General features: G+C 41.5%; 9 protein-coding genes and 1 pseudogene across 20 annotated transcripts; 6 read left to right on the forward strand and 4 right to left on the reverse strand.

The window, feature by feature from the left end:
• Nucleotides 1–1282: 1282 nt before the first annotated feature.
• CD14 (CD14 molecule) lies at nucleotides 1283–3498 on the forward strand. The gene is made up of 2 exons (XM_044226249.1): nucleotides 1283–1610; nucleotides 1701–3498. Exons 1-2 carry the CDS (start codon nucleotides 1608–1610, stop codon nucleotides 2811–2813), a joined length of 1116 nt encoding a protein of 371 aa, XP_044082184.1. The 5' UTR covers nucleotides 1283–1607; the 3' UTR covers nucleotides 2814–3498.
• Nucleotides 3499–18900: 15402 nt separating this feature from the next.
• On the forward strand, nucleotides 18901–27840 carry LOC122891176. The gene is made up of 12 exons (XM_044226698.1): nucleotides 18901–19033; nucleotides 19293–19360; nucleotides 19628–19747; nucleotides 20358–20435; nucleotides 20702–20784; nucleotides 21273–21359; nucleotides 22514–22647; nucleotides 23950–24158; nucleotides 24231–24314; nucleotides 26486–26641; nucleotides 27443–27601; nucleotides 27679–27840. The coding sequence occupies exons 1-12, from the start codon at nucleotides 18901–18903 to the stop codon at nucleotides 27838–27840; spliced, it is 1473 nt and encodes a 490-aa protein (XP_044082633.1).
• Nucleotides 27841–28841: 1001 nt separating this feature from the next.
• LOC122890699 (probable UDP-sugar transporter protein SLC35A4) lies at nucleotides 28842–30824 on the reverse strand. The gene has a single exon (XM_044226261.1). The coding sequence runs from the start codon at nucleotides 30758–30760 to the stop codon at nucleotides 29786–29788; it is 975 nt and encodes a 324-aa protein (XP_044082196.1). The 5' UTR covers nucleotides 30761–30824; the 3' UTR covers nucleotides 28842–29785.
• A 356-nt stretch (nucleotides 30825–31180) lies between these two features.
• Nucleotides 31181–33611, reverse strand: LOC122890731 (SLC35A4 upstream open reading frame protein). The gene is made up of 3 exons (XM_044226263.1): nucleotides 33520–33611; nucleotides 32047–32145; nucleotides 31181–31380 (listed from the first exon to the last, which is right to left on the reverse strand). The coding sequence occupies exons 1-3, from the start codon at nucleotides 33532–33534 to the stop codon at nucleotides 31183–31185; spliced, it is 312 nt and encodes a 103-aa protein (XP_044082198.1). The 5' UTR covers nucleotides 33535–33611; the 3' UTR covers nucleotides 31181–31182.
• A 56-nt stretch (nucleotides 33612–33667) lies between these two features.
• APBB3 (amyloid beta precursor protein binding family B member 3) lies at nucleotides 33668–39785 on the forward strand. Its single transcript, XM_044226264.1, is given in 14 exon segments — nucleotides 33668–34122; nucleotides 34124–34184; nucleotides 34627–34790; nucleotides 34875–34951; nucleotides 35476–35536; nucleotides 35786–35938; nucleotides 36061–36188; nucleotides 36441–36446; nucleotides 36621–36735; nucleotides 36876–36960; nucleotides 37207–37290; nucleotides 37560–37675; nucleotides 37811–38002; nucleotides 39230–39785. Coding segments are annotated over 14 exon segments (1845 nt in total). The 5' UTR covers nucleotides 33668–33756; the 3' UTR covers nucleotides 39467–39785.
• Nucleotides 39786–39867: 82 nt separating this feature from the next.
• On the forward strand, nucleotides 39868–46448 carry SRA1 (steroid receptor RNA activator 1). Its single transcript, XM_044226262.1, has 5 exons — nucleotides 39868–40569; nucleotides 40696–40821; nucleotides 45241–45446; nucleotides 45756–45864; nucleotides 46019–46448. The coding sequence occupies exons 1-5, from the start codon at nucleotides 40545–40547 to the stop codon at nucleotides 46228–46230; spliced, it is 678 nt and encodes a 225-aa protein (XP_044082197.1). The 5' UTR covers nucleotides 39868–40544; the 3' UTR covers nucleotides 46231–46448.
• A 185-nt stretch (nucleotides 46449–46633) lies between these two features.
• Nucleotides 46634–178352, reverse strand: LOC122890583 (ankyrin repeat and KH domain-containing protein 1). 11 transcript variants are annotated; one of them, XM_044226256.1, is made up of 37 exons: nucleotides 177944–178352; nucleotides 149051–149204; nucleotides 142776–142932; nucleotides 141667–141814; nucleotides 140967–141114; nucleotides 138452–138685; nucleotides 136267–136361; nucleotides 127320–127557; nucleotides 126896–127087; nucleotides 121785–121894; nucleotides 111349–111405; nucleotides 100862–100949; nucleotides 97893–98020; nucleotides 97539–97682; nucleotides 96509–96611; nucleotides 87477–88235; nucleotides 81757–81902; nucleotides 81270–81381; nucleotides 80667–80812; nucleotides 80011–80153; nucleotides 79320–79533; nucleotides 76798–76973; nucleotides 76354–76516; nucleotides 74558–74653; nucleotides 73967–74083; nucleotides 69223–69397; nucleotides 66727–67183; nucleotides 66112–66258; nucleotides 63456–63605; nucleotides 61681–63290; nucleotides 58306–58482; nucleotides 56997–57248; nucleotides 56044–56219; nucleotides 55434–55598; nucleotides 52310–52419; nucleotides 47904–48077; nucleotides 46634–47744 (listed from the first exon to the last, which is right to left on the reverse strand). In XM_044226256.1, the coding sequence occupies exons 1-37, from the start codon at nucleotides 178232–178234 to the stop codon at nucleotides 47741–47743; spliced, it is 7956 nt and encodes a 2651-aa protein (XP_044082191.1). In that variant the 5' UTR covers nucleotides 178235–178352; the 3' UTR covers nucleotides 46634–47740. The 11 variants fall into 11 exon arrangements, with proteins under 11 accessions (XP_044082191.1, XP_044082186.1, XP_044082185.1 ...); XM_044226251.1 differs by having other exon boundaries at nucleotides 56997–57197; nucleotides 177944–178302; XM_044226250.1 differs by having other exon boundaries at nucleotides 56044–56216; nucleotides 177944–178302.
• LOC122890763 lies at nucleotides 134921–135930 on the forward strand (annotated as a pseudogene).
• A 24344-nt stretch (nucleotides 178353–202696) lies between the features above and the next one.
• SLC4A9 (solute carrier family 4 member 9) lies at nucleotides 202697–215602 on the reverse strand. Of its 2 annotated transcripts, XM_044226266.1 has the most exons (22): nucleotides 215337–215602; nucleotides 214827–214987; nucleotides 214441–214554; nucleotides 213983–214038; nucleotides 213673–213830; nucleotides 213325–213412; nucleotides 212777–212931; nucleotides 212482–212598; nucleotides 212137–212311; nucleotides 211842–211975; nucleotides 211400–211662; nucleotides 210428–210486; nucleotides 210013–210201; nucleotides 209793–209906; nucleotides 208427–208588; nucleotides 208101–208279; nucleotides 207332–207404; nucleotides 205790–205858; nucleotides 205363–205536; nucleotides 204364–204516; nucleotides 203909–204007; nucleotides 202697–202911 (listed from the first exon to the last, which is right to left on the reverse strand). In XM_044226266.1, the coding sequence occupies exons 1-21, from the start codon at nucleotides 215552–215554 to the stop codon at nucleotides 203954–203956; spliced, it is 2865 nt and encodes a 954-aa protein (XP_044082201.1). In that variant the 5' UTR covers nucleotides 215555–215602; the 3' UTR covers nucleotides 202697–202911; nucleotides 203909–203953. The 2 variants fall into 2 exon arrangements, with proteins under 2 accessions (XP_044082201.1, XP_044082200.1); XM_044226265.1 differs by lacking the exons at nucleotides 202697–202911; nucleotides 203909–204007 and having other exon boundaries at nucleotides 204208–204516.
• A 13460-nt stretch (nucleotides 215603–229062) lies between these two features.
• HBEGF (heparin binding EGF like growth factor) lies at nucleotides 229063–241431 on the forward strand. The gene is made up of 6 exons (XM_044226267.1): nucleotides 229063–229353; nucleotides 229564–229737; nucleotides 233066–233243; nucleotides 238390–238545; nucleotides 239564–239658; nucleotides 239991–241431. Exons 1-5 carry the CDS (start codon nucleotides 229308–229310, stop codon nucleotides 239634–239636), a joined length of 627 nt encoding a protein of 208 aa, XP_044082202.1. The 5' UTR covers nucleotides 229063–229307; the 3' UTR covers nucleotides 239637–239658; nucleotides 239991–241431.
• Nucleotides 241432–268275: the final 26844 nt, after the last annotated feature.

Below are 268275 nucleotides of genomic sequence, written 5' to 3' on the forward strand. Positions count from 1 at the left end.
GTTTGTTTTTGCGAAACAGGTGATTACTAATTAATCTTCATTCAATATAGGTCATGCCTTTCCTCCCAGGATGTAGGAACTGTGTTGCGGGGGAAGGGTAGTGGAGAGCTAGGTGCAAGGAGGAAATCTGGGTTTGAAATACCTGTTTCTCAGTTTCAGGGCAAGGAAATGGAAACTGCAAGAAGTGGAACTATTTGGCCAATGTGTCTCTATTAAAGACCTCTTTAAGAAAGCTATTATTTTCTGGGCACCTGGGTAGTTCAGTCAGTTAAGCACCTTGTCTTCATGATCTCAGAGTCATGGGACTGAGCCCTGTGTGGGGCTCCCCACTCAGCAGAGAGTCTGCTTCTCTCTCTCCCTCTGCCCCCCACCCCAGCCCCTGCTGGAGCACTGTCTCTCTCTCTCTCTCTCTCTGTGTCTCTCTTTCTGAAATGAATACATAAATCTTAAAAAAAGAAAGATAGAATGCAAGCTGGGGCATCTGAGTGCCTCAGCCGGCTGAGTGCCCCACTCTTCGTTTCAGCTAAGGTCATTATCTCAGGATCCTGGTATCGGGACCCTCAAAACGCTGGGTGCTGAGAGAGGAGTCTGCTTGTCTCTCTCCCTCTGCTCTTCACCCCACTCTCTCATTCTCAAATAAAGAAATAATCTTTAAAAAAAAAACAACGCTCTTACTTTTATTTTTTTAGATTTAAAAAAAATTATTTGACAAAGAGAGACAGAGATAGTGAGAGGAGAGAGCAGGAACGGGAGGAGAGGGAGAAGCAGTCTCCCCACTGAGCAGGGAGCCCCACGTGGGGCTCAATCCCTACCCTGAGATCATGACCTGAGCCAAAGGCAGCGGCTTAACCGACTGAGCCACCCAAATGGCCCCCCACCCCCAAAATCAAAGCTCTTACTTTCTTCATAATCAAAGTTTTAAAAAAGAAAAAGTCAACAACAAATCATAAAGGAAGGGGTTGTTCTTCAGACCAACTTCCTTCCCTTGAACCTCAATGCTATTCCTTGGAGTCAACAAAGGAAGTTTGCGATATCCTCCACAAAATATCTAGCTGCGCTCTCCACCCTCAGTCTCCGGAAGCTGTCGTGGGCAACAGCTAAACATGCGAGGGTATTCAGGGGATTGGATTTGGGTGTTGGTAAGTTAATAGTAACCCAGACGAGGAAAAAGTTAAAGAAACTATCCCAGTTGATTCCGTGGGATAAAGACGGGGAAGTGAGAGTCCTGGCCAGAAGCACTGGGGACTTTTCTTTCCCCAAAGCTAGTAAACAAGCCTGGGGTATCTGACTCATCAGGATACTGCCTGGGGCATTGCACTCTAAATGCCCTACAAGATCCTTCCTGTTACAGTCCTGGCAACATCCTTCATTGCAAAACTTCCCAGAAGGGTACCGCATGGAGTAGTTGGGTGGCAGAGAGGTGGGGAGTGACCAGGGTTCACAGAGAAAAGAACAGAGTGATATCCCACGGTTGCATAAACTCGCAGGCCGCCCAAGAGCACAGCTAAGTGTGTGAAGCCTAGAAGAAACAGGTGGGTGCGGCTGTACAGCAAAGTAGCTCCTCCCTGAGCCCGCCAGGACACAGAGACCCGGAGCACCAATAGACCATGGTGAGTGTACGGTCTTGGGGCCCAAAGGGAACTACTCAAGGAACCCCAGGCACTGATTGGGGTAGCCCTGACCTCTGCTTTCTTCCTTAGGTGCGCGCGCCCTGCTTGCTGCTGCTGTTGCTGCCAACGCTGTGCGTCTCTGAGGTCGTACTAGAGCCCTGCGAAGTGGACGACGAGGATTTCCGCTGCTTCTGCAACTTCACAGATCCGCAGCCCGAGTGGTCCAACGCCTACCAGTGTGTAAGTGCCATCGAGGTGGAGATCCATGGCGGCGGCCACAACTTGGAACAGTTTCTAAAAGGCGCAGACACAGACCCGAAGCAGTACGCTGACGTGCTGAAAGCTCTGCGCTTGCGGCGGCTCACAGTGGCCTCTGCGCAGGTTCCTGCTGTGCTCGTGGCCGCCTTCCTGCGTGCGCTGGCGTACTCCCGCATCAAGGAACTGACGCTCCAGGATCTGGAGGTAACCGGCGGGACGCCACCGCCGCTTCTGGAAGCGACTGGGCCTGCGCTCTCCACCCTCACTCTCCGGAACGTGTCGTGGACAGCGGGAGGTGCCTGGCTCACCGAACTGCAGCGGTGGCTGAAGCCGGGCCTCAAGGTACTGAACATTGCGCAAGCACACTCGCTTGCTTTTTCCTGCGCACACCTCCCCACCTTCCTGGCCCTCACCACCTTAGACCTGTCCGACAATCCCCGACTGGGCGAGCACGGACTGACTGCAGCTCTCTGTCCGCACAAGTTCCCGGCCCTCCAGGCTCTAGTTTTACGGAACACCGGGATACAGACGCCCAACGGCGTGTGCTTGGCGATGGTGCGGGCGGGTGTGCAACCTCAGCGCCTAGACCTCAGCCACAACTCGCTGCGCGCCACCGCCCCAGGCGCTCCTGTGTGTGTCTGGCCGAGGACACTGAACTCTCTCAACTTGTCCTTCGCCAGGTTGGAGCAGGTGCCTAAGGGACTACCGGCCAGGCTTAGCGAGCTTGATCTTAGGTGCAACAGGCTGAACAAAGAGCCTCGGCCAGAAGAGCTGCCCACGGTGAGTAACCTGACGCTGGATGGGAATCCCTTTCTGGACCCTGAAGACCTCTACCAAGAAGACCCGATGAAGTCTGGCGTGGTCTCAGCCTGTGCGCATTCGGCCCTGGCGGTGGGGATGTCAGGAACCTTAGCGGTGCTTCAGAGTGTGGGGGTCGTCGCCTAGGGCCTACGAGAGAGACCAATGAATTGGCTCAGATTGCCCTGGCTCCACAGAAGCCTCATCCGGACATCTTAACCAACCAACCCTCTGCCTCATCTTCATTAAAATCTGAAAGAAGGAGATAGGTGTCATTCACTCAATGGGTGTCTGTGATCTGCTGGCGCACAGTGCTGGCTGTGGAATCCATTATATTTAGCTTTCTTCATCCAAATCCCCTAGAAACCTAAGGATAGAATTTAAAGGGTGGAAGAGGCAGGGAGTGTTTCCTGTCTAGAGCTGTGTGTGAGAAATGGGGGTTTCTGTGCAATCCGGCTTTCTGAGATTACTTACACCCGTGTTAAGGTTGTTTGAATGGTAAACATGCCGAGGAAGATACAGAATGTTTGCTCTCTGGTGCATTTCCCAAGAGCCAGCTGCTCCCCCTTTCAAAAGTAATAAAACTCAGAGTTACATGCTTATTCTCTCTCTCTCTCTCTTTCTCTCTCCCAACTCTCCATGGAGAAGGGACAGCTCTACCATCTGTCTCACATAAATTCTGAATTTCATAATTTCAGGGTTTCTCTTCTGCTGTGTAAAGCCCCTCCGCACACACAGGTACGCTGGCTTTCACTGTGTCATCTAAAGGGGAATTTATGCATGGAGGACGGTTACAAGATGCTGTCATTAAACAGTCTGTCTCTGAACCAGATATCTTGTGTGTATAATTGTTTCTGGCTGGATCTTTAACTTGTAACTAGGATAATAGCTTAGATACTTCACAACATCTTAGACCTCTCACAGGGCAAGTAATGACATGTGCGTTCCAAACCACATTTTCTCAGAGACCCAGGACATCAGCCAAGAGGTACTGCTCCTTCTAGGAGTCCCTTCTTTTTCTTTTTTTTTTTTTAAGATTTTATTTATTTATTTGACTGAGAGAGATTGCAAGTAGGCAGAGAGGCAGGCAGAGAGAAAGGAGGAAGCAGGCTCTCACTGAGCAGAGAGCCTGATGCGAGGCTCAATCCCAGGACCCTGGGATCATGACCTGAGCTGAAGGCAGAGGCCCAACACCCTGAGCCACCCAGGTGCCCCCTAGGAGTCCCTTCTTTACATTGAGGAGGCAGCCATATGCATCAGAGAGCTAGACACCTGCCTCACAGAGGACCTGGAAGAGGGATGGAGGAGGGGGCACATATAAGCACAGCCCTCTGGCCTGCCTGCCTCCAGTGTCCAGCGCCACACAGGTAGGAATGGAGGATGCAAAATAACATTGTTGGGAGAGTTACACGGATTACCAGACCACAGACTCAAAGAATCACGGGGACTGATAAATTGCCATCCCCAGGCAGGAAACCCCTCGGAGTATCCCCAAGAGGACTTCATCCAGCGCAGGGGAACATTTCCAGTATCAGAGAACTAATGACCTCAAGCAGCAACTTACATTTGAATAGCTATGAGCGCTCTTCATCAAAGTTCTGGAGCCTCTGCTCAACCTCAGGCCCTGTATTAGGACACTGATATATAAAGATGAGTCCAAAACATCCATGTCCTCAGGGAATTCTCAATCTAATAAGGGAGATGTACACAGAAAAGATAGTTGTGATTCTATGAATGGGAGGGATCTACTCTATGAGCTCCTCTGGAAGACTGTACAGGAAAGGAGACATTTATTCTGGGTCTGAGAGGTGAATATCACTTCCTCAGGAAGGACGTTGCCAGGCAAAAATGGGTACTTTAAAAGGCTCAAATCTGGGCGCCTGGGTGGCTCAGTGGGTTAAGCCGCTGCCTTTGGCTCAGGTCATGATCTCAGGGTCCTGGGATCGAGTCCCGCATCAGGCTCTCTGCTCAGCGGGAAGCCTGCTTCCTCCTCTCTCTCTCTGTCTGCCTCTCTGCCTACTTGTGATCTCTCTCTGTCAAATAAATAAATAAAATCTTTTAAAAGGCTCAAATCTGAAAGTATATGGCCAGATCTGAGAATTATAACTGATTAGGTAGGGCTGGAGATCCCAGTGATGGAAGCTGGTGACATTCATTCATTCAAGTGCTGATTATATGCCAGGGACTATGCTAAACCCTGTGGATATACCAAGAATAATACAGAAGTTCTTGTTCATATGGAATTCAGATTCTAGTTGGATAGTGGGGGTCAGGGGCAGACAATAAACAAATATCAAACTATGATAAGGCTTGTGAAGAGAAAGAGGACAGAGTCTTGAGGATTCATATGTTATATGGGAGTGTTAGGAAGGTCTCTCTGATGGGGATATTTGAACAATCTCCTGAGCTAATTGGGAAAGTGAGCTTAAGGATATCTGCAGGAATAGCATTTCAGGCAGAGACAATGGCAAGCATAAAAATCCTGAGTGTTAAAGGATACAATAAGGAGGCCAGTGTGGCTGAAGCAGAGTGAGCAGGGGTGGTAGGGAAGAACAGTAAGAGAAAACATGAGAGAATAGCAGGGCCAGGTTATGTAGGGCCTTGTAAAGCAATGCTATTCAAAATATCATCGAAGGCAAGTGCCAGCCCACACACTGTTTATTACTGCACTGTGAGGAGGTAAATTTAAAAAGTCAATAATGAGTGGTTAGAAACTCTTTTTTTTTTTTAAGATTTTATTTATTTGGGGTGCCTGAGTGACTCAGTGGATTAAGCAGCTGACTTCGGCTCAGGTCATGATCTCAGTGTCCTGGGATGGAGCCCCGCATCAGGCTCTTTGCTCAGCAGGGAGCCTGCTTCTCTCTCTCTCTCTCTACCTGACTCTCTGCCTACTTGTGATCTCTCTCTCTGTCAAATAAATAAATAAAGTCTTTAAATATATATATATGTATATTATATATATATAATATATATATATATATATATATATATATTTTTTAGCAGCGGCTGGGTGGCTCAATGGCTCAGTTGGTTAAGTGGCTGCCTTCAGACCAGGTCATGATTCCAGGGTTCTGGGTTGGAGCCCTGAGTAGGGCTTCCTGCTCAGCGGGGAGCCTCTTCTCCCTCTTCTGCTCCCCCTGCTTGTGCACGAGCACTCTGTCAAATAAATAAAATATCCTATTTTATTATTTTTTAAGATTTTATTTATTTATTTGACAGAGAGAGAGAGCACAAACTTAAGAGCCATCTTTCTGCTCTGGGCAGAAGAGAGATTTAACTAAGAGCATGTCATGAAGGGCCTTAAGAGATGATCTCGCAGGGTGTGAGGAGTGATTAATGAGTTTGAAGTGGACAGTTACTGGAAGCAAATGTGTGTTTGAAAAAGCCCACAGGTGGCCACGTGGAGGATGGATTAGCAGATCCTAAAGGAGCACTGAAGAGGTTATTTTTTTTTTTTGAGTCTGTAGGTATTTTTTTTTCCAATTTATTTATTTTCAGAAAAACAGTATTCATTATTTTTTCACCATTATTTTTTCACCACACCCAGTGCTCCATGCAAGCTGTGCCCTCTATAATACCCACCACCTGGTACCCCAACCTCCCACCCCCCTGAAGAGATTATTGAATGAGTCTAGGTAAGAAAGGGTGAAGACCTGACCAGGACAGCAGTTGCCATGGAAATGTGGAGGAAGGATGTCTCCAAGAGCTCTGAAAGAGGTAGAACCGGATGGGTCCCAGGATGCCTGAATGTGGGGAAAGACAAGATGCTTCAGGTTTCTGGTTTAGAGGATGCCAGTCTCACTCAGAGGGATGGAAATGGAAAAGGAAAAAAAAAAGATTAGGAGAAGGGCACTTATGAGCTTGAAGTGCTTCAAATCCAGTAGCTAGCTGGTCTTTGGAGTTTAGATCTGACAAGACAAGTTTGGGCTGCATTCCAGAACTGAGGAGCCCTCAGTGTAGAAGTGGTTGTGAAGTCATGTAGATGGGGAAGCTCCAGGGATAGAGCAAGGAGATTGCTAAAAAGGGAACCTGGAAAGCATCAGTCAGCAGTTAAGGATGTGGGAAACAGGGTCCTTAAAGGACACAGAGAAAAGGAGAATTGAGAACTTTTCAGGTGGGGGACACAGGGACAGAGTGGTCAGCAGTTTCCTATGCTTCCTTCCCTATCTTTGTCTCTGTCTCCTCCTCAGCATATTCTAGCTGCTCCACTCTGGCATTACTTCCTTTCACACTGGCTCTTCACTCTCCTGGGAATGCTCTGGTCATTTGTTTGTTCAACAATTTTTAAACTTGCATGTATTTTTATTTAAATTCAATTAATTAACCTGTAGTATATTATTAGTTTCAGAGGTAGAGCTCAGGGATTCATAGTCTTGTGTAATACCCAGTGCTCATTATATCACATGTCCTCCTTAATGCCCATCACCCATTTACCGCAACCCCCCACCTCCCACCCCCCTCCATCAACCCTCATTCCTATGATTAAGAGTCTCTATGGTTTGTCTCCCTCTCTGATTTCCTCTTGTTTTATTTTTCCCTCCCTTCCCCTTTGCTGTTTGTGCAACATTTGGTGAGTTCCTACTACACAACAAGCACTTGGAAGTGCTGAGGATACATTAGTGAACAGAGCAGCAAAAGTCCCCGTTTTTTTGCTTATATTGCAGTGGGAAGAGTAAAGTCTATAGTGCGTTAGAAGATAAGTACTATGGAAAAAAAAAACAGCAAAGGCAAAACAATCAGGAGTACTGAGTTAGAAGTATGTGTTAAAATTGCAATTTTATTTTTAAAATTTTTAAATTTTTTAAATATTTTATTTATTTATTTGAGAGATAGGAACAGAGAGAGCACAAACAGGGGGAGCAGCAGAGGGAGAGGGAGAAGCAGGCTCTCTGCTGAGCAGGGAGCCAGATATGGGACTCAATCAATCCCAGGACCCTGGGATCAGGACCTGAGCTGAAGGCAGAGGCTTAACTCATAAGCCACCAGGGTACCAAAACTCACTGGATTTTATATGTTAATTTTGTATCTTGAAACTTTCCTGAATTCATTTTTTTCTTTTTTTTTTTTTTTAAGATTTTATTTGTTTGACAGAGAGAGGATACACAGCCAGAGAAGGATCACAAGCAGGGCGAGTGGGAGAGGGAGAAGGAGAAGCAGGCTCCCCACTGAGGAAGGAGCCTGATGTGAGACTCTATCCCAGGACCCTGAGATCATGACCCGAGCCGAAGGCAAATGCCTAACAATTGAGCCACCCGGGCATCCCTGAATTTATTTTTTCTAACAGTTGTGTGTGTGTGTGTGTGTGTGTGTAATTTTTATGATTTTCTTTAAAAAAAGATTCATTTATTTATTAGAGAGAGAGAGTGTGAACACACATGAACAAGTAGGGGGAGAGACAGAGGGAGAGAATCTTCAAGCAGATTCCCCTCTGAGCATGGAGCCCACTGAGGGGCTCAAATCTGGAATGCACGAAATAATGACCTGAGCTGAAACCAAGAGTTGAATGCCTCACTGACTGAGCCACCCAGATGCCCCTCTTTACAATTTTCTACATATAAATTATGTCATTTGTGAATAGAGATAATTTTGCTTCTTTTTCACTTTGGATGCCTTTTATTTATTTTTCTTGCCTTATTTCTTTAGCTAGAATTCCATTGTGTTAAAGGTTTTTTATTTATTTATTTGATAGAGATCACAAGCAGGCAGAGAGACAGGCAGAGAGAGAGGGAGGGAAACAGGCTCTCTGCTGAGTAGAAAGCCCGATGCAGGGCTCGATCCCAGGACCCTGGGATCATGACCTGAGCTGAAAGCAGAGGCTTTAACACACTGAGCCACCCAGGTGCCCCGAATTCCACTATGTTAAATAGAAGTGGCAAAAATGGGCATCCTTGTCTTGATCCTGATTTTAGAGGCTAAGTTTTTAGTCTTTCACTACTGAGTATCGTGGTGTTAATTGTTTTTTATACATTTTTAAAGATTATTTATTTATTCATTTGAGAGAGAGAGAGCAAGGGCATGAGCAGGGGGAGAGGCAGAGGGAGAGACAGAGGGAGAAGCAGACTCCCCACGGGGGAGTGAGCACCATATGGGGCCCAATCCCAGGACCCTGGAATCATGACCTGAATCGAAGGCAGATGCTTAACTGATGGAGCCACCCAGATGCCCGTTAATATTTTTTTTAAGATTATTTATTTTAGACAGAGAGAGAGATCACCCGCATACAATTGAGGGGAGGGGCAGAGGGAGAGGGAGAAAAAATCTCAAGCAGACTCCCCACTGAATGCAGAGCCTGACTCGGGGCTCCATCCCACAACCATGAGACCATGGTCTGAGCAGAGATGAAGAGTCGGTCATTAACTGACTGAGCCACCCAAGTGCCCTACGTTAATCATTTTTTTAAATTATTTTTTAATTTTTTAAAAAGATTTTATTTATTTACTTGACAGAGGGAGAGAAGGAATACAAGTGGGGGAGTGGGAGGGGAGAAGCAGTCTTTGGTTGAGCAGGGAGGCCCCATGTGAGGCTCAATCCCAGGACCCTGGGATCATGACTTGAGCCAAGGGCAGATGCTTAATGACTGAGCCACCCAGGTTAATTGGTTCTTAAGATAAGAGAAAAAATATGGTTGTATGCAGATGGGAATAATCCAGTAGAGAGGGGAAACTTGGTGATATAGGAGAAAGAAGGGAGTCTGGAGAAATGTCCTTGAATAGGTAAAAAAAAAAAAAAAGGACTGGTACCTAATTCACCAGTAAAGGGGTTGGTCTGGGGCACCTGGGTGGCTCAGGCGTTAAGCGTCTGCCTTTGGCTCAGGTCATGATCCCAGGGTCCAGGGATAGAGCCGGGCATCAGTCTCCGTGCTAGGCAGGAAGCCTGCCTCTTCCTCTCCCACCCAACCTGCTTGTACTCCCTTTCTTGCTCTGTCAAATAAAGAAATAAAATCTTAAAAAAGGGGGGGGTGGCCTTCAGATAAGCACACATACAGTCAACTTCTAGTCACCTGGCTGGAAGGCAGAGTATTTGGGTAAAGATGCTCCTGCGATAACAGGAGACCGTGGAACTTCTACCAAATTAAGCTCTAAATACTGATCTTCTTATGGCAGGCCCCTCATTGTTCAGGATTCAATTCAAATATTACCTCATCTGAAGGAGCCCCTCCTGCCTCATCATCCTGATTACAACATCATACATTATTTTCTTCACAGCATTAATCTCAATTGGAAATCATCTTCTGTAGTCATACTTTTTTTGTTTGTTGAGTATTGTGTTGGAAGTACCATGACAACTGCTGAGAGCAGCAGTGGTGTCAGTGTTGTTTACTTCTGAATCTCTAGTCCCAAAGACAGTGCCTGGCACAAGGTAGGTGCTCCATAAATCTTTACTGAAAAACTGATTGAATGAATGGAAAGAGTGGCTGAGGCTTTATTGCAGCTGTGAGTTAAGTGAGAAAAAAAACCGATTAGTGTTTTGCTTCGTTAAGGTCAAATAAAAATATTTTTCTGAGGTTGGATGCCATAAAACATGTGTCACATTTCCAGTCACAAGGCATGTAGCATTTTCTGATCTGACAGCATATAGCAGCACAGGAGTAGGATTCAAACATTCAAAATTGGGGGTGGGTAAAGTTTCTTTTCAAAAGGGTGATGCAGGACGATTCTGAACTCAACTTCTCCCACTGATACACTGAATCTATAGCTATGCATCATACAGTTTCTTCTGCAGAAAAAAAAAAAACAACAACAACAACCTAGAAAACTGGCAGAGAAAAATTGAGGGTGGGTATACAGGGGAACCCAACTGAGACCCAAGGATTGAGCAAGTTTTGTTGATAAGGCAGGGCAGAAAAATGTGCCCTAAACAGGGAAGGAAGTAACAAGGAGTGAGAAATGGATTCGGAGAAGCGACAGTTCTACTTCCACATGTACAATGAATTTGGATATCTGTTGTGGTGTGACGAATTGTATATTTGTAGGACTGAGGTCATAGAACTTCCATTTCTGAGCCCAAAATTCTCCCTGTAGCTTCCTCTTTTGTTCCTGTGCTGTCATCTGGAGCCAAATGGATGTCAATTCTTTTCCTCAGAAGTCCTTGTATCCTGAGTCAAGAGTTTCTGCTCTTTCCCACACAGTCTTCTTTTCCCCAACACCCCCCGCCCCCACCTCTTATCATAATCAGAACTCCCTTATTCTCTAGATCAGGAGAGGCTCTTTATGAGCCACCTCAAATTACCCACAATGGAAGAAGTTTGAATACTGACCTGTATCTTTGAGGATATAAAAAAATTACCAGTGTTTTTTTTTTAAACTATGGTATTATATATGATAGGTATGATATTGTGATAATGTTTTTTTTTCTTTTTTTAGATTTTATTTATCCATGTGAGAGAGAGAGAGAGAGAGAATGAGGGAAAGCATGAGGAGGGAGAAGGTCAGAGGGAGAAGCAGACTCCACGTGGAGCTGGGAGCCCGATGCAGAACTTGATCCAGGGACTCTGGGATCATGACCTGAACCAAAAGCAATTGCTTAATCAGCTGAGCCACCCAGGTGCCCAATATCATGGTAATGTTTAAGAAAGAGTGCTTGACAAATCATAAGAAAAGAAAACTACAGTCTAATATTCCTTATGAGTATGAATGAAAGAACCCCCAATAAAATACTAGAAATTGACTCCAGCAATTTATAAGAAGAATGTATAAAAAGAATTATATACCATGACCAATTTAGATTTATCCCAGGAATTGTTGGTTTAACAGCTGAAAATCAGTCAGTGTAATACACCATATCATATCAGGATAAAACATAAAAACATGATCATCTAAATAAACACAGAAGCATTTGATAAAATCCAACCCCTTTCATGAAAAAAAAAAAAAAACCAACAAATTAGGAAGAGCATCCTCAACATGATCAAGGGCATCTACAGAAAAAGTCAGTCGATATCATAGCTAATAATCAAAGACTAGGTGCTTTTGCCCTGAGATGAGCAACAAAATAAGGATATATGTCCTTACCACCTTCATTTGGCATTGTTCTAGAAATTCTGGCCATGGCGATTACTCAAGAAAAAGAAATAAATGACATCCAGGTGGGAAAGAAAGAAGCACAACTATCTAAATTCATAGATTTTATGATCATGTATATTTAAAAAATCTTGTGGAGGGGCGCCTGGGTGGCTCAGTTGGTTTAACAACTGCCTTCGGCTCAGGTCATGATCCTGGAGTCCCAAGATCAAGTCCCGCATTGGGCTCCCTGTTCAGCAGGGAGTCTACTTCTCCCTCTGACACTCCCCCTTCTCATGCTCTCTCTCTCTCATTCTCTCGCTCTCAAATAAATAAAAATGTTTTAAAATCCTGTGGATTCACTAAAATATATTAAAACTAATCAAGTTTAATAAAGTTGTAAGATACAAGCTCAACGTACAAAAATCAATTTTATATCTATACACTTGCAAAAAATGAAATTTCCAAAAAAAGTCATTTACAATAGCATTAAAAGAAATACAATGATTAGGAGTAAATATTACCAAAGAAGAGCAAACTTAAACTCCTAAAACTACAAAATGGTATTGAAACAAATTAAATAATATCTAAATAAATGGAATAACATCCCATATAGATGGATCTTAATATGTTAAGATGTCAATTCCCCCCAACTGATCCACAGATTCAACTAATGTCTTATAAGAATCTAAGCTTTTTGTATAAATTAACAAGGTGATTCTAGAGTTCACATGGAATTTCCAAAGATGCTATAGACAAACAATTTTTAAAAAACAAGAACAAAGTTGGAGGACTTACAATTCCTGATTTCAAAACTTTTTGTGAAGCAATAGTAATGAAGACACTGTGAAACCGGCACAGGGACAAACATGAGGTCAGTGAAAGAGAAGTGAGAGTCCAGAAATAAACCCATGTTTCTACGGACAGCTGATTTTGACAAGGATGTTGAGAACATTGAATGAATAAATCTTTCAAATAAATGGCACTGGGACACCTGGATATCCAGATACAGATGAATTAATTTGTATCCTTAACTTAGACTGTATACAAAAATTAACTCAAAATGGATCAATTACACAAATATAAGAATTAAAACTATAAAGCTCTTGGAAGAAAACACAGAAATTAATCCTCATGACCTCTGTTCTGGCAATGAATTCAGAGATATGACACCAAAAGCAAGAACAACAAAAGACAAAAACAATAAATGGAATTTCATCAAAATTTAAAACTTTCCTGCATCAAAAAGCATTATCAAAAAAGATGAAAAAACAACCTACAAAATGGGGGAAAATATTTGCAAATTATATATCTGATAATGGTTTAGTATCCAGGATATCTACACAGCTCCTATAACTCATCAACAAAAAAGACAATTCAAGTAAAAACTGGGGCAAAGACTTAAATAGCCATTTCTCCAAAGAAACTATATACATGCCTGAAAAGTACATGAAAGGATGCTTAACATCATTCATCATTAATAAACTGCACAGGACAAACAATAATTAAAACCTGGGCAAAGAACTTAAATCGATATTTCTTCAAAGAAGCTAAACAGATGGTCAAACAGGCATGGGAAAAGATTCTTAAAATCATTGGTCATTGAGGAAAGGTAAATCAAAGCCATAATGAGGCACCACTTCACAACCACTAGTCTGGCTCTAATAAAAAGAAAGAAGAGGGGACGCCTGGATGGCTCATTCAGTTAAGCGTCTGCCTTTGCCTTTGGTCATGATCCCAGGGTTCTGGGATTGAGTCCCACAAAAGGCTCCTTGCTCAGTGGGGAGCCCGCTTCTCCCTCTGCCTGCCATTCCCCCTGTTTGTGTGCTAACTCCCTCTCACTCTCTAATGACAAATAAATAAACTTGGGGGGAAAAAACCCAGAAAGAAAGAAGAAGGGCATCTGGGTGGCTCAGCTGGTTAAGCATCTGTCTTTGGGTGGGGTCATGGTCCCAGGGTCCCACAACAGTCTTTTTGCTCTGCAGGAAGCCTGTTTGTCCCTCTCCCTCTGCTGCTCCCCCTGCGTATGCTCACTCTTTATCTTTCCGTCAAATAAATAAGTGAAATTTTAAGAAGAAGAAGAGAAAGAACTATTGGTGAGAATGTGGACAGATAGGAACCCTCACATGTTGCTGGTGGGAATGTAATATGGGGCAGCCACTGTGAAAAACAGTTTGGCTGTTCCTCCAGAAGTTAAATGTATAATTACCGTATCATCCAGCAATACTACTTCTAGGTATATATGCAAAAGGATTGAAAATGGATATGTAAAACAAAATTTGTACCAAAACATTCATAGCAGTGCTGTTCAACTCAACTATATGACTAGATTAAAATGGAAGACTGCAAACCTGGGTAGCCTTGCCCTGGGGGACATTTTAATCACAAAATAGAGTGATAGACTGGACTAATAACTCTTATTTTTTTGTACCAGATCTACACAATGAGATATAATATGCCACTGGCATTGATAAGATTATACTATCGATAGGCATGGGAAATTTAGTTAAGGCCTCCTGTGCCTATGCCACACTGATTCCTTCAAATGTTAGGCACACATAAATTTGTTACCCCCTTATCTACAGTTTAACTCTGCAGTTTCAGTTCCTCAAGCCTGTGTCACAATGCCTACATCATTCACTACTCTTCATTTCCTCACGTAGGCATTTGATCATCTCACATCCTCACAAGAAGAGGAAGGATGAGCCCAGTAGGATTAGATAAGATTCTTTTCTTTTCCTTTTTTCCTTTCTATTCATTTAAAGATTTTATTTATTTATTTGACATATGGCAATTACAAGTAGGCAGAGAGGCAGGCAGAGAGAGAGGGGGAAGCAAACTCCCTGCTGAGCAGAGAGCCCGATGCGGGGCTCAAACCCAGGACCTTGAGATCATGACCTGAACAGAAGGCAGAGGCTTTAACCCACTTTAACCCACTGAGCCACCAGGCACACCTCCTTTCTCTTTTCTTTTGAGAGAGAGATCACACAAGCATAAGCAAGCAGGGGGAGGGGCAGAGGGAGAGGGTAAGAGAGGATGTTAAGCAGACACCGTGTCCATCATGGAGTCTGATGTGGGATTGGATCTCATGACCCCAAGCCGATATCATGACCTGAGCCAAAACTAAGAGTTGGATGCTCAACTGACTGAGCCACTGAGATGCCCCAGCAATAAGATATCTTGAAGAGAGAACATATCCACATAATTTTTATTATAGTATATTGTTTAACTGTTCTATTTCATTATTATTGTTGTTAATCTCTTACCTTGGCTGATTTATAAATTAAACTTTGCCATAGGTATGCATAAGAAAAAGCGTAGTATATATGGGATTTGGAACAATCTGTGGTTTCAGGCATCTTATTGGGTGTCTTGAAATATACCCTCCATAAATACAGTGGGGACTACCATATTCATGTTTTCATTATTGTTCTCTTATATAAATACTTTATGAAATGTAGATAATCAAATAGGTATGACCCTTTTGCTATTAAGGGATCCTTGGTGAAAAACCATCAAGTGGCTTGTGATATAATAAAGAATATATCTGGTCTTTGTCTCGAGTTGAAGGAGCAGAGCTTCAAAAACCTTTGGGATTTCTTGAATGATAGAAGTCTCTCTGCTATGTTAATGAGGTGACTTCTGGCGGGACCCCCAGATAGCTTCCCCTGAGAAGGCCGCTCATCAGAAGAAACAACCATGACATTGCCTGGAGTTGAATTCAGTCACATAGCCTATGATTTTATGAAACATGTGCCTACATAATGAAATCTCAATTAAAAATAACTTGCGGCACACCTTGACGCCATAGGGACAGAAATTCCTATGCTCAGGCCCCTTCCAGACCTTGCCCTATGTACCTCTTCATCTGATTGTTCATTTATAATAAAAAGGTTCTCATAAGTAGAGCACCTTCTTGAGTTCTGGAGTCATTCTACTGAATTACTGAAGCTCAAAGGTAGCAATCGGAACCCCCAAATCTATAGCCAAGTCAGACAGTAGTGCAAACAGCTTGGGGTTCCTAGTTGTGGTTGTTATCAGAAATACGGGCAGTTTTGTTGAGGACCTTGTGGGAACTGGTGCTAACTCCGGACGTTAGTGTCAGAACTGGATTGAAATATAGGACACACAGTCGGTGTCAGAGAATTGGTGTAAGATACAGTAAGTGTAATGTGCCTTCCTGAGTTATGTAAGTCATTCTAGCAAATTATGGAGCCTGCAGAATAGTGGGGTTGATGGATCCGTAATCAAAGGAACGAGACTAATACAAAGCGAAGGTCAAGCAAAGCTTTATTTCACGCCAAGCATCGAGAATCAAACCAGACGTTCGGGGCAGCCTCTTACAGAGAGGGTGACCCTCCCAGCCTCACAGACTAACTTTTATAGAGCAAAGGCCATGTGGTTGAGCCTGGCCACACACAGGTGGCCAATGAGATTGTAACACACAGAGAAAGCTGCACAGTCATGTTAGGTCACACACGGGTGGCCAATTGAATTACAATTCACCCCGTAGTAGCTATTTGAACCAGCCTATCACCTTGGTCAGGATTGGCGCCCAAAAGGCACCCAAAAGGCAGGGCCCACACTCCTTGGTAGCTAGGGAGACAGTATGCACACCCCACTGATTGGATGTCTCCACCTGGCCTGACTCACCCTTGTATTTGGGTTCTGTTACCTGGGACTTATTTCCTGGATTTGCTTTTAAGTCAGTCCCCTGGGTGTGGGGGGGCAGGGTCAGTTTAAGTTTTACTACATAAACAACAAAATGGCTGTTCAACTGAGATGAAATCGCTCTGGCTAAATAGGTCCTTACAGGTCACCTGATGTTGCTAGCTGGTCAGAATGAGGAAGGACTGGGGACCCCAAGCTTGGGACTGGGGACCCCAAGCTTGAGACTACTATCTGAAGTAAAGGCAATCTTGTGGAGACGTACTCTTTGCTGTGAAGTTTGGCCAAACTCTGCATAGTTGGAGACAGAAGTCTTTTCACCTCTATCTGGAAAATCATTCAGTCATAGAAAGGAAAGAAATACTGATGCATGCTACCATATGGATGAACCTTGAAAACATTATTCTGAGTGAAAGAAGCCCGTCACAAAAAGAACACATGTCATTTGTTTTATATGAATATCCAGAATAACCAAATCTATAGAGACAGAAAATAGATGAATGGTTGTTTAGTGATTGTAGTAGGGTGGAGTTAGAAAGGTGATAATAGAGGAAACCAAGTTTCTTTATAAAGTGATGGGAATGTTCTAAAATGGTGTTAATAAAACCCATTGAAATACTCACTTTGAGTGGGTAAAATGTATGATGTATGAATTATATCTCCATAAGGCATCTTTAAATCTGTTTAAATTATGGGGTGCCTGGGTGGCTCAGTGGGTTAAAGCCTCTGCCTTCAACTCAGGTCATGATCTCAGGGTCCTGGGATTGAGCCCGGCATAAGCTCTCTGCTCAGCAGGGAGCCTGCTTCCTCCTCTCTCTTGCCTGCCTCTCTGCCTACTTGTGATCTCACTTTCCGTCAAATAAATAAATAAAATCTTTAAAAAAAAAAAAAAGAAAAAATCTGTTTAAATTTCAATTCAATTTAATTAACAGATAGTGTATTATTAGTTTCGGGGTAGAATTTAGGATTCATCAGTTGCATATAACACCCAGTGCTCATTACACCAAGTGTCCTCCTTAATGCCCATCACCCAGTTACCCTAGGCCCCCACCCACCTCCCCTTGAGCAACCCTCAGTTTGTTTCCTATAGTTAAGTCTCTTATGGTTTGCCTGCCTCTCTGTTTTTATCTTATTTTTCCTTTCCTTCCCCTGTGTTCATCTGTTTTAAACAGTTTCTCAAATTCCATGAGAGAGAAATCATATTTGTCTTTCTCTGACTGACTTATTCCACTTAGAATAATATTCTCTAGTTCTATTCATGTCATTGCAAATGACAAAATTTCATTCTTTTTGAGAGCTGAGTAATGTTCCTGTGTGTGTGTGTGTGTGTGTGTGTGTGTGTGTGTGAAAAGAGAGAGAGAGAACAACGCCCAGATGTCTACTGACAGATGAATGGATAAAGAAGATGTCATATATAACCATCCATTCATCTGTCAGTAGGCATCTGGGCTCTTTCCATAGTTTGGCTATTGTGGACATTGCTGCCATAAACATTGAGGTGCACATGTCCCCTTGAATCCCTATGTTTCTAATGTTTGGATAAATACCTAGTAGTGTAAATGCTGGATTATAGGGTAGTTCTATTTTTAACTTTTTGGGGAAACTTCATACTGTTTTCCAGAGTGGCTGCACCAGTTTGCATTCTGTCCAACAGTGTAAGGGTGGGTGTTCCCCTTTCTCTGCATCCTCACCAAATTAAGCCATTGTCTTTTTTTTTTTTTAAGGGTGGTTATCTTCTGTAAATATGAGCTGAAATAGCTATAGATGACACATAAGATGTCTGGGATTTGCTTCAAAAAAAATCCATAGAGGATGGGGAGGGGACCAGAAGAGAGAATACTGACCATTGGTTGATAATTGCTGAAGCTGAGTGCTTGGAGGATCATCATATTATTCTCTCTACAGCTGCATATGTGAGGAAAAAAAAAGAAGAATCTGATGCAATGTTCTGACTCAGAAAAGAGGGGACTGTTAGGATACCTGGGTGTCTGACTTTGCCTCAGGTCATGATCCTCATGGTCCTGCTGGGCTCCCTGCTCAGCAGGGGGTCTGTTTGTCCCTCTCCCTCTGCCTCTCCCTGACTGGTGTTTGTGTTCCTACGCTCTCTTTCTCTCTCAAATAAATAAATAAGATCTTTTGGCTCTCTGCTCAGCAGGGAGCCTGCTTCCTCCTCTCTCTCTCTCTCTGCCTGCCTCTCTGCCTACTTGTAATCTCTGTCTGTCAAATAAATAAAATAAAACCTTTAAAAAAAATAAATAAATAAGATCTTTTAAGAAAAAGAAAGAGGGCAACCCTGTCAGGACCCCTCTCACTCCTGAGAGCTTTTTCTGCCTCCCTACTGAATAAGCTTCTATCGCTTATATTCACTAAGATGAATGAATGAATGAATAAATGAATGAATAAAGAAATAAAATTTTAGAAAGGAAAGAAAGGAAGGAAGGAATGAGAGAAGGAAGCAAGGAAGGAGGGGACTGTCACCTCCTTTGATAAGTTCTTTAGAGGCCCTCCCCAGAGCCCTCAGGTCAAGGAGATGAATTATTGAGGGGAATCGGAGAGGCACAGAAGTCATGGAGTGTGGAGAGGCAGCTAGCACAGGGGCTGCTTTGGGCCAGGACAGCTCAGTGTCCCCAGTCCTCATGGTCAACCCCCAGGCCAGGCTGATGGTTGTGGTGGAAGTAGAGGGAGGGCGAAGAGGATCAGGTAAGAAATTCTTACACATTCATTCTTAGAGGGAGTGCAGCCTAGGGGAGCCTCTGGGGAGAGGGGAAGGATGGCGTCATTTTACTGCTTCGGCTGCTGCTGCTGCGCTGAGATGCTGTTTGAGGGAGCTCTGCCTTGCAGGGCCTCTGATCCTGTGCATGGTACCCCAGTTAGGAAACTGAAGCCAAAATTGAGAGCAGGACCTAGGAGTGCTGGCAGTTTTCCCTCTGAGAGTTGATATCTAGTCCATCTTTCTCAGGCCCTACAGTCCTTCTGGAGGGGCCCAAGAGCATCCGCTTGCTTCAGCCGGGTACTCCAGATGCCCAGGTAAAGATGGGATGGGGTGCGGGTGAGGGCTGGGGAAGACAGGACTGACAATGCTGAGCCTAGCCCTCCCCACAGGAACAATGCCTCACCTTTGACAGAGTCCTGGGCTCTGATGCCGCTCAGGTAGGGGGGTTTTAGGGAGCTGGGAGGAGCATGGGAGCCCTCAGGCTCCTAGATCCTGGAGTGCTGAGTGTTTCCCAAGCCCTTTGCTCGGACAGACTGGGTCAGGGCACCTGAGATCAGGGGATGTGTCTGTGTCTCCTGTAGGAGGCTGAGCAGGAGCTGCTAGCACGAGTCCAGTCCACACTAGGCTTGGTGGCCCAAGGGTACAGTGTGGCCCTATTGCTTCGGGGTCGGGAAGCAGAGACACCCCGGCTTGTACCTCAGGTGAGTCCCAGAGAAGCCACCGGGCATAAGTCTCATGAGGCTCAGGTGTTCCTTCCTCCCCGATACCTTTGAGAAACTTCCCTTCCCCTTCTTAGCTGGATTAGATTCCCCTCCTTGTGGCTCCTATAGTACACTGTGGTCCGTACAGAATGTTTTGTCAGGGATTTTTGCCTAGATTTTGCCAATCTAGGCAGCGATTAAGAGGTAGGTCAGGGAAAGTGGGAAGCTGGGCCCCATGGAGTGAGGGTCAGGGAGGGGTGGTTTGCAAAGATCAAAGATCCAGGGAGGTCTAATCTTCACAGTTTTTCTTAATACTGATAATAAACTTGACAGTTTTGTTTTTAGGGCTTCATGAAAATGCCCCCGAAATCAAAATAGCTACTTCAGAAACTTGTCATAGGCCCCTGCCATAGGAAACAGCAGGTCTCACTGAAAATGTCTACTCATGTGACCAGCTCACTGTGAACCATGAGGGCTGGGGCTCTTTCTGTCCTGGAGACTGTGTCTGTAGCACCTGGTGGAGAACCAGGTGCAGACTTCACCCTCAGGAAGTGCTGAATTATGGATTCAACCTTTCTACATCCCTACTGAACCCCTTTCTCCACTTTAGCTGTTGCAGATGCTGTTTGAGGAAGCTCTGCCTCCGGGGGGCCCTGATCCTGTGCTTACTACCCTTAGCCTGGTGCAGGTGAGACACTGCAGGGAGCGGGGCCTGGGAAGCAAGGCCCCTGCTATGTGGCAGAAAGTGCCTGAGGCTTGGGAGCAGCCAGAAGAGCTTGAGCCCAGCCTCATTCTGCTGCTCACCGGCATGGGCTTGGCTCTCCTGAAGTCTCCTTTTTCCTGCCTGAAATGACTGAATTTGGGGGCCCTATAGGGCCCCAGCGGGAGGATCGTGTGAGCTGAAGCCTGGAAAAGGCTCTGTGTGTATCCAGTGTTGTGCTTGCGTGATTCCAGCTCAGCCCCTGCGGGAAGACTCGGGACCTGCTCTCTCCAGGGACAGAGAACTTGTCAGTGCTAGATGTGTCCCCCCTGGGCTTGTGAGTATTTAGGGCCCAAGGGATCTGAGGGTGCTTGTCTTAAAGCAGGGCTGACACCCCCAAATCCAGCCCTTGGAGGTTTCTCCCCACTGCCATAAACTTGGGGTCATGCTTATCACACCCCCTCCTCCTCTTCCCTGCATCCCATATCCCCAACCCTCTCATTCTTCTTATCCTATCCTTCTATGTCTCTTCAGCTCGGTCCTTATCATCTTTGGACAGTTGAGCATCTCACTGAGCAGAACTTCAGTTTCTCCATCTGCAAAGTGGGAGAAATTCCAACTAGCCTGTTTCCCTCACTGGGCAGATAACAGGAGGAAAAAGGAGATTGTACAGATGTGAGACTTTTAGGGGATATACTGAGCTTGGAACCTTAGGGATGATTCTCACAGGCTCTTGGGAATCCCATCTAGCTTCCCACACAGAGGTTCTGGGGGCTGGACAGGACCCTGGTGCTTGGGAATTGAGCTCAGCCTCCCTTCCTCCAGGGTAGTGGAAAATGCCAGTGAGGTGGAGGTGTCTGACTCAAGAGTGGCCTCAGGGCTGTACTTGCAGGCTGCAGGCGATGAAGGCAGGTGAGGACAGAGGGCACCTGTCACCTCCCACCCCCATCCCTTAGGTGTTTGGCTTGATCCTACCCTCTCCTCCATAGGGCCTGCTCTCTGCTCACTGTCACCATTTCCTGCCCGGGGCCTGATCCTCCTGAGGGGTCTGGGATCCAGGGCATGTGGCGAGGGGCCTTGAGGATCCTGCAGCTCCCCAGAGCCCTGTAAGTCTCATGGAGTCTTCTGAATACTTTGGGGAGTGGCGGTTTGTGGGGAGGCTGAAATATGGATGCAGAGACCCAGGGCAGCCCCAGAATGTGTGTGGCTTTCTAGGTTCCCTAATGTGTGTGGGAATTTTCCTTATTCCCCCCAAATCTCACTCCTCAACTTTTCTTTCCTCCCAGTCTTTCCATGCATCTGTTGTTTGCTCCAACTGTTACTTTTGCTCATTCTTTCATCTTTCAATGTTTTGAGGGACTGTCCTCTAGCATAGCTGTTCTGCCCTGAGAGAATTAGAAGGTAAGTGATACAAAGCCCTTTTGGGGAAAACCTAAATAGCCAAAAAAACACACACAATTTCTTGGGAACAAGATCTACTCAGCTCTCTCCAGAGCCAAGTACCCCCACCAGAAATGCAGACTGTTGTCTTCAAGACCACCTCTGTGCTGGGGAAGAGGATGGGAGTGGGGTAAGTGATAACACCACAGAGAGCTCAACATATTTAAGTTGGCTTTCTCCCAGTGAAGCAATCCCTTGGTTGCTCTAAGCCTTGGACTTGGATTGTCCCCCCGAATTCTAGGAAGGTTGACTCTGACCATTTTTGCCAGACCATTCTGACGAAGGACAGACTCCCAGAGTTCCCCACTCTGCCATTTTTGTGGATGTCACCTTGCTTTGCCATTTTTAATTGGGTGATTAGTCTTTTATTACTGAGTTGTAAGAGTTCTTTAAATATTCTGGATGCAATTCCCTTATTCAATAGACAAAATAAATTTTGAACTATGAGAATATATTGTGTAATTTTGAAAATAATAAAATAAAGATCTATGCAAGGTTGCCAGTCTGCCTGGTGGTACACAGAAGTTACTGGAAATAGCCAATCTTTCCATCAGAATGTGATTTGGGCCAGTTTCTTTTCCTATCCATCAGAGGACATCTCTTTTCTTCCACCTTCCCTTGGGCAGAGATTGCCCCCTGCTGCAGGTATTGGCTGGTAAGGTTATTGGTGAGGAGGTGGAAGGCTCGTTGCCCTGGATTGTCTCGCGGCTCCTGGAAGGAAACAACTACAGTGGCCTTCTTCTTCGCCTGGACCCTCAAGGTGGCCTGAGGGGAGGGTGTGGGGTTCTTGGGGAAGCTCTGGAATCTAACTTAAGCCTGATCCACCCTCTCACCCAATCAGCTGCAGTCCCAACCGCAGTGCAGAGAGAGCCTTACCCTCTGGGAGGACCAGGATTCAGAAAGGTTGCGGGATGGCTAGGTTGCCAAAGGCTGGAGAGGCAGAGCCAATAGAAAAGCAACCTCCCATCCTTCAGAGACTTTCAACAGTTTACCAAGCATTTTTACACTAATGCCTTTTAAATTTTTTTTTTTTTTTTTTTGTCAGAGAGAAGGAGAGAGAGAGAGAGAGCACACAAGCAGGCAGAGAGGCAGGCAGAGGCGGGGAGAGAGAAGCAGGCTCCCTGCTGAGCAAGGAGCCCATGCGGGACTCGATCCCAGGACTCTGGGATCATGACCTGAGCCGAAGGCAGCGGCTTAACCCACTGAGCCACACAGGCGTCCCACACTAATGCCTTTTATTCTTACCACAACTCCATGAGACACATATAACTTAGATGAGGAAAGAGAGGGAAGTGTAATTTATAAACAAGGAAATGGAAGATCAGAGGAGGGAAAGAACTTGCCTGTTTTCACAGACTCTGTGAAATGATATGATGTCAGAGACATGGGGGAGGCCAACTGGAGGGTACAGATCAAACAAGAATGATTAAGATTTGATAATTATTGAAGCTGGGTGGTAAATAGATGGGTTTCCTGTACTTTGTATATGTTTGAAATTTTCTATAACGAAAGTAAAAAAAGAATCATCATCATCATCATCATCATCATCATCATCATCCTGGCTCTCTGTCTCCCAAACTAACAAACACAAATTAATTTGATTAATATACTCCCAGACCATGCACTGTGCCAGGCCCTGTGGAGTGAGGAGGATTAATTAGGGCAGTTCATGCCTTCAAGGATAAAACAGTGAAGGAAAAAGTGTGTTTATCCACTGGCCAGTTTCGTATCATGATTAAGGGCCCAGGCCTTAAGGTCAGACAGAACTGGACTTAAGTTTCAGCTCTGCAACTCATCAGGAAATTCCTTGACTTCTCTGAGCTTCATTTGCTTCATCTGGAAAATGTGGGACTAAGACAAATGAGAGTTGTATTGAAGCATTATGTGGATAAAAAAAGGGAATCCATGAAAAGCCTTAGCACAGTGCCACCAAGTACACATAAATGCCTGATAGGTATTAGCTCTTTTTATAAATAATGCCATTAATAAAAATTAAAAATATTACAGGCAGTGTGCTTTGGAATCCAGAAGGAGTGATTCTCTTTGAATGTCCCCTCACTAGGTGGCTCCCTGAGCTTGCTCTGGGATGCTCTTTTGGGGGCCGAGGGAAGGAGGATGCGGGCGAAACAGGTGAGGCCCACCCTGTGGGATGCAGTAGAAGAGGGCCGGGCCCGCCGGGCTGGCCTGAAGAGCCTGCGTTCAGGCCTCCTTGGAGACAACCTGACGGACAGTGGGCTCAGCCAGTTGGGCAGGGCATTGCGAGAATTGCAGGTAAGCAAAGTGAGGCCTGGAAGTGCCCCAGAGAGCAATGGCTGGAGCCTACCCTAAACCCCCTCTCCACAGGTAGTAAAAGCCTGGAGCCGGTGCCCAGGGAGCCAGATGCTCAAAAGGATGAAAGCTGAGGCTGTGAGGCTCCCAGAACTACAGGTAGGTCTTCTCATTCCACCTCTTAGGAGCCCCATTGATGTCTGCCTTCACAGAGCACTATGAGGCGGCCCTTCCTTCGTTCACTATTTACTGATTCCCAGACATTTATTGACTTCTCACTACATGTCAGGCATAGTGCTATGTAGACCCTGGGAAATCCCTGTCCTCATGGAGTTTTTAATTTCTGGAAAGAAACTATTTTTAACACCATCATCAGTGCTTTGAAGGCCCTATCAACACAGGGTTCTATGGGGGCATCTAAGTTAGTTTTGACAAGAGAAAAAAGGAACATTTCATGAAGGAAGTTGATTCCCGAAGGAGGTGAAGAACATTCTAGGCACAAAATATAACAGGCAAAGTCTTGAAAAAATAAGGGAGAGCTTGATCTCTTTGGGAGACTGCAAGCGGCTCATTTTGCTGGAGAATAGTTTGAGGAAGAGTCAAGAGAGAAGGATTAAGTAGTGAAGTACAGAAAAAAGGGGTGAAGTGGGGGTCAGTTCATAAAAGGCTCTGTGAATTTATTGAGATATTTGGACTTCATCTTGAAGGTCAACAGGGAAACCATAGAATTTTTTTCAGCAGAGAAGACCAACACTGCTTACATTTTTCAGGTGAGCAAATGGAGGCTCAGAGAAGGGATCTGAGCATCTCAGGGTCACTGATACAATCAAAGGTAGCAGAAGGGCAAACATGCCCAAGTCTTTAGACTCAATATGGTACTTTTTTTTCCTTTTTTCTTCTATTTTATTTATTTGACAGAGATCACAAGTAGGCAGAGAGGCAGGCAGAGAGAGAGGGGGAAGCAGGCCCTGCTGAGCAGAGAGCCCGATGCGGGGCTCGATCGCAGGACTCTGGGATCATGACCTGAGCCGAAGGCAGAGGTCTAACCCACTAAGCCACCCAGGCACCCCTCAATATGGTACTTTTGCATCAGTTTAGAGCATGGCCTCTCCTGTGCAGCAGGGGGCACTGTCCTCCAGGATTTGACACTGTGTGCCTGGACGGCTGCTCCTGTCCATCTCCTGGTCCTTCCCTTTTCCTTACAACTTGTTTTTCTAGCCCTGAGCTCTGGGAATTAGGCAGGGAAGCTCCCATTTATTGAGCAGAGCCTGCCACTTGTGCTTTAGGTGCATTATCTTATTTCATGCTCTCTACAAATTTTGTCAGCTCTATTTTACATGGATTCAAAGGGGCGCCTGGGTGGCTCAGTGGGTTAGGCTGCTGCCTTCGGCTCAGGTCATGATTTCAGGATCCTGGGATCGAGTCCCGTATCGGGCTCTCTGCTCAGTGGGGAGCCTGCTTCCTCCTCTCTCTCTCTCTCTCTCTGCCTGCCTCTCTGCCTACTTGTGATCTCTCTCTGTCAAATAAATAAAGTCTTTAAAAAAAAAAAAAAACAACACTAGTCACCCACCTGAGGTCACACAGCTGACGAGAGGAGGGGCTGGCACCGCGATCTGTCTGATTTTAAAGCCCTGAGCTTAATTCACACTATCCTGGGACGAAGAGTATGGAATTCTCACTCCTACTTTATTCTCAGCAGGTCATAGATTCAACAGCAAGCCAAAGCCCAGGATTCCAGGGAAAGCCCAAAGGTGGGTTTGAATTTTGGGGTGAAGCTGGGTATCTCCTCCACCTTTACTGGGCTTAACTGCATTTTCTTCCAGTGGTAGGAATAACAGCATCTCTAGGACTTGGACTCCACCAAAATCATCTTAGGGACTCTGAGGAACAGGTAATATACCTCATGTGCCCCATAACAGCTGAAGTTGTTGGGAGAGTGGAGTTGCAGAGCCCAGTTAATGTAGCTACTGCTTCTCGGTCCCAGCATCAGGAAGGAATACAGAGCTTCTGGCAAAAGGAAGACCCAAATGCCTATGTGATTCCTAAGGGGGAGGGGGCATAGGAAGGCTATTTTCCTACTGGGTCACATTAAGGGTATAGAATCCTTCAGGCCTCCATGGTACCTATAGGCAGAGTCAGTAACTCTCCTTTCTCCCTCTGACCTCCAAGTCTCTGTCCAGGTTCTAGGCCCTTATAGGCCAGTAGGTCCTGGATGTAGTTCTGGGAGCAGCCCTGGTAGTGGGGTTCTGTTGAAAAGCTGGACCCTGAGTCCCAAGGCTGTGAACACACATGGCTTCTAAGCCTAGACTGATGCCACCTAGGCCTGGCAGGTCCCAGATGTGGCCTTGCAGTTCTTCTTGGCCCAGGCCCGGAGGAAGAGACTGCACGAACAGCACCAAATATGGATCCAAGAGGAACTGAAGCGTTTGGGACAGGAGGAGGTGGTGGCAGGTGACCAGGTCAAAGCCCGGGTAATTGGAAAGGAGGTAAGGAGGGTCAGGTAGGGAACTTGAGGCTTCTAATTGGTCCAGGCACTATGCTGGGAGTGGACTCCAGCCTCAATCACAATAGACTGGGCCATATCCTCTCTCATGGTCTTCACAGCTTTGTGGGGGACAGATGAAGTGATTTTCAGTGCTAAGTACTGTGATGCAGGGAGCTAAGGGCTTATGGGAACAAAGAGGTGTGCCTGACCCAGGCTGGAGTGGATCATAAAAGATGGCATTTACCTGAGACAAAAAAAACAGATCGGCCAGAGGAATTTACTAGACTGAGCTCCACTTGGGCAGTCTGTACCATCACAGAGGCACTGAGTAAATATAACTTGTTCGAGCAAAATCAGAAACAAAACTTGTGTCCATGGAGGTGGTGCAAATATGTTCTGAGGACAATACTGTATGAGCAAAAGTCCAGAGGGAAGCAGTGGCAAAGTACAGTCTGGGTAGAGCAAACTGTCCATCTGGCGGGTGCAGGGTCAGAGGTGAGGCTAAAGAGACCAGTGTGTGCCATGCCTCTGAATTTGGACTTTACACCAAGAGTGACAGCAAACCACTGAAAGGCATGTGTCATCTCAGTTCTGTCCCTTGCTAGCCATAAGAATTTGTGCAGGTTAGGTCACTTCTCTGATCCACGGTTTCCAAATCTATGTACCAGATTTGGAAAACTAAAATGGCAACTACCCCATATGGTTTTTTCACTGAAGAAAGTGAAATAATACACATGAAGTGTTTAGAAGAGAGCCTGGAACACAGGTAGCACTGAACAAAGAATATGTATTATCACTGAAGGCCTCCAAGGAGAGGCAGAGATGGCCTCGGGAGCAGACGATGCTGAGACTGCGGCTGGAGGCCCTTCAAGCAGAGCAGGACACTGCGGAACAGGACCTTACAGCCCTCTATGACCTGCACGTGCAGGCTGCCCGAGCTCAGACACGCCACATGCTGCAGGTCAGTGGGGTCAGAAGGCAGGCCTTGAAACGGTTCAAGGCTGACTGGCTGACAAGCATCTCTGAATCTGGGCACAGGTATTCCAAGCCTGGCGAAGGATGTGGGAGGAGCAGACCATGACCACAGAGCATCACCACCGCAGCCTACTGGCTGGTGTCCTACAAGACAACATCAATCTGGCCAAGCAGAACCAGGAGCTCCAAGCCCAGAACCAGCAGCTTCAGCAGGGAGTAGATTAGGCGGAGCCCAGTCATTGGCAGATTGCTGCCCTGGGGAGGGATCTGATGATCAGTAATCCCGCCAACAGCAGCTCCCTTTCTCTTTATTCTTAAGGGGCTTAGAAGGGAGAGGGAGGGGGGACACAACCACCAAGTTAACCTTCATTATGGATAATTAACAATACCACTAACCAGGTCTCACTGTGCCAGTCCCTGTTAGGCGTTAATACCCACGACTTCATTTTAGCCTTTCCTGCTACCCTATATAGTGGTAGGTACCATTTGACCCCCATTTCAGAGGTAAGGCAACTAAGGCTTGGAGAGGTTAAGTAATTGCCCAAGGACAGTCAGCTATTAAGTGACAGAGCCAGAATTCGAATTCAAGCCAGACTGACCATAGTTCTACACTGCAGACAGTGGTTCACAAGATGCAGTGTGTACTGGAATCATTTAGAGAGTTTATTAAAGAACAAGAAAAAATTAAAAAAAAAAAAAAATCCCAGACCCTACCCTACTTCCTAAGATTCTCCAATAGGTCTCACTTCTTTTTTCCTTTCTTTCTTTTTTTTAAAATTTAAGTTTAGTAGGTATTCTCCCACAGGAGCAGGGATAATGTTCCTCTGGCCACGAGGAGAGATGGCACAAAGGAGTATCAACGACAGAACCAGAGGAAATAAGAATCAAAACCATACTGAACCCATGAGTTCTCTATCCTAAAATCTAGTTTGTCTTGCCAGGACCAGTACCTTCTATTCCCAAGAATCCCTCCAAATTCCCCACCACCCTAGTTTTATGCTTCAGAGAAATTTGTAAAGTTCTATGACAGAGAATAGTCTCTACTCCATCGAGCCCTGAAGGAAATAATGCTCCTGGCAACAACCAGGCGAAAATAGTATTTTCTCCTAGTCTGTAAGCATTAAGCATTCTCCTAGTTTGTCCAGCATTAAGACATTCAAGGTCCAAGATGAACAAAATTATGTTTGAGTGAAGCTACACGGCACAGAAGGCACAAGACTATCATAGCCAACTGCAGGAACCACCTGCACCCCAGAACACTTTATTAAGACTTTATTGCTTACATAGTTAAGAGACACTGATTGAGCGACACCAAATTTCACTGTGCCTGGTTCCAGGTCACTCTGTGTAGAGCTTCCCTAAACTGTTGAGAGCTGGGACACTGCCAGGCAGGGGCAGGACCCAGAGTGAGAAGAATGGTACCTCCTAGGAGCTGTAGAAGGGGCAGTGGGCTTTGAAAGGGCCCTTGGGGTGAGCAGAGAGGTCAGGAGTGTAGCCTTAAGCCAGGGCCCAGGGGCAACATTCCCTGAGATGAGTCAAGCTCCAGCCCTCTCTGGGGTTTCCAGAACAAAGGCTGGGTGGGTGTGGAGAGCAGCACTTTGGAGGGAGCATGGGGCACTGTCTCCAGGTGTTGCTGGAGCTAGGGGAGCTTGGAAGGGTGGCCCGGGTATTGGAATAAAAGGGGTGGCAATCGGGTTTTCCTGCATTACAGTGAGGGATGAATGTCTCTAATGATAGAGTCATGTACCAAAGCTGGGCTGGAGTAGCCTGTACCAGGCCTGGGAGCAATGGGTCTGGTGGGGTGACCGCTGGTGGCAAGGAAAGCCAACTGTTGCCCATGCCCCACTTCAAACAACTGCATTCATGCAGGATGAGGCAGGGAGCCTCCTCCACTGGGGGTGGAGTCATTTCTAAGGCCTAGGTATTGATGTTCCCCCAATCCTTAGTGTGGATGAAATTCTGAGACGTTTCTTTACTCAAACCCAGTCTTTAAGTCTCCTAAAGTAACCCTTCGTTCACCCACCTCCAGGGACTAACCTGGCTCTCACCTCCCCAGCTTTTGTCACAAGGCACTTGTTACAGGGCTGGCTTCTGAAGAAGGGTCGGGAGGCGGCTCTGACGACGGTGCTCTATCTATGGAGTCAGGAGTCTGGGTGGAGGGGGTCAGGGGCTAGTGACTGCCATAATAGAGGCGCACAGCCAGACCAATGAGCAGCGTGGCCAGGAAGAAGGCAGCCGTGAGCTGCAGCCGCAATAGGGCTGCTGAGAGCACAGCATTGACCACCAGGGAGCAGGACACAACGAACAGGCGTGTGATGCTGCTGCCGTGCTTCATGACAGCTGACATGAGCAGTCCATTCAGTGCCTGGCTCAGCACCACCAGCGCTGCCCATCCGGAGAAGCCCTCCAGGAGGCCCGGGCCGGGGCCACCACCTGCATGCAGACCTAGGTTCAGGAGCACACCGAAAGTATAGAGGAAGAGGTTCTGAAGGGCGAGGGGCAGCCGCTGTCGCTTCATAAGCAGTTCTGTGTACACGGACGACAGGCCTGAGATGAGGCAGTACAAGATGAGAAGCAGCAGTCCCAGTGGAGTGACATGTAGGGGCATGGGGCCAGCAGCAGCTGCTGAAGGTGTTCCAGGAAGTGTGTTCCCAGGGTCCTGAAGGCCACCAGCTGCATAGCAGGCCCCCGCTGCCATCAGCAGCAGCAGTGCTAAGCCCTGCCGGGCAGAGAGGCGGTGCCGGAGACAGAGGCAGTAGAACAGGGCCGTGCTTCCAATCTTGAGATTGCTCAGCACCTGGTAGGTGCTGGGGTCCATGTAACGTTGAAGATAGATCACCAGGTTGTTGTTAGCGCCGTAGAGTAGGGCTGATAGTGCAAAGGGGGCAGCCTGGCGCCATGGTGGGGCCCCCTGGGGCCATGCTTGCCAGCCCACCAAGAGGGAGAAGGCGCACAATAGTAGCTTCGTCAGCTCGGTCAGCAGCACAGCCGAGGAGGGCCGAAAGGGTACTCTGCCGTTCACATGGCACAGCGCCAGTAATGGGGCATGAGCACCGTACATGGCAGTGGACAGGAGTAGCATCAGGGTCCAGCGGGCCTGCCTGGGACGGCCCAGGCCTGGTGTACCCCCGTCCTCTACACTCATGCCCAAACCAGACCCTGGCTGGCCTGGGTAGCTAGCAAGGGGGCAGCAGGAACTGGAACACGTTTGGGTAAAATCAGTATGGAGCCAGCGCCTAGGAGGGAGTTGTGGGACATCGCTAGACAGAATACTGAGAATCAGAGTCAGGTGCAAACTCCACAGTCAGGGCTGAAAGAGGAAGGGGCTGGTGGTCCTAAAAGCCACAGTCTTGGGGCCAGTCCCATGGGGTTAAGGAGGGGCGTCCAAACTGCTGGCTGATAAGCCACTCTACCCTCTGCAGGAAGGAAAGCAAGGATGAAGGCTGTGGGCAAGTTGGAGATGGCAAAAGGGTGACAAGTGGGGAAGCCAAATATGGTGTCTGTGGTTGAAAGACCTCTACCTGCAGGCCCGAGGTGCTCATCCTTCCTCCCCCATGGGATCCAGAGCTAGTCAGGCCCCTTTCGCAATGACCGAAGATAGTCCCTCAATGTCTTCTCCACATTGGGCACGGCATATGCCTGAGCTGCATAGATGCCAGTGCAGGTACCCACAGCAAAGCCCAATACTGCGGAAGCCCTCAGTTTGGCCACGACATAACCGGCTAAGAAGCCCTTGAGAAATGGGGAGGACATGAGCGAGCCATCCTGTGGAGTAAAATGAAGGAAGAAACTCAGCCAGGGTCTCCCTTCTCTATCCAGGATCTACTCAAGCTGACCCTAGAGCATCCCACTACTAGCTCCTCTTTACTCTAAAAAGCTGCAGTATTGTCTCCAAGGATTTTCTCGAGGTTCTGGAGGCAGAAAAAGAACCTAGAAGTCCTCATCACACAATCTCAGAACACCATGGTTAGAAGACACCAACGACAGAATCCTACCCCCACAAACCTACAGAGATGTCCCTGAGGAATTGGACCCATCTGCTTCTCCAGCCTCACTTCCTCACTTTATCATGCTCTGCATTACTGCAGCCAAAGTTAAACTATTTTTACTCCCCATGTTCATCATGCTACCTCCAACCATGAGAGCTTGGCATATATTGTTTCATCTGCCTGAAATGTTCTCTCCTCTCCTCTTTACCTAGTTAACTTCTACTTAGGATGCCAGTTCAAGTGTCATTTTCTGTTTTGTTTTTTTTTCATCATTTTCTTAGGGAAATTTTCCTTGGGGTCACAGAGAACCCACCTCAATAACCATTTGCTGAATAAAATCTTTAGTACCCATTCAAAAGCATATAGGGCAATGCATCCCAAGAGTGGTGGGATGGGGAGTCAGGTGGGGGGGTTGGGGAGTGGTAGGCAGGTGCAACTTTACCTGGCTCACACCACTGCTAACTTCGTCTTCTACACGCTGCTGCAGGCGTTCCAGCTGGTTCTTTAGAAATGCCAGGTCCTTAAGCTTGGGCAGAGAATCCTAGAACAAAAAAGAAGTGGGCTCCAGCAGGTTAACGCAGCTCCATTCTCTGCTCAGGTCTATCAGAGGCTGGGTGGATGGGGCTGTGAGCATGAGAAATCTCATCTTATAAAAGAGGGGCGCCCGGGTGGCTCAGTGGGTTCGGCCTCTGCATTCCGCTCAGTTCATGATCTCAGTGTCCTGGGATTGAGCCCTGCATCCGGCTTTCTACTCAGCGGGGAGCCTGCTTCCCACCCCCCTGCCTACTTGTGATCTCTCTCAAATAAATAAAATCTTTTTTTTTAAAAAATTATTTATTTGACAGATGGAGATCACAAGTAGGCAGAGAGGCAGGCAGAGAGAGAGAGAAGAGGAAGCAGGCTCCCTGTGGAGCAGACAGCCCGATGTGGGGCTTGATCCCAGGACCCTGGGATCATGGCCTGAGCTGAAGGCAGAGGCTTTAACCCACTGAGCCACCCAGGCGCCCCTCAAATAAATAAAATCTTAAAAAATAAAAAGTAAAAACTTCCTGAGATGATAGTGGTAACAAAGAAAAGACATTCAAAAGTGAATTCCCAAGGGGGCCACAGAGGGCGTGATAGCCAGGATCTGCGTCTGTGAAAACCATTACAGAATTTTATAGAACAAGAAGTGTGTAGGGAGGCAAGAGGAACAACTAGGGCACTTTCAATTAGACTTATCAGGCTGGCTGCCTCGATTATGGGCTGCCTGAAAGTGGCAACCAGCTCGTCTTGCCTACTGGATCCCCAAGCCTAACACAAAGACTGGTTAAGTACTTAGTAAATATGCGGACGGTGCTGAACTTCAGACTGAGAGTGAATAAAGGCGTGAGGCAGTTTCCTGGACGCCCTGGGGGTAAATCTGATTTCTGCCCGGACTTCTCAAACTGTGACTGGATGCGCTAGCTGGGTTGAGGGTGGGGTCGGTGGCTGCAGAAGTGCGGGTAAATGAACTGAGTGGCTCTGATCATCTCGAAGTATGAAATTCAGTGTAAGCGCAAGAGAGTTTGAATGACAATGTGCATGTCCTTGTGGCTTGGAAACATCGTGTTTCTAGACATGAAATTTCGTGGGACTGGGGAACGCAAAAGAGTGAGGATGCGTCAGGGTGAGTGTGTCTTAGTGTGTGCCAGTAATTAAGGACTGTGAGGGTCTCAGGAGAGGACACCTAGGAAATATCCGGCTCTGCTTGCCTCGTGTAGTGCTCCGCTACTCCACTCCCCGGTGTTGAGCCAGTCGCAAGAGTATAAACCCGACAAGAGTAAAAACCCCATAAAGGACACCTCTACGCGAGAGGCTCCAGTGTCGCCTCTACCAAGGACCAGAACGGTGTGAAAACCACCCCACATCGCAGATAACCCCCACATTCACTAACCTTGTCATCCGCCATCTTCCCCGCCGAACTTGTGGCGCAGGCGCAGCCCCGCCTCCCACTTGCCAAGTGCTACGGCCATCTTTACTGAGGGCGGAGGCACTTCCGGGGCATTTTTGGAAAGGGTGCCGGTTCTCTCCCCTCGGCGGAGCCCCTGTGGTCTCATTCTTTCACGTACTCTCACGTGACCCGTCCGGCGCGACACAATTTGTGTGTCCGCGCTCACACGACCCGGACGCGATGAGCTCACTGATACGCATGGGCGCCCTGCGCACGTTCGTCTTTCTGGTCATCCGCCCCTTGATGAGCTCACAGTTGCGCCGTGATGTCAGCGGGGGCGTTGGCGTCGGTGCGTCTTTCCCGGAGCCACGCTCGGAAACACGGACCCCGTTGGCGGATCCAGAGGCCTGTTTACACGCACCACCCCTAGGCGGGCGGTGCTCCTCAGGCTTGTCCTCTCCCTCCCCTGAGATCCGGCGCTTACCCAAGCTCGTATTTGTGCGGCGCCCGTTGGCCTGGCCAGCGCAGAGAGGCTGGGCTTGGGGGCGCAGCAGCTCCAGAGGTCGAGCTGGGCTGAGATTGCGGGCCGGCAGAAGCCGGCGGGGACACGGTCGGGGCTATGCTGGGCAAGGATTACATGCTGGCCATCATTCTGGTCAACTGCGATGGTGTGCATGGAGGGGCCCGATGGGAGGATGGGTGCTGAGGGGGAATGAGGGAGTTGACGGGGTGTATCTCAGGGTGAGGACCAGGGGATAAATGAACCCTGGATCTTTGCACTCTAAAGGACCTCCTGGCCCTCCATCCTAAGGATTGTCCCGTTTGGGATGGAGGGAGGGTTCTTTTATTTTTTAATTTTAATTTATTAATCTGAGAGAGAAAGCACAAGCAGAGAGGAAAGGGAAAAGCAGGCTCCCTGCTAAGCTGGAAGCCCCACGTGGGGCTGATTCCAGGACACTGAGATCATGACCTGAGCCGAAGGCTGCAGCTTAACGGATTGAGCCATCTGGGAGCCCCGGAGGGAGGCTTCTGTCAGGGTTATTCTGAACCCACCAATATGCCTTTCCTCTCCAATCCTGTGATTCCGTGCCCCATCCCATGTTCCTGTAGATGACTTGTGGGGGGACCAGAGTCTTGAGGGGGAGCCAGGACTGCCCCCTGGCTGGAGGAAGATACGCGATGCTGCGGGTACTTACTATTGGCATGTACCCAGTGGCAGCACCCAGTGGCAGCGCCCAACCTGGGAAACAGGAGATGGAGAGGAACCAGGCACGGTAGGTGGAGTGTGAGGAGGGAGGCTGAACCCCACGTGGATCTGGGCCTGCTGCCGCCACTCTGACTTAGTTCCCTCTTTACAGAGGACAGAGGGGATTTGGGGACTTCGGCCCCCCAAGGGGAGATCCTTCTCCAGCCTGGAGAGCTCACTGGACCGCAGGTAACAGGGATGGGCCAGGCCAAATGAAAGACTTGGGGTTCCATGGCATTCAGGGATGCAACTGGACTCTCATTCTGCCTTTAAGCCCAGGTTCTTGGCTCTGTCCCATTTCTTGAGTTAAGACTCTGTTGCTGTATGTTTCCTATGGGTTCTTTCCTATTCTGGGTACTGGTAAATCGTGTTCTAGATCTTGGCCACTGTACTCAGCTCATTCCATGGGAGTGCCTGCCCTGTGTTTTAGAGAGTCTTGTCTCAATTTGGGGTTCTGGTCCATGTTTTGGATCCTGTTCCCCGTTTGCAACTTTTATTCTATGTTCTAAGTTTTGAATTTTTGTTTGAATTTAAAGCACTCTCCATATTACATTTATTTAATATGTCGTGGGCCCTCTCCCACTCTGGTTTTGTATTTGGGGTACTGTGTTCTGGGTCTTATCCCACATTTCATGCCCATTGCTTAGCGAGGGCTTCCCCACTGTCCCTTGTGTAGGAAGTGTGGTCACTTTACAAGCTCTGCTCTCTTCCAGGAACTCTCTGTCCTGGTATGGTGAGGAATCCTACATCCAGAGCATGGAGCCAGGGGCTAAGGTAGTGTCTTGGGCCTGAGGGCCCAAGAAATGGTTTTGGAGGTGGTGGATTGTTCTGGATTGTTCCAAGGGAAAGGTTAGGGGTGGGACTGGGCTGAGAAGAGGTGATGAAGGGTGAAAGGAGTGGGTACCAGAAGGTTTATGTGTGTGGAACCCAACGACATCTGCCATCCTACTCTACCTCCTGTTCCACTTCCACATCTGCCTCCACTCTCTCATGGCCCTCCTGTCCTTTCCCCTAACCCGTCAGTGCTTTGCAGTCCACTCCCTGGGTTGGGTAGAGGTACCCGAAGAGGATCTGGTACCAGGAAAGAGCAGTATTGCAGTCAATAACTGCATCCAGCAACTGGCCCAGACTCGCAGCCGTAGCCGCAGCCAGCCCCCAGATGGTGCCTGGGGCGAGGTGAGCTGGCTGGCCCTTCAAGGGATTCAGCCCAGGGCCTAGCGGAGAGAGTTGTTGCTGAATTGCCTGTTCTTGGTGGCAGCCGCCTTCATCTGAGTTCTGGACTGACCTTTCCTTTGCAGGGCCAGAACATGCTGATGATCCTAAAGAAGGATGCCATGAGCCTGGTGAATCCTCTGGACCATAGTCTGATCCACTGCCAACCTCTGGTGCACATCCGTGTGTGGGGTGTGGGCAGCTCCAAGGGCCGGTGAGGACCCCTACATCCCCCCAAGTGAGAGTTGCTCCTCCCTCCCTCCTGCAGGCTGTGATCCCCACTGATGCTGATCCTCTGTACTTGAACCCCTGGACACAGATCCTCTGACATGGACCCAAGCTCTGCCTCCCCTGCCTGGTCCAGCTCTGGTTGGGGAGGGTGGGCCCAGCTCAGCAGGGACGGATGGGGGAGAGCCTGAGAGGCTGGGCTGATTCTCTCCTGTGCTCCCACATGCTTCCGGAACAGTGACAGGTGAGCAACAGCCTAGTGTCTTGAACCCCAGCCCTGACCTCCCGATTCTATCCCCACCATGTTCTTTGCCTGACTTTCCAGTCTCCTGCAGACAGTACAGGTCCCTTTTCCTACCCAGCCTCTACCCTACTCCAGTCTCTGCCCCTGCCCCAGCCCCATCTCTGACCCTGCCAGGGACTTCGCTTTTGTGGCGGGTGACAAAGACAGCTGTATGCTCAAGTGCCATGTGTTTCGCTGTGATGTCCCTGCCAAGGCCATTGCCAGTGCCCTGCATGGGCTCTGTGCCCAGGTAAGAGCCAAGAGTGGGGCAGGGAATGTGGGTATGGAGCTGGCGTGAAGCTTCCAAGGTGGTTGGGTCAGGGAAGTATTGGCTGCCTTAACCTCAGTTCCCCTCTCCCTTAATCTCCTGCTGGTTGCTTTGTGTTTCAGATCTTGTCAGAGCGAGTGGGTGTCAATGGTGATTCCCCTTGCTCCTCCCTAGACCCCATCTCCCCTGAAGACTTACCACGGCAAGGTATGGGGAGGAAGGTCCTGCATTATAGTAAGGGGCTACTTCCGTGAAAGTCTGGGTTGCTTAATTGTTGTTGTTTAGTCCTTCCCTGGAGATGCGGGACTTCTGATGTGTACTGGTTCCAGGGATCCCAAACTCTGAATTGAAGGAGCATCCATGGCCTTCTTTCTTCTGTCTCCAGTTCTCAGAAGGGTGGGTGAGGGCATCATTGAGAGAGTGCCCAGGCCAACTTGTGTGTGTGTGTTTCAGTGGAGCTGCTGGATGCAGTGAGTCAGGCTGCTCAGAAGTATGAGGCACTGTACATGGGGACCTTGCCAGTCAACAAAGCCATGGGTGAGGACTGAGCTGGCTGAGGAGGTGGGCTACATGAGGTTGGGGAAGGTGGGTATGGTAGGATCTACCATCATTTCTCAGAGTGCTCCCATGGCCCTGTCTGGTCTAGAATGTGCCATCCTTCCCAACTCAGGATTCTAAACCCAGCCCCAGTCCTTCCCTTGCCATCTCTCTGAATCCCAAGTCAGTGAGAGGGGCCTAGACACTCCCTGCAGATCCCTTTTTTCTTTATGCCTGGGAGACATTATGGTGGGCATGTCCCCTGCCAGGCATGGACGTGCTGAATGAGGCCATTGGTACCCTCACCACCCGGGGGGACCAGGATTCCTGGGTCCCTGCCATGCTCAGTGTATCTGACTCTCTAATGACTGCACATCGCATTCAGGTACCAGAAGAAGGTGAAGTTGGGGGCTGTGGATGGGGTGGGAGGGATGCTGAGGGGCTCATTGCATGCTATTGGAAGAGCTCACTGGGTCCAGCCAGTGCCCGGTCCTCTAGTGACCAGGCCTGGTGTGGGCAGGCAGAAGCTGGTGCAGAGGAGGAACCACTATGGCAGTGCCCCGTGCGCCTCGTGACCTTCATTGGCGTTGGCCGTGACCCTCACACCTTTGGCCTCATTGCTGACCTGGGCCGTCAGAGCTTCCAGTGTGCAGCCTTCTGGTGCCAGCCCCACGCAGGGGGACTCTCTGAAGCTGTGCAGGCGGCTTGCATGGTGAGTTTTGGGTGGGAATGGGTAGGTGGGGTTGCCCTGCAGCTGTACTGGTGACTGGGGCTCAGAATTGGCAACCTCCAGAAATCAAAAACGAGTAATCCCAGGGCTGATTGTAGTAAACTGTTCTTTTATTTGGCCCTCATGCTGTTTTTAATAAGTTCGAGTTAGTTTAGAGCTAGGACATTTCATGTATTAATTGCTATTCCTATTCCTCTTAAAATAGCAGAACCTCTGATACTGGGTCAGCACATACAAATTTTAACATTCAGCTAAATTGTGTAGGGGCTGTTTGCAGTAGGGTGGGCACTATTTCTCCTGTTTGTCTCAGGTTATTTCCTGACATCTGTGGGCATTGGAATGTGGGATGCTTGCAGTCTGAATTCATCTTACTCTTTCCTTAACAAACGTGAGTGCCTGCAGGGTACCAGGCACCATACTTGATCCCTCACAGAACACTCAGTTTAGATCAGAGACAGAACAGAAGGCAGTTGTACTCCACAGGAAGATGGAGGAGACCGCCCATTCCTGAAGGCCACCTGGAAGAGTTGATAGCTGAGAGTTGAAGGTCTGAGGAAGAAGTTAGGTAAAGGGGATTGGGACAGAAGGTGTGCCAAATACAAGGACGCCCAGTTGTGAAGATGAGAGGAATATGAGTGGATTACGGTATCTAAAAGAATCTAGTGTATCTGGAGGAAGAGATGAAGTGAGAGATGGGGGCAGAGAAAAACATCGAGTCATGGAAGAACTTAGAGATTGTGGTCATGAGTTTACTTGTCCCAAGTCACTTTGAGCCATTGAAAGGTTTTGAGCAGTGAATTTAAGTTTGTGGATCAGGAAGACAACTTAAGGTATATTATAGGTAAGTTTGAATTCCAGTTCTATCATTTTTTTGACTAGGTGACCTTGGGCAAGTCATGTATAATCTCTGAACCAAAATTTCCCCATTTGCAAAATGGTGATAACACCTCATAAATAACTTTGGATTAAGTTAGGTTATGTGAAGCATGTAGCACAGTGTCCAGCTCTCCTTAAATGCTCAGTAAATGTCAAATTTTCTGTTTCTGTTATTGAGCTCCCTGGGAATGCTGTAGGGGCTCCAGTTGGGGCCGACTACCAGCTTTATTCGACTACCAGACTGAAGCCATGGCCAGTTGCCTGTTCTGCAGAAGCTTTCAGGGAGTCCAGGGGCAGAAAGGAGCTGGACCCTCACATTCCCGTTTTCCCTAGGTTCAGTACCAGAAGTGTCTTGTGGCCTCTGCAGCTCGAGGCAAGGCCTGGGGTGCCCAGGCCCGTGCCCGCCTGCGGCTCAAGCGGACCAGCTCCGTGGATTCCCCAGGAGGTCCCCTGCCACTCCCCCTGCTCAAAGGAGGGGTTGGGGGTGCAGGGGCAGCCCCTCGAAAGCGGGGTGTCTTCTCTTTTCTTGATGCCTTTCGCCTGAAGCCCTCTCTGCTCCATATGCCCTAAATTAATCCAGGACTGGGTAAGGAGGTTCTGGGTCCATACCCAACTCTGTACCCCTTCATTCTCCAGGGGCCTGTAGCCTCTCACTCCTTGAAGCCTTCTCTGCCTGCTCCTCTGGCTCTTGCCTACCCTCTATTTATTGCCCAGTTTATTAAATGTTTATAGGGATGACTGAGAGGCCCTACACCACAACCCAGGCCCCTGGCTGTCCTTTCCCTGGGTCCCTGTGTTCCTTGCCCCTGTTTGGCCCTGGACAGTTGGCTCTACCTCAGCAACACTTTATAGCAAAATCAGTACAAATAAAAATCCCTCAGTGACCTCACAGGGTGTGAGTATATTGGGCCTGGGACAGGGTTGGGGGTTAACACCTGTGTGAGGTGAGTGTCTGTGTCTCTGCTTGGTGTTGGTGGCTGCCTGTAGTCACATGAGGACTTGGTGTGGTGTAAATCTGATTTCATTCTTTCAACAAATGTATTTTCTGAGGTCTGTGTGCTAGACAGTGTGGATATAAAGTACGGGTTCCACCTTCAGAAGGGGAGATGAACAAGCGTTAAATGAGGTAGAAGATAATAGGTAGTACAACTAGGCAATCTCAGGGTTGTGGAGGCTCCAGTGAGATTCTTAACCTAACCTAAGTACTGAAAGGAAATCAACACTAGTTACTGAGCTTAGAGAGTATAAATGTGTAGGGCCGTAGACAGAGGTGAGTTTCTAGAGTTCCACCTTGCTAGATCACACAGGGACATTTGTGGGGCAGGAGTTTCTGGTGGTTAAAATGTACTCCTGAGAACAACTGTGACAGTTTGAACCTGCAGGGGATTAGGACTCCTAGACCGCCGCCTTTTGGAAAACAGCCCCCTTCGGTGCCTTGTGATCAGGGCCCCGATGCCTCATTAGCTGGAGATTTCGAGTACTTTAGGGAGCTGAGGCAGCATTCCCACAGCGGCTCCTCCCGGGATTTCTGAACAGCCATACGACGTAACGGGTTCCTAGCTACCAGTCGGCCCGGGGGTGGCACCCGCTCGGGTGAACGGCCGCCCCGGAAGTGACGCGCTGTGCTGCTGGCCTTGCGGAAGTGGAGATGGCGGAGCTGTATGTGAAGCCGGGTGAGCGCGGCCGGTGGCCTGGGGTCGCTGGGTCGTCCCCCTACCCATGCTGAGGGCAATTATTGCACGGGGGGTGGAGCCTTCGTCTCTCCAGGGCTCGCTTCACATGTCCCCTCACTCCTGCAGGCAACAAGGAGCGTGGCTGGAATGATCCCCCGCAGTTCTCCTACGGGCTGCAGACCCTGGCTGGTGGACCCAAGCGCACGCCGCTCACCAAGAGGGTCGCTGCTCCCCAGGATGGCTCCCCCAGAGGTGCGTGGGGCCCCTTTGTGCAGAGACCCGCCCAGAGGGCGGTGCCAGGGATAAACTTGGCCCGAGGGCCCTTTTTGCTCCTCTGAGGTCTCTCTGAGAGGAGCTCCATAAAGGGGCACAGGGCAGGCCCTTTTCCCGGCTCCTTCTCTGCTGCCTATGTCAATAAATGGTTAAGTTTCAGTAGAATCTCTCTGCTTTCTATGTAGGTGAGCTCATCCAGACCTATGGTTTTTTAATAGTTTTTATTCCCAAATTGTTTCCATATTTTATTTCTAACCTGGATACCATAGCTATGTATTCATTTGTCTTGTGCTACCTCTTCATTTGGTTGTCTGTTAAGATCCAGACTTAATGTGTTCATTCATTCATCCAATCAGTGTTATCCACTGAGCATCTCTGAGCCAGGCACTGCTTGAGGGCAAACTAGACAGCAGTGAACAAGACAAAAAGGTTTCTGTTTTCATACTCTAGCTTTGGAAATAGATTAAGTAGTGGTAAGGGCTCTGCAGAGAAAACAAGGTAATGCAAGAGTGACTCTAAGGTGGCTGAGGAGCTGACATTTAAGCTAAATGGTTAAAACCTAGCCCAGCAAAGATCAGGTGCAAGAGCATCCCATATGCAGTAAACAGTTAGTGCAAAGGCGCTGAGAACAAGTTTGGCAAATTCAGAGACTGAAGGAATACCTAACGGCCAGAGGACAGTGGGTTAGGTAGAGAAGTTACAATCTGAGGATACGCAGGGGCCAGATCATAGCAGATTTTATAAAGCATGATAAGGAAGTTTGTATTTTAATCTGGGTAAAGTTGGAAGCCATTGAAAAGTTTAAAGTTTAAAGGATATCTTTATTTCTGAGCATGTCCTGCGTGAACAACTGAAGCTATGGCCCCCCCAAAAGGGGCTCGGATTTAGCTTTTTCAGCACCCCCTATGTTATCAGTACTCACACTGCAGAGGAAGTGAGATTCCCAAGCAGGCTGCATGCCTAGAACAGAGCCTGATGTGGGGGCTCAATTTTATGACCCTGAGAGATCATGACCTGAACCGAAATCAAGATTTGGATGCTTAACTGAGCCACACAGATGCCCCACAAACCAGGGTCTCATAATCTTGGTATGACTGACATTTTGGGCCAGATAGTTCTTTGTGGTGAGGAACTGTCCTGTACCTTGTAGGATATTTGTAGCACTCCTGGTTTCTACCCACTAGATGCCAGTAGCATTCACCCAGTTGTGGCAGCCAAAAGCACCTCTGGACATTTGCCCCTGGGGGCAAAAATCTCCCCAGCCTGAGAAACAGTGACTGATGTACATCTTAAAAAAGATCACTGTGGGGGCGCCTTGGTGGCTCAGTGGGTTAAAGCCTCTGCCTTCAGCTCAGGTCATGATCCCAGGGTCCTGGGATTGAGCCCCACATCGGGCTCTCTGCTCAGCAGGGAGCCTGCTTCCTCTCCCCTCTCTCTCTGTGCCTGCCTCTCTGCCTACTTAGGACCTCTGTCTGTCAAATAAATGAATAAAATCTTAAAAAAAAAAAAAAAGGCTATTTCAGTAACATGAGCAAGATTTAACAATGATTTGGACAAGAGGGGGAGTATAGAGGTAGTAGAAATTGGGTGGATGTGGCATATGTTACTGAGGCAGTCAGTAGGAACAGATATAGGTGAGAGAAAGAATCAATATAACAGACTTTTCACTTGAGGAACTGGCTGGTATTGTTCATAGGTATGGGAAACGAGGGAATTGGGGGGCAATATAAGTTTGAGGGGAGGGTAAAAGCAAGTTTTGTCTTGGACATGTTAAAATTTGGGCTGCTACTGTGGGGAGGAGAGGTCTAGGCCAGAATTACAGAAATGAGTATTGATTGTATGGATTATGTTTGATGTTGTGGGCTTGAATAAGGTTACTTAAGAATGTGTGGATAGAGGCCTAAAGGGGGTTCAAGATGGAGCCCTCAGGCTCCCTAGCATTTCAATGTTGAGTAGAAAAGGAATTACTAAAGGGGCTTGAGAAATAGCTAAAGTAGCAAGAAGAAAAGTGAAATTTACTCAGTAAAATTTTGACTCAACCAACCATGATGGATGATGCTGAGAGGTCAGGATAGATAGAGAAAAGGGACCTTGGCTTCACCGAACTAAATTGTGATAATGTGGTAACCAGCGTGGTTACCACAGAAGCAGTCTACGGAGTAATGAGAGTAGAAACGCAGCTGGATGGGCGGAGAAGAGAATGTAAAAAGAAGTAGAGAGACTATACACTATGTAGCTCATTGAAGAAATCCTGCTGTGAGACAGAAATGAGGCTATGCCTAAGGATGAAATGGGAGGTAAGGGAGGATTTTTGTTTTTAAGATGGTAAACACTATAGCATGTCTGTATGCTGAGGGGAGGATTTTCTAGTGGGAGAACTGGTGGGACAGGAAAACAGGGCAGCTGCAGGAGAGAAGCCTAGAGAAGAGGCAAGCATTAGTATAGCTGGAAAGATGGTCTCTGATAGGAGCAAGAATCTTTCATCCATTAGAGGAAGGAACGTGGCCCCAGGTACAAGCAGATTAGTAGAACCGGTGGTGAGGAGATGAGAGTTCCTGTTTAATTACCTCCCTTTTCTCAGTGAAATATGAGGCAGCATTGGATGTAGAATCCAGGGAAAGGAAAAGTAGGGGAAGAAGTCAAAAATTCAGAGAGAAAATGTGAGAAGAGTTCTGAAGAATGGAAAAATGAGGCAAAGGATCAGAATTCCAGGCAGTGGTGGATACCTTTTAGTATCTGTACCCAAGAATTTAAAGTGTAACTCAATAGCATGGTTCTGTCTTTCCTTCTAACAAGTGTGGGCAAGTTGGGTTTACTAGGAAAGTGGGATGAGGGGAGGGGATAAAGTGAGGTAAGAGTGTCTATAAGGGAGTGATTTTAATGCATGAAAAACTGATTGATTGGGCTGGAAAGACAGAGGTTTTGGAGATGGCACAGTGTTAAAAACAAGGCAGAGAAGAGTGAGAGGTTAAGGAAAGGTGGGAAAAATCATCATTGAAGGTAAGGAGCTTAAACTTGAGAGGCCAAACGAGAAGATGAAATAATCATCCGTGTGAATGTTGATGCCTAGAATCAAATGACTTTTCTTTTTTCATAGTGCTTCCCACCATCCCATTACTATAGGCAAAAATCAAGAGTCATCCTTGACTCCTCTCTCCCTCACTCCCAATCCATAAAGTCCTGTTGCTTCCTCCTCCTAAATAAATCTCAGACCACTCCATTTCACTTCATCTGCTTTCTCTATAGTCCATTCCAGGGTTCTCTTTCCCGGACTACTCCCATTAACTTCCCAACTACTGTCCATGCCTACCATTCTTGACCTGTTCTCATCTATTTTTCACAGACTCTACAGAGTAAATATCTTAAAAAAACAAGTCTAGTCACATCATCCCCTGCTTTTATAAACCTACAGTGGCTTTCCATTACCATTAGGCTCAAGACCAAACGCCTCCAAAGCCCTATACAGCCTGGACTCCTGCTTGCTTCTTCAGAGATAACTAATACTGCTTTCTGCAGTGTTAATAATTTCCAGCCAGACAGGGCTGGTCTGTGTAACTTGAACAAGTCAGGACTTACCCTGGTTCTTAGGCACTGCTCTTACCTCTGCCCAGTACATGATTCTTTGTGGCTGCATCTGCCTCATCAACTAGCTATTAACTTTGTGAACTGAACATTTTGCTATACAGTAATCTGGCAGTTGCACCTATATTCTTAGTCATCACTGCAATATTGTGACGTAAGTGCTTCTACCATGAGATCCCCATTTTATAGAAAAGGAGCCCAAGCCCAGAGGTTAACCTGCCAAATGCCACATAGTGGGTGAGCAAGGATAAATGCATTAGTCAACCTCAGAAGGCCTTCCTTGAACACACAGTCTAGGTGGTTCCCTTCTCAAAGATTTTATTTATTTTGAAAGAGAGTGTGTGCTAGAGTTGCATGAGTCGTGGAGGGACAGAGGGAGAGGAAGAGAGAATCCCAAGCAAGCTGACTCCATGCTGAGTGTGGAGCCTGTCTTGGGGCTCCCTCTCACAACCGTGAGATCATGACCTAAGCCAAAATCAAGATTCCATGGCTTGACTGAGCCACCCAGGTGCCTTACTATTTCTCTTTATTACATCATATTTTCTTTGTAGCCTGCAACTTAACTTGGTAATTTTCGTGTGTGTGTGTTTTCTTTCCCTAGAATTTCTGTTCCAAGGTCAGGAACCTAATCCATCTGGTTTACTACTCTGTCTCTGCTGCCTTGCACATTGTCTGGCACATGGTGGAGACTTCATAAATATGTATTTTTGAGTGAATGAGTTGTCCCAGGGAATAGTCCTCCAGAAGGAATGAAGTTAGAGTTGAGCTTTTTACCTGTTTCAGCCGTATTTGCTTGATTCTGCTTTACCTTTTCAGTCTCCCCCTCACAGACTTCTCCCGGGCCTCCCCCAATGGGACCTCCACCTCCTTCCATTAAGGCTCTCGGGCCTCCACCCACCGGGAACTGTCCTGCCTCCAGTGCGGAGCCAACAAATTTCCCAGTCATTGAAGCTGAAACTTTGCTGGAAGATGTGCTCAAACCTTTGGAAGAGGCACTGGAGGACTGCCGTGGCCACACAAAAGTAATCCATTTTGGCATGCCAGTGGGGGATAAAAGGACTACGGTTCTTTGTTTTCTTATAAAGTAGCACTACAGAATGAATTTCTGAGGATCTGAGAAATGTGGAGATTTTAAAATTCTAGCCATATATACGCTTTTCTTGAGAGGAGAGCTGTAAGCTTTCTCAGTGGGGCCTTTTTACTAATTAACACATTAATTCTTAATGTGTTTCTCTGGGCCAGAGAAGGTGGGTCCACTTCCTGTTTGGGGCTGCCTTTCCCCTCCCCTGTTGGGCTAGCAGGGCTGACTTGGAGGGGCTTCTGTATCTTAGAAGCAAGTATGTGATGACATCAGCCGACGCCTGGCTCTGCTGCGGGACCAATGGGTTGGAGGGAAGCTGTCAGTGCCTGTGAAGAAGAGGATGGCTCTGCTGGTGCAAGGTATGGGTAGGTCTTTTCCATATAGCCTAGCTCCTCACCTTGTCGTGGATGGCTGAGCTGGAAGAGATGCTCAGATTCTGACTGGTTGGGATGAGAGGACTGAGAGCTAGGTCTTTTGCCCCAAGCTGCTTGTTTACCTCCTCTCTTTCCTCAGAGCTTTCAAGTCACCAGTGGGATGCAGCAGATGACATTCACCGCTCACTCATGGTTGACCATGTAACTGAGGTTAGCCAGTGGATGGTGGGAGTTAAAAGATTAATTGCAGAAAAGAGGAATCTGTCTTCAGAGGAAGAGACCAATGAAGAGAAATCTACAGCCATAGCTGAGGAGAACCAGACAATACCAGGTGTCCAAGAGGCTCCATAATCCTGGATCCTGACTCACCTCACACCATTTCTTATGCCTTGGCACAGAGGCCTTCTCTCACCTGGCTCCCTCTTACCATTTGGGAGACTGTCTGCCTCCTTGTGATCCTTGGCCTCATCCACCCATCTCTGGGGGAAGAGGTGTCAGCCACCTGGGCCACAGGGAAGTCACCTGTTACCCATAACATATGCATTTCAATAAAAACATCTTAATAGTGGGCCCTGGGTAGGAGAGAGAAGCCCTTCTTGTGCCAAACAAGTTGCTTGTTATGTCTTTGACTGCCTTGCTCCCTGTTTACCCTAAAAACCTCTCTCCTTCCATTCAGCATTAATGGCTTTGCTAAGAAGCATGACCAGTTACTGTCTGCCACCTCCCCCCTCAAATAGACAGAAACACACATTACTCGCTGGGCTGAGTATCTCTATTTTTGGATAATTTCATTTCAGCGTAAGAACAGAGGCTCAAATGGCAGGGGAGATTTTTTCCCTCAAGGAAAGGAGACTGTCCTGTTTGCACTGTCACCTTTGAGATGTACAGTGCTACAGAGATTAGAATATAGTGGTATAAATTGAAGGAGAAAAAGACTAGATTGCTGACATACGGGATTGTGAATTTTTTTGGGCTGGGGGAAGGTCAGGGGTAGGGGCATGACTCTGTCTGACTCACCAAATGAGCTACCTCATTTTGGGCCCTAACGTCTCTTCTAACCCTCTGAGGACAAGAGAGCCAGATAGAAGGGACCAGAGGTTCAAATCAGGCTGAGAAGGGAGAATACAGGCTTTCAGTGTTGGAATAGGGGACAATACTTACAGGTGGGATGCAGAAAAGGCATGGGGAGAGACTGGAGAAGGTTAAACTCTAGGGCAGTGCCTCTTTTTTCCTGCTTTGGAATAGACAGGGAGGGACTGCTGGAGAGGCCCAATTCCAGGAAGGCTGCTTCCTGGAAAGGCTGGAACAGCCCTTGGCAGGGGTCAAGGTATTGCTGTTTATGGTTTGGCGGCTGCTCTAGCCTGCCCCCATAGCCTGCCTTAGGCTCTAATTGCCGTTGGAGGTGGGCCCAGTGACAGCTTGGAAGGGACCTGGGACCTGTGATCCTAACTAGGTCTCCTGGGGCCCTTGGCTGTGTGGCTGAGATAGGAAGGGCAGTGTTGAGGAGAACACCGGAGTCAAAGCATTTCTTTGAACTTTTACTAAGCAATCAGTGACATACTCCTTCCCTCAGTCCCAGCCTCAGCCCTTGATGGAGGGCTGGGGGTTGGGAGGAGTACCTACAGACCGGAGGGAAAATAGAGCTAAGGGCTTGGCAAGTTGCCCACTCCTATCCCTGGTCTAGCTGCCTCAGAACTAAGGGAGGCCCGAAACCAAAAAGTCCCTCCCTTCCAGATTATATGAGGCCACCTGGTGTTTGGAATACACCAGGAAGAAGTGATGGCAGCAGCGGTATGAGGGATTCCTCTAATTCCACACAGGATCATCTGCACTGGATTAGATGTCCATTTCAAATTGTGCGTCATCTGGAGAAAGAGAAGGGAGGAGGACTGGTTGCTGGGCTGGGCTACAAACTCAGCCAGCTTAGCATCAGTGCAGAAACCCCTCTCAGCATTAAACTCCCACTGTACTTAACAGGGGCATTTGGACCCAAAGCATTTAATTTTAGGCCCTGCTTTCCTTACCGGGTATCTCTTCCTCTGTCTCCTTCTGCTCCTTCAGCAACTCCAGCTTGGAGGGTGGGGCTGTTGGAGGTGTTGTGACCCCGGGAATCTGGGGGAGGCAGCAGGGGGGTGTCCGAGCAATGGGTGAGTTCTTGCACTCCAGCAGGAACTTTCGGTCGTAGATGATCCTCGTGCCTGTCAAGGGGTAGGGACTAGTTAAGAGGCTGGAGCTTGGGTACAGAGCTGTATGGAGTTGTCACAAACAGGCCTTGGGACTCATTTCTCCATGTATTAAAGGGCTGCAAGCTGGGATCTCAGGTGACTAGCATTCCGGGCTCTTAAAATTAAAAAACTACCATGTCTAACCAAGATGTGGCTATGTGCCATGAAGCAAGTGGGGCATCCCAGCTGGTCCAGGCAGGGGCTTTTGGTTTAGGGAAGCTTGCAGTCTCAGTTCTAGGAGGAGCACAAAACTTGGAGAACTCAGGTACTTCCACTGTTCCTGTCTGGCTCTGCTGGCTCTGGGCCTTCCCTACTTTGGTTGGGGGTTGGGGACGTTAGTCCTTCAGGCAGTTACCTCAGGAAGCCAAACAGCAGATTTTCACCCCTTCTGCCACCTGGATTCTGAGACCCTGGAGGGAGAAGCTGTGTTCCTCCTGACAGCTGCTTTTCTCGTGAAACACAGGGACAGTCTGTTCTTATCCTGACCCCTCCCAAGTCCTATCAGGCTCAGCCCCAGCCTACAGAAACTTGGCCCCAGTTCTGTCCTCAAAGGGCCCTACCCTGTTCTTGCCTCTCCCCTCTGCCTCCACGTGGCAGGAAACCCTGGGTCGGGAGCCCAGCAGCTCAAGATCCCAGGCAATCAAGCCCAACCAAACAGGCACCCGCCCGCCAGCCGGCCAGCCAGCCGGCCAGCCGCAGATACCCAAAGCTCCTGGCCCCAACTGCCTGAGTCCTGCTCAAGCCACTTTGTAAAACCTGGTGCTTTCTGCCGAGGCCACGCTCGGCTGGGGTTTCGGCTCCTAATTCCAGGCGGCAAAGTGGAGAGGGGCGGGTAAGCAAGGCCCCCAGAACCCAGGCCATAGTGAGGATTTCAGTCCACAGTCACCCGGAAGCTAGGCTTTAATCCACAGTGCATTACTATGAGGTTTCAGGGAACTGGGCTTCGGTTCCAAACATTCCCCACCCACCCCCGGCAAAAGCTACAACCTGCAAAAGGGCCTGCGGACCGAACCCAAGGCCGGCACCTCCCCACTCCCGCCCCGCGGCAGGACGCACGCGCCCGCCTGCCCAATGCCCGCGGACCCCCAGCCCGGCCCGCTGACCTCCCGGGGTAGTGGCGTATAGCGTGCCCCCCGGCGTGGTGCTGTAGCAGTCGGGCAGCCGGTCCCTGCCCCCGGGAATTGGGCAGCTCGTGGAGGTGGACATAGCGAGCGGGACGTGCAGGAAGGCAATCGGCTGGCGCCGAGGACGCGGAGCGCAGCTAACACTGAAGCTGACTCGGTAGACCACGTGCGACCGCAGCAACAACACCACGACGACGTCACGCCCGGGGCGGGCCACGAGCCGTCACTCAATCCGACGGTCCCGCCTTACTCACGAGGGGGCAAGCCCGACTAGGGGAGAGTTGAAAGCAGTCCCGCACCGGCCTTCCGTTCCTCCAAGCTCAGCAGAGGCCAGTCCGACTCTCAGAGCTGCAGCCACTCAGCTATTTACTATTTACTGTTTGAACAGGGCGCCAGGATCCAGGGAGGTATTAACACGTTACTGTCATGTGTTAATTCACCCATTTCTCTTAACAGTTTAGGACAGTAAAGTACTATTATTAGCCACATTATACAGGTGAGGAAAGGAAAGAGAGGTTAAAAACTGGTTCAGAGTCGTATCTTGCAGGAGGTTGCAGGAGGGGGAACTGGGATTCAGACCTGAATATATCTGATTCTAAAGCCTGTGCTCTTTAGCACAGCTGGGGACTGCCTCCCATTAATTAATTACAGGACAGGGTAAAAAGTGGCGGATGGTCTGGTGCACAGCAGGAAGGGGAAGGTCAGGGAGAGGGGGTGGCCTCTTTGGAAGAAGTGATACCTGGACAGAATAATGAATAGATGTTGTGGGACAGAGGCTTGCTCTTTGATCTTGCTGCCACAGTTAACCTAGGGAAACTAAGGAACGGCAGAGGGCTGGTGAGGAGGACTTGGTCTTTAGGCCCCTGGGAAGGAAGATCAGAGAGTCTGGCCTTTGGGGATTTTTTGATGTAGACACTGATATGAAAGGAGGCAGGAGAGGGGTGGTGGAAGAAAAAGTATTAAGCCTAGTACATACATATACTAAAAATCTTGATTTGATCAAGTAGTCTTCCGATTTCCTCAAAATCAGTATTACCACCCCTCCCCCCATTAAGTGCAGACCACCAGATATCAGGCATTTAACCGTATTAATGTTACTTCAGTTCTGACTTCATCAGATTTTCCCGTAGCTCTGATTTCTCCACTCATTTAAAAAAAAAAAAAAAAAAAAACCATTTTATAACTCAGTGCTTCTCAAACTTTAATGTGCACATAAATTACCTGGAGAGCTTGTAAATGAGAATTTTGATATGTTAAGTTGAGGGTGGGACCTGAGAGTGTAAGTTTTTAGCAAGATTCCAGATGATGCAGTCCCTTAGATCTGCAGGTCCCTAGAGTAGCACTTCAGGGAGCAAGAATATTTATATTTTATTGTTCCAAAATGTTTCTGAGCCTCTTACAAAGTGGCGTATACCTAGAAGAAGGGTCTTGATAGTGCTGGAAGGTAAGGCTGGGGAGCAGATTGTGGGGGGCCATCTAATACAGCTCAGTTTTTGAGGTTAAGTCTGGTTGGAGCAGTGAGGAATAGGATGGAGGGACGGTGAGAATGAAGGTGAAGATTCTAGACTAGTCAAACAGGGTGGACCGAAGGGCAGTGCCTATGAGGATGAAGAGAAGTGATCAGGATTGCCATACACAGAAGGGGAAAGAGAAGGTGATTGATTAAGGGTGGAGTGAGAGAGAGGGAGCTAAGCTAGGATAATTTCCAGTCTTCTGACTTGAAAGTTTTGGTAGGAAAAAAAAAAAAAAAGAAAGTCTTGGTAGTAGTAGTACCCCCTAATATAACAGAGAAAACAAGAAAAGCATTATCTTACATTGGGGAATGTACAGTATGTGTGGAATGCTGAGATGGGACAGCACAGCAGCTAGATATATGGGTCTGAAGCTGAGGGGGAGAAATCTGGGCTAGTGATTTGGATCTAGGTGGAATGCAATCCAAGAGTATGGGATGAGATCACCTGGACAGAAGATATAGCTTAAGAAGAGCCCTGAGCACATCAACATTTATTTAAGAGGTAGTGGAAGAGGATTCACCACAAGAGACAGAGAAGTGTCAAAAATTTTCAAGAAGGATCACTGTTGAAGTTAGGTCACCCTTCCATTAATTTCACCCTTCTGTTAAAACTGACAGCAGCAGTTACTACAACTATAATACTGTTGCTAGATGCTGACTTTTGAGGTGCTGTGCGCTGTAAGGGCTGGGGAACTAGAGATAGGTCATTAGCCTTAGGGAGAAAGCCACATACATCATGCATGCAATCTGTATGAAATACTGAGAGTTTAAATCAGAGGCTCAACACTGATTACCCATTAGGGAGCTTAAAACAGACAAGTGCACAAGAAAGAAAAAAAAAAAAAAAAAAGGAAGAAAAGAAAAAGACCTATGCCCAGGCTCCAACTGTAGAGATCTGATTAAGCCTATAAGGGAGTATCAGGTTTTTGCTACCAGAAAAACTACTTTGGACTTATACCAATACCATGAAGATAAAACAGGAGGTAAAAGATAAAACAGGCTGGCAGTCTGGAGGCGAGATTCACGATCCTGTTGTTCATATTAGGTCTTAGATTGGAAGTGGTCTTAATAAACATTAAGTTCTGGATACTTAAAACCATCTTTCTCTCCCTCATTTGCTACAGAATAAAGAAGAGGTAAAGAATCTGCCTGATGGCAAATGGTGACAAATCTTTAAGGACAAATAGAAAATAGAGTGTTATCAGAGCCCCTCACCCAGGACAGGGTCCACTGGGAAGACGTCATAACCAGCAATACTTCTTGGTAGAAGAGATCTAGGGCTGGAGAACAAGATGTTCAGAAGCTGTTTTGCTACAGGCTTATTTGCCACTTCTGGGTTTACAATGGAGTCCAAAGTTCTGAAACAGTGGGCCAGAACCAAGTATACTAACCACTCCTTTTTGTTTGGCTTGAAACTATAATATGACTAATATGCCTTTCCCCTTCTACAAGACACCTCAAACTGAGGATGGTTCCCTCCTGGGCTAACTTTGAGGATGGGAGGAGGATTTGGCGGGAACCTACAAGAAGAGATGAAAATTGTAGTTCCAAGTCCTGAGATTTCTTACCTCTGGTTAGGAGAGGCCACCATTGGCTGTCCAACTCTCTTCTTCGGTCTGGTTAGCTGAGGTGATGGGATTTCCCCTTTGAGAGCAGGGACTGAAGGAAGCAGACTGGCCTATAAAAGGGCAAGTCAGCACACTGTAGCCACAATAGGTTTAAAGGGTCTTAAAACATCAATAATTTTATTGGTGGTGGAATTTTATTACACTACTACTAGAAATAAGTGGGTCCAGAAACCTTGATGATATATTTTTATTCCTTGAAAGAGCTGTTATTCTCATGTGGTTTGATCTATGCCTCAACAGATGTTTCTTAATGATCTCAGGTCTTACTATGAATGTGCAAGGTTTTCTTCTGCCTCTATTAAAATTTCAAAATCAGTACTGTCCCACACAAGAGCAGGCTTCTGATTCCAGGTGAGAACCAATGGTAGGGACTCTCAAATCTCAGAAATATAAACATTCTACTGGCTTCCAGTATTCCCATCCCATATATTCTCATTCACAAGAAAAAGGAGAAAATCTGTGTTAGCACTAGGTGACTCTTTTGAGTTCATTTACATTCAATTTTATTTTCAGATGAGGAAAGTGAAGCCCAGAAATGAAAAATGACTTGCCTAAGGTCATAGAGCTTCAAGTGACAGAAATGAAAACAATTTGGGCTTATTTCACTATACCCATGCTGCCTCCCCCCAGATCCCTCATATATTTTTAAAGTAATTAAGTTCTTACCTGAGCTAGGTTTAATCCAAGGTTCAGGTTGGTAAAAGAGCAGTAAAGTAATGCCAGGAAGAGGCAAGACAGAGGAAGAAGAGATTATAGCAAACAAAATGGGTTGGGGAGGAGGGATCCAAACAGAAAGAAAAGAAGGCAGTGCCAGTAAGAGGGCAAGGAGGAGGGTATCCTGAGTAACTACTACTGACTACACAGCTCCTCTTTCTTCCTAATCCTCCTAGGGGTTCTTCTAATTGTCCCCTCTTCTCATGGATTCTAGTTCTTGACCTGAGATAAAATTTCTCATTCTGTTATCCTCAAGGTGCAAAAGATAGGGTTAAGAGCTCTCCCAGATAATTCCAATGTATTGTAGACTCTTAACACAGGAAAATCATTTTTGTCCTACTGAATAATTTTCTTAATATTATGTCTCACTAGTGCATGTTTCACCAAGAGTAGTTTCATTCATTTCACTAATATTAGGTGATTTTTGTTGTTGTTGTTAGTGGTAAACAGAAACAGCAAGATATATAGGGGATCCCAGGGGTCTCTTGAGAATACTTGATGTGGTTATCAAGTACTAAAAAAATCAGTAACTTCAACACCTGTGAATCCATTCAAATCCATTCAAAATAGGAAACAAGAAATGACATTAAAGAAGCTCTCATAGTTAAGGTGATATGGAATACAAAAGACCCAGGCATGTCTAACACAGGACTTGGGGTGTCTCACTTAGGAGTGGCTTTAGGAGCCAGGCAGAGAAGCTTAAGAACTTTTGGTGGCATGAGAATTGAAAAGTGCTGCTGGTATGGCTCTGCCGCCAGTTACTGTTTTTTGTATGTTCTTCTTTGCCTTGATATGTGTTTTGACTTCTCTATCAGCCTGAAGCATTTTCTTGTTTTCTCTTCTAAAGTGCCTATACATAAAACCAGGAAGTTCCACTGTATTAAACATGAAAAGTTTAATGACTGTTCTTTTCAGAGGGTTGTTTTTCCTTCTCTATTGCATCAGGTTCTTGGCATAGCCTATAGTTTGGCCAAGGCAATCCGCTCTAGTGTTCCTCTGTTTAGCTTGTTAAACACATTGGCTCTTCATACTTAGGGCTGTGGAACTAAGCCCAGAATTAGTCACACATTTATAATGATTACTCTGCTGATTCAACAATACCACAGTATTACGGGAGGCACTCCCATCCACTCCTGTGTCCCAACCCAAATAAAAACATAAAACACTGTAACCAAATAAGTCTTCAGATAAAAGCCAGGAAGCACAAAAGAATGTGAAGTTGAGAATTTGGGTGTCACTAGGTTTGTTCAGTGTCATCTGATTGCAATCCTATGGTCTTTATTGATACTTATGATCTTTAAGGAGCTAACCCCAGCAAAGGCCTATCTACTAAAGTCACATAAGACACATTGCAGGGGCTTGAAACTTAGTCCTACTTATAAAATGATATGGAAGAGAACAAAGAAATAAGGACTGTTTAACACAAAATAGGTAGATAACTAGTCTTCAAAACGCTTTTTCAAGGTAGTCTAAAAAAGATCTCTAAGGTGTAACATGTGAAACGCCTGTTAGAAATACAGTATTAACAACTTGGTTCAATAGGACTGTGGATTGGGTAATAGCTGCATGACCACTGAAAGGATCACACCCCACTTCTAAACACTGTTCATCTTTTTATTGAATATTCTGGTAAATATTTCACATTAATACAGGCTACATTAAGTAGAGCCACTATATGACAAGAAATTTACTCAACTTTTTCCTTTTAAGTATGTAAACAATTGTACATGTATTTACCACCCTAAAAGGTTGAAACATGTAATCATCTAATTCTCTTCTGCATACAAGTAGCATTCAGTATGTTTAGCCAAAAGCACTAAGTTCAAAATGGCTAAACTAACCAGAGAACATAATCAGGTGGATAGGAAATCACTTCGTTCTTATACAATGGGCAATCAAATCTCCATTGCTAACGCCTCAGAGAAATTTTCTTAGTTAGGCACATTAAAAAAAAAAAAAAAAAAATCCCCAGGGTTCTTCCAAGGTTTCTCAAACAAGGCTAAAGAATAAGACCTTCTAACTTAGTTGACATATTTGAGATGCATGTTTCCAATATGAGGAGCCCACGTGCCAGGCCAAATCTGAAAAGGGGGAGGAAAAATTGGAATTTCTAATTAGGAATCTTTAGACAGTTACAAAATGAATATATAAATGCAATGGCAATTCACTGTTTCTGCCTAGGAAGAATGCACATACATGAGATAAAATGTTCAGAAGCATCACACTGTTACTGAAAAACTTAGTTCAGATGAAGGTGGTCAGATGTCATGACTTGATATTCAGAATTTGCATTACCCGAAGAATTAAAAGAGTGACATGACAAAATAAGAGAGCACTAAGTCTATTTTACCTGCTGGGCATCAGTGCATTCAGTAGAATTTTGAATAACTTTTATCATAGGGTTCCAAGCAGGATCTGGGTTGTGAAGTCCATTAAACAGAGGTCCACCTGGAACATCAGCAAGCTGAGGATGGGAGGGTATTATGGTGCCTCCATACATGGAAATTGGCAGACCCTATGAAAGAAAGCAAAAAGCTTAATCCTGAAGGTAAAATGTTTCTATAATACCAGCTTAGCTCTCTCCAATTTCCTTTCCATCCACAAAACTCCTGCGGATCCTTTAAAAATACAGAATCATGCAGTGTTGAAAAACTAAAAGTGGTTTACCTGCGTTAGTAACACTTTTTAACAAGAAGAAAATCCCCCCAACTAAATCCAGTATCAAATCATTAGGAAATTTCTCAACTTTGATGAACACACAGAATACCCTCAACTTTTCCATATTTTAGTTTCATCACTAAGTTTGCGCTAAGAAGAAAAGGGAAACTCTACGAAAAGACCTGGCCAAGTCATGGAAACAAGCTTGTTACACCAAAAGGGAGAATTATTTCAATACAAACTATTCCTTAACATTGGCTGGCAAAGTGTTAAACAAGTTACAGTGATGTTTATTGACTCACTTTAGAAAAATCCAGAAAACTGCTTGCCATAGGTTGATGAAAAATGTTAGAGGGGGCTACCATTCCAGAATCATCTCTCTCCATTGGTTGATGCTGGGAGAATGTGCTTGGGTCTGATAATTGTTGATGCATTGGATGGTTCCCTATCACAGACTGTGACCAACCTGATAAGCCTTCTGGAAAGAAGAATTGAGGACAGGGTTTGATATTTATTGGAGTAAAATAACAAAATATTACTACTTGAACTTTTTTCATACTCAATTTTATCACACTCATTCCTCTGAAAAGTTCAGTGCATGTTGACGACAATCTTTGCAAACTGAAACAAATCAGTTCCTGGAAAACTGAGGGAAGTCCTTTGAATACCCCAAATATTTGAATACCCCAAATATTCTACCTAATCCTTTGAAAGAGAGCACTTATGCTCTCTGAAAGAATATAAATGATTATCCCATTACTGGAAAGCTTAAAAGGGAAGGGAAGTACACTTTGAATCTTTTACTTCTCATCTATACTTATTTTTATTACATATATTACAGATATTATTATGTATAAACCAAACCAACATTCCAAACTCTGAAACTGGACTGAATTCTTCGAAGGTATAAACACCCATACTGACTGTTAAGTGTAGGAACTAAGCCATTTTGTTTTAAGGAACTAAGCTTTATTTATTTATTTATTTATTTATTTATTTATTAAACATTTGTTTATTTGACAAGAGATCACAAGTAGGCAGAGAGGCAGACAGAAAGGGGAAGGGAAGTAGGCTCCCTGCCAAGCAGAGAGCCCGATGCAGGGCTCCATCCCAGGACCCTAGGATCATGACCTGAGCCGAAGGAAGAGGCTTTAACCCACTGAGCCACCCAGGCGCCCAAGGAACTAAGTCTTAATGGCAAAATCCCACAACTTACTGGAGATATCCTTCCAAAAAGAAGACAAGGCAACTATACCTGACATAGCGTTGACACCAAATGACCAGATCCCACTGTGTCCAACAGGAGCAACAAAACTGGTCCCCACAGGGGCTTGTGCGACAGACCCTCCTTGCCGAATCCGGGCTAGCCTCTCTGTTCCAATGGGGGGAGGTATCTTTCGATCCTGACTGGCACTGCCTCCTTTTGGTTGGCCCAAAGTTGGTGGGGCAGAGGTGGCTGAAAGAGGTGAAGATGATCCCGAAGAAACAGATGGAATAGGAGAGTCACCTGGTGGCAAAATATTTTTCTATTGTTTTATTACATTAAAAACTAATTATAATATGAGAAACCTTGTTGGAAAGACCTATTTCACAACACAGGTTCTGTAAGAAAAATTTCATTTTATAAGATCTTTCAAGTGAAAGCACATAAATTCTATGAATATTATCCTACACTACTTCCGTACATACGAAGTATAAGCAAATACTCTAAAAATTGTTTTCCAGATTGCTGAACAAAGCTAAAAAGGATGAAAGCCATATTAATTTTTATTCTAGTTCTAAATAGTCTTCTCAAAACATAACCTGTCAGATTTTAAATTAAATGTGGCAATGTCTGTACAATAATTAGCATATTGTTTGGAAAAGAGCTGGTGGCCTTCTCTATTTAGCTGTTCTCTTTTTTTCTCTTCCTATGGCCCTTTTTTCCATAACGAAGAAAGGTTATATGTTAGCAAATATCTTGGATTCAATTCATGGCTTTGTTTCCTAATGGGATTCTCAGGTAATGTTGGTAGTTTTCCCTGTCAAAAGGGCCAATATTCATTGACTGCCTCACAAAGCTCATTTTAAAAAATCAAATCCTGTTCAAGTACTGTGAGAACTTCATCTGTTCTAAATATTGAGAAAAATAAGAAGAACAAAGGCATATGTTCACTTATAAGTGGTAATAATTTGGTTTCCTAAAATGTAAAAATAAGCTAAGAATCATAAAATTGACTAGATACATAAATCTACTTTTCGGACTTAAGAAATTATTTTGCAATGCTATCCTCAAAGGGTCCTTTTTATAAAACTAAGTGTAGTACCTCTTTTCTTGATCCAACTCCCTGTATAAACATTTCTGGCTTGGAAGGACAGCTTGACCCCTCTCAAGTTTTCTATCCTACAAATGACTGACAATTTTTGACAGGCCTTCAATTCAAACCTTAGGTATCCGAATACCATCATACCATTAACTTTAGTTTACTAAACTTTTACTAGAGTTACTATGCAGTGCTTCCTGAAACAAATGGTTTAATAGCTTATTCAAGACTCTTTGGGAAGAGTTCCTCCAGGATTCCTACATGAGTTTGAGGCGCTTGTCCAAGGATGGGGGGAAAAATGTTGCCTGTTGAAACTTGGAGTCCCAACAGGAGCTGGCCCTTGCAGGAAAACCCGTGTTCCTGGGATGCTGGAAAAACTTGTCAGAGGAGCAGAAGAGGAAGATGGGGAGCTGCCTGATGGATCAATGGATGGTAAGCCTGAAAGAAAACAGGTCCAAGACATCCAATTAGCCAAGGTTTTAAAACTGAAAGCCCAAAGTTTACTTAATTCCTTTTTAAAAGAGAAGAAAGCATGCAGTTTATTTTTGTAGATCACAGCAAAAATAACCCACGTATGTGGCCCTATATTATGGCCCAAACGAATTTTACTCTTGAAGTCCTGACGAATCATCACCAAATAGCACTAGCTATAGAGGAAATGAGCCCAACATTTAAGAACGGCAGTCACCTGGAATGATGTTCTGGATAAATCTCAAAGCTTTCATTGGAGGGGCTGAAATGTGAGCATGTTGTGACTAAATGGTACCAATTAATCACTTCTGCTTCGTCTTGTGGGGAAAATCTCAAAGTACAGCTATTCATCAATATAAAATAGTTATTTCCTATGGGAGTTGAATAACATGATCTACCAATGTTTCCTTCCTAATGAGTAAAAGTACCCTATTAAAGATAATTTCAGTATTCCATCTGATAAAAAAAAAAAATCAACAGTTGCATATGAAAGTTTTTATCTAGTTTGTGTAAATCTGAATTTAGCAGTCTTTTCAAATGCCACTGCTTTCTTTGGAGAATATATTAGAGAAAGGGAACAAGTGCCTGGAAAAGGATTATAGATACGTATCTCAGGAAAAGATAATTGGTATCAACATAAAAAAACTGTCAAACTTCTCTCAAGCAGGTCTTCATCCATTTAAAGTATGTAATTCAAAGGCTTTTAGCATATTCACAGAGCTGTGCAACCATCACCATAATCAATCTTAGAACATTTTTATCTTTTCTTTTTTTTTTTATTTATTTGTTTTTTATTTTTTTTCCAATTTATTTATTTTCAGAAAAACAGTATTCATTATTTTTTCACTATTTTTATCTTTTCTAAAAGAAACTCTGTACCCATTACCTATAACTTTCCATCCTCCAAACAACCAATTATAAACTTTCTGTCTCTATAGATTGGTCTATTCTGGAAATTTCATATAAATGCAATTATATAGTATGTGATCTTTTTGCGACTGGTTCTTTCACTGGGCATGGTATTTTCAAGGTTCCGCCATCCTGTCGTGTGCATCAGTACTTCTCTCCTTTTTACTGTTGAGTAGTAATCCCATTATAGCAATACACCACATTTTATTTATGCATTTATCAGTTGAGGGACAGTGGGTTGTTTCCACTTTTGGGTTATTATGCTGCCATGAACATCTGTGTACTCATTTTTTGTGTAGACATTTTTCTCTTCCACCTACGAGTGGAATTACTGGATAATATGGTAACTACGTATAACTCTCTGAAGAACTGTTAAAAACAGTTCTTCTCAAGTTGCTTTGAATTTCCACTTTGAATTTCCACTGACAGCATTTGAGGTTTCCAATTTCTCCACATCCTTCTCTTATTGTCTTCAGTATTACTATTTCTTACCTGTGAATCAGTAGAATTAGACTATATCCATGAAAGAAGAGGATCAACAAAAGAAACCAGACAGGCAGTTAAGGTAAAAAGCCAAGCCTACCAATCCTGGACCTCAGAGGGAAGGTCCAGGATTAATGCTTGCTTTCCAAAAAATGGTTACTTTTGACTAGCAGTAGATAATTTTGATGCTATAGATCTGAGTACTTAAGGTCCCCCAATCTCATTTTCTACCAAACCAGATGGATGATTTCCTTTCCTTTTTTTCTTTTTTCTAGAAATTCATAATCCATACACCTTCTGGGATGCAGTATGTGGAGTGCAAAGAGTTTAATACTGGAATATGAGAGATCTGAGGTCAAACTGGCTAAGGTACTGGGAAGTCACATGTTGGTGCCAGTCATGTCAAAGATTAATGCCTTCCACACAGATTGCCTGAACATTGGCAATACATTCTTCTTTCACCCTGTGGCCTCTGAAAACCTCTATTACAGTTTCCCCAAAATGAAAAGTTAAAATACATACTGATTTATGGAAAAAAAAATAGAAAATGGAAGAAAAAAATCCCAGAGAATATTTTGGACCATAGATGCTTTTATGCAAGCTTATATATTTCCTTGAATATGATGAAACAGCTATGTTTTCCTGAAAAGACGAGTGAATAAAAACATCTGAAATGAAAGCCAAGGCTACACCACATAAACTCCCAAATTTTCAACACACAGATCAGTTTATAATTAGCAAAATGGAAGGATGGGCTACAAAAGACAGTTTTCCAAGGGAAAGAAAAGAGCTTCTTACCCCCACTCCACGTCAGCTGCGATTTCTCATTTGTTTTTCACAATAGTGTAGAATAGACTGAAATTTGGCTCCTAGATTCTAGAAAACAGACTCTGGTCTTCTAAATATCTTCAAACCAATATTAGACTCCTATCTATCTATATCTTCTTTATAACGCCTCAGCAGCTAATTTGTAATTTCAAGAAACCGAAGTGCTGAATCTAAATTGGCCTTTTTAGAGGAAGAGCCCATGAATGATTGGATCTCTTTAGTCAACCCCATCTAATGTCAATAATAAAGAACACTATCAAACAACCCTTAACATTCAGTCTGAGGACCCAAGACTGAGAATATAGAATAATGTAGATTAGGGACTAGTCCCTAACACCTATGTAACATAAACTTTTTAAATATGAGAAATGCAAATACTCACTATGATTTTAAAAATGTCTACATGGGGCACCTGGGTGGCTCAGTGGGTTAAGCCTCTGCCCTTGGCTCAGGTCATGATCTCAGGGTCCTGGGACCAGCCCTGCACTGGGCTCTCTGCTCAGTGGGGAGCCTGCTTCCCCCTCCCTCTCTGCCTACTTGTGATCTCTCTCTGTCAAATAAATAAATAAAAAAGAAAAAGAAAACTCACTTAAAAAAAAAAGTCTACAAATGTGGAATCCTTGAAACATCCCGAGTCCCTTTTTAGTAATACCAACACACCAGTTCTTAGAAAATGCACTGATGCAAGGTAAAACCTCCTTGCCATGAGGGACAGAAACATCATCAAGCCAACAGAAAGCAGCTCAATTTATGTAAGTGATTTACCTGCACGTAGATTTCTGCCCACTCCATCAGCAATCATTAATGGGTATTTATGACATACTCTCATTTCTTTAATATTACAGACTATTATCTATAAAAGAACGGCTTTCTTATTATCATGGAGGATTCGGTTATGCCGATAGAGCCCCACACTGAGCTGCAGTAATAGTCATCATAACTTACCAACGGGACTAGTAGAAACTCGCTGGGAAGGTGGTCTGAAGCCAGGTGCCTTGGAGTTGTCGGGGTGCACATTTTCCAAGTGTCCAAGTACAGAGTTACCCAGGAACGCTGACTGAACAGTGAAAGAGGCATCTGCAGCAACTCGTGAGGACAGTGGACCATCTCCCCAACCCTGGTTAGCTGGCACCTGACCGCTATCAAAAAGACTACTGAAGTGATTGAAAAGTGTGGCCGGGCCGAATGTAGGTGGCAAAGATTTATTTGCCGGGTTAATGTGCATCTGAGAACCATTCATAATGTTCATGGCTGAAGAAAGCTGCACTGCAGCTGGTGGGCCTTGAGGTGGTGTTAGAGGAACTGGATTTGTAACAAAAATAGACTGGGGATCCTGGTGTATAGTTGCATTTGGTACCACTGAGTAAAAAGAACCTCTGGGCTGCATTCGATGAGAAACTCGAGGTGCTGGTACAGCTAACTGAGGTAAATTACTGGTGTCCTGATTATCGGCAGCAACCAATCTGGGTGACGCCAGAGTCAATGGAGCGGGTTCTGCGTTAGATGCAAAAGGCATTGCCATGGGACTTAAATCAGACACACTGGACGGCTGCGTCTTGTCCTGCGTACTGCCAGAGGGAGGAGCAGGACTACTGGCTGGGTGCGCTTCTGGAGCTCCCGGGGTGTTGCTGGCAGAGCTACTGCAGCTATTGGCCGTTGAAGAAGGGGTGCACAGGTTCGCCAGGGCCTGCTCCTGTGTGGACACTTTCTCTTTGGGGGGTGGCATGGCAGAGAAAGATTCCATCTTTTGTGAAGAAAGCTGTGCTTGAGGAGTACTCGCGGGCAGAAACGTAGTGGGAACTTGCCCGCTAGGGAGAGGTGCAGAGGAAACAGAAGGCAGGGAACTACAAGTGCTTGTCACAGAAGAAATCACTGTCACTGGAGGACTCGTCTTAGGCACACAGGCAAACAACTGCTTTCTGACTGATGGAGTCCGGGTGTTAGTCACACACAGCTGCTGACTGGCAGCAACTACGGAAGAGACAGTGATAGGACAATTGGCAGTAGCTAGTCCAGCAGACTCGGAGGGTAAGCCAGTCCCGTTCTGGTTAGGTAGACGGCCTGCGTTATTATGCTTTGGAGAGCTACTTGTGTTGCCAGGATTCACAGGTCTCACTGGGAATGGTCCCCAAGTGTTAGGAGAGGGTGAAAAGGTTCCTCCAAACTGGGCCATGGGCAAGCGAGGATGCCGAATCTGTTGCATAGTCTGAGCAGCCAGCAGGGCAAAATGAGGGTGGGGGTAAGCCAAGGGTAGAGAAACTGGGAAGGAAGAACGTACATTTGCTGGAACGTTCTTGTTAAGTTTATTAGTTGGCTGGAACGTTGATAATGTTGTCGCCTGTGATGTTACGAGAGCTGGAGCACCCAAAGGAAATGCATTTTTACTGGAAGCTGCTGTGGTGCCTACTCCAGATGAGAAGTTTGCATGGATGGATTTGGTGCTGGCAGGTGTTCTGATATGATTTTTAGGAATCAAGTCTTCCAGTTCCTTAGCAGGATCTTGAATAAGTGCATTGATAAGTTGAACTGCATATCTTGTTGATTCGGTACCACCCCTGGGGAGAAAACAAACAAAACATGAAAATATAATCAAAGACTTAAAAACAGGTCATCTTAACATTAAATAAAATTCTTGACTGTACCACAACCTAACAAAAGTTAGCTTCTAAAAAACATTTAATTTCTACACAGATCGAGTAATACACATTTTTCACAATTACCTTATTGTGATCATTCTCTCGCCGTTCTTGTCTTTTTGTTTATCCACATCAATATGTGCACCCGTAACGTCTTGTATAGCAGTGATGTTGCACCCTCCCCTTCCCATTATCCTGGAAACCACGGAAGCTGGAACGGACAACTTCTTTGACCTAGAAAATGAAGACCACACATGAGCTTATGAAAGCAAATATCTTTTTTATTTTTTAAAGATTTTTATTTATTTATTTGACAGACAGAAATCACAAGTAGGCAGAGCAGCAGGCAGAGAAAGAGGGGGAAGCAGGCTCCCTGCTGGGCAGAGAGACCGATGCAGGGCTGGATCCCAGGACCCTGAGATGTCATGACCTGAGCCAAAGGCAGAGGCTTAACCCACTGAACCAACCAGGCGCCCCAAGCAAATGTCTTTATTTAAAAAGATCATTTGGTGAGAATGTTCACAGACACCTGTAGAATAGTATTTCTTAAACCTTAAAGGGGCAAGTATTACAAGGTTTTGTTTTAGGAACTGACCTCTTCTCATACTGAATTTAATTTAGTGAAAGTAAAAATTCCTTTGTCATTTCAAACAAGATTATATTTTAAATAACCTGTGATCTAAGCATTTAAATCTACCTCTAACATCGCACGTCAACTAAACTGCAATGATCCTAGGTACATACCCTTCCTAAATTTAAATAATGCAGGGTGCCTGGGTGGCTTAGTGGGTTAAGCCTCTGCTTTCGGCTCAGGTCATGATCTCAGAGTCCTGGGATCAAGTCCTTCTCTGGGCTCTCTGCACAGTGGGGAGCCTGCTTCCCCACCTCTCTCTGCCTGCCTCTCTGCCTACTTGTGATTTCTCTGTGTGTGTCCAATAAATAAATAAAATCTTTAAAAAAAAGTAAATAATGCGTAACATACTGTTAAACTTCATACCAAATAATAGAGGCTAGCTTATCAATATCAATAATTTACACTTAGCAATATAAAAACCCAAAGCCTCAGATATGAACTACATAAAAAGGAAGTCACACGTGGAACCTGGGACTTGCACTTATATGTGAGCTGAGCAGAGCTGGAGAGAAGACCAGAGGCTGATCTTGGGATCTGATAAGATGGCCTGGCTGTCCCTAAGGACTATTAAAGAAACCCAGTGTTTGCAGGCAGCAGCAGTTCTTAAGCATTAAAGCAGAACCAGATGAGAGCAACACCTACTATTTTCAAGTTCTCAGTGTTGGGCCCTAGGATTCCCCATGTCGGAGAGGGACCTTCACAAACCTGAATTATTCTGTCTAAAAGAATATCAATGGCAGCATTTGAGGTACTTTTCATGATCAAAATTTTTCACACCTTAATTCTGGGAAGGATATATTCAGATATTTTGAGAGCTAAAGCACAGACTTAAGCTCACAGACTAAAGCATAGGCCATGAGCAATACTTAAATCGATCTTATCATCAAGTGTACATCACTTCTCCTATTCTGCCAAGACTTCTTTTTGTTTCCATTTAATGGACACGATCTTCAGGAACAGTACTGAATAAAAGCCCAGACATTTCAGTCCTTTGGCAATTTAATGCACATTAGCAAAAATGTCTGGTCCTGCTTCCCTGTTGCAAAGCATGAACAGAGGCTAAAAGTATCATCTGGACTGTACAAAACATTTGAAAGCAGTAGCCCTTCTGCTTTCATTCATTTCCCTGCTCATGGTTTAAGTATAAAGCACCGTGATGGGGTGTCTGGGTGGCTCAGTAGTTGGGCGTCTGCCATCGGCTCAGGTCATGATCCCAGGGTCACAAGATCGAGCCCTGTGTCAGGCTCCCTGCTCTGCGGGAAGCCTGCTTCTCCCTCTCCCACTCTCCCTGCTTGTGTTCCTTCTCTGGCTGTCTCTCTTAAAAAATAAATAAATAAATAAATAAATAAAACACTGTGATTAAAGGTCCTCTTCTTTCCTCTTTTTTGAGGGTGAAGGTAGTTTTATTTTAATTTTATGGGTGCCTTTCCCCCTTGTAGCAATTGCTCTGGTTAATAGCGGCTAACCAGTTCTTTAGAACATACTCTCCAGCAAAGCCTAACTTAATTTAAACACTGTAAATGGACCAAGTTGATTGTTTTTGCCATTTGGGACCATTAAACAAACATCACAGCCCTCACTAATAACACTGTGACTTTGCTGCAGAACAGTCAGTATAAAATCTTCACTTTTTTTTTTTTAAAGATTTTATTTATTTATTTGACAGACAGAGATCACAAGTAGGCAGAGAGGCAGGCAGAGAGAGAGGGGGGAGCAGGCTCCCCGCTGAGCAGAGAGCCCAACATGAGGCTTGATCCCAGGACCCTGAGATCATGACCTGAGCCGAAGGCAGAGGCTTAACCCACTGAGTCACCCAGGTGCCCCAAATCTTCACTTTTAAAAGAAGTTTATGACCATGTTGTATGGTTTGTCTGGAAATGTCTGCAATTATTTTGTTATTGTAAAGCCAACATATGTCGTGTCATATAAAACATACTGCAAAATTTACATATTGCTTCTCATTTTACTTAAGCCAACTCTGGATTGAGTATGGCACAAATAATAACCACATTCAAATTATTCATTAATTACTTGGTCACCACCTCATTAGACAAGAATCTATGCGTAGTCTATGACAGTTAAAAAGATAAGACTAATTCTACTTACCTTCGTACAACTTCTTTCCACCCTTCTTCTCTTTTCTGTCCCCTTTTGGGGCTAGTTAGATTCAGCTTTATGTTTGGAGAACTTAATGGCAATGGCACTGACTTAAAGCTTGTTGATAAGGAATTAGAATTCGTTTCACCTTCAAGTCTGAGAAGAAAGAATTAATCAAGTCCAATAAAACAAATTTTAATATAGAAACTCAAGAGACCATTTATTGTCAAAGTTATGCTGAATGTTTGAATTAAAATTTGGCACATCCGTTCAGAAAAGCAGAAAAACAGGGCAAAAAGTTCATCATCTACGTCAGTATGAAAACAGATTCAGAAGCCAGAAGCTGGACTATAATCAATAAAAATGACACAGTGAAAATAAAAATCAAAATATGCTAGTATTTTCAACTTCAAAATTTAATCATAAAAATTTCTAATAATCTCACTTAAAAAATGGCACACGATTAGGACATTAGTGAATTTCGGTTCTGAATACCGAAATACAGATAATGTGGTAGACCTAAATTGTTTAACACAATTTGTGCTAAAAAAATGTACTCAAATTTTTGTGCCAGTCATGAAAAAGGACAGGTGGATGCACAGTTAACAAATCAGAAAAATTTACCGTGTTTGAGTTTTGGAAGTAGCAGTACTTGTCTTTTCTTCTTGGGAATGGAGTAGCAGTGACGGGTATCTCCTATCATTAGAGGAATTCACATCCATAGTGAAATTTAACTCTTGGCTTTTACCACCACTGCTACTCTCACTGTTGCAGTCTGTGCTGTCCAAGTTATCCGAGTCACTGTTCCCACCTGTACCACCACCTCTGGGTTCTCCATTTATTTTATTTTTATCAGCTTTTTGCTGTGCTAAGGATATATGTTGTTCTGGTAATATTATATGTGCAGTGGGAGGGGTCTCCTTTGTTTTGTTCTTCTTATTTTTCCGATTGGTGCTAGGAGTTGTCACCACATTGGCCCTTTTTTTCCCAAACACATTTGTGAATGTTGCAGATGTTGCAGAAATTCCGATTGTGGTAGTGGTTGTTGCACTAGGAGGTTCTATGGGAACTTCTTGCTCCACTGAAATTATCAAAAGGATAAAAATCACACTGACAGCCACAGAGCTCAAAACAAACTATGACAAGATATACATAATAATTCCAGCCTTTAAGTCATCTTTTCCTTTCACCAGCATTCACTAGCAAATAAAGAAATCTTCATTGTTAGAACAAATGTACTATATCCAATTTTGATGTCTAACTCATTATAAAAACATTCACAGCATAACACTCTTAATATCTGAGGTGCTAGTATCATGAACTAACCAAAAATCACAATACAGTTTAAATTCAGGGAAATTTTCGGGGCGCCTGGGTGGCTCAGTGGGTTAAGCCGCTGCCTTCGGCTCAGGTCATGATCTCAGGGTCCCGGGATCGAGTCCCGCATTGGGCTCTCTGCTCAGCAGGGAGCCTGCTTCCTCCTCTCTCTATCTGCCTACTTGTGATCTCTCTCTGTCAAATAAATAAATAAAATCTTAAAAAAAATAAATAAATTCAGGGAAATTTTAATAATTTGGCTATTTTTTATTTATTTATTTATTTATTTATTTATTTGAGAGAGAGAGAGACAGTGAGAGAGCATGAGCGAGGAGAAGGTCAGAGAGCGAAGCAGACTCCCCATGGAGCTGGGAGCCTGATGTGGGACTCGATCCCGGGACTCCAGGATCACGCCCTGAGCCGGAGGCAGTCGTCCAACCAACTGCACCACCCAGGCGTCCCTAATTTGGCTATTTTTGATAAGATATAAATTTTGGGGTGCATGTTTCCCTTTGATTTAGTAGCTAGAAAGTTATTAGGCACTAAGCAAAACAGGTCAGTCAGAGAAATACAAATACCATATGATTTCATTTGTATGTGGAATTTAAGAAACGAAACAAATGAGCAAAGGGGAAAAAAGGAGAGAGAATGACAAACCAAGGAACACCCTTAACTGTAGAGAATAAACTGATGGTTACCAGAATGGAGGTGGGTGGGGGGATGGGTGAAATGGGTGATAAGGATTAAGGAGTGCACTTGTGATGAGCGCTGGGTGTTGTATGCAAGTGCTGAGTCACTAAATTACACACCTAAAACTAATATTACACTATGTTAATAAATTGGAATTTAAATCATTTTTTAAAAAAATTCCAGGAAATTCTCAGATAGTATTTTATTTTTTTTAGATTTTATTTATTTATTTTTTAAAGATTTATTTATTTATTTGACAGACAGAGATCACAAGTAGGCAGAGAAGCAGACAGAGAGAGAGAGAGAGAGAGAGAGAGAGAGAGGAGGAAGCAGGCTTCCCGCTGAGCAGAGAGCCGATGCGGGGCTCGATCCCAGGACCCCGAGACCATGACCTGAGCCAAAGGCAGAGGCCTAACCCACTGAGCCACCCAGGTGCCCCAAGATTTTATTTATTTATTTGACAGAGATCACAAGTATGCAAAGAGGCAGGCAGAGAGAGAGGAGGAAACAGGCTCCCTATGGAGCAGAGAGCCCGATGCAGGACTCGATCCCAGGATCCTGGGATCATGACCTGAACTGAAGGCAGAGGCTTTAAACCACTGAGCCACCCGAGCACCCCTCAGATAGTATTTTAGAATTAGAATTCAAATAGAGAACAATTACTTGACTACTACAAGCATTACTTACAATGTACAAAAAACAATCTGCGAATAATAAACCCCAGCCCTCTGTAGCTTTGAGCCTGAACCTTAGCTCAAAACTTACTGAGGCACTGGACCTCTCCCCAGTTTCCAAATGGAGGAGGAAAGGGTAGGACAGAACCTGAAGAGAAGCTGGCAAATCTCTTTACTGTATCACATTTAGGACATACATGATATTTTACAGGGTGATTTAAATTAAAACTGAACTTCAAATTACATGCTTGCCTTCCTTCCACTTTCTGTTTCTCTGTATCACTTTACAATGTAAAGTATTAAAAAATATCTACTATAAAAGCCAACTGTCAATTTCAGATTAAAGTATCGAATATCTATCCAGAATTAGAGTAAGAAGTACTCAAAATGAAGTTGACAAACACAATTTTAACACTAATTTGGAAGGGTCATTTCTTACCATCTTCATCATTCTCCTCTTCATCTTCATCCTCCGGTAGTTCTGAATTCTCCTTAGGTTTGTTTTCCTCATCTTCTTCCTGCTTCCTTTTCTGCTCCTCCTTTTTCTTTTTTCTCTTTTCTTTTCTTTTCTCTCGTTTAGCTGCAAGAGCCTGCTTTCTGCTCTCCTCTCTTGACTGCAAATTAAGAAGGCATATCATTTAGTCAATAATGCAATCATTTAAAATAAATAATGAATATTTTTGTTTATGATAGGTGGGGCTTCCCAGGGATGCCAGTCTCAAAACACGTTTATAAAAGCACCAAAAAAAAAAAAAAAAACCAAACAAAAAAAGATAAACTGGACATCATCAAAATTAAGTTTTTGTATTTCAATGGAACCATCAACAAAGTAAAAAGGCAACACATAAAATGGGAAAAAAATTTTGCAAATCCTACATCTGGTAAGGGATTTGTATCAAGAATATATAAAGAAGTCCCATGACTCAATAAGAGAGACAAATAACTCAATTTAAAAATACACAAAGGACCTGAACAGGCATTTCCTCAAGGACGATATATGAATAGCCAAAACATATGAAGACAGATGCTCAATAACTACTAGACATCAAGGAAAAGCAAATCAAAGTTACTAGATAACCACTCCCTATCTGCTAGATAGCTATAAGAAAGACAGACAATAGCAAATACTGGTGAGGATGAGGAAAAACTAAAACCTTCAAACACTGCTGGTAGGAATGTAAAATGGTAGAGCTGCTTTGGAAAACAATCTGACGTTTCTAAAATGGTTAAACAAAGAATTACCATATGATCTAACAACTCCCTTCTTAGATGCATTATATATATATACACACACACACACATATATATATGTATAGGCATATCTACATCTATATACAGATGGTATATATATGGTATATATACATACCCAGAGAAATTAAAACACATTCAGACAAAAACTTGTACCCAATGGTCACTTTGGCAGCACATATACTAAAAAATCTCTAACAATACAGAAGATTAGCATGGTACCTCCACAAGGATAAGAGGCAAATTCATAAAGCATTCCATATTAAAAAATATATATATTGTGTATGTATGAAGTAGAAATAACCTGAATGTCCATCAACTAATGAATAGATAAGGATAAATAAATATGTGTGTATATAATGGGATATTATTTAGCAATACAAAGAAATTAAGTATTGATACATGTGACAACATGCTGAACCCTGAACACAGTATGAAGTGAAAGAAGCTAGTCACGGAACAAATATTGTATGATTCCATTTATAGGAAATGTCCAGAATAGGCAAATCCATAAAAACAAAATACAGTTTAGTGGTTACCTAGGATGGAGGGACTGAAGGGGGTGACGCTTAAAGGGTGTAGGGTTTCTTTTTAGGATTGTGAAAATATTCTAAAATTGACTGTGGTGATAAATGCAGAACTCTATGAATGTACTGAAAGCCACTGAATTATATGCTTTATTTGTTTGAAAATATATGTATATTTTAAGAGTGTATTTACTTGAGAAAGAAACAGAGAGCACAAGCAGGGGGAGGGGAAGAAGGAGAGACACAGGCAGACTCTCTGCTGAGCTGGGGGCCTCACGCAGGGCTCCACCCCAGGACCCTGAGATCACAACCTGAACTGAAGTCAGATGCTTAACTGACTGAGCCAGTCAGTCACCTCTGAACTGTAGACTTTAAATGGGTGAACTGTATGATATGTGAATTAAATCTTAGTATTGCTGTTAAAAAATACATTTATGTAGCATCTGTTTATTACTATATAGTCAGCTATATGGTAGCTGACTACAATGCAACTATCATGATCTTATAAACTACTAAAAAATTTCACTGTAAAAAATACTGAACAGAGACTATTATAAAAATTGTTTTCCTACTTTATAGAATTTTTTAAAGCCACACATGTAATTCTGATCACTTTTAGGTTTTGCTGTGGCTAGTATCAGAAAATGTCTTTTTTTTTTTCGGAAAGGGGAATGTAATAAGTTGCTAGCATCATGATGAAAGTTTGAAACAAGTAGAAAACACATCAAGTGATTTATCCTTCTAGGGTAATTAAGTAAAGCATTTTCCTCAGAACTAAAATTTATCATTTTGAGACATAAACTGATTATTCTTTGAAATTTTTATTTATCCAAATCAGAAGTTGGCAAACTGTGACCTGAATGCCAAGTCCAGACTACCATCTGTGTTTCTATGGCTTGAAAGCTAAGACTAGCTTTGACATTTTTAAATGGTTGAAAGAAATAAAATGAGTATTTTGTGACACTTGAAAATTATACGAAATTCAAATTCCAGTGTTCAAAAATAAAGTTCTATTGGAACACTGTAATGCTCATTCACTTAGGTATTGCCTATAGTTGCTTTTGTGCTATACCAACAGAGCTGAGGACTCATGACAGACACCACATGGCCTACAAAGCCAAAAATATTTACTATTTAGAATTTTATAGAAAAAGTTGGCAATTCACTATGTAAATGAGAAAGGACTGAGAGAAGAGATTGCGTATTTAGCTAAAAACTGAATTTCATCACTCTGTTGGCCTAAGAACAAATCGGCTAGCCATTTAGGGAACTGCTGACCATATCCCAGGGTAGTTACACAAAAATCGGGCGCCTGGGTGGCTCAGTGGGTTAAGCCGCTGCCTTCGGCTCAGGTCATGATCTCAGAGTCCTGGGGTCGAGTCCCGCATCGGGCTCTCTGCTCAGCAGGGAGCCTGCTTCCCCCTCTCTCTCTGCCTGCCTCTCTGCCTACTTGTGATTTCTCTCTGTCAAATAAGTAAATAAAATCTTTAAAAAAAAAAAAATCAAAATTATAGACATGAAAGGTACCTTAACAGTCATCTAACTATGAACTCTGCTTTATTTTAAAATGAATATAACTTTTTTTCCCTTCTGACTTTTAACTGTAATCTTAAGGTTTGTACTTTTACCCCTAATATAAGCAATGAATGTCCTTTTATGTTCAGATCTTTTGAGCATTTGTCTAATTATTCACCTTAGGCTAAGTTTCTATAAGTGGAATGATTGGTGGGAGTATGGGTATCCACCTTTTTATTTTGGAAAGCACTTCCATTAATAGCTATAGTGATTTACACCATATATCAAAATTCATTCACTAGAGTGCTAATCCTTCCTCACCCTTGCCATCAATGGCTATTATCTAATCTTTAAATTTTAACTTTGCCAATGTGGTAAAAAAAAAAAAATTATTGAACATTTGTATTTCTTTTTCTGTGAACTGCCCATTCATGTTGGATCATTTTTTATTCTGGCAAGTTATGTTTTTCTCATTGATTTGTAAGCAGCCTTTCCTTCTGTTCTTAGCTTATATGTTTTTTGGATTTTTTGTTTGTTTTTAGAGAGAGAGGTGCAGGGAAAGGCAGAGGGAGAGGGAGAAAGAGAATCTTAAATAGACTCCATGCCCAGTACAGAGTCCAATGCAGGGCTTGATCTCACAACCCTAACTGAGATCATGACCTGAGCCAAAATCAAGAGTTAGACATTTAACTGACTGGGCCACCAGGTACTCCTTTTTTTTAAAGATTTTATTTATTTATTTGACAGAGAGAGGGACCGCAAGAGAGGGAACACAAGCAGGAGGAGTGGGAGAGGGAGAAGCAAGGGGAATGAGAGAGGGAGAAGCAGGTTTCATGCAGAGTGGGAGCCTGATGTGGGGCTCGATCCCAGGATCCTGGGATGATGTCTTGAGCCAAAGGCAGAGACATAACTGAGCCACCCAGGTGCCCCAAGGCACCCCATGTTTTATTCTTTTTCTTTTTTAACTAAGGGATTCAAGAGTTTAGTATCTCTCAAAATAATCGTTTTTTTTTCTTCTTTTAATCATCAACAAAATAATCTTCATGTTAAGCTAGCTCTTGCATTCCTAAAATAACTCTACTTGATCATAGTCTTTGTTCTTTTAATACAACTTGTGGATTGAACAGTAACACCCTCATTTTCCAGGTAACCAGATTGACCCTCAGAAAAGCAATTTTTTTTTAAAGTTTTTCCATTATATCACACAACCTAGGATATTAGACACTTACTCTTTAAGTGAGGATCTAATAAACCACTAACAGCACACATCTTGTAATTAACAAAAGATTTCCAATGTTTAAAAATTTTTTTCTCAAAGTAATGTTAAAACCACTAAGGTAGAGGCACCTGGGTGGCTCAGTTGGCTAAGCGTCTGCCTTCGGCTTAGGTCATGATTTTGGGGTCCTGGGATGGAGCCCCATGTAGGGTTCCCTGCTCAGCAGGGAGTATGCTTCTCCCTCTCCCCCTCCCCCCCGTTCATTCTCTCTCCCTCTCTCAAATAAATAAATAAATAATCTAAAAAAAAAAAAACCCCACTTAGGTAGTAATATCATTTGGTAAACTATGATCTGCTTGAAAACTAGTCTCTTACTTATATGATTCAAAATATTTTTAAGAACAAGAGGTCACAATAAAAAAGTTGATGGTGATTTGACAATCCATTAATCATTTCCTTGGAAAGAGATTTTGTTCAAGTTGTTGGTCATAAGAATGGTAAACTTATTCCTATAAATTTTCAACAATTCTTTTTAAAAACTTCTGGAATTTATTTAATAAGTAAGTAATTTCTACTACAACCCACGTGGGACTCAAACTAACCACATGCTTTCCAACTGAGACAGCCAGGTGCCCCAATTTTCAACAATTTCTAAAAAGAAAAATTATTTTTTTTACCTTTTCCAGATCAAGTTCCTTCAAAAGAATACTTGCATTCTTATTTGCTTCTGCAGCCTGCTGGTCTTTAGCCTTCACAATTGTCTCAACACATTGGTGACATTTTTTCAAGAGTTCCTACAGTGGAGAATGGAATTATATAAATATAGGAACACATAAAATCAACAGGCCAAATAAAACTTGAGCTGATAAGCAGAGTGAAGTCCAGGACTTAAAGCCCAAACAAATGAAAATTCACTAAGCCAAATATAAGCTATCCTTTGAGCCTAGTCATAAATTAATTCTCACCAAAAAAGGGCATTATTTCCTAAAAAGTTTGTGTTCTTAGGCAACTTTCTAATCAGGCTAATAGTCTAGCAATAACTTTTAGCCACACTCACTGTGATTATAGCTCATAACAGGAAGGAAATCTCAAAATAATCTGTTAATATTACAATATCCATTCTCCATGGAGAAACTAAAACCCAGATGGATTAGGTGATCAGTTTCACAGAAGACAAAAGGAAGCTTGCTAATTGCACACTTTGGCATATAATTCCAAATTTTTGTTTTGAAGAACAAAAATGTGCTTCAACAGTTTATTAAACCTACCTTATCTGTAATTGTTGCTATGTATCTCATGCATTCTATATCAGAAGGGAACTGATTGACTTCCTTCACCAAATATTGAACAACTTTTACATGACCCTGTAAGAACAACAACAACAAAAAATGCACAAAAGAATTCCTTGAAAATTTGCCCATATGCTTAATAACTTAAGAGTAAAAGGTATGGTGATACTTCCAGATAGTTCACTAAACTGAAAATTGAAATCGTGAAAATAAAACAACACACTCACTTATCTTTCCTAAATTTAATCTAGCATTTCCCCACTGAAAACAGAAAAACTTTCATAGAAAACAAGTGTTTCCCAGAGTAAATCTATTAATAAAAACTGGTGGTATGAAATGAACCTTTATATAAAAGGGAAATTGGTACTAAAACAGAAAGATGTTTGAGATTTCAAAGCATTATTTTGGGTCCATCTTACAAAACAAGGTAGACTCTCACATTTATTTGGGGCTCATGACATATCTAGGTAAAATGCTTTCTAAATGCTATGATCAGAGGCGGATGATATAATTAGTTCTAAGTACCATGTATTTTAACATGACCAAATTTACACAGCTTTCCTCCTACCAAGTTCTTAAACATCTTCAAGAATTAGTCTGATGGTGACAAATTTAGAGACGTCAAAAAGTCATTGCCTCCAGGGCAGGGAACTGAGAATAGGCATGACGAAATTTTCTAGGATTACAGAAGCATTACATAAGGGATGTGGGTTGCATAGGTATATGTATTTATCAAAACTCATTAAACTATGCACCTTAGGTTTGTGTATTTCCTATATGTAAATGATCCTTCAATTAAAAGGAAAGGAAGAACTGAAAAAAGAATTAAGTCCAGAAAAAATTTTAAGTTCTTTTTTTAAGATACAAAACTTACACTATTCTCTTTCAGTAACTATTTACTGACTACCTAGTACGTATTGGGCACCATGCTAAATAAACAATGTGAATAAGTAAGGATATTCGTGCTTGATCTTCCTGGATCCTCCAGTCTACTTGGGGAGATAAGCATTAAATAAGTAAATACATGTTTGAAAGTATAATTACAATTTGGGATAAAGAAAATAATAGGGTACTATAAAAAAGAACAAGAGGACCTTTTTCAGATGGGTATTAGGGAAGGACTCCCTAATTTAAAATGGGAGCTAAACGATGAACAGCAGGGAGCCCATGAAGAGCAAGGGGAAAGAAAACCAGTGTGCAAAAGTCCCTCTGGAAGTTAAAAATTTAGTGCATTCTAGACCAGCAGCAGAAGTGTAGTGAGCAAGGGTGAAGGGTAGCAAAAATTGCTTGCTGTGGGGAGGCTGGCATGAGCCATATCATGTAGGGCTTTGTAAGCCATGTTCAGTAGTTTATAGTTGATTGTAATCGTAACGGGAAGCCTTTTAAAAATACAGCAGACAAGCAAGCAATATATATATATATATATATATATATATATATATATATATAGGAGGTATAATGCATTTTTATGAAAGAGTCCACTCCTTTTTGTTCCTTCTTAGGTAGAGAAGACATCATCCACATACAAATCTCATGTTTTATGTTCAACATAACAAAACTAGTTGGGACACAACCGATTTAACAATGCAGTTGCTTATAGTGAACTACAGTGTAACTCTTAGATTTGGCCACAAAAGAGGGTGGAAGGACAGCAGTGATTTATGTATGGAAATTCAGTCTATTCCCCAGGAGCAAATCATTTTTCCCACATAGTTTCAACTTAGAATTAGTTAAAAATGGTTACATTTTACTTTCTTCCCTCCACATCAAATTACCTTGCGAAATGCTGACATAAGAGGTGTGATTTTCCGGTTATCCACTGCATCCACATCAGCACCCGCTTGTACTAGCAACTGTACCACGTCAAAATGACCACCACTGGATGCCAACCAGAGTGGCGTGTTTCCCTTCTTGTTCCGAACATCAATATGGGCTCCCCTATAAAAATCAAAGAACGTAAAAAATAAATAAATAAATAAATAAATAATCAAAGAACGTTACTATAGTTACTATAGTCTCCTACAAGGGGCTGACTTTCTATTTCCTCTCTTTGTCTTTTATCTTCTATTAAATAGCATGCAAATAATATGTTCCTCATTTTTTTCAATAATCTGCTCTTTAAAATGTCAATAAAGAAAAACAATCTGAGTAGCTGTAAAGGTGCCGAAAAGTGAAAAGGAGGACAAGAACTTCTATATATAAATTAAAAATTTACCCACCTATTAATCAGGAGCTCACAGAATTTGTAGTGACCTTTGTCAGCTGCTATTGTTAAAGCAGTATCTCTTGAGGAAGGCACAGGGGGAGCATTGACATCTGCTCCTTTATCAAGGAGAACTCTTCCAACCTCTGCATATCCTCCAGAAGCAGCTTCCATCAACGGGGTAAGACCAGTCTGTTTAAACAAAAAATTTATGTAAGTACATAAATAAAATTTTGTTAACAGTCTAAAACATTTGATTTACCAATGGATTCTATTTCTGATTTTCTCTCCTAAAAGAGCTAAGCAATATTTAATCTTCAATTTTACAAAACAACAAATGAAAATTGTTAGTGAATCAGACATGCTAGAATGAATTAATTTATCATAACATACTGTCTCATATCAAAAAAATCAATTTCACAACTTCTACACTGTTATAAACTTACACACGAGACAATGACTTGTCTACCCAATGAGCAGCTATGAAAGATAAAAAGAAAATTAAAGTACATTGTTCAATGGAAAAACTGTTTAAAAATTAAAAAAAAATTTTTTTATTAACATACAATGTATTATTTGCTTCAAGGGTACAGGTCTGTGAATCATCAGTCTTACACAATTCACAGTGCTCACCATACCACATACCTTCCCCGATATGTCTATAACCCTCCCACCGCCACCCTGTTTAAAATTTTTATCTGAGAATGTAGTTTGCTAAATAACTCAGGATAAATTCTTTCCATCCTGTTCAAACTTGGGAAAAATAGGTTAAAATATCACTCCATAAATTTTATACATATGTGTCTTTTGCTCATTAATCTCTAAAACTTTTGCCAAGAGACATTTCATACTGGTATCATTTCTAAAGAAATATAGATTTTTATAGGACTTCTAACACTGAATATGTGTAATCCATTTCTTGGATAGCCGGAAAGATTCATTTTTCTTTGTGCTATGAAAAAAAAATTTTTTGCCTTGTGCTATAAAAAATTTGAGGAAAACTATACTTCCTAATTTTGTAGATTACAAAAATGTAAATATTGCATTAAATTTTAAGAAATAGGGGCGCCTGGGTGGCTCAATGGGTTTAAGTCTCTGCCTTCGGCTCGGGTCATGATCCCAGGGGTCTGGGATGGAGCCCCGCATCGAGCTCTCTGCTTGGCGGGGAGCCTGCTTCCTCCTCTCTCTCTGCCTGCCTTTCTGCCTACTTGTGATCTCTGTCTGTCAAATAAATAAATAAAATCTTAAAAAAAAATTTTTTTTAAAGAATATAACTAAGGCGGTTCAAGGAGAAAATATGATTCAAACCTATCAAATCTAGGGTGCCTGGGTGGCTCAGTGGGGTAAAGCCTCTGTCTCCAGCTCAGGTCATGATCCCAGGGTCCTGGGATTGAGCCCTGCATTGGGCTCTCTGCTCAGTGGAGAGACTGCTTCCCTCTCTCTCTGCCTACCTCACTGCCTACTTGTGATCTCTGTCTGTCAAATTAATAAATAAGTAAAATCTTAAAAAAAAGAAAAAGAAAAAGAAAAAAGAACTAGAAAGATCACCCTCTCATTAAAAAAAAAAAACACCAAAAAAACCTTTCAAATCTGAAATGACTACCAGATTGGCTGCTGTCTGACTATAAAGAATTCCACATAAGCTACATTTCTAGGGTTGTTAGTACCTAATAGTTCTAAACACAGAAATTCAAAACACTGATATACTAACTTCCTTCTAAATGCCAAACTGTCATGAATTTGTCAGAATCTGTTACAATCAGACTAAATTTTAGCTATCTAAATTTTATAATCTATGCAGTAGTTTTTCTCATTGGATTTTTTTTACCAATAATAAGCATATGCTTCTTTGAAGGAGTTCTTTAAAAATCTACATTAAAGGACCCTACAGGACACTTGGCTTAGTTGGTAGAACATCTGATTCTTGATCTCAGGGTTTTGAGTTCAAGCCCCATGTTGGGCATAGAGCTTACATAAAAAACAACAACAACAAAAACAACAAACAGAAACCTCGACTATCTTACTACAAAGATAGCTTATTATATTCAAAGACTGCAAACTGGAGGATTAATAGCTACTCAAGGCTAAGGGTGGAAAACATACAGATTCTACTTTCTTCATTGTTCTTAATAAAAGACATGAATGATGATAGTGTGTCATTGGCCACAATTCCCAGATCTTGTCTTGGGATGTCATTTTTAACTCAAGACAGTTTAAAACAGCACATTCAATTTGAGTTGAAATGCCATGCTAATTTTTTTTTTTTTTAGATTTTATTTTTAAGTAATCTCTACATCCAACGTGGGGCTCAAACTCACAGCTCCAAAATCAAGAGACACACACTCTACTGATTGAATCAGTCAGATGCCCTTTCATAACTATATATATTTAACTCTACTCCTGATGTGGGGTTTAAACTCACAACCCCAAGATTAAGAGCTGGATAACTTACTGACTGATCCAGGAAGGAATCTGAAACACCATGCTCTTTATACTAGAAATACACCCTAAGTAGTTGAAAAGTTATAAAATGCTTACCTTTGCCCTATGTTCAACATTGGCTTTTCGATCCAGAAGCAAACTCACGACTTCTGCTCGGCCTTGGAAACAGGCCAAAGTGAGAGCCGTGTTCCGATTGGTCTCGATTTGGGCATTAATGTCTGAACCCATATCAAGCAGCAGTTTCACTGCAGGAACATGTCCATTCATGGCAGCCAACATCAAGGGAGAAATACCTAGTTTACTCCCAGTCCTAAGGGGAGAAATTTGCTTAGAAAATTAAGATAATATGTTGCCTACTGTTTTTTAAAAAACAGAGAATATAAAAGATGAAAATGATTCAGAGTAAAAAGGTCTCTAACACCAATGAATAAATTTTATTTGTGTAGACTAACTAGGAATAGGAAAATCTCACAATTTACAACATAATCCCTATTTAGAGGTTAAAAATTTCCAATCATACACAATGAAGTGCTTCCTGAAATGAGGTATCTTTAAAAATCGCTATTTTAGCTGAAATAAGCTATGATTACTTATAAGCACACCATAGGAAAAACTGTTGGTCTTGTACTTTAGAACTATCTCTAAAAAAGTTTCTAATTTTTAGTTATAAGTACAGTTGACTTTAGTATTATCTTAATTAAAATTGATATCCGTACAAATATTTAGAGGAAGACGCTTAACCCCAAGGTAGTAACTGACTAGTCATGAATTAAATGAAGATAGATACCTTGAATTAATCTCTGCCCCAGCATTAAGCAGAATCTTAATGATATTAACATATCCTCCAGATGCAGCTAGACTCAATGGTGTATAATCAGACACATTCCTATGTTCTTTATTTGCACCTCGAGCCAGAAGCAAGTCTACCACCTATGAAGTAAAATACAGAGAAACCAGTTTAAACCAAGGGTTCAACTTATAATGAAGGAAGCACAAAGAAATGGAACCTATACATTACTCATCTGAATATCTGACATTTTAATTATGCCCTAAATATTCAAACATTAGCACTAGAGAAATGGATTCAATTTCATACCAAGGAATTTGGAGCTTTGAAATCCCAATTATACTGAAATAACAAAATATTACTCATTCTACTCATTATCTGTTGAGTGATGAACCTGCCATTTCGTATGTGTTAGGACTGTGGCTTATTCAGCCTCAATAAATGTAAGGATAAACAGAGTTGGGTTTTTTTGTTTTGTTTTGTTTTTTGGCTAAAGCACAGATTCCATAAAAGCTGATTTAGTACTCCTATCAAATTTAGTATATGGAACATGTCACACCACATGTAAGTTTTAGTCATGTAGCTAAATTACTAAGCATATGCATATTTAATATATAAGCATAATGTCTACAAAATGAAAATTAACATTAACACACCTCCTGACGTCCACCAGAACATGCTAATGAAAGTGGAGTATCCTTAGTGCGTTCTGATTGTGCTTCTATATCTCCACCTTTATCCAAAAGGATTTCAACAACTCCAACATGCCCTGCTGTTGCTGCCAGGATCAGTGGTGTGAAACCTAAAGCAGAAAATAAAAATCTCAAATTTGTGTTTTTTTACTTATTGAGCCATTGCTTTTAATTCTCTATCACTTCAAAAGAAGAAGCTCTTTAGGGCAGACACTTACAACCATTTAACATAAAACTGCTCTAATCACTTATTAGTGACAAAACCCCAAAAACACGTGATAAAAAGGAAATGCTAAGTCAAACAAAACTACCAAAGTTTATACTCATAATGAACTCTGTCTGATATCTCTGTAAGCTCTACTTTTGGATTAAGGAGAAAGGCAACGACAACTTTTTATACCTCACTGGATATTCCTTATTGAAATATGCGTATCCATTTTTTCACTGAGGTAGTCTAGGAACTATTTATAGATAATCAAAAACATAACTGTTTTCTTAAAAAAAAAAGAAAAAACTGTTTTCTCATGTAACTACTCTCAGGCTTTACTTCTGACTGACATTTCTTACCTTTTTTGTCTCTGTGCTCAATTTTAGCATCTCGCGCAATGAGTACGGACACAAGTTCTTCGTGACCACCCGCACAAGCTAATGTTAACGCTGTGTCATGATTGCTCTCAGTCTAGAGGGGAGAAAAAGTTACCTTTTGTTTACAACGGTGTTATCATTTGAAGAGCAAATAATACTTATTTTCACAATGAATGTATGATGATGATTTTCTTTTCCAAACAAAGAAACTCAGAATTTCTGCAAAAGAAGTTAAATAAAGGGGCACCTGTGTAGCTCAGTCAGTTAAGTGTCCAACTCTTGACTTCTACTCAGGTCATTATCTCAAGCCCTGCATTGGGCTCCACGCTCAGCATGGAGTCTGCGTGAGATTCTCTCTCTCCTTCTGCCCCTCCCCCCAACTTATACATTCTATCTCTCTCTAAAGTAAATAAATAAAATCCTTCAAATAAATAAAGCAAGCAAGGAAGCAAGCAAGCAATCTACTTACATGTGCATCAATGTCAACTGAAGGATACACAGGGGGAATAGACTGGGAAGCCACATTGCTTGGAGACTGTGAACAGGGTTCAGGTGTAAGACATTCTGTGGTCTGAGAGGAACTGTTTGAACCACTGGGCACTCTGCTACTCACAGCTGAAAAACAATATTCATATTGCTGAATTCTACTTAAAAGAGTAAAGTCACTTACATACATAAAAACACAGAAAAAATTTTATAGCAGGAATATAATGTGGTAGTTATAACACAAGCTTTGGAATCAGATGGGCCTATGTTTGAATCCCAGTTCCACACTTTCTGATCTCAGGCAAGTAATTTAACCTCTTAGAGCCTCAATTTTCCTCATATGTAAGATGGGGATGATAACAGTAGTACCTGCTTTGAAAGACTATTGTAAACACCACTTGAGATAATGCAGGTGAAATACTTATTAGCATGGTGCTTAATGTTCAGTGCATACACAATGTTATCAATAGGGAAAAAATAGTTTACAATAAAGAATAAATTTTGTATCTTAGTTTGTAAAAATTAATTAGATAAAAATGTCCTGAGGACAATGCACAAAATAGGGGAGAGGAGAACAAGTTAAAATATTTCTCACATAAATAGCAGAGAGTGTGTGTTTTTAAAATTCAGTTTTTATCTTGAAAATTTGCTAAAATGAATTAACTCTAAAAATAAAACTATTTTTAAAATCCACATTGGAACTTTTATTAGGGATCTCAATCTGGTGTTTGAGACTGCTGTCAGAAAGCTGAGTTAATTGACGTTATATCTTTATGTCTCTACATATTTCTTATGTTTCATAAGAGGCAGAGTTTGCCCCACAGTGGGAGAAATAGGATCTCAAAGGTACCTTACTTACTTGGTAAGTAAGGTACAAAAAGCATTTAAAATACACAGTGTTAAAAAAATAAAAAATAAAATAAAATACACAGTGTTTGGTACATGTGAAGGGCTCATTAGATGTAATTACCAGATATTTTATAGGATCTTCAGTACTATTGCTCACTGTATTGAAAAATAAAAACATTACTCACTCAAGAAAAAACTCAGAAAAAAGCCTATAATCATTCATATAAAAAAAGACAAAGCTTCAGTGATGGCACTAACCTCTCATTAAGACTAAAAGTAAATAAAAAACACATAGGTCTCAAAGGAAAATGTAAGCATTTCAAGAGTTAGAGAACGTTTAGTCTCTAGAATTTGGGTATGACTGGATCCCAATCAAGGATACTGTTCACAAGTGTAAACAACTAAGTTTAGTTTAACTTCACAAATTTTAATATGTTCAGATATGTTTCTACATGAACTGTCCCATCCTCTTCCCCACTAATATATATAAAACCATATTGACTATATGAATTTCTGTAGCTTCTTCCATGATTACCAATAGGAATTATTGTTTTATATATTTGTTTCACCTACAAGAACATGCACAAAATGAAAACAAAGCTTTAAAAATCTTTATCATTCAGCAAATTAAAAACAGTATTCTGTTACACCTCCTCAAAACAGCTGGTATATTTGGAAAACAACTCTAGAAAATAAAACACTAAAGACCGACTTGTAGCTCCTCTGTAATAGTAAGATTTTTAACAGTGGTCTCATAATGATTAACAAATACCTTACTAAAGAACTACTTTTATCATTATTAATGTTGTTTATCTATGTTATCTTTTTGATATCATGAAAAACAGATACTTAAAAATTTTTAAATAATTGATTAGAGTACTATGCCAGATGTGAAACTATAAGACTTCTTTACAGAGATGGCTTTAAAAAAAAAAATTCTGTGCATTTAACAGCTCTATTACCAAAAATGTGTTGTTACATCAACTATTGTACATTTTTGTACATTATCCTAGAAACATTTTTCCCTCCTTCCAATAACAACAATCAGAAACATTCCAAAAAGTGACTTTAACAGCATTAATTACACACAAAAAGTAATAAAGATAAGACTAGAAAGTAGCAAGATTTAAAAGGTACATGTGGAATAAAGGTTTTATTAATATAAAATTACACCAGGACTACTACATTTTCATAAATCTTAAAATGTTTCCTACCTCTGAATGAAATGTCTCTGATAACGAGAGATCACTACCCCAAAAGTCACTATATAATTTAAATTAAATGTATGTACTATCCTAAAATGGGGTGATACTGAACTGCAATATTCTACTTAATTCTCTATGAAATTTAAGATGGTTTTATAGGCAATATGGAAGATAATAATAAACCTTACCATATAAAAATCTCAGATACTAGGTGTATACAAATTATGCTGTGAGATTTTAGGAAGTTAAATCACCATTATCTGTTTCATATAATAGTAGCTTTATTAAATACAAATAAATAAAAATCTATAAGTAAAATATTAACACGTATTTGAAGAAATTATTTAAAAAGATACTTTATTACAAATTCCCTCAAAAATAAGGTTTCCTAATTATCTTTTTATTCTTAAGCTTACATTGACTGCTACAGGATTTCTTAAAGCAAGATACTTTTGAATTGGAATTTGTTTTTAGAGAACCTATTAAGATGCCAACAACAGTACAATGTGCTAGCCACAAAATTATATTACCTTACACATATACTACATCTTAACATAAAATTAAAGGAAATTGTTCATCTTTTTTAGCAGTCTAAGAAAATAACAAATATCTTTAAGATAAATTCAGAACTTAAACATGAATCAGATGCATGCATATTACATTTAAGGTTCTTAGACATGGCTGAACTGAGTTTGAGGTGACACTAGTAACAACTTCCATACAAAAGTATGGAAAAGGACCATACTTTTCCAAGTATGGAAAAGGGAAAAGGACCCATTTTCTAAGATTATTATAAATAAGTCATGAGATAATGTATATAAAATATTAAGCACAGAGCTCAGTACATGGTAAATAATCGATAAATGTGAATATATTGATGTTAAGTTGATTTTTAATCAATCTTCTTTATATATTAATAATAAAATTTTTACTAGATGCTTCTGGAACTGCTTAGTGGTCAAAGCTATTTTGTATTTTTTTAGATTTCCAAACCTTAGGTCTAGACATCTGAACTGAGAATCACTTGTTATTATGATACCTTCTAAAAGCCCAGCACTTACATTCACAAGAAAAGGACCTGAAGAACCATGCTCCCAATTGAGAGTTTACATACATTCTGTCTGGGATTTATCAAATGTAACACATATTAGACTATATACTAAAATACTCAGTCAGCTAATCAAGTGATGACCTTAATAAATTATTTATCTAACTAACCCAATTACATGAAAATATTTTGATATAAGAGCAATAAAGAAAAAATACTCCTATACTTAAAGAGTGAAATTTGTTACTATTATTTATGAATATTCTATAAAATAAAACTGTAAGATATACAGTATTCTCTCCTTTATTAAATATGAGTGATGAGAACTAAATTTGGGTAAAATTGATCACATACATGTCTGATGTAATCTATAATCATACTGATATATTAATACATCACGTAATTATAGAATTGGGGATTCACCTACTCCATCCTTGTCTAATTTCTTTCACCTTTGATAAAGAAAATTAAGAGAAACTGGGTCTTAATAGAATAACACTTTTTAACTTTAAGTGTGATAGTGCACTATCTTGAACAAAGAAAATCTAATTACTGCTATATATTTTAAAACAGATTACCAAAATGAAAATTTTTATATGAAGATAATTTGTTTAGTTATTGGCTGATTTATATGTAAAAGTTTATTAATAAAAGAATATTATACAAATGATAGGCCAACTATCACTAGATATTAATGTCTAATAGAAATTAAATTATCTTAGTTTATTAATACATAATTAAACGATGTTTCTAAACAAATTTTTTGAACTTTATAAAGTCCATATCAACAAAACAAATAGTTTGATGAAATAAATTTTGTCTCCCCTAGAAGAATTATCCATAAGTACTACCAAAAAGTTAATATCTACCAGTTCTTTTTAGAGTGGTTTCTAAATAATTAAAAAAAAAAAAAAAGACAAATTCTAAGTTACAACAAAACTAGTTTGGGCAGTAATGTGGCTGCAAACTGAGTATTCAGTTAGGAACATTATAAAGTCATTTATGTAATCTAAGTCTTAAAAATGTTATTCCTGTATTATTGGTTTCATTATTATTATTCATAATCATACTTGATGCTCAAATACCTGCTTTTACCCAGATTAGAAATTAGGAATATAAATGAACTCTAAGAGTCTATTCATAATTTATAACAACTCTCAACACCAATGACACAAAGTTAATTTGAGTTCAGTGGCTATGGGCTGAAGATATAAAAACCCAAATTAAAGAATCTAACTCCTTAAAACATTTCCCAGCATTTTTATTTTCTGTACGGGAAACTAAGTATTCCTCCTCTGGACAGTGCTATTTATTACATATCAGAGGAGGCTCATAGGCAGTATCACAATTCTATAACCATTGCAAATCATACAAATGCTCAATAAAATTCCTGATTTAAGTAAGCTTATTCCACATTTTTAAAGATTCAGTAAAGATTAGGAAGGCTAAAAGCTCACAAAAGAAGGAAGGAAATTGGGATAGCATAATTGGGATGGGAAGAGGGGAGGAGAATATGACAAGAGGAAACAGACAACAGTAAGGAAAAAAAATGTTGCAATCAAGAGACAGAGGACTGGCCTGCCTTTGAATATCACTCCAGCTACATCTTAGTTCTTGGTCTTCATCCACTGTCAACAGCCATTCTGGCTGCATTTCTGAACTGGGCTCTCATGGAGGTGATACATTCACCAGCCATCTTTAGGAAGGTAAATGATTAATTGCACTGTTTTCCCACTGCTGCAAGGACAATGAAAGGGAAAGTAAACTTGTGCACCTCATTTCATATCTAGTTGTAATTTTCCACACAACAATAAACAGAAACATATACTTTAAGGTTATCAGGCCTTTCTTTTTTTCTTTTCCTGTGTGTATGTGTGTTGTGTCTGTCTGTGGGCTTTCATCAAGATAGTTAATATAAAAAATCCTAATCTCCAAATCATAATCCAGTTGATAATTTCAATCTTCTAGCCACAAATACAAGAACATGGAATACTCAAAGTTTTCTCTGAACACCCCTTTTAATTAAAAATACTTAAGTTGATCTAATAAAATTATAAATTAATTTAGAATTATGATTTTCAGATATGAAAATCACTAGAAGGAAAATTTAATGTATAATCTTATGTGAATATCTCTAAAGCCTATAAAGAAATTTTACTTTGAGATGTCCTACCCAAGATATAACACAGGGTGATGTTTTGTTTTTTCGTTTGTTTCTTTTTATTTTTAAGTAATCTCTATACCCAGTGTGGGGCTCAAAGTCATGACCTGGACAGCAACAGTTGCATGCTCTACCAACTGAGCACCCCAGGCACCCCACAGGCTGGTTTGGATACCAAAGTTCTAAAATAAAAGTTCATGGCAACTTTATTTTTTGCCTTTGCAAATAACAAGAAAGAAAAGGGGAAAACACATTTTCATGTGTTAGTGGTACACAGTTTAGTTAAATTCACTTCCAAAACACCTTAAGGAATAAATAATTTTACAAAGATAGTTCTAAAATGGAAAAGTACTAAGTTGGTGTTTTTGGAGGGTCGTGTAAAGAAGTTGAGCACACAGATTAAAGAGAAATTATTACAGATATATTATTTCTTAACCCACCTGCTATCAGGTCATCAAGAGTGTCGGTAAGCGTCTGGGCTGGAGTTGCAACCATTAGTCCATCTGGTTCTTGAACTAAGAGCCCCTGATCATGTCCAGTAATAGCAATCTGAGGCTGTCCTATAATCTGATGATTACCTGATACTTTCTGAAGTTCAAGAGAATTTGTCCCATTAGAACCTAAGTCACTGGAAAAGTTACACTGTGGAGAAGATAAAGGCTGGACTGGGACAAAATCAATTTGTTCTGCCGATGGTGGAGACTGTTGCTCATCATCAACATCATTATCTTTAAATAAGATTGTGTCAACCTGAGGTAACTCTGAAAAGTGATCCTCTGGGAGACTAATATCTCCTTCCCCTTCTGGGAAGACTCCTCTATGAGAGCACTGTTGGTGTAGAGATACTGTGTCTTTCTGACCTTTGGTTTCCAAGTATTCTTTGGTAAATTGCTGCTGTGTTTTCATCTGCAACTGCCTTTCCACTTTCTGTAGTTCTTTCAGTATTTTCTTCTTCTTCTGGACTTGCTCTTCTCTGTTCTTTTTAAGTTCTTCTATCTTATCTTTGTTCAGAGGTTCACCTTGAATTAACTCCAGTGACTTAAGCTGTGCTTTTTCAATAGCACTAATTCTTTGTCCCAGTTCATTCAGCTTGCCTTCAGTCTCCTCTACTATGCACTCCAAAGGCTGGTATGGGTGAAAAGGTGGCAGTACGTCCTGATCTGCTACCTGCAGGGAACTGGACTTCTGCTTGGATGTACCTAAGCACATGAAAAATGTTTGAAAAAGTGCCATGCTAAAAAAAAAAAAAAAAAATCAGCTCCCCCCCGCCCCCCACGGACCTCCCTCCCAAAACCCTTATAACTAATGCTGTAGAATGAATGTTCCAAGATTCACAACAGTGGAAGGTAGATTAAACTGTACTCATCTATTTCAAAACAGCACACTCAGGATGTTGTTGATTTGAAAAATGTGACTTTTTTTTAAATTAAAAAAATCAAAATTTTAGGATAGGAGAATTTTGGAAGTTAAGATGGGACAAGGTGAAAGGAGATCAAAGAGGAAAGAATCTCACAATTTTGCATATTAGGTTTGACTTTTAAAGAACATTAAATCTAAAATAGTGTCAAAATAGTGTTGAGGATATCATTAAAGATATCCCAATTGTTTCTTCACATTATTAACTGTGCAAGTAATGGTCACTACAGGAAACTATAACTTGTAAATCAACATAATGAAAATTGTTTTTAAATGGCCAAAACCTATGTCTTATTATATTAAAATATAACATGAAATCAGTTTTTTCCAGACCTATCCTTCTAAAATTTTCCATTAAGTAAATCTTTAACATTTCTTTACCTGAAAATGACATTAAACTTAAATCACAGAGGACAATTATTCTGAGTTTAAATAAAGTTTTCATGTAAAAGTCTATGAGAAAAACAATGAGTGTTACCTAGGAGAAAATCAGACTTCTCATACAGGATTTCTCATATTGATGGTATATGTTAAAAATGAAGTAAATGTATGTTATTTTAAGATTTTAGATCACAATTAAAGTAAGATACTCCTCATGACAAAATAATTATCATTATTAACAATCTTACCACCTGGACATAAAATGGAGGGAACTATGGAGTAACTACTTTGAGGCAAACTTAAAGCTTACTCTTCTGTTTAGGAAGAACTGGGGCTATTCAACAATGAAAAGGAACAACTGATATGTTCTACAAGGTGGGCAAACCTTGAAAACATTACACTAAGTGAAAGAGGCCAGACACAAAAGATGACATACCATGCAATACCATTTATATCAAATCTATAGAGAAAGGCAAATCTATAGAGACAGAAAGGAAAGTAGTTTGCGTAGGGTTATGGTATTGAGAATGAACACTGATTATGAACTAGCATGAGAGATATTTTCAGAGTAACAGAGATGTTTAAAACTAGATGGTAGCAATGGTTTCATAATTCAGTAAATTTACTAAAACTCACTGCACTGTACACTTAAAATGAAGGAACTTTACGGAATGTGAATTAAACAACAGTAAATTCGCTTTTAAAGAAGATCTGGGTAAGAAATAGTTGTTTACTCTTCTGAATTGCAATCAACATATATGAATAACATAGATGACTTAAGATTTTTAAAAATAAGATCATCCAATGCATTCAACATGATTCTCGAGTCCAAAGAAAAATGTCATCACCCATTTGATGTTAATACTCTGAGTTACAAGAGGGTAATAAAAACCAATAGAGAAAAAAAAAATCAGGGAGTCAACTGTTTTTGTTTTGTTTTGTTTTTGCTAGATTAAGAAATCTCAGTACCTCAACATCTTCAACATGTTATTAATGAAAAGGTACAACGGTTCTCCCCCAGATATTGACTTTAAAGGTTCAGGATACCACAGTTCCAAAACTACTGCAATCATTCTAAGAGACTTAGTTATTCCTTAAAAGCAACCTTCAGCAAAATTTATTACCCACATTCAATTTCAAATTTATATCTGAGCAAAGGGACGGGTCAAGACCTTATCCTTCCAGAGCAAAAGCCATTATATTTGTGAGATAAATGTTTTTAAAGATTTTATTTATTTATTTATTTATTTATTTATTTGAGAGAGGGAGGGAGAGAAACCCTAGCGAGAGAGAGCACCCTAGCAAGAGGAGGGGTGGTCGGGTGGAGCCGACTTCCCAGTGAGCAGGGAGCTCCACACAGGGATTGCACACAGAGCTCAATCCCAGGACTCTAGGATCATGATCTGAGCCAAAGGCATACACTCAACAGACTGGGCCACCCAGGCACCCTTGTGAGATAAAATAATAACTTCTTTAAGATCTTACAGGAATCCATGGTTTGATTTATTTATTCCAAGTACCTATTAACAATCAACAGGTAAGAAAAGGGTAAAGATTTACTGCCACAAATAGCAATGTAGATATCTGCTAGTCCAGCAAAGAAATTTTCAATCATGCAATAAATTCAATGACAATTCTAGCTCTGCAAAGACTGAATGAATGTTGCTTTAAATGTTCATTAATTTTCAAACATACTAGTGTACTTACTATTTAATTTGTATTTAAGATTAAGGAAAACTAGGTAAGAGGTCAACACCAATCAGACTGGTAATTAGGACCACCCTGGACAATCTCAGATCTAAAATCTTATAAACAATATGACCCAAAGTAAGATTGGAATTTTGAGGACAGTAATGGATAGGAATAAGCCCTATCTTGTTAACAAATAAAATATAATAAGCTTAGAGCACAAGATTTACTAAAATTAACTTATTTAACTTAAAATAAAAACTTTAAGGCCAGGACATATGTAGCAGGAAGAACAGTAAAAATAATGGACAAAAACCAGTTCTTCCCAAAATAGCTAATGGCTGAGTATCTATAATCATGGTGTTAGTGGGATTGCCCAGATACACATTAAAGCATTAATAAAAGATAGAAGTCTGGAAGAAAACAAGTTGGTAAAAACAAATAATGTCACCTAATTATTCCTAGAAGCTTAAGCAACACCTCAGTTGGGAAAAGTACTGAATGTGACAAGCATCCTCTTAGCAACAAAATTTTTAGCAGGTAGTATAAGAATCCAGAACATAAGAGTTCTAACTTTTAAAACATCTTCTGTCAGAAACAAGTCACTGTCAGAAACAAGTAAATTTGAATCTATCCACTAGTAGCATTGAGTGACATCATAAAGTACTGTTTAGGAATATAGGTAAAACCAGTATCTTACTCTTAAGTCTGGTGTTTTCCTACTTTCTCTTTTTCCCTTTTCCTCCATTAATAAAACAAAAAAAAAGTTTATAACAGGAAACCATGATATACAGATAGTTTAGAATATAGCCTTTATTTTATGCACAGTGAGGGAATGAGGTGGACATATACTTGCCAAAAATTAAGTTTGGTATTAAATTGAGTTTAATTCCATCAATCATTTCTGTGTCTAAATTAGTACCTTGTGCCATAAAAAAAGTAATGGCCAAAGGGAAAAATACCTGACATACAAATAGATCTAGATTTTTCCTTACTTGTTTTTGTCTAAGGAAATTTTAAACATGGTTCTACAATTCCCTTGCTTTCTTACATTACCACACAGAAGCAGGTTCCCCACTCAGCAGGGAGCCCAACGCAGTGCTTGATTCCAGGACTCTGGGATCATGACCTGAGCCAAAAGCAGATGTTTAACCAACTGAGCCACCCACGCACCCCTAGAAAGATTTTTTTTTTTTGAAGATTTTATTTATTTATTTTTCAGAAAGAAAGCACAAGCAGTGGGTGCAGCAGGCAGAGCAGGCACCCTGCTCAGCAGGGAGCCCGATGTAGGACTTGAAGCCAGGACCCTGGGATCATGACGTAAGCAGAAGTCAGACGCTTAACCGACTGAGCCACCCAGGTGCCCCCCGCAAGAATGAATTTTAAACAACACTCCCAACTGGGTCTTAAGTGGAAAAAAAAGGTTGATGAAGTACAGTTGAAAATAACATAGTACGTAAGTGTAGTAGCATATCCATTGTTTAATGGAATTTGTATTTGGATAGATAAATGTATATTGTTTTGTGAGTTTCAATACAAAATACTTCTTACTATTGTCACAGTCAAAAATGAAAGCCACTGGCTGAGAAATGATTCATTTTTCCTTTACACCTAAATTTCTGTCTCAGAATTTCCCAAAGTAACAGGGCATCCTATATATCTTAACACAGTAAGGTTAACCAAGAATGTCCAAAGAGTGAACATCTGTGTAACATGCTAAAAGATTAATTGAACCTCCTACTTTTTAATATAAATCTCATATATTAAAAGATATTAAATTTGTACACTGATAAATTCACATAAGCATGATTACATAATGGAAATCTACTAAACTAGAGAATATCAGTAGTAAAATTTTCCAGAGGAACACTCAATTTCATTCACTGTACATATAATTTCTATACAATTTTACTGATCTGATATGAAAATGAGAACTTTTCATGTTGCCTACTCCAATAAACAATTCTGGGATATAAAGCAGCATATTAATTTAATTCTTAGTTTATATTCAAATTTGGTTTTGATCTTTTCTCAACCATTCTAGAATACTACTTCTTCATTAATTTTTTAAACATCCTCTTTAATTACAATGTCTCTCTTCTTAAAAAAAATTCTTAATAATTTTCTTTGTCTTCAGACAATCTAAACAGCCTGGCGCTCATGAATTTATTTAACAAATATCTGAACATCTAGTATAAGCAAGGCATAGTGGACCATACAAAGACAACATAAACCCTGCCCTTGAGGAGCTTACAGTCTAACAGGGGAGATAAAGATGTACAAAACCAAATACAAAGATAAAGCCAAGGGTTTGCAGGTTTGGGAATGGAACAGAGGGTGTGTAATACGGGTAATATGGGAACCCTTATGTATTGCTAGTGGGAATGCAAACTGCATACCCATTCTAGAGAGCAATTTGTGACACTTCGTCAGATAAACATTATGCAGTCCTGTAACAGGTTCTTTTTTTTTTTTTTTTAAGATTTATTTATATTTTATGTGAGAGACAGAGAGGGAGAGAGCACGCACACATATGTGTGGCGGGGGAGTGGCAGAGGGAGAGGTTGAGAGCAATCTCAAGCAGACTCCCCACTGAGCTCAGAGCATGAGGTCACAGTGCTCGATCTCACCACCCTGAGATCAAGACCTGAGCCGAAATCAAGAGGAAGAGGCATCCAGGCACTTCCTATGACAGTAATTCTGTTCCTGATTTTACCCCAAAGAGATGCTCACACACTTCCTTAAGAGGACTGTACCAGCATTTTCATCACAGCATTGTTTGTGGTGGTGGGGGACAAGAAGCAATTTGGATACCCATCACTGGAAAAAGACAAGTAAAAAGTGGAAGATATACAAGATGAAGCACTATGCTGCTAGCAGAAATAGTTAGAGGCAGACACACGGATAGATCTGTAAAACAGTGTTTAGTGAAAAAAGCAAAAAAGAAAACATGATCTATAGCACAATGCCACTCATGTAAACCAAAAATATGCATCAAGTAGTAAACATTTTATAAGAACTTACAAAAACAAAAGAATTCGCATCAAACACAACAGAATGATTGTCTCAGGGAAGGAGGATTAACTCAACATACATGAAGTCCAAGGGGAGGGGAAGGGGTAGATGTTACCAGAGTCAGAAGAAAGATCCAATAAAGAGCTGTACACAGTACTCCAGGGAAAAGAAATTACTCCTCAAGAGGACTTGAGGTACACACAAAAGATGTGTTTTGTTTATCTTGACATCATTTTAATGTTCTGTAGGGGTTTAGTTCTAAGTGGTACAACCTGCAGAGGATAATCATGAGTCCTATCTTTTGGAATCTCTGGAGAACCGGTTATAACAAATAAGATGCAACAGTGGCTTTGATCAACAAATTTGATTTGGAAACTGATTTGGAAAGGCATAAAGTTGGTATTACCTATGCATCCTTTCCCAATTGAACATTCAAAACTATAGTTAATAAAACTAAATAATACTAGAAAACTGAACATATCACTATAAGTTGGTTTCATATTTTGTTTATAGGAGTGATCTTGAGGCCTCTGTCAGATGGCACCTTGAATGTCAAATCCTTTGAAAACTAACTCCTAAATCAGGAGAATATGGGTCAAGATAGATGGAACAAGTGTTGTACATGGATCATGAAAGAAAAGAATATCTGGGTAGTATATATGTAAAATACCTAGGTAAGTTTTAAGGGCATGAAAGTATTTTAGAAGGATGCAGATACAAATAATAAAAAGACTTCAGGCAGAAGTAAAATGTTCTAAGAACTGCTAAGAAAGGAAGAGAGTGTTAGAGAGGAGGGAGAGGAAGAACTCTTCCTTCATTCCTAATCACATTTTAATACAGATACAATCTATGGACTTAGAAGAAACAAAAACAACAGGGTCAAACAGAGATTTCATCACTCAAAGGAACTTCTTTAGAGACACAAATGAGACGTTTTAAGGAGAAAAAGCTACTTTAAGCAGGAGAACATAATAATATATCTTTGATGATTTAAATATCTATCTGGGTAATTCATTGTATAAATCTGTATCATCAACTAATTTTTCCTAATTCATAGTGATAAAACATTCTATGATGCACATGATTTATACTACTAACACTTTTAAAAAAGATTTTATTTATTTATTTGACAGACAGAGATCACAGATAGGCAGAGAGGCAGGCAGAGGGTGGGGGGGAAGCAGGCTCCCCGCCAAGCAGAGAACCCAATGTGGGACTCGATCCCAGGACACTGAGACCATGATCTGAGCTGAAGGCAGAGGCTTAACCCACTGAGCCACCCAGGCGCCCCTAAAATAGCACCTTAATACAGTGCATCACTGCAGTTTGATTCTACACAAAGAAATATTAGGTTGGCAATGCCACGTTGCATCTGGCAAAAGCAAGCACCCAAGTGTCTAAATACAAGTGTTAATTTTTTCCTTCTAATTTAGTAAAATGAAAGATTACTTAAAAGGTTAGTCATTTCTATGCTATTCAGTAAGTAATAAAACACCAAAGTGATGAAACTTAAGTAGGTACCCAGTATCAGATGGTATTTCAGTATTCAAAGAATATGATTGATTATTTACTTAAGCATCAACTTAAAAGAAACCCTACCCAAACGTTTCTGCTGACTTACATATTAAATCTAAATTTAAAATGGTTTACTTCTTCTCTGCATACAATCCATGTCCTCCCTAGATTATTTCTTGATTATTTTGTGGCTCTGTTATTAATATATTTTTTGAATCATTTCTTATTTAGTATTGAATTTCCCCAGCCAAAGTTACTACAGTCCTCTACAACATATAGCCAAACATAAAACAAACACAGAGACATTTAGGTCTAAATATTTTACTAAGACTAAAGTCAGTTAGGATGCTTAGATTCCTTAATAAACACATGCTTAATCTGCTTTTTATTTGTTAAAATTAAAAACAGCAGTCTTCATTTCCTGAAGAGTTTGAATAGCTAGGTGTGCAATGGAAAACTCCATCATAAAGCTTAAGTCAGAGAGATCACCAATATTTTACCTCTGGAAGTAATGGTTTAGAAATGAAGTGACGCTTGGTCAAGGCCCTTGATACTCTAAATTACTCAAATTGACATAATTTAAAAGAAGCTTCTACTTGCTGCTATCACAGTCAACTCTATCCAACTTTTCTTAAGTCAAAGAGAAACTAATATATACTTATACACCTCATTGTGATTTCAAAAATCTAGAGCTTGGTTATCATATACTGAATATGAATATGAATCATATGCTCATAAATTTGTTTTCATATAGTTTTTAGTATCTTATACATCACCTATTTTATTTCAGAGAACTCAGACAGGACAACTATACATGATTATCAAGTGAAGGTACTTTGTATCTACAAGTGAAAAAGCAGAAAAATATCAGAGTTCATAAACTTGAGACTTTTAAAGAATATATGCTTCTTCTTGTTTACTTGGATGTTATTTATGTACTTTTTGACAGTTCCTTGTCTAGGTTCACATGAAAGATGAAAGAATATTAGCCCACAATATTCAGTATTGCATGAAAGAAACTAAACGTAATTCTTAAACTTCTAACTCCCTCAGTTGCATCAATGCTATGAAGACTTAACTAGACAGCAAACACACATTTTCACTCCTCATATTATACTACTGTTTAACAAAAGAACTGCCAAATGGAAAATAAATGTCTGATAAATTTTTGCTACTGTAATATAATCAGTAACTTGATATGCTTTGTAAGTATTTTTATCTGTGCCAGATGAAAACTACACCTAGCAGTATGTTAACGAGAAAATTAGAAGTCATTTTTCTTAGTATTTATCTTCTTTCTTTTATAAACAGTCTGTAAGACTATTAGCATTTGTCAGAATTACCTACCACAATTAATCCTGGGTAGACGTTAATTGTATGCCATTAAAGTACTTTTACGAGTTCATTAATTAGGTGATAAAATACCCATTTTAAGGAAAATAATTCAATAACCAACCTTTTTGTACTCCTAGAAGGGCAGCAGGGTTCTCCTGTGATGTTCTGTCAGGTTCCTGGGGAGGTACAACCATGGCGAGTGTATGCATTGGTACACGTGGAACCTAAAAAGTTAACTCAGAAAAAATATCATCTCAGACCAAAGAATAAAACAAGGGCCCATAAATGAAATGGAAGTTTAGATTTTTTTCATATACTACCAAATTCACTTTTTTTTTCTAAAAAAACAAACAAAACACAACGAAAAAAGCCTTTACCAAGGAATAATTTCTGAGAATATTGAATTGGACAAAATCAGGCTATCTATATGCAATGAATGATTTAAGCTAAACAGATTAGTATTACTCTCTTATTAGAGAGGAAGCCTTATTGGTTTTGATTATAGCTAGGAGTACAAGTCATATATTGACTGACCAATTTACCCTGTTCAAATTCATTATGGGTCAAAAAAGAAAATCCAACATATTCCCTAACTGAGAACTTAGCAGTTCTCAGGATAACTTTGTAGGAAATAACTTAAGATTTCACTGAAGTTTGTATACTTAGTATACTCTCGATATTCTCTCCCTATTTTAGGTAGGTTTAAAAATTACTTTAATCAACTTTTGGTGCATTTATCCTGGCTAACTACACTTTCCTGGTTAATAAAAATAACTATGTCTAGAATAACTAATACTGTCTTGGGAGGTACTAAGGAAGAAGCTATTCCCTGGTTTAAGGTTATGTTTAATGTATTCATTAAAAATAAATAACCCTAAAGACCTAGCTATAGTAGTTTGACAATGTGGAAAATTTATATTTAGATTTGGTATTAAGTGTTTTTTAAAAAGAGCTTTTTTTTCAGTAAATAAGGCAACAGGTAATTTTCATGTACTTTTGAAGGAAATAAATCTTAAAGGATTTAGTATCTTATTTATCTCAATACATAATAGAAGAGAGGAACAAATCTATTTTCCTTAAAACTAATTTTAAACAAAAACTCCCAATCAATTTGGAGGCTTTATATTTATAAATCAGCTGTTTTACTTTACCTGAGATTGATCTTGAGAAGGTGAGGTGAGCTGAGACACATCTGTAGTAGGAACTGACAGAACATTGTTTGGGTAATCCAACAGATAAGAAACAACATTAGTATGGCCACCTTTTGCAGCTTCGATGAGCATTGTCGAGCCATCCTGAGAAGGAACGACAAAACCGTTAATCAATTATTTGTAAATTTCTTCTTATAACTGCTATCGACATGCAATTTCTTAGCAGCCTGTCTAGAATCAAAACTCATTTATAAACAGTGATAAATATGAAGCACTGAGACCAGCAAACATATCTTCAATATCTTTTAGTAACAATGCACATATTAATTATTTACTTATTTTTAGGTAGAATACCTTGAGTCGATGAGTAGGGTCGGCTCCATGAGCCAAGAGGAGCTCAACAACTGCCAGATGACCTCCTGCACATGCTAGCGACACTACTGTATGATCATTATTGGCTGTAGCCCTATTCACATTGGCGCCTTCAAAGAAACATAAACAGCAATCTTAGAAAAAGGAATGAAGCAAGGTCACAAAAAATATCACTTTAGAGATTTTTTTGAAGTATGACATAGATTTTAAAAAGTACACAAATCATAAATGAAAAATTTTCACAAAATGAACACACCTGTGTAACCAACACCCAGATCAAGAAATAGAATGTTATCCACATACCAGTAGTCCCACACCTTGTGCCCTCTTTCCGTCACTACCCACCCTTCCAATGGTACTACTATCCTGACTTCCAAACTGGTCTTAGTTTTTGAACTTTATATGAATGAAATCATACATTGTACTCTTTTGTGTCTGGCTTCTTTCACTCAATATAATATTTGTGAGATGCATCCAAAATGTTGTGCGTAGCTGTAGTTCGTTCATTCAATATCACTTTTAAAATGGAAAATCTAGAAGACTAAGATTAATCAATATATACAGATTAATGTAAGCATCAAATAATATCATTGTATGTAACTCTCAAAATGTTGTAAAGACATTTTTTTTATCTACTTATAGAATGTGGCCAGGTCTCAAAGTAGAGAAAACAGATTTTTTAAAACAGTATTTAAGAGAGCTTTAATTCTTCACATTGTGTATTTTAAGAGTCAGAGGGACCTGGATATGGAGAGAAGACAAGAATATCCAAAAATGTTATCTGAAAGCCTAGTTAGTAAGTTGTTCAATAGCTTTGTTCGATGTGACCTGCAAAAGTCTAAATGCAAAATCCTTTCTTGACCTTCTTTTTGATAAACTGTTTTTGACCCCTAAAAAATTACAGTGCACCAAAGTCTCAACTCCATAGTTAAGACTATAGCAATATTCCTTCTTCATTAATTCCACACTTAGTTTCTGAAAAGAAAAATAAACCCATGGGCAAAACCACTATAATTAATTTAATTTTCAGAAATATCCAGCCGAACCTAAATCTAACTCACACAAAAGTACCTTTTGGAAGGGCAAGCAAGACACACCAATAAACTTTCTTATATTAGCAACATGTGATTATTTTTAAAGTTGTTAATAATAAATTTAGATGGTAGGATTGTTTAGCAGTTACTACAGCCTAGAAAGGCTATAATCAATGTGTTCTTTTTCTGACAAGTCTGATTACATGCTTAGTAGGGTTGGTGTTGGATATGACTAGATAACCGCCTTAGCAAGGAGCCTGAGAGAATTCCAAAGGTTACCCATCTATATTTATTATTACTTCAGTATGCCTGAGGTAAATACCTTTTACAGACTATGTTGTAACTCTATGTAAAGATATGCCTTATTTGGTACCAAAAATGTGCTATTAAGAAAATAAACCTAGTTGTACCCAATTAAAGAAGAAAAGAAGTATATTTAAAAGGATAAAATCTTATACTTGTTTCGTAGTGGCACAAAATATCTGAGTTCTGTTGGAACATAGGTATAAAATTTTTATTTTGTTACTAAATTTCTTATTTTTAGGGCCTCAGTCAGTTAAACACCTGTCTTCAGCTCAGGTCATGGGATTGAGGGTCCTGGGACCCTCAGGGTCCTGAGATTGAGCCCTGCGTCGGGCTCCCTGCTCACTGGGGAGCCTGTTCCTCCCTCTCCTCCCTGCTCATGCCTTCTCTTACTGTCTCTGTTGCTGTCTCTCTCTTTCTCTCAAATGAATAAATAAAATCTTAAAAAATATATATATTTTAAAATTCTTTTTTTTTTTTTAAAGATTTTATTTATTTATTTGTCAGAGAGAGAGGGAGAGAGAGCGAGCACAGGCAGACAGAGAGGCAGGCAGAGGCAGAGGGAGAAGCGGGCTCCCAGCCGAGCAAGGAGCCCGATGTGGGACTTGATCCCAGGACGCTGGGATCATGACCTGAGCCGAAGGCAGCTGCTTAACCAACTGAGCCACCCAGGCGTCCCTATATTTTAAAATTCTTAATTTAACAACATGACCTGAGCAGACTTTCCTTGCATTTTACCATCCTACCCCAGGATCTTTCATCAGATGCTAGAATACCTCTAACTCTCTCTAACTCTCTCTAGCCTATACACAGAGTTAGGCTAGACCAAATGAAATCATTGATATTACCATTTTTGATGTTTAAAATGACAGTTTTGTGGTTCAACCTAACATGGGTTTAACAGTCCTGAACTATCTCTTCACCCAACGTGCAAACTTCTTTCCTTAAATATATTCTAATAAAAGAACCTCTAGGGGAATATAAAAACAATACATAACATCCTTGTATATGTGGTTAATTCAACTATACAGTAAACAAAAGTTGCAGACTTTCTGCCTCTCCACCCCCGCCCCCCACCGCCAGCAGAACTGCCTTATCATTAAGTGCTGAACAATACTCTATTAAATATAGCTGGATGTTTTACATTTGGCTTTTTAAATTTTGGTCAGGAATAATAGGCAGCTTAGTTGCCAAACTTCACAAATTCAAAACTAATACAGAAAAATCCCGGGGTGCCTGGGTGGCTCAGTGGGTTAATAAGCCTCTGCCTTTGGCTCTGGTCATGGTCCCAGGGTCCTGGGATTGAGCCCCAAGTCAGGCTCTCTGCTCAGTGGGGAGCCTGCTTCCTCCCCTCTCTCTCTGCCTGCTTGTGATCTCTCTCTTTCTCTCTGTCAACTAAATAAACGAAATATTAAAAAAAGAAAAAAGAAAGAAAGAAAAATCCCAATAAATACTTCATGAACTCTACACTTACTAAATAAAATACAGCAATAAAAGACTAGGATACAATACTTGTACTGTAGGAAAAACAGCTCTAACACAAACTGCCCCAGTTTAGGATTTTTTCTTCACAAGTTACAGCCTCTTACAAATCCTTACTTGTGCTTCCCTTACCTTTGCTAATAAGAAACTGCACAGTGCACAAATGACCAGCTCTCGCAGCTTTCATCAAAGGTGTTCTTCCACCCTCAGATTCATGTTCCTATTAAAGAAACAAAAAAATAAACCAACAGTGCCAATTCACTAACCATCTATTTTTAAACACTTAGTACAAATGACATGAGAAGTAAGATTTAATACTTACTGTAGCCACTTATACTACCTATCTCAATTCCTCCAAAATGTAGGATTAATTTCAGTTAATAGTACATGGTATAACCTTTTAAGGGCAAGTTCACTTTTGCATACCAAAAAACAGCATTTAAAGATATTACTTGTGTTTTGTTTGAGCCTCAGAGAGAAATAGCCGCATTTTTCCAATCCCACGATCAAAAAGATGTTTTTCCTAACTATTCATATGAATTGTGAAAAAAGAACCTTCGTCTTACACATGATTAGGAAGATTCTGATCTTATATCAGAAACTAATAAGAACTCTATCACAGGACAGAAACCAATCTTTCTCTCTCTTTTTAAATTTTATTTATTCAGAAACCAGTCTCTAAAGAAAAGCACTACAGTATTTCAAGGGTTAAGAGGAAAGAAAAAAGGAAAAAACACACCAACAAGCAGACTTTCTTTTAGACTAGAAATTAAATATGTGAATAGTGAAAGGCAAAAGAAGCGGTTTTATAATAGCAGAAAGATTGCTGTTCCTTCTAGGAAGTTTGCCAGCAAGAGGAGTGAATGACAAAACTGCATGCTACCATCCTAATGTCAAGTGTCCCTAAAAGGAGCTTGTTAATAAGCCAAGTAATACTGATGGGAGAACTTGAACTCTTATTACATTCATCTAAGTATTAAAATATAGCTGACTGATGAACACTGGGTGCTGTATGTAAGCGATAAACCACTGAATTTTACTCCAGAAACCAATCTTGCACTGTATGTTAACTGAATTTTAAATAAAATAAACAAATAGGGTGCCTGGGTGACTCAGTTGGTTGGGCGTCTGCCTTCGGCTCGGGTCATGATCCCAGGGTTCTGGGATCAAGTCCTGCATCAGGCTCCCTTACTCAGCAGGAGTCTGCTTCTTCCTCTGTCTCTTCCCTCTGCTCCAGCTCTCTCTCTCTCTCTCTCTCATATAAATAAATAAATAAATAAAATGTAGCTGATGCACTGCTTCTATGAAAAGTTTGCTCACCTATCCCATTTCATTGTGTATGTAAACATTAATTTCTGTTGTTCTGGTCTTTTGTTACTAAGAAAAACTTGATAAAGGGTGCCTGGGTGGCTCAGTCTCTGCATTTGGCTCAGGTCATGATCCCAGGCTCCTGGGATCAACCGCCACGTAGGGCTCCCTCCTCAGTGGGGAGTCTGCTTCTCCCTCTCCCTCTGCCCCTCCACCCCATTCATGTGTGTGCTCTCTCTCTCTCACTCAAGTAAATTAATATATAAAAAAGAAAAACTTGGTAGAGAACAATGCTTAAGTCAAGCTTTATTTCAGCTCTTTTCTAATTAACTCAGAGCATCCTTTAGCTACTACAGTCAACTTAAAAATAGTGTGCTCAGGGGCGCATGGGTGGCTCAGTGGGTTAAAGCCTCTGCCTTCAGCTCAGGTCATGATCCCAGGGTCCTGGGATCGAGCTCCACGTCGGGCTCTCTGCTCCACGGGGAGCCTGCTTCCTCCTCTCTTTCTCTGCCTGCCTCTCTGCCTACTTGTGATTTCTCTCTCTCTGTCAAATAAATAAAATCTTAAAAAAAAAAAAAAAGTGTGCTCAGGGCGCCTGGCTGGTTCAGCCAGTGGTGTATGTGACTCTTGATCTCCAGGATTGAGTTCGAGTCCCACACTGGGTGTGGAAATGACTTAAAAAATAAAGTCTCTTTTTAAAAAAGATGTATTTATTTATTTTAGAGAGAGCGCATGTGAAAAAGCAGGAGGGGCAGAGAGAGAGGGAGGGAAAATCTCAAGCAGCCTCCAGGCTGAGTGTGGAGCCCAACAAGGGGCTTGATCACATGACCCTGAGATCATGACCTTCTCTGAAATCAAGAGTCAGAGACTTAACCATCTAAGTCACCCAGGTGCCTCTAAAAAATAAAACCTTTAGAAAAAAAAAAAGTGTGCTCTGCCAATAGGATACTTTTCAGTCTGTAAAATAACTACAGCTAATCTACAATTTAGGCAAACTAACAATGAGAAATAAGTAGACTGTCAGCCCAATGGAAACTTTAAACTGGCCTGCAGTGACATGAATTACACTCTAAAAGAGATTTAAAAATTTTTACCTTGATAGTACAGAATCTCTCAACTTCTTATAAAAATTAATTTATGTTTTGACTTCTTGTTATTGATGAGGTGACACTCTTTACTAATTTTAAAATATAGAAGATGGTTAACACAGGTGATGCTTTGGAATGGATTTTGAATTTACATTCAAATGTAAGCAAATCTAACATTCTAGAAATCTACTTAAAACAAAATGGAATATACTTTATGAAAACCTCATTCAGGGGCACCTGGGTGGCTCAGTGGGTTAAGCCTCTGCCTTCAGTTCAGGTCATGATCCCAGGGTCCTGGGATCAAGCCCTGCATCAGCTCTCTGCTTGGCAGGGAGCCTCCCTCCCCCTACCGCGCCCCCGCCTGCCTCTCTGCCTAATGTGATCTGTTTGTCAAATAAACAAATAAAATCTTAAAAAAAAAAAAAAAAAAGAAAGAAAGAAAACCTCATTCAGAAAGACCTAGAAAGTTGTTCAGTTTCTCCATGTCACTTTTTTCTGAATTATCAATGCAATCAACTACACACTGGAAATAAATTGCTACTTTGCCAATGTGTTATTTCCACTCCTGACTCAAGGCCTTTCTGTTCAAGCTGTTCTTTCTTCCCTGTAACACTTCTCTATTAGCTCCTTTTCATCCTTCGCATCTCAAGCTAAGTGTTATTTCCTCAAGGTAGACCTCCTTGAACTTCCTGACGCAATTACTCTATTACAAATCTTCCTCGACTTATGATGGGGTTATGTATGGATAAATCCATTTTAAGTTGAAAATATCTTAAGTGTAAAGTGCATTTAATATACCTAACCTACAGAATATCATAGCTTAGCTTAGCCTACCTTAAACATGCTCAGAGCATTTGCCCACAGTTGGGACAAAATCAACAAGCACAAAGTCTCCTCCATAATAAAAGTACTTAAAATCATGTAATGAATGAACACTATACTGAAAGTGAATAACAATGATTCTATGAGTTCATGATGGTTGTGAATGCATTGGTTGTTTATCCTTGAAATTATCTGGCTCACCGTAGCTGCTGCTCCCTGCTGCTGCCCAGTAGACAGTATCTTATCACACATCGCCAGCCCAGGAAAATGTCAAAATTCAAAATTCAAAGTATGGTTTCTACTAAATGTGTATCACTTTTGCACTGTCATAAAGTCGAAAAATTCTAAGTGAACCATCATAAGTTCAGGACCATCTGTATGTACATAGCCATATAAACCACTCCTTCATAAGTTTCAATCATATATTAGTTTGTATAACTATTTGGCTAACATGTCTCTGCCACTAAACTGTAAGCTGCATGAGAACACCAATCGTGTCATTTTTGCTTACCATTACATTACATACCTAACATCTAAAACAATAAACTGCTCCAAGAAGGAGCCTAAGTGTAACTGACCTCTCAAATCTTCCTTCTTAGTATTGAGGTTTGAAGTTTTAATTTTCTACTAGGTAAATAAGAGAAAGAAAAGTTAATTTAACAAGAAATTAAGGGTAGTAGCTAAACTCAGAATTAGACATTCATTATCTGCATTTGATAATACATTATTACTAGAACATGGGTGGGCAATATTAACGTCACTTTTCTTTTCTTTTTTCTTTCTTCTCTCTTAGGCCTAGCAGTGACACTCATCAGCATAACTAGGTCCTGTGAGTAATGGCAAAGACAAAAGACTGTGAAAGCCCTCCTTTAGAATAAACTTAAAATAACTGTTAGTTCTGCATATATAAAATATTATGATAGCTCTTAAATGATAAAAAATCAGAAAGCATAGTCCCAAGATCCTCACCCCAAATCAAATTTCAAAATTCAACACACCAATAAAATTTCTGAAATAAAAGGTGTGAAAAGTTATTTTATTTTCCTCCCTAAAAATAGATGCATGCATTCTTTGGTTTTGAAAAACATAATTATATTTGAGAAAATGGTAGGTAAAGGAATGTCCCAACTTTTTAATGTATTTATAATATTTCATGTCCTAAAATCAATAATGTAAATCCTACAAGATATATAAGTTGCTCCAAGATATCTGACCACTAAGTCCTTCTCTTAAAATAGGAATCAGGGACGCCTGGGTGGCTCAGTCAGATGAGTGGCCAATTCCTCTGATTTTGGCACAGGTCATGTTCTTGGGGTCCCAGGAAAGAGCCCCACAATGGGCTCTGCACTCAGCGGTGAGTCCACTTGAGCCCCTCTCTCTCTCTGACCCCCACCCCTGCTCTCTTATGCGCATGCACGTGCTCTCTCTTTCTAAATAAATCCCTAAAATAGGAATCAAATTTGTATATACTACTTATGAACGTTGGGTTTGTTAAGCCAATATTTGCTCAAGATCAATCAAATTTTAGGATTTAAATTATGGTATTTTTCCTTCATAAACAAAGAAAATTATTTTCCAAGGTTATAAACTTAAATATTGCACATTGTAACATTTTTTCTTTCTTTGTTCTTGGAAATAGCTAGAACAACATACAGTTTATTTATTCCTTGAGCATCTGGTAAAACTCACCTATATATTCATCTGAACTTCCTCCTTTCATTGGATGGATGATTTTAAACTACTGATTAAGTATGTAATATACTTATCCTTCTACTGAGGTTTCCTATTCATGAGTCAATTTTGATAAATTTATATATTCATGGAAAAAATTAGCATTCATTTCATGCAAGTATTCAAATTTATTGATGTTCATATGACTGCCTTATAAATTTTCATGATCTCTACTGTATCATATAGTCATAACTCCCTTTAAATTTCTACCATTTACCTGTGCATTTTCCCTTTTTAGCAAATAGTCTTATTTATTTTATCTATTTCAGTAGTTGTGTTTTGTTTTTATTAAATCAGTTTTTAAGTTTGGTCTTCCCTATTTTTTATTATTTTCTATTCTATTATATTTGTTTTTATTTTTATTATTACCTTACTTCGTGGTGCTTTTTATTGTTCTTTTATTAGCTCCATTTACTTTCATTTTGTATATTAAAAAAACTTTTCCTTCTAAGGACCACTTTAGCTGTATCCTCTCACCTAAGTTTTGATGTGTAGTTTTTGTGATAATTTCTTTGTAATTTTCACTATGATTGCCTCGTTAACCCATGAATTATATAAAAGTATTTTTCTTCACTTTCTAGGTGAATGGGATGTTTTTTAAAAAGGTTTTATTAATTTGTAATTTCAAATCAATAAAGATCAAAGAATTAAGTCCATGTGACTAAGGAGTTTGTTTTAAAGACTTTGTAGTCTAAAACATGGACAATTTGATTCAAGTTCCATGTACTGGAAAAGAATTCATAGTATATATAATAGAAATAGAATGTTAGTCATTTATAAGCAAATCTGATTTTTCTATTCTTAAAAATTGCTTTATCTCTTTGATCAGTTTCATATATAAGTCTGTGGAAAAAAATCCTATCACCACAAATAGAGACCTATCTTTCTTGTAACTTTGTAATTTTCTATTTTCTTTAGAAGGTAGATTGTTACTGATTAATAACTGTTATATCAGTTGAAGGAACATTTATCTCTAAAAATGCTTTTGGCTTAAAATTCCATTTCAGGTGGCACTTGGGCAGCTCAGTTATTAAGCGTCTGCCTTTGGCTTAGGTCATGATCCCAGTGTCCTGGGATCGACTCCCATATTAGGTTCGCTGCTAAGCAGGGAGCCTGCTTCTTCCTCTCCAGCTCCCCTGTGCTTGCATTCTCTCTCTCGCTATCTCTGTCATAAATAAATAAAATCTTTTGAAAAAATCCCATTTCATTGGATATTAATATTGCCTTACATAACTTTTTCCATCACTTCGTCAATATTCCCCTATTAGTTCACTTTAGATTTATCCCCAAAGACAGAATTTGCTAGATTTTCATTTTTAATCTAATTCAAAAGTCTTTCCCTTTAACAACTGTGTTCAACAGATTTATATTTGTTCTGATTACTGACATATTTTGCAAAAAAAAAAAAAAAAATCTTTAAAGTTATTCCGTACCTGATCCTTCTCTCCTGAACAACAGAGGGACTCTAGCATGGCTTTTCAACCTTTTAACACATCCTTCTGAATTTCATGCTACTGCTGTCTAGAACTTTAGTATTACTTTGGTTTTAAGCATAAAAATTTAGGTGCTGTATTAAAATTTATATTTATAATATGTTTTACTAATTTCTTTGCTTACCGTAGCTTCCTGCATCCCACGCCTTCCTCCAGGATATATCTGTCTCCTTATTGATGTATATATCTTTTAGTAGTTCTTTTGGCAAGGATCTGAGGTGGTAAGCTCTTTTATTCTTTGTAGATCTGAAAATAAGTTTATTTTTCCTTCTCTGGAAGAGTAGTTGAGTACAGAATTCTATTTTTTTTTCTGGTATTTGGTGGATATTACTTCCCACTGTCTTCTGTGATTATTACTGTTGATGAGAATGTGCTGTCAAAAATTTGATTGTTGTTCCTTTGAAGTAATGCACTTTTTCCCTTCTAGTAGCTTCTAAAATATTATCTTTCAAATTCTATAGTTTCATTTGTTTTATTTACTAATTTTTCAATCAAGTATTCATGTCTGGCTCCACTTTCAGAAAATTCTCTATCATTATCTCTTCAAACATTGCCTCTCCTGTGTATTTCTATCTTCTCATTCAGAAATTTCAAATGTGTGGTAGAGCTTCTCAATCTACCCTCTTTTTCTCAATTTCTCTCTCATAAAATCTTCCATTTCTTTATCTTTATGCTATATTGTGTTATTTCTCATTTAATCACCTGATTCACTAATTTTTTATTCAACTGAGTCCAATACATTGTTTATCCTACATATATTTTATTTCCACAACTTTCTCACAAAATTTACATTTTTTATTTCATACCCATCTGTTCTTAATTCATAATTATTGGCTTTTGTTTCATTGTTTCATGTTGTTTTGTGGCTACTGGTTATAGTTTAAAAGCATGTTTAAAGCCTTTTATTTCAATTGCCTGAGCTTGAAGTCTCCTGTTTTGCGCTTTTTGTTTGTTTGCTACATCTTGACTATCTCTCCATGTCGATTTGCTCTTGAGCTTCATAATTTTTTTGAAAAGCTCAATTTGCATGAGAGTTTTTTCTTTTATTTCTATTTACAAACTTATCCCTTCTCATCAGATGATCTGAAAGTTGCCTGAATCTGACCCTAAAAGTCCATGTCAGCAAGAGATCTTCATTGGCAACTTAAACTTCTGGTCTCATGGAGTTATTTTAGTTCTGCTCACTAAATCAAAAAATAGAGGGGCACCTGGGTGGCTCAGTGGGTTAAGCCTCTGCCTTCCACTCAGGTCATGATCCCAGGGTCTTGGGATCGAGACCCGCATCAGGCTCTCTGCTCAGTGGGGAGCCTGCTCCCTGCCCCCCCACCCCGGCCTGCCTCTCTGCCTACTTGTGAGCTCTGTCTGTCAAATGAATAAATAAAGTCTTAAAAAAAAAAAAAGTGTCTTCCAAGTTCTTAGTTACATGGTTGTCTTTGTATCTTCATTCTACCAAGAACAAGTAGATCATTTCTAACTGCAACAAGGAAGTTGATTGTAGCTTTTTTCCCCATCTTTGTTCACAGGTGGGGCAATATGGTACCCAGTTCCTTGCTTCAGTCAAGTAGACTAGATCTACTTGCCTGTTCCATTTGTGATGCACTCAGTCCCTATTGCCTACAGAAACTGAAATCCCAGCCCCCACGCTCCCCCTTTCTTTAAATTTTAATTCTTCTTGGGTGTATAGCTTCAACTGTGGATCCACACTCCAATTCTAGTCTAGTGTTCTTTAATCTTTTTTCTGACTGTAGCTACAGAGTCTTAGTTTGTTTTTCTCCCATACTTTATTTATTATATCTACATACTTGAAACAACAGAGAGCAGAGAGGTTTCAAAATATACTAACACTGACTTTATCTTCTTGACTGGATGTAATCTGTACTTATATTTAAATAAACTTGAGGTAGCTGAAAAGGACTCATTCAAAATACAATAACCTAGAAAGAGAGAACTTGTTTTTGTGGCCTTTAAAAGAAAAGGCATTAGGAATTTTGTGTACTTCACAAATAGTTTTAGATCAAGAAAAAAACAGATAAAAGTTTACTAGGTTTGAATAGTAAATCTAAAAAGTCTGTACGCTATTCCTTAATAAAAACTTAACATTTAAAAAGTAGGTCATATTTAAAGTTAATTAAGGTAAGTTAATTAATAATGGTTGAACTATATTGATAAATGGATAATTAGAACTTTGTAAGTCCCCTAAAATCTTATCCATGAAAAATACACTGCAAGGTTTTGGTTCTGAGGAACAAGCACTAGGAGGAAAAGGCTGCATTTTTTTCCCCATTTGGATTTAGATAACAAAATTAAACTTAAAATTAAGTTTATTTTTTAAAAAGTAAGTTGATTTCCCTTAAAATCATAGCCATGCACACCCAAGGTATACATCTAAGGATTGTAACTGTATTACAGAGGCAGTACTTCTTCGAGTTGGAGGAGGACATTGTCAAGGGAAAGACCAGAATCAGAGAAGAGGGAGAGGAGACTGTTTTATACTATATATGTACTATAGGATACTAATGTTCTCCCTGGGAGGGTATGTTCTTCCAAAACACCTTATTACCTTAGTGATCTGCTCTTACTGATCTTATTCATATCCCTTAGGACAAATGAGATGGAAAAAAGATTGAGGCACTACTCTAGGGCTTGTGTTTAGCTCAGTTTCTAAAAATCACAAGTAAAAGAGAAAAACCAAACTTAACTTGGTTTGGTTGGAGAAAGAATGATGGATTATAAAGCAAAGATGGAAAAGGAAGAGAACTCAACACTGATGCAGAGTAACTGACGGACTCTAGCAATGTCTCAAAGTGTGGAATATGGAGAACTTGCCATCAGCATCTCCTAGGATATCATTTAAAATGCAGAGTCCCCATTTCAGATCTACTAAGTCTGAACCTCTAATAAAAGTTGGGCCACAAAGCTCATTTAAAAAAAAGTACCCCAAGTTTTTGAGACTTATAGCTTAGAGAAGAGATTTATAATCATGTTTCCTTTAACCAGTCTGAGAAGAAAGAAATACTTTATCTGAAATAACACTCAGCTTTACATTCTCCATAGGAGCCTGAGATATTATACAACTGAGTAAAAATTCATATTTTCACATAATGTTTTGTGAAATATATTATTTACTTCGTTCAAAATAGAATGAATATAGCAGCTTCTTATTCAACAAGACAATAATGAAGATCCTTAACAAGCATTTTGATTAAGAGTGGCTTGATGCTGAAAAATTTATTTTAGAAGGCCTAAGCTGTAATATAATCACAATTTATTCCTGATTTTAAAATTAAGCACTGCTTCCTGAGTTTAAACAAACCTCTCTGAATTAAAATGGGTACCAAATTTGCTTGACTCTTAAAACCATGAGGCACAAATTCAAAACATTTTCTCAAAAGAAATGTTTGCTTATGAATAAGTATTTACCTTCTTTTTTTTTTTTTTTAAAGATTTTATTTATTTATTTGACAGAGAGAAATTACAAGTAGATGGAGAGGCAGGCAGAGAGAGAGAGAGGGAAGCAGGCTCCCCGCTGAGCAGAGAGCCCGATGCGGGACTCGATCCCAGGACCCCGAGATCATGACCGGAGCCGAAGGCAGTGGCTTAACCCACTGAGCCACCCAGGCGCCCCAAGTATTTACCTTCTTAAAAACCAATTTCAAAACGAAATTACAGGGGGCAATTTTACAAAAATAATTTTAAGTTTATAGAAATTAATGGCATGAATAATATATAGTAAATGCTTCACCTAATTATTTTTCTTTGAGGATTATATAAAAAACAATCCAATATAACTCCCTAAGCCCGAGTTTTCAGATTTTTGATAAACAAAGCTGAATGCAAAGGACTTTAAAACTGAGGATTTCTCTCTGTAGTATGTTGAATCTCCCTGTAAGGAAGAATGCAAAAGAACTATCTGAATAAGAAAATCTATCTTCACCTAAAAAATTTTTTAGGAATACCACATTAAAAAAAAAAAAAAAAAACCTAAGGAAGCAAACTACTAGTAACATAAATCTCTTCTTATTGGAACTTCATAATCTTTTTCAATTGAAGAAAATTTTCTTTGTCACCCAGCAAGGTCCTGGAACTTCTTGGCTGTAATTCAGATATCCAGAGTTTTGGTTACCTACAACATCTATTCCTTATGTAGTAGCTTACAAGCATCAAAGGCCTCCCTCACCTGATGCTTGGCCGGATCTATGCCCTCCAAAATAGTCTTCGTGTCCTCCTGCTTGTCCTGTGAAAGGAAAAAGAAGAACTCACGGATCTTGTTCCAAAAATGAAAATCACATTTGGCCATGAAGACCTTGTGACTGGTATTTCAGGTGCTGGGCTTTGTAAACTCAGGATCTTCAACTAAAGAGATTCTCATCTATAGAGATCATAATCTCAGAAGCATACTATGATTTTTTTTTAAGGGTCTGATAATGTGGTTCTCTATAATATAACTTCATTATAAACTTTCACACACAGAAAAATTCTGCTGAATTACTTGAACTCATGCCTTTGTCTTGAAATACAACTAGAGCCACAGAATCAAGAGCAGTGTCTTAATATCTAACCAAGGAAAATATTTAAATCAAAGGAACCGGGAATATCAGAAGTTGGGGGAAAAAGTAAGGGAAATACTATAAAGTATTTAAATAGTTATACTGTTTTCTCCCTGAGAAATGCCCTTGACACTCATGCTTTTCAACTAAATCAGGAACTTCCAAAGAACTTGAGGTATGGAATAGATCTATTTTTTCCTCAATCTAAAGTTGTGACAGAAAGTACCTGAAGGTGAGATAGGGATACAGTAGAAGAAACAGCAATAATCTTTTCAGTCACTAACCAGAGAACTAAGTCTCCAATAAAAGAAACATGGCCTAGATAAAGTTTCACTCTTTTTTTAACTCTTTAAAAAAGGATTTATTTATATATTAGAGAGAGAGAGAGAGAGAGCATGTGCAGCACGCACAAGGGGATGTGCAGAGGGAGAGGGAGAAAATCTCAAGCAGACTGCCCCAAGTAGGGACTCAGGTGCAGGGCCAAGGCTCATGTCATGACCCTTGAGACCACAACCTGAGCTGAAATCGTAAGTCTGGCACTTAACCACCTGAGCCACCCAGATGCTCCGAGAAAACTTCACTCTTAAGTCATGCCTACCTCTTCTTTGGGTGATGTGCTTACCGTAGGGGGATGTATGCTCCTATGATGGAGACTTGGTGAGTAAGTATGCTGAGACAACTATATAATCTGAAGAAGCTATCAGGATTCCTCTCCCTGCCCCATCCCCACATGATGTTCAATAAGTAGCCAGCCTCATTCAAATATAAATAATAAGCACAGAGTATCCAATAGAGAACGTACTAAGAAATTCCTATCAAAATAGAAACAATAAATTTTTAGTCAAATATCCCCTATACTTCCAAATAAAGAGAACCTGAATTCTTTAAATAACTGAATAAAGTGATATAACAACAAGAAAAGTTCTAAAAATAAGTTGGAAGAAGAGAAGAAACTAAATCATGAAAATCACATAGAAGCAGAAATGTACAGAAAAAAATAATGACCTGGAGGATGGGCTTAAGAAAAACAATGCAGAGGAAAAAAGAAAGAAATGCAAAGAATTAGACATAAAGATAAAAGAAACAAGAAAAATCCAATATACCAATAATAAATATCCCAGAAGAAAGCAGAAAAGAAAAAGAAACATTCAAGGATATAATACAAGAAAACTGAAGGTGGGGGAGAAGAAAAGACCTAACAAGATGACCTAAAATCTTCTCACTAATTTCCAGGAAAAGTTACATAAAATAATAAACACCAAGAACTCTCAGAGGTTTAAAAGTATAATGAAAGACTCTTATGATAATCCAGGCAAAAAAGGGAAGTAACTTACACATAATAGGGAATATTCCAGCAAGCTTTGGAAATATTCAGTACCAGAAGACAGTACAATAGAGGGTTTTTAATTTGAGGAGAAAAAAGAAGCAATTCAGTAATTCTATATATGGTTACATTCATTCATAAATATAACATATAGCAGTCTCAAAAATGCAAGCATCTGTGAATTCATTTTTTTGGAGGAGGAAAGTAAATTCAAATCAAAATGCCAATATCAGCCAGTCAAAAGGGAGTCAGGTTTGGGACCTCAGGAATTATAAGGCTACCTACTACAAGAGTAGTAAGATAAACAGTGAATCCCCTAAATACACAGCTAAAGTTAAACAACGTGAGAAATAGTGTAAAAAAAAAAAGACTGTAAATATAAATGTTATAAAAAAATGACAATGCAAAAAAAAAAAAAAAAGCTCATGCAAATCCTATGGGGGAAGAAGATACATTATTCTCCTCTTTCAGAATGAAATCAATATTGTCTGAATACTTGATTTTCTTGAAAAAAATCAATGTTAAGGAAATTTTAAAATATTTCAAAATTTGCATTTGTAGATGATGTCTGAATACTCTCGGAAAATAATTTTACACCTGTGTTTTATGTAGTTCACAAAAGCTTTGGGAGCAATTAAGAAGCAGCTCACAGAGCTACTTGGAACACAGAAAGATTTTTTAGATAAAACAAACATGGAGACTCTGATTAAAGATTAGAAAATTAAACCAAGAAAAGAAAGAAAAAGAAGGAACTCACTCAATATAATTCAGTTAAGAATGTGGGGAATCAGGTCTCAACTGTTAATAGAGATGCAGACTGGTCAGCATTTTTGAACAATTTGGCAGCAGCTATCAAAATTTTAGAAGTGGATCCTCTGATAACTAGTAATTTCATTTCTAGGAATTTATCCCTATAGATAAATTCACAAAAGTCGCAGAAATATGTAAATATGTTTAACAATATATAGTGTAGCATATCTATAATAATATTTAAAAACTGTAATAACCCAGAAATTTATGAATAAATAAATGGTCAATAAATTACACAGAACCCTGGTACCTGTGAAAAAGAATGAGAAATCTATAGGAACACAGAAAAAAATTATAAGAAAAAAGTTACAGAAGAGTATATGTAGTAACAAATCCATTCATATAAAAAAAGACATTGCTCACATACATGGACTATATATATGCTTGGGGATAGAAATGTCTAGAAGGACAAATAACATATTGCTGAAATTTTTTAAAAATTACGAAAGGGGACCTGGTCCACATTTCTATTTCATAAGATTTAATATAGATAACAAATTAATCTTTCAAAACTTTTCCTTTTGAGGGAAGTCCACGTCAAATCTTATTTCAAAGGAAATAAATTCCACAAATAAGAACCAGAGACTGTTAACACATCCATGTCCAAGTCATGTAATTTCAACTTTCTAAAAAGTGCCCAAAGAAGTTCATTTGGCTGGTAGAATTCAATCCAAGGAAAGCAAAAAGAGTCAGAGAACCTACTTTATGGTTAGGGATGATCTAACCATATCACCTAACCAAAATCGGTGACAGACCATTATGACATATTCAAAGTGCCCAATTTCCTCATCAGTGTTAAAGTGCTTCAACTGTAATAAAATACTAAAAATGTTTTTTAAAAAAAGCCCTTAAAAGCTATGGTCAAGGGACGCCTGAGTGGCTCAGTTGGTTAAGCAGCTGCCTTCGGCTCAGGTCATGATCTCAGCGTCCTGGGATCGAGTCCCACATCGGGCTCCTTGCTCGGCAGGGAGCCTGCTTCTCCCTCTGCCTCTGCCTGCCTCTCTGTCTGCCTGTGCTCGCTCTCTCTCCCTCTCTCTCTGACAAATAAATAAATAAAAAATCTTTAAAAAAAAAAAAAAAAGCTATGGTCAATACTATGGAGAAAGTATAATGAAAACCAAAATTCTATCTCAATAAGGAATTATACAAGCACCAAACATTGATGGCTGTTTCTTTCAACATATGTAACTTTTCATCATACACACATAAAATATCTCTGGAAGGACACAGGAAATGAACATTATGGCCAATGGAGAGGGAAAGTAGATGCCCATAGGGCACTTTACATTTCAATTTTGAACCATGTAAAGATATACCTATTTAAAACTAAGAAAAAAATTTTCAGAGTGCCTAGGTGGCTCAGTGGGTTAAGCCTCTATCTTCAGCTCAGGTCATGATCTCAGGGTCCTGGGATCGAGCCCTCTCTGCTGAGCAGAGAGCTTGCCTTCCCCCATCTCTGCCTGTCTCTCTGCCTACTTGTGATCTCTCTCTCTGTCAAATAAAGAAAATCTTAAAAAACAACAACAAAAAAAAACCTAAGAAAAAATTCAATTACAAACTTTAAAAAAAATAACAATTTAGCCAAAATAACAAGGAAATTAAGTATTGGTACAGAACCAACTTCTACTCAATATGGCAAATACCCCATAACTGGCATCGCTCTGTACCTACCACACTTCCTTAGGTTGGTTTTATTTATTTCCTCTGACCCATTTCATCTAAAGCAGATTCACTGTGAGCAAAAGAAAAAAACATGCTCTATCTCATGCCTTTGGTATCCTGTCCCTTTTCCACCATTTCCTTAAGGTGGTAAACATCTTTTTTTTTTTTTTAAGATTTTATTTATTTATCAGAGAGAGCGAGAGAGGGAGAGCGAGCGAGCACAGGCAGACAGAATGGCAGGCAGAGGCAGAGGGAGAAGCAGGCTCCCTGCTGAGCAAGGAGCCTGATGTGGGACTCGATCCCAGGACGCTGGGATCATGACCTGAGCCGAAGGCAGCTGCTTAACCAACTGAGCCACCCAGGCGTCCCAAACATCTTTTTTTTTTTAAGATCTTATTTATTTACTTGACAGAGAGACAGTGAGAGAGAGAACATAAGCAGGGGCAGTGGGAAAGGGAGAAGCAGACTCCCCACTGAGCAGGGAGCCCGATGTGGGGATCTATCCCAGGACCCTGAGATCATGATCTGAGCCAAAGGCAGATGGTTAACGCCTGAGCTGCCCAGGCGCCCCAAGGTGATAAATATCTTAAAGTAAAATGGCATTCTAAATTCCTTGTCTCTCATTGAACATTGCCTGTGTATACTTGAAAGCCGAAGCTGTAAAAACAATCTTACACAAAGGACATTTTGAAAAGTTTTAAGGTATGTAAGATGAGAAGATGAATACAAGTTTATATTGCTACTTGAAATAAACTTTGGCTGCAAGAAAAAAAAGAATATTTTTTTTATTTTTAATTTTTTTATTTTTATAAACAAAAAGAATGTATTTATAATTGACTAATTCCAAAGATAACTGAGAGACTTCTATTCTTGAGAAAATAGTTCATTTAAAACAAAAATCCATGTCAAAGAAACTCTTCCTACTTCTTTAACAGTATTTAAGTAGAATAAAATATTAATAGATGACTAATAGGTAATGACTTAGCATTATAATGCCAGATTATTCTTTATTGGGGTAGCCTTACTAAGTCAATTGTGTATTTTAGAGATTAATAACTTTTTTTTTAAAGTAGACTCCACACCTAGCATGGGGCCCAAACTCATGATCCTGAGATCAAGACCTGAGCTGAGATCAAGAGTCAAATGCTTGAAAAAAAAAAAAAGAGTCAAATGCTTAACCAACTGAGCCACCCAGACATCCCAGGGATAAATAACTTCTATCTATTAAGACAATCTATAAGATATTTTATGACAAGTTAAACTGCTAACTAGTAATTATAGTTAATACCCAAAATAATTTTTGGTAATTAAAATGCATCTAATACATACAAATATTTTAAGAGGGAAAATAATTTATATAATACTTAACACCATTATTAGTAATGATGGTTTATAATCTTAAAAAGTCATCTTCTTTAAGATCTCATAGCACTTTACACATTCTTAGACTAACAAAACATTCAAGATCATCTAATCTATCTAATACCTCCAAATAGGGAATTCACTTATTCTTCAGAAATCACAAAATTAGACTTAAGCCAGGTAGTTAAAGATCATCTGGTTTAAATCCCTCACAAGAAAAGGAAAAGGACCTGCTTCCCCTTCTCTCTCTGCTTGCCTCTCTGCCTATTTGTGATCTCTCTCTGTGTCAAATAAATAAATAAAATCTAAAAAAAAAAAAAAAAGAATACATAAGAAAAGGAAAAGGAAGAAGAGGAGGAGGTGAGGAAAAAGAGAAGAGAAACAAAGAAGCCTGGAGAATTTAAGTGATTTGCCCAAGGATACCCAGCAGAGCCAAAGTAAGTAAGTTCTACTTTCAAATGGCAATGCTGGCCTATAAAATGGTAAGGTGGGTCACTAAATCTTTCCATATGAACATAACTAGAATGTACTTACATTCTCTTAATATCTATGTTAATTGTTTATCATAGGAAGTACTCCTTGAGTGGGGAACTTACTGATCAGTTATACTACAATATACCTCTTTTAGAAATGAAAGGCCAAGAAGCTGAAGACTTATTTAACTGATTTATATTATCACTCTTTCCCCCATTTCAAATTCAGTTTTGCTGGCAAATACAGGTGAAGGAAAGTCTACAGATGACCATTATTTCTCCTATCCTAACAAATGTATCAAAGTTTTAATACCAAAATTAACATGTCATGATGAAAAGATTAAGACTCCATAATCTTCACAAATGGAAAACATAAACACCAAGTCAAAACACCTCTGACGTGTTAGTTAACACAAAGTCAAAATTTAAAGCAAGCAAGAGAAAAATGCTGTTTTACAATCAAATCAAACTGCTGTATATAGTTAATGCAAATTCTCCACCTTGAACTTGAAAATTAATAGTAATAAGAAGACTGTGGTAAAAGAAATCAAGCCATAAGTGCTTTAGCTAAAGCTAGCTGGCTACAGAGATGAGAACAAGTATGAAATACTAGAACTTTGCCTTCTGGTCTAAAGACCAGTAACTGGTGAAAATAGCCTAGAATAATAAAGAACACCAGAGCAGGTTCTAAAAGACTACAGGAGTTGGTAGATTTCAGTTATGAAATGGTGTTATTGGTAATTTCTGACCAAAGAGTTCAGTAACAAATGTGTGAGGACACAAATAACAAGAAAATTCCTTTTCAGAGAAACAAGATTAACAGTTTCCAAAGGCAATTTTTAAATATATTTCTTTTAGATTTTAAGTAATGCTAATGCATTTTAATACAAATTTTCTTAAAATGGGTTTACTCATATACCTATAATCATTTTCAAAAACTAAAAATAAACCTGGGCTCAATAAACAAAGATGTTATGTAGACAAAGAAAACACATAAGGGAATAATCTTGATTTCAATATGCAATTCCCATTACTGTTGTAATAAGAGATGCAAACATCAGGAAGATATGAATTAGGTGATCTGCTCAAGGTTTTCTATTCATAGAGCAGTTAAAATGATTCTGCATGCTAAACGGAGAATACTCAAATAATTCTGGAATTAATGGACAATTTTTCATTTAATTTTTTTACTTTCAAAAGGAACACTTTAAGTGGTCTATTTAAGGATACTAATCAAGCCCAAACGTTTTAAATAGATTATTCAAATTTATTCAATTATTAAAAAGTTAGACAAGCTATATATACCAATCTACAACCTCTAAATATGATATTCAGTGTCCTTTTTACTAGAAATATCTATATATCATTTTATTTTAAAGTATTTTTAAAACTAGAAAAAGTGACATTTTAAAAAACTAAGTTTCAAATTAGAACATGCACATATTTTGAGGATCTACCTGAAAATGCTCAAGTATGCCATCAGTTCTAGCTGAGAATTTTTTAAAAGCAATCAATAAGAAAATTCTAGATTTCCCTTAAAACTAAGTCCTGAATTATACTTACTATACATTTAGAATGAAAAGCCATAAGTTTTCAGTTTCATTTCAAGCAACAATACAAGAAAACCAAATTGTTGCATTAGAAGTTTTTTATTTTTATTTTTTAAAGATTTTATTTATTTACTTGACAGACAGAGATCACAAGTAGGCAGAGAGGCAGGGAGAGAGAGAGAGGGGGACAGAGAGCCTGATGTGGGGCTCGATCCCAGAACCCTGGGATCATGACCCGAGCCGAAGGCTGAGGCTTTAACCCACTGTAGGCGTTCCTAGAAGTTTTTTAAACCATAATTAATATCCTAACTGATTCTGGTACAAAATATTCTAAAGAATGAGAAACAATAGCTTTTAAGTTCCTTTTCACAAATTATTATACCAAAACCTTGAACTGTGGCCAGAGTTAGATTCTAAAATTTAATACAGTATAGGGGTTGGTTCAAACTGTGTTCCAAGGTTGACTTGGAAATCCTTATTTAAAACTGAAGGTTAGAATAGTTTCCTCCAAAATGAAGGCTCTCGACTAGCCCATACACACAGAAAATTCATTTTACTTAAGCAACAAATATAGATATCAGAACACACCAGTGGGATGACAGAGATAGAATGGGAGTAGAGAGTCTTCTATCTACAAAGGAAAGGAGGAAATTAGTATAGCCCAAAATAGATACTAGGAGATAGCAGCAAAGAATGGCGAACAAGAAAGATGCTATTGCCTGTAAGGTCCAGCTAGTTAAAATGATCAGTCACTTTTTCTCAGGATTTGGACTGATCCACCTGTTTAACTCACTTCTTATTTTTTATTATGTCTTGTTTCCCCCACTGGCTTACATAGTAAAGCCTGAAATCACAAAGTTTATTTGTAGGTTCTAAATACCAAACTTACTATACTTTCCCATACTTGCCATATTTTTTATAAAGATCGAGTACTGCTTTTTTATTAATCAGGAAAAGAACTAATATTAAAATTGAAAAGCCTCTCCACAGATAGCAAAAGCATGGAACAAGCAATATATTTTTAAAGTTAAAATCAATATATGAGGTTATTCAAAAGAAAAGAAGCTATGCTCATGAAGTTATTAAATCTAACAGTATTTATACTGTGAAAAATGAAAGCAAGTCAAAAGTTCAATGATAAGTGAATCATGGTCTGTTAATGGAAGAGCTATAAATACAGAGACTGTGTGGCAATATGTAGAACATACAGTGGAAAAAATAGAAAATAACTTTATTACACTATAGTTATAATTACAAATAAATATGAATGTGAAGGCAAGATTGTAAAATAGAATAAATGATTGTATTAGGATAATAATATTACCCTACTTAATTAAGATATATATTTATCGGAGCCACTTTTTTAGTCATACATTTGGAATGTAAAATAGTATGATAAATTTAAATCTTTGTATCTGTTCATTTAACATGATTCTTCTGAGGAACTCTAATCATAGTCTTTATGTAATTCCAGAAGACTACAAAATAAAACATTTAAATTAAAAATATTTCATAATAGATTTTTAACTCAAAATCAATAAGGTTTTGCTATAAATTAGTTCTCTTAGATGAAATCAATAAGGTTTTGCTATATATTGGATTCTATTTAACAGACAGTTCCTCTTTCTACTACATTTTTTCAGAATAATTTTCAGAATAATTTTAAACAAACATTAAGAAAATGACTTTGCCAAAGAAAAATGGAGATAATCAGATAGAATTCAGAGGACTATTTAACTTTGTATATAGCATTTATGCTATATCTTATTTCTTTATTTCTATATGATGAAATACTTCAATTCTTAATTTTTATGGATGACCCAAAGCAAGTCTAAAAAAGGAAAGAAGGCAGAAGGTTAAGATCCACTTAATGTGTCATTCTGCGTAATTTTCAAGCAAAAAAAGTATACCTCTCAGAAATTCTAACTGATGAGGTAGATCCTGATTGATGAGAATGAATCCTTTTATTATCATTATAATATTTAGAATCAGTAGAAATAATGATAAATAGCAAAACATACTGTACATTTATGTTAACCACAATCATTATTTTCCAACAATGTTCTCTGGTATCTGTGGGAGTATCTGTTACTTGAAATGGTTTAAAAGGCAATATTAAAAACTTTTTTTTCTAAATAACTTTAAACTATCAGTCCTCTACAATATTTATAGCTGTGCACGTCTTACAGATTTTTAAGAAATATAAAAGAAAATTCGAAGACAGACTCTAGAAAGCAATTTAAAGTACCCTCCAAAATAAAAATTAGTCAAAGCACACATTTCATCAAGAAGTATGAATCTTTAAAGTGAAAAACTATTACAATTCCCCACAGTTGTAAAGATTATTACATATATGAAGCTGCCATCTAATTTGAAATTTTGAAAAGCCAAAATAGAAAACATTAAAAGAAAACCAACAGAATGCTGTAATAATGTCAGGAAGAGGACAGTTTTGTTTTCAAAAGTTAAACTAATTAAAGAAACAAAAGAAATCAAAGTGATTTGATAGGTTATTCTATTCTGTAAACATATCTTTGAAATTATATGTCTAAAAAGAGCAGTTTAAAAGGTTCAGGAATGTCAAACGGGACTGGCATTGAGTGGAAGAAACCAACAAATAGTTTTACCTAGGAAAGAAATATAATATAAATATAAAATAAAATATATTTGTATATAAATGCTATATACAAAGTTAAAATTTTTTTGGCTTAAAAACTAAGTACTTTCATATATATTTAATGAATGCAACAATTACAATAACTTTTTCAAAAGTTATTTTATGCTAAGTATGCAAATCACTGATCTCCTTTCCGAGTGTTTTCTAAATGTTAAAAATAAATGAAAGAATATCAACATTATCAAATAAATAAATAAATATGTCTTACTAAATCGGCCCCTGCTTGAAGCAAAACATCTGCAACATCCGTATGTCCATTTTCGCAAGCATAGGTTAAGGCTGTGTCTCCTGTTGCTGTCGTAGCATGAACATTAGCACCTGGCAAGCAAAAAAACCAAACATATACTTGTGAACTGTAAAATTGTATTAAACAGTCCAATTTTACAATCTGATGAAATTGATGAATTCAGCGAAATCTTTTTTTTTTTAAGATTTTATTTATTTATTTGACAGGCAGAGATCACAAGTAGGCAGAGAGGCAGGCAGAGAGAGAGGAGGAAGCAGGCTCCCTGGTGAGCAGGGAGCCCGATGTGGGGCTCGATCCCAGAACCTAGGGATCATGACCCAAGCCGAAGGCAGAGGCTTTAACCCACTGAGCCATCCAGGCACCCCGAAATTGATGAATTCAAATATTAAAATACTACAGTATTTTAAGTATCCTATTTTTCTTTTATGCATTTAGGCACACAGAAAGGAATTGTACTAGATGTGTCTGAGTGGCTCAGTTGGTGAAACATCTGCCTTCAGCTCAGGTCATAACCCCAGGATCAAATCCCACATCAGGCTCCCTGCTCAGTACAGAGTCTGCTTCTCCCTCTGACCTTCCCCCATCTCATGTTCTCTCTCTCACTCTACCAAATAAATAGAATCTTTAAAAAAAAAAAAAAGAGGAACGATATCATATTATTTTATAGAGCCCAAGCCGGGCGGGGGGGGAGGTGCGGTGCGGGGGCTGCAAAACAAAAAATATCAAAAGAGTTCTCCGAAATCATATTGGTGGTACTGCTGATTTGTATTCTTTTTTTTTTTTAATTTAATTTTTTTTCAGTGTGCTGATTTGTATTCTGACATAGTTCTATGGATATCTTAAAATCAAATGAGTAAACGAGTAATCTTTGGTGAAAAGTGAAATTTTCGGAACAACCAAGAGAAAACACAGAAGACTGTTGAAGTTAAGTGAAAACTCTATGGCTCTGAATTAGAGGTACTGACATGAACTCGTGTTTTTTATCCATAAGAAAAATAAATAATTCCTAACTCTGACAAACCAATAAGTGCTAGAGACAATGACACACCAAGCAGAAATAGTCTCTAGCTTACACTATGGTCTCTACATACTATTTTCTAACAAATGCAGTAAGGGCTTAGAAAAATAATTGGTTTGGGGCAGAATGTGTGTAAGATGTGCCTGAAACACCATGCCATATCAGAAACCAACAGAATTATGAAAGACTATAGTGAGGTCACATCAAAAGGACTTCGGAGCTAACCTTATTACCAAAGATAATTAAATTTTCCCATCTTTCAATAGTTTTTGCTTCTAAAAGAATGAGAACTATGATGAAGTAAAAGCCATCACATATGCTTAAACTTGAAAGTTCAAATAATGTTCAAGTAAAAAACAAAACTTCATTAGTCACCAGTGAAGGATATTAGGGGATTACCTTATTGTTTTGTTAATTGGTAAATAAAAGGAAAAAAAAATCAAACTGCCATTTTCATAGGATTTATATCTAAGAATAACCAAATAGCTGACGAAGGGTAGTTTCTCTTTATAGACACATTTCAGCTAATAAAGAAGGAAGGAATAACAGAATTGAGACTACTCCTAATGAATTAATGGATCTAACTGATAATTTATGAATTAATGATCATTTGTGGCTAATAATATCACAAAAAGAAAGATAATCAGACGTTTATTACCTCCAGAAGGAAGTATACAAATACTACCTATGAAGCAGTCTAGTAAAAAAAAAAAAAAAAAAAAAAATCTAGATTTAACTACAACTTTATAGGAAATCCAAGAGACAGAAAAACAAGTAAAATAAAATCATGGAGATGCAACTGGCAAAATCCATACCAGTGGGAAGCCTAAAGAATAAACATTCCATTTCTTCAATCAAAGCTTGCAAGGAAATAGAAAGATGGAAGGGGAGCGCAAAGATAAAAGAGACTTAAGAGACATTAACCAACAGCTGTTATATAAATCTTATTGAATCTTGATTCAAAAAATTCATTAAACACACACATACATATTTGTAAGAAAAATATGAAAACTGCTTAGACATTTAATAATACTAAAAAATTACTATTTTAAAAATTGTAGGTAGGAAAATGATATTGTGGTTATTTTTTAAAGATTATCTTTCTGAGGGGTGCCTGGGTGGCTCAGTGGGTTAAAGCCTCTGCCTTTGGCTCAGGTCATGATCCCAGGGTCTTGGGACACAGCCCCGCATGGGACTCTCTCCTCAGCAGGGAGCCTGCTTCCTCCCTTCTCTCTGCCTGCCTCTCTGCCTACTTGTGATCTCTGTCAAATAAACAAATAAAATATTTTTTAAAAAAAGATTATCTTTCAGAGATACCAATTAAAACATTTATTGATTATTTAGAGAAATAAATTTATATTTTTAATAATTTATTTTTAAATTAAAAATTTGAGTTTTAAATTTTAAAATGTTTCTATAAATATATATGGTGGCAGATGTTAACTAGACTTAAGTGTGGTGATCATTTCACAATATATACAAATACCAAATCATTAGGTTATACACCTGAAACTCATGTTATCTATATCAATTACATCTCAGTAAAAAACAACTGTATAAAAATAAATGGGGGAAAGCACCTGGGCGGCTCAGTTGCTTAAGTGTCTGCCTTCGGCTCAGGTTGTGTGATCCAGGGGTCCTGAGACTGAGTCCCACATCAGACTCCCTGCTCAGAGGGGAGTGTGCTTCTCCCTCTATCCCTTCCCCCTGTTCATGATCTCTCTCTCTCTCGGATAATAAATAAATCTTAAAAAAAAAGAAAAGAAATGGGGGATATGGAGGAATATAGATGAAATGGGATAGGTCAAGGCGCCTGGGTGGCTCAATCTTTAAGCGTCTGCCTTGGGCTCAAGTCATGATCCCATGGTCCTGGGATTGAGCCCTGTGGTGGACTCCCTGCTCCGTGGGATGCCTGCTTCTCCCTCTCCCACTCCCCCTGCATGTTTTCCCTCTCTTACCATCTCATTCTGTCTAATAAATAAATAAAATCTTAAAAAAAAAAAAGAAAAAGAAGGAGAAAAGAAATGAGATGGGCCATAAATTAAAAATTGGTAAAGATGGGGCACCTGGGTGGCTCAATGGGTTAAGCCTCTGCCTTCAGCTTGGGTCATGATCTCAGGGTCCTGAGATCGAGCCCCCCATCAGGCTCTCTGCTCAGCGGGGAGCCTGCCTCCCCCTCTTTCTCTGCCTGCCTCTCTGCCTACTTGTGATCTCTCTCTATCTAAAAGGAAAAAAAAAAAAAAGAAAAAAAATTGGTAAAGAAAGCTGGGTGATGGCTTCTTAGGGTTCATTATACTATTCTCTATGTTTGAAAATATGCCATAACAAAAAGGTTCTTGAAAATGATAGAGGCAATATATTAAAAAATTTTATTGTTTTGCTTTTTGTGTGTGTTTTGTTTTTACTGCTACACTCTAAGAAGAACTTCATGTAAATTAAGCACACTCTAAACTGGAAAAAAAATTTTTATAGATAGTGATCATATAAAAAAGTGATTCTCAATCCCCTGAGATAGTTCTGGAAACTTTGTATGTCAAATTAGCATAAGCAGCTAAACAAGATTCCACTGTGGTACAATAGGAAAAACGATGTCCAGAGCTCTAAGTATGAACATTAGCTCTGTCACTTATTAGCCTGGTTGCCTTAGGGTAACATGATTGTGTATTGTTTCCATATCTATAAGAATGTGTTTAATATTTCTAACTATATAGGGACCAGTGGTAATTAATAGAAATAACATAAAAGCTGAGCAGAATGTCTTGGTATTCAATAATCTCTTACTAAACATTAATGCCTTCTCTTAAAAGCCTCTTACAACAGCAAGACTTAACGCAGAGGGATGTGGAAAAACTATAGAAGGTAATCACTGGTAGAGCACTCCTGAAGGGCACAAAGATAGCTGCTAAAAATGATGGAGGTACAATGACTGAATAATGCACACATTAACTACAGTGACTGCTAATATCTGAGTCAGGGGAGAGGTCAGCTTGTATGACTGGTCTATGCTTTTGTTCAAAAACTACATAATCATCTGCACCACTAACAATCCTAAGAAATTATTCCAATAACAATTCAAAGGAAAAATTGAATCTGGGCTATAATGAAATTAATGTTAACAATAAAAGCTTAAAAATATTGAACAAAGCCTTGCTAAGTATTATATTTTCCTTAACATATTAATTTCTTCATATGTCAAGTTTTAAACAATATGTCAGACATAGATAAAAAGAAAGATTTCATATTATTTTCAATATACTTATAAAGGTATATGTCTATCTGGATATTTTTTTCTAGTTTTCTAGTATATTCTTTTTTTTTTTTTTTAAGATTTTTATTTATTTATTTGTCAGAGAGAGAGAAAGAGCAGGAACACAAGCAGGGGAGCAGCAGGTGGAGGGAGCAGCAGGCAGAGGGAGAAGCAGGCTCCCTGCTGAGCAAGGAGCCAGATGCGGGACTTGATCCTAGGCCCCTGGGATCATGACCTGAACCAAAGGCAGATGCTTAACTGACTGAGCCACCCAAGCATCCTCTGGTAATTCTTATTTTGTGCCATAAAACTACAAATATTTTATGCAAAACTACTAATTTCTTCCTATTGCTTATCAATGCATAAAGCACAAATCATTTTAAAACTAAGTACTTCTGCCAAAAATTAAATTCCCACTTGTTCTTTTTTCTTTTTTTACTCTTAAGAAGACTTAAAAATGTCAAGAAATGAACAGGCTTGAAAGTATCAAACTATGACCTCTATAATGTCATCATCCCCACCTCCACTTACTAACAGAGACTAAGAGGAACTAATTTCTCCCTTCCAGAAGCCACAAACTATTGAATGGAGAGAGAAGGTCAATGTGCAGGCTATGGTCATGAAGCAAACCTTAACAATAAGAAAATGTTTTAAGACATTTTTAGAGATGTAGGAGCCTAAGTAGAACAATCGAATTGTAGAGCTGGCTTTCAACTTTTGTAGATATGAAAAAGTTAAGGTTAATTGATAAAGTTATGAAAGCAATATAAAATCCTTTTTCTAAAGGGCATTTTTAAATTCACATACCAGCAGCCAATAAATATTTAACCAACTCAAGGTGTCCCTCCTGTGAAGCCTCCATGAGAGGTGTGGAGCAGCCGAGTTCTAGATCAGCCCCTGCTTTAATCAAGAAGTCTGCAACTTCAGAAAATCCTCCACAGCAAGCCAAGGTCAGAGCAGTTTCTTGGGTTTCTTCCGTCTGGGCATTTATATTTGCTCCTAAGAGGAAAGCATAAAAATTGATACACTAGCTGCAATACTTACGATAAAGATATTGTTCTAAATTATGTTAATCATCTCTCCCGGCTTCTGGGACTCCTTCTAGGGTGCTGATAATGTATTTTATCATCAATGCAAAAAAGTATTTTAGTTGTAGTACACTTTGCTGATACTCAACACAAAACACCCAAAGGAAATTTATTTTTTAATTAAAGAAGTAAAACTACTTTACCTTGCGCTAAGAGTAGGGCCACCATCTCCTCATGTCCTTCCCGAGCAGCTTCCATCAAGGGAGTATATCCCTCATCATTAACTTCTTCTAGATTTGCCCCCCTTTCAATAAGCAGAGCTGCCAATTCAACATGTCCTCCACAGGCAGCTAGCGTTAACGGAGACTCGAATGAATCTGCGGGCATGTTCACTTGAGCACCACTATCCAAAAGCAAACGTGCTACCTCTACATGTCCATCCTGCAGATTTTTAGAAGGAAAGCAAGAAGGAAGGAATTTTGTTGTTTTGAGATTTTTAAATTAGGAGAAAAGAAGAGATTGAGGAAAGATGAAAAGGAAGAAAGAAACAGAGATGCACCTTAGATACACACGTATTATCATGCCCATCTGAGAAACCTGAGGTGTCTTATCAAAACTTCATTAAGATTACTTTACCTTACCTTTGAGCAAACCCAGAATTTTCCACAAGAATCAGACTTGCAACATATATTAACAATTCCAAATAATTTCAAATTTTCGCATTCTTTGAAGTTCAAAAAACTGTTAAATCCATATACAAGAGTACCTCAAAATAATTACTATTTATACTACTGCCAAGTCAAATATAACTATACCCTCCAACCTAGGTGTCACAGGATACTGTATTAGAGCTATTTAAGAAACAAAGACTTGACAAAAAGTAACAACAAATTCTTTTTTTTTTTTTTAAGATTTTATTTATTTATTTCACAGACAGAAATAGGCAGAGAGGCAGGCAGAGAGAGAGGAGGAAGCAGGCTCCCTGCTGAGCAGAGAGCCCGATGCGGGACTCGATCCCAGGACCCTGAGATCATGACCTGAGCCGAAGGCAGCGGCTTAACCCACTGAGCCACCCAGGCGCCCCAGTAACAACAAATTCTAAGAAGTCATTACCACTTGGGATTATGTCACCAAGGAAAACCCCTGTGGGCTGATAGTACCCTTTATTTTTCCTCATCACAAGCTTGTTGCAGTGAAAGAAAAAATTTTACAAACATGTAAAAACAAGTATCTATTCTCTTGTAAATAATATTACCATGGGTCCATCTGTATAGACAGAAAGCAATTATTTTCTTTTGAAAGATTTTATTTATTTTTTTGACAGGGAGAAACACAGCGAGAGAGGGAACAAAAACACAGGGAGTGGGAGAGGGAGAAGAGGCTACCCACGGAGCTCAGAGCCTGATGCAGATTTTGATCCCAGGACCCTGGGACCATGACCCAAGCAGGGGCAGACACTTAACAACTGAGCCACCCAGGTGCTCCAACAGTAAGGCAATTAATAAAACATTCTCATGGAGCGTTAATTCATCCTATCCCTCTGCCGCCATAAATATTCCTCTTTTATTTGTTTGTTTGTTTTCTTTAGTGTCAAATTCTTTATTTTATTTATTTATTTGAGAGAGTGAGAGTGTGAGCAGGAAAGCACGAGAAGGGGAAGCAGCAGAGGGAGAGGGAGGAGCAGACTCCCCACTTAGCAGAGAGCCTGTTGTGGGGCTCATTATCAGGACCTTGAGATCATGACCAGAACCCAAGGCAGACTTAGCCAACTGAGCCATCTAGGCACATCTTTAGTTTCAAATTCTTCACTTCAAAATTTTATATACGCCTTAACTCTTGTTGCAGCATATAAAATCAAACGCTGTGTTAGTCTGTATTTCAAAAAGGACCAAAAGGTAAAGACTGAATATTAAAATAAGGTTTCATAAGGTTGGTCAATCCTTTTATTAAATAATTAATTAAAGAAACCTTAATTAAATGTTAGATTTCAATATCCATCAAGAGTTTCATTATATTTGGGGCACCTGGGTGGCTCAGTGGGTTAAAGCCTCTGCCTTCGGCTCGGGTCATGATCCCAGGGTCCTGGGATGGAGCCCCGCATCAGGCTCTCTGCTTAGCAAGGAGCCTGCTTCCTCCTCTCTCTCTGTCTGCCTCTCTGCCTACTTGAGATCTCTGTCCTTCAAATAAATAAATAAAATCTTTTAAAAAAAAAAGTTTCATTATATTTAACTAAATGACTAGCCTAGCTTTAATCACTTTTGACATAATGTCAAAAACAAATGACTTGGCATTAAAAATTCAGTTTTAGTAAATCTGAAATAAAATTCTAGCTTTACTATTAAATACTAATACTTCAAATATATGTAAAATAAAGTATATTTTAACCAAATTGCTGTATTAAGTTATTTGGTATTTGAAATACATTTCTAATTGAAAAGAAAATAGAATTTATAAGTATTCACAGAGCAAAGAACTACTGCCATGCATAGTTTCTCTAGGATCCCAATAGTTTTGTGTGAATTTACTTCAATTTCTTTACTGATTTTGCTTTTATATCTTGAGTACATACATTAAGGGAGAAATTATACCAAGCACTTTTTGCTTTAATAAAAAATTTTAATTTTGTCAAAGGAAAAAATAAAGGAGTAAAAACAATATAATCTAATCTTAAAGGTCTAATACAATTATTAGACTTTTAAAAAAATTCTAAGACTAGCCAGTAGCCAGTACTAGACTCACTCTCCTATAATAAAAAATGGTAAAATTTGGGAAAAAGAGATAAAGCAACTGGAAGCACTAAATAGCAACCAATCTAAGGCTAAGCACCACAAAAGGCAGCACATAAGATGAAACCTACATTCACTCCAGCTTTCTCTCTTTAGGCATCTTCTAAACCATGGTCTAAGGAAACCAAGGCTAAACAAAGAGTGAAGATTTCTTTCAACAAAGAAAACAAAGATCAGAATACAAAGCAGCCAAAACAGAATTGCAGGAGTATGGGCAGAAAAAGTATGGGCTGAGAAAAAGAAAATACAGAGTAATCTCAAAATCTATATACAATTATCTTCAGATACTTGGGGCACCAAAGATGCCACTCTGGGAGGCTAGCAGAGAATGGCTGCTGAAAGGCTGGAGACCTTGGGAGTTTAGACTCAGCCAGAATAGAAAGACCAATGGTGAATATCCATGCTTTCAAATGAGATGGTAGAGAGGATACCTAAGGAGTATCCAAAGATCAAGAAGCAAGGAAGTAGTAGTATAAGAATAAGGAGTATAAGAAATTAAGCCTCAGTATGACCAATGATCCACTGGTAATTTAACTGCCTGCTAGAACAAAACATAATAGTTTTATAAGAACATGATAATCAAGATACTTGAAAAGGGATCATCCATAGCATATGGCTTACAACTAAAAATACCACATATTAAAAAGCAGGAACATGTGGTGACTGTCAAGATATACAATAACCAATAAAAGCAGACCTGGCAGAGGGGAAGCAGACCTAGAAATACAACAAATACAAGAGATAGAAAAAAGGACTATTAATGATATATTAAAGAAAATAAAGGGGGAAAATGGAAAAATAAATAAAAAATAAATTTCAACTTAGAATCAGAAGAACATCATATCAATAATTGTATTTAAATACAAATGGTCTAACCAAACCAATTAAAAAACAAAGACTGACAGAGTGGGTTGTAAAACATGACTTAAAAATATGCTCTCTGCAAAAAACTCACTTCAGTATAACAATATAGGCATATCAAACATATCAAAGATTGAAAGAAAGGATAAAAATACTTATCAGGAAAATAATTACTGGAAAACAAAAGTAGCTATATTAACATCAGGAACTATGTTAACAAAGGAGACCTCAGAACAAAGATTACCAAAGAGACACATCACATAATGATAAAAGGATCAATCATGAAGAAGACATAGCAATTCTAAAAATGTATAGGTACCAAACAACAGAGATCCAGCATGTGAAAAAATGAGAAAAAAATGAAAAGCAACTAAAAGAACCACACAAATCCACAAGTACAGCTAAAGATTTTAACACAACTCTCTCAGTAAATGTTAGAAAAACTATACAGAGAATCAGAAATAATGTAGAAGAATTCTACCATCAATCAACAGGATCTAACTGACATTTATAGAACACTTTACCAAAACCAGCAGGATATACATTCTCCACAAATGCATAGGGAATATATGTCCACATCTTGAATATAAAACAAAATTAAAGAAATGAAATCATGTAGAACGTATTTTCTGACCACAATGGAACCAAACTAAATATCATTAATAGAAAGATCACAAGAAAATCTTCAAATGTTTAAGAACACACATGAAAATAACCTATGGGTCAAAGAGGAAGTCTAAAGTGAAATTTAAAAAAATATATGGAACTGAATGAAAATGAAATATAACACATAAAAATATTTTTTAAAAATTTTATTTGAGAGAGAGAGAGAAAGTATGGGCAGGGGGAGGGGAAAGGGAGAGGGAAAAGAAACCTCCCTCTTGAGCAGGAAGCCCAACATGCGGCTCAATCCCAGGACCCTGAGATCATGACCTGAGCCAAAAGCAGAGGCTTACCCAACTCAGCCACCCAGGCACCCCAACATAATAAAATTTCTAAGACACAACTAAAGTAGTACTGAGAGGGAAACTGATAGAACTAAGTGCATACAATTAGAAGAGAGAAAAATCAATAATCTAAGCTCACATTTCAAAAGCTTAGAAAAGGAAGTACAAAACACACCCAAAGGACGAGAAGGAAGGAAATTCTAAAGAACAGAGTGCGATTATAATACTCAGTGGTGAAAAACTGAAAGCTTTCCCCTAAAATCAGGAAGAAGTCAAGGATGCCTATTCTCACCACTTTTATTCAACATAGTACTGGAAGTCCTAACCACAGCAATCAAACAAGAGAAAGGAATAAAAGGCATCCAGATTGGTAAGGAAGAGGTAAAATCTTCACTATTTGCAGATGACATGACACTACTTATACAAAACCCTAAGGACGCCACCAAAAAACTACTAGAACTGATAAATGAATTTAGTAAGATTCTAGGATACAAAATCAATGTACAGAAATCCTCTGCATTTTTATACACTAATAATGAAGCAAGAGAAAGAGAAATTAAGAAAACAATCCTAGGGTACCAGGTGGCTCAGTTAAGTGTTTGCCTTCACCTCAGGTCTTGATCCCAGGGTCCTGGGATGGAGTTCTGCATCCGGTTCCCTGCTCAGTGGGGAGTCTGCTTCTCCTCTGTACCTCTCACCCCTGCTTGTGATATCTCTGTCTCATGCTCTCTCTCTTAAATAAATAAATAAAATCTTTAAAAAAGAAAAGAAAGCAATCCTACTTACAACTGCACCCAAAATAAAAAAAAAACCTAGGAACAAACTTACCAAGGAGGTGAAAAACCCATACTCAAAAAATAAAACACTGATTCACAGGGAAAAGAAAAAAGAAAAAAGAAAAAAACCCCACTGATTAACAGTTCTCTGTTCACAGATGATATGTAGGAAACCCTAAAGACTACATACACAAAAAACTGTTAGAACTTATAAATGAACAAAATAGCAGAATATAAAGTTAACACACGGAAATTAGTTGCATTTCAACACATAACAATGAACAATACGAAAAGTTATTAGAAAAACAATTCCATTTACAACAGCATAAAAAAATAAAATATTTAGGAATTCATCAAGGAAGTAAAATACTTATACAAGGAAAACTACAAAACACTGCTAGAAGAAATTAAAGAAGATATACAAAAGTGGAAATACATTTCATTTTTATGGACTGGAAGCCTTAATAACATTAAGATGTCAATATTACCAAAAGCAATCTACAGATTCAATGCAATTCCCATAAAAGGCCCAAAGGTGGTTTTTGCAGAAAATATAAAGACCCATCCTAAAATTCATATGGACTCTAAAGGGACCCCAAAAACCATCTTGAAAAAGAGAATAAAGCAGGAAGACTCACACTTCCTGATTCCAAAACATATACAAAGCCACAGTAATCACAGTATTTACCACTAGCAAAAAGACAGACATAAACAAAAGGAATAGAAGAGAGATCTCGGAAATAAACCCTTCCATATATGGTCAATGATTTTTTTACCAGGATGTCAAGACTATTCAATAAGGAAATAACAGTCTTTTTAACAAATGATGCTGGGAAAACTGTTCATCCACCTGCAAAAAAATGAAGTTCGACCCTTACCTAAGACCACATACAAAAATTAACTTAAAAGGGCTCAAAAACCTAAAACTATAAAACTCTTGAAAGAAAACATAGGACAAAAGCTTCATGACATTGGATTTATCCATGATTTCTTAGATATGATACCAAAGGCACAGGCAACAAAAGAAAAAAATAAATCGAATTTCATGAAATTAAACAGTTTTATATATAAAAGGACACTACCAACAGAGTAAAAAGGCAACCCATGGAATGTGAGAAAATATTTGGGTATATTTGTAAAGGGTACAAGAGATTCATATCCAAAATATATAAAGAACTCCTAAAACTCAAAAACGAAAAACAACCAACCTTATTCAAGAAGGGGCAAAGGATCTAAATAGACATTTCAACAAAGAAGATATATAAATGCCCAATAAGCACATGAAAAGATGCTCAACATCACTAATCATTAGGGAAATGCACATCAAAACTACAATGAGATACTACCTCACAACCATTAGGATGGCTACTACCAAAAAGCCCCAGAAAATAACAAGTGTTGGTGAGAATATACAGAAATTGGAACCCTTGTACATTGTGAAAATGGAAAAACGGAAAAACCACTGTGGAAGGACGGTATGAGCAATTCCTCAAAAAATTAAAAATAGAAATACCGTATAATCAAGCAATACCACTTCTGGGTATATACCTGAAAGAACTAAAAAGAGGGACTTTAACAGTAGGATTATTCACAAGAGCTAATGCATGGAAGCAACCCAAGTGTCCAACAAAGGATGAGTGAATAAGCAAAAATGTGTTTTATATATATATATATATATATATATATATATATATATATATACAATAAAATATTACACATCCTTAAAAATGTAAGGAAATTCTGACATATGCTACAACATGGATGAACCTTAAGAACACTATGTAAGTGAAATAAGACAGTCAAAAAGACAAGTCCTATATGATTCCTCTTCTTTTAATTAATTAATTAATTTTGTATTGCTTAAATGAGATAGAGTAGTCAAAATCATAGACAGAAAGTAGAATGGTGATTGCCAGGGGTTGGGGAGAACAGGGAATGTCAAGTTGTTATTTAATGGGTACAGGGTTTCCGTTTTATAAGATGAAATGAGTTATGGAGACGGATGGTGATGACAGTTATATAACATTACAAATGTATTTAATACACTGAACTATACATGAAAAATGCGTAAGATGGCAAACTTTGTTATGTGTCTTTTATCACAATAAAAAAAAATTGGGAAGAAAATAAAAGTCTCTCAGTGTGTTGGAAATAGTGGAACCAAGCCTGCCTTTTGTACTGTTTTCTACATTGGCAGATTTACTATCAGAAGTTAAACAAGCCAGAGTACCTGGGTGGCTGAGTTGGATAAGCATCTGCCTTTGGCTCAGGTCATCTCAGGGTCCTGGGATCCAGCTCTGAGGTAGGCTTCCTGTCCAGCAGGGAGTCTGAGTCTCCCTCTCCCTCTGCCCCTCCCCCTGTTCATGCTCTCTCTCCCACTCTCCCTCAAATAAATCTTTCCCAAAAAATTATTAAAAAAAAAAAAAAGTTAAACCAGCCTCCTCCAGCCATCCAAGATGCTGAAAGGAAAGAAGGCTAAAGGGAAGAAAGTGGCCCCGGCTCCTGCTATTGTGAAGAAGCAGAAAGCCAAGAAGGTGGTCAAACCTGTTTAAGAAAAGGCCCAAGAGAGGCACCTGGGTGGCTCAGTGGGTTAAAGTCTCTGCTTTCAGCTCAGGTCACGGTCCCAGAGTCCTGGGATCGAGCCCCACATCGAGAGCCTGCTTCCCTCTCTGCCTGCTTCTCTGCCTACTTGTGATCTGTCTGTCAAATAAATAAAATCTTTAAAAAAAAGAAAAAAAAAAGAAAGAAAAGGCCCAAGAATTTTGGAATCAGATGGGACATCCAGCCCCAAAGGGACCTCATCTTTTTGGCAAATGGTGCCACTTTATCTACCTGTAGCAAAAAAAGACTATTTTCTATAAATGCCTGAAAGTGCCTACCACAATTAACCAGCTCACCCAGGTCTTGGACCACCAAATAGCTACTCAACTGCTTAAGCTGGCCCACAAATACACACCACAGACAAGGCAACACAAGGAGAGACTGTTGACACGGGCTGAGAAGAAAGCTGTTGGCAAAGGGAATGTCCCCACCAAGAGGCCGCCTATCCTTCAAGCTGGGCTTAATAATGTTACCACCTTAGGGGAAAATAAGAAAGCTCGGATGGCAGTGACTGCACATGATGTGGATCCCACTGAGTTGGTTATCCTCGTGCCTGCCCTGAGTGGTAAGATGGGGATTTCCTACTTCATCATCAAGGGGAAGGGGAGGCTAAGGTGTCTGATCCACAGGAAGACCTTCACCACTGTCGCCTTCACGCAGGTTAACTCAAAAGACAGAGGAACTCTGGCTAAGCTGGCAGAAGCTATTAGGACCAATTATAATGACAGATATGATAAGATCCACTGTCACTGGGGAGGCAAGGTCCTGGGTCCAAACTCAGTGACTCACATTGCCAAGTCGGAAAAAACAAAGGCTAAAGGACCGGCCGCCAAACTGGGCTAAATGTATGCTGTTGAATTCTCTATACATAAAAGCAATAAAAAGTTTTATTTCAAAAAAACCAAAACAGGGATGCCTGGTTGGCTCAGTCATTAAGCATCTGCCTTTGGCTCAGGTCATGATCTCAGAGTTCTGAGATCGAGTCCCTCATCTGGCTCTCTGCTCAGTGGGGAGCTTGGTTTTCCCCTCTGCCTGCTGCTCCTCCTGCCTGTGCTCTCTCTCTCTTTCTCCCCTCTACCCTTTGACAAATAAATAAAATCTTTAAAACAAAATAAGAACAAACGTGAAACAAAACATTGCTTTTCAATGCTATTGCAAATGAGTGCAATTTAAAATTACCATGCAAGCCTCCATTAAGGCAGTGTGCATCTCATCTGTTTTGTGCTCTTGGTCTGCACCAGCATCAAGCAGAAAGCGAACCATATCCAAATGGCCTTAAAAAAAAAGAACATGAATTTTCAAACTGTATTTCTAAATACATTAAATATTAAAATACAGAATTGTTTTCTTTCAGGTATCTACACAAAAACTTAGGAGAACTTATTTTTCATTCAATAAAGGAATGACAGTTTTACAAAGCCAATCCAAAATAATAAGCACGCTCTCATCAAGGTATCTAGGTTTTAAACACTGAATTAGTAGAAAGCATATAACAAGTTAAGTAAAGCAGTAATACTTATTTTTTTATTTAATCTATAAAAACTATCAAACTATAAATCAAAGCACTGAAATCAATTAGAATGCCAGGTAAAATACTTTTGGATCATATTTTTCATAAAAACAGCATTAAAATAATGACCATAAACTCACTGTGGCAATGAACAGGCACAGAAAACTCCATTCAAAATAATTTCAACCCTCTGGATACATTAAATATATAAAAAGCCTTAATAGTCAGTAAGAAAAAGACAAACACTCCAGTAGAAAAATGGATGAAGGACATGAAATGGTTATTAAAAAAGAAATGTAAATGAATACTAAACTGAAAAAGAATATTAAACCTTCCTATTAAACAAAAACAAATTAAAATGATACACCATTTTTTACTATCAAAATGGCAAATATTAAAAAGAATGGTAATACCCAGTGTTGGTGAGGGTGTAGGGTGGGACAAAGGGCACTCTCAAACACTGCTGGTGGGAGTGTAAATTGGTTCAACCTTTCTAGAAGGCAATTTGGCAATATGTATCAAAAGCCTTAAAAATGTCCATACCCTTTGACCCAGCAATTCCACTTCCAGGAATTTATCCTAAGGAAATAATCAGAGATTAGGCAAAGATGTCTGCACAAGGATGTTATTACAGTGTTTTTAATAATAGTGAAAACTGGGAACAATTCAAGTGTCCAACAAAAGGCAATTATGGTACATCCATTTGATGTATCTGCAGAGACTCCTAGTTCCCTACTCAATACCCACTCTTTCAGTCTTCCTTAATAACAGAACTCCGGTTTTTATCTGAGTGGCAACTAACTAAAAGAGTACATTTCCCAGCTTTCCTTGTTATATGTAGCCAATGAGATACAAGCAGGAGCTATAAGGCAGAACATCTAAGAAGATTTCTTAAAAGTAGCTTACTGATGTGGAAGGAACTCCCCATTTTGCCCTTACCCTCTCTGTCCTTCCTACAATGTAGACTGTTGGGGCTCTAGCTAACATTTTGGATTACTGGTAACTTTGAGGATAGAAACGACACAGTGGGAAGGTAGAAGAGAAAAACAGAATTCTGAGATCTTGATAGCAGTGGAACAGCTATACTAGTTCTAGACAGCCTACACCCTTGGGCTTGATTTACATATTTAAAAAAAAAGTCTTCTCTTTTGTTTAAATCATTATTAATTTAAGGTTTCATGACACATGCAGCCATACCCACTCCTAGCAGAAACAGTGAAATACTATGTGACCATCAAAAGTTGTGTTATAAAAATATTTATTGAGATGGGAAATGTTCATGATATTTTGCTAAATAAAATAAGCAGACTATAAAACACTTAGGTATGGTTGTTTAGTTTAAATATATACGTTTGTTTATATATATGCTTAAAAAACACACTGGAAACATACTAAAATACTGCTTACATGCTTTAATCTTTAGGTAGTAATAAAACATGTCATTGTAAAATTTCTTTTCCTTATACTTTTACTGTTTTTGAGGTTTTCTGTTTAAACTGTGATTACTACTATTACTTGAGTGTGTATTAGTTTTGAAATAAAGGTTGGAAAAAAATCATATAAAATGAAAGTTATTAAAAAATGAAAACCCTCTAAATCGTGCTATGAGTTTTCATTGACTTCATAGCTACCTGAATAAATCTGAATTAAAATAATAAAGAAATATACACTGTGAAATTTATACTTTACAAAATATAGGCTAAAATGGGCTTTCTATATACTCTCTTACAAGTTACATAATTTGACGGCATAGGGAAAATATAAGTAATATAAAATTAATTCAAATACTCAAATATTTAAATACTCAAAGTAGTTATGAAAAAAATTATAAATATTCACATATAGAGAGAGTACCTTTGTAGCACGCAAGGGTAAGAGCACTTTCTTTGAATTCATTAGAATGAGTGTTGATGCCTGCCCCATGATCCAGAAGAACTCTTGCAACTTCCACATGACCTGCACTGGCAGCTTCCATTAAGGGGGTATGTCCATTTTCATTATGATCTTCTATATTCGCACCTTCATTAAGTAGCACTTTCACAATGTCAACAAATCCTCCAGCACAGGCATAAGTTAGTGCAGTATTTCCTAACAAAGAACAAAAAGATACACAGAATTATGATAAAATGGATAAAATTATAACTATGCTATACTCCAGTTCTACCTCTTCAATTCCCTTACATAAACCACTAGAACTATCATCTTATATTTTTTTGGTTCTATTGGTTAAGAGCATCATTTAATTTTCTTACTAATTAAAAGATTTATTAAAGAGGCGTCTGGGTGGTTCAGCTGGTTAAATGTCTGCCTTTGGCTCAGGTCATGATCTCCAGGTCCTAGGATGGAGCCTCACATTGGGCTTCACGCTCAGCAGGGAATCTGCTTCTTTCTCTCTCTCTCTCTCTCCCTTTGCCCTCCCCCCAGCTCATTCTCTCCCTCTCTCTTTCTCAAATAAATAAGTAAATTAAATCTTTAAAAAAAAATAAATAAAAGATTTGTTATAAACAGGCCAACTGGGGCAGCTGGGTGGCTCAGTAGGTTAGGTCTCTGACTTCAGCTCCGGTCATGGTCTCTGGGTCCTGGAATGGAGTCCCACATTAGGCTCTCTGCTCGAAGGGGAGCCTGCTTCCCTCTCTCTCTCTCTGCCTGCCTCTCTGCCTGCTTGTGATCTCTCTCTCTCTGTCAAAACAATAAATAAAAATCTTTATAAAAAAAAAAAACAGGCCAATTTACTTATATTCCCATTAGTTTAAAGATATGTGTCAGAAGAAAAATGTAGCTAAAACAATGAACAGTCTTATGAATAAGTCTGCATAAAGAAAAGGTAAGAGAAAATTAAGGAATGGATATACATAGAAAGAAAATGTTAAGGATTTCTAGACTGTAAAGTATCAAAAGAAAAAGGAGTAATTTTGAATGATACACTAGAATATTTTAAATAAAAATATACTGAAAGGGGTTTTTCAAGATGACACTTCATTTTACTTGACAGCCTAATAAAGTAGGAAGATATAAATCCCCCTCAGCATAACTTCTTCACAAGAAACATTTCTTTAAAAAGGTCATTATCCGGGGCGCCTGGGTGGCTCAGTGGGTTAAGCTGCTGCCTTCGGCTCAGGTCATGATCTCAAGGTCCTGGGATCGAGTCCCGCATCGGGCTCTCTGCTCAGCAGGGAGCCTGCTTCCCCCTCCCCCTCTCTCTCTGTCTGCCTCTCCGTCTACTTGTGATTTCTCTCTGTCAAATAAATAAATAAAATCTTTTAAGAAAAAAAAAAAGGTCATTATCCAGGGCTCCTGGGTGGCTCAGTAAGCTAAGTAGCTGCCTTGGGCTCAGGTCATAGTCTTAGAATCGAGCCCCATGTAAGGCTCCCTGCTCAGTGAACAGCCTGCTTCTCCCTCTCCTTCTGCCTGCCACTCTGCCTACTTGTGCTCTCTCTCTGTCTCTCTGTCAAATAAATAAATAAAATTAAAAAATAAAAGATCATTATCCCAGTATTGGCATGCCACCTATTTCTTTCCTGATTTTGTTTTAAGGATTTTTATTTATTAAAAGAGGTAAGGGAAATGGTTTACGACCTAACAGTAAGGCACTGAAGAAGATTATTTTAAAGATTCAGCAAGAGAAGTAACATTCCAGAATCCAATGTGTTTAGAATTCAACTATTCAACCATTTTACATATTACACATGTTACTATCATTACAAGTAAGACAAAATGGTCAGCAAAATAGTCTACAGTTCCTTCCAGGAAGCCTTGCTCACTTACATTTAAAATTCACTTAAAGGTGTAGAACAATGACATAGCTTTCATTATGTAAATTTTTAAAAAATCATGTTGTTGTCTCACTAAATCCAAGTAATCTTACTACTAAAACTATACCTGTAACTCAAGACACATGACCAAGGCTCCTTCTATGTGTCTGCGAGGTATAAATAACTAAAAGAACACCTCTTACTAGAAAAGCTTTCATTCTGCCACAAGAGTATCTTAGTAGTAAATGGATTCAGTATGCCCGACATGAAAAAACCCCACGGGGTGAATACTCTCAGGTTAATCTATAATCTAAAGTTAAGGCAGTTGAATTTAAATGAGATAAAGAATTTTAAGACATACAGTTCCTAATTTTGCCTCTTATGGCAAAAAAGAAACTGTCTCCAGCAGAAAAACTGACAATCTTGGCCAAACAGAATCTCAGTCTTTTGAAGATACCAAATTAATTTAGATTTCACTCATTTCTAATCAATGGCTAAGATTTTTCTGTAGGTTTACAACTGATTTTTCCAATAGTAAAAATCAAATTTTTATCTCTTAGGTTATAATTAATTATATCAATTTATTTTCCTCAAATTGACACATAATTTCTACTTACCTGTTGCTGACTGGGAGTTGACATCTGCATCATGAAGAAGTAATAATTTCACAATATCTAAATAACCTCCACTAGATGCTGCCATTAGGGGAGTTATGTCTCCTTTATTCCCTCGATCTTCAACATTAGCATGCATAGCAAGCAATACCTTTAAACACATTACACAGAGAGAGAACAGTCAGTTCTTACTATTAATAGTATTTCTAGAGAAATAAATGCATAAATGCAACAGAAAATGTTAACTGCTCTTGTCAAAGAATATGTGTTATGCTTGGGATTATCTAGCAAGAGAACAGCAGAACTATATTACCAAGACAGAAACTAACTAGTAAACACATGGTTATTTCTCAATATTGCTACAACAGACAGAAAAAATTAAAAGAATTGAGATAATCTGGATGAAATGACAATACATCACTACTTTCCATTACAGCTGTATATTATTTCTAAAGACAAGCTGAAGATATTACTATTACTTTGATGTGTTTCTTATTCATTAGGAACAGTTTTGAGTAAATGGCAGAAAAATGCACCTTGCCCAGTTACATGTGTAGGCAACAAAATGAATTATGTACCAGGTTCTACTTTACCTACTGCCCAAAAGGAAGGAATCTGGCCCCTAACAATTTCTTTGATTAGTAATAAAAATAAATCAAAAACCTTTCCATAATTTCAATCACTGAAGATAAGTTCTGCTTACTTGTGCTAATTCATAATACCCTGCTGAACAAGCCAAACACAGCAGACTTTCTCCTTCTTCTGTATGTTCATTTACACTTCTGCCTTCATCTAGCAATTTACGAACAGCATTCACATCCCCATCTGAACAAGCTTCTGCCAGACTACGACTGAAAACAAAACCATCGACAATTAACCAACAAAGAAAGACTCAGAATCCTATGCTAATAAACTATATTAAATACAAAGAGTCTTACACAGAAAAATGTTGATACAATAAGAAAAAAAAAACTTGTATTAACATTTTGTGTGTAATACTAATTATTTGTGGAGGCCAGCCAAGCCAGAAAGGCAATAAACTGAATATGAAAACAGCTGTCATTTTTATTTTCCAAAATGTTCTAACATTTTATCATATTAATTTTCAAGTAAAGTCTTAAAAACTATTAGATGCACAAGTTTTTAAACTCAATCAATGCAGTAATTCCTAAAGATATCTGGGATATAACTCCATGGCTTAAAATTTTATTTGGTAACAGAAGATGTGATCTACTGCACAATGGTTAACAAAATTGATAAATCTCAAAACTTTAATGTGCATACAAATCACCATGTTTCCTGTTAAAATGTAGAATCTGATTCGTAGTTCTGAGGTGAGGTCTGGGATTCTGCATTTCAGACAAGCTCTAAAGTGATGCTGATGCTGCTGATTATGGACCATATCTCCATAACCTGCATCTGGATTAGTGCATTAGTAACCCATTTCATTTATTATTTACTCAAGCAGTCAGCTTCCAGTTTACTACTATCATCTTTAGAACAAGTAACTTCCTTTAGAACGAGGAATACAATCTTACTCACTTTGGATTTCTTACAGAGTCTAGTACAGTACATGCCATGAGAATATTCAATGAATATGAGTGGAATATAAGAATAAAAATAGTCTCTGTTTTTATTTCTATGTAACATATATACATTTATGTATCCACTTAAAATATAAAACCCATTCTAATATCTGCTTAGCGAAAGTTATAATCCCGTCCAAAAGATAGAATTAACCCAAAGCTGCTACTTCCCCAAATTCCACTCAAGAAAATGTTTGATACCCAGAAAAAGTCATTATACGCATACGTGTCTACTTGTCCTGCACTGTGGCTGTTTTCTGCTCTCATCCGTGTCAGTGCAGCAGCAGCTTCATCTAATGCACAGCTTACTGAGGACGTCAGCCTCCGCAACACCTCAGGATCTGCAAAAGCTTTACCATCAGCAGTCGACAATTTGCCAATGCCTTCAGCGTGCGTCAATCAGGTAGTGCAGGGGAAGAAAAAACAAAAAAGTGCAAATTGTAGTTACATTACTAAACACTATTATTTAGGGGAAAAAAACGGCATAGTCTCCATAGAGAAGGCTGACAATCAGAATATAAGGTTGATAATAATTTTGCCACAAATGTCAAAAGGCCACTGCATCTTTACAAGGCACGTATTAATCTGTCCCATACCTAACTCCAAATATAACGTAACATGATGCTCACTGAGGTAAATGAATTAAAGTTTTTTCAAAATATATAGTCATACTATAAGATCTCTAGTGGAAGATCATATTTATACTATTTTCAGTAATAATGAAGTGGGTAGTCAGCACTAATACAACAAACAATCCAACAATTTCTCCCTTTGGTTTAATAGCCACCTAGAATCATCTTCTAGGATAACAGGGTAAATTAAAAGAAGTTCATTCTAATATTTATTATGTGGTTATGATGTACATGCACTAGAGAGACAAAAAGGGATGAGGCACAGTTTCTGTCCTTACTCAGCTCAGGCTAGAAGGACTATTACATGTCTAAGTTGCCAATTAAACTTTTTCTCTAGATTCAGTGAGGAATCGGTGACAACTGTAACAGAAAATTTCAATGATAATATCACTGCCTGATCACTGCTGAAAATGAGAGAAAAACAGTCAATAAAATTTTGGAGAACAGGGGCGCCTGGGTGGCTCAGTGGGTTAAGCCGCTGCCTTCGGCTCAGGTCATGATCTCAGAGTCCTGGGATCAAGTCCCGCATCAGGCTCTCTGCTCAGCGGGGAGCCTGCTTCCCTCTCTCTCTCTCTGCCTGCCTCTCTGTCTACTTGTGATTTCTCTCTGTCAAATAAATAAAATCTTAAAAAAAAAATTTTGGAGAACAACAAGAAAAACAAGAAGGGAAAACGTGCCCAATAAGATATAAAATGTATTATGATGCCAGGCAAATTATAAAAGTATCATACTTACACAGAAACAGATAATTATAATATCAAGGATATACAATAGAGAACAAAAAAGACCCTAGATCATTTGTGAATTCAATATGTATAGATGTGCAATTTCAAATCAAAGGAGATGGGAGGGCTTATTTCAAAAACACTGTTCAAAAATTGGTTACCATTTGAAAATTAAGTAATATCTCTAATTCACAGCATTCACAAAAATAAATACCAGGTAGACTGAAGGTTTAAATGTTAAAAACAAACACATACTGAAAAATACTATTATACTATGTAGTGGTTTTTTGTGTGTGTGTGAAGATTTTATTTATTTATTTGACAGACAGAGATCAAAAGTGGGCAGAGAGACAGGCAGAAAGAGGAGGAAGCAGGCTCCCTGCTGAGCAGAGAGTCTGATGCGGTGCTCAATCCCAGGACCCTGAGATCATGACCTGAGCCGAAGGCAGAGGCTTTAGCCCACTGAGCCACCCAGGTGCCCTATGTAGTGTTTTTCTAATGTGAATATAGGAGAGACTTTTCTAAGCATGAGACAAATTCCAAAAGCCAGGAAATAAAAATTAGTGATATGAAACATTTCTAGTTTCAGTAAAATTTTCCATATAATTAAGCACAACAACATAAAATTAAGGCAAAATAAAGAATGAAAATAATCAATACCTAATAAACTTATTATCATTTATAAAAAGTATGATGCAACTTACTGATATTAAAGGAACAAAAACTATGAAACTGACAAAAAATCTGATTGAGGCTAAGGCCCTTTGAAACTCATTGACAGGAATGTATATTGGTATAAAGTTGGCAATGTCATGGCAAATTTGACAAGTTATCAAAATTTTAGATGTAAACATCCTTTGACACAGTGATACCACTTTCTAATACTTTGTCCTATGAAGACACATGCACAAATAAGAAAAGCTACATATGAATATAAACTACAACAATATTTGTGACATTGGAAAAGAGGAAATAATCTTAGTATCTCTCAATAAGGAACTGGTAAAATAAATTGTGGTACATCTAAGCAAGAAAATATTTTATTTTATCCTTTAAAAGGAGAAAGATCGAGCTGCCTGGGTGGCTCAGTCGGTTGAGCATTCAACTCTTGGTTTCAGCTTGGGTCATGAACTCCAGGTCCCCATGCTGGGCTCTGTGCTGGGTGTGGAGCCTGCCTGAGATTCTCTCTCTCTCCCTCTCCCTGTGCCCACTGCCTCCCCCACTCTAAAAATATATATATATAAAGAAAGAAAGAAAGGATTATAGAAAGATGCTCATAATAAAGTAAAAAAATAAGGTAAGTTATATTATGTGCAATATGACCTTATGTATATTTAAACATATACATTAAAGCTACAAAGAAAAAAGTCTAGAAGTATATGTAAACCTTGACAGTGGGAAGGTTTTATTATCTACTTAATATATTTCATATTCCCTTAGTTATTTCTAATTGTATTAAATTATAACTTAGAAAATAATTTTAAAATTCTTCTTGAAATAGCTTTAATCTTTTTTTCCTAAAGTTTACTTACTTAAATATCTGTATACCCAACATGGAGCTCAAACTCACAATCCTGAGATCAAGAGTCACATGTTCTTCCAACTGAGCTGACTTTTGGAATCTGTCTCGTGCTTAGAGAAGTCTCCCCTACATTCACATTAGAAAAACACAACAACCAGGCACCCCTGAAATAATTTTAGTTCTTAATTTTCTCTAAGAATATCAAGGAGACCTTGAGAATAATGATTTAAATTTGACAATTTAAACTCATATGTAGTTGGATAGAATGTTCTAAAGAAACTGTCAGATATATTTTAAGATTTATTTATTCATTTTAGAGAGAAACAGAGATGGAGAGAGAAGGAGGGAGCATGAATTGGGGGACAGGCAGAGGGAGAGAATCTTAAGCAGCCTCCCTGCTGAATGCTGAAAGAAAGAAAAGAGCCCTTTATGAGAAATCATGAGGTGCCCAGAAAAAAAAAGAATGAGTTTAAAACCCTTAATTAGGGATTAAGGAGTGATACTCGCAACATGAGTGAAGTGTGAGCCTAAACCAGAGAGTAAAAACGTACCACTACCTGTAAACAAAGCATGATCTAGGGAAGAAAAGGAAAGCAGAGAAGACTTGGAGAAGAGAGATGTCTTTTCTCCACATTTCTCTCTCTGCTCTAAGCCAAATAATTCAAGGTTCCAAAGCAAAGCAAAAACAAAACAAAGCAAAACAAATAAAGAATCCAAAATTAGAGGGTGGTCATGGCACTGCCGTTCAGAAATCTTATACAGTATATCTTATACATTACATCCCTATATCACAAGTAGGAGATGCACTAGAAATCCAGACTCTAAAGGAGGGACATTCCATGTTATTACAAATGTGATCTTTATATCTTTCTTTAAAAAATTACTAGTTCTGCTTCAGTTTAAACAGTCTTATTCTGTTGTATCTAATTTTAAGTTTCTATCAGTTCCAAAAAGACACAGTAGGTAGACTAAAAGTCAAGCTGCTACAAATTATACCTGTACTTTACCGTAACAGGACAAAGTTGAAGGAATAACAAAAGATGACATTAAGTAAGCTCATTCTTAACATTTATATCTTTCCAAGAGTAATATAAAAAATGCTCAATTTATTTTAGCTCCTATTTGTCCCAGTCATTATTTGGTCAAATGTAATACTGTTTTTCCTCAGTCACCATGAAATGTGCCAAAAGGCTGCTGTGATTTTTCTGCATACTTATCTTTAATATCATGTTTATTAAAGTACTCAGAAACTGGGGGCACCTAGCTGACTCAGTCAGAAGAGTTTCAGCCTCACATTGTATGTAGAGATTACTTAAATAAATAAACATCAAAAATTTTTTAATTAGGGGCACCTGGGTGGCTCAGTGGGTTAAAGCCTCTGCCTTCGGCTCGGGTCATGATCCCAGGGTCCCGGGATCGAGCCCAGCATCGGGCTCTCTGCTCCTCGGGGAGCCTGTTTCCTCCTCTCTCTCTGCCTGCCTCTCTGCCTGCTTGTGATCTCTGTCTGTCAAATAAATAAATAAAATCTTTTAAAAAAATTTTTTTAATTAAAAAAAAGTACTCAGAAACCAAAGTTTCTATATTTTTTAAAAAAGGATTTTATTTATTTGTCAGAGAGAGAGCAAAGCAGGGGGAGTGCCAGGCAGAGAGAGAAGCAGGCTCCCTGCTGAGCAGGGAGCTTGATGTGGGGCTCCATCCCAGGACCCTGGGTTCATGACCTGAGCTAAAGGCAGATGCTTAACAGACTGAGCCACCCAGGAGACCCAAAATTTTCTATACTTTAAAAACCTTCCTTTTTTTTTTTTTTTTAATTTTTTCAGTGTTCCAAGATTCACTGTTTGTGCACCATACCCAGTATTCCATGCAATACATGCCCTCCTTAACACCCACCACCAGGATCACCCATCCCAACCCCTCCCTTGCATGTATCCCAACCCTCAATTTGTTTCTGAGAGTCCAGTCTCTCATGCTTCGTCTCCCCCTCCAATTCCTTTACTTTTCTTTCCTTCTCCTAATGTCCTCCATATTATTCCTTATGCTCCATAAGTAAGTGAAACCTTTCTGTGAGGCACTTGGGTGGATCAGTTGTTGAACGTCTGACTCTTGGTTTTGGCTCAGGTCATGATCTTGCAGTTGCAGGACTGAGCTCTGCAATCAGTGTGGAGTCTATTCAGATTTTTCTTCCCTCTCCTTCTGCCTGTCCCCATTTGTGCACTCTCTCTCTCTCACTCTCTCAAACAAATAAAGAAAATGTTAAAAAAATTTTTTTTATTTTGAATTTTACTCTGAATTTTTAAAAATATTTTATTTATTTATTTGACAGACAGAGATCACAAGTAGGCAGAGAGGCAGACAGAGAGAGAGAGAGAGGGGAGGAAGCAGGCCCCCTGCTGAGCAGAGAGCCCGATGTGGGGCTTGATCCCAGGACCCTGGGATTAGGACCTGAGCTGAAGGCAAAGGCTTTAACCCACTGAGCCACCCAGGTGCCCCTATTTTTTAATTTTCTGTATTTAAATGGCTTTAATATAGGATAAGGTTATGTATATGGTACTCTAACAAGTTTTTAGGCACTACTTTATTTTTTTAATTTTTGGGCACTATTTTCAAAAATAACCTACACATTCTTCTAGACTAAATTCTTACATGTAGGGCACCTGGGTGGCCCAATGAGTTAAGCAGCTGCCTTTGGCTCAGGTCATGATCATGTGGCCCTGGGATCAAGCCCTGAGAGGAGCCCCGCTCAGCAGGGAGTCTGCTTCTCCTCTCCCACTACCCCAGCCCCTGCTTGTGGCTCTCAAACAAATGAATAAATAAACCTTTAAAAAATTGTTTTAAATAAATTCTTACATGTATTTAATATGCACATATATTTTTGCTAGATAAGTAACTAAAAGGAGTAACATACAAAATGAGCATATCTCAAAAGCAATATACAGAAAAAAGAAAAGCAATACACAAAAATTAGAAAAAGTAAACTTCCTTCTTGAAACAGTTTTAGTTGATAAAAGGCTCTCATTACAGTGGAATTGAAACCTGGTACAACAAATAATATGCATGTTGTACAATACAAAACAGTGATGAGTATATATTATTGAGAAAGTATGCTTATCACAGATTTTTCTGTTTTCTTGTTCTATGATAGAACAAGAAGTTGATATAAAGCTTGGTATATTTCAGTCTAATTTTGTGTGCAATTTTTATTTAACTGTCTGCTAAGAAAAAAATAGCAATTTATAATTAAGTTACCCCTAGATGAAAGTGAATATGTAAATAAGCACATGCAGAATACCCAAATCAGTTAAGATCAAAGATTCATAATCTGATGAATTTATCTCCCACATTTATAATGTAATTGGGTATAGGTTAAGTTTTCCTTAATAACCAGCTGATTATCTAAGACCTTAAACACAGTGCTGAGCCCTAGAATCATCCATTGAAAACTTTCAACTAAGAATTTTTGAAATATGAAATGTGAACATTTTCGTTAGGAAATACAAAACACAATATATCTTAAGAGTTCAAATTTCATATAATGTCATAGTTTTGGGGTAATTTTATACAGCTTTGTATAGAGATCTAGACTTTTAAAGAAATGAAAATAAGAAAACCAGAAATAAATTACCTGCTGCTTCCAGCAACGCTTCTAATCGTGCCTGTGTCTCTGGATCCACAGTACGTAAGTCTGCTCCTTCTGCAGTGCTCGATAAGAATATCTCTGATGTTGTTTTAAGTACTGGGTTATCCAGATCTTCTTGGTCCAAAATAAATGATTCAACCTGTTTATGAATTAAAAATGTAATAGCCATGAAACTGATCTCAATATTGGTAGAATAACTGCAATTTAAGATAATATGATTTCTGATTTGGAATTTAAGTATAAGCAGATAAATTACTATAGAAATATGGGGTTGTGGGAAGGGACTTTGAAGGAGCCTCATATCTTCAGACATGACTACAGTGTAACTCAGAGACAGCAGATTCCAGTTTCCTGAAGAACACTGTACCTTCTGTGCCTAGCATGGAGCTTGAAAAGCAGTTTTCGTTTTTTTCTTTTTAATGAAACAAGTACAAGAACTTAGTCCCTGGAAAGATCTAAATAGGACTAAATACTGGGGCACCTGGGTGGCTCAGTGCATTAAGCATCTGCCTTCAGCTTGGGTCATGATCTCAGGGTCCTGGGATCGAGCCCCACATCGGGCTCTCTGCTTGGCATGGAGCCTTCTTTCCCCTTTCTCTCTGCCTGCTTCTCTGCCTACTTGTGATCTGTCTCTCTGTCAAATAAATAAATAAACTCTTAAAAAAAATAAATAGGACTAAATACTAAAAAGACTAGATAGCATGGATATGTCAGTAAGGCTCCATTTTTCCTCTTTTAATCAATTTACTAAATTCTGATTCTTTTTTTTTTTTAAAGATTTTATTTATTTATTTGACAGAGAGAGATCACAAGTAGGCAGAGAGAGAGAGAGAGAGAGAGAGAAGCAGGCTCCCTGTTGAGCAGAGAGCCCGAAGTGGGACTCGATCCCAAGACCCAGAGATCATGACCTGAGCCAAAGGCAATGGCTTAACCCACTGAGCCACCCAGGCGCCCCTAAATTCTGATTCTTAAAAGAAAATAAGATTTAATACACTGCGAATATCTGGAAACCTATAGATAAGAAAGCTCCATGAGGTTAAGAAACACACCTGTTTGTTCACTGCTTTGTCCTCTGGGCCCAAGAATACCTCATATACAGTAGGTATTGAATTCACATTTGTTGAAATGAATGAATAGTATAAGCAAAAGCAACTTATGAAAATAAACACGTAACCCTCTAATTTCAAATCAACTTAATTCTAAAAATATTTTTTAAAGATTTTATTTATTTATTTGACAGACCAGAGATCACAAGTAGGCAGAGAGGCAGGCAGAGAGAAAGGAGGAAGCAGGCTCCCTGCTGTGCACAGAGCCCGATGTGGGGCTCGATCCCAGGACTCTGAGATCATGACCTGAGCCAAAGGCAGAGGCCTTAATCCACTGAGCCACCCAGGTGCCCCAAATCAACTTAATTCTAAAATGAGTTTTCTTAACAAATAAAATATGTACAATTTTTCAGGGAAGCAATTTGGAAATGTGTTTCAAAATGCTTTAAAAGGCTCATGCCCTTTGATTCAGTAATTCCATTTTAAGGAATCTATCCTAGAGCTACCCTATGACCCAGCTATTGCACTACTGGGTATTCCCCCTAAAGATACAAATGGAGTGATCCAAAGGGGCACGTGCAACCCAATGTTGATAGCAGCAATGTCCACAATAACCAACTATGGAAAGAACCTAGATATCCATCAACAGATGAATGGATAAAGAAGATGTGGTATATATATACAATTGAATACTATGCAGCCATCAAAAAAAAAAAGCGCCAAAATCTTGCCATTTGCAACGACGAGGATAGAACTAGAGGGTATTATGCTAAGAGAAATAACTCAGAGAAAGAATTATTATATGATCTCTCTGATATGAGGATCTGAGAGGCAGGGCGGGGGGTCATGGGGGGAAGGGAAGGAAAAAATGAAACATGATGGGATTGGGAAGGCTACAAACCATAAGATACTCTTAATCTTAGGAAACAAACGGAGGGTTGCTGGGGGGTGAGAGAGGGAGGGATAGGGTGGCTGGGTTATGGACACTGGGGAAGGTATGTGCTATGGTGAGTGCTGTGAATTGTGTAAGACGGATGATTCACAGACCTGTACCCCTAAAGCAAATAATAAATTATATATTAATAAAACAATAAATAAATAAAATTGTAAAAAGGTATCTGAAAGCAAGACAAAAATATGCAAGGATGGTCACTGCACATTAATTCAAATTCCAAAAATGAGAGGGGGAAAAAACTACAATTGGTAATTTGGTAAATACATTCTGTCCATTCACAGGATGGACTACTATGTCATTAAAAACAATGTTTCTGGGCGCCTGGGTGGCTCCGTGGGTTAAGCCGCTGCCTTTGGTTCAGGTCATGATCCCAGGGTCCTGGGATCGAGCCCCGCATCAGGCTCTCTGCTCGGCAGGGAGCCTGCTTCCTCCTCTCTCTCTCTGCCTACCTCTCTGCCTACTTGTGATCTCTCTCTGTCAAATAAATAAATAAAATCTTTAAAAAACAACAACAACAACAACAAAACAAAGCAATGTTTCTTGGGGCGCCTGGGTGGCTCAGTGGGTTAAGCCTCTGCCTTCAGCTCAGGTCATGATCCCAATGTCCTGGGGTCGAGCCCCACATCGGGCTCTCAGTTTGGTGGGGCGCCTGCTTCCCCCTCTCTCTCTGCCTGCCTCTCTGCCTACTTGTGATCTCTATCTGTCAAATAAATAAATAAAATCTTAAAAAAAAGTTTCTGAAGCAAATTTGGTGACATGAGAAAGTATTCGTAAAGTGAAATGAAAATCACAAGATTCAAAATAGTATGATCTTTATTTTGCTAAAAGTATATATATGTATATATACATATATATATGTAACATGAACATGACTATTATGTATATAATCCTGAGTATATATTTATGTACCCAGATAGGTCTACAATATGTAAACACATAGATTTACATTTGAATATAAAAATACATTTATATTTGGAGACAGACAGAAAAAAAGGAACAAAAACGTTAAGTACTTCTCCAAGGCCACACAGCTAATAAATGACAGACTGTTTTCAAACCCCACCACAAAGCTACAGTCTATGCTCTTAACTACTAGGCAATGCTACGTCAGAGGGCCACAGTATTTGGACTACATTATTTGGCATATCTGGTTAGTTTGTCATCAGTTTCATAATGGCCACCAAATAAACATCCTAAGAAAGACAGTAAAGTTAAAATGAATAGGATACATTTTATTACCTAGTGAAGTACTAAAATTTTACAAAATAAAGCTTTAACTTCACAACTGATAATAACACTGAAACACGTTACTATGCTGCTATACAGTTTCTTTAATATGTAATTACAGACAAAGATGCCATTCTAGACCCATTTCAAGATAAATGTATCCTATCTGTCATTAAGTGATATGAAAATATAACTGCTTGTACAATAAAAATCTCAAAGGCCCAAGAAATTATTAGGTGTTTGCAAATAAGTATACCTGCCAGTTTTAAGGACAGATAAAACCATCATGCCAAAATCTGGAATTTTTTTATTACAGATGGTATAGCAAAGTTAACATTTCTGGGACACCTGGGTGTCTTGGTCAGTTAAGCATCTGCCTTGGGCTCAGGTCATGATCCCAGTGTCCTGGGTTGAGTCCCACACTGGATTCCTTGCTCAGCGGGAAGCCTGCTTCTCCCTCACCCTTTCGCTCTCCATGCTTGTTCTCTCTTGCTCTGACAAATAAATAAGTAAAATCTTTAAAAGATTTTAAAGACAGAGAGAGAGCGAACAAGCACATGCATGAGCAGAGTGAAGGGCAGAGGAAGAAAGAGACTCCCTCTGTGGGGGTCGGGGTGAATCCTAGGACTCCGGGATTATGACTCCAGCTGTAGGCAGCCACTTAATCAAGTGAGCCCACCCAGGTGCACCCCCACCTTTTTAAATGACTTTATTTATTTATTTGAGACAGAGAGAGAATAAACAAAATCTTCAGAAAAAAAAAGTTAACATTTCTATTTTATAAAAAGCATTCATTTAATGTGGTATTAAACATATTTTGGAGACAAATACAGATTTGCACTGTGTTAATGCTTTAAAAATCCAAGTTAAGAATTCCCTATTCTTGCTTATTCACTTTCCGAATATTTACTTAAGTCCTCATTTTTTTTAAAGATTTTATTTATTTATTTGAAAGAGAGAACACTACAGATAGAGAGAGGGCGTGTATACCTGAGTAGGGGGGCAAATAGGGGGGAGGGGCAGAGAGCGAGGGAGAAACAAATTCCCTGCTGAGCAGGGAGCCTGATGCGGGGCTCGATTCCAGGACCCTGGGATCCTTACCTGAGCCCATGGCAGAGGCTTAATCTACTGAGCCAACCAGGCACCCTGAAGTCCTGTTTTATATGAAGCACCTCAACAGTATGAAAATGTGGCAGAAGATATAAGTCAAAGGTAACATGGCTATCACAAAAGGCTTCAAAGAGAAATAAAAAGTACAGTAATAGCAGTAATATTAGTGTCACATATTCCCAAGCAGCACCTTCCCAAGTATTTGGGAAGAATCAAGTTTGGAAAAAAAACACAAAATACAGGTATGTCCCTTCCAGGGGCTTGTAACTTCTCTCTAAAATTTAAAATTCATAAGACAGTTTATCCAGTTTAATTCTCCTACATCTTAAAACACATATTCAAGTTTCAGTAAGGCAACATGACATAATGGAAAGAATAACTGAACTACAGCTCAGGAGAATTAGGCTGAAGTGTCACTTTCACCAGGCACTATGTGTGACATTAAGCATGTCACTTTCTCCCTTTCTGATGTTCCATTTCTTCCTTAATAAATAAAGAAAACACCTGCCCCACCTATCTCACAGTGCTGTGATGATGAAATAAGGTAAAATAATTTGAAAATAATAAAACACTATATGAATGTAAATCTTGAATACTGTATATTGTAAATATGAATATTAATGTAATTCTTAGAATATTAGAATATTAATTCTGTGTAATTACAACTCTTTTGTCCTGTCCCTCATCACAGTGTTTTATCTTCTGTGCCCTTCAAACTGAAAGAATAATATTTACTGAGAATCTCACATGATACATTTTCATCAGAATTCACTTAAATTCTTTTTAAAATTTTTTTTCCAGTTTCATTAAGATATAACTGACATACAACATTACATGAGTTTAAGGTGTACTAACATAATGATTTTGTATATGTATGCACTGTGGAATGACCACCACAGAAAGTCTAATTAAAATCCACCATTTCATAGTTATATTTTTTTTTCTTGTCATGATCACTTCAATTTTCAAGTGTAGTTTTAGGCATTTTATATTTAAGTTCTGACCCAAAAGATCAAATTGTAGGAACACCCGGCTGCCTCAGTCAGAGGAATGTGCAACTCTTGATCTCAGAGTCATGAGTTTAAGCTCCACGTGGGAAGCAGAGATTACTTAAATAAATAAAACTTAAAAATAAATACATGAATAATAAAAGGATCAAATTTTAAATAACTACAACACTTCTGAGAAAATCTCAAGTTTCCCAGAATGAGTTGTAATTACATATAACTATACACACAGATGATCTGAATATGATTAGATATGCCAAAAAGCAGGTAACTCTAATAAATCCTTTGTCCTACCCTCTCTAAAATTTTAAAAGCCTGCCTCAATGTGGAATCAATAAAAGGGCAAAATATCCGGTTAGTCTATTACCCTGGGAACATTTGGCAGTTCATAATATCCTATGGCAGTTCATAAATATCTTACCTGGTAAACCTGTTAGAAGACATATTTTTATAATTCAGATTGCAATAGCATTACCTTAACCAGCCAACATGGAAACCATTTACAGGAACACGGGAATACTAAAATTAGACCAATTCTGTATATGTAACATAAAAGTCTTGGTGATAGTCCAAAAAAAAAAAATCTGGAAAATGTGTAAGTCCAAAATAATGTTGTATCTAATTAAATTAGTCTTTATCATATAAATGAATAGAGTAGCCCAGAAGTATCTTACATAAAGCTAAAGGATCACAGAAATGTCCTTACTGCCCAATGATAATTACATAACTCTCGATCAAGCAGCTACACTGAGCAGCAAACACAAAACATTCACCAATATTGGTACTGTTTTTCCCAATGACAAGAAAGTTTATCTTAAGTCTTAAAGACTGCAGATATTTTTTCCTATATTAGGTACAAAAACAAAAGGTGGAAGAAAAAAGATAAGAGGGAATCTGGCCCCCCCAAAATATTCTTCTTTTATAGGTAATCTTTTCTAAATGCTATAGGCAAAGCACTTTATGTCTTCCATCTCAAAAGTCTTTCCTCACCCTTCCTTCTTTAAAAAGACATGAGTGGGGGCACCTGGACGGCTCAGTGGGTTGAGCCTCTGCTTTTGGCTTGGGTCATGCATGACCTCAGGGTCCTGGGATGGAGCATCTATCTCTCTGCTCAGCAGGGTGCCTGCTTCAACACGGCCCCCCTCCCACCGCCCTGCCTCTCTGCCCACTTCTGACCTGTCAAATAAATAAATAAAATCTTTAAAAAAAAAAAAAAGACATGCGTATATGATAACTGTTTTTCTCTGACTTATTTTCTATCTCACTGATATGAGGAATTTGAGAAACAAGACAGAGGATCATAGGGGAAGGGAGGGAAAAATGAAAGGAGGAAACCAGAGAGGGAGACAAACCATAAGAAACTCTTTTTTTTTTTTTTTTAAAGATTTTATTTATTTATTTGAGAGAGAGAGACAGTGAGAGAGAGCATGAGCGAGGAGAAGGTCAGAGAGCGAAGCAGACTCCCCATGGAGCTGGGAGCCTGATGTGGGACTGGATCCCGGGACTCCAGGATCACGCCCTGAGCCGAAGGCAGTCGTCCAACCAACTGAGCCACCCAGGCGTCCCAAGAAACTCTTAACCTTGGGCAACAAGCAGGGTTGCAGAGTGGAGGGGGTTGGGAGGGATGAGGTGGCTGGGCGATGGACACTGGGGCGGGTATGTGCTATAGTGAGTGCTGTGACTTGTGTAAGACTGATGAATCAGACCTGTAACCCTGGAACAAATAATACATTATAGGTTTTATTTTTTTTAAGATCTTATTTATTTATTTGACAGAGAGAGAGAGAGAGACAGCGAGAGAAGGAACAGGGAGCCAGATGCAGGGGAGCCAGATGCAGGGCTGGATCCATCCAGACCTGAGCTGAAAGCAGACACCCAACCGACTGAGCCACCTAGGCGCCATAATACATTATATGTTAATAAAAAAAATAAATAAATAAGTATAGTAGCTTCAACTAGAATTTAAACAAAGTGGGGGCAGGGTGGAAAAGGGGAACAAGCATTTTCTCTTATTTTTTATCCCATTTGACATTTCAAGAAATGAACAACTGAATGACAACAGTTACGAGAAAGACTAACCACAGACTCAACTACTGCCATCTTAAAAAACAAAGTCAGGGGCGCCTGGGTGGCTCAGTGTGTTAAAGCCTCTCTAACCTTTGGCTCGGGTCATGATCTCAGGGTCCTGGGATCCAGCCCCACATCGGGTTCTCTGCTCAGCGGGGAGCCTGCTTCTCCCTCTCTCTCTGCCTGCCTCTCTGCCTATTGTTATCTCTGTCTGTCAAATGAATAAATAAAATCTTTAAAAAAAAAAAAAACAAAGTCAGATACCTGGCCAAAATCTAGTTAGAAAAATCACTTATTAACTAAGCTATGCTTTGGCCAAAACTTAATTCCACTAAAAAACAACAACAAAACCCCATGCAATTTCTATCAAGTGGAAGTTATAAGCAGTGTTATAATTAAAACATTAACAATATTAATATGTTTTAAGTCTTAAAAAAGTAAAACAATAATACCTCACCTATATATTTGTCTAATAACCAACTGCTACTTTCTATAAGGTATATTTCTAGAAATAGCAATTGTTAGTAAGTTAGTAAAAAAGGAACATTTGAGCATAAAACATGTATATTATATATATTTGCTTATATATTCTCCAGTCATTTGGTCATCTCATGCAACAAGCAAATAAACTACCAAGCTCTCAAATATAAGTTGAAAATACATTTATACAGAACATTTATGCAGAACACCTAACTGAATTATGAAACTTTTATTTTAAACATGTTAAATAAATTTGTATTTTGAGCTGGGGACTAAAATATTAGTAGCCACAAATTTTGTGTCTGCCAAAATTGAAGAATAATCATCACTCCCATGAATTCCAACTGGACCAATGAGAAGGGTAAATGTTTTATACTACCTCCTCTCACAAACTTTCAAAAATAAAGCTCCCATGGGGTGCCTGGGTGGCTCAGTGGATTAAGCCTCTGCCTTCGGCTCAGGTCATGATCCCAGGATCCTGGGATAGAGCCCCGCATTGGGCTCTCTGCTCGGCAGGGAGCCTGCGTTCCCCTCCCTCTCTGCCTGCCTCTCTGCCTACTTGTGATCTCTGTCTGTCAAATAAATAAATAAAATCTTTGGAAAAAAAATAATAAAGCTCCCTTAAAAGACTCAGATTTGAGGAGCGCCTGGCTGGCTCAGTCAGAGGAGTGTGTGGCTCTTGATCTTCCCAAGTTGTGAGTTCAGGTTTCACATTGGGTGTAGAGATTACTAAAAAATAAATACATTTATTAAAGAAGTCTCTTGAAAAGGAAAAGAGATTCAGATTTCATAATTTAAAATGGAAATCTACATAAAACATTGTAAACATCGGAAACATTTTAAAAAATTTATTTGCTGTATCTCTTCTCTTTTGACAGCTTATATTTGAATAGACCAGTATGTCTTACTTTTACCCACTCAGAGTAAGCCCTCTACTTTAAGTCAGAATCAGCATTTAAACCATTTTAGAATGTAGGTGGTTTATGATCGAGCTCTACTTGGAAGAGCAAAAATTATGGATCAGTGTTCCAAAAGATAATTACTGAAGGACAGAGCAATTCTTTTTTGCAAAAAACACAGTATTCAAAAGTTTTGACAGTACTATCACCACAAACATGCCCCAAGATGCACTCAAAGGGAGAAAGTAATATAGTTGCAATTTAGGACCAAATAATGATAAATTTAGGAATGAGTTTTGCTGATACCATAAGACCCAATAAAATCAGCAAAAACATCTTGGAATACTGGAATGAAAAGGCTATATTTCTTAACATAAAACTTTTCAAGTTTCTTTCTACAAGGAAAGTTGTATTTCTAATTTCAGACCCACAATCCTCTTCTCAAAAAACAGTAATGGTAACTTGGGCTTCCTGAAATTGATTAATTTCATACAGTTCAAGAGAGAGCCAGTGTGCTTTTCCTAATGCTAAGTTAAAGCTAGAGAAAATTAACTTCACTTTGCTCAATCACAGAAACACAATTTCTAATGTATAGTTTTAATACAGACTCTATTTTTTTATTTAAACATTTTTTTCATTTAAGATTTTATTTATTTGACAGACAGAGATCACAAGTAGGCAGAGAGAAAGAGGGGGAAGCAGGCTCTCTGCTGAGCAAAGGGCCCAATGCGGGGCTCGATCCCAGGACCCTGGGATTATGACCTGAGCCAAAGGCAGAGGCTTTAACCCACTGAGCCACCCAAGCGCCCCCAGAATCTATTTTTTTTTTATTCTTCTAATTAAAGATGGCGAAAAGGAAGGTCTTCTTAAAAGCAATTGCTACTTGGGGGGCCTGGCTGGCTGAGTTGGTAGAGCATGTGACTCTTAATCTCAGGGTCATGAGTTCAAGTCCCACCTTGGGCAAAGAGTTTGCTTAACAAAATGATAAAAAAATTAAAAACTGTGATGTTTATTTTCTTTATTTTTTTAAGTTTTTATTTTTTTTATTTATTTGACAGACAGAGATCACAAGTAGGCAGAGAGGCAGGAAGAGAGAGAGGAAGGGAAGCAGGCTCCCCACTGAGCAAAGAGCCCGATGCGAGGCTCGATCCCAGGACCCTGGGATCATGACCTGAGCTGAAGACAGATCCTTTAACCCATTGAGCCACCCAGGCATCCCAAAAACTGTGCTGTTAAAAAAAAAAAAAAAAAAGCTACCATGAATTAAGAGCATTAAAAAAACATTTTGTTAATAAATTAACAAAATGTCTCACATTTACCAGCATTTTCTATATATTATTCCAATCAATCATCTTTTTAAAAATATTTATTTATTTATTTTAGAGAGAGCATGGGAGAGGGAGAGAGGGGGGATCTTTTTTTTCCCTAAAAGATTATTTATTTATTTATTTGACAGAAACACAGTGAGAGAGGGAGCAGAAGGAGGGGGAGTGGGAGAGAGAGAAGCAGGCTTCCCTGCCAAGCAGGGAGCCTGATGCGGGGTTTGATCCTAAGACCCTGGGATCATGACATGAGCCCAAGGCAGTCGCTTAATGACTGAGACACCCAGATCAGAGCCCAACTTGGGGCTCAATCTCACAACCCTGAGATCATGACCTGAGCAGAAACCAAGAGTTGGAAGTGTAACTGACTGAGCCACCCAGGTGCCCCCCAATTCAGTCATCTTAACTACTTGATGAAGTATATTAGATGACTTTAATTTTAAGTAACTGAAACTCACAAAAGTTATGTGACTTGCCCAATATCGCATAATCATACAGGATCTGAAGCCATATATTTTGGACGCCAAAGCTCATACTCTTTTTACCACACCAAACTGTATTAAGTGAATCTTCTCAACAATGGAGTATAACTAAAACAAATATTAACCAACAAAGTACGCAAAAAAACTACAAGTACGGTAATGCTTCAGTTTAAAAACAGTAACAATGTCAGGAAAACGATTTTAATTTTTTAAAAATATTTTATTTATTTATTTGTCAGAGAGAGAGAGAGCACAAGCAGGAGGGGAAGCTGGCTCCCCGCTGAGAAGGAGCCTGATGTGGGACTCAATCCCAGGACTCTGTGATCATGATCTGAGTCAAAGGCAGACGCTTAATCGACTGAGCCACCCAGTTGCCCCAGGAAAACACTTCTTTAGATCAAATTAAGTGCAATCAAGATTAGCAAACCCACTAACACCTCTTTGGCAGAGTTCTTAAAAAGACACACAAATCATGTTTTCATTTAGTAATTTCTGGCACCCACATCTACATTATTTCTAATGTATATTTACCACACATATACAACAAAATTTGTGCCAGAATAGGTTTTTTAAAAAGAAGACTGCTCACATACTCATTAGAAAAGTCACAAGGAATGAAGTACCTGGCTATTAAAGCCAAAAAAATCTTAATGTTCAAAGGATAAACTTTGTATTTTCTCTATCATAATAAATGATAGGTTGAGGTTAGAAAGGAGTCCTGGCTTCTACTCATTATCCCAAATAGAAAATAAGCATTCAACACTCCAAAGAAATACTTGATTTTAATAAGTTAAAAAGAGCCTCAAACACCCATAAACCTCCAATTAATTCCAATAAGGAGCGGAAAGCATAATGACTAAGAGCAAGGACTCTTAGGAAACCAGCTCATCTCTCATAGTGTGATCTTACCTAACTTGTTTTAACTCTTTAGCCTCAATTACCTCAGCTATAAAATAAGGACAGCAGTAACCATATCACAGAGTTATTGATGAGTAAGCAAGATACTATATCTAAATTTGCACAACAGTGCTTAACACATGGTAATTGCTCAACAAATATTAGTTATTATTATTATTATTAATAATATTATCACTATTAATATCATTAAGGTCAGTTTGCCTTGCCTTCCTATACTCTTATTCTCCACTCCACAAAAATAACATAGAATCCATCATACTCATTTTAGTCTAATAGGTAACATGAGCATATTAAGCACTACAGATATATTCATTCAACATTTATTAGGTACCAACTATATGCCAAACATTCTATTATATACTGTATATCTATTATATACAAATATAAATAAAACAGGACTCTTGCTAATTGAGATAGAAAATCAAGTAAATGCAATAAACTATTACAGAAGTTATAAAAGTTATATACAGACAACATGAGAACACAGAAAAAGGAATGGTCAATTCCAGCTGGAGTAGTAATAAAGGACATGAGTTAGAGATGACAACTCTGAAACAAGAAGGTATCCAATAGGATGGATAAAAGGGGACATCAGTGACAGCAACAGCAGTGTATAGTAGTAGTTACAAACATGAGCTTCAGAGTCCAAGACACCTGAATTAAAATACCAACTTTGGGGCACCTGGGTGGCTCAGCTGGTTAGGCATTCAACTCTTGATTTCAGCTCAGGAAATGATCTCGGGGTTGTGAGAACTGGCCCCACCCCGGGGTTCCATGCTTAGTGGGGAGTCTGCTTGGGATCCTCTTCCTCTCCCTCTGCCCCTTTCCCCAATCTCTCTCTCTCGCTCTCAAATAAATAAATAAATAAATCTTAAAAAAATAAAATAAAATCCCAACTCCATCATTACTAGATATACGACTCTGTGTACATCACAAAATATCTCTAAGTATCAGTTTCCTCATCTGTAATTTGGGACTAACTGTTTTTGCAACTTGAAAAAAAATTTATTTGAGACGGTGAGGGGGGTGGAGAGCAAGTGCACAAGCTGAGTGAGGGGCAGAGGGAGAGGCAAACTCCCCACTGAGCAGGGAGCCAGAGGTCGGGCTCCATCCCAGGAGTCGAGGATCATGACCTGAGCCAATGGTAGACACTTAATCAACTGAGCCACCCAGGCACTTTTTGCAATTTTGATTTTTGATTAAAATCAAAATCTTCATATGATACTGGTAAAGAATAAATAAGAATATATGGGTAAGTACGTATCCCAGTGGACAATAAGCACTCAACATATAGTAGCTATTATGATTCTAGAAGCCAAAGCAGCAGAAGCAAATTAAACCAGGGTCAATAATAGCCTGATATGCTCAGAGAACTATAACAATTTGGTATGACTAGAAACAAAAAGCAAATAAAGTAGGGTAAAAAGGGATAGAGTTTAAAAAACAGAAGCCAAATCCTAAATAGTCTTGTATGCCACATTAAGGAGTCTTAGATAAAGAAATGAAAAGGCTTTTTGTCAAAATAGTGGTATGACTGGACTGACATTAGACAGTTTACTCTGATAGCAAGGTAGAGTAAAAATTAGAGGGGTATAATCTTGAAGGTAGACAGAGCCAGGGATTAGTGAATTAAGTGCCATTGAAAGATAATGGTTTTATTTATGGCAGAAGCAACAAAGAAAGGGACAAATAAACATGACATTAAGAAAGAACCTACAGGACTTAATGCCTGCTTAGATGTGTATGGTGAGAAGAAATAGCAGATATGAGATGTGAGGTTTCTGACAATAGTAAGTAACTTTAGGGCAATGTAATTTACAAAGGTGGAGGTAAAAAAAAAAAAAAATGGGGGTATAGGGGGAAATGATGAGTTCAGAATTAAAACTGGTGCCCTGAGCTATTTATACAACATACACATAGTAGGCAGTTGGAAGGCTTCTTGGCAGACTGCTAATAGTAGGAGATGGAAGCCACATGGATATACAAGAGAAGAATGTTTCTGAGAGAACAAACTGCAAATGCCAAAGGCTCTGAACCAGGGCATGCTTGGAGTTTACAGAACATAACGAAGCAGCTGTGGTTTTGCTTAAATATGAACACAAGACAATCTGATGGTAATGAACTTTGTATCCTTTCATTTTTAATCATTGCCCTCTAAACTTGCCACTTAAAAACCCATCAAACTCCTAAAGTATGACATCTAAACATCAAACTTTATAGTAATCATCCAGCTTACACAAGAGAATGATATTTGCATTTAAGATCGTGGATTGTCACAAGACCATGAAAATATTAAAAGAGGTAATGCAATTAAAGTACACAATGCATTAATCACACTCAAAAAAATCTGTTAATATGTGAAAGGAGTTAGAAGGACAAATATAACTTGAATAAATAATTTACCTTGTTTTAAGAAGTTCTCTGAAATGTTCATGCTTGTGAAAAGACCAATATCTTTAAGGGCAGGGACCACATTTTTTCATCTTTGTCATTCTAAAGCGTAGCATAGTTTATCAAATAGTAGGCTCTATATAAATTACTGTCAAATAAACAAATTCACTCTACAATACCTAACAAACAGACTGCCAAGGACTCTAATTTCTGAAAGACATAACTTTATTTTTTATGATGTGAATTCATGAACAAGATGTCCTATCCTAAACTAAATTCTGATTTTCTTTTCTACAGAATGAGAGAATGATTGTAACAGATAAGCAACAATGAAATAATAATACACAAAAGGAAAGTATCTTTGATAATGTATTATCATACTATTCTAAATTTTGTGGGGGGAGGAATAATAGATCAAATCCATGCACCTGATTTAAGTATAGCCTTAATTAATGCTCTCTTCTAATTAAAAGAAATAGACTTCTTTATCAAATCCTAAGTAAAACAGGTACTATAGTACATACTCTTACTGTTCATAGAGTGAAAATAACTAATAATTTAATATAATTGCAACCATTTAAGCAGTGACATCTAAGATTTGTTTTTGCAATTTAATCACATAGGTGATAACCCTAGCTTGGGTGTCAAGCAAATTGTATGTTACTTAAATATTAGATCCACACCTCTTAAGCAGTTGTTAGAAGCTACCAAATGCAAAAACTCTAATGGTTTATATTTTATTCCACTTATTCATTTGTCCATTATCCTAAAAAAAAAAAAAAAAAAAGAAAAGAAAAGAAAAGAAATTCCACCCACATTCTTCATGCAGACTATAGTCCACATCAAATGCATTCAGACTACAACTATGGAAACCAACCATCTCCTCCCACTTCCGTTTTATCTCCTCTCAAACAAATACCCATGGTTTGTCAAGGAGGATACATGAAAAAAAATCAAATACTAATACTGTGACAACTTGCTCTTCTCATGGGCTGGCAAACACAGGTTTAACACATTTGAGTTATCCCCCTAGTCCAATAAGAGTGTAATAAGAGGGGCAGAAATTTCGACAGTTAGAATATTACTAATAGAGGGGAAGGAACTTTTATGTGTGACCACAGATTCTGCAGCATACTCCCTATTAAACTCTTCTGAAGACCCAATCAAGAGAAGGAGAACATATCCAATAACCTAGAATAGCTAAAACAATCTTGAAAAAGAACAAAATTGGAGGACTTACACCTTCCCATTTCAAAATGTACTATAAAAAGCTACAGTAACCAAGAGACAGTATGGAATAAGCATAAGACATCTAGATAAATTGAATTTAACAGAAATAAACCCTCTCATTTACAGTCAATTGACTTTTGACAAGGGTGCCAAGGCAATTCATTGGAGGAAAAAATAGTCTTTTCAACAAATAGTGTTGGGACAATTGGTTATTAACATTCAAAAGAATGAGGTGGAATCTCTACCTCACACCTTATATAAAAATTAACTCAAAATACACCTAAGATATAAATATAAGAGTTACGGGGCGCCTGGGTGGCTCAGTGGGTTAAGCCACTGCCTTCGGCTCAGGTCATAATCTCAGGGTCCTGGGATCGAGTCCCGCATCGGGCTCTCTGCTCAGCAGGGAGCCTGCTTCCTCCTCTCTCTCCCTCTGCCTGCCTCTCTGCCTACTTGTGGTCTCTCTCTGTCAAATAAATAAATAAAATCTTAAAAATAAATAAATAAATAAATAAATATAAGAGTTAAACCTACAAAACTCTTAGAAGGAAGCAGGCATAAATCTTCATGACTGCGGATTACACAACAGTTTCTTAGACATGACACCAAAGGCAAAAGCAACAAAAGAAAAAAAAAATAGGTAATATAAAAGTTGAGCTTCCCCCAAATTTTAAAATGTTAAGGACATAACTGAGTGAAGAGACAATCAAAAGAATGAGAAAAAATATTTGCAGATCACATACCTAATATGGAACTAGCACCCAGAATATAAAAAGAACACTTAAAATTCAACAAGAAAATAACCCAATCAAGGGAGGCCTGGGTGGCTCAGTTGGTTGGACAACTGCCTTCGGCTCAGGTCACGATCCCGGAGTCCCGGGATCGAGTCCCACATCAGGCTTCCAGCTCCACGGGGAGTCTGCTTCTCCCTCTGACCTTCTCTTCACTCATGCTCTCTCACTGTCTCTCTCTCAAAAACAAAACAAAACAAAAAAAAAAATCTTAAAAAAGAAAAAGAAAACAACCCAATCAAGAAATGAGAAAAAGATCTAAGTAGGCATTTCTCCAAAGACACACAAATAAGCACATAAAAAGATGCTCAACTTCATTAGTTATTGAGGAAATGCAAATCAAAACCACAACGAGATACCACTTCAACCCACTGGGATGCCTATATAAAAAAAAAAAGTTACCACAGTTGTAGAGAAGTTGGAACCCTCATACATTGCTGATGGGAATGTAAAATGGTGTAGCTGCACAGAAAACAGTTCGTCAGTTCTTCAGAAAGTTTAACACGGGAGTTAGTAATCATAGGGCCTAGCAATTACACTCCTTAGGTATACACCCAAGAGAACTGAAAATAAATTTCTTTCTTTCTTTCTTTCTTTTTTTAAAGATCTTTTTATTTATTTGACAAACAGAGATCACAAGTAGGCAGAGAGAAGGGGGAGCAGGCTCCCTGCTGAGGAGAGAGCCTGATGCGGGGCTCGATCCCAGGACCCTGAGATTATGACCTGAGCCAAAGGCAGAGGTTTAACCCACTGAACCACCCAGTCATCCCTGGAAAGAAATTTCATGTAAAACTTATACACAATTGTTCACAGCATCTTTATTTATAGTCCCCAAAATGTAGAAAGAACTGATGAACAAAATGTGGTATATCCACAAAACGGAGTATTTTCCCAGTGGAGTACTGATACAAGTTACAACGTGTAGAAACCTTGGCAACAATATGCTAAGTGAAAGAAGCAAGGTACAAAAGACCTCATATCATATGATTCCATTTATACGAAATGTCCATACTAAGCAAATCCAAAGACAAAGGCATATTAGTGGTTATCAGAGAATGTGGAGTGGGGGCAGGAGGATGCATAGGAAATGACTGCTAGTGGGTACACGGTTTTGTTTGGGGGGAGGGGGTGGTGATGAAAATGTTTTCAAAAGACAGTGCTGGTAGTTGTACAACTTTGTAAATACATTAAAAGCCACTGAACTGTACATAAAGAATGAACCTATGATATGTGAATTATATTTCAATTTTTAAAACTCTGGGAATTTGAATTTGAAAAGTACTTTGGAAATCTGTTCAATTTCCTATTTTGATAAATGCACTACGGTTATGTAAAAGAATATTCAGGGAATGTAAATTCAAGAATTTAAGGGTAAAGAGGCATGAGGTATGCAACCTATTTTCAAATGATTCAGAAAATAAATTATTCATTTATTTTTTTATAGAGAGAGGATAGGACAATATGAACACAACTGGTGAGTCTTGGTAAAGGATATATGGAGGGGAGGGAGTTCCTTGTACTACTGTTTCAACTTTCCAGTTAAGTTTCAAATTTCAAAATAAAAAGTAACAAAGGAAGATAATGTAACCAATATAATTGGACTATTGCCCCTTTGGGGATCGTTTTTTTGATAATGATAATTTGTTTCACCTATGTAACTGAATTTTGCGACTGTACAATTTTTAAAAGACAAAAATAAAAATATAGAGATATAGCAGAAGAATAAGTAAACAGAGGAAAAAATCAATTAAAAGCTGGTAAGAGCTACAAGTCCTTCCAAAGTGTACCACTCAAGGTATCAACTGACAAGGTCAAACCTTTACTTTCTGACTAAGATTTCATAAAATGAAAAATTTTTTTCAATTCTACATCATTAAAGAAAAGATTAAGGTTCATTTATCCTGCTTTAATACTATACTGAGATAATTTTTTTTAAACTGAATTTACCACTAGTGATATAAAGGATAAAACATGTTCTTCCTAGCATTTAATCAATACACAAAGCATTGTGATCAATCACAAGTTAAACAATATGAGAATGAATCAGGAAAAAAGGGGGATTATATTTCAGAAACATTGACTCATCTACACTATTCCATGTTAACTGGGTTCAATGCCTTTAGGGAAGACACCACTGAGGGCTCACACAGCCTCTCCCTATTACAGATGACTTTTATTACCTTTTGATTTGGTAATATCTAATGCAATAATACAATTAAGATTTCTTTAAAGAGGGGCGCCTGGGTGGCTCAGTGGGTTAAGCCGCTGCCTTCGGCTCAGGTCATGATCTCAGGGTCCTGGGATCGAGTCCCGCATCGGGCTCCCTGCTCAGCAGGGAGCCTGCTTCCTCCTCTCTCTCTCTGCCTGCCTCTCTGCCTACTTGTAATCTCTCTCTGCCAAATAAATAAATAAAATCTTTAAAAAAAAAAAGATTTCTTTAAAGATTTTATTTATTTTGAAAGAGAGAGAAAGAGAGGGAGGGGAGGGACAGAGGCAGAGGGAGAGAGAGAAACCCAAGCAGACTCTATGCCAAGCAAAGACCCTAATGTGGGGATCCATCCCACAACACTGAGATTATGACTCAAGCCGAAATTAAAAATTGGACACTTAACCAAGTGAGTCACCCAGGTGCCCCAACACAATTACATTAAGATTTGCATCAAAACAGGGGCGCCTGGGTGGCTCAGTCAGTTAAGTATCTGCTTTTGGCTCAGGTCATGATCCTAGAGTCCTGGGATCCAGCCACACATTGGGCTCCCTACTCAGCGGAGTCTGCTTCTTCCTCTCCCTCTGCTGCTCCCTCTGCTTGTGTATTCTCTCAGTCTGCCAAATAAATAAATAAAATCTTAGGAAAAAAAAGATTTGCATTAAAACTTGTTCTCAAAGTGATCTACAGATTCAGTGTAATTCCCACTAAAAGCCCAAGGGCCATTTTGGCAGAAATACAAAAACTCATCCTAAAATTCACGTGGAATTTCAAGGGACCCTGAACAATCTTGAAAAAGAAGAACAAATCTGAAGAACCAACACTGCCTGATTTCAAAACTTACTAGAAAGTTACAGTAATCAAATCAGAGTGATACTGGCGTAAGACCAACATATAGACTAATGGAACAGAACAGACACGTTAGAAAGAAACCCTCCAACACATGGCAAATTGATTTTTTTTTTTTAAAGATTTATTTGTCAGAGAGAGTGCAAAGCAGGGGGAACAGCAGGCAGAGGGAGAAGCAGGCTCCCCCCTAAGCAAGGAGCATGATATGGGACTCAATCCCAGGACCCTGGAATCACAACCAGAAAAGAAGGGTCGACTAAGCCACCCAGGTGTCCTGGCAAACTGATTTTCAACATGGATGTAAAGACCAGTCAATTGCAAGATGACAATGTTTTCAACAAATCATGCTGGAAAAAATGGATACCCATATGCAAAAGAACGAAGTTGGACACTGATCTTATATTGTATACAAAAATTAACTCAAAATGGATCTAAGACCTAATTTAAGAGCTAAAACTACAAAATTCTTAGAAGAAAACATTGGGGGAAAAAATCTTCATGACATTGGATTTGGCAACAACTTTATGCATATGACACCAAAAGTATAAACGAAAGAAAAAAATAGGTGAATTGGACTTCATCAAAATTAAAAACTTGGAGGAATGAAAGGCCACTATCAACAGAGTAAGAAGGCAACCTACGGAATGGAAAAAAAATTGGTGCAAATTACATATATGATAAGTAATTAATACCCAAAGAACATCTATAATTAAACATTGAAAAAGCAACCTAACTAAAAATGGGGATAGCAGGGCACCTGGGTGGCTCAGTAGGTTAAGCGTCTGTCTTCAGCTCGGGTCATAACCCCAGGGTCCTGGGATCAAGCCCTGCACAGGCTCCCTGCTCAGTGGGGAATCTGCTTCTCTCTCTCACTTTCCCTCTGTGTACTCTCACTTTCAAAGAGAAAAATAAATCTTTAAAAATAATAAATAAACAAATATAAATAAAAATGGGGATAGGATTTGAATAGACATTTCTCCAAAGAAGATATACAAATGGCCAAAGGCACTTAAAGGCATTTAAAGATGCTCAATATCACTAATCATTAGGGAAATACAAATTAAAACCACAATAAGATACCACTTCACACAAATCAGGATGGCTATTGTCAAAAACAAAAACAAAATAAAAAACAAGTACTGGCTAAAATGTGTGGCACTTGGAACCTTTGTGCAAAATACTATAGCTGCTATGGAAAACAGTATGGCAATTCCTCAAAAAATTAAAAACAGAATTACTATATGATCCCGCAATCCCACTACCATACTCAGAAGAACTGAAAGCAGGGACATTTTTATAGAAGCATATTCATAACTGCCAAAAGGTAAAAGCAATTCAAGTGTCCATCAACAGATGAATAGATAAACAAAATGTGGTATATACATACAACGGTATAGTATTCAGCTTTCAAAAGGAATGAAATTCTGACACATGCTACAACATAGATGAACCTTGAAGACACAATGCTAAGTGAAACAAGCCAGTCACAAAAAGAGAAACGCTGTATGATTCCACTTATTTGACATACCCAGAGTAGTTAAATTTACGAAGAAAGAAAGTAGATGGGCACCTGGGTGGCTCAGTCGGTTAAGCAGCTGCCTTAGGCTCAGGTCATGATGCCAGGGTCCTGGGATGGAGCCCTGCGTTGGGCTCCCCGCTCAGCGAGCCTGCTTCTCCCTCTCCCTCTGTTTGCTGCTCTGCCTACTTGTGTTCTCTATCTCTCTAATAAATAAATAAACAAAACATTAAAAAGAAATAAAGAAAGTAGAAATGTGGTTGCTAGGGGCTGGGGAAGGGTAGATGGGGATCAATACAAAATCTGGGAAGATGAAAACATTCTGGAGATGGCTGCTGGTGATGGCTGCACAACAATATGAGTGTACTTAATGCCACTGAACTGGACCCTTTAAAATTGTTAAAATGGTAAATTTTATGTTATGTATATTCTAAGAAAATTTTAAAAATGGTTAAAATGGTCAATTTTGTCTCTGTATATTTTGCTACACACACAAAAACAGAAACAAAACTTGTTCTCAATCTAACTGTCCTCATTACAAACTGTTAAACTCACCTTGGCAACTTTATTATAAACTGCTCTCCCATACAATTCTTTGGTTCTTAAGGCTAATCCCTGGGGGCATACTTGCCTTTCCCTTTTCAAAATTGCTCACTAATGTAGGTAAATCAAACAGCCAGGATACACTAGGGTATCTACTTTAAAAAAAAAAAAAAACAAGAACAAAAGCAAACACCTTTTCTACTACTGAAAACATCCATTAAGGGAAAAACTTAATGAGAACAGAAGTGTACTTAAAGGAGGAAGATCAAATGTGCTCTTTGACAAACAGCTGCTAAGTTTCTAGCAAGTAAAACAGAGCTTTATATACAAGTTTACTTTTTTCCTGGTTTAGGTAAAGTTGGCCAGAAAAAGGTAAGCCAATCAATCATCATAAAGCAAATGATCTTCATTCACAGGAACTACACACCATCATTAACTACCAATAGAACAGCACCTAGACTTTAATTTCTACAAGTTAATCAGAGTGTTAACAATACACAAAACCAACATTTTCTATATTGGCAAAGGTGCAAAATTGGGTTTATGCCTTTCTATATCAGTAGTTTTAATATTTATTTAATTCTTTTAAGATGAATGAAATTTTCAAGTTCAATTACAAAATTACCTTAGAATAGTGCTCCTCCTGTACTCAATGGTATACTTTTTTTTTTAAATTTTGTTTATTTGACAGATGGAGATGTCAAGTAGGCAGAGAAGCAGGCAGAGATAGAGGAGGAAGCAGGCTTCCTGCTGAGCAGAGAGCCTGCTGTGGAGCTTGATACCAGGATCCTGGGATCATAACCCGAGCTGAAGGCAGAGGCTTTAACCCACTGAGCCACCCAGGCGCCCCCTCAATGCTATACTTTTAACTGCCTTCTTAATATACTGATCTACACAGCAGTCACCGATTTCGTTAAATAATATAAAACTTTTCAGGCTGGGTTATGGACATTGAGAAGGGTATGTGCTATGGTGAGTGCTGTGAATTGTCTGAGACTGATGGTTCACAGACCTGTACCCCTGAAGCAAATAATATATTATATGTTAATATAAATAAATAAATAAATAATATAAACTTTTCCAACAAGGTCAACTATGGATTATGTGCTAGTTTGAGACAGGCATGTCTTAAGCAACTAATTAAATTCATTGGTACAATGCACCAAAAAAGAAACAGTCAGCAGGAGAAGTAAGATAACTAGAATGGGAGTCAGATGACCTATTTTCTACTACAAATTAGCTGTGTTATCCTGGGCAAGTCACTTAGCTCAACTGTGTCCCGACTTGTAAAGCTTTGCCCAGGGTCCCAACATGAAGTTTCTAATTTGACATTTTGCCAAATATGGGTATTTTTAAAAATTCATAACAGTAAGAAGAGCATTATCTCAAAATAGAAAAAAAAAGTACAGAAAAATAGCTTTATAAGTTCATTACATTGTCCTTACTTTTCTCGTCTCACTTTAATGAAAACTTCTATAGGGACTAAGCAAGCATTTATTGGAGAAACAGTATTTTGTAACCCAAACTGCCTTATTTCTTAATCTGAAGAAGTAAAATAATACCATGGGTTCTGGATTCAGTACTAGATTCAAATCCTAGCTTTACCACCTACTAGCTGTGTAACATTTTAACCAATTTTTTTGGTTTTTGTTTTATGGATTCATCATTTCCCTGAGCCTACATTATAAAAATGCAGACATCTACCTCAAAGGGGTATTGAAACAAATAATGAAAGTATCTAGTATGGTACTGGCACATAATATGCATTCAGTAAATGGTAGCAGTTATCTAAAAAGGAGATGAGATAGGATTATCATCAAGATTCTATGACTTTATAGACATGCAACAGAAAAGGAAAACTATACAAAATAAAGCCCAAGAAGATATATATATTGAAATAGTTAGGGGGACCTGGGTGGCTCAGTCCTTAAGCATCTGCCTTCAGCTCAGGTCATGATCTCAGGGTCGTAGGACAGAGCCCCACATTGGGTTCCCCACTCAGGGAGCAGTCTGCTTGTCTCTCTCCCCCTTCTCCTCCCCCTGCTCTTGCTCTTTCTCTCAAATGAATAAATAATCTTAAAGAAAAGAAAAGAAGGGAAAAGAAAAGAAAAAGGGTGCCTGGGTGGCTCAGTTGGTTGGGTGTCTGCCTTCAGCTCGGGTCGTAATCTCAGGGTCCTGGGATGGAGTCCCACGCTGGGCTCCCTGCTCAGCAGGGAGTCAGCTTGTCCCTCTGCTCCTCCTTCTGCCCACCCCTCCCCACTTGTTCTCTCTCTCTCTCACTCTGTCTCTCTCTCAGGAAATAAAATCTCAAAAAAAAAAAAAAAAGAAACAAACAAACAAACAAACAATTAATTTATAATGGATTAAAAAAGGAATTTTTTATAATGGTAAAAAAAGGAACTGATTTTATTTCTTATACTTTTGGTTATGTAGGAAGGTAGATTTGGTAGAAAAACAAAACAAAACAAAGCAAAACAAAAAAACAAAACAAAAGGTAGACTCTTTTTACTTGCCAACTCAAGACTAGTACTTTTTAAAAACTGCTTTGCTTTCTCTTTAAAGCAAAATATTTTATTTACCTAATCTATCACTGAATCAGGCCAGAATTGGTTTTCAGAGGTTATCTAGTGCATTTTCACCTTACTACCAGATAGACTCAGGAAGGAATGTGCTTAAACTCATCTCCAATGCTTCATTCTTAACGTGTTTTATCACTCTGATTAGAAAAAATCTAAATCCTTCTCAAATTTATCGCTTAGAAATCCCATATATAGGGGTGCCTGGGTGGCTCAGTGGGTTAAAGCCTCTGCCTTCAGCTCAGGTCATGATCCCAGGGTCCTGGGATAGAGCCCCATATTGGGCTTTCTGCTCAGCAGGGAGCCTGCTTCCCCCTCTATTTCTGCCTGCGTCTCTGCCCTCTCTCTCTGCCTGCCTCTCCGCCTACTTGTGATCTCTGTCTGTCAAATAAATAAATAAAATCTAAAAAAAAAAAAAAAGAAGAAGAAGAAATGTACTAAATAATAACCATAAGAAAACCTTCCATCCTTCAAGTTTCACAATAAGGTTTTCCTCCATCCAAATCTAATCAACTTTGGCTTGACCCACCATTCATATAACCATACTTATCAACAAATCATTTTATATGTAAAGTCTTTTTTAAAGGTTTTTAAATTTATATATTTGACAGAGGGACAGCAAGAGAGGGAATACAAACAGGGGGAGTGGGAGAGGGAGAAGCAGGCTTCCCGCTGAGCAGGGAGTCCAATGCAGGGCTCAATCCCAGAACCCTGGGATCATTACCTGAGCCAAAGGCAGACGCTTAAGGACTGAGCCACCCAGGTGCCCCATGTCTTAAGGCTTCAATGAATGAAACTTGTGTAAGGTTGATACTCATGCAATATAACAAACTGTTACAGTAGTAACATGTAGCTTTTCCTTCTGTAAACATTTCCAGTGCCTCCAAAGTTCACACTAGTATACAAAGTTATATTTCCTATTTTATCACCAGTATTGATAATTTATGGGATAAAGTACTTTCTACCTTGAATGAAGTCCCCATCAAAGTTTTTTAGAAATTTATTTTCATGAACAATAAATGAATTTTTCAAAAACAAGAGTATTTTAAGTGACAGTTACTCAAAATTATAAACTTACTGCAGAAAATTTACAGCATTTAACTTTTCAGTACCCTCCTTCAATTTCTCTCTTGTCTAGATTATAAGCACAAGCCTTGAAATGCTATTAAAAGCAGTGACTCACCTTGTTTACCTAAAGTTTGAATACAGAGTATTCCTGACAAAATTGCCATCCCTGCTGATAAGAATGGGCTCTAGACCAGTGGTTCTCAACCAGCGGTGAGTTTGTCCCCAGAAGACATTTAACAATGTCTGGAGACATTTATGGCTCTCACAACTGGATGGGTTCTACTGGCATCTAGTGGGTAAACGCCAGAGATGTTGTTAATGCACAGGACAGCCTCTAGCAACAAGAATTATCTGGACTAAAACGTCAGTATGTTGCTGTTGAGAAACCTTGTTCCAGATTACAGATTACAAGTAACTCTAAAGCAAATGATACATCTCCTCAACTAGAGAAAATCAAATAGAAATTCTGTATGGCTGTACTTTTGCCTATAAAAATAATTTTCAAGGAAAAATAAATCCCTACAAAGCTTTTGCTATAATTTGCTATAAATTACTGTACAGTGTTTGTGTGCTTCTACCTAATTACAAGTAAGGCACATGCTTCAAGATAAGAAAAAAAAACCTCAATATGATAAAAACCTATGCTGTCTAATTGGGTATCTATCTTTAAAGTATCTGTATATAAACAAATACACACACATACATAGGTTTATATAGGCCTAGAAAATTTCAAAAAAAAAAAAAAACCACAACTGTAATATTGGTTATCACTGAAGAATGGGATTTGAAGGATCAGTGGGAATGAAAGGACTTCTACTTTGCACCATATATCTAACACCTACACTGTTGAATTTTTCAACATGAGACGATATGACTTTTATCATTTTAAAGTAGGGGATAACTGGGTGGCTAAATTGGCTGAGCATCTGCTTTCTGCTCAGGTCATGAACCTGGGGTCCCGGGACTGAGACCTGTGTCAGGCTCTCTGCTCCTCCCTCTCCCTCTGCCCCCACCCCCCTCCCCACCCCCTACTTGTGCTCTCTCTGTCTCTCTCACCCTCTCTCAAATAAGTAAATAAAATCTTGAAAACAAGAAGTTAAAAGAATATCATGCATACATATGCATACACTCTGATGACAGAAAAATTAATTCACAAACCTCACAAAAGTCTTTCCTTTAGGTTATTTTCTTCTTTTTTACTTGCTTAAAAAAGACTACGAATCTAAAAATCAACATTTAAAAATTGTTTTTTTAAAGAATTTTCAACCTGATTTCTATTCTAAACAAGAGTACATTTCAATAGGATCCAATGCAAGTTCTGATTTCTATTCAAGGCCTTGGACAGCTAAGGAGCATTCTTGCTATGCCTGAAGAAATATAAAACAAATATTTACCTATGTTTAGAACAACAAGAACCAAAGATCCTAAATGGTGGCATTCTCTAAGCTAGTATAATTCTAATAAAAATTTTACAAAAAGACCCAAGCCCATTCCTTAAGCTGAACGGTCTTTTGACTTAGCCAGCAAGGGAAAATAGCTTGTTTTTTCTTAGCTATAGGCTCTCACAATGAACAAATAAGAGGTCCTTAGAGTATCTATGCCTCTGTACACCAAATATATAAGACTTCAACTAATTCTAGAGCAAATAAACTAGGCCTCCACATTTCTTACTTATTTCTCACCAAGTCCTGCCCCTTTTGAAGAACAAGACAAATTTCACTCTCAAACTATAAAATAACTCTTTATCTTTCTGTATGTCTAAAGTATAAGTACTTGGTTCTAGAACATCTAGAGAAGACAAAAATAAAGATTTTAGCATTATTCATCAAATGCCAATTGGGTGAGTATTTTTTGAACAACATTATGATCTCTTCATACTGGAAATTCCAAGGCAATGATATGGGAGAAGATGGCTAATACTTTGAAAGAAAAAAGAAAAAAAAGGAAGAAATCTGCTTGGGCAAAATATGTCATTTCACTCACAAACATATGGACTATCCTCTACCACACATACTGTAAAGACCAGATACTCCAGGAATTTCTTTCTCTGTGTGATATGGGAGAAAGAAGTCATAAAAACAAAATTTCCTTTTTCTACAGGTTAAGAAAGAATCTATATGCACCCTGAGCAACATCTTAGACTAAGATAAAGTCTCCAGGTATCCCAGACACATTCATTCCAAAAATAAGTGCCTAAAAAGGCACAGAAAATTAAGTAACAGGTAACTAAGGAGTTCTACCACTAGCCTAAATGGGTACAAGGATCATCAATAAATAACATGCAAAAAAAAAACCATCAAAAAAACAAAAAGGTACGATTCTGCTCACAGCTTTAATCATATGGTATGGGGAATCCAAATGAAATACAGTAAGCTAGAGAAAGAGAGAGAGATGCTGTGTGTGTGTGTGTGTGTGTGTGTGTCTGTGTGTGTGTGTATACAAGCCTCATAGAAATGGTTACTTCAAAAGCTCATTTCCCAGATATAACACATGAGCCAAAGAAGTTAGAAATTTATGATTTTGGAGGCTCACTCACACTCTACCTCTGAAAAAATTTAAACATATTATTTATGTAAAAGTGCATTAGTAATCTTTCACATTACCTATGATAATTATGTAAAAATGGTCCAGAAAATCAAGGATATTACTATTAGACAAAAGGAAACCTTTTCAGTCTCCCTTACAAGTTAGGGAAGGGAAAAAAAAAAAAAAAAAGAGGACTCTATCTTTAAAATCTAAAGGTATTCCCACTTTGCTTTGTAGGTAAAAAGTACATGTGTTTTAGGTTCCTCTCTCATCCACTTTCATTGAAAGGATGAAAGAAAGTCTTCCATAAGCACAAGAGTGGAGGTGCTCCAGAGACTCTCCCCATAACTGCCTACTCAAATAAAATCCTGTCCCACTTTGACTTAGAAGTTAATTCTCTTAAAGTGAAATTCAAAGATACAGACATTCAAGGGACTAGCTTCCTTACAACCCACACACTATTTTTTCCAAAGCGAAATGTTGGAGTGAAAATGTACTAACATTTTAAAACTAAATGAACCCCTGTTCAGACATGGTAAGACAATGTAGAATGGTAAGACAATGCACTAACTGTATTCTGCAACCCACAAATAGTTTCTTATTCCTCTCAAACACAACAGCCAGGATAGTTGTACACAGAGAAATCTCTGTACTTTAACAGCAAGATCAGAGGCTAAAATAATTGGTCATAGGGGAATGAAGGAGGCACCTTAGAACCAAAATAGAATACTCTGGGCACTTAGAACAATAGCCGTCAAGAAACAGTACCATATCCAAGCCATGGTCGAGATAAAAGTATATATATATATATATATATATATATATATATATATCCCTATTCCCCAGGGCCCAAAAGATGACGATGCCTTCCATCCCAGGTTGCTCGGACCTAAAAAGGCACAGTTAAGAGTTAAAGAGTTACAAGAAATGAAGGATCTGATCATTAATCTGATCATTAATTTCTGCAAAAGCTGTTCAGTGTTTCAACTTCTCCAAGTCTAAAAATACAGACTTCAAGCTATCCAGCTATTCTGAAGTTCAAAGATGCACTGGAATTTCCTTTTCCTGCATAACTTCACAAAAGGTCCCAGGTGCAAGACTCACGTGCTTTCTCAGGGTAAAAGCAGAGAGCTTCTTCATACTAACATGCTTCGAACTAAAAAGGGAGATTAAGAACACTTCTTTCATACGTAGGTAAGGTACAGGGCAAAGAAATGACAGACAACTCAACTCTGGGGACAGGCATATATAGAGTGGAAATGCCCTCTCAGCGAGCAAGCTCTGTCTCAGTCTCTCTCTCCCTCTCCTGTCTTGTTCGCTCTCTCAGTACCAAGGGCAGGGACTCTGGCAAGACCCCGCCCCCCATCTCCAAAGCGGGGTGGGCGGGAGGTAGCCAGAGGAGTCCCTGTTCCCGCGCGAAGCTTAGAGACCAAAGGACTCCCCATTGTGGGTCTACGGATGGTGACGCGAACCGGTCCGGCTCGAGCCGCGGGCTGAAGAGTAAGCTGAGGGCGCACTAGGCCCGCACCGCTGCCACTGCCGCCATGGAGCCGATCGCTGTCAGAGAACGACTCCGCCCGGGGAGCCAGAGGATAGCCCGGGCCCTGTGCCGGCCCAAAGAGAAATCATGCCTCACACTGTATGGAAGGCGGGGGTCCTGGAAGCGTACCTCGGACACCTCGTCCTCGTCGCTGCCAGAGGCACCACCTCCACCCCCGGTCCTCAGCACTGCAGCCGCCAACTTGAAATCCAGCGCCGCGTCTCCTCCGGCCGCACCGCTGCCGCCGCCACCGACGCCCGGCGCGGGCCCGGCCTCCCCAAAGAGTCTCACGGTGCGAATCCCCAGTCCGACCCCTCCCGGCGGAGGCGGCTCCGAGGCCCCGGCTGGGGCGGATCGCGGAGCCACCGAGTCCAGGTCCTCCTCAAAGGAGGTGCCGCCGCCTCCGCCATCGGTCAGCATGGTTCGCACGCGGAGCCGGAGACGCTGCCGAGTCACTCGCAGCCACCGCCGCCGCCGATCCCGGGAACGAGAGGAACAGCAGGAGGAAGAAGCTTCTCCTTCCCCCCGTCCCAGCAGCGCCACTAACTTCTCACTGCCTAACCTGCTGCCTCCCGCCCCCCACACTCGCCACTGGCTGCAGCTCCCCAGCGGCTGCAGATCATTGGCCAAGGTGACCCGTCGCTCAGGCTCTTCGTCACGCGCCGCTTGCTGGCTCGCGGCCCCCAAGCTGCGTTGACCCGCGCAGGCCTAGGCGGTTGCGAACACCCGCCTCCTAGTCCCCACGCGCCGACTTCCGGTCCTTTTCTACGTCTATTGGTCAACCTCTCTCACTACCTCGTCACGACCTTAAAGTGGATTAGTTCGCCTTGTGGTCAGTCATAGTGACCCCTGACAATAGGAAGCTTCATTGGCGCCACAAAATGTCGATCACTTTGTCACAGGACGTCGCGTACTACAATTGGCCCCCAGTAGTACCATTCATCCCGCCCCCATCTGAGGTGACGGGAAAGGGCTGGGGAATTTCCACTTTTTGATTAAAATGACCGCAGAGGTGACGACCCTCAAGAATTGGTAAGATTTGGAGCAGAATTCACCCGGAGTTTGGTGGGGCTTATCTGTCAAGGATGCAAGAGGCGCGGAGATTACGGAGCTCCCACCTGTCGCTCCCCGCCGGACGCGGAGACTGCGGCCGGAGAATTGCTGCATGGGGATTGGAGGAGAGAAGCAATCCGTCTCAGCGCGTCTCCTCCTTCCTGACAGCCCCTGGTTGGAGGAGCGGAGCGTCAGTCATTGGAGCGGTCGCCACCTCTGGGACAGGTGAGATTGTGTAACCTATGCCTTTGGCTCTTTGGGCGGGTGTAGGGGCCTGGGACAGGAGAGGAGGCAGGGCTGTTCTTCCTTGGCGCCTCCAGCCTTTCTGAGGGGGAGCCCGGCGCGCGAAGCTGAGGGGACCAAGGGGGCACTGCTTGGGATGTGGCCGCCCCGAGGCGATTCCGCCTGCCCGCGTGCCGGGACGTGGCTGGGTGAGGCAGTTCTACAACCTGCCGCCGGGATGGCCCCGCGGGGCCGCGTTCTCTTGCTCGTGGAAGGCGGCGGGCCTGAGGGCTGGACAGCGCCTTGCCTCAGTACTGGGAACTGTCCCACCGAGGAAGGTGGGAAGGCCGCGAACAGCTCGAGGAAATCAGACCGCAGGGCGTGTTGAAAGCGCGGGCTCTGGAGCTGTTAGGAATTCTGGTGTCTCCACTTACTTGCTGTGTGACCTACGGGCGTTCTGTGCTGAATCTCTGTGACTTTCAGTTCGCTCATCTGTAAAATGGGACAAACAGCAGCACGTCCCTCATTGCGTTGTTGTTTTGAATACGTTAGCGTAAGGCGGTGAGCAGAGTGCCAAACTTAAAGACCCATTTTTATTAGTTACTCTTCCTTCAGGAGTCTTGCACCTGCCCCTGGGCCCAGGGGCAACCAAACTAATTCTTGTCATATTTCGGTGATGCAAAACAAGCTAGCTAAGGCGGGTGGCGGGAGTTGGGGGCGGGGGGGTCCGGAGTGCGGAGGTGTCTTCCCCCTTCTAAGGATCTGCCTCTGCCTCTATTATCCCTGACTTTATCCCTCTCTCTTTTGTCAATAAAGAGGGGCTTTAAAATACTCATGCTTCGACAAATCCTATGATCAAAGATCACCAGAGGGGCGCCTGGGTGGCTCAGAGGGTTAAAGCCCTACTCGTGCGCTCTCTCTCTCTCTGTGTCAAATAAATAAATAAAATAAAATAAAATAAAAAGTCACCAGAAAGGCGTTTGGTGAAGTTTGTATGGCAAATGTCCTTTGACCCAGAGAATGAGGATATGACTTAGGTTGGTTAAAAGCAAAAGATTTGGCACTTCTCCTCTCTTGCAACTCTAACAAAGGTCTTTGTATATCTTGATTGTGCAATTTTTAGTATTTCACCTACCTTGAACTGTAATCTGTAAATTCTGTAAAGACTATAACAATTTGGGGGCACTTGGGTGGCTCAGTCGGTTAGACCACCAACCGGTGATTTCGGTTTAGGTCATGAATCTGTCTCATCGGTGGTGAGATCCAGCCAGGGTCAGGCTCTAGCTCAGCCTAGAGTCTGCTTGAGATTCTTTCTCTCCTACTTTCTCTGCCCCTCCCCCACTCTCTAAAATAAGTAAATATGAAATATATATATATAAATTTTAAAAAATTTGATTCTGCCAAGCTTAAAGAACATTTTGAAGATTGTTAACATTTCTTTGGCATGGTAATTTCTAATTCTGGCATTCCACATACCAAACAAAGGAGTCTTTTCTATAAGCAGAATATGTTAGGTGAATGTTCTTTCTAGATAATAAGTTGTAGGAAATGGAAACAATTCTTGTGCCTTTTCTACAGAACTATTTTGATACAAATGTCCTGTGTACTGTCTTTAGTTAGGATCTACAGAACTTAATTAGCCTGTATCCTCAGTGCTGTTTAAATTTTGAAGACATGTGTGACGAGGTCACAAGCCAAACTAATAGCACCAATGAAAGAAACCCAGCTCTGCCCAACCCACTTCAAAGCTGGATTATCCAGAATTGGTATGGATACATCCCTAGGCAAAAAACAGGTATTGACTGGTGCAGCATTACAAAGGAACTGCTTGTCAGTCCTACCATTAATACAAGAATAAATTTCTGATGCAACTCCCTGAACAAACTCATTAAATTCTTTGAACAAATGTAATGAATCTCGGGAACAGAGAGAAAGGAAATCTGGGCATATGCATTTTACCCAATATATTTGAGAGAGAACTATATACTCTTTACTCAGTGCCTAGCAATCAACCTTGAGTATAGCCAGGAAAATATGATTAAGCAATAATCTTTGTTTCACCTGGATCTTTACCTGAGACACTTGTTGCCAGGAGTTTGACAACAATTGAGTAATCATTTTAGGATTTAGTAACTCCCAGTATACTAGATATTGGTGGCTGCTATTGTTGAGACTGTATTAAACATGATTTTAATATTTCTATATACACCACATCATGTGGTATTACAGAAGTGAAAACAGAGAAATCATTCAGTCAATCACTATACCAAGTAATACCTTTGGTGAATATATCAAATCACACTCAAAGTATTCAATGTAAAATATCAATAAGTTTATATGATTTATTGGATAATGTTGGTTTTGATATATCTTAAGATGGTATTTGCGAACTAAAAAAAGTACATGTCACTGATTTTTCAAATGCTAAATAAGCAGTAGAGAGCAAAATCCCTCTTTTAGGAAATATATATATATGTTAGAAATGAGTATTAGAATAAAATGTTTTCTTCCAAAAAACTAGTGGGAGTATTGATTAAGGAGTAGTTATAGTGTATTTCAAAGCACTCTTCCTTCTGACCATCTTTCAGACATAGAAGGAAAAGGCAAAAAGAGAAACTGTATATCCCAAGGATTTTTAAAACTTCTAAGGATAATAAAAATCTTCATTTTTTTGCAAGAAATGTGAGATTGACAAATGAAATTGTATATATAGGGTCTTAAGCTACTTTGACTACTTTAACTGTAGTTCTTTCATGTGCAACTTACATTTTCTCAAGACATTTATTTAATTTCTGCATGTCAGTGCATCTCAGTTCAGCCTATTTAAGGAAGGAAGTAAACCAAAAAATATGTTGCACTTGGATGTTACGTCATTTAACCTTTATAATAAACTTACCAAGATTTCACCCATTTTCTGATGAGGAAGTTGAAACTCCAAAAAGGTTAAATAACTTCCCCAAGCTTATAAGAGCAATGTATGGAAAGGCTAGGATTTGAATTTATTTCTGCCTGATCTCAAAATCCATGCTTTTCCCCCTATATCACATTGATCTCTTGGTACCCTCAAAGGAAGAGGAACTTCATCAATCAGATAAACTGATATAATAATCCAATCATTTTATCTTTCTTATAGACCTGCTAATTAGCACTCTAGGTGGAGTTATCCCTGACTGCCACCAAATTTAATATCTTTCTTTTTTTTTAACAACTGGAAGCACTTAATTTAAAAAGTTTTCTGGTTTTTCCAACTGTGTTGTTGATTTCTTAGACCACGTAATTTCACATTAAGAAATTTGAATAGTTGATACCTTCACATGGTTCAAATTTCAAAAAGAATTTTAAAAACATAATAAAAGGCGTCATTTTATTTTGTCCTTTATACACTCAGATACCCTCTCATAAGCAAAACATCTTTTAGGTCTTATTTATTTACTTACTTACTTACTTACTTACTTAGGGTGGTTTTATGAAAGCATGGGGACAGGACCTGTGAGCAGAAAGAGTTGCCCAAACTGTCTTATTAGGTTTTAAAATATTCTTCTAGAAGGGCACCTGGATGGCTCCATTGGTTAAGCATCCAAGTCTGGATTTTGGTTCAGGTCATAATCTCAGGGTTGTCAAATGGAGCCCCACGTCAGGCTCTGTGCTGGGCATGGAGCCTGCTTAAGATTCTCTCCCTCCCTCTCCTCACCCTCTACCCACTCACCCCCCTTTTCTTTAGCCCCTGCCCCCCACTCCTGTGCACACATGCACACATGTTCTGTCTCTCCAAAAAAGAAAAGAAAAGAAAATAGACCTGTAGAGATTTTTAAATATATAAGCAATTTCATATGTGTCAATTTATTTTTTCTCTTTAAACACAATGGCAGCATCTACTATACACACTTCTATATCTTGCTTTTCTCACCTGATTTATTCTAGACATATGTCATGTTAGCATGTAAAGAGGTCTGTCATTCTTGTTTACAACTTCATAGTATTCTGTTTACATGATTTATCATCTTTAGTATTGAATATTTAGATTATTTCCTTACCCCACCCTTAACAAACATTGTTACAGATGTGTAGCTTTCTGATCTACTTTCTGTCCTCAAGGAAGTGCTGGGAACATATTAATTTAACTGAGAAATCATAAGCTGAAGGCTACTGCTTATTTGAGCTATATACAAAACATCTAGGAAGTGGGCATATTTTTAAAAATATGGATTTATGGCTGCAGCTAGACTACCACACCACACAACCTAAGAAAAGTATTCAGAAAGTTTCCTAGATTTTCTTCTGCTATTGAACTTACCCTTCCTAAAAAGGGATTTATATATATACAAAATATCTACTTCCCTTCTAAAAGTTCTATCCTTACTGCCTGCCCAACAAAAATGAGCCCAATCGGGATGCCTAGTCATTTAAGCATCCGACCCTTGATTTTGTCTTGGGTCATGATCTTAGGTCATGATCTAAGGATTGTGAGATCAAGCCCTATATCCGGTGTGTGCTGGGCATGGAGCCTGCTTAAGATTCTCTCCTTCCGTCTACAGCCATACCACCCTGAACGCGCCCGATCTCGTCTGATCTCGGAAGCTAAGCAGGGTCGGGCCTGGTTAGTACTTGGATGGGAGATTCTCTCCTTCCCTCCCTCCCTCTGCCCCTCCCCCACCAAAAAAGAAGAAGAGGAGGAGGAGGAGGAGGAGGAAGAAGAGGAAGAAGAGGAGGAGTAGTGAGGTCAATAAGTGATGTTACTCCATTTGATTATACACCTTTAGTGCCAGAAATCGTTTTTTGGTGTGTGTTTTTTTCCAAACTTCTAAAACTGATGAGTATATAAATATCTCTTGTGGTAGAATCACTCAGGTTCTCAGCAAAAGAGAGACTTCCTTGGGGCTCTGTCAGAATTTCTTTTTTTTTTTTTAAAGATTTTATTTATTGGGGCACCTGGGTGACTCAGAGGGTTAAAGCCTCTGCCTTCGGCTCGGGTCATGATCCCAGGGTTCTGGGATCAAGCCCCAAATCAGGCTCCCTGCTCAGTGGGGAACCTGCTTCTCCCTCTGCCTGTCACTCCTCCTACTTGCTCTCTCTCTCTATCAAATAAATAAATAAAATCTTAAAAAAAAAAAGTAAAAGTAATGTAAAACTGACATTAATAGTAATCATCTCAGGGAGGAGGGGGGTGCCTGACTGGCTCAGATGATGCCACTCTTGATCTTAGGGTTCTGAGTTTGAACCCCACATTGGATGCAGAAATTACTTTAAAAAATAAAATCTTTAAAAAAAAAAAAACAGTAAAAAAGTGTGCCTGGGTGGCTCATTCAGTTAAGCAGCCAACTCTTGGTTTCAGGTCAGATCATGATCTTAGGGTTCTAGGCTCAACAGGGTCCTCCATGCTCACCAGGGAGCCTGCTTAAGTATTCTCTCTCTCCATCTCCCTCTGCTCCACCTCCCACCAGTGGGTGCACTATCTCTCTCTAAAATAAAAAATCTTAAAAAAAAAATGATTAAGGACGTCTGGGTGACTCAGTGGGTTAAGCCTCTGCCTTCGGCGTAGGTCATGATCTCAGGGTCCTGGGATCAAGCCTAGGGCTTTCTGCTCAGCAGGGAGACTGCTTCCCCTCTCTCTCTGCTCTGTCTCTCTGCCTACTTGTAATCTCTCTCTGTGTCAAATAAATAAATAAAATCTTTAAAAAAACAGTTTAAAAATACTGATTATCTCTAGATAATGGACTTATACAGATATTTATAAAGTTGCTTTTCTTTTTTGAATATTTGTATTTTCTAGGCTTTTCTTTTTTAGTTTTTTCCATAGTTAACATACATTTTGTGTAATAAAAATTAAATATTTAAATTAAATAAATTGATTTCAAATAAGTTTTGCAGTTTTCTCACCTGTTCATTCAGTCAATATTTACTCAATTCCTGCTATGTGCATGTCAATGTGCCAGTTGCTTTGGGGGAATACAAAAGAAACAGAAGAGTGAATGTACTTCCTTTAGACTATACTGATATATACTTAAAGGTTGATGATTAGGTGGATAAAATGCACAGGGAATAATAGAAAACAAACAAATTCAAGACTATATGACAAAATATTTTACAGCACTGAGTAAAGAGAAGATAAAAGAGAAGTTAAAATGGAGTAAGTTTATTTAGGGAAAAGTTGATTATGACCATTTTGAGCTAGGATAATGACTGAGGGAAACAGGAGAGGTAAAGCATTACAAATGGAAAGAAATGATAGGAATGTTGATAAAAAGTTGAAAGTCTTGAAATTGTATGTCAGGATGGTAAAAAGACTAACTGGGTCAATACAGAGAAATCAAAATGTGAATTCAAGCGAAATTTAGTTTAAAGAAATGTTAAATACTGGACTGGGGGCTTGAAATGTGGTTCAATAGGCCATCCGCCATAGTTCCTGAAAAGCAGAATTATCAAGATAAAAATTGTTAAGGGATAATTACAATTGTTTTGTTTTGGATGTATTGCATGAGTTTTGTTTGAACAAGGAAATACTGGAGTCTGGAAAATAAGCAGTCTTGCTGTTGTGCTTAGTCCAGGTATGAGGTAATGAAGCCAGATCAGATGAATGACTATCAAATGAAGTAAAATTTACTGTCAGCAATCATAAAGAATCCGTATGACTTTGTATCTGATTAGATGTAGGAAACAAGGAGTATAGGAACAAAAGTTACTTCAGAAAAACTGATACGGGGCGCCTGGGTGGCTCGGTCATTAAGCATCTGCCTTCAGCTCAGGTCAGGGATCGAACCCCACATCGGGCTTCCTACTTGGAAGGAGGCCTGCTTCTCCCTCTCCCACTCCTCCTGCTTGTATTCCCTCTCTCGCCGTGTCTCTATCAAATAAATAAAATCTTTAAAAAAAAAAAGAAAAAGAAAAACTGATACAAAATTTCTGAGGAGAAATGTGGCATAATGTATCAAGATCCTTTATTTACAGGAGTCTCGTGGGCTCACTCTGTAGAGCATATGATTCTTGATCTCAGGGTTGTGAGTTTGCACCCCACCTTGGGCACAGAGTTGACTAAAAGTTCCTTTCTTTAAGTTTTCATTTCCATCTACTAGAATGTCTAAAATCCAAACAACTGATAATACCCATTGCTGGTGAGGATGCAAAGCAACAGGAACTCACTCACTGCTAGTATGGTATAGCCACTTTGGAAGAGAGTTTGAAAGTTTCTTACAAAGCTAAACATTGTCTTACCATACAACCCACGGTTGCACTCCTAGGTATTTACCCACAGAGTGAAAAACATATCCACATAAAATTCTGCATGTGATTGTTCATAGCAGCTTTATTCATAATCACTGAAACATGGAAACAAACAAGGTCTCCTTTGAAAAGTAAATAAACGGGGTGCCTGTGTGGCTCAGTGGGTGAAGCCTCTGCCTTCGGCTCAGGTAATGATCAAAGGGTCCTGGGATCAAGTCCCGCATCTCTGCTGAGCAGATAGCCCACTTACCCCTCTCTCTCTGCCTGCCTCTCTGCCTACTTGTGATTTCTTTTTCTGTGTGTCAAATAAATAAATAAAATCTTTTTTTAAAAAAAGTAAATAAATAAGCAAATGTGTTCTCACTGCATGATGGAATACTATTCAGTAATAAAAAAGAATGAGCTACCAAGCCATGCAAAGATGTAGATGAATTTTAAATGTATTGCTAAGTAAAGGAAGCCAGTCTGAAAGGCTGCATACCATGTGATCTTATTTATATGTGACATTCTGGAAAAGGGAAAATTGTGGAGATGGTAAACAGATCAACGACTGCCAATGGTTGGAGTGGGGGAAGGGTTGAATGGAGGAAGCACAGGGACTTTTCAGACTGGTAAAATTCTTTATGATACTACCTAGAAATGACATCCCTGTAGCGACTTGCATACCTTGCACCCACATCTTGGGTTTTAATAACATTCTCCAATAAGAGATGGATCCTTGGAGAAATGGCTGAGTCTAGAATTAGGGTGGGAAATATACAAGATGAGCCCAGAGCATCTTACAGTGCCATAATGTAAGAAAATAGTACACATGCATGCGTGCGTGCATGCATACATGCATACAGACACACAGTCACACTAATAAGGACATCTGAGAGAGATAATAGGAGCTAAATAAAAGAGCCCCTAACAGCCATAGCTGGAATAATCTGAACAAATAAATAGTCTTGAAATAAGGCCCAAAATATAAAACAAGTACCCTTGAATCCATATAGGCATAAATAAATGTTCAAATAAACAAATAAATGGGGAAAATAGGTAAGTCTTCCAAGCAGAAGAATTTCAAATTTATGTAGAAACCCTTCCCTTAAGGAGGTGAAGTCCCCTCTCCTTAAGTTTGGGCTGTGCATAATGATATCCTTCCAGAGAGTAAAATATGGGAAAGGGAGGGGATAGAATAACTTGAAACTGGAGAAACGTGACAAACACTGCCTCAGCCAGGTTATCAGGATTAATATCAACAGTGATAACTCATATTGATAGTGTATACCCTTGATATTACCTGCAGGAAAAGTCTGAGAAACTGTCATAGTCAAGAGGAGCCCAAAGAGACATGATGATGAAATATAATGTGTTATCCTGGATGGAATACAGAAGAGAAAAAGGACATGAGGTAAACTTGAAGTAAATTTGAATAAAGTGTGGATCTTGGTAATAATGTGTCAGTTAGCTAATAATATGTTGATGTTATTTTATTAATTGTGACACATGTGCCGTGCTAATATAAGATATTAGTAATAGAGGAAATTGGATACGGGCTATGTGGAAACTGTACTAACTTCCCATCTTTTCTTTAAATCTAAAATAATTCTATGGGGGCACCTGGGTGGCTCAGTTGGTTAAGCATCCAACTCTTGATTTCTGCTCAGGTCATGATCTCAGGTTAGTGATATTGAGCCATGCTTTGGGCTCTGTGCTGAACAGGGAGCCTGCTTAAGATTCTCTCTCCCTCTACCCCCCCCTGCAAAAAGTTTAAATCTAAAACTCTTCTAAATTTTAAATTGTTTTATTTTGATTTTTTCAGTTTTGTTGATATATAATTTATCTATAACACTGTATTAATTTAAGTATACAACCTTAAGTTTGATTTACTATTGCAAAGTGATTGCCACAATAAGTTTAATTAACATACATTACCTCACATAGTTTCAAATTTGTCTTCTTTTGCTGGGAACTTTTAAGATCCTACTTTCTTGTGAAAGTTTATTTTTTTAAATGCTTATTCCTTTGAGGGCTACCTGGGTGGCTCAGTCAGCTAACTGTTTAAAAACAAACAACAACAAAAAAAAGAAACATCAGACAGATATAGATTATGTATGGTTGATGGGATAGTGGGTTTACTTATTTATCTATCTATTTATTTATTTATGTTTCCAGTTTTTGTATAAGCAATCTATTACTCTGGTGATCAGAAAAAAATATATAATAAAGGTTGTAAGAAAAAATCACTATAGGTGAAAAATCAGAGGATTGATCAAATGGGATACTTATTGTCAGGGTTGGGAAAATAAAGCAGGAATAATTTCTTTTTCAGGTAAAGAAGGTGATAATGGGTTCACTTTATCTTTTTGGTTTCAGACTGCAATGGGAAGAAATTTTTTTAAAAGATTTTATTTATTTGACAGAGAGAAACATCAAGAGAGGGAACAAGCAGGAGGAGTGGGAGAGGGAGAAACAGGCTCCCCAGAGAGCAGGGAGCCTGAAGCGGGGTTCAGTCCCAGGACCCTGGGATCATGGCCTGAGCCAAAAGCAGAAAATTAACAACTGAGCCAACCAGGTGCTCCTGCAATGGGAAGAACTTAAATATGTGCACCATTAGATGGTAACCGCCAAGAGAAACATACTGAACAGAAACACAGATAAATATCTTTATTGTAACTGGAAACAACTGTTTTTGAAGACTTTATTTATTTTTTTTTAAGATTTTATTTATTTATTTGACAGAGAGAAATCACAAGTAGGCAGAGAGGCAGGCAGAGAGAGGGGGAAGCAGGCTCCCCACTGAGCAGAGAGCCTGATGTGGGGCTCGATCCCAGGACCCTGAGATCATGACCTGAGCCAAAGGCAGAGGCTTAACCCACTGAGCCACCCAGGCGCCCCAGGAAACAAATTTTTAAAAGATGTCTAATTGTAGCTTTGGTTTTTGTAAAAGAAAACATCTCTGTGCAGAAAGGTCATGTGGTTACCAATGAAGATTAAGTTATTTTTCCCCCAAGTGAGTCCTTGGTGAATACATTTTAGGTATTGCCTCCCCAGAAAGATGCATTCTGAAAATGTGCTCTCCTTCACTGCTCAGTAGTAATTAAAAGGGAAGCCCAAGAATCACACTAATGAATAAGTATCAGCAAGTGTATAGGCCGTCAGCCCAGATACCTACATCCACAGTTGTATAAGCTCATTGACAAGAACAGGGTTCTAAGAGCCTGCAATCAATAGATCCTCTGAAGAAACCCAGAACTTTACTGTGTGCATCACAATGAAGCCACTACCTCTCCTATAGATGTGGGAAACCTGAATACTCCAAACCTCCTGTTTCCTTATGTCCTCCTCTACACTGCAACTTGGACAGCCACACCTACCTTCTCTAGAGCTCTCCTTGATAGCTGGGGCTTTCCGCCACAGACACCAGAAGGGCCCAGGACTGGTGAAAGTTTAGAATCTCATTTGCTGAGCACTTTCCTGATGAGAGAATAGTTAAATAGAAAACCTCACAGCAAGATGCAGCTTATCTTCCAGGTGGTCTGGTTTATAGTGAGTGAGTACTTTCGAATCAGAAGGACCGTTAAGTAGTCCTCTAGGTCTCATACTACCCCTTTAATAAAGAAGAAACTGGAGGACTGAGAATTAAGGTCAATACCTCCTGCAAAAATCTTTAGGGTGATGTTTCCATTCTTCACCCTCTGATGTTTCCTGTAAGAATCAGAAGTACATCATTGCATACCAAAGTGAGAAGAGAACAAGCCCAGGATTCCAACTCAAAGAGCAACTTTGGCTTACAAGTGAGTACTGAGTCATTCTGAGGACTGTTCTTAGAGACTCTTGTGGAGTGTTTGAACTCAACTTTGTTTACCACACCCCTTGCTCATCAAGGCAGGCCTATAAACCAAGAGACGCAGCGTGGCGTTCACCTGCAGGGCAGGTGCACAGTGCCACCTCCTAGATGTTCTTCCCCAGGAAAGTGACATGTTGTTTGCTGTGGCTCTAAGAGGACACCTATAGACAGTCTAGTTGAAACATGAGTCTGGTATAAGCTCACAGAAGCTATAAGAAAAACTGTGGTCCAGACACTACTCTGAAACTTTTTACCTAGATGGACCTCTTGAACCCTGGCATTGGCACCACTGGTGACAAGGAAGAAAAAACAGCCAGGGTGGGACTTCTCCAGCATAAATCTCGTGGATGAAAAAGGTTTATCATTTGAAGAGGATTGCTTCACCATTTCAAGAGTTAGGTAGGACAAAAGCCTCAGAAATGGGCGAGCCTGTCAGTGGCCTCTAGGGTTTGATTAAAGCCCTGGTCTGTCCCAGTGCCTCTGTCCATAAGCTGGCAGAGTTTTTAACCAAGACTGAGCCATAAGAGAGTGTCCAGAGAAAGCCACAATACTCTTCTGTGTACTAGAGACTTCTTATAAATATTAGAATTCCTTGAGAGTAACTGAAGGACTCAAATATTTTAAAATCCTCTAAAGCACTGGTGAGACCACCATTCAGAGCCTGATCATCTCATTCCCCACAATTATTCTCACAGATTCCTTGTTGTACTTTTATATGCCATTAGCAAGAGTATAAATTGATAAAATCTTAAAGGAAATCAGTTTTGGAGTTACCTTCACATTTTAAAATGTATTCACCCTTTTATCTAGCAAAATCCAGTTCTAGTTCTGGGGCAATTGGCACAGAGTTCCTCTCATGTCATGGTTCCACACACAAATTCAAAAATATGTGTATGAAGGTGTTCACTGAAACCTTGCTTGTCCATCATTAAGTGGTTAAATAAGTAGTGTTAAAACTATAAAATGCAAACTATCATCTGGGCTTTTAGCAAGTCATCATCTTTTTGCTGGTGGAGGGTCTTACCTCGATGTTGATGTCTTCAGACTGATCAGGGTGGTGGTTGATGAAGATTGGAGTAGATGTGGCCATTTCTTAAAATAAGACAACAATGAAGTTTGCCTCATTAAAAGACTCTTCTTTTCATGAACGATTTTTCTGTAGCATGTAATACTGTTTGACAACATTTTATCTACTGTAGAGCTTCTTTCAAAATTGGGAGTTACACGTTGGTGGTATAGCAGTGAGCATAGCTGCCTTCCAAAATTGAGAGTTAATCCTGGGGTGCCTGGCTGGCTCAGTAGAGCATGAGACTTGTGATTTCAAGCCCCATGTTGGGTGGAGAGATTACTTAAAAATGATAACTTTAAAAAAAAGTCAATCCTTTCAAACCCTGCTGCTGCTTTATCAACTAAGTTTATATAATAATCTTAATCTTTCATTGTCATTGCAACAATCTTTACAACATCTTCACTGGGAGTAGTTTCCATCTTTTTTTATTTTTTTAAGATTTTATTTATTTGTCTGAGAGAGAGACCATGAGCATGGTGAGGGGCAGAAGGAGAAGCAGACTCCCTGCTGAGCAGGGAGCTGGACTCAGGGTTCCATCTCAAGACCCTGGGATCATGACCTGAGCCAAAGGCAGACGCTTAACCAACTGAGCCACCCAGGCACCCCAAGAGTAGATTCCATCTTAAGAAGCTGCTTTCTTTGCTCATCCAGAAGAAGCAAGTTTTCATCCGTTCAAGTTTTACCAGGAAATAATGGCAATTCAGTCACACCTTCAGGCTCCACTTCTAACTCTATTCCTCTTGCTATTGCCATCACATCTATAGTTACTTCTTCCACTGAAGTCTGGAGCCTGTCAAAGTCATCCATGAGGGTTAGAATCAACTTTTTCCAAACTCCTGTTAATGTTGGTAGTTTAAATCCTGAACATTCTTAACAGCATCTAGAATGGTGAATCCTTTACAGAAGGTTTTCAGTTTACTTTGCCTATCTTGATCTTTAACATGCCTTCCTCACTAAGTTTAATCATTTCTAGCTTTTGACCTAAAGTGAGACATGCCGTTTTTCCTTTTATTTGAACACTGAGAGGCCTCTGCAGGGTTATTAAGCAGTCTAATGTCAATATTGCTGTGTCTCAGGGATTAGGGAGGCTCGAGGAGAGGGAGAGAGGTGGGGGAACACGTGGTGGGTGAAGCAGTCAGAACACACACAACATTTACTAAGTTTGCCTTTATGGGCACAGTTCATGCATGGCACCCCAAAACAATTACAATAGCAACATCAAAAATCACTGATCACCATAACAAATATAATAATGAAAAAGTTTAAAATATTGCAAGAGTTACCAAATATGACAAAGAGACACAAAGTGAGCAAATCCTGTTGCAAAAATGGGACCTATAGGGGCAGCTGGGGGGCTCAGTCGATTAAGCATCTGAATCTTGATCTCCACTCAGGTCTTGATCTCAGAATCTTTAGTTCAAGCCCCTCATTGGGCTCCACACTGGGCATGGAACCTGCTTAAAAAAACAAACAAACAAACAACAAACAAACAAACAAACAAAAAACCAGTTGTATATGTGGAAAGTGGGCGATGGATTTCTCACCCAGGTCTGCAAAATCTAAGTGCTAAGGTCTCAAAAGAGAAATAATAGAAAAGTTTCACTTAAAGGGCACCTGGGTTGCTCAGTTGGTTGAGCTTCCAACTCTTGATTTTGGCTTAGGTCGTGATCTCAGAGTCATGGGATCTAGCTGGCTTAGGACTCAGGTCTCAGAGGGGACTGTGTTCTCTTTCTCTCCCTCTTGCCCTCCCTTGGCTCCTATGTGCTCTCTTTCTCTTCTCTCTTTCTAAAATAAATAAATAAATATTTTTTTAAAAATGTCCTTAATGGGGGCACCTGAGTGGCTCAGTCAGTTGAGTGTCAGACTCTTGGTTTCTGGGGTCATGATCTCAGGGTAATGGGATCCAGCCCCACATAGGAATCCATGCTCAGCACAGAGTCTGCTTGTCCCTCTTCCCTCTGCTCCTTCCCCGATTCCTGCTCTCTCTCTCTCTCCCTGAAATAAATAAGTAAGATCCTTTTTAAAAATGTCCTGATAGGGGCACCTGGGTGGCTCAGTGGGTTAAGCCACTGCCTTTGGCTCAGGTCATGATCTCAGGGTCCTGGGATCGAGTCCCGCGTCGGGCTCTCTGCTCAGCGGGGAGCCTGCTTCCCTCTCTCTCTCTCTCTGCCTGCCTCTCTGCCTACTTGTGATCTCTCTCTGTCAAATAAATAAATAAAATCTTTAAAAAAAAAAATGTCCTGATAATAGGCTCCTGGGTAGATCAGTCAGTTCAGTGTCTGCTGTCAGCTCAGGACATGATCCCAGGGTCTTGGGATCAAGTCCCACATCCAGCCCCCTGCTCAGTGGGGAGTCTGCTTCTCCCTCTGCTCCTCCTGCTGCTTGTGCTCTCTCTCAAAAATAAATAAAAAAATAAAAAGTTTAAAAGGTTAAAAACAAAACAAAACAAAACTGCTCTAATTAAATCTCAACCTTTGAGTACATATATTTTTAATATTCTATATGAGGAAACAGGAAGTATGAGCATTGGTTGTCTCAAGGAAAAACATTCATGCAACTATTTTTGTTGTAAATTGAACTAACCATTTTTTTCATGGAACATCATTTTTACTTGAAGGTATGACTGACATAAAATTTGGTAATTCAGACATGTGTATTTGGCAGACATTTTCTGGACTCTACCACTTGAAGGAAAACAGCTGATAGTACTTGTGTCCAAATATAAAATTTAAGCTTTGGGGCAAAAATGAGGATTTCTGGAAAATTGCATCCACTATCATTGGTGATTAGTTCCCCAAGCTTAAAGACTTTTTGATGAGATAGGTAATGATATTGCCAAATGTATTTTTGACATTCTGTAATAAAATGTGTCAGTATTTGCATGAGCTGCATAACTCAATGAACTATATTTCCCAGATGACCAATGCATGATGTTATAAAACCGTGCATAAATAAAAACATGGAAAGATGGACCAGTGGATTTTAATGTAACAGAATATGAAAAATTTATAGTTACAGTTTCAACCTTTAGAAAACTAACAGTTCTTGAATTTTGGTGTGTTATTAAAGATAAGAATGAGGAGCACCTGGGTGACTCAGTCAGATAAGTGTCCGTGGGACTTGTGATTTCAACTCAGGTCATGAGATCGAACCCTGCATTGTGCTCCACGCTGTGCGCTCAGCAGGGAGTCTGCTTGAATTCTCTCTTTCTGTGCCCTCCCCCTGCTCTCTCTCTCTCTCTCTCTCAAATAAATAAATACATCTTTTTTAAAAAAGATAATAACCACAATTATCTGGGGGAAAAAAAGTTAAAATATCCCTCCTTTTCCCACTACATATCCACGAGTCCAGATTTTCTTCATATTCTTCAATGAAAATACTATATTGCAATTGACTGAATGTTGAAGCAGATAGGAGAATTTGTCCTTTATTAATACAGACATTAAAAATTCACTCTTACTATTTTTGCTTGGAAAAATATATTTTTTCTGAAAAATATGTTACTTGTGTTCACATTTATGAACCAAACTGATTTTTATAAATTCCTCAGTTTTATTTTCTGATACACTAAATACCAACAGATAAAACCCATGTATATAAACAAGAGCTCTTTGGGTCTTTAGTAATAAATAAAAGGACTTTGGGTCTTTAATAATTTTTAAGCACGTACCGGGGTTCTGAGACCAGAAGGTCTCCAAACTGCTGCAATGCTATGTAGCAGTTGCAGGGGAGGCAGAAGGGTGGAGGAGATGACTTAAGAAGACTCTGCTGGCTTTTCAGTCTTTCCTCACTGAGCCAACTCTCATCTTTAACCCAGCAGTTAAAGCTGGGGAGCAAGAACTCTGAGCTATGTTCTAGGCATCTCTGGTGTGAATCTGTGAAAAGGAAGAGGCACTCCGTTCCTTCTTTCTCCCTCTCTAAGTTTCCAGACAAGACTTGGCAGTTGCTCAGGGTGAAGAGAGAGACTAGAAAGGGCAGGGAGGGAACTTTGCAGCCACTAGGGAGTTTATTTAGAAACCCTGAAATTAAGTGGTAAGGGCAAGCTATAAGGGGCCTCAGCTGGTCCACTTGGGCTCAATATCAGGAACTGGGAGGTGCCAGGGACGACTCCTAGAGCAGTGATACTTGTATTTCTTTCCTGGCCCATTTCCTAAAATGGCCCATTTCCTAAAATGGCCTAAAGTCTTCAATGACTTTTAAGAACCAATAATTCTTCTAGGCCACAGTCTCAAATGGTTAATTAGAATAGGCCAACATGAAAGAAATCAAACTTAAAGAGAAAAAAATGTAAACCAACAAAGTAACAACTACTACGTTGCTGATACTATGTTGCATTCCACCTCCACATGCACTTCCATCTTTCCCTTCCCCTCCTACCATCCATCCCCTCCCCTTGACCTGAGCCCTGTCCTTCTTTAGACTACTACTGAGTTATTAGAGACTTAGTCACTAGGAGGGGGAACTTAAGGGTAAGGCATCATATCATGATTTGAGTCCCCACTATGCCATTTACGGGCTATGTGATCAAGCAGGTGACTCTCCTTCTCTGGACCCTCAGTTTCTGCATCTTTAAGATGAGATGATCTTCCAGCTCTGTGATCCTGTGGTTATTAATAAACAAAATAGGTCAAGCTGGAGCTAAGGACTGTGTCATAATGTATTCTTGTTGAGAAGAGCAGAGGAGGGGCACTGGGTGCCTCAGTTGGTTGGACATCTGCCTTTGTCTCAGGTCATGGTCCCAGGGTCCTGGGATCAAGCCCAGCATCAGACTCCCTGCTCAGTGGGGAGCCTGCTTCTCCCTCCCCCTCTCCCCCCCTGCTTGTGCGCTTGCTCTCTCTCTCTCTCTGTCAAATAGATTTAAAAAAAGAAGAAGAAGAAAAGAAAAGAGCAGAGGCTCTGGAAAGGGAACACAGCTCTAGTTTGCATCACTATACGTTATCCCCTTTGGACATGGATATATTCACAGGAGATGAACAAACACAGGTCTCTGAAAACAACCTGGAGAAACCTCCCAAGACTGTGGTTCTTCCCTTGGGTTCACTTAGCTGTTAGGTTCCTGGAGTCGGTATTAGAGAATTCCCTCAGTTCTTGCCCAGCAGGGATAGATAATTCCTTTGGTCTTGGGGGCCCTAGAGGTTTTTGACCGCCATGTTGTGACCCTGCTAATTAGATACCAGACTCTGGCCCCTACCAATGTTTTAATTTTTTTAATAGATTTATTGAAATATGATTCACAGACCACACAATGTACCCAAAGCATACAATTCAATGGTGTTTATTATAGTCGCTGAGTTGTACAACCATCATATCTATTTTAGAATATTTTCATCAGCCCTAAAAAGAAATCCTATATTCCTTAGCTGTTATCTCTCAATACCCCTCCCCCCAGGTCCTCAAGCCTTTGGCAACCAAAAGTTTAATTTCTGTCTTTATAGATTTGTCCATTCTGGATCGTTCACAAAATGGAATCATACAATATGTGGTCCTTTGTGACTAGCTTCGTTCACATAGAATGATGTTTTCAAAGTTCATCAATGTCATAGCATGTATCATGTTTCATTACATTTTATTGCTGAATAATATTCCACTGTCTGGATATATAACACATCTTGTTTATTCAGAACTTTGGGTGTTGAGTCATCTGAATTGTTTTCACCTTTTGACTATTGTGAATAATGCTGCTATGAACATTGGTGTAAGGCATCTGTTTGTGTCCCTGCTTTAAATTCTTTGGGGGCATATACCTATGAGTGGGATTGCTGGATCATATGATGATTCTGTATTTAACTTTTTGAAGAACACAAACTGTTTTCGCAATTGCTGCATCATTTTGCATTCCCCCTAGTAATGTGTGAGGGTTCCAACCTCTCTGCATCCTTGCCGATACTTATTATTTATAGCCATGCTAATGAGTGTGAACAGTATCTCATTGTGGTTTTGGTTTGTGTTTTCTTGATGGCTAAAGATGTTGAGTATCTTTTAGTGTGCTTCTCGTCCATTTACTGTATCTTCTTTATTTTTTTTAAGTTTATTTATTTATTTTTAAGTAATTCCTACATTGAACATGGGACTCAAACTCATGACCACAAGATCAAGAGTCACTGGCTCCTCCACCTAAGCTAGCCAGGTGCCTCCCATTGTTATATATTCTTTAGACAAAGGTCTTTTTAGATCCCCCCCACTTTTTTTTTTCAGTTAGCTCTGTACCTAACAGGGGGCTCAAACTCATGACCTTGAGATCAAGAATTGCATGCTCCACCACCTGAGCCAGCCAGACACCTCTTCTCTTGTCTATTTTTAAATTGAGTTATTTGGGGGTACCTGGGTGGCTGAGTTGGTTGAGTAGCCAACTTTTGGTTTTGGCTGAGGTTGTGTTCTTAGGATCATGAGATAGAGTCCCAAGTTAGGTTCCATGCCAGCGCAGAGTCTGCTTGTCCTTCTTCTTCTGTTCCCCACCCAGGCCCCCTGTCTTTTATTATTTTTTTTTTCTTTAAGATCTATTTATTTAGAGAGAGAGTGCAAGCAAGTGGGGAAGTGCAAAGGGAGAGGGAGAGACAAACTCCACATTGAGTGCAGAGCTCCACACAGGATTTGGCACTGGGCTCCATACAGGACTTGATCTCATGACCCTGAAATCATGACCCTGAGATCATAACCCCAGCTGAAATCAAGAGTTGAACACTTAACCAAATGAGCTACCCACGCATGCGTTCTTATTTTTTGAGTTATAACAGTTATTAATATATTCTAGATACAAGTCCCTTATCAGATGTATGATTACATGTATTTTCTCCCATTTTGCAGGTTGTCTTTTCTCTTTGTAGATAGTGCCATTTGAAGGATTGAAGTCTTAAATTTATTTTTTTATTTTGTTCCTTGTATGGTATCATATATAAGAAACTATTGCCGGAGCACCTGGGTGGCTCAGTGGGTAAAGCCTCTGCCTTAGGCTCAGGTCATGATCCCAGGGTCCTGGGATCGAGCCCTGCATTGGGCTCTCTGCTCAGCAGGGAGCCTTCTTCCCCACTCCCTCTCTGCCTGCCTCTCTGCCTACTTGTGATCTCTGTCTGTTAAATAAATAAATAAATGCAATCTTTTTTAAAAAAAAAAGAAAGAAAGAAACTATAGCCAAACCCAGGGTCATGAGGATTAACACCTATTTTCTTCCAAGAAGAGATGGTCTGGCTCTTACATTTAGGTTTTTGATGGATTTTGAGTTAATTTTTGTATGTTATATGAGGTAGGAGTCCAACTTCATTCTTTTGCATGAAGATATCCAGTTTTCCCAGAATCATTTGTTGAAAAGACTATTCTTCACCATTGAATTGTCTTGGCATTCTCATAAAAAATCTGTTGACCCTAAGTGTGAGCATGTGTTCCTAGATTGTCAATCCTGTATGTATTTCTGAGTGCAAGTACCATACTGTCTTGATTATAATAGCTTGGAAGTAAGTTTTGAAATCAGAGACTGTGAGTCTTACAACTTGGTTCTTCGTTTTCAGGATTGTTTTGGCTATTCTAGGTTGGCCTCTACTGTTGTTACCCCAGGAGACAAGGCCTCATTCACACTGCCTCTTCCAAGGTATTCATTATGTAGCCTACCATATTGATCCTCATCTTTTCCAACAGCACCTTGCAGTTTTCTTTCCCTCACTCTTCCACTCTAGCTGTATGGGTCTTCTCAAACATTCTGAAGTCCTCCCTGCCTGAGGGCCTTTGCACTGATATTCCCTTGGCCAAAAATGCTTTCCTTCCACTCCCTCTGCTCTATTCCCAAGGCTGACTTATTCTTGTCATTCAGGTTTCTGCTCAAATGCTATCTTCAACAGAGAGGCCCTTATTAACCCCAGTCTAAGGTAGTCACCCACGAAAACCTCCGTCTTTATTGCATTATGCTGTATAATTGCACTTATCACTGTCTGAAATAGTCATATTTATATCATTGTATTTATTTATTTATTTATCTTCTGTTTCCCCCAGCCAGAGTGGAAACTTCGGGAAAGCAGAGGTCTTGTCTTATTTCACATTGAATTCCTACACATAGGAATATAATATACACTGTCTGGCATGTAATAGACATTTAAGTTGTATTTATCTATTGAATGAATGAATAAATTGATCAGTCAAGTGCTGGACAGCCCCTATAGTGGGATTCAGCACTAGGAAAAGTGGTGAGAAACAGTGAACTGACCCTCACACCAGGATTATTTTCCTTGTACTCACCTTCTTCTCTCATTTTCTTCCAGTCAGCAATTCCTCCCTTCTTTTTTTCAAAGTTTCCCCCTAAATCCTCTTCCTAATGTCTGTCTACATTTGAGAAGCCAACATAGACGCATTCCTGGCTTCCCCAGTCTTTACTCTGGATTACTCTTAGGAAAAATGACCAAAGTTGTCTCTGACCATAGTATATATGCACAAATGCATCTTAGGTCCATTTGCAAAGATAAAAATCTTGGGAAGCATGAGGCACTGGACACGGAGACAGAAGAACACAGAACTAAGGAGATAAGAACCCAGAACCTCAGAGAAAATGAGAACCTCAGGCCAAGAATCCAAGAATTCACATTATAACAAATTTTTTAAGGTTTTATTTATTTATTTTATTTATTTGTCAGAGAGAGAGAGAGAGAACACAAGCAGCAGAGTGGCAGGAAGAGGCAGAGAGAGAAGCAGGCTCCCCTCTGAGCAAGGAGCCCAATATGGGACTCCATCCCAGGATTCTGGGATCATGACCCGAGCCGAAGGCAGCAGCCCAACCAACCAAGCAACCCAGGCGTCCCACATTATGACAATCTTTGATTCTAATACCCACAGAAGTTTGAAAACCATTTTCCCACATCTACAGACTGGAGAAGAGAAGACCTACATTACTGATAGGGAGAGATTTTCCCTGGGGCTTGGGAGGCTCTAATAACCCTCTATACAGCCCTAGGTTTTTCATCTAGACATCTTAAAGAGTGTTATAGGCATCAATTAACCCTTATAGCACCCTAAAATCTGGACTCTTGGCCCCATTTTACTGACAGAAAACTGAAGCCTATGAGTTAGAACCAGGAAAGGCATGTTTCAGGCTCATATGGCCTGGACTGAACAAGCGAAGGACTAAGTTTGAAGCCAGAGCTGACCTCAGTCTTTCCCTTATGACGGTGGTTCCCAATGTGGGGACTGTAGAGCACTTAAATTCATGTGTATGTTTACCATGTCTTAGCTGCCCACAGATGATAATTTAATTGATTTCTTGTCACTCAGGCCCCAGCTTAAAAGTCACCTACTCAGAGAGGCCTCCCCCAAACATCTACCTCAAGTAATCTTCTCCCAGTCCCTGTCACATTACCCTGTTTGATTTTCTTCAGGGTACTTGTCATTATCTCAGATAATCTTACTTTTCTTTGTTGTTTCTGTCCTTTAGGATAAAATCCATGAAGTTAGAAACTTTATCTGACAGGACATTGTGATAGTCACTAAGTATTTGTTCAATGTTTAAATAAGAGTGAATGAAGATGTTTTCAACAATATGTAGATACTGCTGAACTGGGTAAAATATATAATTGTTTAAATTATACTTCTGGCATATATTTCTCTCAATCAATAGATACTTAGACTATAATTTTCAGAGCCTTCTTTAAAAATTTATTATTTATGAGAGAGAACAGGGGTAGGGGAGGGGCAGAGGGAGAGAGAGAATCTCCAGCAGACTCCCCGCTGAGTGTGGAGACTGACTCCAGGCTCTCACAACCCTGAGATCATGACATGAGCTGAAATCAAGGGTCAGATGCTTAACCAACTGAGCCACCCAGGCACCCCTAGGATCCTTCTTTAAGACATTAAAAAGACCTGTCAGAATTTCCACTTCTGGGGCACCTGGTTGGCTCAATTGGTGGAGCGAATAGCACTTGATCTCAGGGTCATGAGTTTGAGCCCCACATTGTGTGTAGAGATTACTTAAAAATAAAATGTTATAAAATAAAAAAGAATTTCCACTTCTGGCATTGTATAGGTTAAAATTCCTGAACAACCTTCCTGACTAAAAAACAACTAAAATACTAGATTAAATATAATTTTTAACTTTAGAATTCACAGATGAACTGACATACACAAGTGTTCTCTTTTAAGTGACTCTTTAATTTCACTCCGAGGTATATGCTTTCAAGAAATTCTTGTAATTCCAGAAGACATTTTATATACTCTTTTTACATACAGTACCTTTTTAGATTATTAGGTTGTTCACTCTATGCAGATTACAGAAAGAAATGTAGATATGTATTGGCATGGAGAAAATATTCAACACATATCAAGTGACAAGAATGTTGCAGAACTCAATGTATAATCTCATTTTAATGAAAATATTAACATGTCCCTTGAAATAAATTTGAACAATATACACTGAAATTCAGACACTGATCATCACTGGTATGGTTTTCATTTCAAAATTATTTATTTCTGTAGTGTTTTAATATTTTGCACTAATCTCATTTATTTTTTTAAAGATTTTATTTATTTATTTGACAGACAGAGATCACAAGTAGGCAGAGAGGCAGGCAGTTGAGGGGGGAGGGAGCAGGCTCCCCACTGAGCAGAGAGTCCAATGCGGGGCTTGATCCCAGGACCCTGGGACCATGACCTGAACCGAAGGCAGAGGCTTAACCCACTGAGCCACCCAGGCACCCCACCATTTACTTTTATAATAATAAAAAAAAAGGATTGTTTTCATATGTATAAAAAACTTTTTTTTTAAGATTTTATTTATTTATTTGAGAAAGAATAAGAGAGAGCAAGAGCATGAGAGGGGAAGTCAGAGGGAGAAGCAGACTCCCGCAGAGCTGGGAGCCCAATGTGGGACTTGATCCTGGGACTTCAGGATCATGACGTGAGTGGAAGTCAGTTGCTTAACCAACTGAGTCACCCAGGCGCCCTGTATAAAAAACTTTTAAATAGAGGAATAATTTTCCTGGGAAAGATTTTTCCCCCTTTTGCAAACTGAAAAGAGTTCACCAGAGACCCCCGATTCTGTAAAAGAATTTGTGAGGACAGAAAGTTCAAATTGGGAAGGGTTTCCAGGTCCCTTTAACGGGGTAGAGGATGAATGGGGTGTGGTCAGTCCCCCAGGGTTACCAGCAAACCTGCTTTTTCCCTGCCATTCTCTCTCCTTTTTTATTTTTTATTTTTTAAAAATATTTTATTTATTTGAGAGAGAGACAGCGAGGGAGAGTATGAGCGAGAAGAAGGTCAGAGGGAGAAGCAGACTCCCTGTGGAGCTGGGAGCCCGATGCAGGACTCGATCCCAGGACTCCAGGATCATGACCTGAGCAGTTGCCCAACCAACTGAGCCACCCAGGCGCCCTCTCTCTCCTTTTTTAAAGATTTTATTTATTTATTTGACAGAGAGAGAGAGAGAGCGTGCATGCAAGTAGGCAGAGCGGCAGGCAAAGGGAGAGGGAGAAGCAGGCTCCCCACTTAGCAGAAAGCCCAATTTGGGGCTTGATCCCAAGACCCTGGGATCATGACCTGAGCTGAAGGCAGCTGCTTAACTTACTGAGCCACCCAGGTGCCCCATCCCTGCCACTATCTATCCCCTGCTCAGGAGGATAATGTAAATCTTGGCCAGCTGCCCTCCAGTCCTGCCCCACTGGTTCCAGTCAACTGAATATCTGGCAGTTAAGCCAAAAGCCAACAATATCCAGACTTCCAAGTAACACCTGTGAACTGAGAGAAGACAGTGGGGTCAGAGTAAGTACTCAGGGGCACAGTAGATCAAAGAATAGTGCAAAGGAGCTATAGGGGATATGGAAAGCCCAACAGATCTTGTTCTGGGATAGCTGTTGAATTGCCCTCTAGAATTTTCCATTGCAAGTGATGGGGCTTCTTGGGCCCTTGAGCTTGGAAAGGCATGGATGGAAGGGTTTCTGTGGCCCAGAAGAGAATTCAGCTTATCAAGAAGAAAAAAACGGCAGGCTTTTGCACATGCTGCGCCCTCTGCCTAGAACATTTCCCTCCACCTTATTCTGGCCATTCTTCATTTTTCTTCAAATTTCAAGTTATGGACCATTTCCTCTTCTCCAACTCTCACCACCCCACCCTCACCACCTCCAAGAAGGGTTTAGAGGCCTCTCTGCTCCCACAGCTGGTGCTTGCCTTAGCCAACACCATCCCACTCCAGCAACTCCCTGCTGGTCTTTCCTGGTGGATTTTAAACTGATGAGGTCAGGGATCATGATTATCCTACTCACCACTATATCTCTGGTATCTAGATACTCCTTAAGTATAGTACTCATAAACTGTTTTGATAAATGGATTTTAAAAAATGGAAGGAATGGCAAAGAATCCCTCCACTTGTCTGGAATGTGGTTCTCAGAAGCCTAAGGGAGTGGCCTCCTGGGCAAAGGAAAGCAGCAGGGAGCTGTACCCTCACTTGGTTTCCTCCCCACTCCCTACCATACTTTGATCATTATACCCCTTCCTCCCCAGCCCTGCAGCTCTACATCCAATTTGGCGTGAGCTTGAGCTCCCTCTACTGGCCAGACTTCAGTGCCACAGGCAGCCAAGCCCAGGTACCCTCCTTTGTTTCATTCTTCCCTCCCCTACTTTGGAGTTTAAGAGGAACTGCAATGTGAAGAGAAACCTCCAGCACACTGGAGGTTTCCAAGGTCTGACCCCCACGTTCCCATCCTCGACCCCAGGGGCACTTCCTTCATATCCTTACCTCATGCTCAGGTTCCTGGAGTCTATTGCCAAACTCCTACTCCAGCTAATTCACAGAGATATTAATTTCTGGAGCCCTCAGCTGATACATCAGCTCTGACTGCAAAAGAAAGATCCCAAATTGAGTTGGGAATAGACAGAGCAGAGAGAAAGGGACCCAGAAAGAGAAAAGATATACACCCACACTGAGACAAAGATCATGGTTGGAAAAGACCACCAGAGCTGACCCCAGATCTTTCCACCCCCATGAACTCATAAACCAGGGCCCCTTCCCTCTAAAGAAAGATTTCCCTGACCCTTTCAGTGTACCTGTGTCAGTGAGGACCTAAGGGGAATGATTGTGTTGATCAGATCTTCAGGCTTAATAGAAAGATTAGACTTTAGGGATGACTCCTGGACAAAAGGGCTCTCCCCGCCCCTGCCCGCTTCTCCTGAGAGGGCCCATCTGGGGCTCACATCTTCACTGTCACCACTGAGTGAATATTCTGGCTCCAGCCCTTTCTCAGGGATGCTCCTTTCCTTCTCTGGCATCAGCTCATCCAGCCAAAGGAGTTCCTGCGGTGAGAAGACCCTCTCCAGTGCCTTTCGGACCCCCACCAGGCCCAGCAACTGCAGGGTTAGAAACAAGGTCCAGGGCTGTCAGCGAAAGCAGCGAAACATGAGCAGTAGTAGCATGCATTGAGCACTTCCTATCTCCTACGCATCGTGTATTGCTTCACTTAATGCTGACACATTTCTACAAGATGGATATAATTGCTCCCATTGTATAGAGAAAGAAACTGAGGCCCTGAGAGTTTAGAAACTTCCCAGAGGGGTGCCTGGGTGGCTGAGCTGTTAGGTGTTTGCCTTCGGCTCGGGTTATGATCCCAGGGTCCTAGGATCAAGCCCCAACTTGGGATCCCTGCTCAGCTAGGAGTCTGCTTCTCCCTCTCCCACTCCCCCTGCTTGTATTCCCCTCCCCTGCTGTCAAATAAATAAAATCTTTTTAAAAATTTAAAAAAAAAAACAAAAGACAAAAAACACCTTTCCAGAAGCCACATAGCCGGGATATGGTAATCAGATTGGCCCTACTAGGAAGCCCAGGGTTCTTAACTTCCTCAGGGAGTAAGGATAAGACCAGAAACCACCAGTGTCATCTCCTCACTGAGTAACAGAAACACCAGTATTGCCTCTCCCAGGGACTCAGTTTGTGGTGGTTTTTTTTTTTTTTTCCCTTCATATCTCTGTCTGTGGTTGAACTCAAAGAGGTTGGAAATGGAGTTAAATCAGGTGTCCCAGGGTTAGCCTATCTGTGGTATCTCTCAGCTACCTTTCTCTGTCCTAAGATTCCCAACCAGGCAGAGCCAGGGCAAGTGAGAAGGGGAGAATCTTCCTCCTGTGGAGGCTTTGGCCACCCTTGCAGACTCAGAGTTTCCATGGATCCCTAGGACACTACCCAACCCAGCCCCAAGTCACCATGAGGGGGAAGATGATGGCTGCAGGGGTAGACTTGATTATCCAAAGCAGACCCAGGCAGGCAAGCTGGATGGCTGTGAAGAGGTGGACTCTGCTCAGAGGTACATGCCGCAAGAGCAGGAGGTCTGGCTGTTGTTTTGCTGGCATAAATAATAGCTGTATCCTCTTTGTGAACTAGGGGAACAAGAGGAAGAGGAAAGCTGGATACTCAGCCTGGGGGGTGTCACTATTAGCTATCCAAGCCTAGCATGAGGGGGAAGCCAGAAGACTCCCTTGGCACCCTCCCCATTCAGAGCAGGGCAGCAGAGTCCTATGCCCAGAAGAGTCCAGAAAAGAGGATAGGAGAGGACTTGGCAAGTATAGGCAGGAGGTAGCAGCAGGAAACAAGAGGAAGAGTGGGATTACATGGTACATATAATGGGCTCACCTGAATGCTGCTAATTGCTGCCACCCCCATGTACAAGAAAATGCCATAGAGCACAGGCATTGGGATGAACTGGTAGAAAGAAGCAGAGAGCTGGCAAAGGAGTTCACTTCTGCAAGCTGCCCAGATGCCCCCCACCTTCACGTAGGCTCCAACCCCAGCCTCCAGCATCCACATCTAAGCCTACCCAGCTCTTTCTGTTCTTTTCTGACTTTGCATGCCTGATACTGAATCTTCAAGACAGTCGGAGGAGCTAAATTCTTTAACTGTCTCCATTTTACAAAAGGGGGAATTGGATTTCAGAGAGTCTCAGCGAACTTCTCTACTATCTGGCCTACTTCTCCAGTCTTATCTATCGTGTTTTTCTCTGCTCTCTCTGTTCCTGCTCTATGACTTCCTTTCCTTCCCTCTACATGCCCAAGTGTGTTTCTCCCCCTTGCAAGCCCTTTGCTTTGCTTTGCTATTTCCCTCCACCTAAAATGCCCTTTCTTGACTTTCTTCTCACTACTCAGGCTGCTCACTACTCATCTCTTGACATCCCAGGAGGGTGTGACCTTTCAATCTAAAGTAGACCCCTTGCATTCTTAATCACCTTACCCTCTTATATTTTTCTTTAAGAGTAGTCACTATCTGAAATCATCCTATTTTATTAATTTTTTTTCATGGGTCTCTTCTCACCAGACTGCAAGCAGTGGATGGTCTGTTTTGATCACTACTGTTATCCCCAGTCTTTGGAACAGTGCCTGGCATATGGTTTATGCTCAGTAAATATCTGCTGAATGAGAGTCACCTAGGTAGTAAGCAGCTGATCTGGTCCATCTGGCTCTTTCAACTACTCTGCTCTACCCAGCTCCATGACCTTTCCCTCCCCAAACCTCTCCTCACTAATGACTCTTGTATGCCATTCTCCATGCTCTCGATTGCTTTGCTGCCTTGGCTTGTTGAACATTTCTGTGATTACGTGTTACTTAAGTTTTGTTCACATGTGTATATTGCTAATAGGGGCTTAGCTCCATATCTCTTTTCAATACTCCTGCCCCTTCCTGTGCACTGCCCCCTTCTCCCAAGTGTCTAGCAGAGTCATGCACATGGCAGGTATTCTACAAATACCTGGTAGGAGAGAAGGGAAGTGGTTTTGCCTCAAGGTTTTTCTGGGGTGTGATGATCACACTCTCCATTTAAGGTCAGCTGGGAGGCTGGAGCCAGGGTACCATCCCACTTGGGCCACAGAGGATGGAGGCATGCCCACACCCCTGCTCCACTGGGTAGAAAGCCCCTGGGTAAGAGGTTGAGTTCTCGGATGAACCTGAGAAACTAGCTCCCTTGGTGATCTTTTGTAAGCTACTTAACCTCTTCGACCTTCACCCTCCTCATTTGTGAAGTACAGATGCCTCTCAGGATTCATGTGAGGACCAGATGAGGCCCACTGTGGAGAAAACAATGCAGTGCCTGGTGCCCAGTAAGTATTTAGCCAGTGTCAGTTCTTGCTTTATTTATTATTAGAGCTGCCCTGCCTGCACCCCCCCCCCAGCCTAACAAAGGTACCTTGAGTACAGGTGCCAGGAAGATGGAAGTTCCCGTGAGGATGAATACCACCAGGCCTGTCAGCCTCTGCTCCCTGTGCGGAGGGGGAAGGGTTAGCTAGGGTCTGGGGGAGCCCCCAAGGTGCCAGGCCCAGAGACATGGACCAGATACTACTAGAGGCACTGGCAGGAGGGAAGTGGAGGGACCCCACCCCCCACCCCCACCCCGGCAGTCAACCTAGGCACAGTATGCAAAACTGGTGGAGAGGAACAGGCAGGGCACTTCAGTTCGGGTGTCCCAGGCCTCTCCATCAGCTCAAGCTCATAGGTTTTTATTTTTATTTTGATGGAAATTTAGCAGTTTTTACAGGCCATAAAAACTTTTCTTTCCCAGTTTCAAAGTTATTTTTGCATACTTTTGACACATTGTGTTTCCAGTAGTTACAAATTGTTTTTGTGATGGTAACTCTGTAACATCAATGAGGTACTCCTAAGCTGAGGGCAGGGGGAATTAGCGGGCCTCACCCAGCCCTGGCTGCCTCTGCCTTCACAGCTAGGAGGATCCTCTCAAGGGCCCTTCCTATCCCATGGCCAAAGGAGAATGGGGGAAGATCTGACACACCTGTCTCAGCCCAGAACCCATCTGTTCACCCCACTGCAGTGTTCACAAGCAGTGAGAGCCCTCTGGAGTCACCAGCTTCGAATTTAAGCTGTCCAGATTACTGCTTCATTTCCCACCATACCACATTACTGACCACCTCTCATTCTCACCTCCTGAATACTGGCCTCACCTGATCCCCAGGAAGCTGCGGGGCTCCCCCAGGGCACAGGCTCTGCTTTCTCTCCGAAGACTGTCCATGTGGGCCAGGGAGATGACCGTGGCGGAGACATACCAGGGGAGTCCCAGCGCTGACATGAGCACCATCAGTACAGCCACACAGAAGAGATCCAGGTGGAAGCCAGCACCCTTCTGCACGTAGTGGTGGAGCATTGAGGGAGAAACTAAGCCAGACCTGGGCTCTCTGCCCTCTGGAGTGGGAGAGGGAGGTCCTGGACCCCATCCTGGTGTTTCTGTCCCTTGGGCTAGGGGCCTAGGGTCTCACCCAGCAGGCCTTACCCGCAGCTTATATTCAGCACGGTTAAGGATGACTGCTGTGATTTGCTGGTCCATGAAGATGAGGATAGACAGCAGCAGGGCGGGTAAGGCTGCTGCCACACTCAGCCACCAGGGGTTGGTTCCAAAAGGTGATACCAGCCAGCCACGCCCAGGGAGTGTGGGCTGGGAGAGGGTGTTCCACAGACAAGTTAGAGAGAGTCTCCCAGAAGTACCTCATCTGTACACCCCAGCGTTGGCATTCTTCCATTAGCCCCCATTCTAAGATGGAGTTGGTAGTTAGGAGCAGTATGTGTATGCACAGCTGTTTCAAAGCCTCCCAGTGTCTTAAAAGAGGGCAGTAGGAACAGGACCACCCTAAGGGTTGGGCTGGAACCAGGGGCTCTGCACTTGTGTTCTCAGGGGCCCTCCTGCCCTGCAAGAGGAGGAGATGGAGGGTGAGACCTGCCCACACTACTTGATGTACAGCACCCTCCTCCCTAAGCACCATCCCCACTCCCCAACCAGGGTGGAGCGACTCAGGCTCAGACCTGCCTTGATCTGGGGCAGGGGCAGGGCAGGGTGTGTCTGCGTCTGCTCTGATTATAAGCGTCTCTGTGGGGGAGGGGACCCCAGTTGCCAGCTCAGATTCTGAGCCCCTGAGGCTACCCCAGTTGGAGTCCCCCTGTTCTGTCCTGGGGGAACCTGGAGAGGAGGTCTCCAAATGCACAGGCAAAGTCTAAGTGCTAAGTCAGTGCTAAGCCTTGTCCTGTGCATTGTCCTGTGCCCTTGGTAGGGAGCTCCAGCTTTACCAGATCCGAGCCGGCAGCTGGGAGTGGGGGGTGGGGGGCGGCAAAGAAGAGAGTGGGGAGTAGTGGAGAGGGTAGGGTCAACCCATGACAACAATAAGTAACATTTATTAAGGTCTTGGTATGTGCCCGTCCCTGCACTGTGGTAAAATGCTTTACACTCATCTTCTGTGAAGCTCAAGACAACTTATAGAGTAGGAGCCATTGTTATTTATTATTTCCATTTTATAGATGCATAAATTGAGGCTCATTGATGAGAGATGTGAGTTAATTTGCCTAAGGTTGTACAGCTAGGAAGTGGCAGAACAGGATCTCAAACCCAGGGCTGGCTGAGGAGAACCCACCTTCTTAACCCTTAATTTATAATAATAGCTGCCATGTATTCTGCCCCAATGTGTCAGCAGCAGTGCCTCATTAATCCTCACAGCAACTCTGTGAGGTCATTTTTATTAGCCTTTCTATTTTATAAGCGAGGAAATGGAAGCTCAGAGGAAGAGAAGCGTGGGATCTATGCATTTCCTCCTCCAAGGTCCTGTCTGCTGGCCCTGCTCTCCCCTCTGTCTTATACTCCCAGCTCTCACCTTGAACTCACTGGGCACCGTGAGCTTTGGTGTGGCCAGACCCAGGAAGGAATCAAGGCCACAGCCCAGTAGCATGGCCAGGACTGAGGAGAAGTCACCGAGCACTTTGCGCACCTGGCCACACAGTAAACACTCAGTCAGATTCAGGCCCGCCACCCGCTTCCTTCTTCACCCTTTCCCATGCATATACAGGGCCCACAAAAAGAGAGGTAACACTCACCCCAGAGGGGAAGAAGCGGCTTGTCTTTACATGCTTGAGGGCCATGGCCAAGAGGAAGGAGGTAAGAAAGAGGAGGAGGGAGAAGAAGGCGATGTCTGGGACTGCATGACAGCTGGGGCCACGAGGGCGGCCTCCCCGCCGGGCACACTCAGGTGGGGGCAGCAAGGAGGCATTGACCAAGCCTAGGTCCTATATGGAGGGTGTTGTCAGGGATGAAGTTATAGGTGGTGAAATAAAAATTGACATTCACTCAGACAGGAGGGGCCCAGGATAAGAGGTCTCCAGCCACAGCACAGGTCTGGTCCTCTATGACCTATGAGGTTTGCCTAGCCTGTGGGGTGGGAAAAGCCAGGAACCACTGACTTCTTTGGCTCCCAGCCTTTCTCTCCAGGCCCTCCCAGGAATAGGCCCTCACCAGACTTGAGATGTCATCTCTGTCTTTTGGCTCTGTCCTCATCCACTGAGACTCATTTCCTGGGAAGCAGAGAACAATTTGGGTATATGCCTCTCCCCTGAGAACCCTCTCCAATCCCTCAGAAGTCTAATCTCATGGACCAAGTGAACCAGAAAGGCACTGGCTTTCTTAGTTCTTAGAAAGTTCTTAGTTCTGACTCATCTGTCTGCTGACTCCAATCACTACCGAGTCTGTGCTCCTCAGAACGTTGCCTGGTCCCTTCAAATTCCTCACCTATCTGTATCCCTGGTACCCAGCACAGGACTGGCCATAGAGGACACCTAGCAAAATGTTTGCTTAATGGATGAGTCCACCATCTATGGGTTTCTACCAGGACAAGAACTGGTTTTGTTCATGCCCAGCAGAGTCTGGCACACTTGAGAGGACATCTTGTCTCCATCCCTGCTGTTTCCTTCCACATGGAGGTATTTGTGCCAAAGTAATATGCTGGGCCACTCTCCCCCTGAGTTGGTCACTCAGACTGCGAAAGGGGAGCAATTTATTTGACTGGTGAGTTTGAGAGAAGAAGCCGGGCATGCCTCTCTCTGTTCCCTCCTCTCCTCGCTCTTGGGAATAAGCTGCCTGTACTGTGCATGCATTTAGCTCTGCTCCTTTGGGGCAAAACAATCCCTGTCCAGTGCAGACATGACTGAGTGCGTAAACCTATCTAATTTCAGTTTCATCGTTAGGAAGCCCATTCCTCCATAGATGTAAGCATGTTCTTCAATCGGCATTGTCAGAAGAAAAAACAATATTGGGTCTGCTTTGTTACTTCTCAATTGATTCAAAACCAGAGTGGGGAAAAGTGCTGCTGGGTTTGGGGTAAGTATTCAGGAATCTGCTGAACTTAACAAGGGGGGACAGCAAGAGGACAAACCCTCCCCCTCCTGCATCCTTCCCCATCTTGCCAAACTCCCTGTTTCCCTCACCCACCTCCCAGGTCTGGGTACTGGCAAAAGCAGCCATAGGCAGGATACCCAGGGCGCTGGATGGGATAGGCACTGGTCAAGCTCAGCATTTTGCCCACAGCATCGTAGATGAAGATGAGGCTGATGAGGGCACAGAAGCCTTCTTCGGTGAAGCGGGTGAAGTAGCGTACCAGCACGCTGGCCTCTGTGGCCACCAGTGCCAGGCAAAATGTGGCCACCCAAATGCCCACCCACAGGCGGAAAGGTAGGTAGTCCAGGTTGTAATCTCTGGTGGGGGCGGGAGGGGTAACACAAACAGGAATTGGCAGAGCTGCTCTGCTCTCTACTTAACCCAGGTTAGGTGCCCCTGGAGCCAGACAGTTTCCACCCTCCCCTACTGACCCAGCCAGGACCAGGCTAAGAGTGTAGCTCATGAGGGTCTGGTGACAGCTGGGGTATTCTCCTACCTACTGAAGGAGAAGAGCAGGCGCTCAAAGACCAGCACTGGCCCCGTGCTGCTGAGGATGGTGAGGGGCTGGCCAGCCATCAGGCAAAAGGCAGCTCCAGCCACCGCAGTGCCCAGGAAACTTTCCAGCACCCCCTAGAAGCCAGCAGGGAGCCTCGTCCGCACAGGACACTGGAGTCCTCAGCACAGCAACCCAAGTTTCCAGGGAAGCCCACCCATCATCCCAGGGAGGGTTAAAGAGCATGGCTGGCAGAATACCACAACTTGTGCCTGCCTCCCTCATGCCTCCCACTCACCTGAGCACCACTGGTGGCTTCCCCCAGCATTCCCCCAAAAGTGATGGCATTAGTGACAGTGGCCAAGTAAATGTAGAGCACAGCTGAGAAGCACTGGGGATGTAGCGCGTCCAAGAAGTCGCTGGGGTACCATGAGGCCTTCCGGCGCACATCCTGGATGAGGCCCCCAAAAAGCCTCCCACCCGTGGTTTGTCAGTGACCCGGGTGGCCCCACCCCATGCCCCATCCCTGCTACTTTTCCTGGGACTGGGTGAGCCCCTCCGCAGTGAGCATATGCCTCTAAGCCCCTGTGACCCCTGTTCCCTCCCAGGACGCTTACCCTGCTCTCACCCCAGCTCACCTCACCTGCCTGTCCGCTGTAACTCTGGGCTGTGCAGCTGTGGCTGGTGGCCATACCTGTCCTCAGCCAGGGCCCCATGCCGGGCAGAGGGGCCCTGGACCTCCTTCAGTTGTGAGAGGATCCTGGAGAATGGGAACTCAGGTTGCCTGAGGATCTCCAACCCGAACATGACTGGGCACCCTGCCACCTGGTGGCTGCTCATGTCTCTGCCAGCAGGCTTGGAATCCAAAGATGACTTTCTACCCCTTTCCTGGAATCCCCTACCTTCCTCCACAGTGGGAAGTTCCCCCACCCCCATACCTTTTGTGCTGGGAAGGCAGACATTTAGGTGGGGCAATCCGGGCTGTCGGGTCCCACCGACCTGGAGGGAGCACTGTCACCTCCTCTAGGAAGGCATCCAAGGCTGCCAGAAGGTCGTGAAGGTTGCTGGCCCGACGAACTGACCACTGGAATTGCTAGGGATAGCGGCACAGAGGGGCCCTAAATGGAGATCTGGACCCTTACGTGCATTTTCACAGTCTCAAAGCTAGACCCAACTCAGATAGGCAGACACGTCTCAAGCATTCATTCATTGATGCATGCATGCAGTCAGTACCTATTGGCTGCGTACTGTGTGCCAGCACTGTGCTAGATAAGGGGACTCCAGCGCTAGCAAAGGAAACTTTAGTCCTCATTCTTATGGACACAAAACCATACTCTGCCTCACTGCTGTATTCTGTCACACATCTAGAGTCCACACATGCACACTCGCTGACACAAGTCTGTGTGGGCACGTGCACACGCGTGGGCGCGTACACATACACACACACACACACACACACACACACACACACCCCTGCCCAGCTCACCGGGTCACTGAGGAGGATGGCCATTGCTCGGCCCATCTCATGGTAGCCCTTTCCCAGTGTAGAAGGACCAAGGAGGAGGCAGAAAAATCTGAAGAAGGAACCGGGCCCCAGAAATATCAGAGGCAGCTCTCCCATAAGGCAGCCCTGATCTCTGCCCTCGCTACCAGCCCCCATATGTACACTCATGTGCACACCTACTTTGCAGCCCTGACCACTACCCCCTCCACAGACCCCTGAGCACCATCCTGCACTCACCCCCAAAAGAACTGGACCAGAGACCTCCCAATCCCCTCCCCAGTAAAGATCCCTCTTCTGGTCTCCAGAACCCTCCACTTTCATCAGCCTTACCTGCTGGGGAGAGGAACCTCAGTGAGGGGTCCCAGCACCACTGGATCCCGCAGTCGCACAAAGGCCCCCAGGGGCTGCCCCAGAAAACCCAACTCTCCTGCCAGCACAGCCCCGGCCTCAGCCCCTGGAGGCAGCTTCCTTCTCAGGGGGTTCTGACGCTAGTTGGGGGTTCAAGGAGACACGAAGGACAAGAGCTCATTTGGGGAGGTCGATGTTGGCAAAATATTGATTGATAATGAGGCAAGTGAAGGGTGAACTTCTGTTCATCCCTGACCCCTCTCCCAGCCCTGCCCGAGGAAGGGCCACAAACCTGTTCCTTCAGTGGGGCTTCCTCACTGTGAGAAGCCTCTCTTGGATGGGCAGACCCTTCAAAACAGGATTCGGCAGCGACTAAGAGCACGGGCTTTGGAGGTAGAGGCAGCAGGGCTTCCTGACAAGATTTCCCTCTGACAAACGATGAAAACTGGAGCTTCCCTCTCTGAGCCTCAGCTTTCTTATCACTAAAATGGGGCTAATTGGGGTACTACCTCACATGATGGCTGTGACGATTAAATGAGACACTACACACAAAACTCCTGGCACAATGCCTACCAACAACACTTACCAGAACTCCGGCCCCTCCATTCTTCCCCGCTCACCATTACCTCCACTTCTTCTCACCCATGAGACCCGAGTTGAGGTATAAGCCAAGGCTAGGCTGGTCTTGGTCCAGGAAGGGGGCAAGGGGATTAGGGCTTTTGGTGCTGGGCCCAAAGACAGGTCTCTCACCCTGGCAGGGCCTGGTGCCTGTGGGCTGGATGAGGTGCTGGGGTCTCTGCAGCAACAAGGCCTGCAGCTGCCCTCTCAGCTCTGGGCTCAGCGAGTCCACTCTGGTCACCTGTTCTGAAGAACAGAGGTGGAGCTCCAACCCTTTCCTGAGAGCTCCCTGCCCCAAAACTCTTCCCCTTTCCCCTCTGCCCAGGTCCCTTTCCATTCTGGAAACTTGCTCCTCTACTCTATTCTTCCATCCCCACCCCCTACCCCCCACAGTGATGGAGAAAGCTAATCCCTAGGGTGGGGTGGGGTGAGCTCTGGAAAGTTATGAAATGTGCAGGGGAAGTCCCAGGGAAATGGCATAGTTGCCCAGGCCCTCCCTGCAAAGGTTCCCCACGTACCCACGAGCTCCAGGAAGCTCTGAGCTGGACAGTCCAGCAGCACAAGGCCCTCGGCAAGTAGGCTGCGGAGCTTCTGAAGGCTGGGCAGTGCCAGTGTGGGCACGTGAGGAACACTCCACCGGCCTGCACCCACCTCCAGCTTCTCCTCAAACAGCACCCACCTGCGGTGGAAAGGAGTGGACTGTTATCGAGGCCAACTCTCCCAGGTGCAGGAGGGAGCACACAGGAGAGGCAGGGATGGTAGGGCCATGGAGGAGTCCTGGGCCCAGTGGTGCAAAGTATGCCTCTTCCTAGGCATTCACCCCTCACCTAGGGTCTTGGGGAACTCACAATATACTGCATTGAAAGCCAAGCATCGTGGAGGGTGAGAGCCTGAACTGGAGAACACAGAGAGGAACTCCTGATTGGGGGTTAGAGCACCTCCTCACACAGAAGGAGCTACGGGTCATGGAGAAGTCCCCAGCTGGGGAAACAGAAAGAACCCTTAAAACTGCCCTGGGTCCGACTCACCTGCCAGTCTCTCTCCACTCCAGGGCCTGGGGCCAGCCCAGAAGCTCATTCAGCTGAATGAAGAGCAGAGGGTCCTTGGGCACCCCCAGCTCCCCTCTGTCTATGTCAGAGGGGCTGTCAGGGCTGGGGCCAGAGCCAGTGCCATTGTCCAGCTCTCCTGTGGGCACATTTTCACAAGCACTGGAGACCTCAAACTCCTCCTGGCCTGGTAGCTTCATCTTGGGGAGGCCTGCACAGACTCTTAGGGAGCAGTGCAGTTCTAAGTTTTGAATCCAGAGGCCCTCCAGCTGGCTGCATTTATAATGCACTCTCCCACCCCCCACCCCCCACCCGCACACAAGCAGCACAACGCAAACAGAGCAAGGCCTGCTGACTCCAGAGCCAACCAGATCATTCCCTTTCCCACTTGCTCTCCCCAGCCCTGGCTGCCTGCGAGCATTTTTAAGGCTAACCTGATCCTTCCCAGGCTCTTCAGAAATGCCCAGCCTGGAGCCAAAATGTTGTGTGCGTTTTCTATGGGATCAGGTCGGACTAGACTGTGTTTTGTGTAAATTAACAGGGGTAAGTCACAGGCCCAAGTCTGAGGACTGGGACCCTCAGATTATCCAGCCCTCTACTCTGTATCAAATACAAACACCAACCCCCAGGACTGTTTTGAGTGTCACCAATACACCCTAAAGGCATCCATTTGGATAAACAGAGACCTAATAAGTAACTGGGTCTGTTACAGAAGTAACAGTTATAAGTAACTGGCTTCTCTTAGAGAAGCCAGGCTACTATAAGGGAGACACCAGGCAGAGTCCCAGCCCATTAAATGGGCTAAGGAGGCAGGCATTTCAAGGAGAACACAGTGCCTGAGGCTTAAATTCCTTTGTCTGAACACACCTGGAAACTTTCCAGTTTAGCAGTGTCCCTAGGGTCTGCCCTTCTAACTCAGCCTGGCATTAAGGACAGAGGCGCCAGCAAGGGTGTGTGTATGAAGGAGTTCCTGGAGCCCAAAGAACAAAGGAGAATGTGGTCTATTAGCAAGTCCTGTTGGCTTTACCTTCAAAGTAAACCCAGCATCCAATCACATCTCCCCCGCCTCCCACACTTCCACTCTGTTCCAAGCCTCCATCCTGTCTCACCTGAATTATTTCAATAGCTTTCTAATCTCTTGCAATCATCTCCCTGCTTCCACTCTTCCTTCCTTGCCCAAAATTCTTAATCCGCATAGCAGCCATAGAGATCCTTTTAAAAGGTAATCAAGCTACATTCCTCTTCTCAGAACTCACCTAAGGCATTCCCATTACTCCTAGAAGAAAAGTCAAACTCTGTCATGATGTGTAAGATCTACAGTCTGGCCCTATCCCTATGTCCACATCTCCTACCGCTGGCCCTTGCCCACTCCTTTCCTGCTGCATTGGTCTTTGTCATGCAAAGCCTGTAGCTGCCTGGGGGTCTTCGCTGTAGCTCTTCTCTCTGCAAGGACAGCTTTTGCCCCAGATCGTCACCTGACTGGGTCTCAGCAACAGAAGTGTCATCTTTGACATTACCTACTCAAGGAGACCTTGTTTTTTCCACCCAGCCCTGTGTCTCCAACACTGTTCTCGGTTTTATTTTCGTCCCAGCAGTTATCACTACTACAATCTGCCTCATTTATTTGCTGTTTATTGTCTGCCCCGCCGCGCGCGCGCGCACACACACACACGCGCACACACACACACACACGCGCGCGCACACACACACACATACACACTGGAATGTACCGTTCAGTGAGCAGGTATTTTACCTATCTTCTTCAACGGCTGCCCCTAGCGCACCTAGTGGCACTCAATAAATATTTGCTCCATGAGCGCATAGAAAGGGAGGGGCTGGAAAATAAATGCGCTTCTCCTGGAGATCACACGAGGGCGCTGCTCCCCGCGGACAGTATCGCTTGGTCCACTCATCAGCCCTTTTCCCCAGTGGACCCGCCAGGGCGCAGAGATGACGAGAGAGCAGGGCGGAGGGGGTGGTGTCCTTAATCCTCCAACTTTCCCTGGATTGGCCCAGTGGGATGGGATGGAGGGGGGGAGCGCAACAAGGATGGAGAGAGAGGGATAATCGTGCTCTTTGAATGTGGGTCAAACCCTTCACTAGATACGTGGGACCCCCTCCCTCATGGGAAATGGGACTTGGGCTGATTCTCCCCACCAACCCCAGGTATGGACTTGGAGCAGAGCGATTTGCCCTAGTCCAAGGAGGTCCCAGGATAGAAATGAAAGTAGTGAGTCACTATTTTGCCACTTGGAGAGGAGGTGCTGAGTCTCAGGTGGGGGCAGGGGGAGTTGGTTTCTGCTCCAGGAGGAATAGAAACTGGCCTAGAACCTAGGAGGGCCTGGAATCCCTGTGATCACCCACTTCAAGAATGTGCCCCAACCTCAGGGCAAGTGACTCAAGAGAGCCTGAGGGAGACAGGAACAGGCACTTGGCATGAGTAACCCCCCTCACACATATAGTCTCCCTTTCCACCCCGACTGCCAAAGTTCAGAGGGTCTTACCTTGCCTTCTCTGTGGTCCCAACTACTTGGCTCCCCCAAGGATGCCTGCAGTAGAGGGGCACCATGCCTCCCCTGTCCCCAGGGTCCACTGCTACCTCTTGGGTCCTAAGTGCCATGAGCTGTGCAGGTTGGTGAGGGATGTGAGTGAGAACTTGCCGCTTTGTCTGTAGGCACCAGCTGTCTTCCAGGCAGGGCTCAGTGAAGGCAGGCCAAATGGGCAAGTAGCCTTGGGTGTTGGCCCTGGAAAATACCCTGACCCGGGAATCCAAAAACTGGGTTCTCATCCTGGCTCAGTCACAGATTTATTAGGTGTTCTTGACCAACGTCCTTCCCCCTTTCTGGGCCTGTTTTCTTTGTATAAATTAAAACAGTTGGAGTAGATGATTTCCAAGGTTCAAAGCATACTTTCACGCAATACTCTGAGCTCAACCCGGAGTGGAAGGGAGTGGTGTCATGAACAGATTACCTTGGTATAAATCCAGGCTTGGTCACTTTCCAACAAGTGGAGAAGAGATTAGTTTTTGCGGAACCTGAGTTTTCTTATCAGCAAAAGGAGAATAATAAAAGTACTCACCAGAGACTTTATTAAATGAAACAATGGATGTAAATTAAGCCTACCACATAGAACACATAATATGGAGGCTATTATTACTATACAACGGAAAACAGTCACTCGTAGGGTGGGAAAGAAAGAAAATATATATTGATATGTCAATTATATCCAACCCTGTCGTGGGCACATTATCACACATAATCCTTGCAACAACTTAAAAAAAGAAAAAACCTTTTACTTCTTGTGGTGCCTGGCTGGTGCAGTTGGTTAAGTGACTGGCTCAGGTGGAGATGTTGGGGTCATGAGATAGAGCCCCACGTCAGGCTCTGAGCTTAGTGTGCACTCTGTTTAAGACTCTCTCTTTGTTGGGGTACCTGGGTGGCTCAGAATGTTAAACATCTGGCTTGGGCTCAGGTCATGTTACCAGGGTCCTGGGCTCAAACCCCATATGCAGGAAACCTGCTTCTCCTTCTCCCTCTGTCCTTCCCACCTCCCATTGCCACTCACTCTTCTCTCACTCATTCTCTCTCTCTCTCAAATACAGAAATAAAATCTTTAAAAAAAAAAAACCCTCTCCCTCTCCTTCTGCCCCTCTCCCACCTCAAATAAATAAGCCTTTAAAAACAAAACTTTTACTTCTTAAAAAACTCTTTGGGGCACCTGGGTGGCTCAGTGGGTTGAAGCCTCTGCCTTCAGCTCAGGTCATGATCCCAGGGTCCTGGCTGCTTCCTCCTTGCTCTCTGCCTGCTTCTTTGCCTACTTGTGATCTCTGCCTGTCAAATAAATAGATAAAATCTTAAAAAAAAAAAACTCTTTAATTTTTTGACCATTTATGAGAGTCTAATTACAGAAGAAGAAATGAAGTTGCAAAAAAGATACAAAGAGATCTTCAGCTGGCACCTTTCATCCACCTTCCCCCAATGGTAACATTACATAAAGATAGCACAATGTCAAAACCAGGAAAAAGACTGAGGCACAATACTGTTAGCTAGGCTACAGACCTTATTCAGATTTCCTTTATTTCTGCATGTACTCATTTGTCTACGTATGTGCCCATGTGTGTACAGTTTTACGACAGTGTATCACATCCAAGCTGGACATGTTGCTCAACTTCCTTAAGCATTGGTTTTTCTCATCAATAAACTGGGGGTGAAAATACTATCTTCCTCAGAGGACTGTTGTGAGAATTAAATGAGATAATGTATATAGAGTTCTCAGAGCAATGCCTAAAATGTAGTGAGCTTTCAAAAAATTTAAGTATGTTTTAATTTTTTAAAAAGACTTTTATATATTTATCATTTGAGACAGAGAGAGAGAAGAGGAGGGGAAGAAGGAGAGAGAGAGAGAGAGAGAGAGAGAATCTCAATCAGAGCCCATACTCAGCAGGGAGCCCAACACAGGGCTGGATCCAAAGACTCTGAGATTATGACCTGAGCCAAAACCAAGAGTCCAACCCTTAACCGATTCAGCCATCGAGGTGCCCAGTATTTTTTAAGAAAAATCATGGCTTTAAAAGCGGCTTGAAATACATAAATCATTCATATTTCTTTTTTTAAATTCATAGTTGTTGTAGAAAAAAATAGAAAATGCCCATAAGAGTAAAAATAACAAAATATAATTGCATAATTCCTTACCATAAAATAAATTAATCATTTTACTCACTATTAATCATTTTACTCACACCACAAATATGAGGCACATTTCATTATTCCCACTTTATTATATAAACACTGAGACTCAGGGGGCACCTCCGTGGCTCAGTGGGGTAAGCCTCTGCCTTCAGCTCAGTTCAGGATCTCAGGGTCCTAGGATAGAGCCTTGCATCGGGCTCTGCTCAGCAGGGAGCCTGCTCCCCGCCCCCTCCTTCTTCTCTGCCTGCTTGTGATCTCTCTCAAATAAATAAATAAAATCTTTAAAACAAAACAAAACCACTGAGATTCAGAAAGGTGAAGCAGTTTGCCATGGCTGCTGAGCTTCTGAACGAGCAGCTGCAATTTAACGGACACACTTGCTCCCAGCTGCGGACGGCAGACTGACGCAAGATGAACATGGATCCTGGGGGACAAGCAGCCCATGCTGGCTTCTGAGTGCTTGCTAGGTTCCAAGCACAGCCCTAGCACCTCGTGGTCATCTCCATGAGTCTTCATGATGGCCCTTGGAGGTAGGTATCAGCCCCATTTCTGAATGAGGAAACTGAGCCTCAGAGATACCTTGGTACCTTGGCCAAAGTCCTAGCTAGTGGCTAGTGGACCCAGGGTTTAGAAAGGGGTCCTTTGCATCCCTGAACCTGAGCTTCAATGCCTCTGCTCTTAGGGGTTCATACAAGATGCTAGTGGAATGTGTGTGGAGGGAGGGTCTCTCCACTTGGGGGGCCTGGGCTTCTCTCACTCTGGAGGTGGGATACCCTTCCCTGACATTCACCTTGACCCCAGACCACCAAGATCCAGGCAACATTTGGAGCAGGCCCTGAGTGTTGGAGCCCGCTTCTACTCCTTACAACGCCCACACTCCTTCTGGAGTAGAGGAGTCAGGGCATTTGAAGGGGAGAAGAAAGAAGAGAGCCTGAGTCTGCAGCACAAAACCACCAGCACACGGCATAAACTTCTCCGCCTCAGGCTTTTCATGCTCCTGCCACCGAGCCTTCCACATTCAGGAAATGTTGGCAAGGCAGCTACAGAGATGTGATTTCTGAGTTTCACATTAATTTTGTATGCTCCGTTTACTTCCAGAAGAGATGTAAAGACAATAAAAGACATGGATACAAGTAAATATTTAAAAAATGAGCACTTGTAATGAAACCAAAGTAGAGAAGAAAGAAACAATTTTCCTCAAAATTCTGGACTAGGGATAATCATTGCAACTGAGCATCAGAACTTTTATTTTTTTAAAGATTTTTATTTATTTGACAGAGAGAGTGAGTGAGTACAAGCAGGGAGAGCAGCAGAGGGAAAGGGAGGAGCAGGCTCTCTACTGAGCAGGGAGCCCGATGCAGGGCTCGATCCCAGGAGATCATGACCTGAGCTGAAGGCAGATACTTAACCAACTGAGCCACCCAGGTGCTCCAAGCATCAGTACTTAACTGTGATCTTACTGACAGTGGAGGCAAAAAGAACCTATGAATTTGACATTTTGTCATTACCTAATAAAAGTAAGTAGCTGTACTAGATAGTCACAAGAACCAAACTTTCTAACACTGAATTAACTATAGGAGGAATTTGTTATACCTTATTCAGGCACTGGCCAGGGACTTATATATAATCGTATCTAGAACAGCACTTTTACGAAGGATACAGAAAGGGTTCTCATGTAAGTTTTTCTGGTGTTAGTGGTCCTCAGCCATGTCAAAATAAATATTTCTTTTTTATAGCAAATATGTTAATATTCCTTTACTATCGTGAAATAAAGTTCACAGAGAATAACCTATCTGCACATTTACGTTCTTCTCTTTTGTAGGAATCTATCCATGTTAACATTTTGATGTATTTTTTCCAGTTTTTTCCCCCATACATAGGTTTTGAAAGCATTTTATTTATTTTTTTTTGTTTTTTAGATTTTTATTCATTTGACAGATAGAGATCACAAGTAGGCAGAGAGGCAGGCAGAGAGAGAGGAGGAAGCAGGCTCCCGGCCGAGCAGAGAGCCAGATGTGGAGCTCGATCCCAGGACACTGGGATCATGACCTGAGCCGAAGGCAGAGGCCTTAACCCACTGAGCCACCCAGGCGCCGCTTGAAAGCATTTTAAAATAATTATAGAGAGGAGTACCTCACTGGCTCAGTCAGAAGAGCATGAAACTCCTAATCACAGGGTCATGAGTTCAAGCCCCAGTTGGATGCAGAGATTACTTAAATAAACTTTCAAAAATGTTTATTTAAAAAAAATAAAGTAATTATAGAGATACAATTCTATATACTTTATTTTTGCCTTCTTCTTTTTTTTTTTTTTAAGCAGGCTTCACACCCAATGTGGGACTTGAACACATGACCCTCAGATCAAGAGTCACACGGTCTACCAACTGAGCCAGCCAGGGACTCCTAATTTCACTTTTTTAAATTGAGGTATAATTAACATATAACATTATAATACTAGTTTCAGGTATACAGCATAATGATTTAATATTTGTATATATTGTAAAATGATCACCATAATTGCATATTTACTCTTTAAAGAAAGTCAATGCCCTAATTAATAGAAAAGAGAAAGTGATTAAAAATAAAATAGAGGGGGTGCCTGGGTGGCTCAGTGGGTTAAGCCTCTGCCTTCGGCTCGGGTCATGATCTCAGGGTCCTGGAATCAAGTCCCATATCGGGCTCTCTGCTCGGGAGAGAGCCTACTTCCCTTCCTCTCTCTCTGTCTGCCTCTCTGCCTACTTGTGATCTCTCTCTGTCAAATAAATAAATAAAATCTTAAAAAAAAATAAAATAAAATAGAGGCACCTTGGGGTGCCTGAGTCATGCAGTCAATTGGGCATCAGATTCTTGGTTTTGGCTCAGGTCAAGTTCTCAGGGTCATGAGATCAAGCTCTGTGTGGACATGGCTCTGCTCTGGGCATGGAGCCTGCTTCAGATTCTCTCTTTCTCTCTGCCCCTTCTCTGCTCTCTCTCTTCCTCTAACTCTCTCTCTTAAACAAATAAATAAATCTTTAAAAAAAGGGGGGGCACCTGGCTTTCTCAGTCGGTAGGGCACATGACTCTTGATCTTGGCATCATGAATTCAGATGCCACGCTGGTTGCAAAGATTACTTAAATTTAAATTGTTTTTTCTTAAATGAAACAACATTATTTGAATATGCAAATGCTTGCTCAAGAATGACTCTAGAAATCTCAATGAAGAAGCCCATTGCTTGCACCTACACAGACTTACTTTGAATGTGACACCTACAAATACTGACACAAGTGTGTTGTTTGAGAACTCAGATACCACCAAAATGAACAGTTCGTGCTAATTTAATTCTTGGGAAAGTCAGTGTTAAAAACTCTTTCTATATTTTAATGTTAATTAGAGATGATTCTAGGCTCAAGTGATTATAATCAAGCTTATCACCCACATGAATGTCTGGAAAGACACTCAAAAGTATGTGGAATATGGGACAATTGGGGGAGCAATTTTTAAATGTGTGAGCCTGACATCTTTTCCTCCAAATGCCTGAAGACTTCCTAGTTTTTGGACAACCAAAAACGCCCCACAGATTCCCATAATGACCCCTAGAGGGCAGCATCTCTTACTTTGTGAATCATTGTCCTAGATCAACGCTCTGTTATTAAAAAAAAAAAGCAGATGGAGAAGGTTAGATTTTTAAATTGCAGCTCTGTGATTGCATTTCTAAGAGAACCCGAACTTACACAATCCTGGTACAGGATTTGATGTGACCTCATTCCAAGGTTGAGCCCTAGAGAAGTTAGTAACAATAGTACTGACCTATTTATGTAGGGCTCTCCATTTTGCCAAGAGCTTTCAGAGGTGCCATCTCCTTAGCCACAAGAACCCCTTAAGTAGATTGTAATTCTCCACACTGAGAGACGAAGAGACACGGAGAGAAAGGTTATCATGCCTCACAGATCAGGAACTGCTGGTTGTCATGGTATTGTCTCTGCTGGACTTTGAACAGCAGCAGGTCTGCAAACATTTCGGGAGGGACATTTATTGGCCAGTGCCTGAACACAGAATAGTGCTTCAGCGTCTTATTTTACACGTGAGGAATCTGAGGCTTAAAGAGGGAGATGGGTTGTGTGGTGGCTGAATGAGGAATCACTCGCCCCCTTCCTGATGACAGACAGCCATCTGTGCGAGCGGATGGCCAGAGCGGTAAAGTCCTGCTAATCCCTCAAAGTCACAGAAATGGGCCCAGAAATGGAGGAGGATAGCTAGGAATCCAGGTCTGAGCCAAGCACATTATAAATATTCCCTCCTCAATATCTAGGAATGACAGGGACTCCTGATTCCCCTAACCCCCCTCCACACCCCAGTCTTCATCCTATTCAAATGGGTCCTGAGCCCGGGCAATCAGACTGGCGGTCCTGCTCATTCCTGGGTGCGTATGAAGTGTTACCTGGCACGACCTCCAGGAAAGCCCAGGCAGGATAGGAGGTACAAGGGGGTTCCAAAGGGCAGATCTGAGTACAAATCCAGCTGCAACCCCAAAACTGCTTGATTGCTGGGCTCAAGTGGGGATAGAGAGTGGGGATGAAGGCATCTTAGGGCAAGGAACCATTACTCCGTAACTCTCAGCTTTCAAGTTTCGGTAACCCTGGGCTCATGGTACCCTAAGAGAGAAGTACCCTCAAGGGAGGTGCCCTTTCCCCAGTCTGCAGAGCTTTGGGTCTCCTTCTCTTGGTACACTGGAAGGTGAAAGAGGCGGAATCCCCTCTCCCAGGGGACACCTGCTACTCTCCGGACTCTGAGCCAGGGTTGCTATCTTGGGTAAAGGTTTTCAAAATTCCAAGAGGCCTTGGAGATTACCATCTCATCGTAAGCATGATGATCTCTAAGCAGAGAGATGAGGGAGGATGGCTGTCACATTTTAAAATTTCCCACTTAAAGGAAGGAAAGGTGGGAGAGAGAGAGAAAGAAAAAACGAAAGACAGAAGAAGGAAGGAGAGAAGGAAGCAGCATTTGGGGATTGTGTGTGTGTGTGCATTTTTTTCTTTTCTTCTCTTTCTTTCTTTCTTTCTTTTTTTTTTTTTTTTTTGAAGCATTCATTCTTAGTAGCAGCTGTCACCAAGGAAGCACCTACCATATGCCAGGCATCATATTCTGCTTTACACACATGATCTGATTTAACCATCACAAACCCCTATAGTAAAAACTACTATTATTATTCCCGTCTCGCAGATTAGCAAACTGTATGTCAGAGAAGTTGAATAATGGGTCCTAAGCTAGAAAGCAAAAACAAATAAATAAATAAGTCAAATAGCATATTCAAAATTTGAACCCTTGGCTGTCTGGCTCACAAGTGTATACCCATTTCACTAGCTGCTCTGCTGTCTTACCTAGTCCTCCAGCCTCGAGGCCGATTCTTATCACTGCCTCCCGTAGGACAGATGGAGCCCTGAGCCTCAGCAAAGCTGACAATGTTACTGACTGTAGAAGCAGGGAGAAGGCAGCCATTGTCTCATCCATTTGTTAACGGCAGTGTTGAGCTCAAGAACAGAAGCCCAGGAAGAAGGAAGGAATTCAAATCGAGGCTTAGATTCTCACTAGCTGGGTGACCTGGACTGCTAATTACCTGTTTTTAGCTTCAAGACCTTAAACTGGGGAAGAATAGCTAGTCTTGGGGCAATTGTAAAGATCGTACAAGATAATGTATGTGAAATGTTGAGCACAGGACAAACGACATTACCTAAACCCCTCTACCCCAGAGGATCACATGTTTTGTTCAGATGCTGTGTAAGTTATTCTAGCTAATTACGCAGACCAGTGCTTCTGAACCCGGTTGATGTCAGAATTACCAACAAAAGTATAAAGGCTTGGGCTCCACCCCAGGAGGTTTTGAATTAGGAGGACTGGGTGGGGCTTGGATCTTTTTATCTTCAATAAATTCTCAGGTAAGCTGATGCAGAGTCAGGTTTGGGCGAACCAATCTGCTGGCATAGACATCTTGGTCACATTAGGGAAGGGATTCCAATGGGTTCCCTCTCCAAGTCCCTTTCTCCCTTTTCTTCTCCTGACCAGTACCCCTTTCCCCCACCTCCTCCCCACTGGCTTCTCTCCCCAGATCAAGGTCTGTATGGCAGTGAGTCAGTGACACTCAGTGTCCCATGAAGACTGTCTTTCCAGAGGCTAGGGAACCCAGGACGGGTCTGGAGAACAGGATGCCAGGGTTTCTGCTCTGGATTTGCCACCTGTGACTCACTGGTGGCCCAGGGCCAGTAAATCTTCAAACTTCATTTTACTTATGGTTCATAGACAGTTGGGGAAATTGGAGTGGCCCATTTAGACTCTGCTTCTTTAGGAGTATACCGGGCACTTGACAGCCAGAGAGCCGGTGCGTTTGTGTGTGTGTGTGTGGGGGGCTAGGATACATGAAAAAAATCCTGCATAATTGTGCTTTTCCCATCACCATCTCATTTGATGCCCACAGGGATAGGAAATAAATTCCAGCACCTACCAGAGCCTGTAATGTCCTCTGTTCCCTGTCCCTAGCCTTTGCTTCAAGGTTATCTTATAACCCTCATTGCTTTCTGGCCGTCTTGCGGTTCCCTGAATCCTCCAAGTTTGTTCCCACTTCAGTTGGTGCACTATGTATGTGGCTGGAATGCTTTAGCAATGGATGAGCACAAGTCTGTTTCCTTCTTTTTATTCAGGCCTCAGCTTACACATCACCTGCTCAGAGACGAGTTTGCACCTAAAGTGTCATCCCAAGCACTGGGACACATTCCCCCTATAGTGTATCATTGCATTTGAACTTGCACTATAGCTGTTTCTCATTTTTAAAATTTACTTAATATGTTGCCTGTTTCCCTTTCTGTAGAATGGAATCATCATGAAAGCACATTCTTGGTTGCCTTGTTTACTGCTGCGTCCCTTGTTCCTGAAAGCATTCATTACATGTTTGAGGAATAAATAAGCTAATGGAATGAACCCAGCCTGAATTTTGATTTATTTTCTTTGATCAGAGGACACCCCGGTTCTGAGAGGGGAAATGACTGTCCCAAAGGCATTCCAGGTCTTTGTCTTCGTTTTCCAGGCCCTTCCCGTAAAACCTGGCTGACACACAAACCGAGGTAGGGTGAGGCTCCTAGGTGTGGTGAAAGCTTGGAGTTGCCCCATGAATGGGGCGGCTAAGGCTGATGTGGAGGTGAGAAGGCGGAAAGACGGAGCGTGCAAAGGGATAGGCAGGCTGAGACAGGAAAGCAGGGTGTGACCCTGGAGGCAGGTAGGGGCAAGGGGTGACTTGGCTGTGTGTCAGGAAGTGTTTCCCTCCACCCTCCCCCGGGAAGAGCCCTGATCCCAGAGTGGTTTTGTTTGGGGGAAGAAGGTGGTCAGGCAGTTCCTGAGGGAGAACAAAGGTGTGGCCTGGGTGGTGACCATCCGCTAAGGTACTAGTGATCACCCAGAAGAAAAATCCCACAGTGGCACTTGGCCAAATAGGTGACAGGTGAGCTTCCGCCTGAAACCAGTCCAACCGACAACATATAGCCTCAGACCTGGCAGGAAGGGAGAGATGAAAAGGCTCTAAGGGAACAGAATAGTCAAGGTAGAATGCTTAGTGGTAATAAGATAATAGGTCACTTTTATTGAGAGCTTATAATACACCTGGAATTATACTAACTGTTTTCTTATAGGAGTTTCCTCGTTCAATCTTCCAAAAGCTCTCTACAAAGGAGGCCTTATTATTGTTATTATTTCCATTTGAGAGATTTGGAAACTGAGGCTCAATGAAATTAAATATCTTGTTCAAATTTGTTCAGGAAGCAGCCAGGTCTGAATTCCAACTTAGGTATGTAGGAATTCCAGTCTACTATGGAAACCTAGGCCTGGGAAGGGTTGGTAGGAGCAGGCCAAGAGGGCAGACCCCTGCAAAAGTGTGGATGGAGATAGACAGTGGGCGATAGCCTGGGTATAAATAGGAGGCCTGTTTTTATCTCTACACATGGGCTGAATCAGGCAAGCAGCTCTATCTGGCACAATTTGAGGGCTCTGAATGCCAACCCAGCCCTGTGTCACACAACTCCCTCCCCAGCATGTCTCTGGGAGCTGAAATATTTACTGGGAGAGTCATTTCTTTGGGTCAGAACATTGACAGCAGAAGACCCCTGTAAAAATACATAGGTTGGAGGAGAAACACATCAGTCTCCTGGCACTTGTTGAACATAGCAACCTAGGCTAGCCAGCTGGTTCCTATGGGAGAGGGTCTCAGTTTTGATGTTGGGGAAGAAGGGTGTTCCAAGACAGAATACTATGAGGCATGTTGCACAGCCATTGTCTCTCTGATCCCAGAAGCCTGGGAATTACAATCCGTAGTTCAAAAATCTTAATGGTCTTGAGACTGTGTTCCTTGGGAGAAATGTGGAGGGAAGCCACTCCAGCAGCTAGAATACTAACTTCCTTTGCTTTCGCTGGATTGATACCAAGTGCCTGCAACTGCAACTCCCGTTACTTTGGGCTCGGGAGACCTGCTGGCATTCATGTGTCCAATTTTTAAATGATACATGAATTAATTATTTACTACCTACGGTGTTGCTAGGCAAAGACGCGAGTGTTACCCTTCAGAAGGTGACATGGGTGCAGATCCCTGGTGTGGAGCAGGGATGGCTGGAGGGGACCAGGCCTGGAACAGAAGGAAGGAACGAGGGGTGTCCAAGGACAGAGCTCAGCTCGGCAGTCACAAGGCTGCAGCGCGACAAGCGTTTGGGGAAAGGTAGGAACTGGTCCCCGCCACCTGCCGGTCAGCAGTCTTTCCCACAGTCAGGCAGCGGCGGCCCTGGCCTGGTCCCAAAATATGTGAGCGCCGCCTCCTACTCCCGCCCCCTTCCCCCGCGCGGCGCCCGCGGAGTGGGGGGCTGCGGGGGCTGCGCGGCCGGCGCCGGGAGCCGGGCGAGCGGCCCAGCGCGGGAGGGGGGCGGGGGGCAGGGCGGAGCTTCGGCGCCTCCCGGAGCCTTATTCCCAGCCGCGCTCGCGGGAGCCTTCAGTCGACTGAGGGACCTGCGGGCGGACGGTGGCTCGCCTGACCGAGACTCCAGGGGCTTGGGCGGGCGGACGGACAGAGCGAGCAGACAGACGCCCAGCGGCCGCCAGCTCCACGCAGGTCCCTGCTAGGCTTGCACCCAGAGGCCGCCGGCACACCGAAACCGGCCGAATCTCCTGCGCTCCGCCCGCCCCGGCTCCCGTGCCAGCGCCCCGTGGCCGCCGCCTCCGAAGTGATTGCTGCCTTGCCGCCTCCGCCGGGTCTAGGACCATGAAGCTGCTGCCGTCGGTGGTGCTGAAGCTCTTTCTGGCTGCAGGTGAGAGAGCTGCCGACGTCCCCGGAGGTCGGGGAGGGGCGGGGGTTGGGGGACACTGTGCTGGGGGGCACCGGGGAAGGTCGCTGCAGCGACCCCAGCGCGGGCCACTTGGTGGGGCCCGTGCTCCCTGGCAGGCGGGCGCCAGCATTGGTGCGTGGCAACCGGGGGTCTGGAGAGGGTGTCTGATGCGGCCTCGCCCCTCGCCCGCAGTGCTCTCGGCGTTGGTGACTGGCGAGAGCCTGGAGCGGCTTCGGAGAGGGCTGGCAGCTGGAACCGGCAACCTGGACTCTCCCACCGAATCTACAGACCAGCTACTGGCCCCGGAAGGTGGCCGGGGCAGGGAAGTCCTGAACTTAGAAGAGACAGACCTGGACCTTTTAAGAGGTGGGTGTGAGGGCTGCCCATCCTCGAGCCCGCTCTGGGCAATTGAAGAATACGTAGATCGAGGCTTCCCGTTGTTTGGGCGTGCTTATGGGTTGGGGGTATTCATGGAGGACTTCAAGGAAAAGCTGCTGAGCCTGACCAGCTTACTCGGGGATCTTGAAATGTGGGTCCCGCTGTCTTTCTTGCTGTTAAGTCTCACATGTTGAGTTGCTGCCGTTCTGGGTAATTTAGAGCTTAGGGAGAAGGTAAGGTGTCTGGGGTCTTGCTCTGGGCTAAGCTGGAGTAAGGAACAAGGAGGAATGGTTGGGATGCTTTCCGTAGAGTTTCTACGTAAAAATGGGTGCAAGTCTTTTTTTTTTTTTTTTTTTAAGATTTTATTTATTTGACAGACAGAGATCACAAGTAGGCAGAGAGGCAGGCAGAGAGAGAGGAGGAAGCAGGCTCCCTGCTGAGCAGAGATTCCCGACGTGGGGCTCCATCCCAGGACCCTGGGATCATGACCTGAGCCAAAGGCAGAGGCTTTAACCCACTGAGCCACCCAGGCGCCCCAAAATGGGTGCAAGTCTTAATTCCTCCATCAAATGACTATCATGTATAAAATGACAGATGTGGAGAGCCTAGGGGCGTAGTAGAGGTGTGCAGTGTTCTCTACCTGTCTCCAGGTTAGAGAAACAGAGGGCAATGAACTCTTGGTCCCCCAGGTGAGGAGGGTGAGGCCAGCACCTCCTTGGGAGCCTATGAGCAGTGGGCACAGTGTCCCTAGGGAGATATAATGAAATGCAGGGTATCTACACATCCTACCCAAAGCCTTCGGAGCACCCTGAGACCCTGAGAGAAGGGATGAAGGACCAGGTGGGATCCTCTGAGCCTCGGCGTCCCATCTCCAGGCTCCTACTCTCCCAGTTTAGAGAAAGACACTTCCTCCGTTCCTTCCTCTCCATCTAATTCTCTCTCTTTCCACTTCTCTCTCCCTGTCCCTTTATCTCTCACTCTCTAAATCTCTCTAGGTTCTGGGGCTCTGAGCAGAGATCTCAGACCTACCATGTGTGTGTTGGGGGGCAGAGGTGGTGTAGGTCCTTGTCTGACCAAAAATATTCTAGGGGGACAGAAAGAGAGGGAGACAGAGACAGATGGAGAGATTTGAGCTGTAGGTCTCCCCAGACTCATCAGAAACGACCCTCGTGTGCGGGTGCTGACGTCATGACCACACCATAGCAGATGTGCCTGTGGTTGAGCCCAGAGCCTCCAGCATTGCCCACTTGCCTGCCTCCAGCCACCTGCAGTGATTCTTAAGGGTGGAGCAGGGACTGAGCCCTGGAGCGCCAGAATGACTAATTTGGTTGGAAAGATACCCACCTGTTCCAGCCCTGCCTTACCCAGAGCTTCCCTTAGGTGCTATCTCTGCTTCGTATGAATCAAATGTCTGCTCCCAAACTGAGCCTGAGCTGCCACCCCTCGTCCTCTCCCCATAGCCTCCTTGGGTCACCCCTGGCCGGAACAACCTGGATTCTCCAAGCCCTCTCCTCTTAGGCTGGGCAGAGCTGGGCTGTGACTCACCCTCCACCCACACGGCTGCTCCTCATACCTCTGCAGAACCTGACTCACTGCTCCTTGTCCCTGGCAGGAGCGTCGCTGTCACCCTGTCACTCTCTTCCTCTCTGGTTGGCTTGCCCCTCCTGCCACAGTTTTACCACAGCTCTGGTCTTTCTGAGCATCTACTTCACCCTCTGAGCTCTGAAGGGACTAGGGTCTACACCAGAGGGAACGGGACTGGGGCACTACTGGCACCTGCCTTTTCTCCCTTCTCTTGGCTTTGCTTGGCGAAAGCTCTTTTTTTCAGGTCTGGGGATCCTATCATCTAAAATTAATAACTATTACCAATTATTATGTACCTAGTGTGTTCTAGGCAATCACTGTACTCTTGTGGGTTGCTTAATCCTATAGCAATCCTCTAAGATTGAACTTGTGCTAGCCACTACTTACCGAGAACCCCAAGGTTCAGAGAGATTAAGCCACTTGCTCAAAATCACACGGCTGAAGTTGGAGCACAGGTGTGCCAACTTCAGAGCCCATTTATTATCTCATTCCTGGTTCAACATCCCAGGTGCTCTAAACTTGTCCAGGGGAAGGGACAGGGGTGTGTGAGCAGTTTGGTTATATTGGGAAAGAGCGCTGGATATGGAATCCAGAGACCACATTTCTGATCTCAACCCTACATGACCTTTACCAAATCACTGCCTTTTGGGACCTCAAGTTTTTCATCTGAAAATGGAAAACCATGATATTCTTTCAAGTTACTTCCTACTTGAGGACCCTGGGTCTCCAGTCTTATGTATGATGTTCGTGCTTACACCAGACACGTGGCTACAGTTATGGGCAGCAGGCACATCTTTTTGTTCTGGGAGCAGGGGAGAGAGGACTGGCGTCAGACCCCTGATGGGCTGATGGGCGTAGCCCATGGTCTGTCCCGGCTGGATGTCTGTGTGAGGCTGTTTCCCCCCCCCCCTTTGAAGTGTGGAAAGAATGGGGGGGGTCATCATTGTTCCAGTTCCTTCTGGGGTTCCTTACTTTCCATCTTTTGCCCCCATGTACACACTATACTCATCCATCCTAGAGAGCTATAAACAGGACATTTAGGAGTAAATGTAATAGACCTTTGAGAGAAGTAGTGAGCTACAAAGGACACAGAGCCAGGTAAATATTCTGCTTGAAGTCGAAAAGCAGGGATAGCCTGCTTGCAATCCCTAAGCCTGGCTCTGGCCTGGGCTTATGGTAACCTGGTGCTAATGGATGCCTCAGAGGGGGCTGTCTGGACATGGACACTGTTGTTATTTTAGGAGCACCCCCCCCACCAAAAAAACCCTCCAAGTACCTTCTCCAGAAGCAATTTTTATCTCTGACACTGTCTTCCTGCAAGTGGGTCACTGAGTGCAACATCAGGAAATGAGGTTGATTTAAGGCCAAAATAGCACCAAGTGGGCGTGGGGGAGTCAATGGGGATGGACAGTGGGGTGGGGGAGAGCTTGCTGGAACTGCCCAGTCAGTGGCAGTTACTTACAGAAGCTAGCATTGTTCGAATGAAGTTCTTAAACTGAGCCTGAGAAATGCCTTCCCTGGGACCCCTGTAGCCTCTGTTTCCTCTACTGCTTTCTGGTGGTTCTGCCTAGTCTTCCTTTAGCCCCCTGGGAGGCACTGAGCAAGGGGGCCTTCCCCAGTCCTCTGACTTCAGGTGGGATCAGAGTGTGCGTATTCCTTCCAGACAGGGTGCTGTTCTGGGTCTTTCCCCTAGGAAGAGTCAAAGACTTAACAGAGTACTTTTCTCCTGCAGCTGCTTTCTCCTCAAAGCCACAGGCTCTGGCCACACCCAGCAAGGAGGAGCGTGGGAAAAAAAAGAAGAAAGGCAAGGGGTTAGGGAGGAAGAGAGACCCTTGTCTTCGGAAATACAAGGACTTCTGCATCCATGGCGAATGCAAATATGTGAAGGAGCTCCGGGCTCCATCCTGCATGTGAGTGTCCCTTCCCTGGCTGACTGTGCTCAGCACACTTTTTGTCAGTCACGTGGCTGTTCCTTGTTGTCACTGTTCCTTGAATTCATAATTTTACCCAGTTTCTTCTCAATCTTCAGGCGGAAGTTGGGAGGAGGGGAAATATTTTTAGTCAGCGGAAGGGTCTCTCCCCCGCATGGGATGTAATTTCCTGTGGTGTAGGTTTGTGACGCTCTTTCATCCTTGGGGACATTTCCTGCTTGTTCGGGCAAGGGTGTGGCTAGGAGAGCTGATACCTGAAGGCAGGTCCTTCAGTCCTACCTCAGGCCCTAGTTCAGATGGGAGAAGCCAGTGGAACACAGGGCTGAGTAGGCTTCCCGGGCGGAGGGGAGCTCCTGCAGCCTCTTTTCCCAAGCCCCGAGGTGCATTTGGACTCACGCCGTGCAGATGTGTGTGTGCTCGGATATATGTGCACTCATATGAGAGCACGTGTGGGTTGATTCGAAGGCATGACTGGACTATACAGAAAGCAGTCATAATGGGAACAGGGAGAAGCCCCTTCGTTTCTTCTTCCTCATCCCCGCAAGGACCAGGATGTTGGGGGACATAGTGGGTATTGGCCTTTTGGCCATGGGATTGGGAGAACACGTCCTCTGTGCAAAATTAACAGGAAATGGAACCCAACCCAGTAGGCATCAGCCCCTGGTCAGGCAGCACCACCCTTTCCCTGGGCGGAGGGGCCCTGGGTTCCTCAGCTACTCTGCTAAGGCCAAGCCCAGCAAACGGCTGCCTTGGCACCCCTTTGGGGATGACAGCACTGCCATGCTCTCAGGCATAGTGTTGCTGCTGTGCCTGGGGCCAACACCCACATTCGACTACAAATGTCCACTCTCTTCCTCTGTAGAGAAACAGGCTCTGAGACCTGGGCTCTGGACAGGGCCGGGAGGCTATTAGCTGTGTACCACCTCTCAACCTGTCAAGAAGGTTGGCTGCCTGGCATATCTTCTACTGGGATTAGTACCAATCCCTTGTCTTTTTAAAGCTCCCTCCTTGTCCTATCTGATCTCAGATAGCAAAGCTCCTCTGTATTTGGCAATTGGCAGACAGACCTGCCACTTTCTACCATGTCCATGATCACTTGTGTGTCCTTCCCTATAACATCCTTGTCAGGATCTTGGTATTAGAGGGAGTTGCTTTGGAGTAACATAGACAGTCCCCGTAGTAGTATTCTTCCCAAAGTCTTGGGACAGGGTAGGAAATGTTTGTCTTCAATTTGTGAAACGCCATCATTAGCACAGGTTGGAGGCTGTAACTCTGAGGGTAGTCAAGGTGAATTGAGGCCAGGATTCTGTCTGGTCCAAACTGACCCAGGGCTTTGGTGGATGGACTTGGACTGCTCGGCTGAGAACCTTTTAAGGCTGCTATCCTGGACAGCTGGGCTTGATCCACTAGCTAAAGCCAGTAGGTAAGGTTGCCCAGGGCCAAGGTGGTCCTACTGGTGATAAGGCCTTCTCTCCTTTACCCCATAACTTCCCAATTAACTTTTATTATGAGCTGAGCCCAGCAGGTACATATTTAGTACCTACCTGGTACCAGCTATTCTAGGGAATGGGGAATTACAGTCGTGTCCTAGGATTCTCGAAAGCCCTAGGCAGGGAGTTGGCAGGACTTGCTATCTTTAGTTGAAAGGTGAGGAAACTAGAGCCAGGAAGTAGGAGTGATTTGCCTGAGATCAACAGCTAAATAAATGGATGGAAACAGGACAAGGATTCAGGTGCCTGACTTCCAGTCCAGCATACCTTTCATGCCCCCAGGCTGTACTGGGTGTTGTTGGCTTGTGTTCCTCTTCCCTATCTGTCCTTACAGAGTTTGAATAGGATTTCATAGAGGACAGCTGTTATGTTTGAGGTCTCTTAAGGCTTTTACCAGCCTAAGAGCAGAGCAATCTGATTTGAAGACTTTGTCTCTGCTTCCTAGGCAGATTTTCTAGGGGCTGGATTGTGTCTAAGCTTTGGCTACCTCCTGCCTCTGGCCTTTGGCACTCAGGACAGAGTGCAGCAAGAAGACACAGAGCTCCTGGTGTGGGGAAGTGTGCTAGCCCGGCACCTACATTTGGGGCCCTTTGTTGCTCCTCCCTCCCTCTAGACCCTGGAACCGCCAGCCAGGGTGTGCCCGCGCTGCCCTGAGAAGCTTGAGGCTAGCTGGCTTCCTAAACCAGTCCTCCGCAGCCACCATTTACAGGAAAACCCTTTTATGTCACCAGCCAAAAGTTGCCCTCAGAGAGCCGTTTCCTGGGGCTCCTGACTGGCTGCTGACCCAGAAACCGGCTGCAAAGTTTCCTGTGGCCTGAGGAAACCTAGAGGCAGTCAGGCTGAGGAGAACTCAGCTGGAAGAGAGACAGGCCCGGGGCCTTCCCTTGGCCTCCCTGGCCAGATGCTGAGAAGGAATGGTGAGCCCCCTTCTCTCTCCATCAGACTTCAGGGCCCTGTTCCTCAGGACAGTACCTTCTGGAGTCCTGTTTTATAATAACTCACCCATATGTGGGACTTGGTCTTTTGTTAAGGGCTATTAAGCGTAACATCTCATTTGATCTTCACAATACTCTGGTGAAATAGTTCTTTATTAATAATGTTTTACACGAGTCAGCCAAAGCTTGAAAAAGTAAAAGTAACTTGCTCAAGATCACCTGGCTAGAAATAGCAGCAAGGCATGAAGTAGGGGCAGAGAAACCCTGCTTGGAAGAGTCTCTGGACCCTAGAGGGTTCTTACTCCCATTGTAATACAAGTTCTGAAATAGGTCGCAAACATCTGTAGGAGGGACACGTTCCAGTTTGGTGGGTTGCTGGCTCTGAGCAAGACACATGATCTTGTCCCCACCCGGGATGCTTAGAACGTACTCACCCCCCCTCCTTCCCTGGGGAAGTCAGGAGTCATTTGCAAAGGGAGGGGGAGGTGGGTAATATTAGGATGTTTACATTATTATCCTTTTGACTCAGGGTGGGGGTGGAGGGATTATATAACGGAATTGCGGGACTCTGAGACCAAGCTTTATTTCTATCATCTGAGTAACTACCTGTGGGGTTTGAGTGATGGCTGGAAGTGAAAAACAGCCTCAGCTTCAACTTCCCTTCTCCCCCACCCCTAACCCAGGAAGGCATAGTCTCTGAAAGAGTCATCTAGATTGCTGGGTTGAGTCTTGGCTCTACCTCTCACTAGCTGTGTAATCTTGGGCAAATTAGCTAAGAATTTAAACCTCAGTCTCTCCATCTTTAAAATGGGGAGACTAACTCCTACTTCACAGAGACGTTTTTAAGATTAAATGAAATGATTCTTGTAAACCAATTAGCACAGAGTACTTGGCTCACAGTAAGCCTTTAATGCTTGCTATTTATTATTCAAGTTAATAATAATAGGTCAAAGACCAGGGTCAGACAGCCCCAGGAACCTCTCACTTCATCAGATATGTTTCCTTGGGGTAATCTGCGCTGTTCAGAGTGGAAAGAATCATGAATTTGGAATCTGCTAGGACTGGTTTCTAGTCTTAGTCTTGTTGCTTCTTAGTTGTGCTACTTTTGGTAAATCACACCTTCTGATACTTAATCTTAATCTTTCAATCTGTAAAATGGGGCTGTACCTGCCTACCCGATGTTATGAGTCTCAGTTGAGCTAGCAGATAGGGATAGGGCCTTATGAACTGTAAATTGTTATGCATAAGTGATTTTCCAGGGGGACTCCTGAGAGCTTCCTCCGTATCCTGTCAGGATGGGGGTGTTTATTTTGCCCATCTTGGCCAAGGGAACAGATTCATGAAGAGTCAAGGCATGGAGCCATCTGCCCTGCTATGTGTCTGCGGGACTGACCCCCATTTGTCCTGCAGGGGGATGGTTCCCCCAAAGTACCCAAGAGGAGCTGAGGCAGGGAGAGTTGCTTGGCACTCGTCAGGGGTGGCCTGGCCCCCCTGCGGCTGCCAGGTCCGGAAAGGTCCGCTTCCGGGGTGTCTCTTGCCAAGAAGGGATTCCTTGCTCTGAGGTATCACACGCACCACCTGCTTCCCAGTGGAGGCACAGCTCAGAATAGAGGGCCACCCGGTTCTCTGTGCTTCCATCAGCAAGCCAGTGGCCTGGAGGCTCCAGGCAGATGGTGCCAGTGCGGTTGTGGGTAGGATTGGGGAGCACACTGAGCTCAGAGTCAGACAAACCAAGACCACACATCTGCTCCGCTGAGTGACCTTGGGGAGGATAGCTCTGCCCTTCTGTAACATGGGGGGCCGCCACCTACATCAAAGGGCCTCTTGGGCACTCGGATGCAGGAAGGGACATGAATGTTTTATTCAACAGAAAGTGCTTCCAAGTCTTCCTCAGAGCTTCGAGGAAATGCTTTATGTTGCAAGAGGCATTTGCTAACTGATTGATTTCTTGGTGTGAAAAGCCAGAGGGTTGTTTTCATGACATTTTCCATGCTCTGGCAAGATAGCTGGGCAAGAAGAAGTTACCTTGGTTTTGTTTGCTTTGTCCTATGATGGAGGAGGCCAGATAGCCCAAGGTTCAGAGTCCACAAGTTGATGTGAAGCTCTCGAAGTGGACCCTGCACCCAGAGGGAGCTGGGAGTTAAACGAAGGGAACTTGAGAAAAATGACTCCTGGCAAAGGAACAGGACCTATTAATAGGATGGGCCGTGGCTGAGAGGAACTGAGGGCTGGAAGCCGTGGTGGAGAAGGCTGGGTTTATTTCTGGGTCAGAGTTAAGGGGCCTCACTAGAGGGAGTGATACTCCAGTCCCCTCAGCTCAACCTGCCAGCTCACAGACCTAAGTCTTCTGAGGGGCTCCCAATACACATATAGTAAATAAACACATGGAATATATGTAGCTTGGACCTTCAAGTCCTCCCTCACTTTTTCCCTGCCTGGAGCAGGAATCTTGATCCAGAGAACCAGAGGGAATGGAGAGGGGGAGTGAAGGATGGGGAGGAAAGCTACAGAACCTTCAGAGGGTTTTTGCCTTTTCCTAGACTCCTACTAGAAGGATAGAGGAAGGGTGGGGATCAAGGTCAGGGACTGATAGGCTGTGAGGCTGTGAGAGCTGGTAATGGCCTCAGGCAGGAGGCTGATTGCCTGTAGAGAGAGGCCAAACCACTAAGCTCATCTCCACTTTGTTCTGTCTTGAATCAGCTGCCACCCCGGTTACCATGGAGAGAGGTGCCATGGGCTGAGCCTCCCAGTGGAAAATCGCTTATATACTTATGACCACACAACCATCCTGGCTGTGGTGGCCGTGGTGCTGTCATCTGTCTGTCTGCTTGTCATCGTGGGGCTTCTCATGTTTAGGTGAGTATTGGGGGCCCCTGCAAGCTGTTTCTGCAAATCACTCCCATTCCTCTTCCCTCTGGGTCTTCTGTCTGTGATCATCGCATGAGCCCTCCAACCTCCAAAATTCCAGGCTAGGACTCTGACTGACATTCCTGAGTACAGGTTCTCTAGGAACCTAGCTTCTCTGGCCTGCCGTGAGTCCAGGGTCCAGAGCCCAGGGCAAAGACTGCCAGGTCGTTGTAGGTCCTGCTTTTCATAGCAGGCCTAGTGACCCACCCATGGCTCTACCTCTTCACAGCAGTTCTTTCCCTTTGCTCTGTGTTTCGATGACATTAGTGTTTGCTTTGATAGACACAGCATGGCTGGTGATATAGCCTTTCAATTCTGGGGCATCTCGACCTCAGGCCATACTTCCAGTCCAGGTTATGTTCTAGCCTGGGGGAGACCTACCAAACACACTGCCCATTTCCAAGCTGTGTAATTCATCTGTTATAAGACCTGGACCAAGTTACCTGTCTCTTTGAGGGCTATAATCTCACAGTGACTGAATCTGTCTACCTACCTCATGAGGATAGTATGAGGATCATGTAAATGAGGTCAAAGTTCTCAGCAAATTATAGCCTGCTGTTAGAGACAGGCATTCCTTGGGACACTCAGGCCTTTGACCAGAGGTCTGTTGGGCTGCAGACCATCTTTTTCTTTTTTTTTTAAAGATTTTATTTTTATTTTTATTTATTTGACAGAGGAAAGAGATCACAAGTAGGCAGAGAGGCAGGCAGAGGGGGAAGGGGAAGCAGGCTCCCCACCGAGCAGAGAGCCCAATGTGGGACTCGATCCCAGGACACTGAGATCATGACCTGAGCCAAAGGCAGAGGCTTAACCCACTGAGCCACCCAGGCACTCCCTTCTAGACCATCTTGGCTTTTCCAAGTAATGGAGGGAACTACCATGGCAGTGTCCTTTAGAAGGACCTTCTCTGGGACCTGCACCCTGTCATATCAGGCAGAGCTTGCTCACAAAAACTTGTCTCCTCCAGGTACCATAGGAGAGGAGGTTATGATGTGGAAAGTGAAGAGAAAGTGAAGTTGGGCATGACTACTTCCCACTGAGAGAGACCTGTGCTCAATCAAGGTAATGGGCCATTGTTTTCCTCACGGCACCATCACCATCTTCCTTTCTGAATTCTTCTCTTGACCTAGGGGTTGGGGGGCAGGCTACTATGGAGTCAAAGTCCCATTGCAGAATGGTTTTCAAAAAGGTTTCCAGTGGGTCATCTCCACTCGGGGTGACAATTGCTAGAGAAATACCTGAGAGAGATGCCTGAGACCACAGCTTCTCCCATCCTTGTCCCCTCTTTTGCCCATTCCCAGATGAGCTCCCTAGTTTATAAGACTGGATCTGAGAGACTCTTAAGACCTCTTAAGACTGGATCCAGCTTTACATGACTTCCTTTTGTGCTTTAGGAATCTGCGGGACGACTGCTACCTCTGAGAAGGCACAGCTGATCGTAGACTCTGCAGAGGGAAAGTACGTCACAGCTAGTCAGGAAGACTCCTTCGTTCCCGGTTGCTGTCTAGATTGGGCCTCCCATAATTGCTTTGCCGAAATACCAGAGCCTTCAAGTGCCAAATGGATTATGTCAAAATGGGATCTTGGTCAGAAGAAAGCAAAAGCAAGAGGCCTTCGTGTCCTTCTGATTTCCCTCCTCCAAACTTCACGCATCCCCATAAGTTCGTTTAAACAATTACCTTCTGGATTCAGATGCTGGTTAAATTCCATATGCTCCGGGATCATTGCCTGATAAAAAAGAAGAAGGAGAGGATGAAAGAAAACTTTGTGGATGGGAAGAAAGTAACAAAGATTAAGAAGCCATGAACTCATGCAGCCACCAAGGGATCGGCCATTTGGAGCCTCTGGCGCAGGATTTGACGAGCTAACTGTGAAACACAACAAGCCTGAGAACTCTGAATTTTGGGACTTCTACCCAGACGGAAAAGTAACAACTATTTTTTGTTTGTTTGTTTGTAAAATTCCTCTTAAATTATATATTTATTTTATTCTATGTATGTTAATTTATTTAGTTTTTAACAATCTAACAATAATATTTCAAGTGCCTAGTCTGTTACTTTGGCAATTTCCTGGCCCTCGACCTTGTGTACCCCACCACTTGGCTCAGCATCACACCCCTCTGCCACAACTCCAAGGTGGGTCCGTGACCCATCTGGGGTAATCTGCTCTCTGTCCACATTTCCAAAGATCTTCCACAATTGCAGTACCACAGCAGGAGGTCAGTAGAGTCAAGATAAAGGAGTTAAAGTTGTCAGATCCTCTCTATGAGTTGGACTGCGGTCTTGCCTAGGCGATATTGTCTACTGTTTGTGTTTTGAAAGCCCAAGGTGCTGACGTCCAAGCATACCAACAGATATTGGTGTTTGCCTGTGTCCTGTCCCTGCCAAATCTTGTAAGAGGTTGGACTTCCATGCCCGCAGTTCTCCTGACTCCTCAACCCCGATGGCCCCAGGCCCACAGAGTGGGAACTCCCTCTCCCCTGTGTCGAGACATTTCTCTCACGCCTGCCATTCTTCTGGTGCTACTCCATGTGGGGGTCAGTGCAGCAGAGGATAGTCTAGAGAAGATTTTAGCAACAAAAAAAGGCTGAGGAGGAGCAGGAAACATTGGAGCCGACTGTTCTGGTTGACTGATGACCTACCAATTACTACAGAGTTTGGAGGTGAGGAGGGCTTTTGTGTAAACCCACCCACCTCACCGAAAACTAAAAAGGTATGCTGTCATGGTCCCTTCTGGAAGTTTCTGGTGCCATTTCTGAACTGTTACAACCTGTATTTCCAAACCTGGTTCATATTTATATTTTGCAATTCAAATAAAGATAACCCTTACTCCATAGACTTCTGTCTGCTTGTTTTATCTGGGAACTGGTTTAACAGAGGTAGTTCCTAAGCCTTGAGTGGATATTGGGCTCTATGCCAGGCCTTTTTACGTATGCTCTTGCGGTGTGATGAAGATACTATCATTGTCCCATTTTTCCAGAAGAGAAAGCTGATGCTCAGAGAGGTTATATAACTTTCCTGAAGATACACAGCTGGTAAGTGACAGAGCTGGGGTGGGCAGTCTGACTGCAATTATTTGTCTTAGGATTTATATTACCTCCTCTGAGACAACTGAAAAGAAACCTTTCACGTAGGAATTTTGGCCAGCTGTAATCAGGAAAGACATCCACCCATTTGGTCAATAGACTCTGGACTCAGGGCCTGGTCCTGTGCTCTCTATGCAATGAAGCATTGTCCCTGGTGGAAACAGGGCACTTTGACTTCCCTCTCATGTTCCACAACCAATCTGTCTACAGACCTTATCACACCTACATTTAGAATATATACTGAATGCAGCCACAGCTGATCACTGCTCCTACCATCACCCTGGTCACGCTCATAGTCATTTCTGGCTGGGACTGCTGTCTTCCACCTTGCTCCTGTGCAGCCCATTTCCAACAGAACAGCCAGAGCCATCACATAAAACGTAACCCAGCTCTTGTCTGCCTTGCAGCCTTTTCCTAACCAACCTGTTAGACAATAGCACATTCCTCGCCCACCCCATTCTTCTTACTCTCCTTCCATTGCTTTCTTTCCCACCATAGCCCTTATCATCACTAACATATTCTTCTTTGTTGACTGTCTGTCTCCTCCTGCTAGAATGCTAGCTTCATGAAGGTAAGGGCATGTACATTACTCCAATCACAGATTGTGGGGATTCGATGTTTGTCACATGGATGAATGAACATAAGAAATGACTAGAATCTGGTCAGAGGCCAGCAAGTGGACATGTATGTGATCCAGTGCTGCCGTGGGAGTGTGGTTGGGTTTAAAGAAGGGCCTCTGTTGGGTGCCTGGGTGGCTCACTCGGTTAAGCAACTGCCTTCGGCTCGGGTCGTGATTAAACTGCAACAAAAAGATTTTTGAAACTCGGATCAGAAATTCTTTTGCTATCTACATTATATAAAGCTCTGTAAAATATCAGTATATTACTTTGGTAATCAGAGAAAATAGGACAGATGTCACTTCGAACTGTTCACGGGGCTCCCTCTCCTGCTCCTGTCTTACACCAGGCTCAGCTTTTCAAACACGCTTTGTTTCTCCAACTAATGTTTCCTGCGGCCTCTGGGTTTCCTGCCTTTCAGGGGCTCTCTCCTGCCACTACTGCTGCTGGGAGCATCTCTCCCCATCCCCCACCCCCACACCAGGCATCTCCTTGGCTGATATGGTGGCTCTGGGAGCCTCTGAACTTGCAGCCACTTGTCAAGACTGGCTAGCAGTAATCTGGCCCTCCCATGCCCTGAGAAGCCCTTACCTCTTCTCCAATGGGCTTTCCCTTTCGCCACCTTTGCCATACTTTCTTTTATAATGTTCATCATAATCATTATTAGGCTAATAATCAAATAAATATTGGACAGTCACGGAATGCTCCCTAAGCCTGTCTCCTGGGCCACACACTCCGCAGGCATCACCTTGGTTGCGTTCAACTATCCAAGCCTTCACTCTAACCACTAAGTTACCTTCCAAATGAGTTCTCGGGCCCAGATTTGTGTTCTCTTCTTCCCGTATTCATCCAGAAATAACACTAAGGTGAGGAGCTCATATGAAAGGGATCTTAGAGCCTAAGGGTTTCCTCCCCTGCCCCCTGTTTACAAATTCATGGGAGAAGATGTGAGATGTCTAATCAGGGGACAGGGGAAGGAACAGGAGAGCAGACGGACTCGGTCTTGGGTCTGGGTCCAGGCGCCGCTGTTTATTAGGGGGTGCTCTCATGCCTGATACCTGACCTCTTTGAACCTGTCTCCCAGCTCTTATAAGAGATACTAAATAGGGGCGCCTGGGTGGCTCAGTGGGTTGAGCTGCTGCCTTCGGCTCTGGTCATGATCTCAGGGTCCTGGGATCAAGTCCCGCATCGGGCTCTCTGCTCAGCGGGGAGCCTGCTTCCCCCTCTCTCTCTCTCTGTCTGCCTCTCCATCTACTTGTGATTTCTCTCTGTCAAATAAATAAATAAAATCTTTAAAAAAAAAAAAGAGAGATACTAAATATATCCACCTCGGCGAGTTGCAAAAATGATATCTGTGAAGAAAGTGCCTAGCTCAGGGCACATGCTAGACACTCAGTAAATGCTGATGATGTTTAGCAATCTGTCCAAGGAAATAATTGGAGGCACACTGGTCGTTGAAACCCAGCCTCCTGAATCCTAGTCCACATTTTTTTCCCCTAGACACAAACAATGCTTCTCAATCAGTGTTTTACATTTTAATGTCAACTGTGGTTTCAAAGGAGCTTTAAAGGGTCTTAACAAATATTTGTGGGTTTAAGAAGCCCGGGAACAGCAACTCTGTCCAAATATATCACTTCAACTTGGCTGGCCTGAAATTCTTCCCTTTGTCAACAATGCCTGAAATTCAAGCTTCCTGTTTGAGAATGCTAATACTTCTGGGAATAGCTGAGCATCGAGAGGCTGGGATTCTTTGTTGGTGTAATTCATTTTAGCTTCATTCATTCAGCAAATATTTGTGGAAGCCTCCCAATCACCTTCCAGATGAAATCCATGCTCTGAAGGAGAGGGCATTTTTGATAGAGCGAGGGTGGGGGAAGAAAAGAAAGAGAAGTACTTTGGAGCAAGGGCTTTCATTCATTCATCCACAAAACCGAGTGAGGACTTATAATGTGCCACATACTATTCTTGTCACTGGAGAACAGTGGCGAGACCGACATATGGGCCAACAATAGATGTATAAAGAAAGAAATAGGATAACTTCAGAAATAAGTAATATAAACACACACACACACAAAGAGTGATGTGCTGAAGAGTTATTGGGGGAAGAATTAATTTATATAGGTAGCTCAAGGGAGGTCCCTCTGCAGAGGTAACATTTGAACCGAGACAAGATGAGATCAGGCATAAGAAGGCCCTGAGACAAAAATGTTGTTTGTATGAAGGAAAGAAAAAGATCCCTTGAGCGACACAGCATAATCATTGAAGGTTAAAGAGGGAGGCAAGGACCAGATCATGTAGGGCCTTGTAGACCATGGTGAACAATTTGGAAGCCAGTGGTGTGTTTTGAGTAGGACACGGATAGGATTTGATTCCTGTTCTGCAAATATGACTCTGCTATGCACAGAAAGGGGTTTTAGGAGGCAAAAGTGGAAGAAGCAAGACCAGTTAGGAGGCCTTGGCAGTCATCCAGGGAACACATGCTGGTGGCCAGGAATACAGTGGTAGGAGAGGTGGTGAGCAAAGGTCAGATTCAGGCTATGTTTGGAGGGAATCACCCTTTAGACACGCTGATGGGTGGAATGTGGGAATTATGGAAATCAAAGATGACTTCTTGGATTTTAACCCAAGAAACTGGGTAAACGATGGTTCTAGCGTCCCAGATGGGAAGGAATGGGGGAGGAGATCATGGGGACCATAGAAGTAAACGTTCTTCTGTGGACATACTAAGTCCATATGGGGTAAAGGAGGGCACTACAGAAAGGGCAATGAGAGGAAGGGGGATGCAAGGAGGGGGAAAAAAAGAAGAGGCAAAACTGTAAATAAGGACCTGAAGACAGAAACAAATGAGGACACCTGACATTTATTTGATGTTTCAAGCTCTAAAGCATACTCCTATTTTAGAAACTTATCTTCATAGTGCCCCAGATCATACTCTTGTTCCCAGTTCCATGATCAAGGGCCCTGAGGCTCAGAGGGGTAGAGAGTGTGGCACAGGACTTCACCCAGCTAAATCAGTTTTGTCTCTGACCGCCCCCAGGAGGGCCCAGACTCCTCACTGACCTTGAACTTCTACCTTGGACACCATTCTCCAAAAACAGAAGAGAGGAGAAGGCTCCATATTTTCCTCCTTGCTGTGATAAGGTGCCCAGACCAGGCCAGGCCTCCAGGCAACAGAGCGATAGGGAATAAGCAGGTCATGGAGCTTCATGGAGACCAACCCTGGAGAAAGAAAAAAAGGCTAACCTCATCCAAGAGCAGGAAGAGGAAGTTAGAATTGCCCTGTCTGTGATTGGTTTCCAGAGCGTAAGGCCACCATCAAATTAATATAATTTGGAGGTTGCTGTGGTTTGGATTTTCTTTTTGAACTTTTAAAATTGCACATTTTTTTTGCTTGATCGCCCCTTGATTGATGGAGAAGGGACCTCTTAGCTCACTGCCACCCACACAGCTGTGAAGGAAGTCAGCTGCCCTCATGCTCTTCAGAGAACCTCCCGCCCTCCCTCCCTCCATTCTTCCCTCCTGGCATTTTGGCCATTACTAACCAACAGGGCATCTAAGGAAAAGGGCTCCTTTCAGGGCCGGATTGCTGTAGTTAATGGATCATAGCCTGTGTGGGAGGCTTCCCCAAAGACATATGATGTGGGTGTAGGAACCAGACAGACGGGAGGAATTAAGTCACCCTTTTCCCCAACCCTTATTTTCTTGCCTAACCTAGAAGTCACTGGATTGGTTTCCTTTTAATGAGGGACTAGTTTTGTTTCTGCTGACCCTAGCTTTCAGAAGGCCAGCTTCAGTGGGACCATCTCAGAAAGAAGCAGCTACCAGTTGGTTCTCTTTTATGCTCCTAGTGTCTGGACTAAGGCTGGCATGTAAACCATGACCTCAAGCCAAGGCTCTCTAGGAAGGCCTAACTTCTATTTCTTCAGTGATACTAAGCAGGTGGATTGGCCCTGAGAAGCCCTATTCTTGGGAAGGATGGCCTGACCAGGTTCACTGGGGAGGAAGTACTTCTGCCCAGTGGCTGGAACTCTGGACCCTGAGACTCCAGGCTGGAGAAGTCTGACCCAAGTTCAACCTTGCAGGTACAAACATCCTCTTCTAGGTGTGAGTTTGGGCAACTTCTGGAGAAAGTCTGCCACCCACACTCAGTTCTGGTGTGTTAGTCACTCCTCCTCTGCACTTCCACACTGGGCCCTAGACAATGCAAGGAAAATCAGTCCTCTTCCCAAAGCAGCTTCGGAGTTCCTCTCCCACAGCTTTCATCACCCCATGTGTTGTCACTGTGTGCTCACCTGTTTCACCCACTGTGAGCTCCTGGAGCCACAGAGCGTGTCCTTATGCAGCTCTGTGTGCCAGTACCCAGTACATTCGCGGCTCTCACTAAATGTTTGAGGCATGCGTGAGTGAATGGACAGTGGAATGAGTGAACGAATGCATGAAGAAATGAGTGAGTGAAGGTAGAATAGAGGGTTGTTTTTTTTTTTTTTAAAGATTTTGTTTATTTATTTGACACAGAGAGAGAGCACATGCAGGGGGAGAAGCAGACACCCTGCTGAGCAGGGAGCCCAAAAAGAGTTTCGATCCCAGGACTTTGGGATCATGACCTGAGCCAAAGACAGACGTTTAACTGACTGAGCCACCCAGGTGCCCGAAGACTCGTAATCATAGGAAACAAGCTGAGGTTTGCTGGAGGGGTGGTGGGTGGGAGATGGGGTAACCGGGTGATGGGCATTAAGGAGGGCGCGTGATATGATGAGCGCTGGATGTTACAAGCAAATGAGGAATCACCAAATTCTCCATCTGAAACTGATAATCCACTATATGCTAATTAATTGAATTTAAATAACAAATTTCTACAAAAGTTTAGACTCTGGGTCAGACAAAACTGAGTTCAAATCCTAGCCACACCATTTTCTTTTCTTTCTTTCTTTTTTTTTTTTTTAATTAATTAATTATTTATTTGACAGAGAGAGAGAGATAGAGAGATAGATCACAAGTAGGCAGAGAGGCAGGCAGAGAGCAAGGGGGAAGAAGGCTCCCCGCTGGGCAGAGAGCCGGAGGTGAGGCTGGATCCCAGGACCTTCAGATCACCACCGAGCTGAAGGCAGAGGCTTAACCCATTGAGCCACCCAGGTGCCCCTAACCACACCATTTTCTGATCATATAATTATCTTGAACAAATTATTTAACCTTGCAAAGCTTCACTTTTCTGAGGGTTTTTGTGAGTATTATAAAGCATTTGTCACAGTGCCTGGTGTAGAGTAAGTACTCAGTCCATGATAGATATTAACAATCTCTGACTTCTAGCCCTCTGCTAGTTTTTATACTCGTGGGTCTTGTGGGCACCTCTTTTTCCAGATTTTTGGCCTATCCAGGTCCTTGCCAGACTCATGGCTCAGCCTGCAGGATTGTCCCCATGGGTTCAGGTTGGAGTCAGGCTGGGTAAGCAGTACAGCCTTGGGCTTTGCGGAGAATGGGAAACTGTGACAGGGACCTGTCTAAAGCGGGCAAACAAGTCAGCTGCCACCCCCATTGTCTCGGAGCTTCTTTGCTGGCGGGTGTCGGGAAAACAGGAACAGTGCTGCGTTTAAGGTACCCTGATGACAGCCACATCAAATATGTGACCTTTTCAAGGAAGCCTAGTTTCCATGGTGAGTGGGGCCTCACGTTCTTTCTCAAGCCACATTCTGTCGAGCTTGGTCTGCTCTGGAATGTGGTGGCAGTGGCCCCAACAGCTGGGTGGGGACATCTGCCGAGGGGCTGCCCCTCCAGTATGTCCAGGGTGGGTGAGAGGCTGAGATAGCCCCTGGGCTATCTGATGCCCACACCAGCTCTCCAACCTCCGCTGCTCCCCCCACTCCATACGCACACACTTAATGGCTCATGGCCAATTGGCTGCCAGGCTGGGCAGAAAGAAGGGGACTCTTTCTGTGATCCCCCATGTTCAGCCAAGGCCTTGACCTCTTCCACCTCATCTTGGCAGCTGGAGACGTTAGAGAGAGCTGGCCTCCCCTGGCCTTGGCAGAGCGTGTGTTCGGGCTCAGCCTCAGCAGCTGCCAGAATGGGAGCTGAATGCCCAGTGCTTCTGCCAAAGCTTGGTAACTTCTTTCTTCTTTCTCAGAGCTATGCAAACGGAGGAAGCCGCTGAGGAATGCGGCAGCAACCTCCCCACTCCCGCCTCCCTCCTCCCTTGGCCTGTGCTCCCCCAACCCCCCAGGCTGGAGTCACATCAGAAAAATGCATTGGAAGAAAGAAATCCCCCAATGTGTCATGACATTACATTTCCACCTGGTGCTCAGAAAGGAGAAAAGTAGGAGGGGGAGGTAGAAGTAGTGTGGTCATAGCCAGAGCCCTGTGACTTCCTCACCTCGCTGCCTCCCTGGGGCAGATCACCTGCTCCCCTGGGGCTCTGTTTCCTCATTAATAAGGAGGTCTAATCACTCTGACTCAGACTGCAGAGAAACTCTGAGAATTAACTGTTTGCTATCATCAGAGAGCACTGATATTCCTAAGAGGCTGTTGAGAGGGTCTGTGCTGCAAGTTCCAGTTGGCAACAACTGAACAAGTTCACTGCTGTCTCACATGCGTTAATCTAACAGACATACCGTGATTCCTACTTTGTTCTAGAAGCTAAACACACAAGAGTGAGCTGAACCCAGGCCCCACCCTCCAGGGGCTTGCACTCCAGCAGGGAAGGTAGACAATTAAACAGATCATAATAATCAGGTGTCAAGACAGTTATGATGGACAGTCAGAGGTGCCAGGTGAGTGAGCCTGCTCTGGTGGGCAAGGGGGCCACTTCCTTGAGGAAGTAAAATTCAAGGGAAGGCAGGAAGACCAACTAGGGTCTAAGAGAAGAGGGGAGGTTATTAACAGTATTCTTGGGGTGCCTGGGTGGCTCCTTCGGTTAAGCATCTGCCCTCAGCTCAGGTCATGATCCCAGAGTCCAGCAACTGAGACCCTTGTCAGCCTCCCTGTTCAGTGGGAAGTCTGCTTCTCCCTCTCCCTCTGCTCCTCCTCCGCTTGCGCTTTCTCTCTGTCAAAAATAAATAAATAAATAAATAAATAAATAAAATCTTCATTTTAAAAAAAAGAGTATTCTAGGCCGAGGTAACAGGACTGAGAGGGAGGATGATGCGAATGAGAGACTGAAATGAGTTTGGTGTGACGGGAGTGTAGACAGCTGGGTTGGCGTCTGTAGAAGAGATGAAGAGGCTGCAGAGGGAGACCAGGCGCCATTATACAGGGACCTTCAAAACAGTGCCAGGGAGTTCGGACTGGTTTCTCCGAGTGGCAGGGAACCAGGGCAGGCGTTTCACAAGAGCGCAGGTAAGAGGTGGCACGATCATATCTACTTTTGGGTAGATGACTCAGGCTGCAGCGTCGAGCGTGGACCAGAGGGGTAGCTACAGTAGCGTAGGGAGCCCAGCTGGTTGGTGGCTGTGACAGTATCCAGGTTGTAGTGTCTGATGGTAGTAGCAATGGATAAGAGGGGAAGTACATGAATTCAAGAGGTAGTAGAAGGTGAGAGGAAGGGAATGGGGAGTTAAAGACAACTGAGATTTAGGCTTAAACGCCTGAGCAGAAAGCGGTGCCGTCCACTGAGGTTGGCTGCTCTGAACAAGGAGGAGCTGGTTTGGGAGTGAGGATAGCAAGCCCAGGTTTGGTCACATAAGTCTAAAGTAGCGACCTACCTTGTCAGTAGAGATGTTCCGTTCCCAGTCGTAGAGCCAAATCCTGAGCCCAGGGATGGACTCTGGGCTGGAGAGGTGTCACTGGCCCAGAGAGAGGGAGGAACTGTACAGTTATGAGAGTGCCAGCTATCTAACAAGCAAACTCCTATCTTTGGGGGCCTATCACAGTAGCTTATTTCTCACTCAGGTTAAGTCCAGAATGAGTGGTCCTAATACATGGCAGATGCTTTTCCAAGTGGAAGTTCAGGGACCCTGGTCCTTCCATCTTGTGTCTCTGTCATCTGTAATACACAGTTTCCAAGGTCATTGTGATGGAAGAAGAGCATGAATGATGACACCTGGGAGATTCTATTACTTCCAACCACACTCCACTGGCAAAAGCTCACCATGTGGTCATACAGAACTCCCAAGAAGAGTGGGCAGCTGTAATCTAGGTAGGTATCCGTGAGAAAGAGGAAATGAGTTTAGCAATCAGCTAGCCAGTCTCTGGCACAAGAATGCACAGGAGTGGATAGATCACTTGGCAGGTTTGGGGCTTTTCGTCCTTCACTGGTTCCCATTTTTACATGCCTACACAGGCACAGGGTAGACAGAAATGAAGATAAGCCACTGCTTCCGCTCCCTAGACTCATGCTCTTGGAGACCAACAGAGGAGGGTAGGTTCCAACCTATTTTGGTCCTCCCTGTAAGTTGGGCAGATCTTCAGGGTGAAATGATCTTTGCGGGGGCGGGGTGGTTAGTGATGTTGGCTCTGATGCTGGCCACTCTGACTCTTTCCAGAGGCTAGCTGCCATTCTCCCTCATCTCTTTTCCTTCACCTCAACAAATCTTTATGGAGTACTGGAGTGTGTTGGGTACAATGTCCAGTTCTGGAAACGCGACAGTAAGTGAGGCAGAAATCCCTATGTTAATGTGTCAGTTTGCTTATTGTCTGTCTCTCTTGCTAGAATAATATCATTATGAACAGGGTCTGTGGCTTATCTTGTTTATCTTGCCTATCGCTACGTCCCAGTTGCCCAAATAATGCCTAGCGCATAGTAGGAAGTCTGGAAATAACTGTTGCTTAAATACCTAGTTGAATGAAGGCCTTCTGGAAATTCATATCTACAATGAGTACTACAAAAGGGGAAGAACAGGGTTCTCTAGGGTGGCCTATGGCACAGTGACCTAATTGGGTTCAGGAGGCAAAGAGAAGTCTTGCTGGGGAAGAAACGTAGAGTTTAGAATATCGAATAAGGCAGGGACAGACAGATGGAAGACCATATGCAAAGGCCTGGCATCAACAGTGTGCAGGGAGGAAAAAAGGCTTCACTGCGGTTGGAGCCTGTAGGGGAAGGAGGGAGTCTCACCTGCCAGATGAGATAGAAGGGGCCCTTCAGAACCAGGCTGCACATGGCTTTGAGGGACCTCCTGAGTTTCTGTATTCCCTGAGGATACATGACTCAGCAGCTTCTTTGACCTGCAACCATTATACTTCAAGTCAATGCTCAAAGGGAGCAGTTTTTTTGTTTTTTGTTTTTTTATTTTTTACTTTATTACTGATTCTCATCTCATTGTCTCGATAATATCTGGACAGATTGGAATTAAAATCCCTGTCTGCCAGACCCTCCTTGCCTGCAGAGACTTCTCCTTTTTAGGAAAATAGGCACAGGGACTCTTCTTGGCGGGCAGTGAGTGGGGAAATGAACAACTGTCTTGATGTGCTTGGTGTTTTCACATAAGACCTCATTTAAGGTTCCCAACAATCCTGGAGGCCTGGCACGATTATCCCCATTTTACAGATGAGGAAACTGAGTCCTTAAAGAAATGAGAATCTGCAGTAAAGCCCAAGAGAAGTGCATTTCTCTAGAGATTCTGAAGAAGATACTAGTTTTCCTCAGAAAAATAACAATACCTAATCGCTCTGACCGCAATGCGGACATTTGAGAACAGAATTGCAAAGGAGCCAGTAGTCCAGTGAGTCAGATTAGACAAGCAGTCTAGAAAGTGTTTGTTAACTTCTGGGTCACTTGACACAGCTTGAATGTGCTCTCTGACTCTAGGAGCTGACAGGCTACCAGGAAAGACAAGCCCACAAGAGAACTATAGTTTCAGCACCACGTAAGAATTTGCTCTCACAGAGGTATGAACCGAAAGTTAGGGGAACACAGCAGCATCTGCAGAGTTGACTGTGTGCTCAGCGCTGAGCATAGGCATAGACGATGTATATGAGCGGGATTTTTCAATATGGAATCCTTCTCTCTGGTCTTTGAACATTCTTACCTTCATTCCACCAACACCTAAGGTGCTGATTATGTGCCAGGTGCTAGGGAAAAGGCAATGAACAAATAGATACAGTACCTACCCTCAGCTTGGTACAAGAGATAGCCAGTTAATAAGTAATGATATGGACCCACAAAACTCCAGAAAATATCTAGAGAATGTGAGGGGTAAGCATTTACCTATGTGAAAAAGAATCGAGAGCTGGGGATTGAGAAACTTAGGAAGCTAATTTTCTTTTCCTGATATATGATTTATGTTTTCATTTATTTTTTTTTTTAATTTTATTTATCTATTTGACAGAGAGAGACAACAAGAGCAGGAACACAAGCAGGGGGAGTGGGAGATGGAGAAGCAGGCTTCCTGGTGAGCACGAAGCCTGATGCAGGGCTCGATCCCAGGACCCTGGGATCACAGACTGAGCCGAAGGCAGATGCTTAATGACTGAGTCACCCAGGTGTCCCTATGTTTTCATTTAATATGTAGTTATTGTATGAATTACTTTTTCTTTTTAAAGATTTATTTATTTATTTTGGAGAGAGACAGAGAGTATGAGCGGGATGGACAGAGGGAGAGAGAATCTCAAGAAGACTCTTGGCAGAGCATGGAGCATGACGTGGGGCTCGATCTCATGACTCTGACACCAGGACCTGAGCTGAAACCAAGAGTCAATGCTTAGCCAATGGCACTGCCCAGGTGCTCCTATTTATTTAAGTGAAGTTTAAAAATAATCATGTGAATGACTATTCACTACTAGAAACTGTGATAAATGCCATGAAGGAAAAGTGTAAGTTGCTCTGAGAGAGGATAGCAAGGGGAACCACTTTAAATGAAGGAATGGAAGGTGTGTTCATGAAAAGGCCATTCAAGCTGATGCCCGCAGGTTTCATTGCAGAGGACTAGGCAAAGTGTAGATAAGAATGTTCTGGAGAACAGGCACACAGAAGTTCTAGAAGGAAGAAAATGTATGGCATGTTCTAGAAATAGAAGAGAAACTTGTGTGATGGAGCTGCTAAAAAAAAAAAAAAGTGGGCGCCTGGGTGGCTCAGTGGGTTAAGCCGCTGCCTTCGGCTCAGGTCATGATCTCAGGGTCCTGGGATCGAGGCCCGCATCGGGCTCTCTGCTCATCAGGGAGTCTGCTTCCTCCTCTCTCTCTGCCTGCCTCTCTGCCTGCTTGTGATCTCGTTCTGTCAAATAAATAAATAAAATCTAAAAAAAAAAAAAAGTGGGGAAAGATTTCTTTTTGACCCTAGCAGTTCTCAGTCTATGAAATAAGTCCCACACCCATGCCAGACTGAAGATTCTGAGGCCTGAGAGGGTGTCTGGTTTATTCACTGCTAGAACAGAACCCATCACTCTGTAAGCATTTAAATATTTGTTTCATACATAAATGAACAAAATATGCACAGTATTTTGTTCAGGAACTATAAAAATGCCAAGAAGTGGTGGATTTGCACTAATGCTCAACTACCCTGAGCCCTGGGGATCAGCATATCTGACAGTCCCTGGAGGGCAGTCAGGGAGACAAAATATGAGCTAAGAGCCGATTTCCCTGGGTGCAAGCCGTGGTCACAATGTGTTATCACAGAACTTTGGCCTTTCTCTGAATTCCATTGTCTCTATGGCTTCTTGAGTTTCAATTCTCCCTTCTTTCCAGGAATTCTCATTTTTCTCTGTCATAAACACCCGAGGTATTTACATCAGAATGGCTTCAAAGTAATAAACCCTGAGGCAATTTTTTCTTTTGAATTCCAGGAAAGCCTTTCCATTAGTATTTTCTTCTAGAGCTACAGCTGCCAAGCCTGTGAGCTTCTGAAAGATGCAGATTTTTTGCGCTGCAGGACAGATCTGCTGAGGCCGCCACTCCAGGAGGAGAGACCCAGGTATTAGTGCTTTTAAAGCTTCCTTGGTGATTCTGACGACAAACCACATAAGGAAAAATCACTTTAGTGTGGTGGTTCTTAACCTTTTGAGGGTGATTAGCCCCTTTGAGATGCTGAGGAGATTATCCCCATCCTGATCCAGAAAAAAACACCTCACAGGCACAACACTTAAGGATAGTCTAGACACCTCAGTGCATTTATAGAGTACTCCAAATTCCCAGTGCCTAGTCCGCATCTGAAAGGATACCAGGTTCATCCTTCTTCTCCAGTGCAGAGCCCTGGAGATTTTTCCATCTCATTTCTTTGTGCTCCGGGATTGGGGCCCTCTTCAAGATCTGAATGTTTAAGACTGTTTGAGGGTAAATGGCTACAAAAAGAAGTTCGAGATTCTCAAGACAAATGGAGCCTTCTATTTGAAACTCAATAGTCTTGCTGGAACCCACCCAAGAAAGGCCACAGAGTAGAGTGGAAGGAACTCTGGAAGGGACTCTAAGTCTCCTGGGCTCTAATCTGAGCTTGGACACCAATTTACTGTGTCCTTGCCAAGTCAATTCTCCTTTGTGAGCTTCATTTTCCTCAACTGTAAAGTGAGGTGGTAGACTGGAAGAACTCAAAGATCCCTTCCAGCTCTTTGAGCCTAGGATTCTTTTCAGGAAATTGTACACAGGAGGCCACTTCAGATGGCAGAGCACAATGGAGATATGTGACAAATAGATGTATTAATGGGGTCCCGTGGAGAGTTTGCTTCCTATTTCTATATGGCCTTCTGCCTTCAGATTCTAGTATTCCAGGGTAAATTCTTTTGCTAGTGACCTCTTAGGTATTCTACTAATACCCGTGGTTAGAAAGACAAAGACCTGTGAGGTCACAGAGCCTACTCACCCACAGCCAACCACACTTTCCCATCTTCTCAAACCCAGGCTGAGGCATTTGACCTTAGCTGAGAGGACAAAAGGAAGTGGTAACTTCCACATCCCTATCCATGGCTACAAATTGCCTTTAATGAAACAGAGAGATCGTTTCATTAAAGCAGCTGCCTTCCTACAGGTCATGATTGTCTCTGAGCAACATTTTTTGGGGGGGCGGGGGGTGGGCAGCAAAGCTTATTGAGTGATAGTATAAAGCTCCCAAAGTGGGAGAGGAACCCGAGAGGGTTACTCATCTCTGAGCAATATTAAGTCTTAGATTCAGTCTGGGAGGATACTCTCCAGGTCGAGTGGATCCAAGGCCTCCACTGCAAAGCAGGACTGTTTCCTTGAGGTCCCTGACCATCACCACCTGGGGAAGAGTAGGGATTCACAGTCATGAAGCTTATGTACCCATTGAAATGGAATTGACCTATTCATTAAGAGAGAGGATTAAAATAGTGGACATCTGTGTTTTGTTTGTCTGTTTTAATTTTTCTCTTTGGACATCCACTACTTTTTCCCTTGGCAGTTATACTTTCCTCTTTTGTGAAGAAGATACTTTCCCCTCACCTTCAGTCCAGGTGCTTTTTGGGTGAAGGTGATACCCCTAACCTTCTAGAAATGGATAGATGACCTGCACTTGGTCAGTCAGAGCATTCCATATCTTGGGCTATTGCGATTGTTTCAAAGATGGATAATTACCCAAGCTGGTTGGGAAAATCCAATCCTGGGGCTCTTTCTGGAGCTGTGAAGGAAAAAGGCATTGACTCGACTGAGGAAGCTAATCTGAAGGTGAGCCTGGAGCGGCTTGTGGGTGTTGATGAGAGTTAGCAACAAGGTGGAGGGTATGGGGCTTCCTATTTCAACTAAGTTTCTGGCTTACCAGGTGCTACACTCACTTATGTCCCTCTAATTTACAAAAGAAAAATATTAAAATTTTTAGCTTCTCACAATGAAAAGAAGTATTTATTTAAAAACTTTTAGAGGAGGGGTACACTGAGGTTAAGTGTCAGTTAAGTGTCTGCCTTTGGCTTGGGTCATGATCCTCAGGGTCCTGGGGTGGAGCTCTGTAAGGATCTCCCTATTCAGCGGGGAGCCTGCTTCTCCTCTCGCTCCCCCTGCTTGTGCACACACATTCTCTCTGTCAAATAAATAAGTAAATAAGTAAATCTTTAAAAAAAAACCCAAAAAACTTTAGGAGGAGAGGCAACTAGGTGGCTCATTGGTTGAGCGACTGTCTCTTGATTCCGCCTCATGTTGTGACTTCAGGGTTATCAGATCGAGGCCCCAGTCAGGCTCCATGCTCAGTGGGGAGTCTTCTTGAGATTCTCACCCTCTCCCTCCTCCCTGCACCCTGCCACTTGCATATGTGCTCTCCCTCTTTCTCTGAAATAAAGAATACATCTTAAAAAAAAAAAAAAAAGTTTGGGACATCTGGTTGGCTCAGTTGGTTAAGCAGCTGCCTTCAGCACAGGTCATGATCCAGAGTCCTGGGATGGAGTCCCAATTGAGCTCCTTGCTCAATCCCTTTGCTACTCCCCATGCTTGTGCTCTCTCTCTCTAGCAAATAAATAAAATCTTAAAAAAAGAAAAAAAAAACCCAAAAACTTTTGGAGAGGCTCCTGGGTGGCTCAGTCAATTAAGTGACTAACCCTTGATCTCAGCTCAGGTCTTGATCTTGGGGTTGTGAGTTCAAGCCCTGCTTTGGGCTCCAGGCTGAGTGTGGAACCTACTTAAAACTTTTGGAGCTTCTAAGTGTGGGTGCTCAGGATAAACTGTTACTCACCTCATCCTAGGTACAGCTGTGAGGGTGGAAAAACATTGCTCTGTCCTGGTACTTTTTGGTGACTATTTATAAAATGCATGCAGAGTTTTGTCCAGATTTCAACCCAACCCCATTGTGCTCCTCTTCCTGTTCTAAAGGACCATGAACTTTTTCCGCTTGGGGCGAGCCAGGGTGATGGAGCATGGATTCTCCACTAAATTTTATTTCCTTGATTTTTGCTCCTTTTCTATTCTTGGGCAGGGTCTCTTGATCTTGGCTTTCCCTTCTGGCAGGCCCTACACCCTCACTTTCTCTGGTGAGCTATGGGATAAACACCCCAGATTTTGTTATGCTCTGTTGCCCAGCCTCATCTCTTACACAGGTTTAAATCATCGGGTTAATTGAAAACGTTCACTTTCTTTGGACTTGTAAACAGATTGAATCAGATGTGGCAAGGTGCCTGGGAAAAGCCACCACTGGTTCCTGCTTACGACAACACGAGTCACTTCCTCTCCTTGCAGGTTCCAATGACTACTTCATTTGGTAGGCTCAATTAAGGTTCCCCTTCCTCTCCTAGAAAGGTCCCAGCTCCAAATCTTACTTTGTCAGCTGGACAAGCTCGAGTTTCTTGGCAAATGTGTCCCTTGGGAAGGCTCACTTCCCATTCCTGTCCCTGAGGCCCTCACCATACAAGGCTTACAAATACCTGCCACCCAGGCCCATCCTACTCCTAGGCAGACCTGGTTTGCAGAATTCATTTTCAAAGGTAACAGGCCAAATTTACCCATTCTTGAGGATATCAGGAAGTAGCCCACCCAAAAGAGAGAGTCTTAAAAGCCTTCAATTCTTTTTCATTCAATTTAATAGTCTCAGAGATTACCCACAGGTCAAAAAATCTCCAGGGTCACAGAACTGCTTTTCTAACCACCCATAGGTTGGATGGCTGAGAGGTTGAAGTGAAGGGTTTGGAGACATCCGAGAAAGGATCACAAGAGCAAAGATATGCGTGGGACAAGTGAAATATGCCAGAAGGTGGTAGGTTTATAACCTATAGCTTATAACCTAAAGCTACAGTTTTAAAATGCTCAAAACAAATAGAATTCTCTAGGGACCATTCTAAATACTCAGGGTATATTAATTTATGTAATCTTCATACTGACCCTATTATGTGGTTACTACACTCTATCCTCCCATTTTTCCTGTAGGAAAACTGGGCTCCAGAGAAGTGAATTAACTTGCTCAAGGTCTTGTACTTGATGCCAGATAGAGCTAAGAATTGAATCCAGGGGTGCCTGGGTGGCTCAGTGGGTTAAGCCTCTGCTCAGGTCATGATCTCAGGGTCCTGGGATCGAGTCCCGCATCGGGCTCTCTGCTCTGCAGGAGCCTGCTTCGTCCTCTCTCTCTCTGTCTGTTTCTCTGCCTACTTGTGATCTCTCTTTATGTCAAATAGATAAAATTTAAAAAATATATTTAAAAAAATTTTAAAAAAAGAATTGAATCCAGGCTTATTTGCCAAACAAATCATGCGTTAATGTATGTACTGTACATATGTATGTAATGTGACATATGTATGTATGCTAGTAACATATTACCCTGAGATATCTAGCTCAATCTCCATGTCCATTGGCATTGAAACTTCTCTATTGATATTTACAGTAAAATTACCTCATAGTATCAATTATATGTGAAGAGTGAATTGAGATTAAAACATGCATCTCAGGGGCACCTGGGTGGCTCAGTGGGTTAAGCCGCTGCCTTCGGCTCAGGTCATGATCTCAGGGTCCTGGGATCAAGTCCCACATCAGGCTCTCTGCTCAGCAGGGAGCCTGCTTCCCTCTCTCTCTCTCTGCCTGCCTCTCCATCTACTTGTGATTTCTCTCTGTCAAATAAATAAAAAATCAAAAAAAACCATGCATCTCAGGTTCTAAAAATTTAGGTTTCAATAGCAAAAGTGAAGGGAAAATCATAGAACCTCAATGGTTTTGGATTTAGTTTTTATAACTGTAGACCAAATTTAAACAAATTGGTTCTCACCACCACCACCACTAACAAAGGAATTGAATCCAGACAACCTACTTCCCAAATCTGCTTTTAACCATTATACCACACTGCCTCTCCATAAATCTCTAAAGGTTGGGCCACCAACTACCCTGGCTTGTCCAGAATTGAGGGATTTCCCAGAAAACACGACTTTCAGTGCTAAAACTGGTACAGTCTTGGGCCAACCATGATGGTTGGTCACCCTTGTGTAGAAATGTTATCAAAGAAGATGTTTCTCTTGTAATTTGATACCAAAGCAACTGCAATAAGACAGAGTTGAGAGAGAAGTTGCTCAAGATAAGACAGAAATTTTGAAGAGCAGATGAAGTTTGGGACTTTCCTCTTCTTCTGCTACCTTAGTTGTGGCTCCTTGACCAGAAGTGATGGCTGCTTCAGTTCTGATCTAGTTTTTCATCTTGTCCCTTCTTGGAATCATTCCACATGAAGTAGCCATGGTAATTTTCTGGAGCATAAATGTGACCGGTCATTCCCATGCTTATAACACTCCTTTGAACTCAATGACTAGAGTATAGATCCTAAGCTCTTGAGCTTGACTTGGAAGGCCCTCTGCCATTTGGCCTTCATTAATCTCTCTGGCCTTTCTTTATGGTTAACAAGCTACTATAGTTCAACCACAACAAACAACTATTATTTTCCTGAAGACACCAGCCTCTTACCTTGGTGTCTTTTTTTAAACTTCTAGAGATATCAGCAATATCAGCAATATCCTTTCTCCCTTCTTTGCCAGCAACTCCTGTATGTATGTGTGTGTGTGTGTGTGTATATATATATATATATATATATATTTGATGTTGCACTTTTCATCTCTGTGAATTATTTCTTTTATAACTGGAAGTTTGCACCTCTTTTTTTTTTTAAAAAAAGGATTTTATTTATTTATTTGACAGAGAGAGACACAGAGAGAGAGGGAACACAAGCAGGGGGAGCAGGAGAGGGAGAAGCAGGTTTCTCACTGAGCAGGGAGCCCAACATGGGCCTCAATCCCAGGACTCTGGGATCATGACCTGAGCCAAAGGCAGCCGCCTAATGACTTAGCCACCCAGGTGCCCAAGTTTGCACCGCTTAATCCCCTTACCTAGTTGGCTTATCCTCTTCTCTGTTCCGCAACTTGGCAACCAACCAAGGTTCCAACCTGCAAGACTCCTGGGTTAGGAGACCCTCTTCTGTGTTTTTCAGCTCTTGGGTCACTTCCTCTATAGCATAATTTTCATGTTCTCTTATGACTCTCTGTTTATCTGTGAACCCCACTGTACTATGAACTGCCCTTTATTTATCTGTAGTTTTACAATACTCAACACCTAATAACAGCAACTTTATACCAGAAAACTTGTGTGCATTATCTCATGTAATTCACATAATAACTCATAAGTACTATTATTTCTGTTTTATAGTTAAAGAGATGGAAACCCTGAGAAGTTAAGTAATTTTCCTTCGATCTTACAGCCAGTAAATGTTTTGAAACTGCTAAAGTTCTTCTCCAACTGAATGAACCCTTGGTCCTCTATCTATTTTACAAAGTTGCAGAGATCAGGGGCACCTGGATGGCTCAGTGGGTTAATTCTCTGTCTTCAGTCGCATGGCTCAGTGGGTTAAGCCTCTGCCTTCAGCTTAGGTTATGATCTCAGGGTCCTGGGATTGAGCTCCCTCTTGGGCTCTCTGCTCAGCTTCAGAGGGAGCCTGCTTCTCCCTCTCTCTCTGCGGGCTGCTCTGCCTACTTGTGATCTCTCTCTGTGTCATGAGATCTTTAAAACAAAACAAAACAAAACAAAACAAAAAACAAAGTTGCAGAGATCAAATGAAGTGATGAAGAGGGTATGGCTTTGTAAACTGAAAAACTCTAATGTCAGAAATTGCTAATTTCTACCTCCCATATTTGTCTTCTAGTTTATTTTCATAATAATAGAATCCCTGGTGTTAACTAGACACCTAGCTGCCCATAATAATAGCTATGGTTCCCAGACTCTCCTACAGCCAGGAATGGCCATTTGGTTCTGTTTGGGTCAACATGATATGAACAGAACCAAACCCACCACTTCTAGGACATGGCTTTAAAGAGAATGAAAGAACCTCCTCCTTCCTTTTCCCCTTCCCTCTAGCTATGCATGGATATGGTGGTGATGAGTCATCTTGGATCATATGGATAAGATAAAAGGAGCCTGGGAACTCTGGCCTTGTGGAATTCACATACTTACCCTATACTACATCTGTTTGGACAATTTTGACAGAGATAAATAAGCTTCTATCTTGTTTCAGTCGATTTGGATCTCTGTTGTGACTCCTAAACCTATACTCTAATATAGTCTATTCACAAGGGGGAAGGATTATTCTTATTATTCCTACACAGATGCTTTGAAACTGTATGTAGGCTATATCCTAAGAATTAATTTTCTCTTCTCAGTAAAAGATATTACCATTCAACTAGTTGCTCAGGCCTAAAAGCTCAAGGGCTTTATTTTCCTTTTCAAACAGCTTTGGGGTGCCTGCGCGGCTCAGTTGGTTAAGCATCCGACTGGGGATTTCCGCTCAGATCATGACCTTAGGGTCATGAGATCAAGCTTGGCATCAGGGCTCAGCGCCCAGCATGGAGCCTGCTTGGGATTCTGTGTCTCCCTCTGCCCTGCCCTCACTAGGGCTCTCTATCTAGCTCTCTCTAAAATAAGTACATTAATCTTTAAAACAAAACAAAATATCTTTCTTGAGATATGACTGATATGCAGTAAACTGAATATGTTAAATAAATATATCCATCACCACCTTCCTCCTCTTCCTCTTCCTCCTCCTTGTCTTTCTCCTCTTCCTCTCCCTCTTCCTCCTTTTTCTTCCTTCCCTTCTTCCTTTTCTTCTTCTTCTCCTTCTTCCCCTTCTCCTCCTTTCTTCTTATAATCCCTTTCTTCTAAATCCTCTCCAGTCCCCCTCATTCCCAGCCCTCTCTGCAACTACTGATCTCCTTTCCGCCACTTGCGAATTGTTAACATTTTCTGGAATTTGATATACATGAAATTAGATAGTATGTTACTCTTTTTTTTTGTTTGGCTTCTTCACTCAGCACACTTATTTGGAGATTAAGAATGATCTTTGGTTCCTTTCCTTCTTTCATTGCCCTCTCCCCGCACCCCTCATCCCAAGCTATTCCTTCATCAAGTTCAGTAACCTCTATCCAAGTCCATTAACTTCTTCCTTCGTTGCTATGGTCCTTACCCACACCACCATCATCTCTCTTATACCACTTTCATTGTCTCCTAACTGGTCGCTTTGTTTCCACTCTAGTTTCTTCCAATCCATTCTCCACCTAGCTCTTAAAATGATCTCTTGAAAATGGGATCATATCAATCTCTTCAGATCAGATCAGTACCCTTTTTGAATTCATTCAGTGTTTTCTAATCACACTCAGAATAATATTCTAGCCCTCATAGTAGCTTGCAAAGGCCCCTTATCAATGTTATTGATTTATTTGTCAGAGAGAGAGAGAGAGAACAGCATGAAGCCTGATGTGGGACTCAATTCTGGGGCCCTGGGATCGTGACCAGAGCTGAAGGCAGATGCCTAACCAACTGGTCACCCAGGTGTCCCAGACAATAACTTTCCATTCCTCCCCTTCTCGTCATCTCCTGGAAACTACCATTTTACTTTGTGTCTTTATGATTTTGACCGGGCCCCTCATATAAGTGAAATCATATAGTGTTTCTCTTTTTGTGACTGGCTTATTTCACTTAGCATTATGCCCTCAAAGTTTATCCATATTATAGCATGTGTTAGAATTTCATTCCTTTTAGGAGAGGAGTCAAGATGGCGGAGAAGTAGCAGGTTGAGACTACTTCAGGTAGCAGGAGATCAGCTAGATAGCTTATCTAAAGATTGCAAACATCTACAAATCCAACGGGAGATTGAAGAGAAGAAGAACAGCAATTCTAGAAACAGAATTTCATTCCTTTTAGAGATAATACTATTCCACTGTGCATACATGCCACATAATTGTTTATCCATTTATCTTTTGACAGACACTTAGGTTGCTTCCACATGTTGACTTTTGTGAATTTGCTGCTATAAACATAGGTGTACACATATCTGCTTGAGTACTCACTTTGGATTCTTTTGGGTATATACCTAGAAGTAGGATTGCTGGATCATACTGTAATTCTACTTTTAATTTTTTGAGGAACTACTGTACTATTTCGCAGAGCAGCTGCACCATTTTACATTCCCACCAGCAATGCACAGGGTTCCAATTTCTCCACATCCAACCAATATTTGTTATATATATATTTTTTGACAGAGAAGAAGATCACAAGTAGGCAGAGAGGCAGGCAGTGGGGTGGGGGATAGCAGATGGTTGGGGATGGGGGGAAGCAGGCTCCCTGCTGAGCAGAGAACCTGATGGGGGGCTTGATCCCAGGACCCTGAGCTCAGGACCTGAGCTGAAGGCAGAGGCTCAACCCATTGAGCCACCCAGGCACCCCAATATTTGTTATTTTTTATATTGTTTTTGTTTTGTTAATAGCTATCCTAATGGGCGTGATGTGGTATCTCATTGTTTTGATTTGCAACTCCCTCATGATTAGTGATGTTGAGGATCCTTCCATGTGCTCATCTTCCTTGGAGAAATGTCTGTTCAGATCTTTGCCCACTTTTGCTTTTTCATTATTTAATTATAGGAGTTCTTTATATATTTTGGATACTAATTCCTTACTATATATATGATTTGCACATATTGTTTCCCATTCCATGGGTTGTCTTTTCTCTCTTGATCATGTCCTTTCATACTTAAAAGTTTTTAATTTTGATGAAGTCCAATTTATCTACCTATTTTTGTTGTCGGTGCTTTTGGTGACATTTCCATGAAATTATTATTAAACCCAATGTCAGGAAGATTTCTCCAATGTTTTCTTCTAAGAGTTTTACATTTTAGCTCCTACATTTAGGTCTTTTTCTTTGTTTTAAAAGATTTTATTTATTTATCTGAAAGAGAGAGAGAGAGAGCATGATAAGGGGGAGGGGCAGACGGAGAGGGAGAAGCAGGTTTCCCACTGAGCAGGGAGCCCAATGCAGGGCTTGATCCCAGGATCCTGGGGTCATGACCTGAGCCAAAAGCAGATGCTTAATGGACTGAGCCATACAAGTGCCCCTCCTACATTTAGGTCTTTGATCCATTTTAAGTTAATTTTTTGTACATGGTTCTTAGTAAAGGTTCAACTACATCCTTCTGCATGTGGATATCAATTTTTACCAGTATCTTTTATAGAAAGTTATGACTAAAAAGATATAAAATAGGACAGCATATACATAACATGGAGGAAAGAGAAGAAAAAAAGAGAAAGAATGTATTTGGAGGCTTTCTTTCCTCTTCTAATTTTGGGAATAATTTGAAGAGAATAAGTATTAACTTCTTTAAATGTTTGGTAGATTCACCTGTAAATCCATCTGGTCCGGGACTTTTTTTTTTTTTAAGTTTTCTTTTTTTTTGTTACTAATTCAATATTACTACTAGTTATTGGTCTGTTCAGATCTTATATTTCTTTCTGATTCAATTTTGGAAGACTGTATGGTTTTAAGAGTTTATCCATTTCTTATAGATTTGTCCAGTTTATTGTCATAAAATTTTTCATTATACTTTCTTTTTTTGTTTGTTTTTTAAATTTAAATTCAATTAGTTAACATACAGTGTATTGTTAGCTTTAGAGGCGGTGTTCAGTGATTCATCCATTTTATATAATACCCAGTGCTCATTACATCACGTGCCCTCTTTAATGTCCATCGCCCAGTTAACCCTCCTCCCCTCAGTCTGCTTCACATGATGAAAAGTATCTTATGGTTTTCTTCCTCTATGATTTTGTCTTGTTTTGTTTTTCCCTCCCTTTCCCTATGCGCCTCTGTTTTGTTTCTTAAATTCCACATGAGTGAAATTATATGGTAATTGTCATTCTCTGACTTATTTCTCTCAGCATAATAGTCTTTAGTTCCATCCATGTCATTGCAAATGTCAAGAAGTCATTTTGTTTAGTGGATGAGTAGTATTCCACTGGATAGATATAAGAAATAATATCTTCTTTTTTTTTTTTAAAGATTTTTATTTATTTATTTGATAGACACAGAGAGATCACAAGTAGGCAGAGAGGCAGGCAGAGAGAGAGGGGGAAGCAGGCTCCCCGCTGAGCAGAGAGCCGGATGTGGGGCTCGATCTCAGGACTCTGAGATCATGACCTGAGCTGAAGGCAGAGGCTTAAACCACTGAGCCACCCAGGCACCCCGAAATAATATCTTCTTTATCCGTTCATCAGTCAATGGACATCTGGGCTCTTTTTTTTTTTTTCCAAGATTTTATTTATTTATTTGACAGATGGAGATCACAAGTAGGTAGAGAAGCAGGCAGAGAGAGAGAGAAGGAAGCAGGCTCTCTGCTCAGCAGAGATCCCGATGCAGGGCTTGATTCCAGGACTCTGGGACCATGACCCGAGCCGAAGGCAGAGGCTTTAATCCACTGAACCACCCAGGCATCCCTGGACATCTGGGCTCTTTCTATAGTTGGGCTATTGTGGACATTGCTGCTACAAACATTGGGGTGCAGATGCCCCTTTGGATCACTACATTTGTATTTTTAGGGTAAATATCCAGTAGAGCAATTGCTGGGTTGTAGGGTAGCTCTATTTTCAACTTTTTGAGGACCATCTGTACTGTTTTCTAGAGTGGCTGCACCAGCTTGCATTCCCAACCGTGTAGGGAGGGTTCCCCTTTCTCCGCATCCTCACCACCATCTGTTTTTTCCTGACTTATTAACTTTAGCCATTCTGACTGATGTGAGGTGGTATTTCATTGTGGTTTTGATTTGTGTTTCCCTGATGCCAAATGATGTGGAGCATTTTTTCACGTGTCTGTTGGCTATTTGTGTGTCTTCTTTGGAGAATTGTTTGTTCATGTCTTTTGCCCATTTCTTGATTGGATTATTTGCTCTTTGGGTTTTGAGTTTGATAAGTGCTTTATAGATTTTTGATACTAGCCCTTTATCTGATAAGATAATTGCAAATATCGTCTCCCATTCTGTCAGTTGTCTTTTGGTTTTGTCGACTGTTTCCTTTGCTGTGCAAAAGTTTTTATCTTGATGAATGGTTCATCAAGACAGTTCCAATAGTTCATTTTTAAACTTTGTTTCCCTTGCTTTTGGAGATGTGTCTAGCAAGAAGTTGCTGTGGTCAAGGTCACAGAAGTTGCTGCCTGTTCTCCTCTAGGACTTTGATGGGTTCCTATCTAACATTTAGGACTTTCATCCATTTTGAGACTACTTTTGTGTATGGTGTAAGGAAATGGTCCAGTTTCACGCTTCCATATGTGGCTATTTTTCAGTGTACTTTCTTATTATCCTTTGTATTTCTGCAGTGTCAGTTGTTACTTTTCCACTTTTGTTTCTGATTTTATTTATTTGGGTCCTTTCTCTTCATTTCCTTGATGAGTCTGGCTAGGGGTTTATCAATTTTGTTTATCTTTCAAAGAACAAGCTCTTGATTTAATCAATTGTCCTTTTTTTTTTGTCTCAGTCATTTTTTAAAAAATCTTCTATTATTATTTATTTATTTATTTTAAAGCAAACCCTATGCCTACCATGGGATTTGAACCCATGACCCCAAGATTAAGAGTTGTATGTTGTTCCAACGTAATAGGCCAGGTGCCCTTCTGTCATTTATTTCTGCTCTGACTGAATTATGCCCTTCCTTCTGTTGTTTTCTTCCATCTTGGGCTCCCATAGTTCCTTTAGGTATAAGGTTAGATTGTTTATTTGAGTTTTTTCTTATTTCTTTACATAGGTTTATATCACTATATATTTTCCCCAGTATCGTTTGTGGAAAAGACTGACCTTTTGCACATTGAATGGTCTTGGCACATTTGGGACACAGGAAAAAAAATACACATATATTTTATATTTACTATAAATAGTAAACTAGACATAGTTGAAAAGAGAAGTTAGTAAATTAGTGGAGAAAATTGAGTAGATTGAGTAAATGAGAAAATTGAGTAAATATGATGACCTATTTCAGCATGGGGAATTATTTAGTATAAAATAGAGGTTAAGAGATACAGATGATTCAACATATTTCTTTTTTTTTTTAAAGATTTTATTTATTTATTTGACAGAGAGAGATCACATGTAGACAGAGAGGCAGGCAGAGAGAGAGAGAGGGAAGCAGGCTACCTGCTGAACAGAAAGCCTGATGCGGGACTCAATCCCAGGACCCTGAGATCATTACCTGAGGTGAAGGCAGTGGTTTAACCCACTGAGCCACCCAGGCGCCCTCAACATATTTCTAATAGGGGTTCTAGTTAGGAATAACGACAAAAATGGTGGAAAACCAATATTCCACGAGTTACTGGTTGAACATTTTTCAGCATTAGCATGAATCCTTAGATTAAAGGAGTGTATTATGTCCCAGAGAGGAAAAATAAAGAACACATACATGTAAAAGGACAGAACCTTGAGCAATGTGAATATTTTAAAAGACACCAGAGAAAAGATAGATTTTTAACAAAGACATGAAAAGCAGGCTGACCAGACTTTTTAATCAGTATATGAAAGCCAGAAGACTATGGAAAAATGTCTAAAATTGTCAATCTGTAATCTTATACACAGCTATTCTGTCATTTCAAATTAAGGGTGAAATTAAAACAATTTTACATATATAAAGTGTCTTACTTTCATAAGGCTGCCATAACACGTACTACAAACTGGGCAGCTTAAGACATCAGAAATTTATTTTCTTATAGTTTTAGAATCTAGAAGACCAAAATCAAGATGTTAACATTTGCCATCGTCCCTCTAAAAGCAATAGAGGGTTTCTTGCCTTTTTCAGCTTCTGATAGCCAGAAGTATAACTACAGTCTTCACATGTAATTCTCCTGTCTCTTCATATAGCCCTCTTTCTGTGAAGTCTCTTTGTGTCTAAATTTCCCCTTTTTAGAAGTTATATTGTGCTATGGTATAAATGTTCATATGTTGAAATCCTAACCCACAAAGATGATGGCATTAACAGGTGGGACCTTTGGGAAGTGCTGAAGTCTTGAGAATGGAACACTTATGAATGGGATTGATGCTCTTATAAAAGAGACCCTATAGAGATCTTTCACTCTTTCTTGTGAGAATACAGCAAGAGGTCAGAAGTCTGTAACCCAGAATAAGGCCCTCATTCAACCATGCTGGCACTCTGATCTTGAACTTCCAGTCTCCAGAACTATGAGAAATAAGCCCTTGCTGTTTATATAAGCCATCTAGTCTGTGGTATTTTGTTATAGCAGCCTGAAGGACTAAGACATATTGGATTAACCTTATTTTATCTTGATTACCTCTGTAAAGACTTGATTTCCAAACAGATGACATTTGGATGTACTTCAACTCATCTTTTTTTTGGGGGTGGGGGACACAATCA

The sequence above is a fragment of the Neovison vison genome, chromosome 1 (assembly GCF_020171115.1).
Source record: "Neovison vison isolate M4711 chromosome 1, ASM_NN_V1, whole genome shotgun sequence".
Lineage (NCBI taxonomy): Eukaryota > Metazoa > Chordata > Mammalia > Carnivora > Mustelidae > Neogale > Neogale vison.

Bases quoted from the DNA above. Each gene is read 5' to 3' on its own strand.
- LOC122891176 (XM_044226698.1), top strand. From the start codon at position 18,901: ATGGAGTGTGGAGAGGCAGCTAGCACAGGGGCTGCTTTGGGCCAGGAC. The intron at 19,361-19,627 runs GTAAAGATGGGA...TGTCTCCTGTAG, and splicing joins CGGGTACTCCAGATGCCCAG to GAGGCTGAGCAGGAGCTGCT. The intron at 20,436-20,701 runs GTGAGACACTGC...GCGTGATTCCAG, and splicing joins CTACCCTTAGCCTGGTGCAG to CTCAGCCCCTGCGGGAAGAC.
- LOC122890699 (XM_044226261.1), bottom strand. From the start codon at position 30,760: ATGAGTGTAGAGGACGGGGGTACACCAGGCCTGGGCCGTCCCAGGCAG.
- LOC122890731 (XM_044226263.1), bottom strand. The intron at 31,381-32,046 runs GTAAAGTTGCAC...TTTACTCCACAG, and splicing joins TTAGCAGTGGTGTGAGCCAG to GATGGCTCGCTCATGTCCTC.
- SRA1 (XM_044226262.1), top strand. From the start codon at position 40,545: ATGGCGGAGCTGTATGTGAAGCCGG. The intron at 40,570-40,695 runs GTGAGCGCGGCC...TCACTCCTGCAG, and splicing joins GGAGCTGTATGTGAAGCCGG to GCAACAAGGAGCGTGGCTGG. The intron at 40,822-45,240 runs GTGCGTGGGGCC...TTACCTTTTCAG, and splicing joins CCAGGATGGCTCCCCCAGAG to TCTCCCCCTCACAGACTTCT.
- LOC122890583 (XM_044226256.1), bottom strand. From the start codon at position 178,234: ATGCTGACCGATGGCGGAGGCGGCGGCACCTCCTTTGAGGAGGACCTG. The intron at 88,236-96,508 runs GTTGGTTATTGA...TCATGTGCTTAG, and splicing joins CCTTCTAGGAGTACAAAAAG to GTACATCCAAGCAGAAGTCC. The intron at 69,398-73,966 runs GTAAAAAAAATA...CTTAATTTGCAG, and splicing joins AGGAACTTGATCTGGAAAAG to TCAAGAGAGGAGAGCAGAAA.
- SLC4A9 (XM_044226265.1), bottom strand. From the start codon at position 215,554: ATGAAGCTACCAGGCCAGGAGGAGTTTGAGGTCTCCAGTGCTTGTGAA. The intron at 212,932-213,324 runs GTGAGCTGGGCA...CGCTATCCCTAG, and splicing joins CCATCCTCCTCAGTGACCCG to CAATTCCAGTGGTCAGTTCG. The intron at 209,907-210,012 runs GTGAGTGTTACC...CTGTGTGGCCAG, and splicing joins GCCGCTTCTTCCCCTCTGGG to GTGCGCAAAGTGCTCGGTGA.
- HBEGF (XM_044226267.1), top strand. From the start codon at position 229,308: ATGAAGCTGCTGCCGTCGGTGGTGCTGAAGCTCTTTCTGGCTGCAG. The intron at 229,354-229,563 runs GTGAGAGAGCTG...CCTCGCCCGCAG, and splicing joins GAAGCTCTTTCTGGCTGCAG to TGCTCTCGGCGTTGGTGACT. The intron at 233,244-238,389 runs GTGAGTGTCCCT...GTCTTGAATCAG, and splicing joins CTCCGGGCTCCATCCTGCAT to CTGCCACCCCGGTTACCATG.